Source organism: Marmota monax, unplaced genomic scaffold (assembly GCF_021218885.2).
Source record: "Marmota monax isolate L192 unplaced genomic scaffold, Marmota_monax_Labrador192_F-V1.1 WCK01_AAM20220418_F8-fsc00117, whole genome shotgun sequence".
Lineage (NCBI taxonomy): Eukaryota > Metazoa > Chordata > Mammalia > Rodentia > Sciuridae > Marmota > Marmota monax.
Window position 1 is genome coordinate 772,943 of NW_026693023.1, and position 255,994 is coordinate 1,028,936.

A 255,994-nucleotide genomic window follows, 5' to 3' on the forward strand; every position below is an offset into this window, starting at 1 on the left:
CCAAACTTTTTGACATTTGATCTTTCAATGTAAATATATTTTTATTAAAAAAATTTTGTAGTTGTAGATGAACAGCATTTTCTTTATTATTATCTTTTTAAATTTTTGTGTAGTGCTAAGGATTGAACCCAGTGCCTCATACGTGCTAGGCAAGCACTCTGCCACTGAGCCCCAGCCCTCAATGTAAAATATTCTTAGAAAATAAACCAGTGTCGATTAAGTTCATAATAAATTTTATAAGAAGAAAATGCTGTTATTTTCGAATGTTTGGAACAGTTGTCAGAAAATAATAAAATGACAGGAACATTTACAAATGTTGAAATTATTTACTGAGCTATGAATTCTTGGCAGAGGAAAGGATTTTTGAAGTATCTGAATCCACCTATTACAGAAAACAAGAATGACTTCTAGAATGCCTCTCACATATTTAACCAGCCTCTTCAAATCCTTCCCAAATTTGATACACTTCATCTCAAAAAAAGAACAAAACCCATTTTTAATCACTTAAAAGAATAAAAAAATAGGGGATTAGAGAACAGTCACACCCTTGAAGCAGCTTTGCATATGCAGAACACAGTACTGGCTTCAAAAAAATATAGATTCTGTGCACTTGCATTACTTAAATGTGAAGAGCTGCCATCCTCTTCCTTTATAAAATTAGGAAGCTATATTCATTCAAGCACATTAACTTCATTGTACTTCATATAGTTTTATACTTGGAATGAGGCTGGAAAAAAACATTAGCACAGAGCTGTTAATAAAACAACTTTAAAACATTAATTATTGTGAAATAGGATCAAATGAAAATCAACCTTGGATTAACACATTTCTGATTACATAAATAAGTTACTTTCTTTACTAAAAATTTCCGCTATCAGAAGATCCTGATTAAAATAAAGAAATATATAAAACTGGAACAGGAAGTAAAAGTGATTGATTGGTTCATCTCAGAAGGTCCACTGGCCCAATTGCCAGCCACAGAAGTCTCTAAGTTCTCAACGGAGTGTGACCAGTTCTTCTGAAGAGGTAGGATGAATGGCAACCGTGTTGTCAAAGTCAGCCTTAGTTGCTCCCATTTTCACTGCAACAGCAAAACCCTGCAGCATTTCATCACAACCAATTCCCTGCATATGGATCCCAACCACCTAGGGAAAAAAGAAATTATGAAAGAGAAATTATTTATTTGGTGTACAGTGATGAGAGGAAATATGACATTAAAAAACCCTATAGGCTGGATGTGCAGTGCAGTGTGCTTGCTTAGCATGCATGAGACCCTGATTCTATCCCCAGCATGGCAAAAACTAAAATGAAACAAAAAACCCAAAAAACTTAGATTTTTTTTTTTTTTTTTGTGGTGCTAGGGATTGAACCCAGGGCCTTGTGCATGTGAGGCAAGCACTTTACCAACTGAGCTACATCCCCAATCCCTTAGAATATTTTTAATCCTAATTTGGCATAGCACTGTGACCCTGGACAGGCCTGCTTCAATGTCCTCCTCGAGCCCATATCAAACAGCTATTCCTCAGGTTCTCTTCACTCTGTCCCATGTACCAACCATGTTCTCTTTTGCACAATGTGTCCCTCTGTTTGTTCTCCCTCTCTTAAGAGCTAATGATTAAAAGAGCCATAGAGTAGTGTCTTTCAGACTAAATTAAATTCCATCGCATGAACTCTCAGTGCCAATAGTTCTCTGTCATGGTCCTATCATAGTCAGAATTTAATCACTACTTGAAGGGGATCCCTTCTGCTTCTGCTCCCCACTCTATCCCCATGGCTGAACATAATAATGGCACTTGGGAAGTACTCAATCCAAATATGCTGTTTGGCTATGTGAAGGATGTAAAGAGCATTTATTTCTAATCAAATTTCACCATGAAGTTTCTCAATATGTTGTCTATCTTCAGCAAACAGTTCTATAATATATTTATCATTCCATTAAAAAGCAAAAATTAGCTGGGTGTGTGTGGTGCTGCACACCTGTAATCCCAACAACTCAGGAGGCTGAGGCAGGAGGGTCATAAGTTTGAGGACAGTCTCAGCAACTTAGCAAGACTCTGTCTCAAAAATGCTGGAAATGTAGCTCAGTGATAAAGCATCCCTGAGTTAACTCCCCAGTACCAATTTGGGGGGGTGGGGGGAGAGAATACACTTAACACTACTGAACTGTCCACTTAAAAATGGTTAAGATAGGGGCTGTGGCTGTGGCTTAGCGGTAGCGCACTTGCCTGGCAAGTGTGAGGCACTGGGTTCAATTCTCAGCACTGAGTATAAATAAATAAAGTTCTATAAACAACTAAATGGTTAAGATGTAGACCAGCTCCACTGGCAAAAAATGAAGTTTCCTACTTTCATCCTTATACAAGGGTAACTGAAATAACCTAATGTTAACTAGTTATTTTCCTATTATCTGTCTCCCCATCTCTGTTTCACAAGAAAAGTAACTTTGAAATGAACAATATGGTTTTTGTTCTTTGTTTCTATTTTCTTTAGCCTTTTTCTACAAAACTCCAACTTATAGGAGCTCTCATTCTATTTTATGGAATGAGGTATTACCTGATTCTTGATTAAAAAACAAAGCCAATTAAGATAGTTTTTTTTTTAAAAAAAATGTATTTCTAGTTATAGATGAACACACTACCTTTATTTATTTTTTTTTATGTGGTGCTGAGGATCTACCCCAGTGCATCACATGTGCTAGGCAGGTACTCTACCATAGAGCTACAACCTCAGCCCCAAATAAGTTTTTTTAAAAAAATTTAAAAATCCCAAATCAAATATCATGTGTGCATTAAACAGCAAGGTCTACTAACATCCAACTGATCTTACAAAGAGTCTCTGGTGATGGCAGGAACCTCATATATTCTGCCTCTCCATATTGCAGGTCTTACTTAGTCTTTAGAAGACTGCCAAGTAATACTCATCAAATGAATGAATGATGATGGCTGACATGAGGAAATAACTTATATAACAATATAAGCAGGGATCCTGCTGACCAATATCAAGAAATCTTAGGCTATGAATGAGCCATCAGGACTGAGATAACAAGCTCTGTTTTGCCGCCACCCTCCTCCTCTGCTCTGGTTCTCAGCTTCTGTCAGTCCTTGGGGGTGCTGAATTCTGTAAATTAGGGACTATATCTGGGTTTTGGCTCACACTAAATTAGACACACTATACTCTTTTTTGACAACAGAAGTTGGAAACAATATCCAAATCTTCATTTAAACCATTGTCCCAAGCAATACTGATTACCCCCCCCCCAAAAAAAAAAACCACCCAAACAAACAAAAGTACATTCTCATTCCTAACAGTTGGGTGGGGATACAGGTTACCAGTAGAGTGCTTATCTGGCATGCCTGAGCCCTTGGGTTCAATCCCCAGCACAGGGGGTGGGGAAGATCCTCATTTTAAGCAATATTGCTAAGTTCCATTTTACTATTTAACTAGAAACAGCCTAATAGTCTGGCTGAGGACCAAAATTAAAACTGCTATTATTTTTTAAAATATTTTTTAGTTGTTGATGTACCTTTATTTTGTATTCATTTATGTGTGGTGCTGAGGATCAAACCCAGTGCCTCACACATGCTAGGCAAGTGCTCTGTTACTGAGCCACAACCCAGCCCCCCTATTATTATTATTATTTTTTTAGTTATTGATGGACCTTTATTTATTCATATGTGGTGCTGAGAACTGAACCCAGTACCTCACACATGCTAGGCAAGTGCTCTGTTACTGAGCCACAACCCAGCCCTATTATTATTATTTAGTTATTGATGGACCTTTATTTTATTTATTCATATGCAGTGCTGAGAAATGAACCCAGGGCTTCACACATGCTAGGCAAGTGCTCACTACTGAGCTATATTCCCAGCCCTAAACCTTTTTTTTTTTTTTGGGGGTGCTAGGGATTGAACCCATGGCCCTATGCTTGTGAGACAAGCATTCTACCAACTGAGCTATACCCCCAGCCCCAACCTATTTTTTTAATGTCAAAATAAAACTGATTCAAATGCAAATCAAAACTACAATGAAATATCAATTCACACCCACCTGGAATGGCTGTTAATGAAAAAGATAAGACAACAGCAATTGTTGGCAAAGGAGTGAACAAAATAAAAACCTTATACATTACAGGGGTGCAGGGGATATAAAATGGTGCAGACACCAAGAATAATTCAGCAGGCTCTCAAAAACTTAAAGGCATAAATTAGAAAAAATAGCCGAATAAACTACTTCACCATTTTATGTTAAACTCAAAATTATATTATATTCTAACCTTTACCAGTATTTTGTTTCCTATCTATTCTGGTCTACTGGTCAATGTTGACCAGGTCTTGGTGTTTTTTTTTTTTTTTTTTTTTTTAATAGCTGTTTTTGTTTTTTAGTTGTAGTTGAACACAATACCTTTATTTCTTTATTTCATGTGGTGCTGAGGATCAAACTCAGTGCCTTATGCATGCAAGGCAAGAGCTCTGAGCCACAACCCCAGTCCAGTTTTTCCTTTAACAAAAAAAATTTTTTTTTTGTAGTTGTAAATGAACAGAATGACTTTATTTTATTTGTTTACTTTTATGTGGTGCTGAGGATCGAACCCTGTTGAGAGCCACAGCCGAAGGGGCCCCAGCAAACTTCTAGCTGCCAACTGATTGGCTCCTTTGCGGTGATGCTCTTTGGGCTGTTTCCCCGCCCTTTCAGACCAGGGAGCTGCTCATTGGGGGACTTTTTTTTGGCTCTGCCCACGCAACCCAGCCAATCAGCCTCAAGAGCAGGAGGAGTGGGGGAGGTGGAGAGGCTTGTGGCAAGCCGGTGGTGGCAGTTGGGCTCCTCAGGTTTTCCTGAGGAGCTGTTTTGTTTGGTGTGTGTGGTTCTAAAAAATAAAGTTCGTTTCTTTTGACAAGTGGCTCCTGAATTGTGCCCAGCCAGACTGCGGCAGAACCCAGTGCCTCATCCATGCTAAGCAAGTACTCTGCTGCTGAGCTACAGCCCAGCTCATCTTGGTGTTTTTTTGTTTTTTTTTTAATAAGGATTTTTTTTTTAAGACGGATATCTTTATTTATTTATTTTTTTATGTGGTGCTGAGGATAGAACCCAGTACCTCACAAGTACAAGGCAAGTGCTCCACCGCTGAGCTATAACCCTAGCCCCCATCTTGGTGGGTTTTGATCCTCATTTTTTTTTTTTTTTTGTGCTGGGGATTGAACCTAGGGCCTTGCAGATGCGAGGCAACTGCTCACTTGCCTAACATGTGACATCCCCAGTCCTTATCCTCATTTTTTAAGGGAAATGCAAAGTTCTTTCTAAATAAAACACTATGAAGGACAAATTATATATATGATATATATACATATATACATAATATATAATATGACATATATATTATGTATATATGTGTGTGTATATTATATATATATAATATGTATATATAGTTGATAAAGTAGAACTGCCTAGTTGAACCCGTAAGCTTACCTACTTGGTCTCCCCCATCTCCTGTCCCAGACAACTACCAGCATTCCTGTCAACTTTACAAAGCATTGTTTAGCTTACTGAATTCTTTTCATACCTTTTCCTCTTTGTTGGCACAAACCATTTTCATCACACATTTAGTTTTCCTTGTGGTCACTGCGTGATACATTGGGGTAAACGTGGTTGAGTAGATCTTCACATTATCTTTTCCATATTTATTAACAGCCTCATCTATAATGCACATTTAAAAAAAGCATTTATCAAAAAAGAAAAAAAACCTAAATAATTACACTGAGCTATCAAAAAGAAAGTTGGGCAGAAATACTTAGCCTAAGTTAAATCACAAGATGTATCAAACAATACCAAAATAAAGGACATTCTACAAAATAAATGTCGATGGCACTAAAAAAAAAAAAAAAAAAAAAAAAAGACAGGCTCAAGAATTTTGTCTCTTGATTAAAGGATACTCTAGAGGTATAAAAGCTACTGGTAATACATCATCTGGACTAAATTCTGGACTTGAGGGAAAAAATGTAAAAAATGACATTAGATAATTGGCAAAATTTGCATAAGATTTAAAGTTTAGGTAATACTGTATCAATTGAAGTTTTCTCATTTTGAAAACTGTATTATGGGGCTGGGGATGTCGCTCAAGCGGTAGCGCGCTCGCCTGGCATGCGTACGGCCCGGGTTCGATCCTCAGCACCACATACAAACAAAGATGTTGTGTCCGCCGAAAACTGAAAAATAAACATTAAAAAATTCTCTTGATGGGCTGGGGATATGGCTCAAGCGGTAGCGCGCTCGCCTGGCATGCGTGCGGCCCGGGTTCGATACTCAGCACCACATACCAACAAAGATGTTGTGTCCGCCGAGAACTAAAAATCAATAAATTTAAAAAAAAGAAAACTGTATTGTGTTTATATAAGGGAACAACCTTGTTTTTAACAAATAGATACTTAAATGTGTATGTATATAGCGTGAAAAAACTGATAAAGCAAAATTATTAAAGATATATAGGAATCCTTTATACTCTTTTTGCAATTTTTGTTTAAATTTAAAATTAGTTCAAATAAGTAAGCTAAGAACCATCAGAAAGACAAACAGGGTAGTGTGGAGAAAAGAAACCATACTTTCAAAATATTAGTAGCTAAGGAATAAATTGGAGCTGGCAGTACCCAGAGACTAACCAAAAAAGGAGTGTAATTTGGGGGCTGAGAAAGATTTAGTGGGCCAACAAGAGAACAGAAGTAATAAAATGACCTTGTTTTAAATACCTACCTTCTGTGAGTCCAACCGTCCCAATAGGGGGATGACTGAAGACCACAGTGGGGATGTTGTCATAGTCTAATTTGGAATCTTCTTTGCATTCAAAAAGTCTATGGGCAAGTTTCCGGCCAGCAGCTATTGCAACTACAAAGACATTTTAAAATCAGTGTTTATCTTACTGTTCATTTTTTTTTTTAAACATTTATTTTTTAGTTGTGAGTAGACATAATACCTTTGTTTTATTTTATTTTACAAGGGATCGAACCCAATATCTCACACCTGCTAGGCAAGCGCTCTTCCTCTGAGCCCCAGCCCCTTACTGTTCATTTTAACAGCAGAATTGTTCTACTATCTATTTATCTATCTGGCATGATATAATAAAGTTTTCTCGTTTTGAAAACTGTATTGTGTTTACATAAGGGAACAACCTTGTTTTTAACAAATAGATACTTAAGTGTGTATGTATATAGATTGAAAAAATGATAAAGCAAAGAAAACGTATCAAGCTTTAGTTAACAATTCAAAACACTGACATATAAGAATTCTTTACCATTTACTATCAAAACAAAAACAGAAAAACAAGCTACATTGGTAAGTTTCCAAACATCTGGCAGTAAATCTATTTAGTGATGATATTAGCTTTCTGATAGATACTTTAAAAAAATATCATATTTTATTATTTTTAAATACCTTTATTTATTTATTTTTATGTGGTGCTGAGGATCGAACCCAGCACCTTGCAATTCCTAGGCGAGCACTCTACCAATGAGCCACAATCCCAGCCCCCTGATACATATTAATGGAACAAATTAGTTTTGCACATCTCTGATTCTATTCATAACCATATTCATTTCACAGTAAGATATTTTAACATAAGAGGTTACTCTTGCCAGGTGAGTAAGCCCAGCTACTCAGGAGGTTGAGGTAAGGAGGATCATAAATTTGAGGCCAGCCTAATTAACTTAGCAAGACCCTGCCTCAAAATAAAATTTTAAAAAGGGCTGGGGAGGTAACTCAGTGATTGAGTGCTTGCCTAGTATGCCCAACACCCTGGGTTTAATCCCTAGCACTGAAAAAAAACAAAACAAAAACCTAGAAGTTTATTCTCCTTAGCCCTTTTTATTCCTAACAGTCTTACATTTGGGGGTTTGGGGAGTATAACAGTATCACAGAGCTTGCCTAAAATATGCAAGGACCTAAATTTGATCCCCAACACTAGAAACTTTTTTTTTTAGTCAGCACAACTAAGTCTTTTTTTTTTTTTTTAAAGAGAGAGAGAATTATTTTAATATTTATTTTTTAGTTTTTGGTGGATATAACATCTTTATTTTATTTTTTATGTGGTGCTAAGGATTGAACCCAGCGCCCCACGCATGCCAGGCGAGCACTTGAGCCACATCCCCAGCCCACAACTAAGTCTTAAGAGATCTATTGTAAAATGTTGACTATTGTTAATAACAATATATTATATACTTGAAAATTGCTAATGGAGTAGATTAAAGTGTTCTCACCAAAACAAAACAGAAAGATACACATGTGAGGTAATATATACCTTACCTAGCTTGTCTTAGACATCCACAATGTATAAATACTTCAAATCATGTTATATATACACACACTCTCTCTCTCTCTCTTTTTAAATTCAATTAAAAAATAAATTAGAGCCAGGCATGGTGACGCTTGCTTATAATCCTAGGAATTTGGGAGGCTGAGGCAGGAGGATTGCAAATTCGAGGCCAGGCTTAGCAATTTAGTCATGCCCTAAGCAAACTAGCAAGGCTCAAAATAAAAAGGGCTGGGGATGTGGCTCAGTGTTAAAGCACCCCTGGGTTCAATCTCTATTACCAAAAATAAAAAGTTATAAATAAATAATAAATTAGGAGCCAGGCACTGTGACATATGCCTGTAATCCCAGCAATGCCAGCTACTTGGGAGGCTTACCCTAGGAGGATCACATATACTTGGGCAACTTAGTGAGACCCTGCCTTAAAAAAAAAAAAGCTGGGTGCAGTGACACACACCTGTAATCCCAGTGGCTTGAAAGGCTAAGACAGGAGGATCGTGAATTCAAAGCCAGCCTCAGCAATGGCAAGGCACTAGGCAATTCAGTGAGACCCTGTCTCTAAATAAAATACAAAATAGGGCTGGGGATATGGCTCAGTAGTTGAGTGCCCCTGTGTTCAATCCCTAGTACCAAAAAACAAACAAACAAAAAATAAAGAAATTATCACCAACAATACAAAACAAAATAAAAAATAAATACAGGTGGTGGTGGGGGAAGAGAGCTTCTAAAGCAAATAAAAGAATTGGGGTGTGGAACAGGATAGGTTTCCATCCTGAAGCAACATCCCCAGGGCACTTTAGAAAATCTGATGAAGTCCTTCAGAAAGATGGACCAAAATCTGAAGGAATGACATCATTAACTAGATAAAGGTAAGACAAAGAACTTGGAATGTGATCCTTAACTCAGGACATGGGTTGAGGTCCTGGATGGGGGAATCAAGGAGAATCAGTTACAAGGCTAATCTAAATGACTTCTTCCAAAAGCCATTTCCACTGTCAACACAAAACTGTGACTCAAAGACTTCAGAGGGTGACCATATCGTATACACAAAACCTTTGGTCATTGCTAAGCATTTTCTTTTTAATATATATATATTTTTAATTGTTGATAGATCTTTATTTTATTTATTTATATGTGGTGCTGAGAATCAAACCCAGTGCCTCACTCTTGCCACGCAAGTGTGCTACCACTGAGCCACAGCCCCAGTCCCTATTGCTAAGCATTTTCTTAAGTCTTTTAAAGAAAATTGAATATGGTTCAGAAAATGTCAGGCCTCCAAATCAACATCCATGTCAATACATTTTTACCATTTTGATGATATGAAGATACTTTGCTGAAGTGGATTTGACTATGAAAAGCTGAACAGTTTTATATAGCACACAGGGGAAGCAGCATTACCTGGAGTAAGAAGAGCTTTCCCACACACGTCCCCGACAGCGTAGACACCTTTGACATTGGTATTCTGGAATTCGTCTACTATAATATGACCTTTCTCATCAGTTTGAATTCCCTAAAATTATGAAGGGATATCACATGAATACTAATTTATCTACTAAAAATCAAAGAGCCAAGCTCTACATCTGCCTCAATATGCACGACACCCCTTTACCTGAGCATCCAGGAACCAACCACAAGACTTAACACAACTTGAAAGTGTGTGAAGTTGGCAAGTTTGTATCTTTGTTTAATGTAACAGGTGAAATATTTTGTCCAAGTTTAAGATGTTTGACACAGCAATGTGCAATTCAACTGGTACGGGAAACAAAGAAAGGAATCACTCAGCTCTCAGATGAACTACCTGCTAAACCTGAGTGCTTTTCAACTTTGTTCACCAACGGGCTCCTCCTAAGGCAGGCTAACACATCCCATACAGGGACACAGCCTGAAGCAGTCACCAAAAGCATTTGCAGTTTACTATTTTTTATTTTTAAAAATTTAAGCAAACTTCACATTCTACTCTAAAATATACTGATATTTCCCATAACCAATTTTCCTTCTCTGCTGAGACATATATTTGTTTATCTTATGGCTCTGCAGATAAGATACACTCCAGTGTGAGTAATAAATGTACAGCAAAAGAAGAAGCATAATGGATTATACAGGGCAGCATGATGGTTAAGAGTAGACTCTTCAGAGCCAGGTGTGGTGGCACATGCTTAAGATCCCAGAGATTGGGAGACTGAGGCAGGAAGATCACAAGCTCAAGACCAATTTAGGAAACTTGGTGAGATCCTGTCTCAAAAAATAAGAAGGGTGAGGTATAGCTTAGGGGTAAAGCATTTGCTTAGCATGCACAAAGCCCTGAATTAATCACCAGCGCCACCAAAGAGAAAAAAAAGAAGGGTAAAACCTTTGGACTTTATGGGGTTTATGGGTCTACCTGGGGTTCAAATCCCATAAGATACATTATACAGCTATATCTTAACATCTCGATAAAACGGAACATTTCTCTTGCCTCATTCTTAAAAAATTCAGCAAACAGAATTTAATACTGGACCCACCAACACCCACACTGTACAAAGGCAAAGTTGCTCTTGAAGGGTGAAAGAGCTGGATGATTAGTTTCATTAATATAAAAACAGACAACTACTTTGACTAAATTTCATAGAACAATAAGATTAAAAACAAGCCAAGGGGCTGGGTTTGTGGCTCAGTGATAGAGCGCTTCCTGAGCATATGTGAGGTACTGGGTTCAATTCTCAGCACCACATAAAAATGAATAAATAAAATTATGATATTGTGTCCATCAACAACTAAAAGAAAAAAACAAAACAAATATCTCCCTGGGCATTTTATTCTTTGTAAATAGGTAGCTGGGCACGGTGGCACACACCTGTAATCCCAGCAATTTGGGAGGCTGAGGCAAGAGGATTATGAGTTCAAAGTCAGCCTCAGCAATTTAGTGAGACCCTAAGCAACTCAGTGAGACCCTATCTCTAATAAAATATAAAAAAAAAAAGGGGGCTGGGATTGTGGCTCAGCGGTAGAGCGCTCACCTAGCACGGGCGGGACCTGGGTTAGATCCTTAGCACCAAATAAAAATAAAGGTATTGTGTTGTATCTATCTATACCTAAAAAAATAAATAAATAAATATATATATATAAATAAAAGACTGGGGATGTGGCTCAGTGGTTAAGGACCCCTGTGTTCAATCCCTGGTACAAAAAAAAAAAAAAAAAAAAGAAAAAGAAAATAAACCTGGCTTGGTAGTGCATGCCTATAATCCCAGCAGCTCAGAAGGCTGAGGCAGGAGGGTCAGAAGTTCAAATCCAGCCTCAGTGATTTATCGAGGCCCTAAGAAACTCAGCAAGACTCTATCTCTAAATACAATATTTAAAAAGGGCTGGGGCTGGTAATCCCAGCGGCTCGGGAGACTGAGACAGAGGATTGCAAGTTCAAAGCCAGCCTCAGCAAAAGTGAGGTGCTAAGCAACTCAATGAGACCCTGGCTCTAAATAAAGTTTAAAAAAAAACCTGAAAAATAAGATTGGGTGTGTAGTTCTGTGGTAAGGTATGTGCTGAGCATAGACAAACCCCTGGGTTCAATCCCTAGCATCAAAAAAATGAAGATGATGATGATGATGATGATGATGAAGAAATAACCTTTTATAGAGATGAAAAAGAAATCCACATTATAAAAGAATTTAATATTAGCACATAAATGAAAATGTTACATACTGCTCCAGAGGCTCCATCAACACTATAAACCTCCAACATAAAATATTCTATTATTGCAATTGAATAAGATAGCCCATTACAAAAAACATCATAAGTATCAGAAACAACAGGTTAACATATACTGCATTGGTAACTATAAGTCAGGGGCTACTATAAGTCAGGAGCTAAGCTAATTATTTTGCAGGTACTTTCTCATTTACTGTTCTCTATAACACAATGAGACAAAGTAATATTTTTATTTCCATCCTGTATGTGAAACAATTGAAACAGAAAACTTAAATTGCTTGTTCAGGGCCATGGAACTGGTAAATGATAGAAGTGAGGTTCCAATTTGGTTTGAACTCTGGGAACTACACCCCAAATCACTGTTAGACTTTACTTCAAAATTTAAGAGAAGAATATTTTCTCTGTGTGAAGTACTGGCAGATCCCAGAGAGAGATAGCTTAACATCTGTTTCCTCTGCTGAATAACACAATGTTCAGGATGAGGTATACACTCAGCTATCTGAATTAGATGCTGGGGACAATCTGGGATCAGTATAGGACTTTCAATATTCACACAGCAAAAGGGAAGTCTGCAAGAAGGAAGCCAGCAGGAAACCACTGGACCATCTAGATATAATATAATTAGGGACTGATCCAGAGTGAAGGCACTAGAAAGGGAAAATATTTCAAAGGAAAAGTGATTGGATTTGATGACAAACTGAATATATGAAATAAAAAGAATCCAATGAATCCCACTCAAGTTTTGGATGGGTGAGATAGGGACAGATTCAAGATTGCTCAGGACAGACTAAGTCAGCTTACCAGATTGTTTAAATTCAAGCCCCTGGAATTTGGGTCCCTCCCAATGGCCCAGAGCAGGCAGTCAACATCTGGAATAGTGGTCAAGGTCGGCTTGCTTCCAGGAACTTCAGTAATCACGGAAACTTCCAGGCCTGATGAAGTCCTTTTAACTTCCTTGACCTATTGGCAAATAAAATGTTAAATGTGAGTGGCAAGGCAAGGGGAGAAGTTGGAAGGAAAGCAAATGAAGATGAAACTTAAAAAAATTATACCTTTATCTTATTTATTTATTTACATGAGGTGCTGAGGATTGAACCCAGGGAGTCCCTAAAATTTTTAACATTAAAAAAAATCCCACCTGAAACCTATAGTTGACAAAGACAATTTACTTTCAGCCACAGGCCATCAGCATCAGAAGTCCCTGGAGCCAGGCTTGTTTCCTGTGTTGCCCCAAAGCTGCCAGTCAATGACTGGAAATGTCAACTAATGTTATCATTGTAATGCTTTGGCTTAAAAACAAATTATTAAATGCACTTCTTCAAATCTGTGATAATATTTTAAGTCATAAATCTAAGCACAGTGGCTTGAAAGAAAGGATGTAGCAGCATCACCAAGAAACTTTTCTAAAGCATGGTCAATGCTTCCTCCTGGACATTCGGAATCAGAATGGGGGAAAGGAATAACCTATTCAGGACAGCTGAGTTTATACACAGCTACCCCTCCATTCCTGTAGGGAAGTGGTTCCAGGAACCTCAACAGACATAAAACCTGTGAATGTTCAAGTCTTTTATATAAAATGGCATAGTATTTGCATATAACCTAGATACCTCCTCCTGTGTACTTTAAATCAACTTCGTTTTACTTAAAATTCAAAACACAAGGTAAATAGGTGTTAGATTGTATTATTCAGAGAAAAAGTTTGTACATGTTCAGTATACATGCCACTGTTTTCCCCAAAATATTTTTGATCCACAAGTAGTTGACTCTGCAGATGCAGAACCCATTGATAAAAGAGGGCTGACTATGCAGCTTAGTGAAGGTCCTAAGGTGATTTGGATGATAAGCCTTTCTACTAGTTCAGCATATTTATACTTACAAAGCATGTTCTCATTTATTATTTTACTTAATAGAGTTGATGTTAAAAGGATGAAGTTGTGGGGGTGGAAAAAACATTTTTACAAGATTATTCTCCAAGAAAATTGGCTGAAATTCAAGAATTCCCTGAGGAGTAATGGCTTTTGTAAAAGTTAGGCTTAAAAATAGGTTCCACACTATCCTGTCACATATATCTTGAAAAAAAAAGAGAGAAAGAAAAAGACTTCAAGCAGCAATTAAAAATCAAAAAATTATAAAAATTGATCAAAATAAACCATAAAGTACTTGTATTAAAAATATGTTCCATTTTAGTTTGCACTACGATGCAAAAGAAAACAATTTCGGTGCTTTCTCTCTTTGTAGTGCACCAAACTGAACGGGGAATATACTTGTAGGATGAAGAAGACAAAAAAAAAAAAAAAAGATTCCAAGGGCTGGGAATGGGGCTTAGTGGTACTTGCCTGGCATGTGAAAGGCCCTAGTTTTGACTCCTAGCACTGAAAAAAAAATCCCATACTATTTTCTGGAAAACAAATGTAAATATAAAAAGTAAGGATATGCAAAAAGGTATATGGGCACAAACATCAAAGCTTCTAACTGCCAGGTTTCTAATCTTTTACATATTTGGCTTTGTTAACACCTTAATGTGAAAAGTAGCTTTCTTAAAAAAAGGAAAGAAAAGAAATAATTGGCAGTACTCTAGGAATAGAATAAATTTTGACTGAGGAGTTTGTGTTTATAAAATTGAGGGCTGGGGTGTAGCTCAGTGGTAGAGTATTTGACTTGTGTAAGGCCCTGGGTTTGATGCAAACAAAGCATGACAACCAGGAACAAAATTCGAAACCTAAATGGGTGAGGTCAAAAGCAAAAAGTGTTATTCCCCAGAGACAGATGACAAGAGGCTATGAGCGGGCCTTGAGGACACACCTGTGAGTACTTCAAGACCTCCACGCCAGCGTTCTCCAGCTCTTCAGTGCAGTTGGAACTGATTAGTGAATCAAAATTTCTAAGTACCTGTGTACAGATATAGGCAACAGAGGGATGGGGGTTGTGGAAAAAAAACAAAACAAAACGTGATTAAAGACATGCTACAAACTTGGGAGGGAAATTTCAGTGCTGTATTATCCTTTTCCCTATCTCCTTCATTCATGGTCATATTGAGAGTGTAGGGTTTTTTTGGTTTTTGTTTTGGTACTGGTGACCGAACCACGGAGCACTTTAGCACCAGGCTATATCCTCAATCCCTTTTATTTTTTGAGACAGGGTCTCACACTAAGTTGTGCTAGGTAGCTTCAAATTTGAAAACCTCCTGTCTCAGACTCCCAGGTCACTGGGATCACAGGTACAAGCCATCCTGGGAGACGGAAGCGAAGTTTTAATAAATCCTCTCTTCTCCTACCAGTGTCTATATTATATTTGACTTAATTCCTGTTTTAGAGTAAAAATAAAATGGATAGTCAGCTCGGCACAATAATATATGCTTATAATCCCAATTACTAAGGAGGCTAATGTCAAAGGACCATAGGTTCTAGGCCAGGCTCTACAACTTAGCAAGCCCGAGTTTGAAAAAAAATAAAAAGGGCTGGAGATGTCATCAGTGCTTACCAACTTTCCAAATGGACCAATGTACTGATAAGACTATAAAAATTTACTTATTTATTAAATACTCTGCCTTTCCTCTTCCTTCCAATTTACTGGATATTTCAATCATGCAAAATCATGTTTATGAAAAGTACTTTTCAGGACATAAATCTCCTTGGGGTTGAATTACATGACATATTTCAAAGCCAAAGAGAAAGTTTTAGGAGTATGCACTGCCCAGGATTGTAAGCAAACCTCTGGTCCCTCCATTTGTTCAAGTTAAGAAGTATAACCAGCCTGGTACAGTGGCGCATGCCTGGAATCCTAGCGGCTCAGAGGCTGAGACAGGAGGATTATGAGTTCAAAGTCAGCCTTAGCAAAGGTGAGGGGCTAAGCAACTCAGTGAGACCCTGTCTCTAAATAAAATACAAAATAGGGCTGGGATATGGCTCAGTGATTTAGTGCCCCCCTGAGTTCAATCCCCGGTACCTTCCCTCCACCCAAAAAAGAAAAGGAAAATACAGGGAATGGGAAGGAAAAGGCTAAGATTTACCTTATCATGCCGTATCATTAATGATGTCTTAGAGCCCAGGGCTGAGAGGATCCCAGCTATTTCCACAGCAATATAACCTGCGCCCACAATGACACTGCGGCTTAAATGAGAGCAGAATGTTAATGTTTTATAATTTTAGATTTATAGACAAGTTATACAGATACTATGACATTTCTTTAATGACACAAAAACCTTCCAAACTAGAGATGGTTTCTTTCTTTCTTTTTTTTTAAGAAAAAGGAAAAAGAAGTTTTACTGCTTTGCAAGCAAAGGAGAAACACAGGGGACTTCTGTCCCAGAGGCTGTGGTTCTGCCCATCAACAGGAACAGGGGGCTTTTCAAGAGGTTATTCAAAGGCTACATTCCACATGTTCTGTGTTGGAGTTATACTTCACTTGTTAATTTGGACCATTTCTGAGATCTTCTGCTTCCATCCCCAAAGTCTGGATTACTTCATTTTTATAGTGGGTATACACTTTAGAGATGGCCTCTTATGTGTCTAAAACTAACAGCAGGGCCACAATTCTTAGCACCATTACTCTTCTGTGTTGGGTGTTTCTCCTTGATCATGACTTAGTTCTATCAATTCTTGCAATATGGTCAAGGGCCAATTTAAGCAAGCTACTTTAACTTCTAGGATAATTCTGCAAACTAAACTTCCTGAATACATTTTGATTTAAAAAAGAATCTTCAGTCCTGGTTAAAAGTTTGAATGAAGGTCTAAACCAATAGTGAAGAAGCTCTGATCCTGGACCCAGCTCCAGGTTTACTTTCATGCTACAGTCTGCAGAATAAGACCTCTTTTTTGGTTATCCCCTTTGGGGCTGGTGCCCTCTAAAGCTTCATACAACCTCTCCCAAGGTTGCAATGCATCATGGGTAATAAGCACTCAAGGGGAGAACAAAGGAAAACTTGCTCCAATATCTCCCTCAGGCAAAGTACCTACACTGTAAGTCCCAGACTTCACAGGGCTTACAATCTGGATGGAAAAAAGTAAAAACCCAAATGGTTCAACACTGCACAGAGCAGGAGAGGAGGAGTAGGAGGAGGAGCAGGAGGAGATGATTACACCTGCTCAGAGAGGAGAGCCATACCACTGTGGCCCCCATTTACCAACACGTGGCTCTCCTGGCCTGCTTTCAACTAGAGACAATAGCCAGGACCTGGAAGATCATCACCAAAGTCCCTGCAGGTCTGGTTACACCAGAGGTATCCCTGCTAGCCTACTTTTCTTGATTCCTTTTTCACTCTTCCTATGATCTAATACCTCTATATTCTCTCCTCCTACCTCATAAACCTCACATCCCACACCTCCCCCACACTCTTTGTTCACCATTAGAAACCACAGGCACTTATGCAAACCTACTATTTATATTGTAGATATTAATCTCACACATCATTTCTCATTATTGTGACAAAACTGTAATTGTCTAAATAGGAGCTATTTGGTTTCTGGTTGCATATTGTTTGCATTGGGTACTGTAAATATTGATCTCCCCTTTAAAGGTGAGGTATTAGTAACCTCCAGGAACACTACAAGAAAGAAAAACAAATGGCTATAAGAGGTAATGACCCTCTTATCCTACAATCCAGAGTATGAAAAGAAAAATCTCGGTATGGTTCAAACCTATGAAATAGCTCTTCTTCCATCTCCACCATTGTTTCTGACCTCTTTTCCTTTCTACAGTTCTTCCTTCCTATTGCTTTCCTTTCTCCTATCCACCTTCTTTTTATCCCCAGACATGTATTATTGAAGTTCTATGCTGTGTTAGGTATCACACTAGACAGGATGGATAACGATTCCTGCTCTTAAGGAATTTTGGAAGAGAGAAACATGCTCTAGAGTTGGTCAAGGATCACATCCAGTCAGTTCTTGCAGAGTAGAGAGTTTAGAAAATGCTGCAGATTCCTGAAACACAACTAGCTCTTGCAGGGCCCCCAGAAGCAGTCCATGCAAGAAACAGGCATGTACTGGGTACAGTGTCACATGCCTATAATTCCAGTACTCAGGAGATTGAGGCAGAAGGACTGCAAGTTCAAGAACAGTGATTTAGTGAGACCTTGTCTCATAATAATAAATAAAAAGGGTTAAGATGTAGTTCGGTGGTAGAGTACCACTAGGTTTAAACCCCAGTTTAAAAAACAAAACAAAACAAAACAAAACAAAAAAAAAAACGATGGGGGAGAGGTGCTGGGGATATAGCTTAGCTGGTAAAGTGCTTGCCTTGCATGCACAAAGCCCTGGGTTCAATCCCCGGTAACACACACACACACACACACACACCAAAAAAAAAAAAAAGGAAAGAAAAATAGGCATGAAAAAAAAAAACGGTTTATTCAGAGACCTGCAAGGAACTCAGTGCGTCCCCTCAGCTCCCATTAGTACCCATTATTACCCTAATGCTAACACTTGCCACTGTCATCTTCACTGGAAGAAATCTTTCAAGTTGCCAAATCCCCAAAGCACTTCTTTTTCCTCCTTCTGGCCCTCAGGACCACTTATGCTACAACCTTCCATGGGATTCATGCTCCCAACTCCATCCAACCAGAGGATAAAATGGAACTACACAGTGCACATGGTATTTTGTCTACAGAATTCATTCTTTCCCTGATTCTTTACTTATTTACCATGATTATAACAAGGATTTCCCTGGGTTACCTAGACTGTTCTCAAACTTCTAGGTTTAAGCAATCCTTCTGCCTCAGTCTCCCAAGCAGCTAGGACCATAGATGCATGCTGCCATGCTCTGCTCAACAGTTAATTCATTTTCCTGTGTTCTTAAAAGTCTATTGTTTATAACATGTATAAATGCATTCATTAAATTTTTATTCATGTCAATAAAAGCTTAATAAAGGACTTTAAAATACCTAATGAACAGATATTTATAATAAAACTTGTTTCAGGTTGAGTCTAGATCAAATTTTATTATCTAAACATGATGACTCATGACCACATTTCTGGAAGCATGCTCACATGTGTCATGTCATTCAACACTAACACTAAGTAGTACAGGGAGGATTGTGAGGGATGAAAGGCTGTTATCCAATACATTTCCATGCACTAACAGTAAACCTAAAAAGACTATAGGCTGTTCTGAAACCTCATCTAAGTCAGAAGATGGCTTGGTCTACATATCCATTTTCACTGGTGCCATGGAACTGTAGAGTACAGTCCTCATCCTTTATGAACTGTGGCTATTGGTGACTTAAGGTAAAGATGGATTATTAGTCACTGATGATCTCTGAAAGCATTTGTAAAAGTAAGGCTTAGGACCTCAAACTGGACTTGCAACAGCCACTGAGGGAGCAGCAGATTAAGCACCATCAACTAGAGAGTGACTCAGATGGAGACAGAGGCCAGGCTCTGGGCCACAGGTTCTTTCTTCTATTCATCTCTTACCACGAGTAAAAGGAGAACCACTCCAAAAAGCCTGCAACATGCAGGGCCTTCAAATGAGAGAAATGTTTTCCCTTGTTACCTTCTTTTCCTCTATGAATCAAATTCATGTCAGAAATTCACTAAAGTTACTCAGACAAACCTACATCAAGAACAATGCCAGGGAATGAAGATGTAACTCAGTGGTACAGTGTTTGTCTAGCATGTGCAAACCCTGGGTTCAATCCCTAGTACAAGAAAAAATAACAACAGTAACCAAAAAACGCCAATGTCAGCTGGTCACTTTGGCACATGCCTATAGTCACCAGCTACTTGAGAGGCTGAAGCAGGATGGCAATTTAAGCCCAGGATTTCAAGTTCAGCCTAGGCAACATCGTGAGACCACCATTCAAAAAAAAAAAAAAAAAAAAAAAGAACAAGAACAATGTCAGAAAATATATTTTTGTGAGACCAACAGAGCCATCTTTTATGGAGACCCCTCTGTACTAACTTTGAAAAATCCAGAGTCAATTACTTTAGAGATGTTATGACTTGATGCCATATCAAGCTGAAGAGAGTTTAAGGTCTTTCTTTTTTTTAAATATTTTTTTAGTTGTTAATTTTTTTTAGTTGTTAAATTTATTTGTATGCGGTGCTGAGAATCGAACCCAGTGCCTCACACATGTTAGGTAAGTGCTCTACCACAGAGCTACAACCTCTGACCAGAGTTTTAGGACTTATATTATTGAGTCTTCAATACTATCCTGTATCTGATTTGAGTTCTTAACATTCTACAATGGCCTCTGCCCAAAAGCATATAAGATTTCAAGGATCTACTGAGGAGTACTAGTGGATGAGGTACCCAAGGACAGAAAAGGAGAAAAGGTAGAAAAATTGAATTTAGAAAACACTATAAATGGTTGGGAAGGGGAGGAAGAGGAAAAGTTCTCAGGCAAGACTGTGGAAGAAGGGACCATTAAGGTGAAGTCCACTTACCGAGGCAATTCTTCCAACTGAAAAAATCCATCACTGGTTATTCCTAGGCTGGCACCTATGTAGAAAATACAATATTGATCACACAAGACTGCACTTTCTCTTGTACACAGCATTTTATGCAAGAACCAAACAGTTTTTCAGTTAACACACAGTTTTGTCAAGTTTGTTAAAGTTTCCACTTAGAAAATGGTCCACTAAGTCTTCTGTGAATCAACACTTTTAATTTCTTTCTAGAACTAGAAGCAACGGCAGCTAACTAACTTTAAATTTACTTTAGCCAGGGCTGGGGTTGTGGCTCAGGGGTAGAATGCTCACCTAGCACATGTGAGGCATTAGGTTTGATCCTCATTACAACATAAAAATGAAATAAAGATATTGTATCCACCTACAACTAAAAAATAAATATTAAAAAAATACTTTAGCCAGGTGCTAAAGTCTCTGGGACCCTGTCTCAAAATAAAATCAAAAGGGCTGGGTATGTAGGTCAGTGATAAAGTGTCCTTGGATTCAATGACTTAATCCCCAATATTGCAAAAAGTAATTATAGGGCTGGGGATATAGCTCAGTTGGTAGAGTGCTTGCCTTGTATGCACAAGGCCTTGAGTTCAATCCCAAGCATCATAAACAATCAAAAAATAATTATAATATATAAAAGCAAATACACACACACAGATACATACACACAGAACCCAAGCATCATGATTATAAGATACATCTTTTCAGAGGTGATAAATATTTTTAAAAACGTGTCTTGAAATCAATAGATACAGTGCCTGATTCTGTTTCTGCTGTGTCTTTTATGCCTATTCTCTTCTCCTATCCCTGGCATTGCAGCAGGGAAAAAGTAACTGTCTTAAAAGATAGTTACTTGAAGTAAGATTGAAATATTTCCATCACATTTCTGGTAAAAACCATACCCAATCTTCTGTACTGGGAATTACAAGTTTTCTAGCTGATCTACATCCTTCTCTGTCCCTTTCAAGTCACTGTCCCATTTGTTTCTAAAATTATCACTGAGCTGGGTGTGGTGGTACACACTTGTAATCAGTGACTTGGGAGAGGATCTCAAGTTTGAAGCCAGTCCCAGCAACTTAGTGAGACCCTTGACAACTTAGTGAGACCTATCTAAAAATAAAAAAATAAAAAGGACTGAGGATGTAGCTCAGTAGTAAAGTACCCCTGGGTTCAATATCTGGTACCCCAAAATAAATAATCACTGAGATCTTGTTACTATAATATTTATAAATTAACATTTGTCAGTTATCATAAATTTAGAGATTCCACTATTTGGCTTAATAAGTTCCCATAAATTGGCCCCAACCCAATTCCAGTCTCAGGTCACAGTATTTGCCTCAAGAATGTCAGTGCTAGAAAAACTGGCTGAATTGTTTCAATGTCCACCGAAGACATCTTTATTACCCACTGATTCTTTTCTTCCTCAGCACATTACATTCAGTTTGTGTGCACAATTCCCTAGAAGTCTTCCTGGTTCATCCCAGCCCATACTAATCTGGCCTGCCTGGCCTGCCTCTGAGTACTTAAAACCTCACTATCTGGCAATCATGTATTAGAACATTTCATTTAGTGTTTGTATTTGCTTTGTTTTATTTATTTATTTTTTTATTTATTACTTTTTATTTTTATTTTTTGGGGTACCAGTGATTGAACTCATGGGCACAGCCCTATTTTGTATTTTATTTAGAGACAGGTTCTCACCGAGTTGCTTAGTGCCTTGCTGTTGCTGAGGCTGGCTTTGAACTTGCGATCCTCCTGTCTCAGACTGAGCTGCTGGGATTACAGGTGTACACTTGGCTTACTTTTTATATTTTAAATAAATTGATAAATGTTTAAAAAATTTTTTTGAATAAGAGATTATTTTATTATATTATATTATATTATTTTACTTTGAGGTTCTAAGGAAAGAGTAAGCCATACAGTATTGGGAGTGAGAAATGCCTGGATTTCCTATGTTCTAAATTATTTGTTTTCTTTTAGGGTTAAATAAATTATTTATTTATTTATTTTTAATTGAATTATTTATTTATTCTAATTTGTTATACATGATAGCAGAATGCAATTCATTTCATATTATACATATATAGCCCAATTTCTCGTCACTGATTGTATACAATGTATTTTCACACCATTCTTATCTTCATACACTTTGTTTGCATTTGCTTTATTTTACTTTTAGGCTAGGCATGGTGTGTATGCCTGTAACCCCAGTAACTCAGGAGGCTGAGGCAGGAAGATTGCAAGTTCAAGATCAACTTTAGCACCTTAGCAAGGCTCTAAACAACTTGTCTCAAAATGAAAAATAAAAGGCCAGGGACATAGCTCAGTGGTAAAGTGCCCTGGGTTCAATCCTCAGTACCACACACACATATAGACAAAAAAAAAAAAAAAAATCACACACACACACACATATATGTATATAGATATACATATATGTATATATTTCTATATCTTAGAAACTATACCTATCAAGGATACTTATGTCTAATATTCTAATTCTATTTAACATATGTCTAACTATTTCATGTCTAATATATTCATTTGTGATTATTTGAATGTTCTATGTCTAATATATTTTATGTTTAATATTCCCAACTAAATTTTAATCTACTTGAGAATGGTATCTTCATATCTTTTACAGTAATTGTCTTTACCTTTAGGGGTCAAACACTTTGTTTTGTTTTGGGTACTGGGGATAGTACCCAGGAGTGTTTTGAGTTATATCCTCAGCCCTATTTTTGAGACAGCATCTAAGTTGTCTTGAACCTGTGACCCTCTTGTAGGTGAGATTACAAGTGTGTGCCACTTGGCCTGGCATGAATACTTTAAAGCTGGTGACAATTTATGGATCCTCTCTTCAGAATGATCCATATAAAATTCAGGATGGTAATGAGTCTTATGGCACCAATCCATGGAACATAAAAAAGTGGCATAAACTATGCTCACCATCCAAAAGACCTGCAAAGGTAGATAGGGCCATCTCTGAGATTCCTAATTTAATCTTCTTTTATAATCTCCATATTACAGACAAAAAGATGTATATAAGGCTTACTTATGGGCTGGGGATGTGGCTCAATCGGTAGCGCGCTCGCCTGGCATGCGTGCGACCCGGGTTCGATCCTCAGCACCACATACAAACAAAGATGTTGTGTCCGCCAAAACTAAAAAAATAAATATTAAAAAAATTCTCTCTCTCTCTTAAAAAAAAAGTTGCTTTAAATTTGAAAAGAGGGACTGCAATATTAAAAAAAAAAACAAAAAAACAGGCTTACTTAACTAGTTAAACTACATCCTTACAAGATCTCTCTCCCTTCAGTCAATATATTTGTACCTTATAAATAGCAACACTTCTAACAGAGACTAGAAACAATCTATACATGCTAAGATTGAGGCTACAATAGTTTGAAATGGATGAAATCTCTTTCCTCTCCTCTTCACTAACTACCACTTAGCCAATTAATTTTAGGTTCTACAGAGACTTTTTTCATAGTCTTTCTTTTTTTTTTGGCGGGGGTTGAGGGTACAGGGATTGAATTCAGGGGCACGCGATCACTGAGCCACATCCCAGCCCTATTTTATATTTTATTTAGAGACAGGGTCTCACTGAGTTGTTTAGTGCCACATTTTTGCCAAAGCTGGCTTTGAGCTTGTGATCCTCCTGCCTCAGCCTCCCTAGCCGTTGGGATTACAGGTCTGCACCACCATGCCTGGCTTCACAGCCTTTCTTAAGAGAAAACTGGGGTCTGGGGATGTGGCTCAAGCGGTAACGCGCTTTCCTGGCATGCGCGGGGCGCTGGGTTCGGTCCTCAGCATCACATAAAAATAAAATAAAGATGTTGTGTCCACCGAAAACTGAAAAATAAATATTAAAAAATTCTCTCTCTTAAAAAAAAAAAAAAAAAAAAAGAGAAAACTGGTATAGGCATATCCATGGCCTAGTTTGTAATTCTGAATGCAATGGAAAACCCCTCCAAATAGTTAATAACTATTTGCCTTTGAACTCACCAGGGATCTGGCTCTCATGAGGATATGAGGGGACACCACCTGTGGCAATCAGAATGTGAGGAGCTGTGTATTTTTTCCCATTAACCTCCACTGTGGGCTGGGGATCACATGTGAATGCTGCATGGCCATGGATGATTTCTATATGGGACTGAAGAAGAAATAACAACATTAGACTGTTCTTAAAGCAAAAACACCTGATGCAACATATCAGCTCTTCCGTATCTCCAGTAAAACTTGTGATTTTTGGTTTGAAATACCAAGACAATTCTGTTTCTTGCGTTTATGTAGAGTTCTTGACTGCTAACTGATACTCAAGTAAAGGGATTGCCATTAGATACTGAAAGCATAAAATAAGAAATGCAAGAAGAAATGGAAGAGGAGGAGAAAGGAAGCACTGCGAGAGAAAGTCTTCCTTACAGTGAGAGAGATTGAAGAATGATGTGTCTGGAGGAAGGGAAGAAGAAAGAGGAAAACAAAAAAATAAAGGTTAAGGGGCTGGGGTTGTGGACTCAGCAGTAGAGCGCTCGCCTAACACATGCAAGGCGCTGAGTTTAATTCTCACCACCACATAGAAATAAATAAAATGAAGGAATTGTGTTCAACTACAACTAAAAAAATATTTAAAATAATAATAAGTTGAAAACTAAAAGCTGATTTGCTCTTACTAACATCATCTATGCCAAGGCATCAATTTGAGAAGGCTGGCAAGCTTCTGCCAGTCATGATACATGTATTGGCCTGCGAATACAGGTGACTAAATAAGGATAATGGAGGCATGCAAGTATGATCACACAATGGAATGTATCAACATTCTGGAACATGTCTAGTTCTGAACTGAGCTATTTCCTCTTTTCCAACTACCCCTCCAGGTCTATTCCTGCAGGTGCCTTGCTTAATCAAGCTGAATTAAAATCAATGCCAAAACCCACAAGCCTCCAGAACACCCTTTCTTCAGGAATAAAAAGTTCCTATGAGGTGCTTGAGAAAAAGGAGTGTGAGCTGAGTAGTAATAATTCAGACAACACAGTTTGGAGGAATTTTCATTTCCTAAGATATTGGACAGCAAGTTTCCTTTTCTATGAGGGAAAGCTATAAACAATTCCTTGATCATAAAGTCACAGTAAGTTCTATTTCATATCAAGATTTATAAGTATTTAAAAATGCTGGATTTCTTGGTAATTTTCCTATCTCTTGCAAAAGTATTTCAGCTAGCTCCACTTAAAAATTTTGATGTGTGGGGATGGGAAGGATGGTGGAATGAGATGGACATTATTACCCTATGTACATGTATGATTGCACGAATGAGTCATAACCCCGCAGCGTGTCCAGCAAGAGAAATAAGAAGTTGTGTTCCATCTGTATACAATAAGTTGAATGTATTCTACTGTCATGTATACTATTTAGAACAAATTTTAAAAATTAAAATTTTGATGTAGGTGCTTTAGTAATAGAATGCTGTATCTCTAATAAATATAAGTCTGAGAGCCTTAAAATCCTTTGGAGTTAGTAGATACAGAACTGTACTCAAGTATCTTTCCTTCTAAATTGGGGGTTAAGGTCAGAAAATATATTCTGGGAATGGGGATGCAGCTCAGTGGTAAACCAATTGCCTAGTTTGCTTAATGCCCTAGGTTCAATCCTCAGGACCACTTGGGGGGGAAAAATGACTACAAGAAAATATCTAAATATCCTCCTCCAAAAAATAAATACAGGGCTGGGGTTGTGGCTCAGTGGTACAGCACTTGCCTAGTAAGTGTGAGGCACTGGGTTTCATCCTCAGCACCACATAAAAAATAAATAAATAAATAAAGGCATTGTGTACATCTCAACTAAAAAATATTTTTAAAATAAATAAATAAATAATCAAATACAACAAATAATAAGAACCAATATAAAAGTATTTGAGATTAGCCATCTGTAGAAGTAATTCACCTTAAAAACTGGTTTAGAGCCAGGTGTAGTCATGCACACCTATAATCCCAGCAACTCAACAGGTTGAGGCAGGAGGATTCCAAGTTTAAGGCTAATCTCAACAATTAAGCAGGGTCCTAAGCAATTCAATGAGAACCCTGTCTCAAAAAATAAAAAGAACTGGGGATGTAGCTCAGTGGTAGAGTGCCCTGGCTTCAATGCCTAGGAGCAAAAGACAAAAAACATTGGTTTATAAACATGTCACTATTGAGATTAGGGCAGCTCAAACAGCAACAAGAATCTACTGTTTGATGCTATATGATTTTCTTGGAATAAACCCAACTACTAGGTATAATACTAAAAAAAAAAAAAAAAAAAAAAAAACCCAGAATCTACTGTCATCTGAATAAAAATTAAGCTATATAAATATGTAAATCTCCTAGAAACTGCAAAGTGAAACCACAAAGACAAAGGAAGGATGATGGGACATATGCTGTACAGTAAAAGGATGTGGGAGGAGAGAAGGGAAGCAGGTAGAATTGAGGATTGAAATGGAGAAAACTATGTTACATGCATTTATGAATATGCCAAAATGAACTCTACAATTAGGCATAACTATAATACATTTTAAAAAGAAAAAGGAGAGCTGGTGTTTGCTTTAGTAGCATATGTACTAAAATAGGAACAGAAAAGATTAATGTAACCCCTGTACAAAGATGACATATGAATCTGTGAAGCATTCCATACTAAAAAGAAAATGGAAGGCTGGATGACCTGTAATTTACCAATGTCACTAGTATGGCCTGGCATGGAGGAGGTATAACATCTAAGCACTAAGGCAGAAAAAGCCTCAGAAAGGTAAAGGACAACATATACTTGCCAGAGGCAAACACACTATATGAAGATACATTTTTGCCTGGCCACACCTACTTGCCTACTCCAGCAAAAAACAGCTCCTTCCTTTTCTAAGTTCAAAACCCAGCATACAGGGCTGGAGATATAGCTCAGCTGGTAGAGTGCTTGCCTCGCATACACAAGACCCTGGGTTTGATTCTCAACAACAAAAAAAAGCATACACACCTTGGTTAGATTGTTTCGATAGATGGTGTTCAGGCGGCTCACATAGGCATCCCGCTTTTCTTTTATAACACTGCAACAAAACCTGAGTCAGTACTGAGAAACAGGATTTTCCTTTCAGTAGCCAGAGAACTGTCCCAACACCCGTAAGCAGAAAATCATAGACTCTCAATAAAAATGAAGTGAATAAATATCTCTGAAGACAGCTGTCCTTTCCCTGTGACCACCTGCCTTCCTCTGTGTTGAGAATCCTTACTCCACTCCATGGAGAACGCTCAGTTGGCATCCACTTATGTGGGCTTCTTTCTGCATATAATCAAGGATAGTTGCTTTGGCATAGCACATAGAACATGGTGGCCACTCAAAAATGTTTATTGAAACATAAATAGCGAATAGATTTGCTAAAACTTTGTGAAAATTCAATGATTTCAAAAGTTTATGGCAATCCAGATGCAAAAGCACACGCCTATAATCCCAGTGGCTCAGGAAGCTGAGGCAGGAGGATTGCAAGCTCAAGGTCAGCCTCAGCAATTAAGAGAGGCCCTAAGCAACTTAGGACCTATCTCAAAATAAAAAAATAAAAAGGGCTGGGGATGTGGTTAAGCTCAGTGGTTAAGTTCCCCTGGGATAAATCCACAGTATCTTCCTCCACCAAAAAGAAATTTTTGGTGATTCCTTAAAAGTTAAATATAGAATTGCCATATCATCCAGCAATTCCACTTCTAGGTATAGACCCAGAAGAATTGAAAACTGGGACTCAAACAGATACTTGTACACCAACGTTTGCAGCAGCATTATTCTTAACAGCCATAAAGTAGAAATAACCCAATAGTCCATGGACAGGTAACTGAATAAAATATAGAAGGGATACTACTGCACAGTAAAGAGCATGAATTATTTATACAGGTTACAACATGAATAAACCTTGAAAATGTTATGCTAAGCAAAATAAACCAGACATAAAAGCAAAGACATTATATGACTCTATGAAGAACCTAGCATAGGTTCAGCCATAAAGACAGAAAGTAGACTAGAGGTAGCAGTGGCTAGGGCATGGGGAATGAGGAGTTACATTTAATGGGTAAAGAATTCTGTTTCGGATGGTGGAAACGTACTGGAAATGCAGAATGATCACGGCTGCACAACACTGGAATGTACTTAATGGTAAATTTTACATTGTACATATTTTACCACAATAATATCTCCCCAAGTTTAGGCTTAAGTTACTAGAAATCTACATTTGCAAATTGAACCCTTTGAGCATTAATACTTACCCCCAATTGAATTTACTCTCACAGTTTTGAAAGCCATAATCAACATGATCATGCATGAATTCAGAGTGGACAGCTGTGTTCCACATTACCTATAAAGAAAAGTACCCAAAATAGTAGTACATGAGTCCTGAAGAAAGAAAGATGTCATGAATGAATGGTAACTATGTGACAGCAGGTAAGAACTAACCTTGAAATTAAAAACAAAACTAAACACATTAAGAATGAAAGTTCAGAAGCATGACCAAATGGACTGGACAGTGAGGCTTCTGAAATATTGGGCAAATTATAACCAATATAACCAATATTGTTAGGTAATAGAGTTTATAATAAATAATATGAAAGCAGAATATTACAAGCCTAATAGTTTTTTCTTTAAAGTTTTTAAACTTATCATTCGCTATATTCCTATTTTTTTATATTTATTTTTTTCATTGTAGTTGGACACAATACCTTTATTTATTTATTTATTTTTATGTGGTGTTAAGGATCAAACCCAGGGTCTCACATGTGCTAGGCGAGCACTCTACTGCTGAGCCACAACCCCAGCCCCCTATATTCCTATTTTAAGTTTTTTTTAGATTTCTGTACGCCTTGTCCTTTTGATTCAATTCCAGGAAATGGAATGCATCTGTAACTTTACAGGATAGTAATTCAGAAGAAAAGCTATGAAATAAAGTTTTTGTTGTTGTTCCTTTTTTTTTTTTTTTTGCTTTGGGCAGGGGGCACTGATGATTGAACCCAAGGGCACTTAACCACTAAGCCACATTCCCAGCTTTTTTTGAGAAAGGTCTTGCTGAGTTGCTTTGAGCCTCATTAAAATGTTGAGGCTGGCTCTGAGTTACAATACTTCTGCCTCATCCTCCCAAGTCGCTAATATTACAGGCATGTGCCACCGCATCCAGCAAGGACTAAAAATTCTAAGAGAACAAATTTCTATTATGTAGTCAGTAACTACAAACATGCCCTTAGAAGGATGTACATAATCACACATCTGTAATACAAAGGTTGACTGCACCTACTGTGGAATGCAGTCAGTCATTTGTAAAGGTCTTTTATGACAAATGAATATCAATTTAATGAGATTCAAATTGGCATTAAGAACCCTAGATAACAAACCACCATTTTTCTCTGCAAGACAAGCTTTAGACTACATCTTTGGCCAGCCTAAAATGCCTTCTTTGTACCTTTGTCCCTCTGCACTTAATATGATTAAAATGAGAACTGGGCACTGGGCATGGTACGCATGACTATAATCTCAGGGATTCAGGAGGCTGAGACAGAAGGATATGAAGTTTAAGACCAGCCTCAACAATTTAGTGAAACCCTGTCTCACAATAAAAATAAAAAGTAAGGGGGACTGGGGTGGTGGCTCGGCAGTAGAACACTTGCCTAGCTTGTGTGAAGCCCTGGGTTCGATTCTCAGCACCCCATGTAAATTAATAAAATAAAGGTTCATTGACAACTAAAAAATATTTTTAAAAAGGGGGTGGTGCATTAGGGACAAAGTTCAATGCTAAAGCACCCCCAGGTTTAATCCCCAGTACCACACAAAATACAGTCAATCAGTAAAGAAATTTTTAAAAGATTGTCAATGTTCATAAAAATAAGGACTGTTTGATTTTTTTTTTTAAAACTCAGGTGAAATTCATGTAACATAGAATTAACCATTTTATCTGCTTTATTCTTGATCTTAATGCACATGAAAGAGTCACTAACACCACAAATATTTTGCTTCCAGTTTGTATTATGTACTATGTGACAGCATCATGCACCCTCTGGAGAGGGTGCCTCTGTATGAACCACTTTAGGCCTTTTGGTTCAGATCTAATCATAGCAGTAGGGGCCACCAACCTCCGGTTGCTCCTCTACTGCTGATTCACTCTGCCCTTCTGATACAGGGGAGTTACTCTAGACTTCAGGCTGTTTTACAAAATAAGAGGCAACTACCAACTGATGCTCAAGAATGCAAAGCACTGAAATCAGTAGAGCCCAACAGAAATAAAAAACAAAAATCTACCAGATGTGATCAGAAGGGATAAGTGAAATAAAATATGGGAACAAGACATTACAAATTCAAATTCCTATGCAGTATTTGCCCAGTGGTATTTTTAAAAATAATGAGGTAGCACTAGTCAACACCGAACTTATTGCCATAATTAGGTTTAAATTACATAAAATCACTGTATAACTTAATTTATGTAATTCATATATCCATGACCCCAAGTAGAACAGACTCTAAAGTCTGGAATTAAGGGCTGGAGGTGAAACTCAGTGGTAGAGTGCTTGCCTAGAATACACAGGCCATTGGTTTGATGTCTATTATCATAATTTTTTTTTTTAAATTTTAAATCTACAATTAAAAGGAAAGAAAATAATGGAAACAGTGTCCCAAAGAGCAAATTTCCTAAAAACCTACCTTACCAAAGGAATGGATTTCAGAAAATCTTTCTGAAATGAAATTTCAGTGGAGTGCATGTCACTGATGAGAATACCACATTTGCTTACAGGACATCAGAAAGCTGCCAATTTAAAGTTGAAGCCCAGGCCAGGCATGATGGCTCATACCTACAATCCCAGTGGCTCAGGAAGCTAAGGCAGGAGGATTGCAAGTTCAAAGCCAGTCTCAGCAACTCAGCAAGGCCCTAAGCAACTTAGTGAGACCCTGTCTCAAAATAAAAAAGTTAAAAAAAAAAAAAAAAGGGTTGGGAATATGGGTCAGTAGCTAATTGCCCTCGATTCAATCCCTGATACCCAATAAACAAATAGCTGGCCCTCTGTATCCAGAAGTTACACATCTGTGGACTCAAACAACCTTAGATGGAAAATATTAAAAGAAAATTGTGTCTGTACTGAAATTTACAGAATTTTCTTGTCATTTTTTAGGGAATAATGACAAGAAAATTTTAACAACTATTAACAAAGCATTTACACTTTATTAGGTATTATAAGTAATCTAGAGACGATTAAAAGTATACAGAGGGAGTCAGGCATGCTGGCACACACCTGCAATTCCAGTGACTTGGGAGGCTCAGGCAGAAGGATTGTAAGTTCAAAGCAAGTTCTCAGCAACTTAGTGAGACCTCATCTCAAAGTAAAATTTAAAAAATGGGCTGGGGATGTGGCTCAGTGGTTAAGGGCCCCTGGGTTCAATCTCTGGTACCAAAAAAAAAAAAAAAAAAGGTATACAGAAGAGTGGTTTATAGAGGATACGCAAATATTACACCATTTTAATATAAGGGACTAGTGCATCCATGGATTTTGGTACACTCAGGGGTCCTAGAACCAATCCTGCATTAATATTGAGGGACAACTGTGCATTCAAATGTATCATAAAATTATTTGCAACCATAAGCAAGAGGCAACTTTGGGAATAAAAGATGCAATTTTTCCTCTATGTGAAACAGAGAAATGAGTTCAATGAAAACTACACCACAGATATCAGGACCAAAAAATCACGAACGTGGTATTTTTTTTTTAAGCCACTTTTAGTTGGTTTCTCTCATTTAAAATTATTTCACAGAAATAATTTTAAATGATATATTTGAAAATGTCCTTGTTCTGATCATGATTTACCAAGCATGAAAAAGGAGTATAGAAGGAAGAAAAAAATTTTTACCTTTTTGGGTACACATCCAACATTCACCTAAGGGGGAAAAAAGAAACATACTTTAAGAAAATGAAACTCAAACCATTAAATGCACCTGCAAGAAAGGAACTGTAAACATCAAATAAGACTTTCTTGAGTTCGTTTTCTTTATTTAAATTAGGTATATATGACAGTAGAGTGCATTTTGATTCATTGTACACAACTGCAGTACAACTTTCATTTCTCTGATTATACACAATGTAGTGTCCCATCATATGTACAGTCATACATGTACCTAGGGTAATAATGTCCATTGCATTACAACATCTTTCCTGCCCCATACCCTCTCTCCTTATCCCCCTCCCCTATGCCCAAAGTTCCTCCATTTTTTTCCCATGCCCTCCCCCATTAAGGATCAGCATTCACTTTCCAGAGAAAACATTTGGCCTTTGGATTTTGGGGACTGGCTTACTTCACTTAGCATGATATGCTCCAACTCCATCCATTTACCTGCAAATGCCATAATTTTATCCTTTCTTAATGCTGAGTAATATTCCATTGTGTATATATAACACAGTTTCTTTATCCATTCATCTATTGAAGGGCATCTAGGTTTCTTCCACAGTTTAGCTACTGTGAATTAAGCTGCTATAAACATTGATGTGGACTGTGTTACTATAGTATGCTGATTTTAAGTCCTTGGGTATAGACCAAGGAGTGGGATAGCTGGGTCAAATGGGGTTCCATTCCAAGTTTTCTAAGGAATCTCCATACTGCTTTCCAGATTGATTGCACCAATTTGCAGTGTCACCAGCAATGTGTGAGAGTGTGCCTTTCCCCCCACATCCTCACCAACACTTATTGTTGTTTGTATTCTTGATAACTGCCATTCTGACTGGCGTGAGATGAAAACTGCCATTCTGACTGGTGTGAGATGAAAACTTAGAGTAGTTTTGATTTTTGCATTTCTCTAATTGTTAGAGATGTTGAACATTTTTTTATATATTTGTTGATCGATTGTATATCTTCTTCTAAGTGTGCTTAGCTCCTTAGCCTATTTATTGATTGGGTAGTTTGGGGTTTTTCGGTGTTAAGTTTTTTGAGTTCTTTATATTTCCTGGAGATTAGTGTTCTATCTGATGTGGATGTGGTAAAAATTTGCTCCCAAAATGTAGGCTCTCTTTTCATCTCATTGATTGTTTCCTTTGCTGAGAAGAAACTTTTTAGTTTGAATCCATCTCATTTATTAATTCCTGATTTTATTTCTTCACTTTAGGAGTTTTGTTAAGGAAGTCGGGGCCTAATCTGACGTGATGAAGATTTCAGCCTACTTTTTCCTCTGTTAGGTGCAGGGTCCCTGGTCTAATTCCTAGGTCCTTGATCCACTTCGAGTTTAAGTTTCATTTTGTTGCATATGGATTTCCAGTTCTCCCAGCACCATTTGTTGAAGAGGCTATCTTTTCTCCAATGTATGTTTTCGGCTCATTTGTCTAGTATGAGATATCTGTATTTATGTGGATTTGCCTCTGTGTCTTCTATTTTGTACCACTGGTCTACATGTCTATTTTGGTGAGAATACCATGCCATTTTTGTTACAATAAGCTTTGTTGTATAGTTTAAGGTCTGGTATTGTGATGCTTCCTGCTTCACTCTTCTTGCTAAGGACTGCTTTGGCTATTCTGGGTCTCTTGTTTTTCCAAATAATTTTTTCCTTGAGTTCTAAGTCACTAGATTGTACAGCTACTTTCTTTTTTCTATCATAGAGTAGGAAAAGATAATAATATTATTTTCCTCATATGATGAAGCAGAAAATCTTTACTTAGCATTTTCTCAAGAGAAGGGGTCAGCAAGAAAGGAAAAAACATCAATCAGATAATTTGAGCAGCTGTCTTAGAGGATTTCTGGAAATCTTACTCTGGAATATATGGATAAAATACCTAGAATGGCCTCTGCTAAAACCACAAGTAGAAAATGACATTTTATTCCTTAGGGCCAAAATAACGAGATTCATCCCTACTATGAAGCCTTGATTCTTAGTATTCTAATAGTCAACACACAAAGGAAAACAAACAGTTCTAAGAGTTCATCCACCAGATATTTAGGAAGGTAACTATTTAGATAAGGAGGCTACAGAAAAATATCTTCCAGCTGGGTTTAGTGGCACATACCTGTAACTCCCGTGACTGAGGAGGCTGAGGCAGAAGAATCTCAAGTTCAAGGCCAGCCTCAGCAACTTAGAAGACCCCATCTCAAAATAAAAAGTATGGGGATATAGCTTAGTGGTAAAGTACCCCTGGGTTCAATACCTAGTACTGAAAAAAGAAAAAAAAAATGCCTCAGAAGGATCTTTATATTTTTAGGTACTGGAGACTGAATGAATCCAAGGGTGCTTTACCACTGAGCTACACCCCCAGTTCTTTTTTTTTTTTTTAATATTTTTTTAGTTGTAGATGGATACAATACCTTTATTTATTTTTATGTGGTGCTGAGGATCGAACCCAGTGCCTCACACGCGCAAGTCTTGCGCTTTACCACTGAGCCACAACCCCAGCCCTTCCCCAGTCCTTTTTGAGACAGGGTCTTGCTAAGTCGCTGAGGCTGGCCTCAAACTTTCAATCATCCTGCCCCAGTCTTCAAAATAGCTGGGATTTCAGGCCTGAACACCACACTCAGCACAAGGATCTTTATAAACAAGATGCAGTGTTCATCCTTATACACACATTTTTGTGCATATCAGTTAATTTTCTTTTGATTACTTCCTAAATTTTTTTAAACTGAGCTAATTAGGACTTTGATTACAAGGCCTTAAGTTAGAAATATGGGCTTAACTAAATGATTAACTACTCTGTGTACCCTAGGGGAGGAGCTGCTTGTAGAAGGAAAACTATGCTGATCTCACTTTTTTGAAGGACAAATTATAAACTCTGTATAGACTGGCTATCTGATGTGTATTTCAGATAACCTTTAACCTTATGAGTACTGACTGGAAAGCCCTGGGTTCAATCCCCAGTGTTGGGAAATAGGGTGGAAATAACCCAAATGATATTTCTCATCAGATTGGTAAAAATGTAAGATTGCTGGGCACTGAGGCACATGCCTGTAATCCCAGTGGCTCTAGAGGCTGAGTAAGGAGGATCATGAGTTAAAGCCAGCCTCAGCAATGGCAAGGAGCTAAGCAATTCAGTGTGATCCTGTCTCTAAATAAAATACAAAATAGGGCTGGGGATATGGTTCAGTGGTCAAATGCCCCTGAGTTCAATCCCTGGTACCACATCCCCCCAAAAATATAAAAGATTGACTATAACTAATGTTAACAAGCACATCACATTTGGTCCAGATATTCTATTTTGGGGAATGTAACCTAGAGAAATGGTAACATATTTTGTTCATGTGCCCCAAAAGATAAATGTATAAGGATGTTCCCTGAAGCATAGTCATAATGTATAACTGGGAAGAGTTAACTATCCATCAGAAGAGAAGTAGTAAATAAATTACCGCACACCGAGCCTACAGAATACTCTGCAATCATTCAAAATGATAAAGTATGGGCTGGGGATGTGGCTCAAGCGGTAGCACGCTCGCCTGGCATGCGTGCAGCCCGGGTTCGATCCTCAGCACCACATACAAACAAAGATGTTGTGTCCGCCGAGAACTAAAATAAATAAATATTTAAAAAAAAAAAATGATAAAGTAGATTTCTACATACTGTTATGGAATACTGAATTCTAAGACACAGTAGCTCCCCCTATCAGCAGTGAGTACATTCCAAGACCTACAGAATACCTCAAACTGTGGCTGGTACCAAACAAACCCCATATATGCTGTTTTTCCTTATACATAAGATAAAGTTTTAATTTATAAATTGGCCACAATAAGAAAACAACTGATAATAGAACAATTTTGATAGTGTGATAAAAGTTATGTGAATGTGGTCTTCCTCTTACTCTCAAAATATCTACTGTATTGTACTTATCCTTTCTTGTTGACTATGAGTAACTCAACTGTGGATGATGGGGGACTACTCTATAATATAATCTGGTAAAAAGAAAGAAAACAATAGCTGTTCCATGGCATAATTTGTATTTATAATTGTATGTACATATAGCCACACATCATGTAATGGTGTTTTGCCTTTTTTTTTTTGGGGGGGGGGGGTTAACCAGGAATTGAACCCAGGAGCACTTGACCACTGAGCCACATCCTTAGCCCTAATTTTGTATTTTAGAGATAGGGTTTGAGTTGTTTAGCGCCTCGCTTTTGCTGAGGCTGGCTTTGAATTTGCAATCCTCCTCAGCCTCCCAAGTCGCTGGGATTACAGGCCTGCACCACCAGCCCAGCAACTGTGTATACACTAGTGTCGCTTATATCCTAATGATATTATTGCCAAGTGTACTTATACAAACTAAGATGGCAATAATATCACTAAGTACACTCTATGATATCTACAGTGATGAAACTAAATAACACATTCCTCAAAACATATTGGTATTGACCATAAATGACTGTATATATGTCCAAACACAGTTTGGCTATATTCCAAGCAGTCAATGGGGCTATCTCTAGGAAGGAAGAAAAATTCCATATTTCACTCTGCATGCTTTTTATAATAGTAAATAGTCATTCATTACTTGTATAATTATTTTAGATAAATAAGCCAAAATAATTTTATTTGGGAAGTAGCATTTAGGTTAAGTGATTCTTTGTTCCCTCTTGTTCATTATATAATTTTTAATATGAAAGTGAATACTTTCTAGATAAATTATATCAGGTGCTTATAACTGATGATGATGGTCATAAGGAACTACATTGGCTTTCTGTATGCTCCAAGGATACAGGCCCAGCTCTTGTAACTAAAGCTTTCCAGGTATGCTTCTGTTGTGAAGGCTGAACCACACTGTATGCACCAGGGCAATTGTTATGACATGTTAGATTCAAAGACAGCACCCAAATCTCATTAAGATCTCTTACTTTTGAAAGAGGTAGTCTTTTTGAAAAGTAATCCATTCTTCTATTCTAAATTCTATTTGTTATCAGCATATTTAGTATAAATCTATTATAATTCCATTATTCATTATTATATGATGTAAAATTATAAATGAGTGAGTTATGATTCTATATGGTCTCCTACCATTATTTGGCCTCCCCACCCAAAGGGATATGAGAGGTCATATTAAAAAAGCAACAAAGGCAGGAAACCATATGACTAGAGAAGGGTGCAGATTTCAAACCTACTAAAGAATCAAGACCCATACCAACGTGCAGACATGCTATTCAGAAAATATTTTATATTAGCAGTTAGCACAATTTATGACTGTACACCCATCTGACTAAGCTGAGGATATGCTATTTCTCATCCTCCAAGTAACTGACAATTTATGGGGACAAACAGAATGAGCCATTCTTAAGGAGGATGACAGGACTTTCTTAAATGCTAACAGCAGAGAAAGGCAGCTGAAATCCTTTGGGAAAAATAATCCCAGTTCCTTAACAGGGGTGATTTCATCATCGGATTTAACTTTCCTAGTTCATTTGGTGGACAAAGTACTCCCTGGACCTTTGATCCATACCTTTATGCCCTGCAGTTTTTGGTTTACTTTTATTTGCATTTATTTTATGCTGAATTTACTCCTGTGCCATAAGTTTTTGTTTCTTCTGGGATATCTTTTTATTCTGTGCAAACTACTCTTCTGGTTTAGGAACAATTTGTTCCTTTTCAGTGAGTATCATCTCAATGTAGCAGGGGGAACTCATGTATGGGTTAATCCAACCATGAGCTCTGTAAGTGGTGCATCTGGGGTGCTATGTTCACCTGGATATGTTCAATGACCAGAGAATCTACATCTAAACCCTTTAGTTCAGCACTACTCTCTGCATTTTTAAGCAAGTGCAGCAAAAATTCAGCACTCTTTTTGGGCCACCGTTCCTGTGTCTAGCCCCACTGTTTGGCTGGGACACATCTCTCAACTCCTCCATTATAATGCCAGAATGGGACACATTGTTTCTTTAAAGTGACATCTTTCAAATACTTGGTGGTTTTTTTGGATATGCACACCCTTGATGGCCTGCACAGTTTCACCGGTGTTCTTAAAGTGAATTCCAAGATTTGAACCTCTTGATTTGCATGATTTTGTGGCGTTTTCCAGGTCAAGAGAGTATCAAACCATTTTCACAGATCGCCTCAGGCCACTTACAGAAAGAGGAAGAGCGGTAGCTATTACCTGCAGTTTATAGCTTACATACACCAAAGTCTTGAACAGACTCCAAAACCAGTTTCCCCCAAAGCAGAGATGATTTTGGTATACTAAAGAAATGCACACTACTTGCCCTCTTCCAGCTTCCCAGGAATCTTCATAAAAGCAATCAAGGCACGGTGTGGTAGTGCTTACCTATAATCACAGCAATCTGGGAAGCTGAGGCAAAAGGATCAAAAGTTCAAGATCAGTCTAGGCAACTTAGCAAGACCCTGTCTCAAAAAGTAATCAGGAAGCTAAGGCAGGAGGATTGTAAGTTCAAGGCCAGCTTCAGCCACTTAGCAAGGCCATAAGCAACTTAGTGAAAGCCTGTTTTAAAATAAAAAGATGCTGGGCTGGGGATATAGCTCAGTTGGTAGAGAGCTTGCCTCACATGCACAAGTCCCTGGGTTCAATCCCCAGCACCACAAACAAGAAAAGAAAAGAAAAAGGGGCTGGGGATGTGGTTCAGTGATCAAACCCCTCTGGGTTCAAACCCCAGTAACAGATAAAATAAAACAGGCTGGGAATGTCACTCAGTGGTAGAACACTCCTGGAGGGTTCTGTTCCCCAGTATTAAAAGGAAAAAATAAAAATAAAAAAGCAATTCAAGGAGTCACAGAGTACTAAACTACTAAGATATTCTTAAATACTCTGACCTATCATCAGTTTCTGCCTTGCTTAAAGCAATTTTTTTTAAAGTTTGTAATATGCTTCTTCTAAGGGTCAAGATGGCCTGACTTAGATGGCTGACTAGATGACAGATTTATTGTTTTAGAAGTTTTTGCCTTTTTGGTTTCTAATTTTTTAAAATTATTATTATTATTTTTTTTTAGTTGTTGATAGACCTTTATTTATTTATATGCAGTGATGAGAACCAAACACAGTGCTTCACACATGCCAGGCAAGTGCGCTACCGCTGAGCCCCAGCCCCAGCCCTCTAAATGCTTTTTAACTTACAGCCACTCATTCATTTCAAAGTTTGGATAAAGCACCCACTTCTGCCAGGCATTATGCATGGAAAAGCACTGCTCCCCTGTAGTCTACAGTTCTAACCAGAAAGACCCTGAGCTTACCCAAGATACTAACTACAGGGTCAGCAGAAGAATCACTCCATTCCGTGAAACCACAGAGCACTGGGTCAGAAATCTGAAAAGGGTGGTGGAAAACCATGACCTTGCTGGATCACACAATCTGTGCTCCAGCTTGGCACACTTCAAGTCCTGGGGATATGGCTGAAAGGAAGGCCAAGACCATGAAATGCCACTGGTCCTACTTTGGCAACTCCTGGAAATGGGGTTTCTGCTGGCTTTAGAGACCAAGTTAAACTTCCATGGCAACAGGACATAAGCTGCCTCTTTAACTTTAAGAAATGAAAAGCATGTTTTTTGTAGGGGTAGGTACTGGGGATTGAACCCAGGGGCAATCAACCACTGAGCCACATCCCAAACCCTATTTTGTACTTTTTTTAAAATTTAAAGACAGGGTCTCACTAAGTTGCTTAGTGCCTTGCAGTTGTGAGACAGGCTTAAACTCCAGATCCTCCTGCCTCAACCTCCCAAGCCGCTGGGATTACAGGCATGTACCACTGTGCCTGGCTCAAATATATTTTTCTTTTGTGGTGCTGGGGATTGAACCCGGGGTTGTGTGATGATGCAAGGCAACCAACTAAGCTATATCCCCAACCCTGAAAAGCACATTTAATTACCTTCACAGCAGGGAAGCCAGGATAAAGAGCTATGTCCAGTCATGTTCATTCCTTCCCAATGCGCCTCCCTATTCCTTTCCCCCTTCTCTAGTTGATGTGTGCATGAGGCTGTCAGAAAGCAAGGCCTTGAATTCATCAGGTAGTCTGACTCTGAGCTCTCCCACTCAATGACTGTAGGTAGATAAGTTTCTAAATCTGAGTGGCTTCCTATTCCATAAAATGGGAATGGCAACACTTATATTACAAAAGTTTTGAGTTTAGAGATTATGTAAAACATTGATCTCTAATTTATGATATATCTGATGATGACAATGAAACTGAATTATACTTGTTGCAGCCTGCTGACTTCCCACATTGCACACAAGACATATGGAAGAGAGGCAATAAAGAGTTCTCCCTATCTGATACAGACCAAGTTTTGCCAGGAGTTTACCTCCCAGACTGGGGAACTGGGTTTTTAGGGCCTTGGCTTCCCAGCGGTGCACAAAGCTGATAAACCCCCTCCCCAGGCATATAGCACCTCATGAAACCTCCATTCACCAGGCATTAACCAACGAAAAGCTATAGGAAGATCCCAGAATCCTTCTGTGCAATGAACACACCAGCACTGAATCCCAGCGAGGACACAGACCTTCCAAGTACGAATAGAACATGCGCAAGTAGCAAAATTCAGGGAATTCACTCTCTTTCCTAGGCTGGCATGCTGACTTTCAATTTTGCCTAGATAGGGAAATTTTCACATCGCTCACTCTGGTGCAAAGAATAATAAATTAATTTATAATCACACCTGCCACACATGTTTCCTGTGCTCAGAAGTGAATTTCCTTCCTGCTTTCTATTTTCCAAACCTCACCAGAGTTGCCTCTAGTTTTCTCCTGTCTTCCTTCTTTACAACCTAAAATCTAGTTGCAGGCTACTATTAGAAAATTGCTCATTGCAGTGATGCACACCTGTAATCTCAGCAACCAGGAAGGCTGAAACAGGAGGCTCATGGATTTGAGACCAGCCTCAGCAACTTATAAAGATCTTGTCTCAAACTAAAAAAAAAAAAGAAGGGTTGGGATATAGCTCAATGATAAAGTGCTCCTGGGTTCAATCCCCAGTACCTAAAAAGAAGGACCAGTTATCAATTATGAAGCAAAGTACTAGTGACCCATCAACTCATTTTTTTCTACAACTATATATATTGAGTACCTATTATGTGCAAGAACTGTTCTAAGGGCTTGGAATATACTGGTGATCAAAAGGGATGATCCCTAGCTTGGCTGGGGATATGGCTCAGTGGTAGAGCATTTCCCTAGCATGAGGCCCTGGGTTCAATCCCCAGCAATGATTTAAAAAAAAAAAAAAAGGAAAATGAACTGATTCATTAACAAAGGTAGGAGCTAAAATTGGTTTTGCTCAATACTTCATTCACTAGCAAAACATGATATTAAACTGAACCTCCCAGGAACCATCAACTCTGGGGCATCCAGGAGGACCCAGAAAGAAATTGGTGAAATCAAACTCTTCTGGAATGTCTGACACCCACTATAATGATATCTGTCCTGTTATCTCCTGCCCCCCATTGCTGGGAGCCATTAGCCAAGTAGGTATGACAATTTCCTTGCCAGCATACCCCATGTTGCAGTGACATTGAATGTAGGTGACCTTGTTCAAGGACCAAGGCGGATTAGGGCGTTCCCGGTTTAGGTTCCAGGTTTAAGGTTTAAGATTATTCCTGCTGGGAATAGGGCGTATCCTGCTGCCTGAGTTCCGCTTGAGTTCTCACGGGATTCAGACAGTAGCCAGAAGCCCAGAGGAGGTGGATTTGGGCAGAGAACGTGGATTTCCCCTTCTTTCGCTCTTCCTCAGGGGCGAGCAATTTCACTTACCTCCAGGCTTCAGAAGTTCCCCCAACCGGACGCCAAATGCCGCAGTCTGGCTGGGCACAAAATCACGAGCCACCACACAGCTTGTAGATTCAAACAGCAACTCTTTATTCCTGAACTCACACCGGCACTCTACAATCACGTTCTGGGGAAATCCATGTTCTCTGCCCAAATCCACGTTCTCTGCCCAAATCCACCTCCACTGGGCTTCTGTCTCCCAAAAATATACTGTCTGAATCCCGTGAGAACTCAAGGGGAACTCAGGCAGCAGGATACGCCCTATTCCCAGCAGGAATAATCTTAAACCTTAAACCTGGAACCTAAACCGGGAACGCCCTAATCCGCCTTGGTCCTTGAACAAGGTCACCTACATTCAATGTCACTGCAACATGGGGTATGCTGGCAAGGAAATTGTCATACCTACTTGGCTAATGGCTCCCAGCACCCCATCTCCCAAAAAAGAAAGAATCTGGGATCCCACATCCTAATTAATGTCTTATGTTGCAATAAATGGTGAATAAATGGTTATTAATAGTGACTGACTGGAGCTGGGCACAGTGGTGCACACCTATAATGCCTGCAATTTAGGAGGCTGAGGCAGGAGGATCACAAGTATAGTCAGCCTCAGCCAACTTAGCAAAATCCTAAGCACTTTACCTGTCTCAAAGTAAAAAAAAGGGCTGGGGATGTGACTCAGTGGTTAAGAGCCCCTGTAGTCCATCTCTGGTACCCAAAAGAACAAAACATAAATAAATAAATAAGGGCTAAGGTAGAGCACTAATGGGTGCAGTTCCCACTACCACCAAAAAAAAAAAAAAGAAAGAAAAATAATGACTGGATCCACTTCTGAATGAAAACAGTTACTAGTATTTCCATATCATTTCTTCAATTTCACTCTTTTCCAAACATGTTTGATGAAAGATATAGACATTGAGAGATTCAGAGATAATCTTTCTTTTTCTGGACCTGCAGAGTTTTAAAAAGGTTCTGAGGCAGACTGCAAAGAAATATTTCACTAAATCTGTGCAAAAAAGTAAACAGTAAGGCAAATCAGCCAAAGTTTAACAATAGGTGTTGCCTACTCCAACTTCTCCACCCTTATGATCACTCCTTTACTTAACACTTATGAATAGAGCTGGATTCCACTTATGGAATTCTAAACCCACAAAACAAATTAGGGTAACTTTCAGATTTTAAGGGACACCTGTCAATCCTGAAGGAACTGATGGACAGCATTACTTTAAACTGAGGTCTAGCAGGGCACAGTGAAGAAGGATGACTGCAAGTTTGAGGCCAGCTTCAGCAATTGAGCAAGGCCTGAGCAACTTAGATAGACTCTATCTCAAAAAGGGGTGGGTGTGGTGGCACATGCCTGTAATCCCAGTGGCTAGGGAGGCTGAGGCAGGAGGACTGTGAGTTCAAAGCCAGCCTCAGCAATTTGGTGAGGCCCTAAGCAACTCAGTGAGACCCTGTCTCTAAATAAAATACAAAAAAGGGCTGGAGATGTGGCTCAGTGGCAAAGTTTCTCTGGATTCAATCCCTAGTACCAAAGAAATAAAAATAAAAATAAATAAACTGAGGTCCTTTTAGGATGTTACATTTAGAAATGTATATTCAGCCTTATGGAGGGGAGCTGTCACAATAACAAAGTAGACACTACGACCTTCAAGTTCAATTATACCTTGCATATTGCTAAGGAATTGCTTGCAGCCTAAATGAACCATAATCCAATGAGCAGCTCATTTCTCAGCCCTCTTTGATGCCCCTACCCCCATTCTGTAGTCTTCTCTAGTAGGAGCTGCACAGCGCAGTTCATAACAACTTAGTAATCAGAAGGCTCTGTGCCTCCATCATCCCTTTCTCTCACAGGTGAGAACTACTGGCCGTCCTACAGGAATCCAGCTATTCTTTATCTCAAAATCAGTATACTTAGCAAGAATACAGAAGCATGTGCTCCTATGGCCCTGCAGCAAAGGAGCAATAAATCAGAGAGGGCTTTTCCCCAAGCTGACTCTCCCAAAGTCTGCATGGGCAGAGAACAGCCTCAAAGATAAGCTTCCAGAGGTTCTACTTCACCTTTGGGCAAGCTCTGCATTGCTCTTTGGTCTTCATGTGATCACAAGAAAAGCATTAGGTTTCACTTTTTGGAAACTTGAAAACTGAATTCAGGGGCTGGGGATGTGGCTCAAGCGGTGGCACGCTTGCCTGGCATGCATGAGGCCCGGGTTCAATCCTCAGCACTGCATACAACAAGGATGTTGTGTCCACCGAGAACTAAAAAATAAATAAAAATTCTCTCTCCTTCAAAAAAAAAAAAAAAAAGAAAACTGAATTCATAGATCATCTCACATATTTTTTTCCTGTCCTCAAAAATAAGTTAATTGGTAGTGGAATTCTAGAAAAAAAAAACAGATGATATCTTTCAGTTTCCCATATTTAACATGTATCCTAATACATATAACCATACTCTTTTTTGGGAGGGTGGGGGGATTGTTTTTTGAGTCAGGGTCTAAGTTGCTGAGGTCTTGCTAAATTGCTGAGGCTTGCCTCAAATTTGTGATCCTCCTGACTCAGTCTCCTGAGTTGCTTGGATTACAGGTGTGTGCCACTGTGCCCCGCCAGCCACATTTTGTGTGTGTATGTGTGTGTGTGTTGGAGGGTACTGGGAATTGAATCCAGGGGTGTTCTACCACTGAGCTACACATCCTCAGCCCTTTTAATTTTTTAACATGGGATCTTGCTAAATTACCCAGGCTGAACTTGAACTTGCATTCCCCCTGTCTCAGTCTCCCAAAACTGCTAAGATTACATGTGTGTGCCACTATACCCATAACAACCACACTTTTTGCTTGATCCAGAAAAATAAGGACAGCCAGGTGTAGTGGCATACACCTGTAACCCCAGCCACTCCAGAGGCTGAGGCAGGAGGATCCTAAGTTTGAAGCCAGCCTCAGCAACTTATCGAGGTCCTAAACAACTTAGCGAGACCCTGTCTCAAAAAAAAAAATATGTAGCCAGGCATAGTGGCACATACCAGCAATCCCAACAGCACAGAAGGCTGAGACAGGAGGCTAGTAAGTTCAAAAAAGCCAGACTTGGCAACTTAGTAAGTCCCTAGGCAACTCAGTGAGACCCTGTTTCTAAATAAAATATAAAATTTTTTAAAAAATGAAAATGGTCCTGTGCACTGTACTAACACATGTATTTTTAGATAATTTAATGGAGACAACATCAAAGATCCTGAGCACTGACTGATCACCATGAACTGTCCTATAATGACCAGCCTGATGGCATTTCCACATATCTTCCCATATCTACCCCTCACAAAGTTTCCTTTCAAAGCTTCTGAAGGGGCTGAGGATATGGCTCAGTTTGCCTCACATGCACAAGGCCCGGGTTCAATCCCCAGCACCAAAAAAAAAGCATCTGAGACCCCAAAAAGTGCATTCTACTCTTGAGAGAGGCTGCATTCTCCCTTGAATGTAAATTTGCTTCCAAAATAAATAAATAAATCTGTACTTGGGCTAAATAGAAATAATCACTGCTAGAGAAAGTCTTAAATAAATCTCTACTTGTGCCTCTGACACATCTTGAAATTCTTTTCTGCAACATCTGTCAAGTACCCTCTCTGGTGACAAAACTAATTTTTATTTTCAACCACATTTTAGTTTATATGTGTTCCTTAGCAAAGTGAAGATGTTGGACAAAACAATACCTCTCACATTTCAATTAGGGTATATGTAAATCCAATCTTTAATGAACCAAAAATAGGGGGTATGGTGTTTCATAAAGCTAGATGTATTCAAAGACCTATCTTTACTTGCATTATATGCTTCCTATGTTTTATTAAAATATTGTTCTTGGGTGTGATGGTGCACACGTATAACCCCAGTGACTTAGGAGGCTGAGGCAGGAGGATTTCAACTTTGACCAGCCTCAGCAACCCTGCAAGGCCCTCAGCAACTTAAGCGAGAGACCCTGTCTCAAAATAAAAAATAAGAAGGACTGAGGATGTAGTTCAATGGGAAATTATCCGTGGTTCAATCCCCAGTACCATTAAAAAACAAAAAGTGTTGGCTAAATGAATGATCAAGAATAAAACAGTTAGAAACAAACAATTCTGATAAATAGAAATAACCACTGCTTGGGGGTGGGGGGTGTTGCTTAGTGGTAGAGCCAAGGACCTGTGTTTAATCCCTAGCACTGTAAAAACAATTTAAAAATAAAAATTTACCAAGCTTTAAAATTATAGTAATGAATTTTATTTAGGAAGGAACTAGCTGGAGAATCAATCTTAAAAAAACTTCTATCTGGGATATTTCTTAATAATATCATTTACCACGAGACCATTTGTGCCACTCTCTTGTTCAAACCCTTTCACTGTTGACTACTTCCAGAAAATCCACCTTTTTAAAAAAAAATTTTTTTTTTTAAATTACTACCTATCCATCAGCTCCCATCTCTTGGATCTATTAGAGTAAAAGACAACATTTGCTCCAAATTCAATTACACAACATACCCTGCTATGTCTTTGCCCCAGACCCTTCCAAGTCCAAGAATAATACTCATTCTTGAATCTTCAGAAAGATACTGTCTCCTTCCAGAAATCTTCCCAGGCAGAAGTGAGAATTCCATCTCCTTTCTTAACTACTTTAATTGGTTATAACCTGCAGCAGTTAAGACAAGGCCACCCCACTTTGCAGTTGACTGTCTACATTTGGTGTTCCCCACCATACGGTAAATTCCCTGAAGGGATCTTTGTCTTATAAATCTATCTTTTTTCTTTGTCTTCATCAATCTAAGAAATGAATACATGAACAAATACATGAACAGAAAACCTCAATTCTCCCTACACCTGATTGGAAATCACTGCCCATATTAGTTTATTACTGTAACTGTGTATAGCCCACATAACTGTAATGCTTGAAGGAATCTAAACCCATATCTACCTATTGGTTCTATCTTCTCAAATATTCACTACCACCTACACCCTTCCTTGTAATTCAAAACCAAAAGTTAGTCTGAGAAAAGGTCTAGTCAGGCATGGTGGCACACACCTGTAATGCCTGTAGCTCAGGAGGCTGAAGCAGGAGGATCACGAGTTCAAAGTCAGCCTCAGCAAAAGTGAGGATCTGAACAACTCAGTGAGACACTGTCTCTAAATAAAATACAAAATAGAGCTGGGGATGTGACTCAGCGGTTAAATGCCCCTGAGTTCAATCCCCATTACCAAAAAAAAAGAAGAAAAAAAAAAAGCCCTAATGTAACATCATTAAAAATTACTAACTAGATGACTTCCCAAAGATGTCAACGGTCAGATGGAAATATAAGCTGCTATAGGAGGATGAGTTGAGCAAGGTCAGGCACTCAACAAGGCAGAAAATAAAAGGCTGATGGTCCTTTGCTTTCCTCCAAAGTGGTTATCTCTCAGTGTATTCACATTCCTAACGAATCTAAAAATGGGTCAGCCCCTTCTTGATTAATACCAGAAGAACCAGCAATGACAGCACATGCCACAATGATACGGATATAAACAAGGAAGAAGGAAAACAGAAAAATGTAAGGCAGTGCATAAGGTGAGAGAGATCAGGTGAGAGGGATCAAGTACTATTACTAGTTGAAATGAAAACTGGGGAACTTCAAGTGACATCTCTCAATCGGCCTTCTCCACAGAGTTCTGGTCTTTCTGCACTAAAGTGTTAAAGTGCATGGCAATAATTAACAGAGATTTTTCCTTTCTCCTAATCCCCTTTTCCCCTTTGAACTTGAGCACTTAACAATACAGTCAGCCTTTCATAGCTACTCACCACTAGTTCCATTCATTTCACAAATGATTATTGAGCAAGGTACTTTGTTAAGATAATGAAAGGCATACAAACACAGGAACCCATCCCTGTCTCTAAGGAATTTCCAATTTAGTATAATTTAAACATCAGTCTTAAAAGGAATTTAGAGAACTATTCCCAAATCCCAGCTTAGTCTTGGATTCATCATTTTAAAAGTCAAAAGCAAGTACCTCACCCAAATATTTTGATTAAAAAAAGGTCATACTAATAGCAAGGGTACAAAACTCACGTTCAAAATTTACAAGTAGTTTTTCAATCTCAGAATTTACAACCACGGAGGTGGGGATTATGGCTCAGCGGTAGAGCACTCGCCTAGCACGTGCAAGGCCCTGGGTTCGATCCTCAGTCCCACATTAAAAAATTAAATAAAATAAAGGTATTGTGTAAAAAAAAAAAAAAAAAGGAATGCAAGGGTAAAAGAAATTGAAGTTAAAGCGTAAAAGTTAAAGGGTAAAAGACCAGGTGTTGTAAAAGTTTCTAAGCTGCAAGGTCTGAGTTAAAATGTAAAGGAGGTATTGTTAGGTTTCTATGCTACCTGCAAAACCCGAAATTTCTGTAGCTGTTAAGACAATGCTTAGAACCGCCCAGTAAATATTTCCCCTGACTATTTGGATTATTTAATAAGGGCTCTGTGTGGTCGCACATAGGCATTGCAGGGCCTGGACCAATCAGTTTAAATGTAACCCCCTCCTTAGGAATGACCTATCACTCCAGCCTGATCTGTTCCCGCCAATGAATGAACTAATCATGTTTAGGAGTTGTTGTTCAATTTTCCAGCGCCTCATGATGATTTGTTCTGATGTATACAAAGCCCTCCGCCCTCCCCAAAAAGTGTATTTAAGCAGTGCTCAGCCCCTGCTCGGGGCTCTGGGCTGCTTTCCCTTCTTGAGTGGGCACGGAGCCCCAGCATGCTGGTTCAATAAATCCCCCTTCTGCCAATTGCATGAGTGGTCACTTGGTGGTCTCTTTCTCCGAGGTTTCGCGGGACCCTTACAGGAATATACAACCACTGGGGTGGGGGGTTTAAATCTACCCCCAAATAAACAAGAACAAAAATCTGAGAGATCACCTATCAATGACTTCAAAGCCTTTTATCAAGGTAGTCTGTAGTTCTTGGCATTGGCTAAAACTCAAATGACCCGCAGAGCTTCGGAAACTCCCCAAACCCAGGCTACACTTCAGAACAATTAAGCTACAAGTCCTGGGATGGGAATCCACGCAGAACTCTGAACTCCTTAGGTGATTTGAATGTGCAACCAAGATTAAACAGCTGCTATAAATTATGCCCTTGAAATAGATGGGAAAGGATCAGGATCAACATTCCTCGAGGTTACCCGCCTCCACAGGCCACTTTCAATTTTTCCAGATGCAGTCTTGGGTTTCATGAATCCTTTCAGGTGCATAAGCATGGAACGCAATACTCTCCCACCTGAAGGAGGGAGGATGCAAATAAGTTATATTAGATTTAATAAGCTACGAGTTTCGTTAATATTGCACCTGTGCGGAAGCACGCGCTGACCCAGCATTAGGGACCGCAGAGAAGCTCCTTTACACTTATCTCCACCTGCTAGGGTCTGGCCTTAGAAACAGCGTGCGAAAGCGCGGCGCTGGGGGCCGCCCTCCCGGCTGGGACAAAGGGGTTCCCAGTAAGCAAGGTCACAGTTTACTCCTGTAGGTGCTAGGACTAACAGGAGTAGCGAATACAACGCTGCAAGCCCAAGGCGCTAGTAGCAGCGCCCAAAAGGCCGCGATACTCACGCAAGTGCCGCCCAGTTTGTGGCTCTCCACCACCGCGGCCCTGGCGCCGAGTTCGGCTGCCCGGCGCGCGCTGGCCAGCCCGCCGGAGCCGCCCCCGATCACCAGGTAGTCGTAGCAGGCCACCGCAGCGGGCGGCGGACACTGCAGCTGAGGCTCCTGCTTACACGCCATGGCTTGGGAGAGGGTGCGCAGGGCGCCGGCGGGCCCGGGCGGAGGCAGCGGGAAGCCGTGGAAGGCGCACGCCGCCCGCAGCCAGTTCGGCCCCGCGCTCGCGCTCAGCGTGCGGGGCAGTAGGGCCATCCACACGGAAGTGGCACGGGGAGGGAGAGCAACCCAGAGGCGGGCCCCGGGGGGAGGGGGCTTGGGCCGCCGGCAAGCGCAGCCTCATCGTGACTAAGCAGCCGGCCGCTGCGCGGGAGCGGGCGGAGGAGGGGCAGGCGCTGGGAGTTGGGGCTCGCCGCCGCGTCCGGGGCAGCCTCTCGGTCCCCCTGCAGTGACGGCGAGCGGCGCCTGCCCCTGCGAGGAGCCACGGGCTTTCTTTGTCCTGGCCCTTCACCCGAACGCCTGAGCTCCTGGCTCCCAGGCGGCACTGGCCGGAGGCAGGCATTTGAAGGCGCCTGGGGTGAGGCGGAGAAGCATCACGACGTCTCCTGTTTCACCCATCTTCTGGAGCTAGAGAAATTTGCCCTCTTATTGCAGAGGTTAAGTTTCTCAAAGTTTGTTCCGGAGACCACCTGGGTTAACGATTTCTGGGCCCTGACCAAGGGTTGGGAATTTACATTTTAAACCATGGTCTCCTCCTTCCGGTGTGATTCTATTCTTTTTTGGTACTGGGGATTGAATCCAGGGAGTTTTGACTACATCTCCAACCCCTAAAAAAAAAAAAAAAAAAAAAAAAAAAAAATCTTTTTTGATACAGGGTCTCGCTGAATTACTGAAGGTATCCTCTGATTTGCCATCCACCTATCTCAGCCTCCTGAGTCGCTGGGATTGCAGGCTTGTATCACCGTACCCAGCTCAGTGATAATTCAAAGCCAGCTTAATCTTCAAGTGATTCTTAAGCACATTTAATTTAAGAAACTTGAAATAATGGATTGAATCACAGTAACAATGTTCTTCCACGGAAGAATAAAGATGGAATCAAGATGGAAGACACAATATCTCCCAAGCTATAGAGACTGGGGTATTCTTTTGGAATATCTGGAAGTACTAACTGCCCCAAAGAGTTGTAACCAGGGTTGAATTTGTGTCATAATAAGCCAAGATCCAGACCAGTTGCCCATAAGGACACCATACAGGTCAAGGCTGACAGCTCTGGCGGCAAAAAAAATGAAGGCCAAGATAATAGGGGAATTGGGAATAAATTGCACCCCATTACAATGATTCCAAATTTTTAAAGCATTTTTCCCCCTAATTAAAAAGTAATATAGAGCGCACTCCTGTAATCCCAGTAAATTCAAGGTCAGCCTTGGCAACTTTGCACAACACTGTCTCAATAGAAAGGGCTGGGGAGATAGTTCAGTGGTAAAGCACCCCTATTTTCAATCTCCAGTAGCAAATAAATAATGACATAACTCAATGGCAAATTTCCTGGATTCAAGCCCCAGTACCAAAACCAACAACAACAACAACAACAAAACCTGGAGAAAAGGGAAAACTTTATCACATTAAAAAAAAAAAATGTAGAATGGCCTTGAGGGTGGCACACACCTGTAATCCCAGAGGCTCCTGTAATCCCAGAGGCTCAGGAGGCTAAAACAGGAGGATTGTGAGTTCAAAGCCAGCATTAGCAAAAAGTAAGGCACTAAGCAACTCAGCAAGGCCCTGTCTCTAAATAAAAAATACAAAAAGGTCTAGGGATGTGGCTCAGTGAATAAATGTCCCTGAATTCAATCCCTGGTAAAAAAACAAAAACAAATGAAGAAGGAAGTTGGGGCATGCCTGTTAGGAAAGTTGAGGCAGGAGGATAGAAAGTTAAGTCACCCTTGGCAGCTTGGAGGGACCCTGTCTCAAAAAGGACTTGAGGATGTGGCTCTGTGGTACCATGAGGTGAAAGTTTGGTAGGGAAAATATTATATAATTTCAGAATATACCCCTACAAATTGATTGTTGGTCACAAAGAGAAAAAAGGCAACTTTACAGTAAGGATGGGGCTGGGGATACAGCTCAGTGGTAGAGTGCTTGCCTAGTATGTGTGAGGCCCTTGTTTCAATTCACAGTAACACCAAAAACAAAACAGGCAGGCACCACACCACAATTGTCCATATGGTTAAAATTCAATTTTGCTAAAAATGAGTTATCATTGTATGCCTCATAATGTGCTTCAATAAAAGTATACATTTGGGACTGGGGATATAGCTCAGTTGTAGAGTGCTTGCCTCCCATGCACAAGGCCCTGGGTTCACACCCCAGCACCACAAAAAAAAAAAAAAAAATTAGTAATTTTGAAGTGGCACAGGCCAGTGACTTTGGGAAGTTGGGACAGGAGGATCACAAGTTCAAAGCCAGTCTGGGCAATTCAGTGACAAAAAATAAAAAATTTAAGAAGGGCTCAGTGGTATAGCAGTTTTCTAGCATGTTTGAAGCCCTGGGTTCAATCCATAGTACCACACAAAAAAATAAATTTTAAAATAAAATAAAAAGGGGTGGGGATGGAGCTCGATGATTGAAAGCAGTTGCCTATTTTATGAGATCCTGAGTGCAGCCTCCATTACTGGGGAGTAAAATTTAAAAGTCCACAACTTGAATCTAATCATGAGGCAACATTTGAAAAACCCAATTTGAGAGGAATTTTACAATTAGCCATTATTCTTCAGCACTCTTTAAAAATGATTAATGTTCTGAAAACAAAGCAAGATTAAGGAATAATTCCAGATTTTAAAAATTGAAGAAATAGAAATAAAGGCAAGGATTGATCTTGGATGGGATTCTCCATTGGGAGAGATTTGCTATAAAGGGCAATTGGTGAAATATGAATATGGTATATAATAACATAAAAGGGTGCTGTATCAATGTTGAAACCTCCTGAGTTCACAGGGGTGCAGTGACACACGCCTGTAATCCCCAGGATTAGGGAGGCTAAGGCAGGAGGATCATGAGTTCAAAGCCAGCCTCAGCAACTTAGTAAGACCTTGTCTCTTTTTCTTTTTTTTTTAAATATTTATTCTTAAGTTTTAGGTGGATACAACATCTCCATTTTACATTTATGAGGTGCTGAGGATCGAACCCAGTGCCTTGTGCATGCTAGGCGAGTGCTCCACCACTGAGCCACAATCCCAGTCCAAGACCTTGTCTCTTAAAAAAAAATATTAAAAAGGGCTGGGGATGTGACTCAGGTTTAAATGTCCCTGGGTTCACTAGCTGGTACTAAAAGAAAAAACAAACAAACAAAACTGAGTTTGATAACTGTACTGTAGTTACATGAGAGAATATTATTGTTCATAAGAGATATACTGAAGTAATTAGGAATAGATTCTGAGTCAGAGAAATTTAGATTCACATCCCATCACAGGTACTCTTAGCCCCTTAACCTAAGAGTCAGTTTCTTCATGAAATCGGGAGGCTGTTTTGTTGAACTGGGGATTGAACCCAGGGGCATTGTGACACTGAGGTTCATCTCCAAACCTTTTATTTATTTTAATTTTTGGTACTGGGCATTGAACCTAGGGTCACTTTACCTCTGAGCTGGATCCCCAGCCCTTGTAAATTTTTAATTTTGAGATGGGGTCTGACCAAGTTGCTTAAAGTCTCACTAATTTGCTGAGGCTGGCCTAGAACTTGTGATCCTCCAGCCTCAGCCTCCTAAATTGCTGTGATTACAGACATGTACCACCAAGCCCAGATGTGAGCCTATTTTTATTGTACCCAGAAATCACTTCAGAAAATTTTAAGAATCAGCTTGAGTTAATTGGCCTGGTAATCTTCACATCACTAGTATTCGCATATAAAAAACTGAGGCTGACAAAAAGGGATAAGCAAGTCAAAAAGAATGATAATTTAAAGGATGAGGAAATGAACCAGCAGGAATTGGAAATAGTAAGCAGTGTAGTGTAGATTGAGTGGATAGTAGGTAGCTGAAAGGGGGTAATAAGAGAGAGAGTACTGGAAAGCCTTGGTTGTAACCAGAATGTGGTGTTTATATTTTAATCCACAGATAATAAGAATAGATCCTAGAGTTAAGGAGTGAAATTGGGTCAGACATAGTGATGCACACTTGTAATCTCAGCTATTTAGCTACTTAGGATATATATATCCATTCATTCAAAAATATCTACTGTAAAACTTTTTTTTATACTGGGGATTGAACTCAGGGGTGCTTAGCCACTGAGCCCCAACCCCAACCCATTTTAAAATTTTTTATTTTGAGACAGGGCTTTCATAATTGCTGAAGCTGGCTTTCAACTTACAATCCTCCTGCCTCAGCCTCCGGAGTCACTGAGGTTACAGGTGTGCACCACTGTGCCAGTCTACTTAACTATTTTTGCAAATGACTCTATAAGGTACTAAAAATACAGTAGTAACTGAACAAACATATCCCTGCCTTCATGAGCCTAACAGTGTAGTAGAGAAGAACAATATTTAAGTAAAAACTGCATAATTGTTATGTAAGATTGCTGAGCTGTGGTTATAGCTCAGAGGTAGAGTGTTTGCCTAGCATGTCAAGGCAATAGTTTCGATCCTCAGTACCACATAAAAATAAATAAAATAAAGATATTGTGTCCATCTTTAAATTAAAGACTGTGGTAAGTCCTCTAAAGGAGAAGTATAGGGGACTATGAAAGAGCAAACCCAAATATAGTCAGGCTTTTAAATGTCTCCTGTATAGTCTCCTTTATAGAGACTTCTGTTTTCCCTTTTCCAATAAATCTCAGATCTTTTCTGAGGATCAGGAGAAGCAGTCTTACAGAAATAGTTAAGGGGTTTCTGGGATACTACATTTTAAATGGACTTTCTCTAACTATTTGTCTTTGGTTTAGCTCCCTCTTTACCTGTACTCATTTTCAGAGATGCTTCCAATTCCTTGGTATTCTGAAGATTTTGCATGTAATCATTTTAGTGTATAGCATTTATCTATGGCTAATTTGGGTTCTATTTTCATGAGTCTGATAAGTCTTTGCCACTTTTCCATGTTATCCTCCAAGTTTTTTTTTTTTTTTGCCTTTGTAGTTTTAGTTTCTGTTTTTTTAAAATATTTTTTTTTTAGTTGTAGATGGACACAATACCTTTATTTTATTTTGTTTTATTTTTATGTGTTGCTGGGGATCAAACCCAGTGCCCCATGCATGCTAGGCAAGTGCTGTATCACTGAGCCACAACCCCAGCCCTCAGTTTCTGTTCTCTTCTTCCTTGTATTCTTGTGGGCTTGGACCTTTTAACATCTTTTTTTGGTACTGGGGATTGAACCCAGGGGTGCTTTATCACCGAGCTACATATCCCAGCCTCTTTAAAATTTTATTTTATCTTGTTAAGTTGATTAGGGCCTTGCTTAAATAGCTGAGGCTGGCCTCAAACTTTTGGTCCTTCTTCTGCAGTATGATCAGAAGGCACATTCGATTAAATTGTTTAAGGAATTGTCTTTGGGTGATTAAAAAAATCCATGCACATTCTAAAAAAAATGATGAGAACTTACTTCAACCACAGAGTTGCTGGAATTACAGGTGTGTGCCACCATACCTGGCTTAACATCTTTTTGTTGTCATGTTAGTGAGTTTTTCAAAGGAAGCAAAAGTTGCCTCAGGTCTTTGTCCCTTCAAGTGAAAATAAGCTGGGCACAGTCCAAAGCAGGAGAATCACTAAGTTGGGGCTAACATGGGCAACATAGCCAGACCTTGCCTCAAAAAAGAAAACACATGGGGCTGGGGATATAGCTCAGTTGGTAGAGTGCTTAACTTGAATGGGTCCCATCCCCAGCACCGCCAAACAAAACAAAACAAAACAATAATAATAATAATAAAAAAAACCGCATTCTTTGTAGGAAACTTAATATATGGTCAAAAAGGGAATACATAAATTATAAAAACAGTGTCAGTTCCCAGCACCACAAAAACAAATACTGTGATAAAATTCCCAGCATAAGCCAGAGTTCTAAGTCATTGAGTATACTATCCACACTAATAAACTTCATACTTCTCTTGTTAGTTTGTCTTGTATTATAGGTATATCAACTAAGAACTAAGATGGGCAGAGGTGACCTTTAGGCTCCCATACATATGCATGTGACATATGCATACTGAAGTATTTGGGGGAAATTGTACTAATGTTTTCAACTTTGAAATGCTTCAAAAATAAGATTGAGGAAAAGATGGAGGGTTTGAGAGATGCTAAGGTTTTGATATGGCTTGAGTGTGTTCCTCCAAAGGTTCATGTATTGGAAACTTGATCCCTAGCATGGTGGTCCTGAGAGGTGGTCTAATGGGAGGTGGTGTTAGTCAAATTTTCTATGAGAAAATATCTGAGGGGCTAGAGATGTAGCTCAGTGGTAGAGCACTTGCCTAGCATGCTTGAGGTCCTGTGTTCAATTCCAATACCACAAAAAAACCTGATAGGCAGGTGTGGTGGCTCACAACTGTAATCCCAGGGACTGAGGAGACTGAGGCAGGATGATTGCAAATTAAAGCCAGTCTCAGCAATTTAGCCAGACCCTGTCTTAGAATAAAAAGGGATGGGGTTGGAGCTTCAGCAATTTATCGAGACTGTCTCAAATAAAATTAAAATAAAAATTTAAAAAAAGGGTTGGGGTGTAGTTTGGTGGTAGAGCACCCCTTGGTTAAATCCTTACAAAAACAAACAAAACAAAACACATCTTTTACCTATCCTCTGAGATACTACTCAAAATTACATCAAAGTAGCATTCTCCCTTAATTGCACTTAAGAAACTCAGTTTAAGTATTGATCAGGTTCTCTGGTAGTCTTTTTGTTGTGGTGGTTACATGGTAAGAGTCAAAGCAAATCTGGAGTAGTTGTAAACTTCCACCTTTTGGTCCAGATAAAAATTCTGTGTCATCATCAATAGAAGATGGAAGTTAGCAAGGAAGAAAAAAATATCTGAAGGAGGAAATCATACCAAATGAAGCTGGTAAGAATTGTAGAACTCACCCCTTTCCCTGGCCTCAGGCATAATGGACATTGGATAGAAACAGACAGCAATGGGAACATCTGAGTGAGTCAGTATGGTTTCTTGGTAAGCCATGTTGTAATTCCTTATTAGTTTCAGATTGTGCTTACATACTTACTATATATACATTTTTTTTTCATTGTAGGGGACTAAAGCCAGTGCCTTGTGCATGCTAGGCAAGGGTTCTACCACTGAGCCACATCCCTAGCCCTGCTTTGCACCTTTTTGCAGACTAAGTTCTTGGCCTATACACAAAGTAGTTTTGGGGCTGGGATTGTGGCTTAGTGGTAGAGCGTGCGCCTTGCGTGTGTGAGGCACTGGGTTTGATCCTCAGCAACACATAAAAGTAAATAAAGGTATTGTGCCCATCTACAACTAAAAAAATATTTTAAAAAAAATCTGGCCCTCTCACACAAAGCAGCTTTTGTGATCCTTGCTCCAACCTACCTCTAAGCACTTCTATTCAATCTTTAAACTGCAGCAACAGGGGGTTGGCGGTATTGCTCAGTGGTACAGTACTTGCTTAAACTGCACAATATTTTAATTACTGGTGGTTCATCTGCACTGTTTCCTAAATTTGAAATCCCACGCTTTCTCTTAAGATCCTGCTGCCCAAATTCCTAACTTCTAATTTCTAACCTTTAAAGCACACTTTAGGTATATCTGCTTATGAACTGCTTCCCCAGTCTACAGCATATGGTTCTGTAGTACATAACCTGTCAGAGCACACAGGTACTGTATTGTATTTTTGTGTTTACAGGGATATATTTCCCACCAAATCAAGTTTCTGTGTTTGTTTTTCTTTTTTGCAGTACTGGGGATGGGCACCACCACACCTAGCTAAGCTGTTTCTTGAGGACATAGTCAATAACTCACATATTTGAACTTCCTTGAGTTATATAGTACTAGGCAAGGCATGGCATTCAATGTTACTTGAACAAAATCAAAGGGTGAGGCCAGGTATGGTGGCTAGCCCTGTAATCCCAGCCACTACAAAGGCTGAGGCAGTAAAGTTACAAATTTGAGGACATCCTTGGATATTTAGCAAGACCCTATCTCAAGATGAGCTTTTGAAAAGTTTGGGGATATAGCTCAGAGGTAGAGCATCCCTGGGTTCAATCTGGGTACTACAAAACAAATAGAAAGGTGAGTGGGAGGTTGATGAATTGGTCATAAAAGGGAAATTATGTTGTTGTTGTGGGATTAAACCTGGGGCACCCTACAAGTGAGCTAATTAAAAGCTCTTTAAAAATTTTATTTGAGACAGGGTTTCGCTATTGTCCAGGCTGGCCTAGAACTTGCTATCCTTTTGCCTCACATTGGGATTACAGCCATTCACCCCATGCCCGGCTGGAAAAGGGAATTTTGAATATGAAATCTTGTTGTTTGGGAGGACCTCCATAGCCTAACTGAGCTGTAGGTTCAGAGTAGCACCAGAGGTGAGTCACGGGATGGCAATGAGGTCATAAAATGAGGCTAAGGTTCAGTCATTAACAGTAACACGAGAAGGCAAAACTGAAAAGGAGAGGAAAGGGTGGCAGGTGTACAGTATCAGGCATTAGGGTGTGTGGGAATGGGCAGGTATTTGGTGCCAGGCCCCACTTCAAAAGAAGCCGCAGGAACTGTTGGGGAGATAAGTTGCTTAGTAAGCGAGGATCTGAAAGCCCTCAATCACCTCCTACTACCAAAAGGTAAGGGGCTAGGCCACTTCCTCACAAGGTCAACTGCTCCTGCACTTTCCCTTCATCTTATTTCACTCTCGAGAGCTCTTTTTAGACTACACAGTCAAGACAGACCGAGAGCTTGCTCAGCCTCCAGAAGGCCACCACCCTAAGAACCCTGGACATCATGTGATGGGGCGCTGACCTGTATTTCTTCTGAGACAAGAACTATGAGTTCAAAACCAGAGGGGCTTAGCTCAGCCTGACCAACGAGCCAGCCTCGGGGTCGGTCCCCAGCAAATTCCTTGGGTAGGAAGGACTCCACTCCGCGCTCCTGAGAAGGTGCGTCCGGAAGGGGCGGGCTCTGCTCCTGGTCGCCGGGCGGCCGCCGCTATGGCTTCTCGAGGGGTCGTTGGCATTTTCTTGCTCGCTGCGCTCCCCCTTTTGTGTCTGGAGCTCCGGCGTGGGATCCCGGACTTAGGTAAGGTCGGCTTCCCCCGCTTGGCGCTCACAGCTGGGAAATTTTCACGTGAATGTTGTGTAGAATTACCTGGTTCCTGGCAGTGGCGCCTCCGGGCGGCGGTGACTACGATTCCCAGACTGCCCCGCGCCTGGCTCCCCCGCGCCAGAACGCGTTTCCTGCAGATTGGGCCAAGTTTTGTGGGGGAGGGAGGGGACTAGAGGCGAGGCCTAAAGGGACAGAGCTCTGTACACTCAAAACTGTGACGAGTGCTGGGAAGGACACCAGCTGGTTGATAGGATGAAAGCTTTCTTAGGAATTTAAGTAGAGCTTTATTTATGTGGTGGAGAACCACGCCCATGAAAAGCCAGTGGGGGGCGAGGGGGGAGGATATTCCAGGCAAAAGGATGGTACATTGGAGGAAAAAAGATGAAGGTCATTGTGGCAAGATCAAGGACTGGGGTTGGCGGTGGGAGTCTCAAGATAAAAATATTTGTTCAACCCCAATGATAAGCCAATCACTAAGTGCAGTCTGTTATCTAGTTGATTGCCCTACAACCCTGATCCTCTAAGCCCCCAGGGAACTGAGACCCGGGGAAGATAAGTGACTTCTTAGAGATTTTGAAAAGGTCATTGTGGACTCTCTGTGGAGAATGTTTTGAAAGGAACCTATAGTTGAAAGCAGTGAGGCAAATTATCCTTGTATATCTCGTGATGATGTAAGTCGTGATGATGGTCTGGACCAGGGTAACAGATTTGGAAAGATTTGGGATATTGACAAAGTAGAATCAACAACTCTGTTGATGAATTGATGTTTGGAGTGAGGGAAAGGAAGAATTCAAGCATGACTCCTGCATGGGGATTTGTAACAGGGCAGCCCCTTCTGAAAGTTGTCCTAGCAGGATTACTTTCACCTTCCCTTCCTAATCCTTTGGCATTACTTCCTTTTTTACCTGGAGTTCTAAATTCCAAGGAGAGGCCTTATTGTAATAATCCAAATTCTGAGGAGAGGCCTCACCTGAATACTTTATTTAGATTCAGAGAACTTTGATGGTCTTTGTAACACTCTGCCTTGGTAACTAACTGCAAGAGGTCAAAATCCATTGTGATAAGGCTTTGACCCTTATTGAGGAAGGACCCACACAGCCTGTAGCCTCCCTGTTTCCTTATCTCACCATAACAACCCTTCACCCTCCTGAGCCCAGCATGTTAGAGATTGAAGGAGTTACCCCCTGTATCTTCTTCAGGGCTGGCCTTGAATAAACCTGATTTCTTTCCTGCCAATGCTGGGCTACAGAACATGGGTCCAGACATTTGAATTTTGTTAGTAGTGCTGTTGGTGAAGAGAAAACTGGAAGGAAAATTGTAAGGGTGTGGAGAGTCAGGAATTGTTTTTCCGGGTATAATTAGTTCACATGTCAGCCTCTTTTCTTACACTCAGTTCATTATCCTTGTATATCTCCATTCTTTTTCAACACTTCCTCCTCACCTCTGGAAGTCAGGGCCCAAAATGTTGCTTGAAATAAGAAGTGAAATAAAATACTTTAAAAAAATTTACAAGACTCTCCTTACTCAAGCTGTATTGAAAGATATCAAGACCTTTACACAGATGATATGCAGAGAAGTGAAATTTACACTCATCTTTTATTGCAAAATTCACCTGCTTCCTTGCCTTTACAGCAGTCATTCCTCTATTCCTTCAGCATTTAGTTTTACTACTGAGCCATGTCCTGAGTTCTTTTAGTGTTTTATTTTAAGGCATCTTATTAAATTGCCGAGGTTGGCCTTAAACTTGAGATCCTTCTGCCTTGGCCTCCTGAGTCACTGGGATTACAGGCATATGCTACCATGCCCGGCTCCTTTAGAATCTTTCTATTTTACCCTGATATTTAAGTCACTAGTCAATGAGAAGGACACCCCTTAGCTTATCAAAGGAGACCTGTTCCCCCATCAGCTCTGATCTCTGGGAAATATACTTCTTGAGGGTAGCAACCACACCTAATTTGTTTTTATATTCTCAGAATTTATTGTCTAAATTAATAAAGCTAGGTTAAGAGTTCCAGAAATTGCAAGTGGGCTCCTGGCGGAGCTCATAGTTCCTGAAATTTTTATTTGACTAACTTAATTAACACTTTTTCCTAGAATCCTTTGTTGTGAACTGGTAGTTTCCTTTGGATTCTTTTTTAAAACTTTCTTTTACATTACTAGGGATTGAACCCTAGGATGCTCTACCACTGAGCTATATCCCCAACTTCCTACCAATACATTTTACTTGTACTTAAGCTAAATATTTTGAGACTGCTTTCTTATCTTTCAAAGTGCCCTGCTTTTGGTTTCTAGAGTTTAGGTACCAAATAAACCTTTATTTAAACATTTTTAACTTGAAAGTAGTACACACAAATCTATTTTTTTTCATGTTCCTATGTGATATATCCATTTTGCTTCCATATTATGAAACATCCCACAACTCAATGATTTTTCTATGTAATAGTACTCTAGGTATTATATTGCTTTTGTAATGGCCAGAGATAACCCAGATTTATTTATGTGTTCCATCAAATATCTGAATCAATAGTTACTACCCTCGAAAGTTGGAGGAGCTGTGATGTGAAAAGAAAAAAGATCTCTAAACAATTTTAAATTGTAGTTTATAAAAGAAGGAATAACATCTGTTTTCTGTTAAAAATAAAACATTTAAGTCTATATCTATACATTTTTGTAATTCCTTCTTTAATCTTTTTTTAAAAATATTTATTTATTTTAGTTTTAGGTGGACACAGTATCTTCATTTTATTTGTATGTGGTGCTGAGGATCGAACCCAGTGCCTCACGCATGCTAGGCAAGCGCCCTACCCCTGAGCCACAACCACAGCCCCCTTCTTTAATCTTTAGTTAAGACAAACTATGAGCCCTGATCATGTTGGTATCATGGTTCATTCAAATCTCTGCCAAGTAACTTTTTTATTTTTTTGGTGTCAAGGATCGAGCCCAGGGGTGCTTAACCACTGAGCCATATCCCCAGCCTTTATTTATTTATTTATTAATATTTATTTAGTTGTAGATGAATATAAAGTATATTTATTTTCATGTGGTGCTGAGGATCCAACCTAGTGCCTCACACATGCGAGGCAAGCGCTTTACCACTGAGCTAAAGCCCCAGCCCCCCTTTTTATTTTTTTATTTTGAAATGGTCTTGATAAGTTAAATAGGGCCTTTCTAAATTGCTGAGGATGGCCTTGAATTTGCAATCTTCCTGCCTTAGCCTCCTGAGCTGCTGGGATTACATGTGTGTGACCCGTGTCCTGGGTAGAAAGGAAAGTATGACTTATACATTATTGATTATTATGATATTTATAATATAGCTGATCACCATAATTATACCAGAAGACATTTATCTAGAATTAGTTTCTGAAAATTTATTCTGGTAATGACAACCATGATGAATTTTAGTGCCCAAAGGAGAATATTTGGAAGAAATCCTAAGACAGTTGCATAACTTAATTTTATTTTTATACAAATAATCTTCTGTTATTCTTACCAAGAAAAGTGTGTCTAATTTTAATTTTTGTTTCTTTAAAAGGAATTAAAGATCTCATCATGCTATGTGGCCGAGTTTTCTTGCTGCTTGCTCTCCTTACTTTAATTATTTCCATGGCTACCTCATTAATTAACTCATTTAAATCTTCCCAAGCTTATCTGAAAGGTAAGTTTATTTATGCTACCCTTTAAACTTTTCTATTCAACTTTCTTTACTTATTCTACAATATTACACAATAAGAGCCAGTTTGCCATTAATTTGACTAATGTATAACTATATTGACGATTATTTTGTTTTGTTATTATTTTTTTGTTTTTTATTTGAGAGAGCGTCTCACTAAGTTGCTGAGGATTTTGCTCAGTTACTGAAGCTTGGCCTCCTGAGTTGGTGAGATTACAGGTGTATGTCATGGCATATGACCTTGATGATTATTTTGAATGGATTATAAATTCCAACATTTTAATGAGAAACTACATTTTTCCTTATATATATTTTTGAAGCTCTGTCATTTTTAAGTTTGTTACATTCTAAATTCTCTAATTTTAAATTGTGCATTTGTGTTACTTAACTATTTGATACATCAATTTGTAAAATATTATACAATGAGTAGGTATATCTGTCATTAATCTCTAACACCCTTTCATCCTAATTTTTTATTGCAATTACAGCAGTTTTTCTTCAGGCACATAGGTCCTGTATATAGTTGGGTGCCTAGGAAATCATGCTCATTCTATTTTTGTTTCTGTTTGGACAAGTGAGAGTTTATGATTTTTTAAAAAATATTTATTTATTTATTATTTTAGTTGTAGTTGGACACAACACCTTTATTTCACTTATTTATTTTTGTATGTGGTGCTGAGGATCGAACCCAGGGTCTTGCATGTGTGAGGCGAGCGCTCTACCACTGAGCCACAACCCCAGCCCGAGAGTTTATGATTTTTTAAAAAAATTTGTTCTAATTAATTATATATGACAGCAGAACACATGTCAACTCATCGTACACAAATGGAGCACAACTTCTCATTTCGCTGTCACGGAGTCACACCGTTTGTACAGTCATACATGTACTTAGGGTAATAATGTCCCTCTCATTCCACCATGCTTCCCACCCCCACACCTCCTTCCCTCCCCTCATTCCCATCTGCCCAATCCAAAGTTCCTCCATTCTTCCCTAGCCACCTTCTACCCCACCCCCTCCTCCATTATGGATCAGAATGTGCATGTCAGAGAAAACATTTGGCCTTTGGTTTTTTGGGATTGGCTTATTTCATTTAGCACAGTAGTCTCCAGCTCCATCCATTTACCTGCAAATGCCATAATTTCATTCTTCTTTAAGGCTCAGTATTCCATTGTGTATATTTACCACATTTTAAGAATTCATGATTTTCTATAGAAGCCTTTTAAAACTATATTGTGCCGGGCGTGGTGGTGCATGCCCATAATCTCAGTGGCTCAGGAGGCTGAGGCAGAAGGATCTAGAATTCAAAGCCAGCCTCAGCAATAGGTACTAAGCAACTCAATGAGACCTTGTCTCTAAATAAAATTCAAAAAATGGCTGGGGATGTGGCTCAGTGGTTGAGTGCCCCTGAGTTCAATCCCCAGTACCCCGCTGTCTCGAGGAGGCAAAATTTCGATGTATGTAGTCGAGGGGAGAAATAAAGAATGTCCATGTGCTTCTGCTCCTTTCAATGCTTTATTCACTCAAATTACTCAATACAATTTCACTCTATAGGTTCTTAATCAAGAAAATGACAGTCCTTAATGCTAGGCACTGTAATCAATTGACAGCAGGGATTAATTAATTCACAGCAAACAATTCTAGATTAATTCTAAGCACTGCAAAACACACTTAATCATTACAGGCTAATGACAGACATTCCCTTTGCAGGCTAAGTTCAAATGTCAGATCAGAAGTCTTACACCTTAAGCTTTATGTCCAGTAGATGCACACTCAGACTGCATCTACTGGACATACTTAGCTATATTTTATATGCAATTAGGAAAAAAGTCACCAGTAATGAATTTGGTACATTATTAAAAGTTGTTTATTTAAATGTAAATAAATAAGAAAATGAGCAGTGCTTAATTCAAAGCCTTTTGCATTATTCATGAAAAAATCCAGGAGTGGTGCATACCTTTAATCCCAGGGGCTTGGGAGGCTGAGGCAGAAGATCAAAAGTTTAAAACCAGTGTCAGCAATTTAGTGAAGCCTGGAGCAACTTCGTAAGAGCCTGTCTCTAAATAAAATGTAAAAAGTGCTGGAGATGTGGCTCAGTGCTTAAGGATTTCTGGGTTCAATTCCCGCTACCAAACAAACATCCATTTGGTAATCCTTTTCAACCCAAACATAAGTGACAACATAGATGTTTCAGGGTTTCCCAATCATAATTTCCCCCTCTTTTGGAAGTTGTTTGGTTTCTTAAACTTAAAATGACTCAGTTGGATTTTAAAATTTTATTTATTTATAGATTTTAAGAGTCTCACTAATTTGCCCAGGCTGGACTCGAACTTAAGATGCTCCCATCTTAGATTCCTGATTGGTAGAGTGCTTGCCTTGCATGTGTTGAGGCCCTGGGTTTAATTCCCAGTACTGCAAAAAAATAAAAAAAAGAAAAGACAAACAAAATAATCAAGCTACATACTTAAAAGGGAGTTGGAAGTAGTGGCACATGCCTGTAATTCCAGCAACTCAGGAGGGTGAGGCAGGAAAATTGCAAGTTCAAGGCTACCCAGGCATTTTAACAAGACTTTATCTCAAAATAAAAATTAAAAGCACTGGGGATGTAGCTCAGAGATAGAGTGCCCCTGGATTCAATCCCTAGTACCAGAAGAAAAAAAAAAAAAAAGAAGCAAAAATACTTTTTCTTCACATTCAATGGATAGTAACCTAATAGTGGTTCAGTCATTTTAAGAGCTGACAAGCACACATACCTTTAGGGACTTTTACTGTCATGTTTAAGGGCAACAGATGACACTTCATGCCTGAAGTGCAGCATTCCACACTTCACATTGCAGTAATGGGCTTCCATGCTGTGCCTCAGAGCTGCTGAAATCCTATTGGGACCTTCAGAAGAAAACTCATGAAAATATTCTGGAAGCCTCTTTAGCAGAAACTATTACATACAATAATACTTAGTGGAGAATTGTTTCAGAACAGAGCCTTTAAGATTTTATGTGCAGATTTCTGTATTTCCAACTGTTTGCATGTACTTCATTTTCATTACTTGAAAAAATATAATCTGTTTTTCAAAGGCTACTTGTCTCTTCAAAAATGTTAAAATCTACAGACTGTACCATGTGACTTATTGATACTTGGGAATTAAAAAGCACGTTTATGATTTTGATGTTTTAGAAGAAGAAGAGAAGAATGAGAAAAGACAAAAACTTGTGAGGAAAAAACAACAAGAGGCACAGGGTGAAAAGGTAAAACATAATTTCTAGAGAGTAAAACAACACTTATATTTTGATGATGATAGTAGAAATTTAAGAAAACACAAAAATTTGTGAGAAAACAAGAGGCACATTGAAAAGGTAAAGTGTTATTTTTAGAGAGTATATATAGTGAGAAAACAAAAACATCTGGGGCATTTATAACTGAAGTCTGTTGCTTTCTGTGTGTTCTACTTAGATTTTTAAAAATAATATTCAGGTCAAATTCATGATTTTAAAGTTAATTAAAAAAATTTTTTTTAGTTGTAGATGGACATTTATATATATATATATATATATATAAATAAATATATACTATATATACTATATATTTTTATATATATATATAAATATATATATATATATATGTATATACCTTTATTTGTTTGTTTATTTTTATGTGGTGCTGGGGATCGAACCTAGTGCCTCACACATACTAGACAAGCGCTCAAACACTGAGCCACAACCCCTGACCTTTTTTTAAAAATATGTATTTTTTAGTTTTAGGTGGACACTATATTTTATTTTTATGTGATTCTGAGGATCAAACCCAGTGCCTCATACATGATAAGTGAGTGCTCTAGCACTGAGCCCCAACCCCAGCCCAAAGTTGATGATTTTAAAGTGTATACATTCGTGATTTTAAGATTGATTATTTTAAAATGTACAATTTAGTAACCTTTTTTGGGGTACTGGAGATTGAACTCAGGGGCACTTGACTACTAAACTAAGCCACATCCCCAGCCATATTTTGTATTTTATTTAGAGATAGGGTCTTACTGAGTTGCTGAGTGCCTTCTGTTGCTGAGGTTGGCTTTGAACTTTCGTTCCTCCTGTATCTTTAACCATTGGGGTTAAATACGGGCACTACCATGCCCGGCTCAGTAATGTTTAGTATATTCACAGGGTTGTGCAGCTACTTAGTACCTCTATCTAGTTCTAAAACAGTTTTATCACCTCAAAAGAAAACCCCTCAGCCCATTAAACACTTATACCCCATTACCCTCTCCTCCTATTCTCGAGCAACCACTAATCTGCTTTATGTTTGTATGGATTACCTGTTCTGGATGTTTCCTATAATTGCAATTGTATATAACATGTTAACTTTTTCTGTGTGACTTCTTTGATTTAGCATAATATTTTACAAGTTCATTCATCCTGTAGCATCCTTTTTATGGTTGAATGATATTCTGTTGTATTGATGTACCAAAATTTGTTTGTTCACTCATTTGTTGATGAACATTTGCATTGTCTCTACTTTTTGTATAGGGAAAATGTTTTTATTCTTTTTTTTAAAGAAACATTTTGTTTTTTATTTATTTATTTTCTTAGTTTTCAGTGGACACATCTTTATTTTTTTTATTTTTATGTGGTGCTGAGAATCGAACCCAGCACCCCGCACATGCCAGGCAAGTGTGCTACTGCTTGAGCCACATCTCCAGCCCTGTTTTATTCTTTTACCATTGAATATGATGTTAGCTATGCGTGTTTTTAATTTTATTTATTTATTGCTATGCAAGAGAACTTTATCATAGGAGAAAGTAAAGTAAGACTCAAGCAGAGAGAACAAACTTTGTGTTTTTTTTAATGTTATTGTATTTTTTATACTTTTATTTATGTATGTATGTATGTATGTATGTATGTGGTGCTGAGAATTGAACCCAGTGCCTCACACATGCTAGGCAAGTGCTCGACCACTACACTACAGCCCCAGCCCTTGCTATGGGTTTTTGTAAATGCTCTGTATTACAATGAGCAGGTTTCCTTCTGTTCTTGATTTTTGAACATTGTGTGTTGGATTTTGTCAATTTTTTTTTTTTTTATTAGAGGTGGAACCTGGGGCACTTAACGATTTAGACACATCTGTAGGCCTTAATTTTTTCTTTTTTTTTTATTGGTTGTTCAAAACATTACAAGGCTCTTGACATATCATATTTCACACATTTGATTCAAGTGGGTTATGAACTCCCATTTTTACCCCGTATACAGATTGCAGAATCACATCGGTTACACATCCACGTTTTTACATATTGCCATACTAGTGACTGTTGTATTCTGCTATCTTTCCTATCCTCTACTATCCCCCCTCCCCTCCCCTCCCATCTTCTCTCTCTACCCCATCTACTGTAATTAATTTTATCCCTTGATTTTTTTTTCCCTTTCTCCTCACATCCTCTTATATGTAATTTTGTATAACAATGAGGGTCTCCTTCCATTTCCATGCAATTTCCCTTCTCTCTCCCTTTCCCTCCCACCTCTCGTCCCTGTTTAATGTTAATCTTTTTCTCATGCTCTTCCTCCCTGCTCTGTTTTTAGTTGCTCTCCTTATATCAAAGAAGACATTTGGCATTTGTTTTTTAGGGATTGGCTAGCTTCACTTAGCATAATCTGCTCTAATGCCATCCATTTCCCTGCAAATTCCATGATTTTGTCATTTTTTAGTGCTGAGTAATACTCCATTGTGTATAAATGCCACATTTTTTTAATCCATTCATCTATTGAAGGGCATCTAGGTTGGTTCCACAGTCTAGCTATTGTGAATTGTGCTGCTATGAACATTGATGTAGCAGTATCCCTATAGTACGCTCTTTTAAGGTCTTCAGGGAATAGTCCGAGAAGGGCAATAGCTGGGTCAAATGGTGGTTCCATTCCCAGCTTTCCCAGGAATATCCATACTGCTTTCCAAATTGGCCGCCTTAATTTTTTATTTTGAGACAGGGTTTCACTAAGTTGCTTAGGGCCTTGCTTAGTTACTGAGGCTGGCTTTGAACTTGCAATCCTCCTGCCTCAGCCTCTTAAACTGCTGGAATTACAGGTGTAATCGTGCCTGGCTTAAACCTTTTTTCTCTTTAATTGAAATGAGCACTTGCTTTTCCTCTTTGATTCTATTAATGTGTATTATTATTATTGTTTTTGGTACTGGGATTAAACCCAGTGGTGCTGTACCACTGAGCTATATCCCTGGCATTTTGTTTTGTTTTGTTTTAAATTTATTTTTGAAACAGTCTTTCTAAATTTCCCAGGCTTGCCTCAATTTTTGTAATACTCCCAGCTCAACCTCCCAAGTCACTGGTATCACAGGTGCGTGACACCACTAGTTTGTTCTTTTATGGAGTAGCATTAACTGATTGATTTGAGATCGTGTGTGTGTGTGTGTGTGTGTGTGTGTGTAGCTGAGGATTTAGCCCAGGGTTTTCTGCATGCTAGGCAAGTGTTCTAGCACTGAGCTACATTGCCCAGCCTCTTTCTTTTCTTTTCTTTTTTTTTTTTTAAATTAGGTGTTTACAGCTAGCTTTTTTTCTGGGCACTGCTTTTGTCTTTACATTCTATTAGAGACTAGTTTCCATAGCTTGAAATTGCATTTAGCATGTGATAAGTATCTTAAGTTATTTTTTTGACCTTGCTATGTAAGGTAATCGCCAGTTTGATGACTGATTTTTGTGAAAGAAGATATGCCTGTGGACATTCACCTAAATATTAACCCTTTATAAGACCTTTGTATAAGGGTATTGTTATTTTAATATCTACAGAACAGATATCTTTTTCTGTTTTTAGACTTTTTCTGTGTGGTGCTGGGGATGGAACCCTCATCCTAGGCAGGTGCTCTACCACTGAACTATACCCCCAACCCCAGATACTCCTTTTTTTTTTCCAAACTTTAATTTTTTTTTTTTTTTTTTTTAGCTGTAGATGGACACAATACCTTTATTCTATTTGTTTTTATTTTTATGTGGTGCCAGGGATTGAACCCCATGCCTCACACATGCTAGGCAAGTGCTCCCACTGAGCTACAACCTTGGCCCCCAGATACTCCTCTTTAAGTAAACAAAGGCTACAAATGGTTCCTCTTTACTTATTGAAGTGAGACCCTAGGAATTACTACATTTCTTACCATCCTGACCTGCATTATTAACAGTGAAAGAGTCTTCCCTAGATCTTTTCTAAGAAGTTCTGTTATAAATACACAGTCTGTGATTTTTGATATTTTGACTTTATGATGATGTGAAAGCATTACACATTCAGTAGAACATAACTTTGAGTACCATGTAATCATTCTATATTTCACTTTCAACATGGTAGTCAATAAATCACATGACATATTCAACCCTTTATTAAAAAATAGGCTCTGTGTTAAAGGATTTTGCCTAAATGCAGGCTAATGTAGGGTTCTGATTACATTTTTCCCCACCTAGTACTGAGGATTTAACTTGGGGCCTAGCCTTGGGAGTGTTCTACTACTGAGCTATATACTTAGCCATTTTTTTTATTTTTTAAATTTAATTTATTTTTTCAGTTATAGCTGCACAATATCTTTATTTTGTGTATTTATTTTTATGTGGTGCTGAGGATCGAACCCGGTCTCTCACATTCAAAGCGAGCGCTCTACTGCTGAGTCACAACCCCAGCCCTCCTTAGCTCTTTTTATTTTATTTTTGAGATAGGGTCTTCTTAAGTTGCTAAGGTTGGCTTTGAATTTGTGATCCTCCTGCCTTGGCCTTGGAAGTAGCTAAGATTACATGTGTTACTGCTACACCTGGCCTGGTCATGTTTAATGTAGGCTAGGTCAAGCTATGATGTTCTGTGGGTTAGTTGTATTAAATACATTTCAACTTAAAATATTTTTAGGCTGGGCATGATGGTGCATGCCTGTAACCCCAGCAACTCAGGAGGCTGGGGCAGAAGAATCACAAGTTCAAGGCCAGCAATTATAAAGAATAAAAGTAACAATAAATGTTGTTGAGAATGTGGGGGGAAAGGTACACTCATGCACTGCTTGTGGGACTGCTGATTGGTGCAACCACTTTGTAAAGCAGTATGGAGATTCTTTAGAAAACTTGGAATGGAACCATCATTTGATTCAGTTATCCCGTTCCTTGGTTCATACCCAAAGGACTTAAAATCAGCATATTACAGTGACGCAGCCACATCAATGTTCATAGCAGCTCAATTCACAATAGCCAAGTCACGGAACCAACCGTAGTGTCCTTCAACAGATGATTGGATTAAAAATGTGGTATATATTGGGCTGGGGATGTGGCTCAAGCGGTAGCACGCTCGCCTGGCATGCGTGCGGCCCGGGTTCGATCCTCAGCACCACATACAAAGATGTTGTGTCTGCCGAGAACTAAAATAAATAAATAAATAAATATTTTAAAAAAAAAATGTGGTATATATACACAGTGGAATATTACTCAGCCAAAAAGAAGAATGAAATGGCATTTACCAGTAAATGGATGGAACTGGAGAACATCATGCTGAGTGAAATAAGCCAATCCCAAAAAAACAAAGGCTAATGTTCTCTCTGATATGTGGATGCTTATCCACAACAAGGGAGGGTGGGGAGGGAAAGAATAGAAGTTCATTGAACTAGATAAAGGAGAATGAAAGGAAGGGAGGAGGATGGGAATAGGAAAGATAGTAGAACTAATTGGACGTAGCTTTCCTATTCTTATATATTAATACAGGACTAGGATAATCCCAAATCATGTACAACCACAAGAATAGGATCCTAATTAGAATAAGTTATACTCCATGTATGTATAATATGCCAAAATACAGCTACTGTCATGTATATCTCAAAAGAACAACGAAAAAGTAGTTCGAGGACAGCTTCAGCAGCTCAGTGAGGCCCTAAGCAACTTAGTGAGATCCTGACTCAAAATAAAAAGGACTTAGGATATGGCTCAGTGGTTAGGCAACATTGAATTCAGTCCTCGATACTAAACAAACAAACAAACAAACAACTAAATAAATAAATAAATGGATTGTGGATTTAGCTCTGTGGTTAAAGTGCCTCCAGGTTCAATTCCCAATACCAAAACAAAAGTTTTTCAACCTAACCTAGGTTTTTTTTTTAATCAGGATATACTTCAGTTGTAAGTCCAGGAGCATATATATTTGAATTTCTGAAGTTTAATGTTATCTCTTTTTGAAATAATATTAATTTCAAAGCCTTGCATGCTAATTAGTGACCATAATTCCTTCTGTATGCTAGCTGCATGCTAATTCCTAAATGTATCTATAATTCCCAAGACTATGTAAATTTGGATTCTGTTGTTTGACAAATGAGTCTAGAAATTTTTTTCCTATGCTTTGTCTTTGGGCAGAGGAAGATTAATAAATCAGTGTCTCACAATATTGTCTATGAACATGGTAAATTGCCCAGCCTGTGCAGACATGTCCCTAATAATATAATGAATTATTTTTAATATTTAATTTTTGTTGTAGTTGGACACAGTACCTTTGTTTTATTTATTTATTTTTATATGGTGCTGAGGATGAACCCAGGGCCTTGCACGTGCTAGTCGAGCATTCTATCCCGCTGAGCCACAACCCCAGCCCCTACAATGAATTTTTTTAGATTTTTAAATTCTTAAATGTATGATTTTTTCTTTTCTGATACTTGAACTTGGTATATCGATAGCTTGACTTGATATATAGGATTACAGATTAAAAGTCATTGGTGTTTTGAAGTATTACATCATAATCCTCCAAATTCCAGAGTGGCTTTTGTAAAATCTGATTCCATCTTCATTTTTGAGCCAGTGTTTATGATCAGTTTTGTGTCCCTTTTTAGAAATTTTTAGAATCTTTACTTTTACTTTATCCTTGGGATTTTGAAATTTTACTGTGATACCATTTGTTTGTTTTATTTTGCATTTCAAATCCAGAAGGTCCTTACGTAGATACACGTGTCCTTTAGTTCTGTGAAATTTTCTTACGTTAGTTCCTGCATAATCTCCTTTATACTCTTTTTTTTTTCCTTTTTTCCTGAAGTTCCCATTAGGTAAAAGTGAGAGTGAACCCAAGGTTGTTTTATCTTCTCTTCTTGATCTTTCTGGGAAATTCAGTTGATTATTTCAGCTGTCATAATGTTAATTTTCGGACTAATTATGCCCTGACCTTTCTTATTCTCTAATATCCTGTTTTTGTTACTTATATGTATTATATTGTTGTTTGATATGTTTATTTTAAAATGTTTTTCTTTTTCTTGCATACACTCTATTTCTCCAAGTTCTTTTTTTTTTTTCAGTTTGTCTGTTTTTCAAGTTGGAGACTTTACTTTAGTCATCTAGTAATCCTGGACTCAGCTCCTTCATGTTTAATAATGATACACTAAAAAGCTAACTGATGGCCTGGGGTTGTGGCTCAAGGGTAGAGCGCTCACCTACCATGTGTGAGGCACTGGGTTTGATCCTCAGCACTACATAAAAATAAAGATACTGTGTCCATCTATAACTAAAAAATAAATATTTTTAAAAAAGCTAACTGATGATTACTTGGGTTTATGCATTTTAAAAATTTATCAAGCTTTTCCTATAAGGTTTATGCTTTTTATGGTTTATAAGTTACACCTCAAAGGAAAAAAGAAGAAATAAGTTATACCTCAATAAAAAAAGAAAATAGGGGGCTGGGGTTATGGCTCAGCTGCAGAGTGCTTGCCTAGCACTTGCGAGGTCCTAGGTTTCAGCCTCACACATAAAAATAAGTAAAATAAAGGTATTGTGTCTAACTACAACTAAAAAGTAAATATTAAAAAGAAAATAGGGGGGCTGGGGATGTGGCTCAAGCGGTAGTGCGCTTGCCTGGCATGCGTGCGGCCCAGGTTCGATCCTCAGCACCACATACAAAGATGTTGTGTCCGCCAAAAACTAAAAAATAAATATTAAAAAAAAAAAATAGGGCTGGGGATATGGCTCAGTTGGTAGAGTGCTTGTCTTGCATGCACAAGGCCCTGAGTTCAATCCCCAGCACCAAAAAAAAAAAAAGCTTATTGGAATTTTTGTGTATATAGGCAGAGCTTGACAGAATATCCCTTGTCAGGCTTCACTGTAGGATGCTTGAAGAGGAATTTAGCTTCCTCAGCATCTCTTGTTACCTCCTTTGCAATTTACCTTCTCCAGAGAAGCCTTTTTCACTCTCCTGCCTAAGGGGTTAATGCCTGAGGGTCAATAGTTTTGAGTCCTGTGAGGAAGTGAATCTCACCTTTCAGCATTTACGTTTTAGTTTATTCTTAGTTGTACTTTTCAGTTATGCTGTCCACTAAGGGCTGGGATCAGTGATTACTCTCTCTGGTTTATTTTCACAAAGAGTAAACCTTCCATCCCTGGCTGGCTGTAGTATGGAAGTGGGTCTGGGGATATAGTAGGACTTTATCTCCCCCCCTCTTTTTCCCCTATTGCCTCAGGTGCAGCAAGTTATAATAGTCATAATCTTCGGTTCATTACAAATTCATCATCATTTCATGCATGGCTTCCCTATCCCTCCCTATTTTTAACTGTGCACCTCACCCTGGATCTCTGCCAAGGGATCTGGCATCTCTTATTCCTGAGCTATTCTAGGGTCTGTGGAGAACACTGGCTTGCTTTCTTATTGTTGTCCTCCTGCGTAAGCTTTTCAGGTGTAGCTTTCTGACTCTTAAGTCAGTTACCTCTCCTCCACCTATCTTCATAATAAAAGTGGTTTGGGGGTTATGGTGTTTATTTGTTTTATCAGTGATGGAATTTGAATATCTCTTTATTATTTCCATGGTGGTATTGGGGTGATTTCCAAAAGTTTTCAGTTTTGTTTTCTTTAGCCTTTTTTTTTTTTTTTTTTTTGTGGTGTGGTATTGGGCATCAAAACCAGGGCCTTCAGTATGCTAGGCAAGTGCCCTACCACTGAGCTACATCCCCAGTCCTCTTTAGGATTTTGGTTTTGCTGTGATGCCCAGGCTGGTCTCAAACTGGTAGGGTCATTGGATCCAAATAGCTGGGACTAAAGGCACCACCATGCTTAGCTTCCAGTTCTTTCCATCCTTAAAATATTTTGTTTTAACACTCTTCTGAATGAGTTCATGCCTTGTAGATCTGACAACATGAGAAGGCTTTGTGTCTTGAACAAACTGCTCAGACTTAGATCCTAGAAATTAGGGAATAATGCTCTGTGTTCTTTAGTACCCCTAGCTCCATGTATTTTTAAAAAATAAAATTGGCATTGAAAACATAAAGACTATATAAGTTCAATGTCACTTAAGTATAAAACATTTGTTTTTGCTTGCATTACATACAAATTGGAATTTTTAGAAAATGATGCTAAAATGGAGGTAAAATTGAATTAGTGTGAAAATTCAGTTTTCCCCTGGCTTTTATTTACAACTTTGTAGACAATATAAGCTTTTAGGAACTTTTATGAATAGTAACAACACCTACTTTGTTTTCTCAAACAGGCCAGCAGATACATAGAGAATGTTTTAAAACCTCATCAGGAAATGAGATTGAAAAAACTGGAAGAGCACTTTTATCAAATGACGGGTGAAACCTGGAAGTTAAGCGGCGGTCACAAACTTGGGGTTAGAAAATATTCTCATTTTATATTAGAAGTCAATTATTAATTATGTTTTATTTTATGTATTTTTTATAAATTGAAAATGTTAGGCTATTAGTACTATTTGTTTTTTCAAAGTTTTCATTAATAATGATTATATATAGGTTTGTGGGTTGGTTTTTTTTTTGTGGGGGGGGGGCATTGCTGAGGATGGAAGCCAGAGTTTCATGCATACCAGGCAGGTACTACATCCCCAGCCCTGTGTATCGCTTGTGTTTTTGTTTTATTGTGTAAAGAAGAGTTTATTTAGTTCATAATTCTGGAGGTTTAAGAACCACATCTGGCGAGGCTTTCTTGCTGGAAGAACCCCAAGGTGATGCAGAGTATCACATGGCAAGAGATAGAACCTATTATTTTTGGTTCTAGGGATTGAACCCAGGGATGCTTTACCACTGAACACATTCCCATTCTTTTTATTTATTCAATTTTGAAATAGAGTCTTGTTAAGTTGCTGAGGCTGGCCTCAAACTTGCAATCCATCTGTTTCAGTTTACCAAGTTCCTGGGATTACAGGCGTGTGCATCACTAGGACTTGCTTTTTTATTTTGTTTTGGTACTAGGGATTGAATGGGGGGGGCACTTTACCACTAAGCTATATCCCTAGCCCTTTTTTATTTTTTGAGACGGGGTCTCACTAAGTTGTTTAGAATTTTGCTAAGTTGTTGAGGCTGGTCTTGAATTTGAAATCCTCCTGTCTCAACCTCCTGAGTTGCTAGGATTATAGGTGTCGTCACTAAGGTGGCTCTATATATGAGTGTTTATTCATCATAATTGTGTATCAAGTGGTTAAGTGGTTTTGGTACCTAAAGAACGTAATCTTGGCAAAACTATTACAAGCTAGTCTTTGAGAAAAATATTGAATAAATTACTATTTTGAGGAAAGTCTCATCTTTTCTCAAGTAAGATCTCTAAAGTGTTAAGTTTACATTATATTCATTATGTTTGGCTCAGTTTTAAAAGTCTAATTATCCTTTGGTTATTTTTTCCTTTGTCATTAAGGAGAGATTTTGCTATTTGCTAATCCAAGTTTATAATTTTAAGTTTTCTTACAGAGAAAAAAGAATATTCATAAAGAAATTGTAGAGTATCTGACCACAGATCATATATGTAAGGCCCATAATGTTTACCTCAGAGTCAACTGGGATGTTTTTATTCATTTCATAATGACAAATATGTCATAAGCAAGGGTAGATTAATGTGAAAAATGGGCAACATAAAATGCAACTGTTTTATGTAGCGATTTCACTTGAGTTTCTCTTTTCTTCAGTTTTGTGGTTGATAGACATTGATAGGTTGATTTTGTATATACACATACAGACACACAAACACACTCACACATACGTATATTTATTTTTGAGATGGGGCCTGGCTATATTGCCTAGGCTGGTCTGGAACTCCTGTGCTCAAGCACTCCTCCTGCCTCGGCTTCCCAGGTAGCTGGGACTACTGGAGTATACTATCAGCTATCTGATAGGTTGATTTTAGGCTGATCTGTCTCTCAGAAATGGTCACAAGATGAATTAGACATTCTGCCCCTTGTTTTTAGATTCTGTCTTCATTGGTACCACTGGTGTATATTTTAAACTGATTAGTGGAGACATCAGAAAGCCCTGGGCAGGTTAAACTGTTGGTGTGGTTATGAGTAAGGCCCTGAGGACTATCAAAAGAACATGACAATCACAATGTGAGAGGGTCAAAATCTGTCAACTTTTTTTTTTAATTAGTTATATATGACAGTACAATGATCTTGATGTATCATACATTGAAATCTGTCAGCTTTTAACTTTGTAGCTTGCAGTGAGGCAGCCTGGGCTTGGCCATTTACTTGGCATTAAGATCCCTTGATTCTCATTCCCCATGCTCCTTCCACCAAGTTTTCTCTTTTTGTTTGCTTTGTTTTGGTCCTGGAGATTGATCTCAGGAGTGCTTTACCCAGCCCTTTTTATTTTTTATTTTGAGACAGGGTCTCATTAAGTTGCCCAGACTGGCCTTGAACTTGCCAGTTGCTGGGATTATAGGGGTGCATCACCACACCCAGCTAACTTTCTTAGGAAGAAGGAAAGGGGATGAAACCCTACCAAATGATGAACATTTTAGACTGATAAAGAGAACTTTTTATCTTAGGTTAGTAGCTGTAGAAGGAAGGAATTATTGAACTAATAAGCATGTATTTGAGAACTCTACATTTATTTTGTTAAAGGAACATTTTAATAGATAATATTGAAGAATAGTTTTCTGGAATAAAATTCTTTGCCTCTTAGAGTGATTAATTAAAATGGAAAGTCAAAGTTTGAGTTTCAAAACTAGAATATGTTTATATATAACCAGATACCAAGGCCACATTTTGGGTATAGAAGTCTTGCATGGTCACTTACAAAGACATGTTTTATAGGGGCTGGGGTTGTGGCTCAGGGGTAGAGGGTTCACCTCGAATGTGAGAGACCCTGGGTTTGATCCTCAGTGCCACATAAAAATAAATAAATAAATAAATAAACAAATAAATAAAGGTATTGTGCCCATCTATGACTAAAAACTATTTTTTTTAAAGGCATGTTTTTTATACATGTTCTATTTGCACAGTCTTTGAAGGCAACTCCCTTGTACTGCCGCTTTCTTTTGCTGAAAAGGTGGAAAGGATATCATTCAGAATTTTTTCTTTTTTCCTATCCTACTGAGAAACTTAGGGATTAGTCAGAGAGGGAAAGGGTCCCCATCAGCTTTTTGTCTATCAGAGGGAATCTCAGAACTTTGATGGATAAGGGTTGTTTCTGGAAGATGTTAAGCCCCGTATTTTCTTGTTCAAGGACATATTGCTTTCATTTTCTGAGTGTAATAGTATCTTAATATTTTTCTACTGAAATGCCATCAGAGTAAAAAAAAATCATTGTGATTAGAATAGAATAAAATCAATACAAAGTCTCTTTAGAAATTGTATGTTGTTTTTTGAGCAGGGTGATGAAGAATTAGTGCTTGAAAACACAAGTCAGACATCTTTTGAAACAACCAACAGACAAGCTGCAAAGAGGCGGAACTTGCCTAAGCTTCTAACCGAAGCCGAAGATTCGACATCTGCTGAACAGCCCTCCCAGAAACAGGTTTTTCGATTAACACCACTTACTGAATTGTATCAGTGCATAGGAGGAATAGGGTTCTCTGGTGAGGTGGTATATTGGGGAAAGGTGAAGACTGTCTTAACCCAAATGGTGTCTTACCACCTCCTTATAAAGTCAGTCAGCTTCATTATAAATCACTTATCCGGGGGCTGGGGTTGTGGCTCAGTGGTAAAGTGCTTGCCTAGCACATGCGAGGCCCTGGGTTCGATCCTCAGTACCACAAAAAAATAAATAAATAAAGGTATTGTGTCCAACTAACAAAATAAATATTTAAAAAAATCACTTATCCTATTTAATATTAAGGTTCTGAACCAAACTTAGAAGAAAGCTGTAGGATAAATGATAACAGGTTTAGAAAATACTTTTGTTCTCTTTGAGGAAGAAATTTGATTATGTAGAAAAGTAAAGTATAGCATTTACACTGGGCACAGTGTTGGATGCCTGTCAGCTCCTTGGGAGGCTGAGATAGGAGGATCACAAGTTCCGGGCTACTCTGGGGAACTTGAACCCTGCCTCAAAGTTAAACAAAACAAAACAAAAAAATGGCTGGGGATACAGCTCAGTATGGGAGGGTCTGAGTTCAATACCTAGTACCGTTAAAAAAAAAAAAAAGGAAATAAGAAAGGGCTGATGATGTAGTTCAGTGGTAGAGCACTTGCTAGCATGTTTGAGAGCATGGGTTAGATCCCTAGTACTGCAAAAAAAAAGAAAAAAAGAAAAAGAAAACTAAATATATACAGCGTTTAAGTGAATCATTCCTGTTAGGTAGCTTAAGACATATTATGCCATGTTTTGTGAGTGGCCAACACCTATTACAGGCTGAGTATGCTCTTTTCTGAAATGCTTAGGGGATGGTGTTTTCAGATTTTTTTATCCTGGAGTATTTGCATATACATAATGAGATCCTATCTGGGGATAAGTTGATACAGAGTGTATATGAAACACAAAATTCAATTTTGTGTTTCATATACACTCTATATCAACCTGTATTAACATGATAATATATAATTTTCCTGTCTGGCCCTTCTTGGGAATGGGTTAGCAATCAGTCACTGGGTCTAGTTTTATTAAGCTTAGATGTGTCATGTTGACAGGAACTTTTTTTTTTTAGTACTGGGGATTGAACTCAGGGGCACTAAACCACTGAATCACATCCTCAGCCCTTTTCTGTATTTTATTTAGAGACAGGGTATCACTGAGTTGCTTAGGACCTCGCTGAGTTTCTGAGGTTGCCTTTGAACTCTGGATCCTCCTGCCTCAGCCTCCCAAGCTGCTGCGATTACAGGCATGTGTCACTGTGCCTGGCAAAAGGAAACTTTCTCATTGCAATTATTTTTTGCTTCTTGAAAATGTTTCCATTTCTCTCCCTAATTCTTTAGGTTCCTGATTTACCTGAAGAACCTTCTGAAACAACTGAAGAAGTAAGCTTCTTGGAAAATTAAGTATATTTTCTGGTTCCTGTTTAATACTAAGTAAACATGTATGACTTATCTAAACCTGGGTTTGGGGAGAAGACAGCAGAAGTGTTCATGGGATTGCACTGTAAAGAGGTCTTGTTCTGAGTTTGGGGTAATTTCAAATTCGGCAGCTGAATCGTGGTCTTGAAGCCTGCTTTTTTTCCGAGTTGTTTTATGGAGACTAACCACTGCCTCAGCAAATAACCTGCTTACTAAAACAATCATGTTAGACAAATGGCTTCAAAGGTAGTTCTCCGTTAAGGAAGAGCGGATGAAGACTACAGCATGTTTTGTGTTTTAAGAATGGTTCACTGTTACAGGATCTGGGGTGCAATTGACCCCCGCTTCACTGAGCGGCTTCTTCCCACCTGCTTTGTTACAGTGTGCACTGCCTTGCTGCCATTGGCCAGCATAGTTATAAGCACTTGTTCTAATACAGGGAGTGCATGTATCTTTGTTTTATTTTGGTACTGGGGATTGAAACTAGGGGTGCTTTACTACTGAGCCACCTCCCCAGCCACCCTTTAAATTTTTTTTTTTTCTATTTTTATTTTGAGTCAGGATCCTGCTAAGTTGCTTAGGGTTTTGAATTGCTGAAGCTGACCTCAAACTTGCAATCCTCCTGCCTCAGCCTCCCGAGTTTCTGGAATTACAGGTGTTTATCACTGCTCTTGGCCGAGCATGTGTTATTTGGACAATATGTTCAGAGAGAGAACTCTTCATAGCTTTCTATTTTTTTTAGTCTGGCAACAATTATATTCCTTGAAAATTATTAAGGACTTTTAATTCTGCCATTATGCCTGACAAATTCATGCTATAAGTATGTTTGCCCTGATCTCTACTTCTCAAGCTTTGGGCTGGTATCCATGACAACCGTTTAAAAACATAATAGTAATTAAATATAGTTTTGGGTTTTATAGGAAAGGCCTTTTTTGAATTTATCATGTCTTTCAAGCATGTGACATTATTCTTGTTGGATTATAGATATTGGTTTTCAGTGAAATCTCTAATAATTGTCCTTTTTATAGATACAAGGACAATGCTTTTCTTCAGATTCTCATGTTTGTTAGCCTTAAAAGGATTAAGAAGTATTAGAATATTTTTATTTTGTTAGAATCTTTTTTAGGGGAAGGGGGTACCAGGGATTGAACTCAGGAACACTCAACCACTGAGCCACATCCCTAGCCCTATTTTGTATTTTATTAGAGACAGGGTCTCACTGAATTGCTTAGAGCCTTGTTGTTGTGAGACTGGCTTTGAACTTGTGACCCTCCTGCCTCAGCCTCCTGAGCTGCTGGGATTATAGGCGTGTACCACCATGTCTGGCTTTTCTTTTTCTTTCTTTCTCTCTCTCTCTCTCTCTTTTTTTTTTTTTTTCTATTCTGGGGATTGAATTCTGAGGCGCTCTACCAATGAGCCACATCCCAAATGCTTTTTACTTTTTGAAACAGAGTGTTGGGAAGTTGTCCAGACTGGCCTCAAACTTGGATCTTCCTGCCTCAGCCTTCCTGAGTGGCCACGATTACAGGCATGTACCACCATGACCACCTTAGAATCATTGAACAGAGCATATATAGTCTGTGCAGTTGCTACCTAGCATTTTTAAGAATTCAGTGCAAAAATCTTTATTTCCTCACTAACCATTTGCAATCTTGATATCTTTAAATGTCCCTTCTCATCTTTTAGTAATTGTATTCTCATGAACCTATCTTTTTTGTTACTTTTTTTTTTTGTGTGTGTGTGTGTGTTAGACCTAGATCTGACCCTATTTGAGATCAACTTGGTTGTTTCTGGTTTTACTGGTCCCTTCAAATTTTCTCTGCCTCTGTTTCTCTCTATGGTAGCATTCCCCCTGCTCCCTGCCACTAGAACAATGAAAATAGACTGTAAGCATTGTCATAAAAGTTAAAAACAAGAGAAATAAAGCAATCTATTTTGGGGCTGTGCCTTTCTAACCTACCTTCCACCCTATCACCCTAAAAAAACATTTTTAAAGTAAAAAGGCACATGTAGAGTGAGGAATGGGTTATACTACACTTACTAAAGATTTGAGGATGTTTGTTTTTGTAAATCATGCAGTCATATTGTTTCTGACTTTCTTAAAATGCTGTTTCCTATTTTGTCAACAGTTTTGATCTGGTATCATAATCATTACATGTCATTGCATACCATCATACACATTAAGCTTGCTCCTGTAATACATTGCTCCTGACCTACATACTTTTATGAGTATATATGTAAAAAATATTTTCACTTTTTAAAAAAATTTTTTTTAGTTTTCAATGGATCTTTTGTTCTTTTATTTGTATGTGGTGCTGAGGATTGAACCCAGATCCTCACACATTCCAGGCAAATGCTCTACCACTGAGCCACAACTCTAGTCCCCTCAAAAATATTTTCACTTTTAAGAATACTGGAAATTATAAGTTTTAGGAAATTCTCTATTTCCTAATTAAAATTAGACTTACTAAATGACATTACTTATAGAATAATCTTTATAATTTTGTATTGTTAGGAAATGAGACTAACATTCATTTTAAAGAATATCAGAACTAGCTGGGTACAGTGGTGCACACCTGTAATCCAGCAGCTCTGGAGGTTGAGGCAGGAGGATTTTGAGTTTAAAGCCAGCCTCAGCAATTTAGCGAGGCCCTAAGCAACTCAGTAAGACCCTGTCTCTAAATACAAAAGAAGGGCTGCGGATGTGGCTCAGTGGTTGAGTACTCCTGGGTTCATTCCCCAGTACCAAAAAACAAAAAATCAGAATTAGAGGAGGCTTTCTTTCTCTCTGTGTGTGTGTGTGTGTATTTGTTTTTTTCTGTATATGTTGTAGCTGACTTTATAATAATGAGCCACATGAGAAAATTCCTGTTATACTGGAAACCTGCTTGGATTTAGGAGCAGACTAATAGAAGAGTGAACTAATGATTAACATAGATTTCTGATAGGAGAGGGAGGGATCTGAAAAACAGTGTAATTTTTATTTAATTAGTACACCCTGATTTGTTCAGTGCCTGTTACATATTTAGTATTATAGATATATCATTATAAAATACTAAGCTGGGTAGATTTTCAAAAAGGAGAAAATAATGGTGGTAGTTCACGATTCCCAATTGAAATATTTACCGCTACTGTTCCACTTTTAAATTAAAAATAACCATAAAATTTAAAATAATTTGAAAATAATTTTGTAAATCATCATGTTATATTACCACATTTTTATAGCAACTGTTTTATTGTATGCTATCTTATTTCATTTTAAGGAGTAGCAGGGAAACAATTTTAATTACTGCTGCTTTTCTTTTCAAGTACGAGGGATTAAACCCAGAGTCTCTCACGTGCTAGGCAGGCGCTCTGACTGCTGAGCAACGTCCCCAGCTCAGTGGATGCATTTTCTAGCATGGGTCTCCTGAGATGGGAAGGTGTGCTGCTCTAAAACCACATTTATACATAACATGATGCCCAGTAGCTCTCAGGACAGTTAATGATGCTGGTTACAAGAAAGGGTTTCCTGGCACTTTTGAGCAACTGGCAGGTACATAATGAACTTCAGTATAAGTTACTAATCATTGTCTTCTCTTTTTATGATGGACTTTAATATACTAGCAGTTTCCAAGCTCTTTTTAACTGCCTAAGTGCTTTATTAAAGGGATGATCATAGAGGGAATTCAGTAGATGAAGAAAAGCTGGAGCTGCTCAAACACTCTCACTTACTTGGGAGGATGGACAGATAGTGTGTGGCCTATAGTATCGGAGTATGCAGGCAACTTTTTGTTTCCTTCCAGGTAGTGTTTTCTTGTCTGTACATTGAGAAAGTGGCACTAGGTCTTCTTGTTTGTTCGCTTACTTTTCAAACAAGCTACAATCTTAATAGTATTTGCCCAGAAAAAAGTACTTGGTCTCTGGTGTCCTCTTTGGAAAGCTTTCACTTCCTCATTAGTAGAAAGATGTTTATTTTTCAGTTTTAGAAGAATTATTTTCATGTTTAGGGGGAAATTTATCTGGACCTTGATGTTGCAAATTCCTGCAAATCTCCACGTGAATTTTTATAATAACATGTGTTTCTTAGTAGTAATTTTGGAATCTTAAAGAGCTATGGATTTGATTTTTTAAAAATTGGAATTCTTATCTGAACATTTTTATTTCTCAGGTAGTTACTGTTGCTCTCCGATGTCTAGGTGGGAAAGTCCTAAGGAGAAGGTTTTTTAAGTCTTGGAGTTCACAGGTGAGGATATTTGCATTATGAGGAATATTTTTCTTGAATTTGGCAAATATCCGGGGAGTTATCACACTGTCATCTGCTATTCCCATCAGATAAGGATAAAGAACATTTGTAGGTACTCGACATTGGCAGATTTTGGGATATGTAGACATGGTAGGCTTCTTTGAATTGTGATCTCTGCATTCAATTTTTTTTTTATATTTTTTTTTTAGTTGTAGTTGGACACAATACCTTAATTTTATTTATTTATTTATTTTTATGTGGTGCTGAGGATCAAACCCAGGGCCTCATACATGCTACGTAAGCGCTCTACCCCTGAAACATACCCCAGCCCCTCAATTTTTTTTTTTGTTAAACATTTTTTTAGTTGTCGATGGCCCTTTATTTTTATTTACTTACTTATATGTGGTGCTGAGAATCAAACCCAGTGCCTCACACATGCTAGGTAAGTGCTCTACCACTAAGCTACAACCCCAGCCCTCTGTATTAAAATTTTTATTCCCTTTACTATAACTTTATTTTTATTTTGTTTTTTTGGAGGCCTTTTTGGCTGGGGATGAAACCCTGGGCTTCATGCTAGGCGTATGCTATACTAATAAGCTACATCCCTTTGGTTTTGTTTTAGTACTAAGAATTGAAACCAGGGGCACTCTACCACTGAGCCACATCCCAGCCCTATTTTGTATTTTATTTAGAAACAGGGTCTCACTGAGTTGCTTAGTGCCTCACCTTTGCTGAGGCTGGCTCCCTGTTTCAGCCTTCTGGCCTGTGGAATTACAGGCGTGCATCACCGCGCCCAGCTAGTCCTTTTTATTTTTGAGACAAGGACTCGCTAAGTTGCTGAGGCTGGCTTTGAACTTGTGATCCTTCTGCCTCAGCTTCCAGAGTTGGTAGGATCACAGGCATGTGCCACTGTGCCTAGCTAATATTTTATTCTTAACCTCTTTATTGAATCCTCTTTCCATTCTATATGTATGAATGAGGCTTTCCTAACTTAAGTGTCTCAGTTGTTAAATGCCATTAGTCCCTATAACTCTTCTGGAACAAAAGGTATTAGAAGTTATTCACATCTCAAAATTCATGAAATAAATTTCCTTTAAACTCTAGAAAGGAAATATCTTTGAAAGTTCTTTTTTTTTTAAGATTTATTTGTTTTTAATACTTTTGTTTATTTATCTTTATGTGGTGCTGAGGATTGAACCCAGTGTCTCACACATGCGAGGGAAGCACTTCACCACTGAGCTACAAACCCCAACCCTGAAAGTTCTATATCATTACTCCTAAGGACATAATTTCACAGCAACAGAACTATAAAATGTCATAGTGTTCTGGAGGACCATAAGTGTGTACAATATTCGATAATGTCTAAGCTTTTTATCTTCTAGGTCTTACTTGACTGGATGATGAAAATTGGGTACCATACATCCCTATATGGCCTTTCCACATCCTTTCCTAGAAGGCCACTAGAAGTGGAGCGAGATAGGTCACTGGCGGATATAGGAATAACCGTGGATACTGTACTTAATGTGGAAGAGAAAGAGCAGAGCAACTAGTAAAGAAATGAAAACTACCTGTTCTACTTAAAATCAGTTATGCCATGACCTTGACAGGACAATAAAGGATCCACATTAAAATCATGCCATACCTTGATTGAGCTCAAGGCAGTGAACACTAATGTTGTTATCCATGGAAAAATAATTGACATAAAATTTAAAAAAGAATTGTTCTCTTTATATCATGATTTGTAGAATGTGCCATCTATAATGTACTGAATAAGGTAAAAAATGTATATTATAAGGGACACAATAATTTATATTTTCCTACTTCATATCATTTCTCAGTATGTTAAAAACAGAGTTACGAAACATTGTGCTGTGAATGGATAATTATGAATGTAATGCATTCCACTATTGTCATGTATGTAAAGAAATTTTTTAAAAAATCAGTTAAAAACTTAAAAAAAAAAAAAAACAGTCAGGAAGGGCAGGATGGGCAGGAAGATTGCAAATTCAAGACCAGCCTAGCAATTTAGTGAGGTGGTAAGCAACTTAGCGAGACCCTGTCTCTAAGTAAAAAATAAAAAGGCTAGTAATGTGGCTTAGAGGTTAAGCACTCCTGGGGATTCAATCCCTGGTAACAAAAAAAAAAAAAAAAAAAAAATACCCCAAAGTCATAGGCCTTTAGTTTCTTTCTCTTCAATCCATTTTACCACACAATTAATATTTCTTTCTTTCTTTTTTTGTGCTGGGGATTGAACCCAGAGCCTTGTGCATGTGAGGCAAGCAATCCACCAACTGAGTTATACTCCCAGCCACAATGAATATATTTCACAATCCAATCAAACCTTTCAAAACCTTATAAGTTGGAGTGTTTACTCTGTTGTATTTCTCAAAATTAAAAATGTCAAAACTTCAAAGTCCAATTTTTCCTTGTATTAAACTGTAACAACAGTGGCACACTCTAATGCCAGTGCCTTAGGAACTGAGGAGAATCACAACTGAGCTATACCCTGCCCCCAGGGCCTAGAATAATCCTCCCCTCCCCCCACACTGGAGATTGAACCCAGGGATGCTTTATTACTGTTACTTCTTCAGTCCCTTTTATTTCTTATTTTTGGTACTGGGGATTAAACCCAGGGGCACTTAACCACTGAGCTATGTCCCCAGCCCTTTTTATTTTTTGTTTTGAGAAGGGTCTAAGTTGCTGAGGCTGGCCTCCAACTTGTAATTCTTCTGCCTCTACCATCACACCCAACTCTCAGTCCCTTTTGAGAACAGGGTCTTGCTAGGTTGCTGAGGCTGCCATTGAATTTGCTATCTATCCTGCTTTAGCCTTATCTTCCATGTCACTATTGTTACTGGCATGAACCACTGTGCCTGGCTTCATTGACCCAATTTTTTTTTTTTGGTACTGGGGATTGAACTTGGGCACTCCACCACTGAGTTACATGCCCAGCCCTATTATGTATTTTATTTAGAGTCAAGGTCCCACCAAGTTGTCCTTGCTAAGTTGTTTGAACTCCAAATCCTCCTGCCTTAGCTTTTGGAACAGCTGGGATTATAGGCGTGCACCACCATGCCAGGCCATCACCCCAATCTCTAACACAAAAATCTTCAGGGCCATTTCTTGGCATGGTAATGCAGACATTCTTTTTCGGGGGAGGAGTAGTGATAAAGTGGGGTTGAACCCTGGCATATTCTATCACTGAGCTACACCCCAGACCATTTTATTTTTTAAAACAGGGTCTCATTGGGCTGCAGTTGTGGCTCAGGGGTAGAGTGCTTATCTAGCACGTGCGGGGCCCTGGGTTCAATCCTCAACACCACATAAAAATAAATAAAGGTTATTGTATCTACAACTAAAAAATAAATATTAAAAAACAAAACAAAAAAAAATAGGGTCTCACTAAGTTTTTCAACACTTAGGATCCTCCTGTATTCTGCAGTGTTGCTGGGATTATATGCCCAACTCAGACATTTTAACACAACATTTACAGTTGCGTGCAACACTAAAAGGCTAAAAATAGAGATACTTAATTGTTTCCTTGGTTACAAAAGGCAGTATTCCTTTTTTAAAAATTTTTAGTTGTAGATGGACACAATACTTCTATTCATTTTTATGTGGTACTGAGGATTGAACCCAGTGCCTCACACAGGCTAGGCAGGTGTTCTACCAATGAGTTACAGCACCAGCCCCAGCAGTATTTTTTTTTTTAATTGGTTGTTCAAAACATTACAAAGCTCATGATATATCATCTTTCATACATTTGACTCAATTGGGTTATGAACTCCCATTTTTACCCCAAATACAAACTGCAGAATCACATCGGTTACACACTCACATTTTTACATAATGGCATATTAGTGACTGTTGTATTCTGCTACCTTTCCTATCCCCTACTATCCCCCCTCCCCTCCCCTCCCCTCCCCTCTTCCCTCTCTACCCAGCAGTATTCTTAATACAGGGAGATGGAACTACTGATGACCCATAACCATCTAGCAATGAGGTGGAAAAAAATCATTAATTTTTTGTAGGTGTGACAAGAGTATGGGGAAGGAGGAGGAGGAAAGGTAAGTGGGAAGAGAATCCTTATCTCTAAAGGTATATACTAGCTAGTGGTACATGCCTGTAATCCCAACAACACAAGAGGCTAAGGCAGGAGGATCAAAAGTTTGAGGCCAGGGCTGAGGTTGTGGCTCAGTGATAAGAACACTTGCCTAGCATGTGTGAGGTACTGAGTTCGATTCTCAGCACCACATATAGATAAATAAAATAAAGGTCTATCAACAAAAATATTATTAAAAAAAAAAAAAAGTTCAAGGCCAGCCTCAGCAACTTGGCGAGGCCCTAAGGAACAGACCCTGCCTCAAAATGGACAAAAATGGGGGTGGGAGGGAGGATATGTGGCTCAGTGGCTAAGCACCTCTGGGGTCAATCCCTGGTACTAAAAAAATAAATATATATTTTAGAATATGATAGAAACTATAGGTAAAAAATGGCTTCAAAATAATCTGGAGTGAGGTGAATAGGTAGGAGTATAGATAATATTAAAACTAAAGTATATGGGATCCTTTTATACTTTCTATAAAAATTTCCATGATTTGAATGTTAAAAGGTTTTAATAGGCTTTAAGATAAAAAAGGATCCCATAAATTTGTAAACTTGTTACGCGACCTATGAGAAACTGTGACTTACTAAAGCTTTCGTTTTTTTGAATGTCGAAAGGAAAATAACTCAAATCCTATTTTAACTTAGCCTGTTTTACTAAAGTTTTTAATAATATGCTTCAGTGAAGTAAAACAAAATGTAAAAGCTACATCTTAAGTACATTAAATATGCTTCTGAGTACTTCCAAAACAGTATACAAAGTGGTCAGGTGAGAGTGTATTGAGGTTAATAGTGAAAGCCCCTGGTAGTTGCTGAGACATTAACTATATGAACTCAAACTCAGCTTCTCTAGAGTTGAGGCCAGAGATTCTTAGAAAATTTTGTCCTTTCATCATACATCATGCTTTATTTTGTAAACTTGCTCCTTCATTGTAATGATGTGGGTAGTCCTCGTCTAAGCTTAATTCAATAGTCATGTTATTAACAAAGTCATTTTAGGTTCTGACAGTGACACTACGATATAGTTTGTTGTGGGGGAAAGGGAAAATAAAAACCATAATAATACCTTTTCTTGAAGGAAATTTTTTTTAAATGTGAAATTCTTTAAAAGGTAGGAACTAAATTTTATCAGTTAATTGCTAGTTGAAACAGATCCTAAACACAATTTCTAATCATACAGCATTTTGGATTTGTGCTTAGGACATGGGAAGCTATGAAGAATATTGCTCCTACTCTAAAATCAGTGAACAGCTGGATGATATACAAAGTCATAACATTTTTGAGCTCTGAGCTGAGGCTGCAAAGCAATTGTGTAAACTGAATTCCAAAGAATTCATGGAAAGACAGGACACAGGAACTGTGTTCCTTTTGGAAAAGAACAGGAGTAGCTACTATACAAGCTAAGATTTTAACTTTTAAAAAATGCTTGTTTATATGTTGCGATTAAGTTCTATGTTGCAGGTTGGTCTTGAATTTGTCCACTCAAGTGTTTCTCCCACCTCAGCCTCCTGAGTAGTTGGGATTACAGGCGCATACTATCACATCAAGATTTTAGAATTTTTAAAGGCAAGCTTGGACTACTAGATAAGGTTGAAAAGAACTAGCTATTTAATTTGCAGGCCTTGGTACAAAATGAAAATGTGGAAACCCTTGCTCAAATATGAAGAGTTTCAAGATGGCAACAGCAGAAATTAAACTGAATTTGAAGCTAGTCCTGACTGTGGGCCTAAGACACAAAGGGAAATCCCACTCAGAAGGCTTTGCTCCATCAGATCAGGTTTCACCAAAGCTCCAGATTCCCTAGACCCTTCTCAACCTGCTGGGGAAGGTACTACAAGCATTATGACCATCAGTGCACTGGCCGACTTGCTGTTTCTGGAGAAATAGAATCTAAGTCCATCTGCCTCTTTCAGTACTCAGGCAACGATTTATTACTGCTGAGAGAAGGGGAGATGCAAGGATTCTCTATCCTGGAAAGAGGGTTAATCACAAACATCAAACATATGTCTACCATTGCTGGAGATGGGATAGAAAACTCAAGTCTCATACCAACTACAGAGCCAAAGCAAAGCTTGGCTGCCACAGGTAAGAGAAGCAAGAATGCTGACAAAAACTTCCCTTCAGAAGTCAAAAGCACAAAGGTCCACCTAAGACTGACTGAATTTGGACAGCAGGGAATCTTATCTGCTCTTACATGCAGCCATGCAGTGTATGCTGCTGGGGCAACTGGGGAAGAAATGAGAGTGTGGAGACAGACACCTCTCCATGATGCAGGTGTGCAGGGGAAGCTAGAAGCTGAAGGGGGAGCAGTAGCACCAGAGAACAAACTAGGACTCCAATACCTGCCCTCAGCACAAGGGAACCATTTGAGGCTATGGGCTCTGATTCTACAATGACAACTTTATACCTGGTGAAAATGTTTCACAAATGAACATGAAATAAATATTTTAAAGACATAAAACTGAAGGAATCAATTGCCAGCAGATTATACTATTAAGAAACATTTAAGTCCTATAGCAAAAGACAACAACCAGGTGAAAGTAGATATCTACATTAAGGAATGAAAAGCATTGGAAAAAGTACATATTTTACATGAGCAAATGTATGAATTTTTTTTTTAATTTTTAATCTCCTCAAAAGATAATTTTTAGGGTTGGAGGGTTTATTTCAGGGTTAGAGGGTTTATTTAGTGGCATGCATGAGGCCCAGTATTCAAATTCAATCCCTACACCACAAAAAAAGGAAGAAAAAATACTGTTTTTAATATATATATATATATATATATTTTTTTTTTTTTTTTTTGGTGGTGCTGGGGATTGAGCCCAGGGCCTTGTGCATGTGAGGCAAGCACTGTACCAACTGTGCTATATCCCCAACCCCAAATATGGGGTTTAATATATGTAAATTCAAAATGTATGACAACAGTGGCACTAAGGTATACTATTAGAAGGTATTGCGGACTGGTGTGATACCACTTAAAGGTAGACTATATTGTTAAAAAAATATGCTACAGAGCTGGGGCTGTAGCTCAGTGGTGCAGTGCTTGCCTGACATGTGAGGCACTGGTTCGATCAGCACCACATAGAAATAAAGATACTGTATTCATCTACAACTAAATAAATATTTTTTAAAACAAAATATATATGTGTGTGTGTGTGTGTGTATGCAAGCCACATATTCAGACCCAGGAATGGAGTAATAAAATGTGACAGCAGTTTCTTCTTAAAATATGACCCAGACAAACACACAACCCCCTCTCACACCTCTCAGGCTAGTACTTACATATACAGCTACCATACCCACTCTCAAAAAGAAGAAAAACCAAGGCAGGAGGAATGTGAGTTCAAAGCCAGTCTAAGCAAAAGTGAGGTGCAACTCAGTGAGACTCTTTGTTCTAAATAAAATACAAAATAGGACTGGGGATGTGGCTCAGTGGTCAAGTGCTCCTGAGTTCAATCCCTGGTATCCACCCCCTCACTCCCGCCACCAAAAAACAAAACAAAACAAACAACAAAAAAACCTGTTTGCCATGAAGCTGAGCTTGGTGGCACATTATCTGTAACTCTATCAATTTGGGAGGCTGAGCCAGAGAAGTTTGAGGCTAGCTTCAGCAACTTATTAAGACACTGTCCAAACAAGCATGCCACAAATCGTAAGGCAACAACTTCTTTTTTTTTTTTTTTTAAAGAGAGAGAGACAGAATTTTAATATTTATATTTTAGTTTTTGGCGGACACAACATCTTTGTTTGTATGTGGTGCTGAGGATTGAACCTGGGCCGCACGCAGGCCAGGCAAGCGCGCTGCCGCTTGAGCCACATCCCCAGCCCCGTAAGGCAACTTCTTAAAAAAAACAAAAACAAAAACAAAAAAAAACAAAAAACCCCACAGTGTTGGGGGTGGGGGCAGTGGTGTACAACTGTAATCCCAAGAAACTCAGGAGGCTGAGGCAGGAGAATTGCAAATTTGAGGCCAGCCTCAGCAATTTAGCAAGTGAGGCCCTAACCAACTTAAGACTCCGTCTCAAATTTTAAAAAAAGGGCTGGAAATGGAGCTCAGGAGTAAAGTGCCTCTGGGTTCAATACCCAGTATCACAACAAAAACAAACAATAAAAACCAAAGAGGTATACTTAGCCCAAAGAAGTATATTTAGGAGATAAACAGAATAAAAAAATATTAAATTAATCCAAAAAGTTCAGAAGAATGGGATAAAGAGAAAACATCAAAATGACAGGTTAAAACCTTACCATACCAATAATCATATTAAATGCAAATATAATCTACATATCCCCAGTTAAAAGCAAAGAGTACTGGATCAAAAATAATAAAAAAACAAAAACAAAACAACAACAACAAAACAAAACAAACACCCAAACATGCTGCCTGCAAGAAACAATAATAAAGGACATCTCAAAATCACACTCCAAGAAGGCAACCACACAGCTCCTTTAATCATTTTGTTTAGAAATTCCTTCCAGATATCCTAGTTCATTGCTCTTGAATTCTGTCTTCTATGAAGACCCTGAGCAGAGAGACAATTTGGCCATGTTATTAGCAAATTTATAATAAAAATAGACTTTATTCAAATTTCCAATACCTTGCTCTTCATTTTATCAGAAACCTCACCAGAATGGCTTTACTATCCATAATTTTACTAATATTCTATGATCACTTAAGTAATTGAAGTTTCAGACTCTCCCCACATTTTTTCTTCTGAGCTCTTATCAGAGTCACTTTTTAATATTTTTTTTTTAGTTGTAGATGAACACAATACCTTTTTTTTTTTTTTTAAATGTGGTGCTGTGGATTGAACTCAGCCTATATCAGAGCTTTAAGAGTGATTCTGGGTGTTGGGGTTGTGGCTCAGTGGTAGAGTGTTTGCCTATCATGTGTGAGGCACTGGGTTCCATTCTCAGCACCGCATATAAATAAATAAAAATTAAAGGTCCATCAACAACTAAAAACATTTTTTTAAAAAAGCTTTGATTATAACAATCTAGTCTTTTTCTAGGATGCCCCTCAAAATCTTTCAGACTTTTTTTTTTTTTTTTTTTAAATACTGGGAATTGAACCCAGGGGCACTTAACCATATCCTCAGCCCTTTTAAAATATTTTATTTAGAGACAGGCTCTTGCTGAGTTGCTTAGGGCATCACTAAGTTGCTGAGGCTGGCTTTGAACTCACAGTCTTCCTCCCTAAGCCTCCTTAGCCGCTGGGATTACAGCCCTGCACCACCATGCCTAGCTCAGACTCTATCTAGTTCAAAAGATACCACCTTCTACATTTTCAGGTATGTTTTAGCAACAATCCCAGTTCTCAGTACCAATTTTATCTTAGTCTGTTCTGTGAGCTACAGGGTAACTGAGACTAAATAATTTATAAAAAACAGATTTCTTTCTTACAGTTCTGGAGGCTGGGAAGTCCAAGATTAAGGGGCTGGCATCTGATGAGGGCTGCCTTTTGTCTTTCCATGGAGGAAGGCTGAAGGGCATAAGATCTCAGAGCAAGGGAGGACTGAACTTGTTCCCCCCCTCCCCTTAACATTATTGCATTGGGGATTAAGTTTCCAACACGTGAATTTTGGGGTACACAATGAAACCACACAAAACATATTGAGGTTTAGAAATCAGGTAATTTCATATGTACTGATATACTCTAAAATATTGTCTCCAAGTCTATTTATTTAATTGAGTCCATTTACATTGATTGTGATTTTGAGATGTTTATACTTATTTCTATCAGCTAATTTTCTTCTAAAAAAATAGTGGAGTTTCTCCCCCCTTGTGCCATCTCCCACATTCACTCTCAACCACTGATTCTATGTGCCATCTTCCATGTTCTCTCTCAACCACTGATTCCATACTCTCCCCTTTAAAAAGGATTTGGAATTTATATATCTGAATAGTACCATCTCTTACTACTACTACTAAATTCTTTCAGATGCCAATTTATTTGTTTCTAGTTCATAACATTTCAGTATTAAAAATTTTCCCTAGTCATAGCATATTCTTTAGTTACAACATAAAATTTATATTTTGTACTTGAAGTGGTTGAATATATTAGTATAAATTAATAATGTTTAAAAATAAAAATGGCTTTTTAATGGTCTAAGATATGAGCTAATGTTTGGATTCTTTTCTGAAAATAAACTATACAAGAACATTAAATTACCTAGACAGAACTGTTTACTACAAGAGATTTCATATCAAATTCCAAAACAGTGAAACTTCCATTTAATGCTCATCACAGTTAAACCAATGTTTTTGTTTAAAATGGAAAGTTTATTTGTTCAGTACACCAAATAGGATGCAAGCACTGTCATGACAAATATACAGAAATATGCAGATCAACATAAAACAGTAATTTAGTTTAAATGAAGGGAAATCTGTATAATGTTATGACAACATACTCCCAAGAAGACTTCTTTGTTAATTATACATTTCAATAAAATAAAGGGTAATGGATTAAGTGGAAGTCAGCTTGTGAAATTTTTCACAAAAAATAAAACTCCAACTCTTTTTAATCCATGCCAGTTAAACACTAAAACTAAAATTTCCAGGTAAGCGCAGGGAAGATGTGGTTAGTTACCTTTTTTGCTTGAATAGTCCAGAGGAAAATGGTTACTACAAATACAGCAGGCATACTGTTAGACTGAACAATATAGAACATAGTGTACTAAATTTCAGCCTCAAATTGTGCTAAATGCTCATCATTAGTATGGCACATTTTGGTCCATGATGTGGTTTAATGCCAAAGACAGGTCACAATTTGTTACAGAAACACACAGATTACTGTTGCTCTTTCTGTTTGTTTTTAAATATATATGTGTATATATATACATGTATATATATAATTTTTTTTTTTTTTTTAAAGCCAGGTATACTTCCACATACAAAGGCAGGTTTTCCCAGGAGGAATTTACAGGAAGTAGTCTGGGGTGCGCCGGGTAACATGAGGCTCTCCACGACGAGGTGCTGGGTCAAACTGAAGACTATAAATGGCAGAAGAAAGTAAATCATTGAAGTATTTGACTTTACAAACAAACCAACCAATAAAGAACAAGACACCTGATGGAAATAATAGTCCTGGCTCTCTACTACTATATGTAGCTGGAATGGCCCTGGGCACTTCACTGTAGATGGTAGTAACTATGTTACCAGTTCACAGAGCCACAGTAAAAATTTAAACAAATAAAATGTCTGTTTTAGTGCCTGGCAAAAAAAGATCTGTATCAGTTAAATGGATGTATAGTAAGATTGGACATGCTTCTCTCACTACTGAAGAACTGTTTTTTCTATATTAAATATGATACTAAATTAGGGGTTTTCATAGATACCTTTATTAGGTTGAGAAATTACTAGTTTATTATTATTATTATTTTTTTTGCAGTACTGGGGATCAAACCCAGGGCCTTGTGCAAGGCCTTAGGTAAGGGCCCTACCATTGAGCTACACCCCTAATTTATTTTGAGACAGTCTAAGTTGCCCAGGCTGGCCTCCAACTTGTGATCCTCCTGTTTCAGTTTCTTGAGGAGCTGGGATTACAGGTGTGTACCACTATGCCTGGCCTGTATATTGAGTATTTTTATTTTGAAAGGATTCTGGGTTTTATCAAGTGATTTTTCTGCCTCTACTAAAATGTTCATTTGGTTTTTGTCTTTAATATTAATACAGAATGGGGCTGGGGTTATAGCTCAGTTGGTAGAGTGCTTGCCTAGCATGTGAGAGGCACTGGGTTCAATCCTCAGCAAACACATAAAAATAAAATAAAGTTATTGTTTCCATCTACTACAAAAATATTTTAAAAATGAATATGGACTACTATTTTTAAAATATTTACTTTTTAGTTGTAAGTAGGCACAATCTTTTTTTTTTTTTTAATTTTTTAATACTTATTTATTAGTTTTCGGCGGACACAACATCTTTGTATGTGGTGCTGAGGATCGAACCCGGGCCGCATGCATGCCAGACGAGTGCGCTACAGCTTGAGCCACATCCCAGCCCCATAGGCACAATATCTTTATTTCATTTTTATGTGTTGCTGAGGATCAAACCCAGTACCTCATGCAACCTAGGTGAGCACTCTACCACTGAGTCACAACCCCAGCCCTGGACTAATATTTTTTTTTTCATGTTTTGAACCAAGTTTACATTCTTTTTTTGCGGGGGTGGGGGGGAGTACTGGAGATTGAACTCATGGGTGCTTAACCACTAACCTACATTCCCAACCCTTTTTTAAAATTTTGAGACAGGGTCTTGCTAAGTTGCTTAGGCTGGCTTTGAACTTGAAATCCACCTGCCTCAGCATCCAGAGTTACTGGGATTATGGGCATGTGCTATTTTGCCTGGCCCAAATTTGGATTTTTTGGGGGGAGGGGTAAGGGAATTGAACTCAGGGCACTCAACCACTAAGCTACACCCTTAGCCCTATTTTATATTTTATTTAGAGACAGGGTCTCACTGAGTTGCTCAGTGCCTTGTTTTTGCTGAGGCTGGCTTTGAACTCGCAATCTTCCTGCCTTAGCCTACCCAGCCACTGGGATTACAGGCATGTGCCACCATGTCCAGCCCAAATTTGCATTCCTGAGATTCAGTCTCACTTGGATTTTCCTTTTCCAATCAGTCCTGAGAGGATGTGACCTTAAGCATGTACTCTCTTCAAGACTGCAAAGGATAAGTACGATTTTATTTTAAAGCCTGGCTTCCTAAAATGTATTCCAAGGCCAGAGAAACTTGTTTAGCCAGTGTTTATTTTAAAGGTTATGTTTAAGCCCCTAGTAGACACATGCCCTTTGTTGACCTTTCTAATATTTTCTCAGAACAAATAACCACAACAGGAATTTATTCTCCCAGAGTTCTGGATGGTAGAGTCTGAAATAAAGGTATTGGCTGACCATCCGCTGAAGACCCTATGGAAACATTCTTCCTGTTTCTCCCTGGCTTTTCTTCTGGTAGATAAAATTCTTGGCTTATAGATAGGTTGCTTCTCGTCTGATGTCATGTGGCTTCTCACCTATGTGTCTGTGTTTCTTTTCCTCTGAGAAGAATCTAGTATGTCTGTATTTTAAAATTATATCTGCAAAGACCCTATTTCCAAATATTATCATAATTGGAGACATGAATTTTAGAGGGGACACTAATTAACTCACTATGTGTGGCTTGGAATACCCCATGCCATACTCTGCTCCTAAGAGGTTGCAGTTAGTATATGTGCAGAACCTTCTGGCCTCATAGTGCTAACTGACTGTGATCCCAGCCAAGCTGGGACCAGGGATGGAACCCAGGGGTGATTAGCCACATCCCCAAACTCAGCCGAGCTTTTCTTGGCTATCTCCTTTCCTACTTTTATCTATTAAACTTCTTGCTCTGCTCTTTAGCTTGTTGTAAGTATGATAGGAACTATGAGAGTTCTTTTCCTTGGTCTCCAGCATGATATTCATTGTTTTTGACAAAGGATTCAGAGACTTAGAATAGAGGATGGAGAATTCCAAGCAGGGCCAGTTCTCTCAGACAGAGCTGAGCAACTTTTTTGGTCTGCCTCTCCACCCTGAGCAGAACTTCTGTTACTGTAGGGAGGGGGAAAACAGATGGACAGTAAGCCAATAGGCATGGCCTGCTTGTGAGACACCTCCTGATTTGTAAGCAGGTACCATGGCAAGAACAACTGGAAACCCAGTGTTCTCAGCCTTCCATCCATGTCTGGAATAGAGCTTTCACCCTAGAAACGGTTGTGGAAGGGGTCTCAGTCACTAAACTTCATCCATCATGAGTAGAACATCTGTAACCCAGGACAAGGGCAGGTGGGATATGTTGGTGCTGAAATGAGATCATAAGCCTAGAATGGAATCTGCAGAAGGGGATGCCCTCACCTTCTTGACTATACTAACCCAGAGTAAAGCAACTAGAGTAGTTTCTGTAAGAGGGATGTGGGAGCAGGGGAAGGAGCATGTAATGGCTCAAAGTCACAACCTCCTACTGTCATTACCAAGATTTAGTAGATTTTCTTAACTGTTTCTCTATTTACTGTAATCTCTTAGGACAATTTCCAAAAACTAAATAATTTTTAGAAATATATTTATATTTTATTTATTATATATTGCTTCTATATTTAATGTTACATTTATACTTTAATACTTTAAAAAATATTTTTTAGTTGTAAATAGACACAATATCTTTATTTTATTTATGTATTTATTTTTATGTGGTGCTAAGTCAAACCCAATGTCTCACACGTGCAAGGCAAGAGCTCTACCACTGAGCTACAACCCCAGCCCCAATATTTAAAAAAATAATTTCCTGAGCTGGAGGTATAGTGCTTGCCTAGCATGTGCAAGACCCTGGGTTTGATCTCCTATACCAAAAAGAAAATAAGTTTTTTTCTCCAGTTTCTCATTGTTTTTATTGGGGAGGTTTACCACACTTCTCATTGTACCATTTCAGAAGCAGAACTCATCTACCTCTATTTTTAATAGCTACATTAAAGAATTTTCTTTTAAAAAAGTGCTTTATACATTTTTTTTTTTTTGGTGTGTTGGGGATTGAACCTAGGGCCTTGTGCATGCAAGGCAAGCACTCTACCAACTGAGCTATATCCGCATCTCTATACAATTAAAATTTAAAGTTACTTACAAAGAATATTTTAAAGTGTCATCTAGTTCCATGATAGCAGCCTGGTTCCCACAACGGTAACAGTAATTGGGTGCACTGAAAATGGTAACCACATTCCGATCATGGCACCAATTATATCCCTGCAGGACAAAAAATAATATTTCATTATAAAATTATCTTGAAATAGAGAAATTAAAAAATTACAAATTCTCTCTGTGGATATGTAGTCATCTCTACCACCTTATATTATTTTCATCTTTAATTTTTTTTTTTTTTTTTTGGCACCAAGGATTGAACTCAGGCACTTAAATCACTGAGCCACATCCCCAGCAGTTTTTTGTTACTTACAGACAGAGTCTCACTGAGTTGCGTAGTACCTCACTAAGTTGCTGAGGCTGGCTCTGAACTCACGATCTTATCTCAGCCTCATGGGATTTCAGGTATGTGCCAGCGTACCTGGCTTCATCTTTAAATTTTTGTACCTACACAGAATACTGTACAACTACTGGGCCCAGAACTGTGTAGATTTCCTTATCTATGCTACATATCTTCAGGTGTATACTGAAACTTCTTCCACAAATATGAGATTCCCAATATGTAGCAACAAATACCACTATTAGGTAAAACTATAATACATCAATTTAAAAAATGTGGTAAAAAAGATGACAGATTCCCTCATAAATTTCATCAATTTTTGGTTTATATATTTTGAAGCTATTATTAGGCAAATGTAAACTTTTTCTTCTGGGCCAATTTTCATCAATAATGACCTTGTTTTATTCCTAATAATACTTTTTACCTTAGAGTCTATTCTGATTCATATTATTGGCTATATTTTGGATATTATCTACTTGATATACACCATTTTCCATTCCTTACCTCTAGCTTGTAATGTTTTTAGGCAGGTCCCAGATAACAGCTAAATTTTGATTTATTTATCCAATCTGGGAATATCATTTTTTAGTTGTAGATAGACAGTCTTTTAGGCAAGAAAGTTTTAGTCTATTTACATTTCTTATGATTATTGACACAATTAGATTTATTTTTGCCCCATGAATTTATGTTCTTTTTAAAACTTTTTTGAATTTATGTTCTTTATCATATTCCTGCCCCTCTATGTGTCTCTACAAGGTTAGTAATGTTTTGTTCTAACATCCTGAAACCATTCCCTACTGATTTGGAGTGGTTATATTTCTAGTCCTTTAGTAGTTAACAAAGTAGTAATGTAACAGTGGAGAAATCAGGCAGGGGTCACCTGAACTAAGTAATCAGTTAACACCACCAGCAGTGGGACAAATAGATTTCATGACCCCTCGGTAAGAGGCACCGAGGACACAATGTCTTTCTGCAGTATAGTTGCCAAAAATGCTCATCCTGAATCTATAATCACAAGTAAACATCAGTCAAATCTCAACTGAGAGAGATTTCTGTAAAATAAATTGCTTGTACTACTTCAAAATGTCAAGATCACACAAAACAAAGAAAATCTAGGGAATTATTTCCCAACCAAAGGAGACTGAATGCAAACATAATCTTAGATATGCACATATGCAAAAATTAATTGTTGCTAAAGGACACTAGGTGACAGACATAATTAGCAAAATTTGACTACAATGTTTAGACAATAGCACTATACCAGTATTGATTTCCTGACTATAATAACTATACTTTTGGTTATATAAGAGAATGTCCTTAATTTAAAACAACAACAACAGCAAACCACAAGAAAATTTGGGGGTAATTTGTCTATATATACCTAACATTTAAATGGTTCAGAAAAAAATAGTGTAAGAGGAGGGAAAAGGAAAGAGAAAATAAAGCAAATATGGTAAAACATTTATATTCAGCACTCTGAAGGGTGCAACACAACTTTAGGGTACTACTGTTACAATTTTTCTCTAAGTCTCAGTTTCAAAACTGAATTATCATTTGTTCTGGCCAACTTTCCTCTTTGCTAAAATAAATAAGGAATGTTTCCTAAATGCTAATATTGAAACCTTATTACAGATATTAATATTATCTGAAATAAAGATCATCCTGTAGGAAAAGTACATACTTCCATTACAAGCTGGTGAGCACGTGAAACCAGTGTGAGACCATTGGCATGGTTAAATGTTTCAGAAATGTCTTGTCCAAATGTGTAGCCAGCACCGCGTGGTGAAATACCCCAGCCACCACGATCATCTGGATCTGACCATAACAGATCACACATTGGGCCCTGGTCAAGAAAATTAAATACATATTATAAATCATCATTATTATTATTTTTTTATTAGTTGCTCAAGACAATACAATGATCTTGACATAGCATATATTTGATTCAAATGGGGTATGAATTCTCATTTTTCCACATGTACAATTGCAGGATCACATTAGTTATACATCCATGTGTATACATACAGCAATCCTAGTGTCAGTTGTATTCTGCTGCCCTCCCTATCCCCCTTCCCCTCCCCTCCCCTCCCCTCACTATTCTCTACCCATTCTACTGTGACACTTATCTCTCTCTTTTTTTCTTTCCTTCCCCCTCACACCATCGTATATGTATTTTGTGAACCCATGAGGGTCTCCTTCTGTCTTCCGTGCAATTCCCTTTCTCCCTCCCATCTCTTTTCCTTGTTTTGTGGTAAGCTTCTTCTCATGCTCTTTCTTCCTACTCTGTTTTGAGACACCTCCCTTATATCAGAGAAGACATTCGGCATTTGATTTTTAGGGATTGGCAGTCTAATATTTAGCTTTCCACAATGTGGTGGTCATCTTTTTTTTTTTTTTTTTTTTTTAAACTAAGTTTACCTCATGTGGAACTTCTTGTAAACGATCCAGGGCTCTTATATGATCCAGTGTATCTATGGATGGAGAGAGGCCACCATGGAGGCAGAATATCTGTTTTTGAATTAAAGCAAGGAAAATTTTATTTGTTTTTCTAATTGCTATGTCAATGAAGAGCAAATAATGATTACCAATGTCAGTCCTAATATCTCTTCAAAGTAAAGTCTGTTAATATTTGCTGTGGAAAATGTAAAAACTACAACGGAAAACCAAAATCACATAATTAGAACTGTTAACATTTCAGTCAGTCTCTCCCATCTTTTATTTAGGGGTGTGTGTGTCTTGTGTTTTGCAGTGCTGGGCATCAAACCTAAAGGTCTTCTGCCTGTTAGGCAAGCACTATAGCAGCCCCGATCCTAGGTATTTTATATAGTGTTTTCTCTCTGGTGAATATGATCCCCATTTTCATGCTGGCCATTACATTTTCTGTTGGTTATTGTTGATCTATAACACTGGCTCTTTCAGCAATCTTTCTACTAATTCTTAGTTTTGGTTACAAAAGTTTTTCAGTTTTATCAAATGTTCTGAATACAGAATCACATTATTTGTAAAAATATATATATTTTTTAATTCTTAATGGTCTGCCTTTTAATTCTTTCTACTGCTTAGTGCACTGGCTAGATTTCTAAAACAAAACTGAGCAATACAATGTTTTTGGTTTTTGTGAACAATTATTTTCAGGACCAATCTGCTAGGGATTCTGAATCAGGGAGAATAATGCATTTTTTTGTTTGTTTTTGTAATACTGGGGTTGAACACCTAGGGGTGTTCTACCACTGAGTTATACTCCCAGTTCTTTTTGAGACAGGGTCTCACTATACTGCCAGACTGGCTTCAACTTGTTATCCTCCTGCCTCAGTTTCCTGAGTTGCTAGGATTACATGTGTGTACAACCATGCCCAATAGGTTTTAGTAAGTATTTTTCTGATTTTGATGGGAAAGTCTCTAATATTTCACTAAGTATAATAAGTACATCCCAGAATTAATGCTATAATTTTTCTTTAAAACTGAGTTTTAAATTGCAGACATTTCATTCCCCCCTCCCCAAATATTTTGATCTGATTTTTATTTTTCTGTGTTTGCCATATCTGGTTGTTTACTGGGGTTATACTATGCATATAGCACAAGTTTTAAGGCTCTTCATCCCCTCCCCACCAACCAAGCTCTGAAACATAGAAATCATATGTTCCCTAAAAGTTTGGTGGAACTGATCTATAAAAGTACTTAGACCTGGTTATCTTGGTACAATATACCAAACACTATACTATCTCTTGCTAGGTAAGCTTGTCATGTTGTTAAAAAACTCAATACACCTACTTGTTTTATTTCTGAGGTATATACATTCTTCCAGTAACATTTTTAAAACAATAATGTCATCAATGGTATGTGTATACTGTTCTGTTTCTTTAAAGTACTGTAACAGTGAAAATCATCGGCCCATTACAAGTAAGAGTCTGGATGATGCTGGTAGGTGATGGGCATTTAATATAAAAGCTCCACCAATGTACTTATCTGAAAAATGAGATACGCTACCAATACGGATAGGCTCTCTTCCTGAAATAATTTTGTCCATTAAGACTATTGATTTAAAAAATTAAAAACCTTATTCAATATTTTATAAATTCATGCTTTCATTTTAGCAAGTCTAGGTAAAGTGTTATCATTTTAAATACTGCAGTGCCCCAAATTATGGCTGAGAAAATACGGGTTGTTAGGATTATACATAGAAGGTGATAACTGAATTATATTCTCGTCAGCAGGCCAAAAGAGTATCTGTTACACCCTTGACAACTCTGGGCTTTTATAATTTAAGAACTGCCAGAATTTTATTGTATTTTTAAATTTAGATCAGTTCATACTTGCAGCGAAATTTCTAGAAAACTGGAATAGAAAACTTGCATAGTTTTTCTTATACTTTTGAATATTTTGTGGTATAGCTACAATACTTATGATTAGTAGAAAGAAGGCACTAGTTTCTTAGTGAAGAAGGTAATATAAATACAATATATTAAAATTTGCAATTACTGTGAAAACAGTAATGAAAGATTTTTAATGGTAACCAGCAGACACTGTGTATATGTGTGGAGATAGTTGGTATCCTGTTTTAGTAGTCTAAAGCATTTATTTATAGTATTTATCTACAATTAAAAAGCACATTAGCATTTACACAGACAAACTTCTACTGTTCAGTGCACTGGCTAGAATTTCCAAAACAAAATTGAGCAATACAATGTTTTTGGTTTTTGGAAACCAAAAACTTATGTACATAAAACTTACCAATTCCCTGTTCTGACATTTTAAGCATAAGACAAAAAAAGGCTGAAAAGGCCAAGGACAAGCAGAAATAGTATGTAAATCTATACCTTAAATTATTAAATATATTCTTATGTTTAGCTTCCCCCCAAGATATAAAACTTACACACCTGTCCATCTACTAAAGCTGTAAGTGGAAGATAATCAAATAGATCTGTAAAATATTTCCAAACATTGGCATTTCCATACTTTCGTAGACATTCATCATAAAAGCCATACACTTGGGTAATTTGTCGGCTTTCATGATTTCCTCTCAATATTGTAATGCGTTCTGGATAACGCACCTAGGAAAAAAAAAAAGGAAAAAAAACCCCACATTATAATCACATTTTCACTAGTATAATGTGAAGATCGTTAACCTCTGACCCATTTCTTCAAATTGCTTTTTGTTCACTTGTAAACATTAACTTTTTTTTTAGAATAAGAAACTTTCTCATTCCTAACAAGGTCATTTTTTTTGGAAAATTTTTTTAGATGTCGATGGGCCTTTATTTTATTCATTTATTTATATGTGGTGCTGAGAATCAAACCCAGTGCCTCACACATGCTAGGCAGGCACTCTACCACTGAGCCACAGCCACAGCTCCCCAACAAGGTCATTTTGATTAACCTTTGAAATATTTTTTGTAGTTGTCCTTGTTCATTAATAACCTTAAAATGAGGGGGTTGGGGTTGTGGCTCAGTGGTGGAGCATTCACCTAGCATGTGCGAGGCCCTGGATTTGATTCTCCGCACCGCATAAAGATAAATAAAATAAAGGCACTGCATCCAACTACAACTAAAAAATAAATATTTTTTAAAAAATAACCTTAAAATGATACCCATACTACTATAATAAGCATGTATCTGATTTTTTCCATTACTGAAGATTATTAAACTATCAACAAGTATTTTACATCTTTGTAGAACACTATGACTTCTTACTGTTGAATGAATACTGAAGATCTGAGATTTGAACCTAAGACAGACTTTACGGACTTCTTTTCTTTTCAATGCCACAGGAATATTGGATTTGCCAATAAAAACAATAGGCCCTTCCCAAATGTGGGCAAGATTTCAAATGTATTAACAGTTTCCTTTCTATGAAAAAACAGAAAAACATACCCTACAGCACACCACAGGCTGAACACCATTAATCCAAAAATCTGAAATGCTCCAAAATCTGAAACTTTTTGAGTGCTGATATGATGCCACAAGTGGGAAAATCCCATGCTATGAAATTTCATGCAAAAAATTACTAAAAATATTATATAAAATTACCTTCAGGCTATGTGTGTAAGGAATATATGAAACAAATTAATTTTGTGATTAGACTTGAGTCCCATCCCCAAGAAATCTCATATGCGTATGTAAATATTCTGGGGGATAAAGTCCCAAATCTTAAATACCTCTGGTCCCAAGCATTTTAGCTAAGTGATATACAACCTGTATTTAGTTAGAAATACATCTGATGAGAAGTATGAAAAAGCATCAGATTCTGTAAATTAACAAAAAAGCTGCAAATGCATACTTCAATTCATACATATGCACTAAGAATCCATTATGTGTCCAACATTATTTGGTGCTATAAAGTTAGGTGCCAGGTTCACACAAGTATAACACATGGCCTCTGCTGGACTAATCTAATTAAGGAAATAGATGGCATAAATAATACAAGGTAATAAGCCATTATATGACATGATAGGGGGTGTGAGAGTAAGTTTCATCATAATAATTTAGAGTAGAAGGAATAAGGCAAAAATGGTTAAAGCCTTCATGAAAGAAACAATATGAGCTGAGTTTGGGCAGAAGGGATGAGAAATCAGGGTCAGAACAATCTTCTGGGGACACTGAATAAGGAAATAAATGGAGGAAATCTGGAGCACTGAATACAAAATTATTTTATTTGAGGCAAAGAGTTTATGTTATCAACTAAAGGCAGGCAAATTTAGACCAGACTATAAAAGGACAGCCAAGGAGATTAATTGTATAAGCAACATGGAATCAATGGGAATAGGAAATAAGATATAAACGTTAATAAGAGAGATTTAAATTGGTGGCATATGCAAGGTGATTTGGAGGAAAAAAAGAAAAGTGAATTTCATCAATCATACCTTTAATGCTACAAGAAGAGTCACAGTCTCCACAGAATAATAACCTCTGTCTACATAGTCACCCATGAATAGATAGTTTGTATCTGGTGATTTTCCACCAATTCTAAAGAGTTCCATAAGGTCATGGAATTGGCCATGTACATCTCCACAGACAGTAACAGGACACCGAACTTCTTGCACATTTGACTCTTTCGTTAAAATTTCCTTAGCCTGTTAGAAAAATAAAATCAACAGTTAAAAAAAAAAAAAAAACTCATCACAATTTAAAGGTATAATTTCTTATCTAGTAAGAGAAAATTTTGGGGAAAAAACATTTTAAATGTGCCTTATAAGGCATAAAATGAAAACTACAAAATTAAATATCACTTTACTAGTGTTTCTATAACAAATGAATAACAATGTTTCCAAAGATAATTGAGAAACTGGAACCTTCGTATGCCATTTGTACAAATGTAAAATGGTGTAGCTGCTGTGAAAAACAGTTTGGCATTTTCTCAGAAAGCTAAAACAAAATAATCATCTATTCCAACAATTCCACCTAGGTATTTACTTAAAAGGAATGAAAACTTGTTTACATACATTCATGGCAGCATTATTCCTAATAGTCCCAAAGTGGAAACCATCCACAAACTGATGGTCTGAGGCTGGGGATGTAACTCAATGATAAAATGCTCCTGGGTTCAAACCCCTAGTACCTTGGGGAAAAAGTTCAGGGGGAGAAGAGAGAAGAGAGAAAGAAACTACTAATATATGCTGTAATTTTGAAAACATTGTGTTAAGTAATACAAGTCAGTCACAAAGGGTCATGACATAAGGTACATTTACATGCAATAACCAAAATAGGTAAATCTGTAGAGATAGAAAGTAAATGGGAGGTAGAGAACTAGAGGAACTAGGGAGTAACAGCTAAGGAATATAAAGTTTCTTTTGGGGGTAATGAAAACATTCTACTATTGTGACAGACACTCACATAATATACGAGTATATCAAAAGCTACTGAATTGTATATTCTAAATGAATTAATTATATAGTATAGAAATTTTCTTTCAATAAAGCTGTGTTTTAAAAAGAATAATCTTATTTACAAGTTTAAAAGGTCCATGAAAAAATTAATAATCACTCAAGTTCTTGTATAATTTTTTTTGGGGGGGGGCTGTTACAGGGGATTGAATTCACACATGTTAGTCAAGAGCTTACCAGTAAGCTATATACTTATCCCTAATCTTTTTTTTTCTTTCTTTCTTTTTTTTTTTTTTGGTTTTGAGACAGGGTCTCACAAAATTGCCCAGGCTGGCTTTGAACTTGCAATTCTGCCTCAACCTTTCAAGGGATTACAGACATGCACTACCATGTCTGGTATTCCACAAATTCTCACATTGATTCATAAAACAACCTTCACTTCAGCTTCTTTTGATGGTGGGGATTGAACCCATGGTCTGACCATGGACTAGGAAAGCACTCTACCACTTCAGCTACACCTTCATCCCCTAACCTTGGACTTCTTTAATCTACAATTTTATATTCAGAGTTAAATTAGAGTATACCATTAGGAGGCGCTGAAGTACAGAATTTATGTATTAAATACTATATTTTTCATTGATGAATACTTTCATCCTTTGTTATAGATTTCCTTTATTGTTTATTATCATTTTTAATAGTTGTAATAATGTGTACTTGTTGTTACTGATGGAAAATAACCATGCACTGCCTGAAGACCTTTTGGTTAGTGACAGACTGTGTATTTAAGTGGTTCTGAGAGATTATAATAGAGGTGAAAAACTCCTATGATAGGTCAACTGAGGGACAAGGTAGCTGTCAAAACATCACAGCACAATGGATCACTCATGTATTTGTGGTGATGGTGGTATAAATAAACCTACCATGCTGCCAGTCACATTATGTAATATAATAAATGACTGTTACTGGTTTATATATTCAATGTTTTTGTTATTTTAAGAGTATACTTCTCTAAAATTTTACTGTGAAACAGTACTCTATCAGCAACAATCTCATACATCTTCTGTTTACCGCATTCTTGATTGTACCAATTTTCTCAAGTTAATCTTGATTTTAAGTATACTCTAGATATTTCCATGGTGAAATCACCTAATGATTTGATTCTCAAAACATAGCCCCTTTCTTTGTTGTGATGTAATTCTTCTGGTATTTTAAAAAGTACTTCTTGGTCTAATACTTCCTTGCCTTAGGCATGTAATAAATTTTGTGTTCTTTTTCCTGTCTTAAAACACACACACATCTTCTCTCCTGTATGTGTGTGGTGGTGAGGGTATCAAACCCAAGGCTTGTGTATGCTAGACAAACACTAAGAAGGAGCCACATTCCCAGCCTATATTTCTTAAAATCAGATTTTTTTCACAATGCTCTTGTAAACTAAAATCTATTTAACTGGTTGGCACTGCCCATATTAAGTTAAGGAAGCTCTTCCTAGAATTACCACAATTTTAGTTACAAAGTAATATTCACCTGATGGCATCTATTTTGGTACTGTCAAATCAGTCTTCGATTTTCTAATGTTATTCCTGCATTCCTAGGATACTCTTTGATCATAAATTATTTTTAAAAATACACAGCCGATTCTATTCCATCTATGTTCTTAAGAGCAAAAATCTATACTCGAGCTGGGGGTATAGTTCACTGGTAGAATATATGCTTAGTATAAGCAAGGCCCTGAGTTAATCCCCAGGACAAAAAGTTCTACACTTTGCCAAACTTGTCTAGTGTTTTGATTTATCAAGGTATCATTAACTTCATAAAGTAAAGTACAAAACTTTCCTTCTTTCTTCCTCTGGAAAAAATAGGTTTCCAATTTAACTTCTTCAATGATTAGTTACATGTAAATAGATATTCTGTGTCTTCTTTAGTCAATTTTAGTATTTTTTTAAATATATCTTTATTTATTTACTTTTATGTGATGCTGAGGGTCGAACCCAGTGCCTCACATGTGCGAGGCAGGTGCTCTACCTCTGAGCTACAGCCCCAGCCCCCAATTTTAGTATTTCTTAAGCAAACTGTCCATTTAAAATTTTATCAGATAGCTACACTTAACATTGCGATTAAAAAAAATCTCTTTAACAGTCTTCATTTGTGCCACCACTATTTTACTTGATCAAACTTCCCAGATATTTATTCCATCTTTATAAATAAGCAGCATTCAATTAATTATATTATTTCTCACTACTCTGGTTTTTGCTCTTTATTAAATATTTCTTTCCTTTGATTTCTTTTTTTAAATATTTATTTCTTAGCTTTAGATGGACATAATATCCTTATTTTTATGTGGTGCTAAGGATTGAACCCAGTGCCTCACGCATGCCAAGAGAGAGCGCTACTACTTGAGCCACATCCCTAGCCCCTTTCCCTTGATTTCTATTTGAAGCCACTGTTGTTCTTAGCTGCTTCAGTTAAAAACAGCTCAGTAAATTTTAATCTTTGGTTTCTAATATACCACTATATTTTCCTCTCCATCCTTTTTGAAAACTATTTATACAATTTATTAGTGCTGAGGGTTGAACCTACTAGAGCTTCTTTCTGCTACTGAGTTACATCCCCAACTGTCCATCTTCTTTTTTTTTGTATCCCCTACTTTTAACTACCCTCTCCCCCCTCTTTTTTTTTTTTTGCCATCATACCTACTTTTGTTTCTTTTATTTTTTGGATGGTGCAAAAGGAATAACTGAATAACTGGTGTGATACAACCTGGAATTTCTGAATTCCAAATAAATAAACAGTTTCACTTTTTGAACATTTGATCAGTTACTTTTAGCACCAAAAAAACTGCTAACAGTCTATTCAACTCTAGCCCACTGGCACATCCATCTTCTTGTAACAAGTCCTTTGCTGTTCTATCATTCTCTCAGGGGATAGTCTATTGCCCTCCTTTCTGTATAATCTGGGCAAATCAACTGGTGATGGCAAGAATAGTGTCAATGAAGCAGTGCACACAGCTAGAATCTCTAGTAGATCCTGACTTCGCCGCAAATTTATCCTTGCATAGAGCTCCACGAGGTGATGAACCTGTGCAGTTATTTGCGCCTTCTGAGGTTCAACAGCGACCAGGCACTGTTAACTCAGTTTCATCCACCTCTCCCAGTTCTGCCATTGTCAGAATAAGGTTCAGAAACCTCTAGTCAGTTTCTTTTGTAGTATTAGTACTGCTACTACCCTCAATTCCTTTCATTTTCTTATGTTACCGTCTTTTAACTTCTTGTACTTTATTGACATTCTAATGAATTATTGCATATATGATTTCAGATGCAGGGGAATTCCTCCTTTAGGAAAGGCTTGATTTTTTTTTTTTTTTTAGTTCTTGTATATGGCTTCCCAAGCTATAGTCCTTTCTTACTACAAATTATTTGCCATTAATTTGTTGCTGTCTAAATCTTCTATTGACTCCAATATAGTGAGTCTTATTACTGATTCTTGCAATACTACATCTGAGACTGGTTTCTTCTCCCCCGAATCGTGGAAGGGAGGAGTATGGGATCTGAATGCCTACAAACCGTGCTCACTTATGAGGTTTTCTAAGAGCTCACTCAATTGCAAAGGTGAATACTCTCGAAAATTTGCAGTTTCACTGCATTCAATTCTGTCACTGAAGGGCCCATACTCACTCCTTATTTCTCCCCATGAGCTACTTCCACTATTTCTCAGACACAAGGAACGAGTTAAAGATCCCAGTTAACTGTCTCTCCCCATAGATTTGAAGAAGTTAATAAAAACCCTTCGGCTTTTGCTGTCTCATCAAAATCTCTTGGAGGGCAATATATAGAGGAACAGTGCCCTAAGTTGTGCCTTCTTTTTGTTTGGCTACTTATTTTTTCATGTTTTTTTTTTTTTTTGGGGGGGGGGCTATTTATTCCTTCCTGTCCCTTTGCCTCCTAGTGGATGTGTACATTTGATGTTCATATCATTATCAATGTCAGGAAGGGAAACAGGCAACTATCCATTATACTTGATATTGGTTAGATCACATCAAAGTAATGTGATCCATATGTGGCAAAAAATGGGAACTGTGACTAAGAATTGTGCTTCTCTTCCACCTGAAACATTAACAAAAATGAAAATTACCCATCATTAGCAAATCTACTTTCACACCCTATTAGTGGGAATGTATATTCATACATTTTCTTTGGAAAGCAATTTGCAGTAGCTAACAAAATGTTAACATGTTCTAAAGCAAAAACTGTTAGCTTATCTACCTCAATATCCATTCTACTCTTCTTTCTCAATAATTAAATTAATTATATTCAAGACAGCCATATTCCCAGCTAAAAGATGACCTTTCCCAGCTTTTTAGCCAATTTAAGATACAATAATAAACACTATACTGGGTGGCTTAAGTAACAGAAATGTATTCCTCATGGTTTTGAAAGCTGATAAGTGAAAGATAAAGGTGCCACCCAACTTGGTTCCTGTTGAGGGTCTATTCCTGGTTTGCAGTGGAGTATGTATTATTATGTGGCAAAGAGAAATCAATCATGTTTCTTGCATCTATTCTTATAAAAACACTAATTCCATATACAAGGGCAGCACCCTCATGACTTAGTCACCCTCCAAAGGCTCCAACTAATATCATACCCTTTACCACTCTCTAGCCTATTTCCTGAAATGGGCAGCTCCCTAGCAATGGCAGAGTATGGGAAGATGCAGAAGACCAAAACTGTTCTCCCCAAAGATATATTTTCCCAATCCCTGGAATTTATGAAGACTACTTCCTATGACAAAAGATGAAATTAAGGATTTTGACAGAGTTTATCCTGGATTATCCTGGTGGATCCTAAATGAAATCATATATATATATATCTATCCTTTTGTTTCTTTTTTGAAACAGGGTCTCCATATATTACTCAGGCTGGCCTGTACTAAAGTGATCCTCCTGCTTCAGCCTCCCAAATAGCTAGGACTATAGGTGCATGCCATCAGGTCCAGCTTATTTGTATCCTTATAAAAGAGAGGCTAAGGGGGTTTGGGGACTGGCCTTTCCAGAGATGGCAATGTGAAAACAGATGTAGTCTGAAGTGATATAATCAGCCACCAGAAGCTATAAGAGGCAAAGAACAGAGTCTTTTCTAGACTTCGCAAAGGGAATATAACCCTAACAACACCTCGATTTTGGTCTTCCAGACTTCAGAACTGCAAAAGAATAAATTCTGCTTTGTTAAGTCATCTAGTTTATGGTAACTTATTATAGCAGATACACACAAAAACCCAAAACAAAATACAGAAAGAATCTTGGTTTCCCGAACTTTGTAAGGCTGCCATATGGTACCAGAGCTCTGCAGTTTCTGTTACAAAGTCCAAATCTCTTTTTTTTTTGCTGGGGAGGGGTATATGGGGGAGGGGGTGCTGGGGCATTCTACCACCGAGCTATATCCCTAATCTTCTAAAATTTGAGACAGGGTCTCACAAAATTGCCAAGACTGTCCTCAAACTTGTGATCCACCTGCCTTAGCAGGGTTTTACATGGCACTGGGCTCCAAACTAACTCTTAAGTGATACATGGTTACACTACTGGAGCAAGCAACTCCATTTCTAGACATTTATGCTATCTATGAATAAATCTGTATGGATAAGTATGTATAAATATGTATAAATATAAATATGTATAAATATGTATGGGTGGGCTGGGGATGTGGCTCAAGCGGTAGCGCGCTCGCCTGGCATGCGTGCGGCCCGGGTTCGATCCTCAGCACCACATACAAAACAAAGATGTTGTGTCTGCCGATAACTAAAAAATAAATATTAAAATTCTCTCTAAAAAAAAAAAAAAATATATATATATATATATATATATATATATATATATGTATGGGTATCAGAACAAGGATGTTAGCATTTAAGAGAAAATAATTGGGAACTACAATGTCCACTGAATAATTAAGAAGATAAACATGGTATGCTAAGTAACCAATACAAATATTATTAAAGTATATTTGATATAAAGATTATTTAATATATAACCAAGAAAGGCAAGTCACAAAACTATCTGATCACCTCTTCTGGGAAAACCATTAGCAAGGCCCTAAGTAACTTAGTGAGATCCTGTCCCAAAATTAAAAAATAAAGTAAAAAGGGCTGGGGAATGGGACTCATGGGTGAAGTGCCTCTGGGTTTAATTTACAGAACCATAAAGGACAAAAAAAAAAAAAGAGGAAAACCATCTTGGAGTTCCACACTAAGAAGCTCTTATGTTAGTTTCTCCAGATTGCTGGCTTTGATCATAGAGCACAGTACAGCCCCAGGTTTAGCCAGAGTATCAACGCACCAGGAGGTAAAGAAAATATTCTTAACATAAGAACCAAGATACAGAAGCCAAATCCCATAGTCAAATAGATCTCAGTATGGTATAATACCTGGAAGACAGAAAAACAATAAGCAGAGATCTTTCAAGAGCAATATAACCTCCTGCAATGGAACCAGAAAAAATATCATAATGACAGTGAAACTGGAAATTAGTAAAATAATTATTATTTGGTTATCAAGTATCAGATAATTCATTTTTCAAGTCAAATAGGAAGAAATAACTAACATTTCGCAGGAGAAGTTAAAACAGAATCTTCTGGTTATATGATATTCAGAACTTAACAAACTAATTCTACTTTAAAATCTACTAAAGGAAATATTACCAAGAACAGTGGTAATAGTACCTGGACAGGACAATAGTTATTATCATCATAATGGTAAAGCATTTGCTTTGATGAACACCATACACAACAATAATTTGACACATCAAAACACTCCTTAAAGAATAGGGTATATGTATTCATGTAATAAACATTTGTCAGGTGTTGGCTATAGGCCAGGCATCAGAGATAAAAAAGGTAACTAAGCTCTCTAGTCTCAAACAACCTGACTTTGACAGTCCCAACTTAAAATCATTGATTCAGTCAAAATTAAAAGGCCATATTTTTGGAATATTCCAATGAACTAATTATATAAGAGCTTTTGAGAATATAAGGCTTTGAATTAGCTTTGTCTAAATTGTTAAATAGAAGAAAGCATGTAACTATTTATACCAACTAACTTGTAATTTAAACTTGTATTTTCCTATATTTTAACATCGAAAGTTGATTTTTCAAGTCCACTTATAAAGATATTTTCTACAATATTGGTGGCTTTGCCTTTTTCTAAATTTTTTTTTTTAGTTGTTAATGGACTTTCTTTTTATTCATTTATTTAAATGTGATGCTGAGAATCTAACCCTGTGCCTCACACATGAGAGGCAAACGCTCTACCACTGAGCCACAACCCCAACCCATGGCTTTGCTTTTAGTAGTTCCAAAACTTAATAATTTGACTATGAAGCTTTATTGACAAAATTGCATTTATTCACAGTATACAGGCATACATTATTGTAAAATCTTCAAATATAATGCATTTAAAAAATACTACTATTTTATAAGTATATGTTTTTCCTCTTCCCTCTGTAGTACTAGGGATTGAACTCAGGGGCACTTTACCTTACCAAAGAACTCCAACCCCCAACCTTTTTTACTTTCTATTTTGAGACAGGATCTCACTAAGTTGCTGAGGCTAGTCTTGAACTTGGGATCCTCCACTGCCTTCTGAGTAGCTGGAATTACAGGCATGTGCCACTATACCTGGTTTAAAGATTTTTTTTTTTAAATTTCAGTTTTAGTTGTCCAATGTAGTAAATATCAATAATACAGATTCACACATGCAAAACTCTTTGTAGTCATAAATACATTTAAAGAGGATAAATCACTAAATTAATTCCTCTGATTTCTTGATCTGCACGTCAACATGAAAGAAAACAGACCATACGTTTTACATTTCTATAAAGATGTGTATTCCTATTCACTTCAACTTGTTTGCTAGTAGCTATTAGTAATAGCCTATTGCACTAATCCAAGTACAAATTTAGAATATTGTGATTTAAGAAACAAAATCACAGTAAGACTTGTATGCATACTGGGTCTATAATCCCAACTACTCAGGAGGCTGAAGTAGGAGGATCACAAATTCAAGCCAGCTTGGCATATATAGAAAGGTTTTTATTTCAAAAACCAAAACCAACCAAATGTTTTCTCTGATATGCAGATGCTAATTCACAATAAGGTGAGGGATAGATATACTTTGGATTAGAAGGGAGTCAAGAGAGGGTATGGGGATTGGAATGATAGTAGAATAAATAGGACATTATCACCCTATGTGCATATATGATTACACGACCCACGTAACTCTACATCATGTACAACAATCAGAAGAATAAGAAGTTATGTTCCATTTATGTATGATGTATCAAAATGCATTCTACTGTCATGTGTAACTAATTAGAAAAATAATAATAAAAAAATAAGCCTTAGTATATACACTGTAAGAATCACAAAGTTACTCTAGCCTCAGATTTATTTAAACCAATTGGATGCACTTCGCCCATGCTTTTAATTTGAAGTGACTCCAAGAAGTAGTGAATGCCAAGTTCTATTCCAGAGGAATATTTTTAAACTATTGTCCAACACTGTATTCTAAAATGTCTCTAAAGTATGATTTTGATTTTAATCTCCCTTATTTCTGCAAAATTCCCAAAATTGGGTCTCCAGTTTTTATTTTTTTGTTGTAGACAGATATAATTCCTTTATATATTTTTATGTGGTGCTGAGGATTGAACCCAGTGCCTCACACTTGCTAGGCAAGCACTGTACCACTGAGCCATGACCCCAGCACCTGCAGCTTTTCTGTTGATTCCAGGTTATCAAATATTCTTCCAATAATCACCCTTTCTGCTTAAATTAGCCTAGTAGACTTCATACCAAGGGTACGAATAATGAAGTCCATACTTTTCTTTTACTAGCCTATAATTAGAACGAAATTATATGTACAAATCTTCCAGAAAACATGGGTTCTCCTCAGTCCCAATCTAATTGTGTACAATTAACGTCTTTAAATCCTTCTATTTCTTTATTTAGACTAGGTATCCATAAACCTACATCTCTAAAATATGAAGTACTCTCTTCTCTAAGTATAATCTAAAAACAGCCACTTTTACAAAATGAAATTCTCTGAGAGCTGATTCTTAGCTGTGCAGAAAGTCACATTATTTCATTATCATATTGCTCAGAGAGGTCCTTAAACTGAGAAATTATTTTTCTCAATTAACAAAAAGCCCGGAACTGTTCAGCTTCTCAAGGGCCATAGGAACAGCAGATTCTTCCCACCTATCTTTTTTTCCTATTTGTAAAAAGCAGAATTGCCATTTTATATAAATAAAAGATACACCTCTAGGCACTGTATCTGGTATCAGAGATACAGGGGGTAGAAGGGACAAAGCTGAAGAGTTCATACTAGCTTTTCCTACAGTTTTTTTTATTTTTTATTTTTATTTTTTATTTATTTTAAAAATAGGTTTTTAATGATAGAGATGAGGTTTATTTATTTTTTGGTTATAAGTGGTCACAATACCTTTATTTTATTTTTATGTGGTACTAAGGATTGAACCCAGTGCCTCATGCATGCCAGGCAAGCGTTCTACCTCTGAGCCACAACCCCAGCCCCATTTCCTACAGAGTTTTGACAAGATGATTCAAAAATGTTCATTATCACAACCGAAACAATATTTTTACTAGAAATCAAGCTATTCCATAAGACAGCTTCCAGTATTATTAAAAAAAAAAAAAAAAAAATCAAAATGGCTATCCCAGAAGCTAGGGAGGCTGAGGCAGGTAAACTCAAGAGACCTTGCCTCCAAATAAAAAATAAAAAGGGGTGGAAATGTAGCTCAGTGTGGGAAGCCCTGGATTCAATTCCCAGTACTGCAAAAAAGAAAAGCAAACAAAACAGTCAAATTGAACAGCATAGATTAGAAAGTTCAATTCGAGTTGATGTCTTCTATTACTATCAAAACAAACCAAAGCAATGCTCAACAGAGAATTTCAACTCTAGAATGGAAATCTCCTTCATATACAACCATTTACTGCCTTACTTTCAAATACAGAAATTAAAAGCAAGAAAGTATTATTACTCAATTGTTCTTTTCAGGGTATATAGTTATCTTAACCGTACACAGGTGCTAAGAGATGGGTCAAGATATATGATATAGAAAAAAACACACGTGAATGAGCTTTATAATAATACTTGTTTAGCTTTTTATCTATATAGTGTGAATAAAGTACTCTGCTGAGCCAATGTGAGCCAGTCCTCCCCAGAATATTTTATATTCACTGTACAGATACCCTCATGTTTTTTAAACACTTGATCATAATAAACACCCTTTATTCAGATTTGTTATAGCAAGATGAATTTAGTTTGCCTTCAGGGAAAGAATGTGTTGGATTGGCAGAAGTTAACCATAGTTCATGTTCTATTTTTAGTTCTCAATGTAAAAGTCTTGTATGTTTGGGATTTCCAAGACCTTACCCAGGTTCAACAGTGGTTCACTTGAAGATTCATAAAACAAAATATATTCTTGTATTCATAGGTATAATTTATTACAGTAAAAGGACATAAAACAAAATAGGCAAAGGGAAAAGGCACATGAGCAAAGCCCTAAGGGTACCAGTGCAAGCTTTAAGAGTCCCAATGCAGTCAGGAAGAATGCACGTAATTCCCTTGCTGTGACCTGAGTGAAACAGGGAAGCACCATAAAGATCCAGTGTCTGTGATTTGTAATTGAGGGCTATCTCATCAGTGTCCTCTGCCTCATTAATATCAAGATTCCAGACTCTCCATACAAACATTTTAAGCACAGTGAGCTATTCCTAACAGGGAATGATAGGAATTATCCTAAAATCCAACTTTCCAGGAACCAGCTAAGGGGAACCTTGCAACAAGAACTTTCTATAGATAGCAATCTCAAAATTGCTATGTTAACTCTTTTCTGCACAATTTATAATTCTGTTAATTTTTAATGAATGCTTTTTAATGTGACTTAGCCTAATCTCTGAGACACAGATAAGACCAAATTAAAATCTGCAAAGTAGACTGTAGTGATGCTATATGACATTTAGCAGAGATATATCTAGACAGAAAGAAAGAAATTATTGCTGCATATCCTATATTCCTATTTGCCTATCCATTCAAATTTATTTCCCTTTTCACAAATTTAAGAAATAATCTTGGGGCTGAGGGTGTAGTTCAGAGTGCATGTTTAGCATATGTGAGGCCCTGGGTTTGTTCCCCAGCATATACCACACTCACCCACCCACAGTCATTTTCTTTCTTTTTACCATACTTGGAAATGATCCCAGGGGTGCTCTAACACTGAGTTACAACCTCAGCCTTTTTCGGAGACAGGGTCTAAGTTTCTCAGGCTGGCCTTGAACTTACCACTCTCCTATCTGCCTCCCAAGTAGTTGGAATTATAGGCATGTGCCACCATGCAGTCAACAAAATATTCTTTTTTTGCTTCTACAAAATTCAGTATGTCTTACAAACTGAAATGAGAAATGAAGCTTTGGGAATGATATTTGCATATAAAAAGAAAAATGAAATACTTTTTATTCCCTTCTATTCATATTTTAGGAATGCAAAATATTTAAATACACTTGTCTGCTGATCTTCCAACAAGTAACATTGTATTTTTTTTTGGGGGGGGGGGGTACTGAGGATAGATCTCTGGGGCTGACCACTGAGCCACATCCCCAGCCCTATTTTGTATTTTATTTAGAGGCAGGTCTCATTGAGTTGTTTAGTGCCTCGCTTTTGCTGAGGCTGGCTTTGGACTCGCAATCCTCCTGTCTCAGTGTCCCCAGCCACTGAGACCATATTTGTTTTTGACAGTTCAGAAATTCTTTTTTCCCTTCTATTTATACACAAATGGACTGCTATAATACATTTTAGGTTATTTTTTACTCTCCAAGCAATTTCCTTGAAATCAAGCCACAGAACAGACTGATCTCTGGAACAGATGATAGTAGATAATATTAAAAGCACTCCAGGACTAAGTTAATATGAGCAAAGTTCTTGCCTTCCTAATTACAAGCTCTTCCACATATAGGAATTGACCTTTTTAAAATTTTTAATACAAGGAAATGAAGCTTTCTTTGCAGTTAAACAACATTAAGTATTTGTATGCTACATGATATCAAGGTTTGGAAATACATAAAAGTCATATCATTTCAAAATTTGAAAAAACTGAGATACACGTATGTATATAAACCAAGATAAAGGTAAAAAAGTTTTAGGAGGTGATACCTATGACCCCAGGTTCTTAAACTATACACCACAACCATCCCTCTATCCCACAGTAAGCTTGGTAGATACAAAAATGTTGAAGTAGGAGGGCAGTAGAGAGGGAAGTTGGGCACCAACAGTGCAAAGTATTTGCTTTCCCACATTTCTTTTTTCTATTTTGTTGCTGTTGTAGTACTGTGAATTGAATCCAGGCACTCTCTATTACTGAGCTACATCCCTAATCCTTTTTATTTTGAGACAAGGCCTCTTTAAATTGCCTAAGCTGGCCTCAAACTTGCAATTCTCCTGTCTCACTCAGTCTCCTGAGTCTGCTGAGTTTACAGGTGTGTGCCACCATGCCTGGTTCTTCCCCAAATTTCTGACATGCTTGACAATTTAAAAAAATAAATCATGGCTAAGTGTGGTGGGGCATAATTATAATCCCAGTAACGCTGAAGACCGAGGCAGGAGGACTGAGGACAATTTGGGCAACTTAGCAAAACTGTCTCAATATAATAAAGGGCTCAGTGGTAGAGCGTCTAGCACATGTGAAGTCTAGGTTCAACCCCCAGTACTGTAAATAAAGCAATAAATAAATAGCTTTTCAATCTGAAAATATAACTTTTAAAACTTCAAAACAAATTCCAGATGGTAATAACTATAAAAGCTACCACCATGCTATCTTATACAATGGATTTTATTCAGTCATAAAAAGAAACGAAGTATAAATACATGCTGTGAATATGGAAGACACTTTTTTTTTCTGAAGAATTTTGAAACTACTGAAAAAGAAACGAAGTATAAATACATGCTGTGAATATGGAAGACACTTTTTTTTTCTGAAGAATTTTGAAACTACTGAACTGTGTATTTTAAAAAGGGTGATTTTTATAGCATTTAAATTGTATCTCAATTTTTAAAACCTGAGGAGGGGAATCAAATGTAAAATACTGTGGAATCCCAATGGAGTCCTCAACAACAAGCATTCTTTAGCTTTCATAAAAGGAAAAATTTTGCCACTAGTCTACAAAGCATCAAATAAAGTATGGGTGTATATCATGATCAATGACTTCACTTCTTTCAAAGCCTGTGAGGTCATTGTGGATCTGTTATTAAGTTCACACAGAGACAACAAAAAGTGTAACTGTGTTGCCTCCTTATCTTGTCGTAATAAATTCATGTGACATTTTACAAAAATGGATATTCAAAAGAGGGATTTGGCCAATGATTACAATGCAACAAGAAATGAAAAGTAGTAGCATAAGGAAATGAAATTCAAATCTAAAGTATATAAAATAGCTAACTGTAGGAATGTTGACAGTGCTGCCATTAGAAACTCTAGGTATACAGCTGGAAACTTAGCATTAAAAATAAACCATTGAGATAAATAAATAAAAATGCAAATATATTGACACAAATGAGGAAGGTGGTTGTGATAAAAGGGTGAAGATATTCCAGAGGAAATGACAAGGGGGCAAAAATCTCATTAAAGCAATTTTCAGAGATATTTCACAACAATGAAAACACAAAGGAGAAAATGTTGAAAGCTGATCCAAACTTAGGGAGTATGGCAGTTTATCACCACATAGAAAAGACACATATTCTATCTCATAAATTATATGATGGAAAGGCAAGCATTGTTCAAGCTGTCTTTTTTTTTTTTTTTTAAATTGTGGATGAACACAATAACTTTATTTTTTATGTGGTGTTAAGGATGGAACCCAGTGCCTCACACATGCAAGGCAAGCATTCTACCACTGAGCCACAACCTCAGCCCCTCAAGCTGTCTTTTTTGAGACAAAGTCTTGCTAAATTGCCCAGGTTAAGTCTCCAAGATCCTCCTGACAAAGCCTCTCAAGGCATGTGCTAACATGCTCAGCATTCAAGCTGTCCTTGATCAGTTTTTTATTTACAAAGAAGTATCAAAAAAAAAAAAAAAAAATTTAATTTTGGAGAAGTGTGAGAGGCAAGTACTCTACCACTGAGATGTATTCCCAGGCCTCATTTTATTTTCAAAAATTACCCTAAAAATAACAAAATAAAAGTAAGAGGCGCTGGGGATGTGGCTCAAGCGGTAGCGCGTTCGCCTGGCATGCGTGCGACCCGGGTTCGATCCTCAGCACCACATACAAACAAAGATGTTGTGCCCGCCAAAAAACTAAAAAATAAATGTTAAAAAATTCTCAAAAAAAAAAAAAAAAAGTAAGAAATAAATAAAAAAAGAAAGAAAAATATGAGTATATTTATCAGAATTTTACCATATATCAAGTAGCAATCTCAAACTGCAATCTGGAATCTGTACATCATAATAACTGTGACGTTCTTTAAAAATCTCCCCAAGACATAGTCAATCAGTTTCTGGGATGGAGTCAAGGAACCTCTAATTTATATTTGTTTTCCAGGTGATTTTTTGTGCACGTTTAAAATTTAAGGGAAAGATGGGACAATTTGACTACATAAAAATGATAAAACTTGGATATTAAAAATGACCAAAAAAACTCCCCAAACTGATAAAGAATATTTATTTTAAATATTTTTTTAGTTGTCAATGGACTTTTATTTTATTTATTTATATGTGTTGCTGAAAATTGAACCCAGTGCCTCACACATTCTAGGCAAGGGCTCAACCACTGAGCTACAACCCCAGCCCCAATATTTAAAATTTAAAAATGACTTTTCTAATCATCAAAGAATTTGTAGAATCAAGAAAAGATAAAATGTAAAATGAAACAAAACAATATGCCGACTACTAAACATTCATGTTGCACCCACTCTATGATTCTGATAAATCTGTGTTTTCTCCATGTATTTTGGTATCATATTTCATTTAATGTACTGAAGGTCTTGTCATCTACTATTTGTTATAAAATAAAAATCTATGTAGTGAAGAATTAGCTTCGCCCAAAGAGAGATTTGGCCTTTGACCCTAGAATGATCAGTTTGATAAAGAATGTCTCTGCCTGGGGACTTTGATTTAAAGATTTTGGGTAACTTGGTATAATATCTGCTTCTAGAGGAAATGGAAAAAGCAAACAGACCCTCTTGGACTTCTATGCCTCTGTTGTATTCTTTCCCAATTATGATAATAAACCTCAATTTTGAGTAGAAAGTATTTAGTGAGTTGAATCTTTCCTATGAATGACTCAACCTAAGAGTGATTTGGGGAATCCACTTGAAATTGGTGCAGAAGTGAGGGCAGTCTCAGGAATGTTCCTTTTAACCTTACAGTTGTCTAATCTCTCAAAGTTCGTAGAAAAGATAAGGACAGTTTTTGGGTTTTGGGGACTATGCTCTCTAACTCCTGCAAAATCTCTTTTTCCTTCGGTGCAGAGGATTGAAGCCAGGGGCTCCAGCACTGAGCTATGCCAACCCCTACAAAATCCTTTTTGATTATAAAAGCAAATCACATAATGAAGAATTTGGAGGGTTTTCTCTGACCACCCCACCAAAGTGTCTCTTAGTTGGACATAGTAGTACATGCCTATAGTCTCAGTTATTAGAGAAGCTGAGGCAGGAGCACTGCTTGAAAGCAGAAACAGGGTTAAGATCCCTATCTACACACACACACACACACACACACACAAAAAAAAAAAAAAGGGTCCTAAAATCAGTAATCTTAATCACAGGTTGCTACTCAGGATTGTTTAATTCTTTTGATCTCAAAAGCATCTCAGCCAAAGGATAGTTTTATAACAGATGATAAACTGACCCAGGTTACAAAAGACACAACAGCAAACTAAGTCTAGGCTTAGTTCTCCCATTCCCTAGAAAGCAATCAATCTGTAATGTATAGGACGTCTTCCCAGGGTCAATATTATGAAAGAAATTTAGACTCGAAAGTAACATATGGAAAAGGAAGTACTGGACAACATCTGGTTAGAAATAAAGGGACAGTAACAGAAAAAAGATGTTTATATGCAAATTATTCTTAACAACCTAAATGAGGTTTGCATTTCATCACAGTTACTTAAAGGAGAACAAGGAAATCAAAACAATTAAAAATTCCTATTTAGTCTTACAGACTCGAGTTCTATATCTATATATACATACATATATGTATATGTATGTATATATATATATGATTATATCTATGATTTTAGCACCATTCTATTAGAAAAAAACTAAATTCAGAAAATAGTTCGAATTTACAAAAATTAACTGGGCATTGATTGTCTTCTCAATTTCTTGTACATTGTTTTGCTTTCACCAAAGGAGGACTATATTTAAAGTCCTTCAGAGTGTTTATCCTGAAGAAAAGACTGAGAAGGAAATTTTTCTGGACATGATTAAAATCAGAAGGCATATGCTGCAAATAAAATTACTCAATGAAAAAAAACCTTTTTTTAAATATATTTTTTTAGTTGTTGATGGACCTTTATTTTATTCATTTATTTATATGTGGTGCTGAGAACTGAACCCAGTGCCTCACACATGAGGCAAATGCTCTACCACTGAGCTACAACCCCAGCCCCCCCCCAAAATTTTATAATGTAAACAACTTCATTTTGTCTACCTAGGTATATGATTTTTCATATCATGTCAATAAATTACCCGATTTAACAGCTAGTCGTTAGCAATAGTTCATGCTATTTCTCATTTGGCTTAATTTCTTTACCTATCAGCTCAGACAGGCATGAAAAACCATGATTTGTTCAGTCATTAGAATTGGGTCTTAACCTCATATTCCACTGTAACCATGTCATTCTTTGTTATCATCACAAAGAAAAGAGCTATTTTCTACATCACTGCATCAGACTTTATCAATGGACCACCAAGGCTGGCACTAATCCTTGTTCAAGGGAAATTTTAAAATGAAAGCATCAGTAACCATCACTTTTCTTTTTCAGCTGGCAACATATCCCAGAGAATAATGTACAAGATTTTCTTCAACTCACAAAAATTGTTCAATATTACCAGGATCTAATCTTCATAAGATGATTCTGGACATTCAGGATTTAAGCATGCTATTTCACATTAATAATGAAGTAAGGTTGGAGGTGTAGCTCAGCTGTGGAGCATTTGCCTAGCATACATGAGGCCCTGGGTTCAAATCCCCAGCACCACCACCACCCAAAAAAAAAAAAAAAAAAAAAAATACATACATAAACAGGATAAAGTATGTACCAGGCATGGTGGTACATACCTGTAATCCCAGCTTCTCAGGAAAGAATAACAAATTCAAGGTCAGCCTGGGCAACTTAGTGAGACTGTCTCAAAAAAAAAAGAGGGGGGGGGGCAGGGATGTGGCTGGTTCACAACTTAGTGGCAAAGCGTCTGCCTAGCAATGAGAAAGGCTCTGGGTTCAATTTCCAGTACCCTAAACAAAAACAAAAACTGCCAAAGTTAAATAATATCCTATAGATATTTCTGCTTATTTAAAAGAAGAAACCATGACCCAAAAATGTACCCATTAGTTCAATACAAAATTTACATAGCTATACTTCTACTCCAAGCCTCAAAATTTTCCTCAGTAAGAAAATTCATCAGAATAAAGATCTGCCAGCACATAGGCTGACTAAATTTCCCTTTCTACCTAGAGTATCATCACCAAGGTTGAAGTTATAGAATAAAATTTATCAGGTCAAAGAGCCTAAAATTTTTTACCCTTCTCAAGGCAAGAGTTAAATATATATAGTTCTATTTACAGTATGTCCCAAACAGTGCCAGACTGGGTATTAGACACAGCATTCTTAAAAAGTACTGTGCATACCACTGTTGCAGAAATGAATCACAGAAGCAGTTTCTCAGAGAGGACTCAAGATCACAATTAGCTTCAAAAGCTGGGTTGCTAATTTAGGTTACTGTAAAAGAGTCTTCTCAGAAGATATGCTTTACTATTTTATATCAACAATTTTTCACTAGGCTGAAATTAACCTCAAAGCCAGACATACCATTCACATTCTTACTTTGGTAGTCATTCGCCCACTAGCTGGAGCGTGAGTTTTATTTTTGCCACTATCTCAAAATAGGGACTTTACTAGTACTACTTTGGTCTTAATTTCATCTGACAAGCTTCAGTTTTAGGCTGAAATTAGAAGAAGAATTTAATTTAAAAGGAAAAACCACTGCCTTCTCATGTGACTTTCTATAGAGTAGCACAGCAAACAGAATCCAAAAATCATGCAACTAAAAATGTAATGAAAAGGAATTTAAAAAGAGATGACATATAATTAGGTTTAACTGTTTTATATGCCTGCCTTTTTTTGCTCTGGAACTGAAGGATAAGTATTAGGACTTATCCAGGTACAATGAGGCATGCCTTAATCCCAGAGATTTGGGAGGCTGAGGCAGGAGGATCACAAGTTTAAGAACAGCCTCAGTAATTAATAAGGCCTTCACTAACTTAGTGAGACACTGTCTCAAAATAAAAAAGGAAAATGCCTAGAGATGTAGCTCAGTGGTAAGAGTGCCCTTGGGTTCAATTCCTGGTACAAAAAAAAAAAAAAAAAAAGGAAGAAGAAGAAGAAGAAAGAAAAAAACCAACTAAGTTAAGAGTAGTTACTTTTTACAAAATTCTACAGTATTTTGTGATGAAGAGGAAATACAATATAGTCATTATACATAAAAATCCTTTTAGGACTAGGGGTTCAATTCCCAGTAGTGGGGTGGAATACAGTAGAGGGCAGTGAGGATCTCCTCCTTTGAGGTACCTTCACCAGAAGTCATATCAACATATCTATTTTACATTTCTTTCCAAAAGAAAATGCATTAAAAAATTTATCCTTTTTTTATTTAACATTCACCACATGCCTATTTTTTATCAGGACTTTACATGGGTACTATTAAGATAAAGTCAACTCAGGATATCAGTAATTATTATCCCTGTCTCACATAAAGGGAACCAGAAGTGCAAACACACTGGCAGCTAGAAGGATGTGGAACAGGATTTGAATTCAGACAGGTGGAATGCATAGTTGTTACAAAATCCAACTAGGACTAACGTTAGAATACAAGAAAAATACATCTAAATATACACATAACCACAAGGTATGCCACAGATGCTAGCAGAAGACTGTAAAATAAAGCACAATTCTGTATGTGACACTTATAGCAAGATTTATTGACTTCAAAACTGGATATTTCAGTGACATCTGAGCTTTAGAGAGACATTTAAAAACTAAAATTTAAGACTTGTGAGATTACTACACAAGAAAAATTGAAGTAATTGAAACTGCAAGTAAAGTTTGTTTCAGAGAGAGATCATTTCCTCCACAGTTGTATTTACAATTTTTCCTGTTCTGCGTGGTTATTTAATATACAAAGATCATGCTCAACTTAAATTGTGTTATTAATTACTCTTCCATCTCTAAGTTTTGCTTAACTTTTTAAAAAAATATTTATTTTTTAGTTGGACACAATTTTGTTTACTTATTTTTATGCAGTGCTGAGAATCAAACCCAGGGCCTTGCACATGCTAGGCTACTGCACTCCCGCTGAGCCACAACCCCAGCCCCAGTTTTGCTTAACTTTAATAGTGCCCTGTTAATAAATAACACCAAGAAAATCTTTCCTTCTTTAGTGCATTTCTGGGGCATCCTGAGTCTCAAACGTATGACTAAGATAATTTTATAGATTCTGGATTGAAATAAATAACCTCCTTCCTTATTCCTTCATGGACCCTAAATCGAACTTTTCAACACAAAAATTTGGGAAAATTGTTTAATTCACATTACAAAAGATGTATAAGAAAAACTCCAGACTTTAAGATGGAGAGATGGAAATAATTTTAGCAGCTAAGAAAACACTGGGTACAGGCTGGGAGTAGTAGTACACATGACACTGAGGCTGGAGGATCTCAAGTTCAAACCCACCCTCAACAACTTATATAGGCCCCAGGCAACTTAGAGAAGACCCCGTGTCAAAACAAATTTTAAAGGTTCAATGGATAAGCGCCCCTGGGTTCAACCCTAGGCACAACAACAACAACAACACTGGATACAGAATTCAGAAAACGAAGATCACATATTCAAGAACGACCTAAATAACTAGTCTCTTGCATGTTTTTTTTTTTTTTTAATCTCTGGAAAAGAAAAAATCTTTATATACAGTAAAAATGGAAATTTCTGAAAAAATGCTACCCTACTCGAAAACATATCATTCAAAGCAAACACTATTCTGAAATTTAATACTTGCTGTCTTGTTTCTGAAAATCAACATTACTCCCAAGAACCACTCAACGCCAAGACTTCTACCAAAATCAATCTCGATTTTTAAAAAATCCGCCTGCCATCACGCCCACTTCTATACAAATGATTGACACACTCCGACTCACTGATTTCTGCAGGAACCCATTTATCTAAGAACAATTTTACGTTACAAAATTCTTTAATACTAATGACTTTCAGATTAATTTTCGGTGCATATTCAAAGAGACTGCGTTTGAATAATTTTCGGGCATCCTAAATCGCCGATACTGGTCGTCCACGTGTGAAAGAAGCTGAAGTGACAATGAACTCCCCAGAACAGTGAAGGGGACCATAACCGAACTTCGGGCGCGGGTTCCGAGAAATACATTTCTTCAGTTCATCTACAGCGGACTCCTTAGGCCTAGCACCTGCGCGTCCGGCCGGGACCAAGGGGAACGGCGAGGACAGCTCGGTGCTCACGTCCTGGACTGGCTTGGCCAGGCCACCGGGTAGGGATTGGGGGGGGGGGGGGCAAGAGAAACGCAGCCCGAGGTCGCGCACGGGCAAAGGGCCCAGGAGGAGAGGCCGCCGCGCCCGCCCCTCGCTCGGCCCAGCGCTCCCGAGCTTTTCTTTTCACTCTTACCTTTTCACACAGCGTCCGCACTTGGTTCTCGTTAAGCTGTTTACACTCATTCAGCTGCTCGACCCATTGGTCCAGCTCCTTGGTGAACGCCTTGTCGTCCATGGCGGCCAACTCCCCTTCCCAGCCGCCTCCCTCCCCCCTCCCCGCCCCCACCCGCCCCGGCCCCCGCCCCCGCCTCCGCCCGCGACGCTAGCCTCCCCTGACGCACAAGCCAGCTCTCAGCTGGAGACGAGGGAGAGGTGGAGGGCGGCCGCGAGCCCAGGGCCCCGCCCAAGCCCAGCGGGAGGCTCCAGGCACGCAGCCTCCAGGAGACTCCCGCCCGCCCTGCCCCGCCCGGCCGCGCGCCGCCGGAGTCGGTGAAAGGTGCGGGAAGTTGCTGGGAGCGCGGTGCAGGCCCTCGGCTCGGTCGGACGATAACTACCCGCCGCCTCCTCCCTCAATCTCTCCTCTCCTCGATCTCTCGGCCCTTCTCTCTCGCTCTTTCTCTCCCCTCCCTCTGGGTTTCCGTCATCGCCCCGGCATTTCCGCCGCGAAAAGGCGAGCAGGCGGCACCGCCAGGGCACGGCCCGCAAGGAACAGAGCAGCGCCCTCGCGCGGATCGGCGGAGAAACGGTCCGAGGGGGCCCAGGGTCGCACTTACTTGTTTCTCTTGCTAGAGCCTCTTTTCCCATCAGGCTCCAGACCTAGCTCGGCTGGTTCTTCTCCCCATCCAGTTCTCTGGGAACTATGTCTTCATTTTGGCCTCCTGGAGTGCTTTTTCAGCGTTCTGGATCGGGAATTGGAAAGTTTGGGAATTCTCCCGTCAAGATTTCACTTTCCTGTAACAGGCATTCGATATTTATTGAATAAACAAATTATTTCTAGTCTTAATTCTAGCTGTGGAACCCTTAATCTTGAATATTCCCTTTCAGCATCAGAAAGAGGAAAGAAAAATTATTTTGCGGTGCCAGGAATTGAAACCAGGGCCTCAAGCATGTTAGGTAAGCACTATACCACTGAGCTAAACTTTTAGCCCCTTTTAAACTTTATATATATATATATATATATATATATATATATATATATATATATATATATTCTAATTAGTTATACATGACAGTAGATACATTTTGACACATCATACATAAATGAAGTAAAACTTCTCATTCGTCTGGTTGTACACAATGGAGAATTACACAGGCTATGTAATCATATATGCACATAGGGCAGTAATGTCTGATTCATTGCTACCCCCATACCCCCTCCTGTCCCTTCACTCCCATCAGCTCAATCCAAAGTACCTCTATTCTTCCTTAGCCTCCCCTTTTTGTGAATTAGCATCCATCAGAGAAAACATTTGGCCTTTGGTTTTTTGGGATTGGTTTATTTCACTTAGCATAGCATTCTCCAGTTCCATCCATTTACCTGCAAATGCCATAATTTCATTCTTTAAGGCTGAGTATATTCCATTGTGTATATGTACCACATTTTCTTTATCCATTCAACTGTTGAAGGGCACTTAGTTTGGTTTTGTAACTTAACTATCATGCATTGAGCTGCTATAAACATTGATATGGTTGCAACACTGTAGTATGCTGATTTTAAGTCCTTTGGGTATAAATTGAGGAGTGGAATGACTGGGTCAAATAGTGGTTCCATTCCAAGTTTTCTAAGTAATCCCCATACTGCTTTCCAGAGTAGTTGCACCAGTTTGCAGTTTGCGCACCAGAAATGTATGAGTGTACCTTTTTCTTCACATCCTCGCCAACATTTATTGTTGTTTGTATTCTTGATGATTGCCATTCTGATAGAGTGAGATGGAACCTCATTGTAGTTTTGATTTGCATTTCTCTAATTGCTAGAGATGTTGAACATTTTTTCAGTGTTGATGGATTGTATTCCTTCTGTTCAGTTCCTTAGCCCATTTATTGATCGGGTTATTTGTTTTTATAGTGTTAAATTTTTTGTGTTCTTTATATATCCTGGAGATTAATGCTCTATCTGAGGTGCATGTGGTAAAAGTTTTCTCCCATTCTGTAAGCTCTCTCTTCATGTTATTGTTTCCTTTGCTGTGAAGAAGGTTTTTAGTCTGATTCCATCCCATTTGCTGATTCTTGATTTTACTTATTGCATTTTAGGAATCTTGTTAAGGAAGTCAGTACCTAAGCTGACATGGTGGATATCTGGGCCTACTTTTTCTTCTATTAGGCACAAGGTCTAGATGAAAGTCTACTTGTATAATTGCAATAGCTATTGCACTTCCTGAGGAGGTTAGACCAAAAAGTTTAAAAAAAGGTAGATGTTTGCCTAAACCTGAAAGGCCCAAAACGAAATGAGAATGAGAGTATTTTCCTAGTAGATTGGGAACAGGAGAAATGGGAATGATGAATGGTGATGGGGGAAGAAGATGCTTGAATCAGAAACCAATGTTTGGAATTGATGAGATTAATGTAGTTAGGGTTGTGCATGAGTAGATGAGTCGGGGAAAGTAGTACTTCTGAAAAGTTAAGTCATATGGTGCTATAAAACAAAACACTTTTTCTTTGCTTTGCTTTTCATCCTTCCATCCACCCTTCCCTCTTTCTCTTTTTTCCTTTCCCTCTTTCTCTCTCTTTCACGTTCTGGCTATCTTGCCCAGACTGGCCTTGAACTTCTGGGCCTAAGGGATCCTCCTGCCTTGAATACAGGTGACCACCACCAAGCCCAACAAATAAGAATACTTTTTTGAGTGCTTCCTATATACTATGTGTTTTACATGTTCCTTCTTATTTATAACACTATTGTATAAAAATGTTATACAGTAATCCTATGGAGCAAATATTATTACCCTGTATTTTGTAATGAGGAAACAGACATGTATGGATTTCAAAACAGGATCATGGGCTTGGGTTGTAGTTCCATGATGGAGCACTTGCCCAGCATGTAGAAGCCCTGGGCTTAATCTTCAGCACCAAGAACAGAAAAAAAAAACAGTTTTTTTAAATGTTCATGTATCTGACAAAGGAATAATGTCCAGAATATATAAAGAACTAAAAAAAACCCCTATAACATGTAATTTAATTTTAAAATGAAAAAATGATATAAATAGATACTTCCCCCAAAATTACAAATGTTTAACAAATAGTTTTTAAATTGCTCAATATCATTAACCATAAGAGAAATGAAATCAAAACTACAAAGATATTATCTCACCCTAGTTAGAATGGTCACTATCAAAACAACAAAAAAATGCCAGGCATGATGGTACACACCTGTAATATTTGCTACTGGGAATACTGAGACAGGAAGATCACAAGTTTGAAGCCAGCCTGGCCAACTTAGCAAGACCCTGTTTCAAAGTGAAAAATGGAAAGGTCTGGGGATGAAGTTCAGTGGTAGAGCACTTGCCTAGGATGTGGAAGGCCCTGCATTCGACCCCTAGTACTGCACAACAAAACAAAACAAACTGTGACAAGGATGTGGAAAATAAAAAACTCATATACTCTTTGTGGGAATGTAAATTAGTAACAATCAATACAAAGAACAGTTTGGAAGTGCTTCAGAAAAACTCAAAATAAGTCTACCATATGATCCAGCTGGTCCACTTCTGGGTATACATACAAAGGCAATGAAATTGGCATACTTGTACACCCATATTTATTGTAGCACTATTCTCAAAAGACAAAATATTGAATCAACCTGGATGCCCATCAGCTAATGAATGGATAAAGAATATGTGGTGTACATACCCAATAGAGTATTATTCAGCCATAAAGAATGAAATCCTTTCATCCAAAATGGATGGATCTAGAGGACATTACGTTAATTTAAATAAGCCAGACATAGGAATACAAATCTCACACGTTCTCTCATGTGTGGAAGTTTTTTAAAAGTCAGCCTGAAAGTAGAAGAGTGAATTACTAAAGACTGAGGAGGGAGGTGGAGTGGGAAGATGGGTAACGGGAATCTGGAATTTATTAGTGCACATTGTACTTATTGCAAAGAGATATCACACTGAACTCTTTAATGTTTGTAATATTAATAATTGTAAAATTAATATATGTTAATATTTTTAAAAAGAAAAGCATCCAAGTTGTTCATGCCACTCAGTGCCAGGGAGGAAAGACCACCACTACTTTTGTCTGCCTTCCACTCCCCTGCTTTATATTGTATGACCTCTGTAATCTATTGGAAACAGGGTAAATGGAGAGATGGTGGATTAGGAACTTGGCAGTTACAATATCAGGTTTTGCTATTTGGGTTGTGAAGTCATCTTAATAAACACTACAGCTCGGTATGGTGGCATGTTCCTATAGTTCCAGCTACTCCAAGTAATGCCCCAGGGCTGAAGCAGGAGAATCCCTTGAGCACAAGAGTTTGAGACCAGCTCAGGTAACACAGCAAGACTGTCTTAAAAACAAAACAAACAACAAAAAAATGGCAAAATAAAAAAAAAAACTATAATTCTTAAACCTTTCTTTGCTCTTTGCTTCTGTCTTACATGTGTGCACGAGTGTGTTCTCTTGTAGAACATAACCATCAGTCTCTAATCCTTGCTAATTACTTGTCATGTAAAACTGCAGTTCTAAATTTTGTTGTTTACCAAAAAATGTTCTAATTTAATTGTTTACCTTTCTCCTTTTGGTCAAAGAATTTTAAAATTGTTTACATGATCAGATCCTTCAAATTAAATGTATATGTTAAACTTTGTTCCTACAGGGGCTAGGGCTATAGCTCAGTGGCAAAGCACTTGCCTAGCATGTGTTAGGCACTAGGTTCCATCTTCAGCATCACATAAAAATAAACAAATAAAATAAAGGTATGCTGCCCATCTACAACTACAAAAAAAAGTTTGTTCCTACATAATTGACTAGTTTCTTTTAAAATATGTAAACATTGATTTTTTTCTTGATATATTTTACCATTTAAAATAGGAATTATTCATACTTTATAAGAATTATATACTACATCAAAATTATACATGATATTGGTCTGTAAAAGATTCCTATAAAATTATAATTCTCAAAAGATTAAAGAATATTTTAACTCCTAGTTCAAATGCCTTCTGGTAATTGGAATGTAAATATGTTGTTTATTGAAATCAACACAGGAAATTCTGTGGTGACACAAAGCTTGTGATATCTTGGGTGATAGAAGTATCTTTGTTATACCCATTTAGTAACCTCTGGTGGGCCCCTAGATACCCTCAGGAAGGGGCTGGTACCAGAAAGACCAACCTTGTGACAATTAAGTCAACTGTGGACTGGCCTGACTTCTAGGAAAGGGAGTGGTAAGTGGAGACTGAATTCAACCAAGTGACCAATAATTTAATAATGACTATATAATAGAACCCCTAAATCCGTAGTCAGCAGTGTTTAGGAACTGCTGAAACTTGAAGTTAGAGTCTGAAGTCAGCATGGTATTATATCTTATGAAAGAATTTGCCCTGAGCTGGGGATGTGGCTCAAGCGGTTAGCGCGCTCGCCTGGCATGGGTTCGATTCTCTCTCTCTTAAAAAAAAAAAGAATTTTTTTCACTTGTGAGGTCTCTGTTAACTCTAGGTGTGTCAGAATTGAGCTGCAAGACATCCAGTTGGTATCAGAGAATTAGAGACAGAATATTGTAAGAAATTATATTTTTACCTCAACATCCCAAAAAGGGAAAAATTTTTAATACTTTTTTTTGTCCATTCAATTTAAGGCATTTATAATCTTGGCTAGCACTGTACTTGGTTGTCATCTCATAAAACATTTTTAAAACAGTTCTGGGGGCTGGGGTGTGACTCAGTGGTAGAGTGCTCATCTCAGATGAGGGTTTGATCCTCAGTACTACATAAAAATAAAATAAAGGATTTGTGTCCATCAACAAAAAGTTGCATTTTAAGTTGTCAAGTTACATGCTAATTTTTATAGGTATGATTTACCCTTTTATGTTTTAATATGGAAATTAACTCCTTTCTTATGGATCTCAAACAGGTACAATTAATTCTCTTCTTCATTTGATAGCATGTTGTCATCTAAGAACTAAGAACAAAATTCCTTGTTTTCCCAACCCTTCTTCCCATGTACAGTCTCTTTGGTACTGGGGATTGAACTCAGGGGCACTCGAATACTGAGCCTCATTCCCAGCCTATTTTGGATTTTATTTAGAGACAGGGTCTCACTGAATTGCTTAGCACTTTGCTGTTGCTGCGGCTGGCTTTGAATTTTTTTTTTTTTTTTTTTTTTTTTGTGGTGCTGGGGTTCGAATCCAGGGCTTTGTGCATGCAAGGCAAGCACTCTACCAATTGAGCTATATCCTTAGCCCTCTAGCCTTTTTATTTTATTATTCTTTATTTTATTATTTTTTAAAATTTTTATGTGGTGCTGAGGATGGAACCCAGTGCCTCATGCATGCTAGGCGAGTGCTCTACCACTGAGCCCCAGCCCCAGCTAACCATTTTGATATATATCCAATTATCTATGTAAAAATTGATGTAAAATATATAGTTTTTATATGCAAATATACACGTTATTGTTTCTGATTTCATCAAATGGTGACTATTATGCTATTTGTTAGCTTCTAACTTCTAATATGTTCCATTGTCAGAATCCACTCCTCTATTTTTATCTTTTTTCCTATTATCCACCCTTCTTAAGTTTTGCTGTTCTAAAGTGGCATCTCATTTTAATTTATATTTCTCTTCTACTAGTTTGAACATCTCATTGTTCATTGCTCATTTGGGCTTCCTTTCCTGTGATTTGTCTATTCAATTCACAGGATGCTCAATATTCTTTGGTTGACTTCCAGAAGTATGTTCTGTATGTTAATCTGTAATAAGTTTTATTTGTGGCAAAAAACTTCTTGTCTGTCTTCTTTCTGTGGAGTTCTTTGAATAGAAACTTACGGTCATTTTTCTTTTTGAGTTTTTGTTTTTGAGAGATGGTCTCATAATGTTGCCTAGGCTTGCCTTGAATTTCTGGGCTCCACATATCCCCCCACCTCAGTCTTCAAGTAGCTGGGACTGTAGGTGCACTATAGGTTGTTATGGGTTTTTCATCATTTCCTACATCTGGGCCTACATGTTTTCTAAATCTTGGTGTAAATGTAATTGCTCATTGTGAAAAGAAAGGGATCAAAGAGGCATACCATAAATGTAATATGAAAACATCATATAAATCCAAACTGAGGGGCAGTGCATAAAATAATACTTTTCAAAAGTGTCAGGCTGGGGATATAGCTCAATTGGTAGAGAGCTTGTCTCACACAAAGTCCTGAGTTAAATCCCCAGCACCACAGACCAAAAAAGTGTCAAGCTTCTAAAAATCAAGGAATGAGCATATTTCCAGACTAAGAGAGACCTGACAATGAAACAATACCTGTAATCCTAACACACATCCTTTGCTATAAATTCTGTTATTGGGATGAATGGTGAAAATTGCATGAGGTCTGAGTAGTAGATGGCAGTTTTAATGTAGTGGTGTCAATTTTCTTAATCTCAATGGTCATATTATTAAGTAGGAGACTTACCTTCTTTGTAGAAAACACACACTAAAGTATTCAGGGATGGTGTGTCATCCAGTCAACAACCTAAATATTTCAAAAGAAATATTTTCCAAATTGTTCTGCAAATGTGTAACTATTTAAAAATAACTATTTACTTTTTTGTTCTTCAGATCCAAATAGAAGTATCACCCTTTTAAAGGCAGTAATTCTTTTTTTTTAAAGAGAGAGAGAATTTTTTTTTTTAGTATTTATTTTTCAGTTTTCGGTGGATACACATCTTTATGTGGTGCTGAGGATCAAACCCAGCGCCCTGCGCATGCCAGGCGAGTGTGTTATCGCTTGAGCTATACCCAGTCCCAAGGCAGTAATTCTTTCCTGAAAACCAGTCATGCATGAACAGGATCTACTTCTTAATTTTTATTTTATTTTATTTTTTTTCAGAGTGGAAAGTAGAAGTTTATTAAAGGACAGCAGAAAAGATTTCTCCCGGAGGAAGAAGGGGACCTAAGAGATGGAATCCGTGGAAGTGCCACTTCTTAATTTTTAAATGGGAAACATTGTAATGCTTGTTAACTTCAAACTTAGTCAACTTTCTGAGGTGTTACCAAAAAAGAAATTAACCATGTACATATAACATATTTGAATGTAAGTGCTTAAAATAGCTCTCTGATTATCAAACAATATAGTTTTAATGATCAGTAGCTTTTTATGCAGCATTTTCTTTTGGCAGTGCTGGGATTGAACTGAGGGTCTGTGCATGCAAAGCAAGCATTCCATTACTGAGCTACACCCCCAGTCCTAGAAGAATATTATCTTCCATATTGAGTTTATTTTTTGTTTCCTTCTCCACAATTTTCTTAAATATATTATCAACTGGTATGGGACTTGAAACATACTAAGCAAATATAAACTACACATGAAAGATTAAATGTGGAGAAAATTCTTTACATTCAACATTAACTGCAATACCAAGATGCCAATCTGGCTTTTGATACTTAAGACACTTTTAAAATAAATGTCCATATGGATTCTAGTATTCTACTATTTTTATTTGGAACATATGATCTTCCTTAAGTAACATTGGTAAAATGTTGTTTTGAGTTTGGGGGACATATTTTTTACCAATATTAAACAATTTAGAAAGTGTATGGAGGGACAGATCTGAACCTTAGGAATTGAAACTCAAGAATCATCAGGGAAATGCAAATCAAAAACCTTACATCCATTACAGTGGCTGTTATCAAGGAAAAATATTTTGGAATGGAGAAATTGGAACTTTCACACACTGTTGACAGGAATGCAAAATAATGCAGCCTCTATGGAGATCAGAAGTTGTTTAATGGGTACAGAGGTTCAGTTTTTCAGGATGCAAAAGTTTTGGAAATTGGTTGTATAACAATGTGAATGTACTCATACACTACTGACCCATAAACTTAAAATGGGTAAGATAGTAAATTTTTAAATGTGTATCGTAAAATACACTCCCCTCTCCTGCTACACACACACACACACAAATCAAGTGTTGTGGGGGGGGGGTGGCCCAGTGGTAGAACATGTGCTTATGTGTTCACTGGGTTCAATCTCCAGCACTGAAGTCAGGAAGTAGTCTGCCAGGAAGACTTTAACCAGGGATGTGTCCTGTGGGATGTGCCTGTACTTCCTTTGCACTCCTGTAGTAAAATGCAGTTCAGCCAAGGATGGTACAATGATATGCTAGGTTGCAATCTTGTCAGGAATATGCAGTTTACATTGTTTAATTATTACATTTCATAGGAGATGGGAAATGATATGTCCCTCTCACTTCCCCATGTTAAATGTACCAACTACATAAATCAATGGAATAATTTTTACGTATTCCTGTGTCTTCTCCTTCTACAGATCTTACCTTACTTTTACCATCTCAGCATGTTAACTTGAATATATTGTTCAATATTCAGTTTAGATTTGTCTCATTCTTAGTATTCCTGCATCCACCAGAATGAATTATAGGTCATCCTCTTTAAGACCTATAACACCAAGCATTAGCATGTACAGGACTACTTACTTGAATGGTTGGTTTCTACATGCCTTTCCCACTCTTCAGATTATAAGCTCTCTTAAAGTCAGAAATGTCTGAACTGATTTTTCTGCCCAAATGCCCATCATATTGTGGAGTTCAGCAGCAGACGTTCACTAAACATTTGCTATCCCTAACTTGACAGTGTATTTATACTGTTAGAGATTTTCATTTTATCTTTAAGCAAACTATAATCATTCCTGTGTTCAAATCTTTGAGAATTATTTTTTACTGATACATCGAAACAAAACATTTGATATAGTGAAATATTATTCACTAACACATTTTCTACTTGTCCATTTGAAAGGTGACAGCAGATTATAGGAAATACTTTTTCAATACTTCAGTTTCTTGGATCAAGAACCCAGCAGGCAGGGAAAGAAACAAGTTTTTAGTTTGTCCTAATATTTTGACCTGAAAAATTGGTAAGAGACCACAAAAAGGACACAGCTGACTCAGCAAGCTGTGTGTGCAATTTCAATAGATGACATATTTGGAACATAGTTTTAGTGGATGTAGTTTGCTGTAAAAAAGGCGAAGAAAGTGGGAATGAGTTCTAGGAAACTGCCACAGGCGCGGGGGTCTGAAAATCATGAGGGAAGGAAGGTAGAAAGAGAACTGCCTAGGGACGTGGGGCAGAGTAAGCGTCAGAATATCATGATAAGAGGTAAAGTGGGGACAGAGTCAATCTTGAGCAAAATGATGTTTCCATTAATATTCAGACTTGGTTTCAAAACACTTCAGTTGGAAAGCAGTAGACTGGGAGTCAATCACTTGATTTTGCATAACTCCCAACATACAGAATTCATTTGCCTCTTAATATAATTAAAATAATCTTAACCAAAAGACTACAATTATTTCTATGCACACAGCAGAAAATTGTATCTTCGGCAAACATGAAGAAATATCAAATTAATGGATTGTTTTTCTGAACACTATTCAAATTTTATTCCTTCTAATTTTTTTGCTTTGTTGGGGAATCAAACCCAGGGCCTTGCACATGCTATAATTAAGCCCCCAATCCTGTATTTGATTTTTATTTATTTACTTTTTGTTGTACTAGGATTGAATCCAGGTTGTTATAACGCTGGCCTACACTCCTAAACCTTTAAAAAATATATATTTTTTTAATGTTGAAACAGGGTTTTGCTAAGTTGGTTACAGCCTTGATAATTTGCTGAGGCTGGCCTCAAACTTGTGATCCTCCTGCCTCAGCCTCCCAAATCAGTGGGATTACAGGTGTGATCCACCACTGGGTGCCATACTCAAATTTCCAATGAAGAAATGTGTGTATCAGATGCATAAGCCATTGTTTAGAATTTAATAAAAAAGTAACAAGATTTAAATCTGATTTGACATTATTTTCAAACCAATGATACTTGATGTTTTGATAACTGATGTTCACAAAATGACCTTAAGTGCAAAAATATCTTGAGGGGCTTTCTAAATGAATTTATAAAATAAGCAAATATTTCCTTTTATAGGGTTGATATAAAGATTAGTTGTAATACATACCCACAAGCAGAATAGCATACGTTTAGCCCAAGTCAGATAAGGAATAACTGCTAACTGAATGTAAGTGTACCTTTAATTCACCAAATATTCAACTGATTTAGACCTTCTTCCAAAGCAGACTATCATTCAAATTTTAGAAACAGAAACAGAAGCTATGTGTGGCAACATCTGTCTGTAATCCCAGCTACTCAAGAGGCTGAAGGAGGATTCACAAGGGCAGTCTAGGCAACTCAGTGAGACCCTTTTTAAAAAGGGCTGGGGATGTAGCTCAGTGGTAGAGTGCTCACTTAGTATGCATGAGGCTCAGGGTTTAACATGCAGCACTAAAAAACTAAGAAAAATTGGTCTGTCATATTTCTAAATTATTCTTAGAGAAAATAAGACATTAAAAATAAGAGTAACAAACCTAAAGATAAATGTTGTTTCCCAACAAATTAGAATGCAATATTTTGAGATTAATAATTCCACAGGATGTTTCAATGGAAACTTCTTACAAAATAAAAGATATTGTTATGCTTGAAAATACTATGTAACAATAAAGCAGTCAGGACTTACCCAGCAAGGAATGAATAGGATTTATATCCTTAGAAAAATTTCCTGTCCATGTTGTATTAGTAATCAACAACCAACCTCAGCTTCCCTTTATCATTAGCAATTGCTAACCAGGAATCTGCAGTTACTGCTCTTTGAGTTGTACTTGTCAGAAATAATTTTTAAAATGTTCGTCTTAGAGGAATCAATTTTGGGGGATGGTGGTACTGGGGATTGAACTCAGGAGAACTTGGCCACTGAGCCAAATCCCAGCCCTATTTTTGTATTTTATTTAGAGACAGGGTCCCACTGAGTTGCTTAGCACCTTCACTTTTGCTGAGGCTGGCTTTGAACTCTTGACCCTCCTGCTTCAGCCTCTGGGATTACAGGTGTGGGCCACTACATATGGCAGTAACTTAATTTTCTTCCTCCATAATTCTAACTGCATGAATAACTGGGAATTTACTGTTATTCAAGCAATATTAACACCATATGAACTGAAAACCATGCCTATAAAAAAATCTAATGGTTTAAAAATACCACATGTGCAAGAATGTAAGTAAAATAATTTTATCCTAAAATATTTGAAGAATATGGAGGCTTTAACTTTTCTTTTGAAGCCTCCAAATCATCACTCTTAAGTAATGTCTATGAAAAAGACATAGCCTCAACTGTACTCAATCAATATTAGTTGTGGATATATACACAGATTTAAAATGCATGTATATTAAACAACTTAGAAATGAGGTAGTCTGGAAGTTTATTTAAATATCTAGTGGAGGCAGCTCTTTGTGGGTTGTTTTTCATGTAGTAAGTGTGTGTAAACCAAGGACCATTCATATTTTTATTAGCTTTTCAAGAGACACAAAGAAAAAGAACTCTGAAATTAGAAGAAATCCAGTTTATTCAAATAATTCTTCAAGTTTAGAAACAATAATTGCAAATAAGCAAGGTTTTTTTGCTTATATGTTTGATCAATTATAATTTGTTTCATTTTTAAAGTCAAAACAATGTACTTAAGGGTAAAAAAAAGAAAATACTCCAGTTTTTCAAATTTTGTCAAAGTACAAATTTTTTAATGTAAATGATTAGATGAGGTGTTAAGAAATTATAAAAACCTATGAAATACCAATATTATAAAGACAATTACCAACAGAATCTGAAGGTTGTTTAAAGAGTATTTAACTAGAATATCTAACTTTTGGTTTACCTTGTATTGTAGAAATATTTTTAATAATAAACTTTTTGATGTCTTCCCATAGCCAAACATAAATAAAATGGCTGAGATAGAGTTATATCTGGTTCAGGAGTTCTGATTTTGACAAATTTAAAAAAAGTTATTTTAATTACATAATTTAAAAAAATTCCTTATTTCCTTTGGCTACAGTTCTGCTTGACTTTCTCCTCTTAAAGATCCCTGTTTGAGAATCCTAAGTATTCAAAATTCCATCCTATTGTTGATGTGACTACACGGGCTTATCTTGGGGGTTCTTAGTGGCTTTCTGAATTGAAAATGAGTTACTCTGCACTGAACAAGGCAAAATTATACTCTTTAAAGGCCTATGCCAGATAACATAGAAAGTTTAACAGAAGTTTGAAAAAATATTGAAGTTTTATTGGCTGTTAGATATCTCAGTTAAAGCAAATCTCTTGTCACATGTTAGGGCTAACTAAAAGTTGAGAAAGGTCTGTTCACTTCTGAGGGCTTTTTTTGATTAGGATCTTAAAAGAAATCAGGACTGGCTGCTGAGCATGGAAGGTAATAATGTATGAGCAGACATATTGCTCAAGATGGTAGTTACTACATTCAACTGTCCTATGATAATTATTACTAAGAAATTGTTTACTTTTGCAGAATGTTGGAAAAAAAACTATGCCAAGAGCATTAAAAACTCTGTATTTATGCAGTATTTAAATTATTGCAATATGGCTCAACTAACTGTATAAGCATAAACATGCCCTATTATTTGCTACAAAATCATTTAAAGAGCCATTTAAATTTGTGAAGTACAAATACAAAATAAATAATCTTGTGGAAAAAGTTATCAGAATTGCATTAATTCCAATGTAACGAACTACCATTCCAACATAAAATTTGTAAAAATCTCTACTCAAAGAAACACCGAAATATGCAAACCAGTATTTCTATTTAGGAATATTTTACAAGTATAAAATATTAAAATCAAAGGAATTCACAAACATAGAATTGTAAATTATATGAACAAAGTGTCAAGAATTATCAAATTGTTGGTTTGATGACCAATTCAAGAAAAAAAATTTCTTACAGCTCAATAAAATGCCACAACACGATAAATTATTAAAAAAATAACAGAAACAAAAACTTGGTTTTAAAGATTTTATCACTACTGATTAACCTCAAACATGGAATTAACTCCCTTTACAACTCTGTGGAAATAATTTTGGGATTTCAGATGTTAGAAATTAATTTCCATGCCTTACATGATACATTACTGTATTTACATTTTATAAAGGACTATGCACTTTATAATAGACCATATTTACATATTTTAAAGTGTTAAACATTAAAAAATACGAAGTAAAAATATTTTGGAAAACTTGTTAAATCTCCTTTATTTCAGTAGTCAGATTGATTTCAATGTCCTGGCTGAAACTGTTCCTGTTGCCATGGAGCTGGAAGAAATAGATCTTATAAGTTAATGATGTAGATATAAGTTAATGATGTAGACTAATGATATATAATAGGATAACAGAAAGAACCTGAGATTAAGTTAGAGCCCAAAGACATCAGAGTTTGAACTGCCCTTCTATCTCTTACTAGCTGGTTAACGTTCTCTGAGGAGTAGTTTCCTCATCAGTAAAAGAACAATATCTTTGCATCTCTCTCAGGTATCCTGTGAAAATTAAATGCAATGCTTGGCACACAGGGCTCAATTAAACATCATCTTTGAGTTCCATTTTCTGGTGTTAAATATATAGGTATTGTGAGCAAATCAGTGACAAATGGACCAAAGGGATTTTCACATCTTTTTAAGAATGAATGCACTAAGTATGAGAGGTAATATCGATGGATCATTTGCACTCGCAAAAACTAAAATATGTGCTAATAATTGCTTCCCTTCCATCCCCCAGGGACCAGGCACTGGACTCCAGGACCTCATGCATACTAGGTAAGCATGTTACAACTGAGCTACATTCCCAGACCTTTTTAGTTTTTGTTTTGAGACAGGGTCTTGTTGAGTTGCTAAGGCTGGCCTTGAACTTTGCAATCTTTCTGCCTCAGCCACCCAGGTCACTGGGATTACAGGGCTGAGCCACTGCACCTGGCTCCCTTTTCTTTTTTGACAGTGTCTTGTTAAATTGACCAGAATGACCTTGAATTTGTGAGCCTTCTGCCTCAGACTCCTGAATAGCTGGGATTAGATATATATACATATATTTTTTGTAGTACCAGGGGATGATTAAGCCCAGGGATACCTAACCACTGAACCACATTCCCAGCCCTTTTTATTTTCTGAGACAGGGTCTTGCTAAATTGCTTAGGGCCTCATTGAATTGAGGAGACTGGCTTTGAACTTGTAATCCACCTGCCTCAGCCTCCAGAGCTGCTGGAATTATAGGGTGTGTGCCACCATGCCCAACCAATACTTAAAATTTTTGAGAGTCACATCTGGACTTGATTGCAGATTGATCTTTTGTAATATTACATGTGGCTTAGCAATTAAGAACCCAAGAAATCCTGAACAATGAGAACATTTTCTATTTCAGAAATGTTTTCTAATTTAATTTGGATGTTTGCCACATCTACTATGCTTGGTGTTCATCTTTACAGCATCAGCAATAGTATCCCAAATTAATCATGAAGGAAAAAAGCAGAGTCATATACTTTCTCCCTCTTTTCTTCCTCCCTTACTTTACAGGATTCCTCAGGTGAAAAATTTCTGTCCTGTTTAAACTTATTTGGGACAAGGAGAGAAGGAAAAGAAACAGATTATTATAAAACTAGCCCAGTGCCCACAGGTCCTATCAGTCTGAAAGAGCATGCAAAAAGTTATCACAGAATGGGAGAATAGTTAAGAAATTCAATGAAGTTTGACTGTGCAAGTGGAAGTGGTATGAAATGAGGCTGGATATGAAGGACTGTGAACATCTCTGCATTCCAAGCTTAAGTGTTTGAATTTTATCCTATAGGTTATAGGAAATCAGTAGTCACTTCAATGCAGAAGTCCTAATGTGATCAGATTTCTTAGTTTCAAACATAATTATGTTGGGCTGGGGATGTAGATCAGTGGTAGATTGCTTGCCTAGTATGGGTGAGGTCCTGGGTTTGATCCTTAGCAACACACACACACACACACACACAATGTGAACATGAGGTTTGTTCAATTCAGACAAATGGACTCCCAATAATTTTTTTCTACTTATTAATCTGTAAGAGTAGTCAGGGTTTTGGGGAAAAACTGTTTAAAATCAAAACAATTCTCTTGAATTTCCCTAAGATATTACAGATAATTATCATTATTTAAATTACATTTTACCTCCAATGGGAGAATACTTGGGTTAGTACCTAATTACTGTATTTGCAGAATAATTATTTTTAAATTTTGTTTCAACTATAGTAAATGCACATTTAAATTTAATTAAAAACATATTCTAGTCATATTTTACATAGTGAAGTATTTAAAGAGGAAAATTTTCAAGTTCCAGAGGTTAAACTACAATGTTATTTTACCAATTATGTTTCAATTAATTCCATTCACTTAACATCATTGTATTATACTAAAATACCTATAGGAGAAGGATGGTTTATCTGATTTAAGTTTCTTTTTCAACATTTTTTTTCTTTTTAAATATTTTTATTAGTTATTGATGGGCCTTTATTTATTTACTTATTTTTATGTGGTGATAAGACTCGAACCTAGTGCCTCACACATGCCAGGCAAGTGCTCTACCACTGAGCCACAAACCCAGCCCAATAATTAATTATTATTATTATTATTTTTTTTGGTGGTGCTGGGGATTGAACCCAGGGCCTTGTGCACGCAAGGCAAGCACTCTAACTAACTGAGCCATATCCCCAGCCTCAACCATGGTTTTTAACTCTATATTACCTCCAATTATTATACACAGTTTTAAAAATATATCATGGCATTAAAAACTTTTATAAATCTTTTAATGGTTGCATCACTGTATGGATTTCACTATGTCTTACTTAACCATTCACCAAGGTTGGATTTTACTGAAGGACACATTAGAGAAAAAGAACAACTGGGTAATGTCACTAATCTTTGACAACTAGATTTCCACCCAATAACACAATTCAACTGACAAATGAATAAGTCTACAAATCTGCACAGAAAATGACTGCTATATATATAAGTGTATTGTGAATTCCATTTACATAAATGTACAAAAGTTAAGAATAAAACATTCAGTGAGGCAAGTATTAAAACTTGTAAAACTCACCATAAATCCAAGGGACTTCTTGAAGCACACCTGAATTAGGAGGATAAGGGTATGCAGCTTGTGGTAATGGCTGATGAGAAGCATACTGTGAAAAAATAGGTTGCTGAAAATTATAAGAAATAGGCCTTTGGAATTGAAAATATCCATCCGCTGGCATAAAGGCATTTGCTTGTGGCTGCTCAGCAAAGCAACTAAAATACTGAGAGTACAGAATATTAGAATGTGTGGTTTGGACAGTACTTGCAACTGTAGTCAATATCCCAGAAGGAGGTGGGTATACTTCGTATGATTCTATTCCTTGGTATGTGTGGGTAATGGCATTGCCATTGCTACTGCTATAATGATAGACACACCAAGAATAGTATGGATATGAGGTGGCTCCAAATGAATGCTCAGAAGAATTGTATATTGGGTTACATGCAGACTGTGGAAGTTCATTCCAATATGTGGCACCTTTCTTATTCAGGACTTTAGGATTCTCCTCATCTTGTTGTTCAGAAAGAGAGTATTCTGCTCTTTGATTCACATCAAGGGTTAAAATTCCAGTTTGTCCAAAGGGTATCATACTGGGCTTCAATGTATTCTTCATATATTTTTCCTCTGACTCAGTTTTTGCAGGATGTTTTTTATTTTCTTGCAGAATAGAAACTTTGCCCTGGATACATGTGGGTTCTGGAGAACTGATGCATGTAGAATTTTTAATAGATGAATTTAACATTTCATTATCTTGACATTCAAGGACTGTGTCATTCATTTCTAGATTGGTATGGATCTCTCTCAAAAAATGGAAAACGGGCTTTGAGAACATTGTTGCATTAGGCACAAGACAGTCATCAGTTCCTGGATTTATGTTTGAAAGACAGGATTTCTGTGTAGGATCTGTTGTGTCGTGATCTTCTGCAAAGGTATCATCTATATTTCTTTGATCACAAGGTGCAAAAGAAGCATGTTTGTTCTCATCACTTTTTGTTTCAGCAACACTAAAACTCATATTTCTTTTCTTTATGGTATTTAAGTTTTTATGTTGTCTGGTGATGTGTTCTGAAGTACCAGATGAACTATTAGTTAAATCAATCTTGCTTTCTGACCTTGATGTACAAGCGTTTTGTAGGGTCTTGAAAGGTAAAAGTGAGCTTTGCATTTCAACCATTTTTGGAGATACATAGTTTATTTTTAGATTATCTGATGAATTTGATCCTATTTCATTTTCAATTTTGCAATGAGATCTTGTAGTCCTATTAAGTGTAACATATAAATAACAACTTTAAATATACAATCACAAAATTTTAACAATATAAATATGGCATATTTATTCAGAAGAGTTCTTAAGACTGACATTTCTCATTCTATTGGGAAAATATAAGTAACATTATTTTCCCAGTTTTATTCACTAGGTTTGAATTTATATACTTTTCCTACTAAAGATAATACTCCGCCATTTCAAATATATTCCTAACTGTACTTAACAATTTTGTGCTTCAAACCTTTCCTGATACAGGACTTCAAAATTAGGAAACTATCATTATTCAATTGTTCAGTGTAGTTTCTAATTCATATACTTCCAACACACTGACAATCTTCATTACTTGTAAATATCTACACATACAGCTCGTGTAACTCTCAGCTTTAGACCCTTCCTTCTCCAACAAAAGATCACTTTCCTTTCTTGTTATAACAAAGGTTTCCTCCCATTCCATCCATCTTTGAGAAAAGGAAAAACAGATCTTTAAAATTTCTTGTCAATTTAATATTCTTGGCATTTCTACCTAAATTTAGATAGCTTTAAGCAGGCTTGGAGAAGCATCCAAGTGTGTCTAGAATCAGAGAGTTAATATAGGACCCAAAGATAATTATGTTTTTTTGTCTTTTATCAAATCCTTTGAATTACATGCAGGAAAAAAATTAGCTGGGAAGAGCATTATTCCTACGACAGGGTCAAGAGAAATTCATCCCTGACCTAGAATCTGTATACCTACCCAGGAAACTATAACCCAACCTCCTTAAAAGGCCTTTTAATGATAACAGACATCATCTAACTGCATAAAAAACAGAGTTTCCATAAAGTATAATTTTGAATTTATTACATTTTCAATGGTATCTTGGCCTTATAGATTAGCAGGTGTCTGGTCTGTTTCTTTATGTACTCTCTTAGAGGAAACTAATTTCTATAAAGATAGCATTCTGTATATCAATCTTATGTAAGAATTAATTTTTCAGTTATGTGAATTATAGCTTGATTTTGTTTTGCAGTGCTGGGGATCAAACCCAGGATCTCTCATATGCTAGGCAAACACCCTACCACTGAGCTACATCCCCAACCTATAGCTTGATTCTTTAAGAAGTAAATACCACCCATACTTAAACAAAACTAAGATGATTTCAATACTGGTTTGCTATCCCTCTAATTGCCTTTGAATTTTCAGTCACTACATACCTTTTTAGAAAATCATATGCTAAGTAAAGGACTCCAGAAATGTAGTAATAGAATGTTATACTTAAAGAGGCAAAATCAAGTAAAACAGAAATGAGTTTGCTTATTTTTACTTTTTATTTTGTATTACTCATTATTCCTTATAACATGGGGGGTGGAATGAAACTACATGCAACTTCAAAATCTCAGAGGTAAATGAAACACGAGATGGTTTTTAAGTGCAGTGGTGCTACTTCACATCAAAATGAAAAAAATATAAATAATGTAGTTCATTTTTTAAAAAATTTATTTTTTAATTGTAGGTGGACACAATATCTTTAATTTTATGTGGTGCTGAGGATCAAACCCAGTGCCTCACACATGCTAGGCGAGTGCTCTACCACTTGAGTCACAACTCCAGCCCCTGTAGTTCATTTTTCATAAAGATAACTTATTTAGTTTTTTTATTAGTTATTGATGGACCTTTATTTAATTGCTTATATGTGGTGCTGAGAATCAAACCCAGTGCCTCATGCATGCTAGGCAAGCGCTCTACCACTGAGCCACAACTTCAGCCTAATTTATTCGGTTTAAAGAACTATCAGCACCAGGCAGGGTGGCTCATGCCTGTAATTCTACTGGTTTGGCAGGCTGATGCAGGAGGACTGAGAGTTCAAAGCCAGCCTTAGTAACTTAGTGAGACCCTAAGCAACTCAGTGAGACCCTATCTTTTTTTTTTTTTAATATTTATTTTTTAGTTTTCGGCGGACACAACATCTTTGTATGTGGTGCTGAGGATCGAACCCTGGCCGCATGCATGCCAGGCGAGCGCGCTACCACTTGAGCCACATCCTCAGCCCCGCTATCTCTAAATAAAATATTAAAAAAGTGGTTAAGGGCCCTTGGGTTAAATCCCTGGTACCAAAAACACCACCACCACCACCACCACCACCAGACCTATCAGCATTCCTAATCCTTCCTATTTTACAATGTTAAAAACATCCTTCTATGAAACAGTGTAATATATTGAGTGTGTGTCTGTGACAGACACCATCTATATTAATGTTCCCATTTAGTGATATAAATTGGCAATTATATGTCTATTCCAGTGTGAAAACTGGCTGGTCTGTAAGATCTGCAAGTTTTAAAAAATACTTGTCCTATTCCTTTATGCCATTTCAGGAAACTATTAATTGGTTAAGTAATACATATTAAATGTGAATTTTTATTTCTTCTTCTGTAAAATAATCACTCTAAGTTTTGGATATCTTACTTTTTTAAAAAAACATTTATTTTTTTAATTGTAAATTGACACAATATCTTTATTTTAATTTAATTTTATTTTTTGTGGTACTGAGGAACCCAGTGCCTCATGCATGCTAGGCAAGCGCTCTACCTCTGAGCCACAACCCCAGCCCTAACTTACCTTTTTGAACTGTGTTCAAACAGTCTTACTATTTATATCACTAAAAAAATACATCTCACAAGACATTGGCCTTAAATACTTACAGAATGGAGTTCAAACTCATGACTAACATAAAATGATGTATAATCTGAAACAAACTTCTTCTTTAGCTTCTTACTCTTGTCTCCTAAATTATGCATATGACACAATGGAGTTATATAAATAATTGTTTTACTTTTTTATTTATTTGGTACCAGGGTTTGAACTCAGGGGTACTCAACCACTGAGGCACATCCCTGGATTTATTTTGTATTTTACTTAGAGACAGGCTTGGTCTCACTGAGTTGCTTAGTGCCTTGTTTTTGCTAAAGCTGGCTTTGAACTCTAGACCTCCTACAGAAGCCTCCTGAGCTGCTGGGATTATAGGCAGGTACCACCACGCCCAGCTGTTTTATTCTTATATTTTAGTATTTGCCTAATTTTGTTTTGTCTTTAGTTATGGTTGATGGCAATGCCTACCTTGGCTTCTTGAATGCTGATTCCGCTTTGTAGATTTTTGTGACATCTTTCATGCTAACCTATGTTTACAAGATACAAAGAATCTACATTGGTGATGATGAACTATAATACAAATATTAATTCTCCCCACCCCCACAAAAAATAGTGACTCTTTCAGGACTTTGCAAACATCACTTACATTTGGATTACTCCAAAACTTAGAGTGATTATTTTACCATTCTTTTTTAATGGTACTGTGGATTGAATCCTGGGGCCTTCTACCAATGAGTTACACTCTCAGCCCTTTTCATTTTGAGACAGTTTGTCACTAAATTGCTTGGCCTTGAATTTGTAATCCTCCTGCCTCAGCCTCCCAAGTTGGTAGGATTACAGGTGTGTGCTCCCGTACACAGCTAAAAAAAACTGTTTTGAAAAAAGAATTTGCAACATTCTTCTTACCTCTACATATCTTAAAACTAATCTTGGAGTCCATTTATGACTGCTCTCTCTTTAGTTAATCAGTCACTGAGCCCCATCAATTTTTAAAATAATGTCTATCAAATACAGGATCAGTATCCCTAATTCAAACATCCAAAATCTGAAATGCTCCAAGATATAAAACTTTTTGAGTGCTAACATGATGCCCTAAGTGGAAAATTCCACACTATGAAACTTTGTCCCACATACAAAATCCATTTAAAATAATGTAAAAAATTACCCATAAGGTATATATGAAAATAAATTAATTTTGTGTTTAGACTATGGTCCCATCCTCCAGATCTGATGCAAATACGAAAAAGCCTGAAAATAACCCAAATCTGAAACACTTCTGATCCTAAGTATTTTGGATAAGGGATATTCAAACTTGTATAAGTTTTCTTTTCTATTTCTATGAAACAACACTCTTTTCTAAACCGTGGCTGACGAATGACTACTTCTAACTATACTCAGAATCTACTTATCTTTTAAATCACTGAAGAAAACTTCCCATGATATTACACTTCAACATGTACAGAATGTAATTCAAACTGCTTTTTTTTTTTGGTGCTATAGGGCCTGTGCATGCTTAGCACTGAGCTACACGTACAGCTCCCGAAACAATCTTTTTTAAAAACTGGTTTAATTTTTAAAAACTGGTTCTAATTTGTTATATATGACAGCAGAATGCATTACAATTCATGCTACACATACAGAGCACATTCTTTTCATATCTCTGTATATAAAGTATATTCACTCCATTTGTGTCTTCATACATGTACTTAGGGTAATGATATCCACCTCATTCTACCATCTTTTTTTGCCCCCATGAGGTAAAAAAAAAGTTCATCTAATTAGTTCATCTAATCCTCTCACGTTCCCGCCTCCTAACCCCACTATGAATCAGCATCCTTATATCAGAGATAACATTCGGCATTTGTTTTTTGGGGATTGGCTAACTTCACTTAGTATTATTTTCCCTAACTCCATCAACTTACCTGCTAATGCCATGATTTTATTCTCTTTTGTTGCTGAGTAATATTCCATTGTGTATATATACCATGTTTTCTTTATTCATTCATTTACTGAAGGGCATTCTAGGTTGGTTTAGCTATTGTGAATTGTGCTGCTATAAGCATTGATGTGGCTGTGTCCCTGTAGTATGCTGTTTTTAAGTTCTTTGGGTATAGACCGAGGAGTGGGATAACTGGATCAAAAATTACCATACTAACAAAAGAATTATGCAGATTAAATGCATTTCCAATCAAAATTCTGATAACATTACTCACAGAAATAGAAAAAGCAGTCATGAAATTCAATTGGAAAAATAAGAGACCCAGAATAGCGAAAGAAATCCTTAGCAAGAAGAGGGAAGCAGGTGGCATCACTATACCAGACCTTATACTACCGAGCAATAGTAACAAAGACAGCATGGTATTGGCACCAAAATAGACCTATAGACCAATGATACAGAATAGAGGACAGAGAGACTAATCCACGTAACTACAGTTATCTTATATTAGACAAATGTGCCAAAAACATGCATTGGAGAAAAGATAGCCCTCTTCAATAAATGGTGCTGGGAAAACTGGAAATCCATAGGCAACAAAATGAAATTAAATCCCTCTCTCACCATGCACAAAACTCAATTCAAAGTGGATCAAGGACCTAGAAATTAAACCAGACACACTGTGCCTATTAGAAGAAAAAGTAGTCCCAAATCTCCATCATGTCGGAATAGGCCCAAACTTCCTTAATAAGACTCCTATAGCACAAGAATTAAAATCAATAATCAATAAATGGGATGGACTCAAACTAAAAAGCTGCTTCTTGGCAAAAGACATAATCAGTGAGGTAAATAGAGAGCCTGTATCTTGGAAGCAAATTTTTACCACTCGCACATCAGATAGAGCACTAATCTCTAGGGTAGAACTCAAAAAGATAAACACTAAAACAAAACAAAACAAAAACCAGCCCAATCAATAAATAGGCCAAGGAACTGAACAGACACCTCTCAGAAGATGATATACAATCAACAAATATATGAAAAAATGTTTAACGTCTCTAGCAATTAAGAGAAATGCAAATCAAAACTACTCTAGGATTTCATCTCACGCTAGTCAGAATAGCAGCTATTAAGAATACAAACAACAATAAATGATGGTGAGGATGTGGGGGAAAAGACACACTCTCATACACTGCTAATGGGACTGCAACTTGGTGCAGCCAATATGGAAAGCAGTATGGAGATTTCTTGGAAAGGTGAAACAATCTTCTTTTCATCCTTAGTTTTACTCTTGTTCACCAATAAGTTAAATTGTTCCAAACTTGATTTTAAACTCATTTCTCAAATAATGTCAATAAGCATTGTTTTTGCTCACATTACTTTGTGCATTTTAAAAACCCTCTTCATTTTACCTTCACCTGATAACATTTGTTTTCCTTTAAGGCAAAATTTGGCCTGTGTTCTCCTATAAAATAAATTCTAACAAGCTAAGCTTTATTTATTCTTTCTTTCCTTCTCCATATCAACAATACCTTTTTATTATAATCCTTACTTTATTCTTTTTTTTTTTTTTTTTTGTGGTGCTGGGGATTGAACCCAGGGCCTTGTGCACGGGAAGTCAGCACTCTACCAACTGAGCTATATCCCCACCCCCTCACTTTACTCTTGATGTTGAGCATATAATTTGTGCTCTGGTTGTTTATTAGGCATTTTTCTATAAAGATGGTACCATAGATGATGATTAAATTATTAACCCCTACAACTAGGATGTACTAATAATTACAATTGAAGCACGCACAGAAAGAATCCTACTTTTCCTTTACTTCTGAATTAGGAAATTCTTGAAAAGCTGTCCCCAAAGCCTCTGAGGGTAGAGCAGGGGCAACTGGTAGAATGAGCTCTGGAGCTAGACTGACTGGCTTTAGAAATGGTCTATTCTGTTTACTAACTCAGTGACCATGGGAAAGTTATTTAATCTTTCTGTGTTCAGTTTCCTCATCTTTAAATAAGGTAACAAAATACCTTTAAATAAGGTAAAAAAACCCCAAGGGCTTTTTATGAATAATAAATTAACATTTGTATAATCCTCAGAATAATACCATGCACATAAAAACTATGTAAATTAAAAAATGTATTAATATAGGACTTTTTATAACTTATTAATAATCATCTATTTATCTGTCCTACTTCACCATCTGGATGATAACTGTCAAGAAGACAAGCTTCATTAGTCATTTTTTTAATATTCACTACATTGGTCATAGGCTGTTATATAGAAGGTAATGAATAAATACTTGATCATGCACTAACACATTCATAATAATGAATTTTCCCTGACATTAAAATTCATTCTTCCATAAAATGTTATTTAAAACATTTATGTTTAAAAAGGAAACATTTGCAAGGCAATCTCTCATGTACAGAATTATTTCATAGGTAATAAATCCAATATTTTATTTGGCAAAACTTGTTTTGCAAGGCAGTAATTTAAAACATTAACATTTACCATTTTGCAAAGTACTTGTTTACTTGAAGAGATTTGTTCTCAAAAAGAATAAAGAAGTTTCATTTTAAATCATCATCCATACCTTTTGTTTTTTACAACAGGAAGTAATATTTTTCTTTTCTTCCTGGGAGTCTTCACGCTTGTCTGTATGGATAGGTTGTTTTTTAGAGGAATTTGGAAAGTTTTTAATTATGCACTCTGAAATTGAGGGTACCTTCATAGAAAGACTGGGTTTATTTGTATTTTCTTCAGGTTTTACAACATGAATATTCATTTTTTCTTCTTTCTTCAGTTGAAAAGCATTCCTTCTGTTATATGCCATTTGGCATAGCAAAAAGGAAGTAGATAATTTAGCATTTTTAGCACATATAATCTTCATATGCTCAATTGTTTTCATGACTTTCATAATATGGGCCATTTTCCCTAAATCTTTCTGAGGGATAGACATTATATTTTGGAGTAGTGTAGAAAACTGATCATAGTTGTGTTCTAACTCTGTCACAGTGTTTCCGTAATGTATGGATGCTATATATGGCACAAAGTCAATATACATGGAAAGGGAATACTCAGACTTCTTTAGAAGCTTTTTAATTTCTGAAAGCTCTTCAAGTTCCCTTGAGAATAAATGCAGAGCATATGAGCAATTAACAGCTTCACTATATTTACTGATAATATCCAGATCTTCCTTAAGTTCAGAAATAGCAGTCTCTATTACATTGTAAAGGCATTCATCTGAGTTATCTTGAAGAAATGAAAAGGATGCCATTTTTTCTTGGCAGCATATCAGCTCAGGAAGAAGTGAGAAATCAAACCAAAGCATACCTCGAAATCTCTGGTTGTCTAGTTTCTTTGCCATTGAATTTTTAAGAAAGTGAACTGTTTCTGTCAGCATAACAATTTCAATGTATATTTCAATTGCTTCAGGTTTTAAAATTATAGCCCCATGGTTGGGGTTTTGCAGCACATCCAAAGCATTTTCTTCTGTGATAAAAATATCATCTATGTTCACTTCTTGCAACATCTGAAAATATTTCTTCAAAATTTCTAAGTGATCGGTACATCTCAAAGTAAGTTCCTGTAATTTTTTTAAGTCTGCAATTTCAGCTTGATCCAGTATTTCACCAATATAACAAATACCAGGGTGTGAAAGCAAAGTACTGTTAAACCTACAGTTTTCTTGGCTAACTAGATCATGTGACTTTCCGAAAGCAATCATAGTATCTGTTTCAAGTCCAATACTGGAAGTTAATTCACTGTTTAAATCTTTAGACAAGGTTTCATGTATCTCCTGCAACTTAGAAAAAGCACATTCATTCATTTTGAGTAGCACATCTTCATTCTTTTGTAAGTATTTTTTGCTGAAATATTTTCTTCTCTCTTTCCAAACTAGATTTTTTGCAGCATCAAAAAAGATATGTTCCAAACCATAAAGAGAAATTTTAATAGTTACTGCTTCAGTGCTCTTAATAAATTTAACTTTTGAGGAGATCAAATCTATGATAATCCACAGATGGTCTTCTTTTCCAGGAAAGGTATAAACTTTAGGGGAGTCTTCATATTTACTGATCAACTTTAAAGTACTTTTTCTTAAGGTTTCTAGGTCTCCTAAACTATCTCCACAGTTAACTCCACAGGTAAATGGAATAGAAAGAGAAAAGTCAAAGCAATCAGAACAGTGCTTAAGTATGGCTTCGCATTCATTAATCTGTCGTTTGTATTTTAAGAAAACATAGTATGAATTGTTTTTCTTTGTTTTTGCAAACAGCTGATTACGGTAATTCTGCAACTCACAGAATGCATTATATTTTAATCTTCCTTGAAAAGCAGGATAGAAATTGGACTGCAGTTGATAACCACGGGGCCTACAAAGTAGTTCACTGTACAATGTCTCATCATACCAAAGCAAGCTCCGGAACGTCGGTTCACCTTTTAAGAGCCTTTTCTTGTTTTCAATGAATTGAATGGTTTCCATCACCATTTGAAGTTCTACCAGAGTGTCAACAGCACATGGCTTTAATTTGTATTTGCAATTATTCCACAGGTTTTGTTCTACGAGCAGTTCTCTTGAAATCAAGATTTGTTCAAGTGAACATTCTTGTTTTCTTTCAAAAGCCTCAACAAATAAAGGGAGAATATTTCGACAAATCTTGATTTCTTCCTCCAGTATCTGCAATGATGATGCTTCATCTGCTCTCTGCAAAATTTGCGACAGCTCTGCTATAAAAGCTGTATAATTAGTTGAGCAATATTTTTCATTTAATTCATTCACGTATGATATAGGCTTCTGAAAAGCAGTGACTTTACAGGCTTCAGACTGGGCATGTAGAAAAGGAATACAATTAATTGCTTGAATGCCTAGTTTGGAAATACAGTGAGACTGAGAGTCATCAGTAACTTTGATACCCCACTCCTGTCTTTTGTTAGGCTGACCAGAAACTGAGTTACTCAAAGAGACTGCCTCTGGAGCAGTATTTTTAATACTTACATTAGAGTCAACTGAATTACTTTTAATTTTTTTCATATTTAAGAGGGAGGGTTCCTCTTTTAGGCTATTTTGATTTTTATACTTCACAGTTAATCCTTCAGTAGTGCCTCTTTTGTAAATGGAATCTTCTTTTTCTGCTTGTTCAACTGGAGAATTCTTTCTAGCCTGAATGTCTTTCTTTGCAATACATTTTTTTGAAGAACACCTTATATTATCTTTCAAGAGCAGAGAACTTCCATTGGAAGGTAGTTTATTCATTATATTTTCCCCATAACTTTTACTTTCTTCAGTGACTGATGTTAGGTCCAACTCAGAATACCCAATACCATTTGTTTCATCCTCATCTGTAAGAAAACAATTACTTGAAGAGCATGGTTCTGTGTTTAGAAGCTCCATTCCACCATATATCTGCTGACAGTGTGACACAGTACCAGATATTGAAGAATCCAAAGCAAAAATTCTCTGTTTATTCAGATAATTCTCTGAAGATTTTCCTTCTGCTATCATAGGAGTGGCTGATAACAACTGAGGGGTACTGTATTTTGTGTTTATTATTGAAGTTAGGTTTAATGGGCCCATAAGGAAGTTTCCTACAATAATGTTTGGTTTGCAGCTCTCAATAGGAGTTGTATACTTGTCTATAGAAACTTTTACTTCCAGATTTCTTTTACAACTAGATGAAAGGTTTTCTTGTTCGTAGATGTGCTTCATGTTTGAGTCTGAGACTGAAATGTCAGTTTTCACCTTTGTGTGAGCTATACAAGTCCCCTCATAATTTCTGTCTGCGTTATAACTTGGGTTGTTCTCTTTTATGCAATTTAAAGACACTGAATTGCTTTCATTTATTACTTTATTAGCATCAGAATTATTGTGTTTTATCACATCCTTAGTATTATTATGTGCTGAATGGTTCTCAAGCTTTTTATATTCACTGTTAGATACCTTTATATCAATTTGATTTTCCTTTTTAGTTAGTTTCTCATCTGGGTAAAGCAGACCTTCAGTTCTTCCAGAAAAGGGCTGAAGTTCTGATGATCTTGAATGTCTCAAACTGTTATCATACACTGATTGACTTGTACTTTGGGATGTGGAGAACAGAGGCAAGTGAGATTCAGGATTTTGCTCTAGATCATAAAATTCACTCACATGAATTGTGGTGTGACTTCTTGAGACACTGGTGGCTACTCTTTTTTTGGAATGGCACTTTGCAATTTTTTCTCCATTTGTTTTATAAGACTTGTGCTTTGACACATAAGCTAATGATTTATTGACATCAAATCCCAAAGTTCTTTTTTCTTCTTGTTTGTCATACTTTCTTTTTGACAAAAAATGCTTAGTTGAATAATACCTTCTTTCAGACACAGGACTATAACCTTGAAGGTCACAACTTTCCCAGAAACTATTGCATATTATTGCATATGCTTTTGGTAATGGGCCCTTTTTTTTTTCTCCCACTTTAGCTATAAGCTGCAAAGATGTATGGACTCTTCTATGAGCTTTTTTTAAGTGAAGTACAGCTTTGTCTAGTGTTCTGGAAAGTCGTTTGCTTTTACATAAAGATGCTTCACTATTTAGAATATCCAGGACACTCCTAATATGTCGTTCTGACTGTGAAAATATCTTAATTCGTCCTTGGGATAATGAAGAGAAACACTCAAATGAATCTTGATTGGTTAGTTTCCTCTTTTTTTCACAAATTTCATGTGATATGTTCTCATCCCTAAAAGATGCATGTAGCTTTCTTTTTCTAATTCTTGATTTGGTGTCATTTTTACTTTTAGTATCATTAAAGTCTTTTTTTGATTTTGAAAAGAAATATCTGCACTTATCATTTATTATTGTGATATTAGGTTTAGTAAACAAAGATCCACTGCTTTGTTTTTCTGACTTATGATTTTCTTGTGTGTTATGACTCAAGTCAGAAGAATGGGAGAGTTCATTTTCATTTGTAATTCCTGAATCTGGCAGGGAATTACCAAATATGTCTTCACAGGGATAACCTGAATTTTCACCAGGAGGTTGGGAATAAATTTTAAATCCTGGAGCTTCCCTCTCCTCATTTATTTCTGGGTTTGTGGCTTTAGTTATATATTTGTAAGAATTATCCTTTATTACAAGGGAATCATCATTAGGATTGAATCCTGGCTTACATATATTAGTAATTCTAACTTGCAGATCTGGAAGTAAAATTGGGTGGAGCTCCTCCTTTTGTGTAGAGGAATAAAAACATATAATTTTCTTAGAGCAATGCTGATCAATATTTTCCTTTTTTGTGGTACTTTCCAAAATTTCCTTTTCTCCATTATCACTTCCTAATAGACTTTTCCAATCAATACAAGACATTAGAGCCTCATATGAGGCCTCAACTTCTTCATAAAGTACATTTCCATGGCTATGTGTATCAAACTGTTCTGATTCTATTTCAATCTCATTTTGCAATTCTGAACTTTGAAGAACTGAGTTCTCATTTATTGACTGATTTAATGAGTCTTTTAATTTATTTTTATCCATATCAATTTCACAATCAGAAATGCCATGTTTTACTAATGAACCAAAATGTGGACTCTCAAAGCATGTGTCCTTAAACTCAAATCTTTGGTGAGCTTCATAATTTGTGCTTAACGTAGGCATAGTAGTACTAGCTACCTCTACTGTAGCATTTGAAGCTTCACCTACTGAAGAATCTGCAATTTCAACAAATGCTGTGGAATCCAAATGCTCTACATTTCTTCCAGTACTCTGCATGTCTCTTTGTTTTATGGCTGTAATGGTATCTTCACTCTCTAATAATGCAGTTTGTGTAGACTTATCTTTATCTTCCCGAACCAAGTTAAATGTAGTAGAAAATTCTTTAGAACTCAGAATTTCTACTTTGTTGTAATTTTTATTCTCTCTCCTTTCACTTATATTTGTCATAGTGTTATTTGTAAGAAAACCCTGCTTCTTGCCTCCATATACATTCTCTATGTTTTCTGGAGATGCAGCACTATCTTCCTCTTCAGCCTCATTTTCATTTTCTTTATCATTATATCCTTGCCATTTGAAATTAGTATTCAGGCATAAATCATTATTCAACTGTACATTATAGAACAGAATGTGATCTTCACCTTCATCTTCAATATGAGGCATTTCTTTGCAGTCTTTCTGAATGTTCTCTAATGACACTGGTTCACTTTCACTTTTCCTCTGGGCACAAATATATTCTCTAGTTATGTTGCAATTTGAATTGTCAAGAGATGTTTCAATGGCATGAGATGTAATAACTGTATCAATGAGTAGTTCTTTGGCCTGGGAAATATCTTTTGCTTCCTGGAAAGCATCAGGCATAATGCTAACACAATTTTTATTCGTTTTTTCCAGTTTTAGTTCCATTAGCTTTTGAGCAATAGACTGTGGTTCCTGAGAGATGTAACTATTAGACTCTTCTGTACAAGTACTCACTGATTTGTAAGAGTTACATGGCTCACTGCTTTGTTTAATTAAAAGTGAGATGTTGCTTCTCTCTTGGGCTCTCTGAGCTTTTTCCTCACTGTGTTTTTGGTTTTCAGCTTCTGAAACTATATTTGAAAAATAAATTGGGAAGGAAAGATCACCTTGGTCCTTACATTGTTCTGCCATGGTAATTTTATTGGGTGCTGTTCGATGATAGTCCTCGGTATTTTGAGTCTGAGGCTGTGAATCATCAAAAGAAAATTTGAAGCAGGAGACATCCAAACAATTAGTAAGAATAGCATGGTCACTAGTGACTTCGGGTGAGGAAACAGAATCAGCTGGCACAGAGGACAGATTTATTTCTGAATTATCATAATCTATACTCTTCTTGAATGGCAAAATCTCATTTAAAACTGTAATGTTCTGTTTTTCCAAGCTTTCTTCTCTCTTCATCAGTCTTGGGTCTTTGATGAGTTTTGAAGTAGTAACTGTGCTTGAGCCAGTATTATTGTGAGAGGGGAAAGCAGCAGAAATCCCACTTAAAATATTTTTAAGATATGTCAAATTTAACAAAAAGTCACCATTATCACTTTCTCTATTATCACTGGGCAAAGACACACCTGAATCATGCTCATGTATTTGAGAAGAGTCTCTAATTTCTGCTAAATTATTTTCTGTCTTTCCATTGTATGCTTCAAGTATAGAAATGTTTCCATTTTGCATATTTCCATAGGAATTAGAAATACTTGAGTTGGAAGGATTTATCTCTGAATTTAGTACATTGCATGAACAGTTTTCTTCAACAAATGGATCTACAGGTTTCCTGAAATGTTCAAAGATGACAGTAGCATCTTTTCCTTTTCCGATTCTTTTGGCCACTGTACAGTTATTCAAAGAACATGTTCTTTCTGTGAAAATAAGAAGAAAGTAAGAAAAAGACAAAAAAATATTTCTACAGACAACTTATTTATTTTTTATATGGTGCTGAGGATCAAACCTAGTGCCTCACACATGCTAGGTGAGTTCTCTACCACAACCCCAGCCCTTCAGACAACTTGCTTTCAATACAAGAAAACTATGTCATGAATGATTTTAATTAGAAGATCATCTAGTAACCTAACAGTGTTTACAATGAGTTCTGAGTAGAAATACCAAAGGGATAAGAGAATGAGTACCAAACCAATAAAGTATAAATGATGAAGCATGAAACTCCTACCCTAGTCCAGCAACCTTATTTAAAGAAGTATTTGGCTACAAAAATTGAATTCTGACAAATAATAGAAATTTGCTTGTGAGATTTATGAATTTATAATCACATCACCATGAAGTACAAAAAGATTCTTTTCCACAATACAAGATAGCTATGTTGAAGATTTCTAAATTCTGTAAACATTTGTGATTTTTATTAATTACAGTAAGCTACAGTAAAAATATGATCACAAATAAAGAGATAATAGTTCTTAAAACTGGGAGAATAGTGAGACAAAAAAAGAACAGATCCCTGTATCTCCTTATACCAAAATAAAATTCATTATAAAAACCATAAAAGTATTAGCAGAATATATGTATGAACATTTTTATAATGTTGGGGGAAAAGTACTCTTTTTAAAATATTCTTTTTAATATTTATTTTTTAGTTGTAGTTGGACACAATACCTTTATTTCACTTATTTATTATTTTTATGTGGTGCTGAGGATTGAACCCAGGGTCTCCCATGTGGGAGGCGAGTGCTCTCCTGCTGAGCCACACCCCAGCTTAGAGGAAAGTACTCTTTAAGCATGACTGAAAATCAGTATAGATGTCAGGTACTATTTTAAGTGTTTTACATACATTAATCCATTTATCCTTCACAACATTCTCATTCCATTGATGAAAAAGTGAAACTAAGAGTAATTTGCTCAGGATTATACAGGTTATAAACAGTAGAACTTCAATCACTATTCTCTCTCTTTGAATTTAATAATGGCATTTTTACTTTACACTCATTTTTTCATTTTCACCAAATGACAAATGAAAAACAAATGTAATAACTTCAATAAAAATAAGGGAACTGTAACAAAATCAAATTATATTACAAAAGAGCTATTAGCATCATTTATTGTGATAGTAGAAATGTTATCTGCACTGTTTACCCAATATGATAGCCACTAGTTAACATGTGTCTATTGAACACATGAAATGTGCTTGTTGCAACTGAGGAATGAATTCCTAATTTTATTCTATTTAATTACTTTAAATAGCCAAATGCAATTAGTGGCTAGTATAGGTCTGATGCCAGAGTCAAATGTGTATTTTAACAGTCAACTCATGTGGCCTTGACTTTCTGGATAATATAGGTACTACATCCCAAAGTTTATCATTCTGAAAGGCAACATCCTTTGAACATGTTCCATACATTTTATGAACTTATAGTGTGAAGCTATAAACACAATAGAAATGGAGAAGGATCCATATTTACTGTCTACAATGTACATCTTCTAGCTGAGGGAAAAATGTGGACATAATAACTAAGCAGATCATGAAAAAAATAGAAGACTTGAACAAAGAACTAACCAACAGTGATCGACAGAACACTGTACCCAAAAGCAGCAGAGTATATGTTCTTCTCAAGTACACACAGAACATTCTCTAGGAAAAATCATATGCTAGGGCTATAAAACAAAACTCAATAAAGGAAAAAAAAATAAAAGGAAAAAAATTCTCAACCACCACAGTATAAAATTAGAAGTGAATAAAGACATTTAGGAAATAAAAAAATATACAGAAAACAGCACAGTACCAAAAATAAAGTGTCAAAGAAGAAATCAAAAGGAAAATTATAAAACATTGTGAGATGAATGAAAATAAAGACATGACATACCAAACCATATGGGACACAGCCCAAACAGTGCTTAGTGGGAAGTTTATAGCTATAAATTATATATTAAGAAAAAAAAATCTTTCACGTATGGCAACCCATGCCTGGAATCCCAGAAACTTGGGAGACTGAGACAGGAGGATCACAAATTCGATGTAAGCCTTGGCAATTTAGAGAGACTGTGTCTAAAAATAAAAAGGACTGGAAGTGTAGTTCAGTGGTATAGTGCTCTTGGGTTAAATCCATAATACTGGCAGGAAAAAGATCTAAAATTAGTATTTCAACTTTCTACCTAAAACAGCAGAAAAAGAGCAAACTAAACTAGAGCAAACTGAGAGAAGAAACTAAAAATTAGAAAATCAAAGAAACGGAATAGAACAATAGGGGAAAACAACCTTTACCTAAACAGCCAAGAAAAAGAGAGATGACTCAAACTACTAGACTCAGAAATGAAAAAGAGGCTATTACCATTGATCTTGGGGGGGATAGGGCCGGGAAAGAGAAGGGAGAAGACTATAAAGGAATACTATGAACAACTATATGCCAATTATTAGGCAAGTGGAATGAAATAAACAAAGTCCTATGATGACAAAAACTACCACAATCGATGCAAGAAGAAACAGAAAATCTGTATGGATCTACAATAAGTGAAGAAACTCAATTAGTAATCAATATACTACCTCAAAAGAAAAATCCAGGCTCAGGTGGTTCACTAGTGAAATCTACCAAACCTTTAAAAAAGAATTAACATCAATTCTTTACAAACTATTTTTCTTAATGTCCAGTTTTGTTTTACTTTCTTAGGTTAAAAAATAAACTTATATTAGAATTAATAAATCAATAAACAAAAACTATTTGTAAATCCTTTGATATATATATACTACAAAATTATATTCCAGAACTTTTACACCAAGCAGTCTGTATACATCTAAATGTGACACATGCCTTTCCAATGCACACACTGGGAATTATTTAACTGTGCCAACCATAGAAGAGAAACTATTCATCAAAGCTTACTTTGATTTTATTGGCACAAACTCTTTTTAAAAAAAACAAGAAATAAGGAATACTTCCCAACTCATTTTATGAGATCATTATTACTCTGACAAAGACATTCAATTATAGATCAGTATCTCTTAAGAATATGGATACAGGGCTGGGGCTGTAGCACAGTGGCAAAGCGCTTGCCTAGCATGTGTGAGGCACTGGGTTTGATTCTCAGCACCGCATAAAAATTAACAAATAAAATAAAGGCATTCTGTCCATCTACAACTACAAAAAAATTTTAAAAAAAGAATATGGATACAAAAACCCTCTACAAAATCTCAGCAAGCCAATTCAAGCAAATATCAAATGAATTATATATACTATGACCAAAGATAATTTATTCTAAGAATACAAGGTATACTTAGCATATTTATATATTATAAAAATATATATTATATATAATACATTATATTACATCAATTTAATAAAAATCATATTTATCCCAAAAGACACACAAAAAGTAGTTGACAAAATTCAACATCCTTTCATGATAAAAAAGGAAAATTTCTCACCACAATAAAAAGGATCTACAAAAACATCACAAGTGACACTACTATACTTATTGGTGAAAAGACTGGATCTTTCCCATTGAGTTCAAAAACAAGACCAGGATTTCTGCTTTCTTAACTTCTCTTAAAAATTCACTGGAGGTACTAATCAGGAAAATAAGGCAAAGAAGAAATAAAAGGCATGCAAATTGGAAAGAAAAAAAGTAAAACTATATTCACAGATGGCATGATCTCATATACGAAAACAAAAACAATCCAAGGAAAACACTAAAAAGAAAATAAAGAACTAGTAACGAGTTTAGCAAGATTGCAGAATACAAGAAAAATATACGAAAATCAGTTCTGGAGATACTATTCAGAGGTAGAGCACTTACCACTGAGGTTAAATTCCCAGCAGTACAAAATAACAAAAACCAACTCATACCTGGCATAGTGGTACATGCCTATAGTTCCAGGTACTTGGGAGGCTGAGATGGAAAGATAACTTGAGCCCAGAAGTCTGAGAAAGGCCTGGGCAACACAGCAAGATTGGCAGGGGACAGACAGATAGAGTTGTGGGAACATAATTCTATAAAATGGGCCTATTGTGACCCTCACATACTTTCTTTTCTAAGAATCAATTTACTTGCAGCCCTGCCTGGATCATTCTTTAGCAAACTACCTGTTATCAGCAGGAGAAATGCAGGCCCCAAATAATTCCGATAAGAGGAACACAAATTATCCGGAAGAGAGTACTCTATATGATTCTTAAAAAGACCAGATCCCAGAACTCAAGACATAAATATCACTCCCTTGAACTATAAAATCTCTAAGAAGAGGTTCCACTTAGAATTAGTTGCCATGGACCAAAATGACCTAGAGTGATGAAATCTCCTGTCAGTCAAAAGTCAGTGGGGAGCCAGGCTTGGTATTGTATGATTTACAGGCACGCCTATAATCCCAGTGGCTCAGGAGGCAAAGCAAGAGGATGAGTTCAAGGCCAGCCTCAGCAACTAAGTGAGGCACTAAGTAACTCAGTAAGACCTGTCTCTAAACAAAATACAAAATAGGGCTGGGGATGTGGCTAAATGGCTGTGAACCGAGTTCAATCTCTGATACAAAAAAAAAAAAAAAAAAAGGTGGGGGGTGCTGGGGAACCAGGGCAGGACTCTCTGGATACTTCTCTGGGACCCCTATAAAACTGGAGGGTAAGACTGGGGTTGTAGCTTAGCGGTAGAGCTTGCTTAGCATGTGTGTGCCCTGGGTTCAATCCTCAGTACTATATAAAAATAAATAAATACGTAAAATAAAAGTATTGTGTCCATCTACAACTAAAAATATTCAAAAAAAATTGGAGGGTAGGAGATGCATGCTGTCTCTTCTCCTCTCTGAGAGGACCCAAACTCTCCCTTAAGAATGCCCTCTTGCCAGGTATGGTGTTGCATACCTGTAAGCCCAGCGGCTTGGGAGGTTGAGACAGGAGAATCACAAGTTCAAAGCAAGTCTCAGCAAAAGCGAGGTGCTAAGCAACTCAGTGAGACCCTGTCTCTATAATAAATAAAATATAAAAAAAGGCTGGGGATGTGGCTCAGTGATTGAGTGCCCCAAGTTCAATCCCTGGTACTCTCCCCGCCATAAAAGAATGCCCTCTTTTCCCCTTTCCTATATCTTCTTTTTTAAAAATATTTTTTTAGTTGTATATGGACACAATATATTTATTATTTATTTATTTATTTTTATGTGGTGTCGAGGATCAAACCCAGTGCCTTGCACATGCTAGGTGAGTGCTCTACCACTGAGTCACAACCCCAGCCCGCTCTCCTATATCTTCTAATAAACTCATGCCTATTACTCTGAGTGTCATGTCTGAAATCTTTCTGAATTGATAGCAAGATTTGTAGTTTGAAGTGGGGGGGCCTTGCCATAAAGGTAAATAACACAAGCCACTAAGGAAAACAGCCTGGCAGTTCCTCATTCAATTAACACACAGTTACTGTATGATGCAGCAATTCCCACTCTTATGTATACTTTACCCAAAAGAAATGAGAAAACATGTTTGTGTACAAATGTCCATAGTAGAATGAAAAAAAGTCAAATGTTCATCAATAGATGTGTGGCTAAATACAACATGGGTGTACGTGTACAATAGAATACTAGTCCATAAAAGGAATAGAGTAGGGCTGGGGTTGTGGCTCAGAGGTAGAGTGCTGGCCTATCATGTCCGAGACCCTGGGTTCGATCTTCAGCATCACATAAAAATAAATAAAATAAAGGTGTTGTGTCAATCTATAGCCAAAAAATAAATATTAAAAAAAAGGAGGGCTGGGGCTGTAGCTCAGTGGTAGATAGCCCGCCTTACACATGTGAGGCACTGGGTTCTATCCTCAGCACCACATAAAAATAAATAAAGATACTATGTCCAAATACTAAAAAAAAAAAAAAAAAAAAAAAAAAGGAATAGAGTAGATACATGCTATAGTATGGATGAATCTTGAAAACACTATTAAGTGAAAAACACTAGGTACAAAAAGCCACAAATCATATGATTCCATTTTATATGAAATGCCCAGAAGAGGTGAATAAATAGATTAGTGGTTGCTAAAGGCTGGGAGCCATGAGAGGAAAGTGATGTGATAGGTTTTTAAAGGGTATAGTTTCTTTAAAACTCCTCCAAGTTTAACTGCAGTGATGGGTGTATGTACTGTGAACACACAATTGAATATACAATTAACTTGATTTTGCACTCCTTTCCTCCAATACTGGGGACTGAACTCAGGTGCACTGTACCACTGAGCTACATCCCCAGCTTATTTTTTTTTTAATATTTATTTTTTAGTTGTAGTTCACTTATTTATTTTTATGTGGTGCTGAGGATCGAACCCAGGGTCTCGCATGTGCAAGGCGAGCACTCCACCACTGAGCCACAACTCCAGTCCCCCCAGCCCATTTTTTATTTTGAGACAAGACTGCCCTCAAACTTGCAATTCTCCTGCCTTAGCTTCCTGACAATTTTACAGTTTCTTTTTTTTCCAGTACTGGCGATTGAAACCAAGGCCTTATGCATTGCTAGGGAAGCACTCTACCACTGAAACTACATTCCCAGCCTAATTTTATATTTTTAAATCAACTGGACTGACACATACCACAAAACAACAACAGCAACAACAAAACAGAGAATAAAACAAAAAGATACTTAAAATAGCATAAAATAAAAAATACTTAAAAATAAATGACATATAAGACCTTACAGAAGGCTGGGTTGTAGTTCAATGGTACAATGATTACCTAGTATGTGTGAGGCACTGGGTTAGATTCTCAGCACCGCATATAAAGGTCCACCAATAACTAAAAAAAAATATTCAAAAAAATATACTAGAACTTAAGTGGACCATGTATACAAGTTAATCGCAAACTAAATATAATGAAAACATTATTTTTCACCATTTAATCTACAGATGAAATCTCAAAATTCTAACACATTTAATTAGCAGAACTTGATAAACTGATTCTAAAACTCATGTGTACTAAAAACAATAAAACATTAAAAAAAGATGGAGTACCATTCAGTTTTAATGAAATTGTAGTAATTAAGGCAAGGTGCTAATGGCAAAAGGATAAGCAGAGAGAAACAGAACTGAATGGAATCCAGTAAGAGATTTTTGCAGAACCTAGAGTCAAATGATATATTATAGAAAGGATACTGCAGACTGGTGGGGGAAATGTTTTCTCTGATAAACTGTACTGAGACAACTTGGCATGCATATGGAAAATAAAATGAAATCTGTTATCATTATCATATACCAAAGTCATTTCCAGGTAGGTAAGACCAAAATGGTAAAAGAAACCTATAAATTTTTTAAAAGACAGCATAAGGAAATATCTTCATTTTCTTGGGAAAGCATTATTAACTAAGACAAATATAATAGTGTTTTAGTCAGCTTTATTGGCACTGTGACCAAAGAACTGACAAGAAAAATTTTAGAGAAGGAAAAGTTTATTTGGGTCTTATGGTTTCAGAGGTCTCAGTCCATAGATGGCTGCCTCCATTACTCTGTGCCCAAGGTGTGGCAGAATATTATAGTAGAAAAGTGTGGTAGAGGAAAGTGGTTTAGGACATGGCCATCAGGAAGGAGAGACAGAGAAAGAGAAAGAGAAAAAGAGAAAGAGAAAAAGAGAAAGAGAGAGAAGGAAAGCACGTACATGTGCTCCTCTCATCATGGACAAAACAGAAACCCTAAAAGGCACCCCCCACCCTCAGTGACCCTACCTCCTCTAATCATACCCTATCTACCTATAGTTACCACCAGGGGATTACTGCACTGATTATATTAAGGCTCTCATAACCCAATCATTTCACCTCTAAATTTTCTTGCATTGTCTCACACATGAGCTTTTAGGGGATACTTCATTTCTAAACCATAACAAACAGCAATTTTTCTTAAAAGAGTTATCATCTTATAATAAGAATCTCTTTATCAAAACACATTTAACTCTATCAAAACACACTAACTTATACAAAGACAAGATCACAAAGTCAGAGAAAATGCCTCTAATACATAACTGACCCAAAACCCAAAATTAAATACACAAAAAGAACTTCTACGATCAATGATAAAATAGCTCAATTAGAAAAGGCAGGTACAAGCTTTGACTAGGAATTTCAGAAAAGTTGAAATACAATGGTCAATACACCTGTAAAGAGATCCTAATCTCTTTAGTATTTAAGCAAAGCCAAATACAAAAGCCATGAAATGCTGCACCTACAGTAGCACAAAACATAAAAGTGTAACAGAAATAAATGCAGGTAAAGATTCTCAACCTCATTAAAAATTAAGAAAATTCAAATTAAAAAAATGATCTAATAACATATCATACTCATTAGACTGGTAGAAATAAATTTTTTTAAAAGCTATGATATGTGTTGTCAAGGATGTAGAATGATTTTGTAAATTGATACAACCACTTTGGCAAACCATTTGATATCATTTTTGGCTTAAGTTGTACATTCCTGGTATAAACCCATATTCTACAGAAAAATTCTTGCATATATGCACTGAAATCCTTATGTTTAAAATAGCAATGTTTGGAATGAGAAGGGATGCAAAAGTGTCCAAATATCCCCAGTAGAATAGTGTACAGTTGTACAATGGAGTACTCTTCATCCATCACCCATTAAAATGAATAAATGTTATTCATATCAAGAAGCCACAAAATACTATGCATACTATCCTAGATGAGCAAAATGGAAAACAGGCAAAATGCAATGATTTTGCTTAGAGATTCATAATGTATTAGAAAAATAAAATTCAGAAAATTTGAGATCAACACAAATGCTATTAAATTAAATAATATATGCATCTTACCAGCCCTCTTTGGAAATCCTGCTGAGAGAAATCTCAAAGATGTCATGAAGTGTCCACTATCTACTTTGTGACCAATAAATTTTACTGTCACTATTGCATATGGAAGGCACTGCCTAGGTTTATCTACTGGCTTTGAAAAGATATTGTATTCATAGAAGTACACCTGAAATACAGAGAAAAATGAATTTATGCTGATTAACTCTGGCAGCTAGATTTGACTAAGCTCATTTTTTAAAAAAGCCTATATAATAACATGATGTTACAGATTTATCTATTTCCATGTGCCTCCACCTTTCCCTGCCTTTTCAATCCTAGTTTTTTGGAAGATAACTAAACTATTCATTTATCCTACTACATGTTTTTTTTTCTTGGTAGGCTATTTATGGTAACAGAAACAGACATATAAATAAGAAGTACTTTTTAAAATAATAAGTAGTTTTCCACTAAAATTTAAATGTTTTATGTGTGTTCTAAACCATTATATTTTATTGGGTAGGAATAATTAATTAGGAAAATAACAAAAGTTAATATTTTTACATGTGAGAATATACACATACTTCTATACAGAAGATTTATTTATATCTTATTACACATAACATGTACATAATCTTCTATAGAAAATTAAAGGTCCACTAGTAAGCAAAAGAGGATATAAAATTGCTGTTTTACCTAATGGTTAGGTTCCTTCTTTTCCAGAATACAAAAATGAGCAAGATTGTTTCAAAATAGTCTTATTTTAAAAATCAATATTAAGTGACAAATCATAACTGTATACTTTTATAGAGTACAATGTCATGTTTCAATAATTATAAATAATTAAGAATGAATCAAGCCAATTAACATATCTGCCACCTTACTCATCATTTTTTTATGGTGACACATTTGAAAATTGCTTCTCAGTGATTTTGAAATATACATTATTAACAACTATGGTCACCTTGTTGTGAAGTCTTGTTTCAAAGTGAAGTTGATGTTTCCCAAGTTAGGAGTTAAACTACAGAACATCTAAATAAGTGTAGCCACTGAATTAAGCATGTGACTTTCAAGTCATCAAATAAACCATAATATTAACATACTGCTGAACTGTAGGCTTGTAGTTCAATGGTGTCTTTCAGAGAAGGTAAATTTCTTGACATGTGGCAATCAAAATTGGGAGAAGGATCCAAAGAAACTTTGTTTTTATCCATAGAAGGCTGAATTTTCTTCACTCTCCCAAAAAGAACCTTAAAAAATATAAATATAGGTATAAATACACACACCAAAAAAAAACAAAAAAAAAAAAACAAAACCCTTTTAAACTCACTTCAAACAGCAAGGCAGGCTAATACTTTTTTAAAAAAAATGAAATAGAAGTATGAATGAAAGCATAATCCATGCTCCAGATGAATGGGATGATTTAATATAGTAATTCTACTTTCCCTCCAAATTAAACTGAGATTAAATTTATTCCAATAAAATTCTCAGATAATCCACTTTCAGAAATGAGTTTTAGTCAGGGGCTGGGTTGTGCCTCAGTGGTAGAGTGCTTGCCTAGCACATGTGAGGCACTGGGTTCGAACCTCAGCACCACATAAAAATAAATAAATAAAGGTATTGTGTCCATTTACAACTAAAAAAAAAAAGTTAAAAAAAAGAAATGAGTTTTAGACTAAAAACTTATCTAGAAGACAACACAGAAAACAACAACAACAAAAAAAGCCCAGAAAATTATTTTAAAATTTAGGTTAGAAACAGAATAGGTAAGTTGTAAGTTCAGATAGAAGAACCTTCTTTTTTGTTTAAATTTTTTTTAGTTGTAGATGGACACAATACTTTTATTTTGTTTATTTCTATATGGTGCTGAAGATCGAACTCAGTGCCTCACACATGCCAGGCAACTGCTAGAGCACTGAGCCACAACCTCAGCCCCAGAACATTCTTTTAATACAAGAAAGGAGGAAGATTATTTCTAGATAGGGAAGAGGGGTGGGAGGGAAAGGGAGGGGGAAGGGGAATAGCAAGGATGGTGGAATGTGATGGTCATCATTATACAAAATACATGTATGAAGATTTGAACTTGGTGTCAACATATCCTATATACAAACAGAGATATGATAAATTGTGGTATATATGTGTATTAAGAATTGTAATGCAAAAAAAGTACATGTAAAATGGCATAATTTGGCATTAACACACTTTATATACAAAGTTATGAAACACTGTGCTGAAAATGGGTAATAATGAGTGTAATGCATTCCACTATTGTCATGAATATACAAAAGAAAGAAAGAAAGAAAGAAAGGCAGAGGAAAAAGAAGTACTTTCTAAAATAAACAATGAAACAAAGCTAGCCCAGCAGTTGGTTCACATATACATCAAAATACATTATTAAAGATGCTGTTTGAAATAGATTATTCAATAAATAGTAGGGGATAACCTAAAAAGAAGGGATTTAATTTTTTCAGTTATGTTTCTTATTTTTCTTCTTGTTTTTAAGTTCCTTTCTTAATTTGTAAACAAAATAATTACCAAACATGTTAAATATTTAAATATTAAAAACAATGAAAGCATTGAAAATACAAGCAATTATCTAAAATCAAAGATGTCTTTTCTAAGAATATATGCAAGAAACCATGAACCCAAAATGTAGACTTTACTAATACCGTAAAACTTCTGTACTTCAAAAACAAATGAATATGAAAAAACTTTTAAAACTCAAATCATAAATGTAATTGACAAATGAAAGAAAGCACAAAGAATATTACAAAAGATATACATTTTGTATAAATTCATCAATTCTCCTACTGGTGTGAAAACAGTTGTTCCAAAATAAAAACAATACTGAATGTAATGTGGTATCCCAGACTAAACCCTGGATCTTGAAAAAGAAAGAAACATGCATAGAAAAACTGGCAAAAGCCAATAAAGACCATAGCTTGGAGTTGGGGGTGAAGCTCAGCAATAGAGCACTTGTCTCATAGGTATGTGTGCATCCCTGGGCTTGATTCCCAGTACAGGGGGGAATAAAGGGTCTGTAGTTTAGTTACAGGGTTAACTAATGTTTAGATCTCAGTTTTGACCAATGTAGTATAGTTATGTAAATAAAATGTTAACACTAGGAGAAGCTGGGTGAATTGTACATACAAACTCTTATTTTTTCTAACCTTTCTGAAAATCTAAAATTATTATTATTTTTTTCACAATATCTTTATTTTGTTTATTTTTATATGGTGCTGTGGATCAAACCCAGTGTCTCACATATACAAGGCAAGTGCTCTGCCACTGAGCCACAACCCCAGCCTTGAAAATCTAAAATTATTAAAAAATAAAAAGTATATTAAAAATTAAAAACATACAGACAAAAGTCTAGCTATCAAGATATCCTTTAGTCAATTGATATGTTCACAAATCAAACAAATAAAAAGAAAAAAATCCAAGTGGCAGAAGATATGTACAAGCAACTCTCCAAATATAATGTACAAGCAACTCTCCAAATATAAACAGTCAACAAATATATATAACAAAAATTTAAATTCAGTAATAATCACAATAAAAACAAAAATTGAACCAATATTGATGAACTGCTTGTTATATATTAGGCTAGCAAGAATTTTTTTAAAAAGTATAACATACAAGTTTAGTTATAGTGTGAGATAGGAGGCATTCTCACAAACTGTGAATGAAATATCATAATACAATCTTTCCCTGGACAACCGCATTATTAAAAGCTATAAAAATGTACATACCTTTGACATCTTGAAATAAATTCTTAGCATATAGGTGCCAGGGTGCATGCTTAGCATATATAAGACATTGAGTTCAATCCCCAGAACCAAACAACTTTGCACAAAATCATACATATGTGTGAAAATATATTTACAGGGATAATCAAAGTGCAAAACCAAAATAAACCAGAAACCAACTTATATCCCAACATTAAGAAATTTTGGATGGGCATCACCATGTCCAGCACCACTGTAATCCCAGTAGCTCAGGAGGCTGAGGCAGGAGGATCAAAAGTTCAAAGCCAGCCTCAGCTATAGTGAGGTGCTACGCAACTCAGTGAGACCTGGTCTCTAAATAAAACTCAAAATAGGGCTGGGGATGTGGCTCAGTGGCCAAGTGCCCCTGAGTTCAATCCCTGGTACCCTGCCCCATTTGTTAGACAAATTCATTGTACAGGTGTATAGTGAATAACTAAGCAATCATCCAAAAGGATATTACAATTTGGGCTTGTAGTCCTAGCTATTCTGGAGGCTAAGGCAGGAGGACTGCTTGAGCCCAGGACTCTGGGCAACATATAGAGACCCCATCCCTTAAAAAAACAAACAAAAAAACCAAAAACTAAAGGATATTACAGGAGAATATTTATTTAATGGCATGGAAAATGTTCATTGTCTAACCAGTGGAGAAAGCAAGTTATACATTATAAAAAGCAAGAAAATAATTACAATTTTACCTGCATATCTGTTTATATGAATAGAAGACTAAGGGGCTGGGGTTGTGGCTCAGTGGAAGGGTGCTTGCCTAGCATGCGTGAGACACTGGGTTTGATCCCCGGCACCACATAAAAATAAAAACAAAAACAAGTAAAATAAAGGTGTCCACCTACAATTAAAAAGAAAAAACTTCGGGGCTGGGGTTGTGGCTTCAGCAGTAAAGCGCTCATCTCGCAGGTGCGAGGTGCTGGGTTCAATCCTCAGCACCACATAAAAATAAATAAATAAAGATTAAAAAAAAGAAAAACTTTAAAAAATGAATAGAAAACTAAGTATAGATATTTAAAAACCTGGCTTGATTATTATTGAGATTTTGGAAATTTTTAGTATGACCCAAATTTTCTAAAATTGGTATCTATTTTTTTTTGGTACTGGAGATTGAAATGGGGGGGGGGGGAACTTGACCTATGACCCATATCCCCAGCCCTATTTTGTATTTCATTTAGAGACGGGGTTCTCACTGAGTTGCTTAGCTCCTTGTCTGGCCATTGCTGAGGCTGGCTTTGAACTTGAAATTCTGCTGTCTCAGCCTCTCAAGCTGCTAGGATTACAGGCATGTGCCACCATGCCAGGCTTATTGTTTTTTAATATAAAAATAAATTATGGGGCTGAGGTTGAAGCTCAGTGGTAGCGTGCTTGCCTAGCATGCATGAGGCACTGGGTTCAATTCTCAGCACCACATACAAACAAACAAAATAAAGGTCCATCAACAACTAAAAATAAATAAATAAATCGTGCTTAATGGAAGACAATATTTGAGGTAAAAAAACGTGTCATATGAACCATTGATTTGCTGTAGATATACATATCCTAAGTTACCCTTACAGAAATGAAAATACCGTTTGCATATTGTGATTTTAGTAGTTCTGGCAAAGCAGAAATAAATCAAAAAGTAAATCTTAACTAATTCACCTGTTGATATTTAATATTCTTCTATGAGACTTACTTTTTTTTTTTTTAAATAGGAGCTCTAGAACTAGAAAAATTGAAAAATAGCTCAAAGGCTGATTCTGGGAATATGGTGGAATAGTAAGCATCAGAAATTTCTCTCTTCATGTAGGCAATAAATGCACTGAAAGAATCTGTCTGGTTCTAGAATTCTGGAACTCTGGAATCTATTCAAGGCTTGCAACTTCTAGGGGAAGGTGAGGATAGTATATTACAGTTAATTTCAGTTCTTCACAGAGTAGCAGCTATGCTTTCCCCACCTCTGTGGCTCCATGGTTGGCAGTAGTGCATGTGTTCCTGTGGCAGCTCGTACACTACTTACAGGAGCCAGAGTGTACAATAATAAAAATCAGGGATATGTGCTCTACTTCTAATAAGAGAGGTGCAGACTAAGGCAGCAGTCATTTTTTTTTTGGGGGGGGGGGAAAGTTTATTGAAAGTCTATTATGTGCTAGGATCTGGGTCATCACTAGGAATATACCAATATACATAATACATTATACATATATATTATACATTCACAGAGATAGTGACAGGATATTTTTTTTCTTTTTTTTATTGGTTGTTCAAAACATTACAAAGCTCTTGACATATCACATTTCATACATTTGATTCAAGTGGGTTTTGAACTCCCAATTTTACCCCAAATACAGATTGCAGAATCACGTCGGTTACACATCCACATTTTTACATAATGCCCTATTAGTAACTGTTGTATTCTGCTACCTTTCCTATCCTCTACTATCTCCCCTCCCCTCCCCTCCCATCTTATCTCTCTACCCCATCTACTGTAATTCATTTCTCTCCTTGTTTATTTTCCCATTCCCCTCACAACCTCTTATATGTAATTTTGTATAACAATGAGGGTCTCCCTCCATTACCATGCAATTTCCCCTTTCTCTCCCTTTCCCTCCCACCTCATGTCTCTGTTTAATGTTAATCTTTTCTTCCTGCTCTTCCTCCCTGCTTTGTTCTTAGTTGCTCTCATTATATCAAAGAAGACATTTGGTATTTGTTTTTTAGGGATTGGCTAGCTTCACTAAGCATAATCTGCTCTAGTGCCATCCATTTCCCTGCAAATTCCATGATTTTGTCATTTTTTAGTGCTGTATAATACTCCATTGTGTATAAATGCCACATTTTTTTTATCCATTCATCTATTGAAGGGCATCTGGGTTGGTTCCACAGTCTAGCAATTGTGAATTGTGCTGCTATGAGCATCGATGTAGCAGTATCCCTGTAGTACGCTCTTTTAAGGTCTTCAGGGAATAGTCCGAGAAGGGCAATAGCTGGGTCAAATGGTGGTTCCATTCCCAGCTTTCCAAGGAATCTCCATACTGCTTTCCAAATTGGCCGCACCAGTTTGCAGTCCCACCAGCAATGTACAAGAGTACCCTTTTCCCCACATCCTCTCCAGCACTTGTTGTTGTTTGACTTCATAATGGCTGCCAATCTTACTGGAGTGAGATGGTATCTTAGGGTGGTTTTGATTTGCATTTCTCTGACTGCTAGTGATGGTGAGCATTTTTTCAAGTACTTGTTGATTGATTGTATGTCCTCCTCTGAGAAGTGTCTGTTCAGGTCTTTGGCCCATTTGTTGACTGGGTTATTTGTTTTCTTATTGTTTAATTTTTTGAGTTCTCTGTATACTCTGGATATTAGGGCTCTATCTGAAGTGTGAGGAGTAAAAATTTGTTCCCATGATGTAGGCTCCCTATTTACCTCTCTTATTGTTTCTCTTGCTGAGAAAAAACTTTACAGTTTAAGTAAGTCCCATTTGTTTATTCTTGTTATTAACTTTTGTGCTATGGGTGTCGGTATCTCTTCCCCACTGTTTGTTGCAAGTCCCTGCCCTTCTGAATTCAAGAGACTTCCAGGGAATTTAAAGCTCCAGGCCCCATGACTCTGCCCCTTCTGGATGGAAGACCCTGAAGACTATAACATTTAAAAGCAACCACAGGGGAATTTTAGTAGTCTTGGCAAAGTTACAATTAACCAAAGAGTAAATCTTTACCAAGTTATCTATTGATTAGTTTGAGATTCTTCTATGGAACTGTTTTCCCCAATTTTGAATAGCTCTAGATTTTAAGAAAAGTTGCAATAGTTCTTCAAAGGTTTTGATTGTCAGCACTATAAAAAACAAAAGCAGAAACAAAAAACCCCACAAATATACAGGAAATTAGAGAGTCACCACGCAGAGAGAAAGATGCAGAGTTAAAGACTTGAGAAGAACTTAATACTTAATACTCAAGTTTATACTTGAGGTTCATCTTTGGTACAACAGAACAAATTCAGTATACACTGGAAAGGGGGAGGTCTGATTGCTAGAGTTACCATATTATTAGACTAAAATGTCCAGTGCTCAACGACAAAAATCATAAGGCATATAAAGAGTAAATCATGGCCCATTGAAAGGAAAAAAAAATATATATATATATATACCAAAAACTGTCCTTGAAAAAGACCTGAAGGTAAATTTACCAGACAATGGCACAACTATGTTAGAGATGCTTAAAGAACTAAAGATATTAAGGAAGTCAGGCCTCATCTGACCTGATGAAGATTTGGGCCTACTTTTTCCTCTATTAGGCACCCTGCAGGGTCTCTGGTCTAATTCCTAGGTCCTTGATCCACTTTTGAGTTGAATTTTGTGCATGGTGAGAGACAGGGGTTTAGTTTCATTTTGCTGCATATGGATTTCCAGTTTTCCCAGCACCATATGTTGATGAGGCTATCTGTTCTCCAATGTATGTTTTTGGAGCCTTTGTCTAGTATGAGATAACTGTATTTATATGGGTTTGTCTCCATGTCTTTTATTCTGTACCACTGGTTGACATGTCTATTTTGGTGCCAGTACATGCCATTTTTGTTACTATGGCTTTGTAGTATAGTTTAAGGTCCAGTATTGTGATCCCTCTTGCTTCACTCTTCTTGCTAGGGATTTCTTTAACTATTCTGGGTCTTTTATTTTTTCCAAATAAATTTCATGACTGCTTTTTCTATTTCTATAAGGAATGATGTTGGGATTTTAATTAGAATCACAATGAATCTGTATAGCACTTTGTGTAGTATCGCCATTTTGACAATATTAATTTTGCCTATCCAAGAGCACAAGACTCCCGAAACATAAGAAATAAAATCAAGAATTAATAAATGGGATGGATTCAAACTAAAAAGCTTCTTCTCAGCAAAAGAAACAATAAATGAAGGTGAAGAGAAAGCCTATATTTTGGGAGCAAATTTTTGCCACATGCACATCAGATAGAGCACTAATCCCTAGGGTACATAAAATACTCAAAAAACTTAACACCAAAAAAAAAAAAAAAAAAAAACCCAAACAACCCAATCAGTAAATGAGCTAAAGAGCTGAACACACTTCTAGCAATTAGAGAAATGCAAATCAAAACTACTGTAACATTTCATCTCACACCAGTCAGACTGGCAGTTATCAAGAATACAAACAACGGGGCTGGGGATGTGGCTCAAGTGATAGCGCGCTCGCATGGTATGCGTGCAGCCCAGGTTCGATCCTCAGCACCACATACAAACAAAACAAAACAAAGATGTTGTGTCCGCCGATAACTAAAAAAAAAAAAAAAAAAAGAATACAAACAACAATAAGTATTCGTGAGGGTGGGGGGGGGGGAAAGCACACTCTCATACATTCCTGGTGACACTGCAAATTGGTGCAATCAATCTGGAAAGCAGTATGGAGATTCCTTAGAAAACTTGGAATGGAACCCCATTTGACCCAGCTATCTCATTCCTTGGTCTATACCCAAAGGACTTAAAATCAGCATACTACAGTAACACAGTCACATCAATGTTTATAGCAGCTTAACTCACAATAGCTAAACTGTGGAAGAAACCTAGATACCCTTTAATAGATGAATAGATAAAGAAACTGTGTTATATATACAAAATTACTCAGCATTAAGAAAGAATAAAATTATGGCATTTGCAGGTAAATGGATGGAGTTGGAGAATATCATGATAAGTGAAGTAAGCCAATCCCAAAAAAAGAAAGGCCAAAATTTCTCTCTGGAAAGCGGATGCTGATCCATAATGGGGAGGGGAATGGGAAAAATGGAGGCACTTTGGGCAAAGGGGAGGGAGGGGAGGTGAAGCAAAATGGGGGCAGGAAAGATGTTGTAATGCGATGGACATCATTACCCTAGGTACATGTATGACTGCACATTTGGTAAGATGCTACATTGTGTACAGAGAAATGAAAAGTTATGTGGCAAGTGTGTACAATGAATCAAAATTCATTCTGTTGTTATATATACCTAATTAGAATTTTTTTAAAAATGTGGAGAATGTCAAGAACATGATGTATGAAAAAAATGGAAATATCAATAAAGTGATAGAAAACCCAAAAGAAACTAGAATAGATGAAAACTGAAATAAACAACTGAAATAAAAAAAAATTTACTAAACAGATTTAAAAGCAGTTTTAAACAGGCAGAATTCGGTAAATCACCATCAAGGGGTCTGACATACACATTGGAATACTCCAAAAAAGGAGAGTGAGAGAAATAAGGGAAGAGAGTATTTAAAGAAATAAGGGCTGGAAACTTTCCAAACTTGATGAAAATACATGAACATAGACATTCAAGAAGTTCAATGGGTTTTCCATGCAGAATGACAAACTGTTGAAAGCCCAAAGAGAAAACTGTGAAAGTATAAAAAAGTATTTCATTATATACAAGGGATCCTTAATAAAAATAATTAGGTCTCTCACCAGAAATTTGGGAAGCTAGAAGGCAGTAGACTGATAGATATCAATCAAGAATCCTGTAACTGGGGCTGGGGCTATAGCTCAGTGATAGAGCACTTGCCTAGTACGAGTGAGACACTGTGCTTAATTAATCCTGAGCACCACATAAAAATAGATAAATAAATAAAGGTATTGTGACCATCTAAAATTAATATATATATATACACACACACACACACACACACACACACGCTGTATCTGACAAAATTATGCTTCCAAAGTGAGGATTAAGACATTCCCAGATATACAAAACCTGGGGGAGTTTGTTACCACTATTCTGCTCTGTGAAAGTAAGTCTAGTTGGTCAAAATGGAAGGATGTTAGACAGTAATTTGTAGACATATGAAGAAATGAAGATCTCAGAAAAGGCATACACAGGAGCAATTTATGGAAACTAGTATCACTGTTGACAATGGTACATAACTCCACTTTTTGTTTTCTACATGATTTAAGATATTAATACACTTAAACAGCTATTGGTATAAAAGCTAGTACTATTGTACTTCTGGCCTGAAATTTCACAGTTTTGCTTTTTACATAATTTAAGGGACTGATGTATTTAAATTATGAGTTTATGTTTCTGAACATATAATGTACAAAGATATAACTTTGTGACATCTACAACTGAAAGTGAGAAAAGAGTTTTAAAGGGGCAGAGTTTTTGCATGTTAAGTTAAACTAGTATAAATTCAAATTAGAATTTCTAATTTTAGAATTTTAAATGTAATTCCTAAGGTAACCACAAAGAAAATAACTAAAAAATTGGAAATACGTTTGACTGCATGCATTTCAGACAAAGGATATTCAACCTATATTAGAAATGAGGGCCAGGCATGGTGGTGCATGCCTGTAATCCCAGCAGCTCCAGAGGCTGAGGCAGGAGGATCATGAGTTCAAAGCCAGTCTCAGCAAAAACAAGGTGCTAAGCAACTCAGTGAGACCCTGTCTCTAAATAAAATACAAAATAGTGGTCAAGTGCCCCTGAGTTGAATCCTTAGTGGAGGAGGAGGGGGAGGAGGAAGAAAGAAGAAAAAGGAAGAAGGAGAAGAAGGAATAAGGAAGAAAGAAGAAAAGAAGAAGAAATAATATAGAAAATAGCAAACAGCAAAATGACAGAAATTCTTTCTATTTTCAGTAGAAATATATTAAACTCTCCAACTGACAGAAAGAGAAGGAAGGCTGGGGATGTGGCTCACTTGTAGAGTACTTTCCCAGGTTGTATGAGGCCCTGGGTTAAATGGATCCCTATTACTGGGGGTGTGGGGTGGGGGAAGAGACTGGCAGAATTAATAAAAAACAAGATTCACTATATGCTGCCTATAAGAGATTTACTTTAAATTGAAAGACACAAATAAGTTGAAGATGAAAGGATGGAAAGGGATATTCCATATAAATAGTAACAAAAAAAGAGAAGGATGGCTATACTATCAGACAAAATAGACTTAAAATAAAAAAGAGGTCTAGGCACAGGGATGCATGCCCATAGTTTCAAAGACTCAGAAGGCCCAGGCAAGAGGCTCCCAAACTTAAGGCCAACTTCTGCAACTCAGTGAAACCCTGTTGCAAAATTAAAAATTAAAAAAAGTGGGGGCTGGGGATATAGCACAGAGTTAGAGAACCCCTGGAATCTGTCCCCAGTACCGAAAAAAATAATTGTAAAAATTTAAAAAGAGGGACTGAGGATGAGTTCAGTAATAGAATATTTGCCTAGCATGCAAAAGACCATAGATCTAATCTCCAGTAATGGGTGAAAAAAGGAGAGAAAGAAAGAAAAGAAACGAGAGCAAAGGAAGACATTTTTTTTTTTTTTCATTTTTGCAGTACTAAGGATCAATCCCAAGGCCTTGCAGCACGTGTTAGGCAAGCTCTCTACCACTAAGCTACATCCCCACCCATGAACATTAAATAGTTCAAAACTGCAAGAAAATATTCTAATTATAAGCATTTACATATCTAGTAATAAATCATCAAAATATCTGAAGCAAAAATTGACAGAACTGATAGAAGAAATAATTCTATAATAACAACTGGAGATGTCAATGTCCCAGTCTCAATAATGGCTAGAACCACCTAATAGAAGATTAGAAAGGAAAAAGAACTTGAACAAAAAATAAACCAACCAAATCTAACAGGCATATACAGAATACTATTCTCTAGTAACAACGACATATACACATCTGTTTTTCCAGATCTACCAACTGAGTGTTAATAAATTATAAAGACAGATTATATGTAAATATATTCTCTGACCAAAATGATTTGACATTAAGAGATTTAACAACAATAACAACAACAACAACAGCGGTACAGCGCTCACCTAGCGCGTTCGAGACCCTGGGTTCAATCCTCAGCACCACATAAAAATAAATAAATTTACGGGGTAAAAATGGGAGTTCATAACCCACTTGAAAAGTGTGAAATATGATATATCAAGAACTATGTAATGTTTTGAACAACCAACAATAAAAAATTTAAAAAAAAAAAAAATAAAAATGAATGAAAAGAAGACCAGTAGAATAGATGAAGGAGAATAAGGGGAGAGAGGAGGGAAGGGAATAGGTGGGCACCAGGGACTGAAATGGAATAAATTTGCATGTATGATTATGTAAAAAAAAAATAAATAAAAAATGAAGTGAAAATGTACTTGAAAAAAAATAAATAAAAACAAAGGTATTGTGTCCAACTACAAACAAAACAAAACAAAACAAAAAAACCCACTATTTTCACACACACAGACAGAGATAATTTGGATAGTCCTTTATAACCCATGCCCGGTTTTCCCTAAAATTAATATTTTAGATAACTATTGAAGAAATTTATAATGGTATAATATTACTATCTAAAATGACTGTAAAAGTTAAATAACTTTAGTTTACACTAAAATTATTATACTACAGTGTTTCAAAAGAAGACACTTAAACCACTGTGGTATTACTTATGGTATGAATAAAAAGAGACAAATAGAAGGGATAATCAATCTAGAAAAAGAAATACACTGGGACGACAAAGATGATGGTTTCCTTTGCCTCCTTGGAGTTTTACTTTGTGCTCCACAATCGAGTAAAGAATCAGAAATAGAAGTAAATACCAAATGATCATGATGACAAAAAGAATTATTATGATATATAATTCAATGAAAAATACTAAGAATTTATACTAAAAAGAAAGTGTGTTTAGGGCAATTTAAAGCAAACTATCCATTGTTTAATATTTTTATGTTACTTACCTTAAAAATTATAATGTTCTCTACCATAATGTTTCGACTATGAGCATAATTCAAGGCAACATCAACATGTCTAAATATATAAATTCCAAGGTGAGGATTTCCTAATATCTTCAATGTAGATGCTTTGGTACTTATCCCATTCTGATATATCTCTAAAACATCACTCTGAGGAAGTGCTAAAAAGCAGAAATGTTCTTCAAGCTCTCTGCCATGTTTTCTTCTCTCACGCATCTCTGATCTAAATCAAAACAAATAATGGTTATTGTTAAATGGGAAAATAAATATTTCATCTTGCCACAGTTAGAAAGCAAGAAAAGTGTTGATAATATTCAGAGGTGTCACTACTGTATAATAAGAAGTTACAATGAAAATCATCTAAAGATAGAATTCAAGCCAGGCACAATAGTGCATGCCTGTAATCACAGTGGCTCTGCAGGCTGAGGCGGGAGGATCACAAATTCAAAGCAGGCCTCAGCAAAAGGGAGGCACTAAGCAACGGGGCAAGACCCTGTCTTTAAAAAAAAAAAAAAAAAAAAAATCCAAAATAGGGCTGAGGATCTGGGGATGTGGCTCAGAAGTCGAGTGAGCGCCCTTGAGTTCAATCCCTGGTACCACCCCCCACCAAAAGATCAAATTCAAATTACATGTTTAGAAAAACAAAACAAAACAAAAAAACCCAAATTACATGTTTAGGATTTATGGGGACCACATTTTATATAGGCTGTTAATAAGAATGAACATTTTTTGAATACTGCTGATATACCCATTAAAAGTTTTAAGCTTTATGTGCATTTATCAATCTGTTTTCAACTACCCAAGAAGTTATTACTACTGTTATTTTTATACACTGGTTTTTTTAAATGAGAAAAATAAGGTTCAAAAACTTAGAAGTTGCCAAAGTAGCAAGGTGACGGGTGACAGGGTTGGAATTACACAGGCATGTTTCATTTTATTATGCCTTGGTAGACACACGGGTGTGTGTACTTTCTCTTTTTAACAAATTAAAGGTCTGTGGCAATCCTGTGTCAAGCAAGTATATCAATGTCATTTTTCAAAAAGGCATGTGCTTACATTGCATCTATGTCACATTTTGGTAGCTCTCTCAATATTGAAAACATTTTATTATATCTGTTACAGTGATATGTGATTAGTGATCTAGAATGTTAATATTATAAAAATGTTTTGGGTGTCATGAACTACACCCATATGAGATGGTGAACTTAACTGATAAATGTGTTCTGCCAACTGACTGTTCCTTAGTCTCTCTCTCCTAGAGCCTATTTCCTGTGACACAACAATATTGAATTAAATCATCAAATACCCTACAGTAGACTCTAAGTGTTCAAGTGAAAAAAAAAAAAAAGAGTTGGAACACCTTTTATTTTAAATAAAAAACTTGAAATGATTAGGTATATTGAAAGCTGAGATGGGCTAAAAGCTGTGCCTCTTGTGCCAAATAGGCAAGTTCTAATCATAAGGGAAAAGGTCTTAAAGAAGAAAGTCAAGAATTCTAATCCTGTGAACACATGAATAAGCAAATAATATTACTGCTAATATGAAGTTTCAGTAGTTTGGATAGATCAACAGCTACCACATTCTTGTAAGCTAACACCTAAGTCAGAGATGAAACAGCCTTACATTGGAAGATGCTGTCTAGGTCTCTGACACATAACAGAGATAAAACAACAGGGTGATTCTTGTTACAAGTGAATGAAGCTGTTCAAGCTGAAGCCAATGCTCATTTAGCATTGTGAAAATCCTAGAACCTTTAAGAATTATAGTAAACTTCTGCCTGTGCTATGTAAATGGATCAACAAAGTCTGAGCACAGCCCATCTGCTTACAACATCATTTACTGGATATTTTAAGGCCATGATGAGATTTAATGTTCATGAAAAAAGTTTTTTCAAATATTACTGCTGACAATGCATCGGTCACCAAAGAGCTGATGGAGATGTACAATGAAATTCATGTTGTTTTCATATGTGTTCTGCAGCTTGTGGAGTAATTTTGACTTTCAAGTCTTATTATTTAATAAATAATTTTGTAATGCTATAGATGCCACAGATAGTGATTTTGCCTGATGGATTTGGACAAACTAAATTGAAAATCCAGAAAGGATTTACCCTTCTAGAAACCATTAAGAACATTTGTGATTCATGGGAAGAGGTCATACCATTATCAACAGGAGTTTAGAAGAAACTGCTTTCAACCCTCATAGATGACTTTGAGGGGTTCAAGAATTTAATGGAGGAGGTAACTGCAGATGTGGTGGGAGCAGCAAGAGAACTGAAGCACAGCAGCAGTAGAGCCACGGAACTGCTGCAATCTCATGATAAAACTCTAATGAATGAGGAATTGCATCTTGTAAGAAAAGAAAGTGGTTTCAAATAGAATCTACTCCTAGTGAAGACTCATGGAAGGCTTAGATAATTGTTTAAAAAAATTTCCTCCAGTGCTGAGGATTGAACCAGGGCTTTAAGCATACTAGGTCTAATGCTCTTATGCTGAACTATACCCCTGGCCCTGATTGCTAACATTTTTCAGCCATAAAATACTTTTACATTACATGATAGTATCATACACTTAAAAGACTACAGAACCATGTAGACATAACATTTTTATGTACTGAGAAACCAAATATTTGTTCTAGTCTGTAAATGAACCTGCAACATCCCTGAGATATGCATGCACATGATAATTCTTTCAGGTTCCAGAACTCAAGTTCTTGCTAATTGTGTTATGGAGGAAAGAATGTGCATTTAATAAATGAAATATATTTCTGTTATTTTACCATATGTATCTTTATACCTACACAAACAGACACACATAGTTGACCATCAGGGGCATTCTCCATTCTTCAGGGATCTAGATTACAACTGGGAGAAACAAGCTAATGTTTGATTTTTGACTGCTAGCTTATTAGTAATTAAATTATGAATCATTTTCAGAAAAGATTATAATCTAAAGTCCAGATACTTTTGATTTACTACTATAACAAGACCCACTTTAAGCATGTAAAATATAAAACCCTCCCCTCAAACTGGCAGATTGGAGTGTTCTATAAGACCTGCTCAGGAACAGTAGCAAGAGCATCTGCCATTCCAGGTGGTACAACATGACAGAAATGTGACTCCAAGTGATTATCTGCAACAGAGACACTACAGAACACAGCAAAGGCATGCAACAAAGAAAAGTTGTTCTTGAAAACTACATGCCTTTAAAATGTATGTAGATTCTCACAGAATTTGTATGAAGTGTAATATGTACAAAAGCATATTAAAATTTTCAAGAACCACCAACTGTTAATGGTAGACATGACAAAATGTGGTCATATGACATGGTAACATGGCTGACTAGATCATAACCACTTTAAATTTTTTAAAATTTATTCTTTTTAGTTATATATGACATTAGAATGTATTTTGACATACATATATGAAGTGTAATTTCTCATTTTTATGATTGTATTTGATGTAAAATACTGGTTGTGTATTCATATATGAACATAGTAAAGTTATATCTATTAATTCTACTGTCTTTCCCATTCCCATACCCCCCCATTCCCCACTTCTCCTGGCGTCCCCCCAATCTGGTAAACCTTCACTACTGCCTCTCGCCCCCATCATGAGTCAGTATCAGAATATTTGGCCTTTGGTTTTTTAGGATTGGCTTATTTAAAAGTTAGCATGATAGTCTCCAGTTCCATCCATTCACTGGCAAATGTCATAATTTCATTCTATATACCACATTTTTTCTTTATCCATTCATCTGTTGAAGGGCATCTAGGTTGCAGAACCACATACCTAATTCTTAGTTCCCAGAGATGTTACCCTTCACTTACAACTCCACATGTCAGCATTTCCTGCTATCACTAGATTATGTTAACCACTAAGATCTCTATGCTGACCCTTAAGGGTAAATTCTCACAGAGGAATTATAAAACCTTTTTTTTTTTTATTACTGGGGATTAAACTCAAGGGCACTCGACCACTGAGCCACATCCCCAGCCCTATTTTGTATTTTATTTAGAGACAGGGTCTCACTGAGTGCTTAGCTCCTCACTGTTGCTGAGGCTGGGTTTGAACTGGCAATCCTCCTGCCTCAGCTTCCCAAGCCACTGGGATTACAGGCATGCATCACCATGCCCAGCCCTTCTACTTTAAAAAATTTTTTAATTTTTCAATTGTTTTTTCTTGGTATTTGGAAAAATATGAACTTTCTGAGCACTGCCTAGAGGGAATTCTTATGTGCAAAAGCTAATAATGCCACAAATGATGGGGGAAAGGGAGGGAAGAGAGAGTGTATTGTTGTAAGGTTCTTAAACAATACATGAATATAACATTATTTGAAAATACACTGTGATAAAGACAAGGTAAACCCTAGAGCAAGGTTTTTCAACAGTGGCACCAATGATTATTTCAAAAAGTGAACAGAAGGAAAGAAGAAGAATGGTAGCAAGATACAGGTATACCGGAGAAAAAAACAGAGAACAAGATAATTTGTTAGAGAAATAACAGAGAGAAAGTAATAAAAGAAACAACAACAAAATAATCTTTCTTGGGTCTAAGAAAGATCATTTTTTGTGCAATTTCTCCAAAGACTACAGCCTCATGAAACACAGTCTATGGCCCACGAAAGAAATGTCAACCTCCCAACTGGAATAGCAGGGTCCTTACTGCTCTTTTTCCCCTGAATTAAATCCATACTTTATAATCTATTATGAGCAAGTAGCCTTCTGCAGGTATTAAAGTCAGTTCTGGTTGGGATGCCATTGACTTCAAGTACAGAAATCCATTCAAACTGCATTAGAAATAAGTTAACTTTCTCATAACATGAAGTTCAGAAATCAGGCTGCCCTTATAGGATTAAATGATTTTGTGACTCCAGAAGTATATATGTTATCAGAGATCCAGGTCTTTCCCATCTCTGCTCTGCTGTCCTTAGCTTTGGGATCATCCTAACACTAGCCTCTATTATTCCAAGAATGCTGCTATCAGTGGAACAAATGGAAAAATTTGTTCATATCAAATTGGTTTCTATTTTCCCAGAGACTCCAAGACAGTCTTTTCTCAGTATGGTATTGGTTCAAGCTGGTTTAGTTCGTATACCCTTGGAACCAATAATTGATAAAGTTGATGATATTAACTATGAATGGCTCAAACTATGCATATAGGATAAAATGTAAACTCAGACATTTAAATAAAAATTCAATGAGGCAGAGTATTAATGTTTAAAATTATATTTTTCACATCAATAAAATATTTAAAAGTTATCTTAAAACAAAAAACAACCTGATTCAAACAGGTTAATGGACTTAAGGAGAGCTAAATTCATTTCTCTCTCATCTAGTAAGGCTAACTCAAGTTTCTTAACTATTCAAAACAAAACTTCTCTCAATGACATATATATTTGTGTGTGTGTGTGTGTGTGTGTATATATATATATATATATTTATTTATTTATATATATATTTACTTTTACATTTTATTTAGATAAAGGGTCTCACTGAGTTGCCTTAGGGCCAAGCTAAATTGCTAAAGCTTGCTTGTACTCACAATTCTGCCTCAGCCTCCCGAGTTACTGGGATTACAGGTATGTGCCACCATGTCTGGCTCTTCCAAGGATCTTAGGGGAACAATTAATTCCTCACATATAAATATTATATTAAATATAACATTATATTTTTTTTTTTAAGTTTTATTTTTTGGTACCTGGGATTGAACCCAGAAGGGCTTAATCACTGAGTCAAATCCCCAGCCCTTTTTATTTATTTGTTTTTAATAAGATATAGTCTATTTTAAAAATCTTTTTACCTTTTTTTTTTTAAACTACCTTTTCATTTTTTATTTTGAGACAGGGTCTGGCTAAGTTGCTTGGGGCCTTGCTAAATTGCTGAAGCTAGCTTTGAACTTGTGATCCTCCTGCCTCAGCCTTTGGAGCTGCTGGAATTATAGGCATGTGCGACATCATATTATCTTAAATTTATCTGTATATCTTCACTAGTAGAATGGGAACATTTTAGACTTGAAGAGAAAACTGAAGTTATCAAATATAATGTCTGATTCAGTAAATACTCAAATACACAAGTTTAAATGAATGTTTTGCTGATTTTAAAATTTAAGAATTAGCAGAAAAAATGTTGATAAGAAGTGGAGACTACTATGTTCTTGAAGTTACTTGCTTTTCTTGAGATTTCAGACTTACATACTGATTTCCTCCTCTAAGATGAGAAATGAAAAGAAAAGCCAGAGGTAGTCAATATAATTAATAGTTTTTCTTTTCATCTCTCCATTCTGTTTGTTAGTCTCTGCTGCTAATTATTTTGGATATTTTACCTTTTATTTTTTATATGCCTTAAGGTTATTCATAAAAATGTAACTTAACATTTAAGCACACATTGTTTTGTACTATGACAATACTCCCACAACATAGTAGGACACAAACCAATATATTGTGGTAAATTCTATAAAGTACTATGTATGGGAAACAAAGGAGTTTCCCATATCATCAGGTAGTTGTTCTAAATTTTCTGTAACACTAATTACGAAAAAGTCACTGATTGAAAGGACAACATTGTAAATACCTAATCAATTCAAAGACTGTCCTGAAATTCAGAATACTAACATTGTAAATACCTAATCAAAGAAGAGTGCCAAAAACTCTTTGATCAAACTGCTACTTCAATATGAAAGTGGTAGGATATATATCGTCCTTTCCACCAAAACGCAAAGCTGTAGTTTTCAGAGGGGAGAATAGATATCACAACTAACTCTTGTCATACCCACAAATTCCAAATCTCCAAATTCATACGAAGTGGAGCAGAACTAATTATAAAACAAAAAGAGAAAACAGAACATAAAAAAAACAACTCAGGGTCTATTAAGCTATAGTTTAAAAGTACTAAATAGTAAAATAGACAAATTCAGAAACACAACATTCATACCATACCTATAATATAAAATATTTAATGTGAGAATTTTGCATATGCTCATATTATTTTGTATTAAAAAAATAATGTAATGTGCTTTCCCAAAAAGCTGAAGAGGCATTTTAAAAATTGTCAGAAACAGCAGCAACAATCCAGAAAGAACAGTTTTAGTGGGAGGATGGTAATAGTCAAATAATCCTTTTTTCTTAATTAAAGCATCAACTCAGTCTCTTTAAGAGTTGAGTCAAAGAAAAAAGTTACTTTATGATTAGTCATTCTTTTACATTAGCCAGGATATATGGGGATCTACAAAACAGCTGCTTAATAAATATGCTGATGCATGCTTCTAAAAAATTCATAAAGATTAAAAAACTAGAAGAAGGTGTCTGAAAATCTGATTCCATTAGTGCATAAAACTTGCTAGCCAAATCTCACATTTAACTTTTTAATACTACAAAATCTAAGCAAAGGTATCAAAATAATATTCTGTACTTAATTCCTTAGTAATGCTTATCAATAATTCCTGTACTTATTTTCTAGTAATTTTTATTATATCTCAAGTGGTAGAAATAAATTATCATAAAACTTCAGAGTAAAAACAAAATTTCAAACTTGTTTAGGTCATAGTAACTTACCTCTTTGCAGTAAAATTTTTTTCCAGATCTTCATTGTGAATCAGTTTTGTATCACCAAACTGCCATGAGGACTGCAGATCACAGCTTACATCAAGCCTGCACTGGTTAAGAGTGTCATGTATGAAACTATACTCCCTAGTATTGGTACAACAAGGTGACAAGTAAACTACAGATAAAGAAAAAGAAAGGGGAAGAGTTGTTATTTGTGTTTAAAATGACGATGAAAACTGTATATCTGTTGTAAGACAAATATTCAAGTACTTGGAAATTCATTAACAACAGTTTAAGTTCCACCACAGTAAACTGGACCTCCTACATGAGGTAAATCAATACACAAACCTTGCTTTTTCTTCACATGCCTACGGTATTTCTTCAAAGTTGACTACACATTCGAAGACTGTCCTGAAATTCAGAATACTAATTTTCTTTTTTTCTAATATTTTTTTAGTTGTCAATGGACTTTTATTTATTTATATATGGTGCTGAGGATCAAATCCAGTGCCTCACACATGTTAGGCAAGCACTCAGCTACTGAGCCACAACCCCAGCCCAGATTACTAATTTTCAGTTTAAACCTGGCAGCTAGTGTTAACACATGCATGTTTCTTGTTATTCCCAAGCAAAGTTAAGGCAACCTACATACTAGAAAACTATCTGCTTATTTTGATTTGCACAAGTATCCGAACATTGCTGCAAGTTGCTGGCTGATACTGTGGCATGAATAAGAAGAAACAAACTTTTTCAGGAGACAATGAGCAAGGCACATGAATAAAAGGATAAAAACCTTTAAAAAGTGTACTCAAAAGGAAAGCAGGGAGAAAATATGGTTGTTTCTTGTTATTTGTGATAGTTAAGTTTCACAATGTCACCATAAATGCTCAATTACTGAATACTGCACTATTACTCTTGGGGAAAAGGCTTAGGTTTCTGTGAGTATAGTAAAAATTTTTCAATTTTTTTCAGTGCTGGGAATCAAACCCAGTGCCTCCTGCATGCTAAGCAATTGTTCTTTCATGAGCTTCGTCCCAGTCCTTAAATATTTGACAATTCAAATGCCATTAGCATTACATAGCTATGTTGTCAACATCCCTGTAAAACAAATAAGTCTATCAGCATTGAAAATTTGCTCTTCCATATAATTACCCCTTTTTTCCTATATAACATTCAGCAGGTGTTTTAAAAATTCCTCTTCAAACCTCCTGATCTGAAGAACAGACATGGCTACAAGTTTAACATCTTTCATGTCACATCACTTTTGGGAATACATCAGATAGCCAGCACTAGCCCAGAGGGTAATAATATACCTTCCTGATACTGGATAATGTGACTTTAAGTTCCATCAGCTTTTAGGCTCACAACAATGCTACCCACTGTGCTTATAAGCTGTCATGAGTCTATGAAAGTTAGCTACTTTTCCATAGCTTCACCAGGCAATACAGATGTTATTGCTTTAGCACTTTTTGGTGAGGACTGATGTATGGACATAAAAATTTCTCCCTTTTTCTATATGTGCTACATTATTGATTCGTTGACAATGAACTTGAGCTTGAATGAATATTATCTTAAAAATGTATTTTCTATGCAAGGCACATCATAACCTTCCTGAGCTTAAAAACACTAAGCCTCATTTCAGCATTACATCTGGGGACCAGTTTAAACAACAAAATCACCAATAACAACAACAAAAAAGTAAAACTAAAACTGCAAAAGGGACCCTTAATGCTGTCTGAGAAAGAAACAAGATGGCAGAGCATTACCCTTATCTGACCTTACCTGAGAACATGTGCACTGGGCAACTCAAATTTTGGGCTGCTATCCACACATCCGTGGAAGCATTGTTTATCAATTTTGGCTTACAAATAAAAAAGCACAGGCACTGTGCTGGAGTTGTGGCTGAGTGGTAGAACACTTGCCTAGCACATGTGAGGCACTGGGTTCAATCCTTAGAACCACATAAAAATAAATAAAATAAAGCCAACAAGAGTCTACCTTAAAAAAAAGAAGAAAAAGAAAAAAAGAAAGCACTACTGAGTACTGATTATGAATTTTACCAAGTAGAAAAATTAAAAATACAGAATACTCAAATAGTAAGGACTGACTATACAGAAGAAAAGAAATTTATATGTATAAAAACTTAATGATACCATACCTAACATTAATCTAATCAATGGAATAAGTTAAAACAATGGAAAAACTAGTATCAATATTATAAGTAGCTGATTTTCAAAATCAATTTATCTCATTATTGACTCAAATAGAACTAATTTTCATTTTAATATTTGTAACAATTATTACAAATTTTGATAATTTTATAACATATGCTTTTGTGGATGGGTAAGTTTTTAACTATTTTAAAATGATAATTGATTCACAGGAAGTTGCAAAAACAGTAGAAATACGCCCTGTATCCCCTAACCCACTTTCCTCACATTTTATTTGACTATAAATACATTTTAATTGACTTTGGTACAATCCACGTACCTTCTTAAGATTTTACCAGTTTCATATGCACATATGCATATGTGTATAGTTATATGCAACCACTACAAGATGCAGAATTGTTCCATTACCACAAAGATTTCCGTTGTGTAATTCCTTTGTATATGTAACAATATATAAAGTATAATATAAATTATGCAATAGATGAATCATATTCACCATATATGCATTACATGTAAAGTAGATATAACATCTATAATGTGTATATATAATCAAACTAGAAATACCCTTCCCCCATTTCTCTTGCCTGTCCCTATGTCCTTGGAAATTAATAATCTATCCATTTCCATACTTTTATCATTTCAAGACTGGTTTCTAAATGAAATTTTGTAGTATGCAGTGTAGAAAATTTGTTTTTTCCCACTCAATGCCCTGAGGATCCAGCCAAGTTGTTGTATCAGATCATTTTTTTAAATTGTTGAATAGTATTTTACAGTACGAATGTGCCATATTTTAACCATTCACTCATTGGAAATTTGGATGGTTGTCAATTTTTGGTGTTTACAAATAAAGTTGCTACCACCATTCCTGCCCAGGTATTTGTGTGTACCTAAGGTTTCATTTCCCAAGGATAAATGTTCATATTGCTGGTTCATATCATAGATGCTTCTAGAGAAACACCAAAATTTACAGAGTGCCTGTGCTATCTTAATATCCCCACTGGCAATATACCAGTGATTTGGTTCCTCCACATCTTCACCAGCACTCAACATCATTATCCTTGTTTTAGTTGTATAGTTATATTGGTGGTTTTCATATGCATTTTCTTAATGGCTAGGAGGTTGAACACCTTTGTATTTGCCTATTTGCCATCAGTTTATTCCCTCTGTTCAAAGTCTGTCCATGTCTTTTTCTTGTTTTCTAAATGGTTTCCTTTTTTGTTGACTTTTTCTTTCTTTTTGGGGGATGGTGAAGGGTAGAGGCACTACTAAATCACAGAAGCAACAAAGGACTCTGGTCAAAATCTTGCAGGACTTAAATCCTAGCCCTACTAGTAGCTGCATTTTTTTGGTTTATGGTTAATGACCTCTTTTTCCTGAGCTCAAGTTCTTCAGCTGTTATAGATAGGTTATTACAGGTTTTATTGACTTTCAAAGTGCTTTATATGCTCTAGCTATAAGTCATTTATCAGAATCATGATTTAGAAATGTCTCCCACCATTCTTAGTTTGCTAAGAAGGTCTTTCATAGAGCAAAAATTTCCAATTTTGATAAAGTCAACTTATTGACTTTTTAAAATGGATTATGCTTTTGGTATCTAAGAACTCTTCTATCTAGGCCAAGATTCTGAAAATGTTCTCCCATGTTTTAAGTTTTACATTTTAAACTCAGGAATCATTTCAAATTATTTATGTAAGGTTAGGGTAAATTTAATTTTTTTTTTTAGCCTATGGATGTGCACTTGCTCTAGCAACATCTGATTTACCTTTCCTCAACTGAAAATTAGTTTTATTTGAGTCAATGATGAGATAAGTTGATTATGAAAATCAGCTACTTATAATATTGATAACTAGTTTTTCCATTGTTTTAACTTATTCCATTGATTAGTGTATGGTATCATTAAGTTTATATACATAGAAATTGTTTTTCTTCGGTATAGTCAGTCCTTACTATTTGAATATTCTGTATTTTTAATTTTTCTACTTGGTAAAATTCATAATCAGTACTCAGTAGTGCTTTCTTTTTTTCTTTTTCTTCTTTTTTTTTAAGGTAGACTCTTGTTGGCTTTATTTTATTTATTTTTATGTGGTTCTAAGGATTGAACCCAGTGCCTCACATGTGCTAGGCAAGTGTTCTACCACTCAGCCACAACTCCAGCACAGTGCCTGTGCTTTTTTATTTGTAAGCCAAAATTGATAAACAATGCTTCCACGGATGTGTGGATAGCAGCCCAAAATTTGAGTTGCCCAGTGCACATGTTCTCAGGTAAGGTCAGATAAGGGTAATGCTCTGCCATCTTGTTTCTTTCTCAGACAGCATTAAGGGTCCCTTTTGCAGTTTTAGTTTTACTTTTTTGTTGTTGTTATTGGTGATTTTGTTGTTTAAACTGGTCCCCAGATGTAATGCTGAAATGAGGCTTAGTGTTCTTAAGCTCAGGAAGGTTATGATGTGCCTTGCATAGAAAATACATTTTTTAAGATAATGGTTACATTTGAAAAGGAGGAGGATTTCAGTTCAGTGATCTAAGTGTCCTTGAAAAAACAATATATGAGTAAGATAAGCCTCAGACTAGCCAATGAAAGGAAAATCAATGAAACAACAATAAAAATCAATAAATATTGAAAATAAGCAGAAAGAAAATCAGTTTGGTATGTTTGTGTGGGTCTATGTCCGGAATCTATTCCACTGCTCTATATGTCAGTCTCTGCCAATATCACATTCTAATTACTGTAGTTATATAGTAAGACTTCATTTAATAGAATAATCCCACATTTCTATTACAAAACTGTTTCAGCTATTCTAGTTTGCCTTCCTTTGTAAATGTCAGAGTCAGCTTGTATACTTATAAAACATCTTGTAAGGCTTTTACTAGGAAAAGTAATAAAGCTACTTTTAAATTTGTGGTGAACTGACATCTTCATTATGCTGTCTTTTAATTCCTGAGATACTACCTCTCTCAATTTATTCAAATTTTGTTTGTTAAATCAGAGTTTTATAGTTTTAAGCATAAAATTCTTATGTCTTGTTAAATTTATATGGTTTCACTTTTTGAGCTATTGTAGATGGCACTATTTTTAATTTTGATTTGTGTGTTCTTTGCTAGTACACAGAAATACAATGAAATATTTCTATTTTGGTCTTGTATCCAGTGACCTTGCTGAATTAATTGTTCTAGGTCTCTCTCATCACCTCCTCTCTCTGCCCCACCCCACTTTTCCTTGTTTTGCAGATCACTTGGGATTGTCTAGGCAGACCATAAACTTAAATAGTGTCAGCTGTTTGTTTTTTGAGAGAGAGAGAGAGAGAGAGAGAGAATTTTTTAATATTTATTTTTTAGTTTTCGGTGGACACAACATCTTTTTATGTGGTGCTGAGGATCGAACCCGGGCCGCACGCATGCCAGGCAAGCGCGCTACCGCTTAAGCCACATCCCCAGCCCCTTAAATAGTGTCAGTTTTCTTTCTTTTTTTTTTTAATGTGTGTGCCTGTTAATTTCTTTCCTTGACTTTCTGTACTGCGTGAAACTTCCAGTATTATGTTGAACAAAAGTGTTCATGAAACAAAGTCTAGGCACAGTGGTATGTGCATGTAGTCCCAGCTACATGGGAGGCTAAGGCAGGAGGACTGTTTAAGTCCAAGGAATTCAAGACAGCAAAACCCTGTCTCAAAAAGAAGAAGAAAAAAGTTGGAGAATAAAACACTTATTGTTTTAGCTTTGGTGTGTAATTCATCTTATAATATTGCTGAATTTGGTTTACCTATATGTTGTTAGGGTATCTGCATCAAAATTATGCTATATATTGGTCTGTAATTTTTCTTTTTTAATATTTATCTGATTTTTGGAACTAGTATAATACTGACACTCATAAAATTATTATCTCTACTTATATTTTCTGGAAGAATTTGTATTTTTTTCATTATTAAACTACTCCACTGAAGCCATCTGGACTTGGAGATCTATCTTCCAATAGTGTGTTAAATTTTTTTAATGGTTTCCATAAATGGTTACGAGGCTACTTAAATTATCTTTTTAGTACTGAGTTTCAGTAGTAAAAATTTCAACAAACTAGTCCATTTCATCTAAGTTGTTAAATTTACATGTGGAGATTTATTCATAGTATTCACTAAAAATCCTTTCAATGCCTGTGGGTTGGTAATGATAACACATTTTTTTTTTTTTGTACCAACGATTGAATCTAGGGATGCTTAAACACTGAGCCACAACCCCAACCCTTTTTCATTTTTTATTTTGAGACAGGGTCTCACTAAGTGCTTCAGGCCTTGCTAAATTACTGAGGCTATCCTGGAACTCCTGCCTTAATCTCCCAAACTTCTGGGAGTGCTGGGATTATAGGTGTGTGCCACCATGGCACACATTTTGTTCTTGATAGTGGCAATTTGTAGTTTATCTTTTTCCTTTGTGGGGCTTGTTAGAGGCTTGTCAATACTTACTGATTTTTGTTGTTGTTTCATTGATTTTCCTTTCATTGGCTAGTCTGAGGCTTACCTTACTCATATTTTGTTTTTTCAAGGACACTTATATCACTGAACTGAAGTCCTCCTTTTCTTTTCAAATGTAACCATTTATCATTATACATGTCTTTGTTAATGGCTATGTTCCTCAAATTTTGATATGGTGCATTTTCATTCAATGCATTTATTTGCCTTGAAACCCAATGAATATTTAGAAATATGTTTACTTTCCAAGTGGCAGGGAAATTACCCCCCCCCCTTTTTTTTTCATGGTGCTAGGAATTGAACCAGGGCCTCACAGATCTGCCACTAAGCTCCACCCTAGCCCTCTTTTTCTGTTATTAATTTCTACTTTGCATGTACCCAGAAAATACACTCTTTATTTTAATTATTTTAAACATGTTGAGATATATCTCATGGCTCAATATATATTGTGTACCTTGATGAGATGGGTGTGTGGAAGGTAACTCTATTTTACTTTTTGTCTTATACACTGATCTACTGATGTCAGTTATATACTGATCTATTGGTTGACAATATTAAATTTTTCTATATCCTTGCTGATTTTGTCTAGTAGGTCTATCAATTGCTGAGAAAAAAGACATAGTCTCCAACATCAGTTCTGGTCTGTATCCTGGCAATTCTATCAGTTTGCTTCACGTACAATGAAGCTTTGTTTTCTCATAAACACACTTGTAAAATTCTTCCAGAATACACACCATTCTCCCAGTTTCCTCCAATGGCAATCTCACTTTATAACAGTCTTAAAATACTTCCTTTCTCTCTCTCTCTCTCTCTCTCTCTATATATATATATATATATATATATATATATATATATATATATACTAAGACTCACAGCAGATGTTGTAATTTGTGCTACAATGATCAAACATGAGAAAAATTCAAGAGATGGCTTGTATTTATGTATATTTTACTATTTCCACTGTTTTCCCTTCATTCTTTTTTTTTTTTTAATATTTTTTAGTATTGATAGATCTTTATTTTATTCATTTATTTATATGCGGTGCTGAGAATTGAACCCAGTGACTCACACATGTGAGGCAAGCACTCTACCACTGAGCCACAACCCCAGCCCCTTCCCTTCATTCTTGATGTTCCCAGTTTCCTTCTTTTATCAACTTCTGTTTGAAGAACTTTACCCATTTTTTTTAATGTTAGGTCTGGTGTTGAAAAAATTCTTCAATTTTAGTTCATCCAAGAAGGTCCATTTCATCTCTAATCATAAAGGATCATTGCACTGTGCATAGATCTCTAAATCCTTAGTTCTCTTTCTGCATTTGAAAATTTTCTCTCTTCCTTGGGCTTTCATGATTTCTAACAGAAAATTTGTAATTCAAAAAAATTTTTCCCTTTACATAATGTATGGTTTTCTCTAGCTGCTTTCAAGATTTCTTTGGGCTTGTCATGTCTGTGCAGCTTCTTCATTATACAGGTTAGTAACTTTTGCCAAATGTGGAAAATTTCCAGCCAGTACTTCTTCAAATGTTTTTCTCAACCTGTCTTTCTCCTTTCCTTTTAGTACCATAATGACAAAGATGTTAGATATTTTTGTTATTGTTCCACAAACCCCTAGGGTTCAAAATTCACTTTTCCCCACGTTGTTCGTATGCTGAATAATCTCTATTTTTCTATATCCAGGTTCATTGATTTTTTTTTTTCTTTTTGTGGTAGACTGAACCAAGAGGCATCTCCAACACTTTATTTTTTATCTGATACAGAGTGTCACTAAGTTGTCCAGGCTGGCCTAGAACTTAGTTGATTCTCAGCCTCCAGAGTAGCTGGATTACAGGGGTATGCCAACACTCCTAGCCAGGTTCACTCTTTACACTGTCGTGTCTATTCCTCTCTTTGACGTATCCAGTCAGTGTTTTTCCTTCTTCATGGACTTTAATTTTTAGAGAAGTTTCATGTCCATAGCAAATTTGAAAGAAAGGTATAGATTTCCCATCACCTCCACATTCTCACATATAAATAGCCTCCTCTATTTCCAACCTCCTCTAAGAGAATGGTACAACTCATGAACTTACACTAATACATAATTATCACTGGATCTGTAGTTTACATTAGGGTTCACTGTTGGTGTACTTTCTCTGGGTTTTTGAAAAATGTATGATACCAAGTATCACTAAATACAGAGTGTGACAGTGTCATGCAGAGTAGTTACATTGCCCTAAAAGTCTTCTGCGTTCCATTTATTCATTCCTCTCCTTGTCCTAAACCCTGCAACCACTGGTAATTTTTACTACCTCCATCATTTTGCTTTTTCAAGAATGTTACAACAATTGAAATCACATAGTATGGACCCTCTTCAGATTCGCTGCTTTAACTCGGCAATGTTCATTTAGGGTTCCTCCATTTTTTTTCCTATAAAATTGGTAACTCATTTCTTTCTAAGCACTAAATAACATTCTGTTGACTGGATACACTACTTTATTTATCTACTCATTTACTGAAGGACATCTTCTAAGTTTTAGGAGTGACAACTAAAGCTGTTGTAAACAGCCATGTGGGTAAATACCAAGAAGCACAATGGCTACAGCACATGCCAAGAGTATGTTTAGTTATGTATTAAACTGCCAAACCATCTTCTAAAATAGCAGTACCATTTTGTATCCCCACCAGCAATCAGAGTTCTGGTTGCTCACACCCCAACCAACATTTGGTGTCATGAATGTTCTAGATTTTGGCTATTCTAGTAGGTATGTGGTACCTCATTGTTTTAATTTGCATTTCCCTGATGATATATGATGTAGAGCATCTTTTCAAATGCTTATTTGCCATATGTGTATCTTCTTTGTTGAAATATCTGTTACTGTATTTGACCCATTTTTAAAAAAATATTTATTTTTTAGTTAGAGGTGGACACAATATCTTTATTTTTATGTGATGCTGAGGATCAAACCCAGTGCCTCACGCATGCTAGGTGATCACTGAGCAACAACCCCAGTCCCTTGACCCATTTTTCAATTGGGCTGTTTTGTTTCCTTATTGTTGTAGTGTAAGAGTTTTTGTAATATTTTAATTAACAGTCCTTTATCTGTCTTTTGCAAATACACGTGTAAGTATGTGGCTTGTCTTTACTATATATTTATATGATACTGGGGATTGAACCAAAGAGTGCTCTACCTCTGAGCTACATCCCCAGCCATTTTATTTTTATTTTTATATTGAGACAGGGTCTTGCTAAATTGCCCAGGCTGACCTTGAAATTATGGTGCTCCTGCCTCAGCCTCCCAAGTAGCTGGGATTATAGCCATGTGCCAAAGAGCCCAGCTGTGTTTTCGTTCTTGAGATTATACTTCTATTTTCATCACTGTGACCAAAATAAAGGATAAGAACAACTTAAAGGAGAAAAAGTTTATATGGGGCTCCGGGTTTCAGAGGTATTAGGCCCAACATAAGAGAGCATATCATGGGGGAAGGGTCCAGTGGAAGAAAACTGCTCAGCTTACGGTGGTTAGGAAGCAGAGAAAGACAAGGAAATGGACCACAGGAAGACATATCCTTCCAGGGCATGTCCCCAGTGACCCACCTTTTCCAGCCATACCCACATCTGTTTAAAGTTACCACCCAGTTCATTCAAACCAGGATGGATTGATTAGGTTAAGGCTCTCACAGTTCAATCATTTCACCTCTGAATATTCCTATAGAAACACAGGAACTTTGGAGTGATACCTCACATCCAAATGGGTTTTGTCTTTCTAGGCTGCCTGTTTCAGTTCTTGGGCAAAAGAGAACAATATTTTGTTTTTTTGTTTTGTTTTGTTTTGTTTTGGTGAGGAGTCTAGGCCAGTTGGCATTTCTAGGAGGCAGGCACCCAGTCTGAGATACTGAAGAAACAATCAATCCAGGGAAATTATATCATACCCAGAGTCTCAGTCCCTTGTATGGTCCATAGACTTCTCTTTACCTTTGCAAATCTTCTTACATTTGTTTTACACACAATACCCAGGGTTTTAGTGTATTTACTGGGACTAAGAGTACATGTGTTTTTCTGCTTTGGGCAGAAACAGAGGTATATGTGCATTTAATAAATTAAAGATCTGACTTAGCCTAATTTCATAGAGTGAAAATAGGAAATGAACATAAGAATCAGGAATACAGTAATAGTTATTTTTAAAAATACACATTCCATAGAAATTTTACCTTTCCCTGCTCTTCTCTTAATCTTTGGAATAGTGAATTTCTTCAAAGGACTGACTTCTATACCAGTAATGAATAAAGGTTCACTGGTTGAACTCATTTTCCATAATGTCTTGTGTTCAGCAATCTCTTTCATTTCCATTTTGTTGGTGGCCTAAAAACAACCCAAAGTTATTAAACAAAAGGTCAATAAATACATAAAAGATGACAGCAAAAAAAATAATTTAAGAGTTCTTAAATGGAATCAAGTAATGATACATTCTTAGTCACACTGCAAACACATTTCAACCTCAATTTGCCAGGTTACACAAAATAGAAAATTAAATAATTCTGGTTTCATATAATTTCAAGATATTTATTCTTTCTGTTTCTAACATACCTTTTCCTTGTAATTCATAAAACTAATTTCTTCCTGAAAAGCTTGAACTTGCAGGTATAAGAAAACTTGCAGTTTTCTTCCACTGGACCCTTATACCTGCAAGTTCAAGCTTTTCAGGAAGAAATTAACATATGGTAAAATTCTTGCTAAATACTCTATTTTTTAAATTATCTTTCCTATAAACTTCTGTTACTAAAATGATATCCTCTTTAAATTAGAATCTCTGGCTTTGAAGAAACTTATGGAAGTTGTAAACCAATTACTGCATGACTATCCTTACAATTAGTCGATGCTAACAATAGTCAATTGCTTATTGACTACTAATCCATAATATCATTCTGCAAATGTTTAAGACAGCATCATATATTGGCATATTAGTGGTAAAATATTTCTCCCATTTTTCTCCCTCTTCCTTTTTTTCTTCATCCCTCACCCCCTCTTTCACACATACACGTATGTATACAAATGCTGATTCCTAACCTCTCAAGCAAAATTCAAATTGGATATAAAAGGGAAGCTATCAAGCTCATACACAAAGAAATATATATATAAGCAGTCATTTTTCATACTATTTCATAATATGGTTCATGGGCTTTCTGATACCTGTCAGATGCTTAGTTCAAACATTAGCTCACAATGCAAATTAAGATGTCAAAATTCTACAGAAGGATCACAAAGGATAGCATTCTATATGAGGTTCACAAAGGATCCCCCTAGTCCCCACCCTTCATGTGCCCTTTATAAAAGGTAATCTTGTACTTTTATAGCTATAGATCAGAATACGGAACAGACAGAGATTACTAGAAGGTAGAGAAGAAAATTATCCCTTTCATCTTGCCATGCTGACAAACTCTAGTGGGGGTGTTGCCTGCACTTAAGATATACCAGCTTCAGAGAGAGTTTTCAAGACTGCCATGTTCACCTGGCAGTTTATTAAAGGGAAGAAGGAAAAACAACTTTTCGATTTATGACAAAATACTCTTTGATTAGTTGTAAACTATATTAACAGCACATAGAGGTATAGGAAAATCAGTGAAATGTTGAGAGCCACAGCCAAAGGGGCCACAGCCAAAGGGGCCCCAGCAAACTTCCAGCTGCCAGCAAACTTCCAGCTGCTGGCTGATGATTGGCTCACAGCGGCCCCAGCAACATCTAGCTGATTGGCTCCTCTGCGGTGATGCTCATTGGACTGTTTCCCTGCCCTTTCAGACCACGGAGCTGCTCATTGGGGGACTTTTTTGGCTCCGCCCACGTGACCCAGCCAATCGGCCTCAAGAGCAGGAGGATTGTGGGAGGTGGAGAGAAGCTTGTGTGGGAGAGAGAGGCTTGGGGAAAGCCGGTGGTGGCAGTTGAGGCTCTGAGGGTTTTTCCTGAGAGACTATTTTGTTTGTCGTGTGTGGTTCTAAAAATAAAGTTAGTTTCTTTTGACAAGTGGCTCCTGATTGTGCCCAGCCAGACTGCGGCATGAAATGTACTTTATTAATGTTGGACAATCCTTGATATTCTCTTTAGAGTGAAATTATATACTCAGAGAAGCTGTATGATTGATTTCAGTCACACATTTTCTTACAAACCATTCCTCAAGTAGAATTTCTCCTATAAAAGAGCCTTCTGAGAGTAACTGTTTTTGTTCTTCGGTGCTAAGGGACAAAAAAGCTGCATTTCATACTGATGAAAGATGAGTATTCAGAGCACAAAAGTATTCAATATTCTCAAGTAAGTCACATCATGAAATTTTCAATTATTACCCTTTTGATTGGGAATAATACCCTTTTTATTTCAGCATTTAAACAAACAGCCATAATTAAGTGGTAATAAATGCACACAGTTCTTTACACTCAGGTATCACATGCCTATAACCACTTCTTTTATAATGTAAATGAAGTGGTTAAAACATTAAATATAATAAAATATATAATAGTCCTAGAAACACTACATATATTTTTAATATTTACTTTTATATATGCAAAAATAAAATTAGGAAGTTTGAATCCTAAGGGTTTGTGCTGAGCAGGCTGTCCTCTGGGATATTCTGGGTGAGCATGAGACAGCAGGAGAAAAAGCAATTCTAAAAACTTCAGCAACAGTTAATTCATAGGGTCCATAATAGATATTCAAATAAATGAATGAACTAAAGAATAGAGGAGCCAAAAATAGGTTCCCCAACAAATAAAACATCTACTCATAGATTGTAAGAATGTTTTTATTGCTAGGCAAGGTGCAGCACGCCAGGCATGGTGGAGCACACCTGTAATTCTAGCAACACGGCTGAGGGAGGAGGAAGGAGGAGGAGCACGAGTTCAAAGCCAGCCTCAGCGAGGCTCTAAGCAACTCAGTGAGATCCTGTCTCTAAATAAAATACAAAATAGGGCTAGGGATGTGGTTGAGTACCCACGCTCAATCCTCGGTAACTCCCTTCCCAAAAGTGTGTGTTTATTATAAACAAATTTAAGTCAATACACTTAAAGATCAGATAAACAAATTCTTGGAAAAATGTAATATTAAAACTGACTTAGGAAATAAAAAGAATGGACAACCCTATTATTAATAAAATGTAGTAGCTACAATTGATTCTAAAAGTAAATAAAGAAAATATTAATACATCATAAAAATTGAGTTTATCTCAGGAGTGATTTAACAATAGGAAATACATACATTTTATTTACTTATGTAAGCCAATTACAGAAAATGAAGTGATTCTCTCAACAGATGCAGGAGAAAACACCTAGTCAAACTCAAAACTCATTTATGATTCTTAAAAAACAGTCTTAGCAAATGGAAATAGAAACAGTTATACCTAGATTTTAGATGATTATTGAATATTGGTAGCAAATGGGTAAGTATCAGAAGTGCCCTAACACTTAGAATACAATAAGGATGCTTACTATCACTGTTTCCTTTTAATAGTACTGGAGGAGCTCACAAGTCAAAGAAATAAAAGTTATTTAAAAAATAAAAAAAAATAAAGGAGAAAAGTGAAACTTGGTTCTGTAGGCAAGGGAATTTCTGTAAATGTAAGAGTCTCAGAAGCTAAGAGGAACTCCAGACCCAAATAATAAACAGAGTAAGACAAAATACTACTCATAAAGGTGAAATGTTATAATGGTTCAAATTTTAGTTCTACCATGAATTAAGAATGTTGGGCAAACTGCCTAATTTTCTCTAAGGCCAATAATAGTATCTATTATGTCATATGGTTGCAGAACCTGGTACACAATAATCACACAATAACTTAAATGTAATCTTGATCCTGTGCTATAGATCCAAATTATGGAGTTGTTAAGAAGTACAGTACAAGGGGAAATACTGGGGAATGATGCTGGCCAAATTATTGTTATATTGTACACATGTATAAATATGTAAAAATAAATCCCACCCTTCTGTACAACTATAATGCATCAATAACAAATATGCAGACCTGGGCCCAGTGGCACATGTCTGTAATCCCAGTGGCTCTAAGGCTGAGGAAGGAGGATCACAAATTCAATGCCAGCCTCAGCAATTTAGGGAGGCCCTAAGCAACTTAGGGAGAGCCCTAAGCAACTCAGTGAGACCCTGTCTCTAAATAAAATATTAAAAAGGGCTAGGAATGTGGCTCTGTGGTTAAGTGCCTCCGATTTCAACCCCTGGTATTTAAAAAAGCAGAAAAAAATTTATCCCCCCATACTCTCCACACAAAGAAATATAATGCTGCTATACTTCTGGCATGGTGTTGCACTACTATAATCCCAGCAATCTAGAGGCTGAGGTAGGAGGATCACAAATTCAAGGGCAGCCTCAGCAACTTAGAAAGACCTGTCTCAAAAAATAAAAAACAGGCTGGGGATGTAGCTCAGTTGTAAAGCAACCCCCTCCCCGACCCTGAATAAATTTTTTAAAAAGTATAGTATTGTAAAGATATACAAGTTAGAAGTCAAGGGATGTTGTTTCTATTTCTACCATTGCGATTAACTAATGATGGGACTTTGGGAAAGTCCTAACTTTTTTCTATGTGCACTATGCATGGTAACACATTTTTCACAGACAAATTAGTGGCAAAGAAAAATAAATCCTTTTAATGTCAAATAACTAATCTAAACAATTTTCTCATGGTCTATTTTAAGAAGACATTTGTACAGTTTCCTAAGACAATCCTTAAAATTTATGAAACTTAAGTTTTTCAGATTAGCAATTACAGATCAGAGATTTGAGACAAAAACTTGCAAAAATCTTTTACATAATCAGTATCAGAAAGTCTTCACAGAACAATTGTTTCAACTGGACAACTGAGCAAGCCAGAGTTCTCTTAAGAACCAACAGCTGGGCTGGGTTGTGGCTCAGTGGTAAAGTGCTTACCCAGCATGTATGAGACACTGGGTTCGATTCCTAGCACCACGTAAAAATAAATACATAAAGGTATTGTGTCCATCTGTAACTAAAATAAAGAAAGAAAGAATCCACAGCTATCAGTTGTGGAAAAGTTTTCAAATGGAACAACTCATGAAAAATTTGGATATATACAAAGCATTAATGAGGAAATTTTCAGTTCATTGAAACTTGTCCATAAATCAACTTCCTGTTAATTTAACATCTCTAAAAGTTTACTAATGTCCATTTTTCATAAAACAAATGCATCAGCATCAAGCTCTTTGGGCAAACAATGTTCTGTTTTTACCATTTTCTTTTATTTGTGCCAAATAATACTGATTTCTTATTTACTGTCTGCCCCAATACACTTTTAATAAAAAAGTCTACTTTAAAATAGTCAAGAAATTATTGTAATAATGGCAAAATTATCCCTCTTTAAGTAATCTTGGGAGAGAGTTCATGTTGAATAAATATTAGTTTTGGAACTTTAGACACACAAGTTCTGAATTCTTTTTCTGAGTTCTAAATGGTACGGATACGTAATTACTTCTAGTAAAACCAAGGTTAAATCAGGTCATATTGGTGACAAATTACATAAATACTAAGATTTAAGTCAGGAATTCCTCAAATAAGACTACACAACGTAGATATTAAATACACTTTAGTCCAATGTTTCCCTTTATAGATCAGGAGTTGGCAAACCCGTGGGCTAAGTCCAGACCACTACCTGCTTTTGTAGGAACTTCAAGCTAATGCTTTTTATATTTTTAAGTGACTGAAAAAAATTAAGAATGTTTCATATCACAAGAATAATTGTATGAAGTTCAAATTCAAGTTTTACTGAAACATAGCCATGCCTCTTCATTTACTTATTGTCTGGGGCTGATTTCCTGTTATAGATGAGTATAGTTAAGTGTAGCATAGACACAGAGTAAAATAGTGAAATATTCACCACCTAACCCTTTATGGAAAAAGTTTGCCAACCCTGTTGTGGATGAACCAACTTAAATATCAGGGAATTGGCACTAAAGAAAAACTAAGCCTCATGATTTCCATTTTAGAGCTCTTTCTCTTATACTGTATTGTCTCTAATCATCTCTCTACTGTATTCTCATTATCTTCCCTATGGACTTTGATTCTCTGTATTCTTCTCAACAGCATTTAAACAGGATCAACCATGATCATTTAAAAAACAAAACAAAATTTACCAGGGTCATGTTTACCCTTGTCTGTCTTACTTCCCACCTTCTCTTGAACATAATTTGATTTCCACCTCTATTACTCTACCTAAATTGCCAATGACTTCCATATCAGTCTCTTACTCCCAAAGTATGCTTCAGGCTCATAATTTACCTGGCCTGTGTTTGACACTCTTTGGCCAACCTGTTCTTGAAATAATACAGTCATCACCAGACTTCTATGACTTCATAATCCTGATTTCATAGCTATCCTTCAGGAGCTACAATCTTACTCTCTGAATAACTCATCTGTCTATCTGGCCTTTATAATTGCTTCAATTACTTTTTATTATGAGAAAAAAGAAAATTTTCTATTTAAATATTTTTTTAAAAAATTCATGAATCAAATTTGAAACTTTACAAACTTGATAAAATAAAAATAGAACCTTGCACGGGGCTGGAGCAGAGCTCAGTGCAGAGTATGTGTCTAGCATGTGTGAGGCCCTGGGCTCCATTCCCAAGACCATGTAAAATTAAAACAAAATAGAACAAAAACAATGCTTTTACTTTCACTTACTTTTGTTATCAATGAAGTTAAAACTATTACTGTTTTTTTGCTTTCTATTCCTACCTTTTCCTCTATTTTTTAAAAACAGAAGCACACTTCTTTAGTTAATAATCTGTAAGGATTATAGAGATTAGTTTGCCATATATATTACAGTATTTTTTCTTTTAATTTTGTTTGTAGTGTCTTCTTCCCATAGAAAAAAATTCAATTTTCATGAGTCTAATTTCTTTTTTTTTTAATATTTTTTTTTAGATGTTGACGGACCTTTATTTTATTCATTTATGTAGTGCTGAGAATCAAACGCAGGGCCTCACACATGCTAGGCAAGTGCTCTTACCACTGAGCCACAACTCCAGCCCGTGAGTCTAATTTCTTAATCTTTTACTATGAGTGTGTAAGAGTTCCAGTTGCTCCCTATTCCTACTAACAATTATGGCAGTACACTTTACTTTTTGCCAACCTGATAGATACTAGTTTCTCATTGTTGTTAGTTTGCATTCACCAAATCTTTGGTGTGGCTGATTATTTACTGAGGATACTATTGGTCATTTGTATTTTCAAATCTGTGAATTGCATATTAAAGTGTTTTGTTGCTGTTTTGGTACTGGTAATTGAATCCAGGGGTGCTTAACCACTGAGCCATATCATCAGCCCTTTTAATTTTTTGGGATAGTCTCTCACTAAGTTGCTTAGGGCCTTGCTACACAGTTAAGTTTTAAAATCATTTTTCTATCATGTTGTTCATATGCAAGAAGGCTTTATAAGAGATACTATCCCTTTGCCAGTTATACTTGTGACAAATAATTTTCCCCCTTGTGTCTTCATTCTTTGGGAACAGAAATTTTAATTTTAATGTAGTCAAAATTATGAATATTTTTCTTTATTTTTTGTTTTCTTTCCTTTTTTTTGTTTGCTTCTGGTCAACTTTAAGAAATAATTCTGCTCAAGGTTATAAAGATAAACCCAATCTTCTCTTTAAAAACTTGCATAATTTTTAGCCTACTACTTTTACGTTTTTTACTTTCTAAAATTTATTTTTGTCTAAGGTAAGAAATTCAGGTTCACCCTTTCCATATGAATATTAACTGTGCTAGCATTCATTTCAACAACCTCTTCTGTTCCTTTTTATAATGCCATCTCTGACATAAATTAACTTTTGATACATGCATGAATTTTTGGCTTTCCTCTCTGTTTCACTGGTATCTTTCTGCATCCCTTCTTCAACACCAAGTTCTAATAAATTTTGATCTATGTTGGGGCAAAGTCAAAGAAACAGCATCTTTGCACTTATATACACATTTAAAATTAGCCATGTCTAGTAAGAAATCATGCTTAAGTTTTAATTTCACCAAACTTAGTGATCAATTTGAGAGATAAGACACTGTTATATTAGTTTTTCCATCTGTGAACGCAGTATATTTCTCCACTTATTCCTGTCAGTATGTTTTCCACCAATAAGTTTTATCATTTTTTCCATAAGCATATAATGTATCTTTTAAAGTATTTATTTTAAGGTACTTTATAACTTTCATATTAACCTGTGTTTCTTTAAACCTGTGTGCCTCTTTAAAAGCTACATATTATTCACATTTATTAAATTATGTTGACAATACAAAAAAGGCTAACACGTATACAACCCCAGATATTGGACACTTTTCTAAGTGCTTTAAACATATATTGATCCATTTAATCCTCACAATGTCTGTATGAGAAAACCTTAAACTTTAAATTAGAAAACAGATGTGCAGGGAAAAAATGTGCCTTGGATACACAGCTAGGAATGCTGAATATGGAATTCAAAGTCAGCCTGTACAATGCCAGAACGAATGCCCTCGACAGGTGCGCAAAAATAGTTTCTATATATTGACTATCCAGCAACCCTATTAGTTTCTATTATAAACTCATTTGTTTTCATAAACAAACATATCCTCTATGAATAATGAGGGACAGAATATTTGTTCACCCTTTATGTTGGTGGGTTCCAGATTTGTGGATTCAACCAACTACAGGTAAAAATGTAGTTAGGCCCATCATGATTGCATGTGTAGTGTAATGAACACTTTGTCATTATTCCCTAAACAATACAGTAAAAGAACTACTTGCATAGAAGTTATATTAGGCATTATAAGTAATATGGAGATGATTTAAAGTTTACAGACAGCTGTGTGCAAATTATATGCAAGTATTATGCCATTTTACTTAAGGAACTTGAGCATCCATATCTTTTTGATATCTCTGGAGTTTCTGAAATCAATATTTCATGAATAGTGAGTAACAAATGCATAATACTGATCTAAGAATTTTCTTTTTCTTTTTTTGAACTGGGAATGTCACAAAGTTGCCTAGGATGGTCTTGAATTCCTGGGATCCAGTGATTCTCCTGCCTCAGACCTCCAAGCAGCTCTGACTACATTTGTGTGCTACCATGCCTGGCCCTTTCTGACTCTTGAGCAATTTCTTTCTCCTGCTTAGGATTGTGCTGACTACAACGGACAATGGCAAGCATCTTAATTTTGCTGTGGATTTTTAAAAATAATATCTTGAATCTTTTATAAATACTTTTTATTTTAATAGACATGATTTATCAGGTTAAATTTCCTGGGTATAAAATTCTAGATTGACTGCTATTTTCTCTTAGCACTCTGAAGATATTATTTCATTCACTGCCATTCACTACGCCTTTTAAAAAATCACCTCCAATTTAATTAAAAAACATGGATAATGTTTTTTCTCTGGTGGCTCTTAAAATCTCATTATTTCAGGTGTTCTGTATTTTCATCATGATGTTTTTGGTTAAGTAGGTGATGGACTTCTTATACCTAAAAGTTTGGTATTTTCCCAAAATTATGTGAAATTCTTAGCAATTTTATCTTTATATTTGGCCACTGCAAAATTTCAGAAATTTTTTATAAAGAATACCCTGTAGAGGCTACCAAACACTTCTGGAGAAGATTACCCATCTACTGAATTCTAATTCCCTGGAGGGCATTACTATGATTCAGATAAAAGGCTTAAAACAACTACACAGTAATTTCAGTAGTTAACCTGAACTCACCACCATGAAATAAGGAATATTTTAAAAAGAGTCAACATAACTCCTGAGAGAACAGCCCTGCACTTATATTATTTTTTTTACATTTAAATAAGATTTAGAGAAGCAGAACCTGTATGTTTCTAAAAATCAGAATTCGTGTCAACTACTTCCTAAAAAATAGGTTGTATCAAAAGAAAGCTACACACACATTGGAATGCACTATATGATTATACTATAGTAAAACTGTATTAATTTAACTACTTGGGAAGGAAGAAATCTTAGTATATTGGTGTGAATTTAACAAATGGAGAGCTACCAAATTTGTTTCAAAGACTCTACTAAAGATAGATTGATGGGCTGGGATTGTGGCTCAGCAGTAGAGAGCTCGCCTAGCACAGGCGGGACCCGGGTTCGATCTTCAGCACCACATAAAAATAAAATGCATTGTGTTGTATCCATCTACACCAAAAAATAAATAAAAAAAATAGACTGTAAAAGCAATTGTCCCCCAGTGCAAGAAAATCAAGAATTGGCTATAGGTACCATTTAAAATATAGGGGGAAAACCTAAATCCCCAGCCCCACCCAGTGAGAAGTAACTAAGGGTAATCTAGCTAGAGAGTTCATTCTTGTTAATTAATCCAACCTTTCACTTTCCTTCCAAATTGTCTTTATAAAATTCAACTGAAAAAGTTTTGAAAGGATTTATGATAACAAGAAGTTAGCAGAAACAGGTTTACTAGCCACTCACTAAATGTTTATCTACTCCACAGCTTCACTCTCTTCACATGTGTTTCAGAATGGCTTAATGTTAGTGTAAACTGTTTATTTCTTCTATACCTGTCTCTTTCTAGTACTTAGACTCTCTTAATTTTTTTTTAAGAGAGAGAGAGAGGTAGAGAGAGAGAGAGAGAATTTTAACATTTATTTATTTTTATTTTTTTTTTAGTTATCGGCGGGCACAACATCTTTGTTTGTATGTGGTGCTGAGGATCGAACCCGGGCCGCACGAAAACCAGGCGAGCGCGCTACAGCTTGAGCCACATCCCCAGCCCCTAGACTCTCTTAATTCACAGTTTTCTCTGTGGTTCTACAGAGAGACATATGGAAGAAATTGCACATTGTAAGTTGTTGCCTTAATAGTTTGATAGCTTCCTAAGTGGCCCAGATTCTCTCCTAACTTTCAAATTTCTGAGAAAACTTGTCTAAAGTTTTCCTCCATGACTATGGAGCTTTTGTTTTTTATGTTAATAATGAGTCTAATTTTTATCCTCTGATAGCAAAAAAAAAATTGGGCTACAAAAGCAACTAATTTTCTTGTTTTATGTTTATGTATTGTGTAAAAGAGCAATTTCAAACCTTGAATGCCATAAATGTTCTAAGCAATATTTGCACACTGGCCTGACTTTCTAAATAGTTACTGAAAGGTTCAATACTTATGCTAAATTAAGGTCAATTATCTATAGGACAATCTTCTCCACTGACCTTTCTTTACCCAGTTTCAATCTCCATCCCAAAGCCCAGTTCCTTACAAACTTAACTAGCTTCAAATGGTCTGAATGCTTATATCCCCCAAATACATATGTTAAATCACAACCATTAATATGATAGTATTGAAAGGTAGGGACTTCAGTGATTAGGTCTTGAGGGAAGAGACCTCATATGTGGGATTAGTGCACTTATTAAAGAGGACCAAGGAAGCTATCCAGCCTCTCCAACCATGTGAGGACACAATGAGAAAAGGCCATCTATGAGAAGGCAGAACCTTATCAGACACCAAATCTGCTGGGGCCTAAATCTTACTTTCCAGCCTCCAGAATTGTGAAAAACAAAAATTTGTTGTACATAAGTTACCTAGGTGATGATATTTATTATTACAGTGGCCCAAATGGACAAAGATAGTATTCAATAAATACTTACTATGAAGGACAAGTTTTACTTATTTTAAAAGCATTTCAATGTTTGAAAAAAACATTCTTCATCAATCTTGCCATTACTTGAAATACTTACCACTCTTCAATGATATCTAGCATCATACAGTTATCATCAGGACTCTGTCCATATATGAAAAATGATAAAGGAATATCTATAAAAAAGGAAACATAGAAAATTATGGTAAGAGATTCCCTCAGAATTATCTCTTTACTGTCTTCTCCACTGATTATTTCCCCCGATTTCTGCCTCCCCTTTATTCTTTCTTTCCTTTTTGTGCTGCTGGAGATCAAATCTAGGGTTTTGTGCATAGTAGGCAAGCACTCTACCAACAAGCCACATCTCGATCCCTACTCTTTTGTTTCTTTTGGTGGAAAGGAAGAATTCTGCACATCTCAGTTCCTTTCCTCTCATACCCTTCCCATTTTTCTTTCTTTAACTTCTCTTTCTCACTCTCTTCCTTTTAGAACATTCCCATTTGCTATTCAAAGTCCCACTGTCAGCTTACCATTCTTAAGCAGACTCTAGTAGGAAAAACACAGGAGATGAAACTGCTTGAATGTTTTTATGTACAGCCAAAAAAAAAAAAATACTAAACACTAACAATGATACTTTTATACCAAAATTTTAATTAACAATCACTGTAAATAATTATGATAAATGCTACATGCTATGTATGTACTTTATATATACTATCTCATTTTATCTTCACAGACTGGGAATATTAGTCTTATTTTCAGGTGAGAAAACACAGACTCAGAAGGTCTGAGAAACTTGCCTATGGTTACCCAACTATTAAGATGGTTTTCAAGTCTGGGCTTGAAGCCTAAGTCTGGATTCTAAACCATGACACCATTCCAACCCATGTCTTAAGTTTTTTTCTAGAAGAACTTTAAATCTGATTATGTGCATCATGAAAACATTGATTAGTCCAAATCTTAATAACCTTCATTAGCTGCATGCTCTTGTGAAACTAGAAAATTTAAACAATTCATTATTAAAATGCTATGCATTCTTCAAAAGAAGATTTTTTTTTCCTGGTACCAGGGACTGAACCCAGGGGTGCTTAGCCACTAAGCAACATTCTCAGCCTGTTTTATTTTATTATTATTATTTGAGACAGGGTCTTGCTAATATACTCAAGGGCTCATTAAGTTGCTAAGGCTAGCTCTGAATTTGAGATTCTCCTGCCTCAGCCTCCTGAGCTGCTAGGATTGCAGGCATGTGCCACCATGCCTGGCAAGAGAAGAACTTTTTTTTGTGGTGCTGGGGTTTGAACCAAGGGCCTTGTGCATGCAAGGCAAACACTCTACCAACTGAGCTATCCCAAGCCTGAAATTTTTAATAGAGTAACATCCAGCAAAATTTGAGACTTACTCCAAATTCTAGGTAGTTTTCTCCAAGTTAAGCATTGAAAAAAATCAAAAGGTATTTAAAAGTAGGCACTGCAGATCTATTTTTGAAAGGAAAATATTACTACTATATAAGTAAAAGAACATTTTATCCTCTAATTTATTATTTTTCCTGTTTCACTCAAATGCTTTAATGATGTGTCATTGCCCAAGAGACCCAAAGAAGCAATGATAGAGAATATAAAGAAACAATCAGGGGCAAGTATAGCCTTGTAATATCAGAATAAGGATGACAGACTAGCATATAAAAAATGCCAAATAATTTGAGATCTAGAAATTCAGAGCAATTTGACAGTGACGGTTCATGTCCTACTCATATTTGCATAAGGATATCAGTAATGGTATGAAGTATTTAGTAATAATTATACAGGTGATACGCACACTTTGCCCTCTTACTATCCCTTGAACTCTTCCTTTCCAACCAGGGCCTGGAAGAATGGTTCTTGCAAAGAAGGATGACCATTCTGCCATCAGTGAGGTGGTAAACTGAGAATATATTATCAAAACATTCACCAGTGTATTCATGGAGTGGTTTCACAACGTGTGCCCCTCAGGCACTCAAAGAAATATGAGATCTGGAAATCTGCCACAAAAGAAATGGTACTCCAGATATGCACAACGACATTACACATAACAAGACTGTCTGAGCCAAAAGAATAAGGAATGGGGCTGGGGCTGGGGCTTAGTAGTAGAGGACTTGCCTGGTATATGTGAGGCACTGGTTCAATCCTCACCATATAAAAATAAACAAAATAAAAGTATTGTGTCCATCTACAATTAAAAAAAAAGTTAAAAACAGAAGAAGAAGGAATGTCCCATATTGTACCTGTGTGTAGAAAATGAGGATTCACCAAATAAGCCCCAAACTTAGGTAACTTACTTATGTACCTGATGCTACTTGCAAAAATCTATAGTCAATATCGATGAGAACTAACCACTAATTGCCAAATAAAGTTATAAAACTTCAAAAAAATAAATGACTATAGTATGTCTCCTGTGATTAGAGTAAGTTAAAGGATAATTTTTAAATTAGTACATTAGTAAGAATCCTTGTAAGCAAAGCTGAAAGTTGCTCAAGGAAGGATGTCAACACAAAGAAACCTACCCGGAGCTGGTCCACACTTTTTGGAATGTTAAAGAAAATGACAAAACTCCTGGAATAGCAAAAAAGAAAAGTCATCTGTGGGGATACTAAAATTACAAGAGCAACACCAACTATAGGTTTCATCAAAGAAGGTGGTGGTTTGGTAAGCCCATCAACAAATTCATGGAACAGTTCATTAAAAAACAACAACAACAACAACAAAAAACTGTCATTTTTTTCCCTCCTAGAAGTGAGCTAGTAGAGTAATTATGAACTTAACATGCAGGGGATTTAACCCGCAGAGGTAAGGATATGGTTGTAAGGGTATGGTTGAAAATATTTAGTTTCTATTAAATGTAAGAATTCTGTATTGATTGAAATATTTCAATTTTTCATCATTAAAAATACTCACTTAAGGGCTGGGACTGTGGCTCTGTGGTAGCGCACTTGCCTGGCATGTGTGAGGCACTGAATTTGATTCTCAGCACCATGTATAAATAAATAAAATAAAGATCTATCAACAACTAAGAAAAAAAAATTTTTTAAATACTCACTTAGTAAGAAAACATAATGGTGTTTAAAAGCATTTGGAAAAGTTTTTGCCTCCCTCCTAGACCAGTTTCAGGAGATGATAAGGACTGTTATGTAATAATAATTCAAATGACAAAAAGACGGATCTACAAAACTTTTAATTATGGCACAAAAAGTCAATTTCCCAAGGCTATCTACGCTAAGCCTCAGGTCAACATCATTCTAAATGGAGAAAAATTGAAGGCATTCCCTCTAAAAACTGGAACACTACAGGGATGCCCTCTTTCACCACTTCTATTCAACATAATTTCTTGAAACACTGGCCAGAGCAATCAGATGAAAGAAACTGAAGTGATATGTATAGGAAAAGAAGAACTTAAATTAGCACTATTTGTTAACGATATGATTCTATACCAAGAAGACCCAAAAAACTCCACCAGAAAACTTCTAAAACTAGTAAATGAATTCAGCAAAGTAGCAGATATAAAATCAACACCCATAAATCAAAGGCATTTCTGTATATCAGTGACAAATCCTCTGAGAAGGAAATGAGGAAAACTACCCTATTCACAATAACCTCAAAAAAAAATAATAAGATATTTGGGAATCAACTTAATGAAAGAGGTGAAAGCTCTACACAACGAAAACTATAGAACCCTAAAGAGTGAAATCAAAGAAGACCTTAGAAGATGGAAAGATCTACCTTTCTCTTGGATGGGCAGAATTAATATTATCAAAATGACCATACTACCAAAAGCACTATACAGATTTTAATGCAATTCCTATCAAAATCCCAATGGCATTCCTCATAGAAATAGAAAAAGTAATCATGAAATTCATCTGGAAAAATAAGAAACCCAGAATAGCTAAAGCAATACTTAGCAGGAAGAATGAAGCAGGTGGCATCACTATACCAGACCTTAAACTATACTACAGAGCAACAGTAACAAAAAGAGCATGGTATTGGCACCAAAACAGACTGGTAGACCAATGGTACAGAATAAAGGACTAACTCACAAAATTACAATTATATTAGACAAAGGTGCCAAAAACATGCACTGGAGAAAAGATAACATCTTCAACAAATGGTGCTGGGAAACCTGGAAATCCATATGCAACAAAATGAAATTAAATCCCTCTCTCTCACCATGCACAAAACTTAACTCAAAATGGATCAAGGACCTAGGAATTAAACCAGAGACTCTGCATCTAATAGAAGAAGAAGTAGGCCCTAATCTTCATCATGTGGTATTAGGCCCCAATTTCTTTTTAATAAGACTCCTATGGCACAAGAATTAAAGCTAAGAATCAATAAATGGGATGGAATCAAACTAAAAAATTCTTCTCAGCAAAAGAAACAATCTGTGAGGTGAATAGAGAGCCTACATCCTGGGAGCAATTTTTTACCCCTCACACATCAGATAGAGCATTAATCTCTAGGGTATATAAAGAACTCAAAAAACTAAACACCCCCCAAAAAAATAAAATAACCCAATCAACAAATGGGCCAAAGACCTGAACAGACACTTCTCAGAAGAGGATATACACTCAATATATATATATATATATATATATATATACACACACACACACACACACACACACATAAAATGCTCATCATCTCTAGCAATTAGAGAAATGCAAATCAAAACCACTCTAAGATATCATCTCACTCCAGTCAGAATGGCAGCTATTACAAAGACAAACAACAATAAGTGTTGGCAAGGATGTAGGGAAGAGGGTACACTCATACATTGCTGGTGGGACTGCAAATTGGTGCAGCCAATATGGAAAACAGTATGGAGATTCCTTGGAAATCTGGGATTGGAACCACCATTTGACTTGTACTATACCTAAAGGACTTAAAAACAGCATACTACAGGGATACAGCCACATCAATGTTTATAGCAGCACAATTCACAATAGCTAAACTGTGGAGCCAACCTAGATGCCCTTCAGTGGATGAATGGATAAAAAAAAATGTGGCATACACACACAATGGAATTTTACTCAGCAATAAAAGAGAATAAAATCATGGCATTTGCAGGTAAATAGATGGCTCTAGAGAAGATAATGCTAAGTGAAGTTAGCCAATCCCCCCCCCCCAAAAAAAAAAAATGCTGAATGTTTTCTCTGATATAAGGAGGCTGACACACAGTGGGGTAAGTAGGGGGAGCATGGGAGGAATGGATGAATTCTAGATAGGGAAGAGGGGTGGGAGGGAAAGGGAGGGGGCAAGGGATTAGCAAGGATGGTGGATTGTGATAGACATCATTATCCAAAGTACATGTATGAAGACTTGAATTGGGTGTCAACATACTTTATATATAGAGATATGAAAAATTGTGGTATATATGTGTAATAACAATTGTAATGCATTCTGCTGTCATTTTTTAAAAATCAATAAAAACCCCTAAATTTCCCATTTTGGGGGGTGGGCAGAGAAAAGAATACAGAGAAACAATATCAACTTCTGATAAACAGCATATGTTTGGGATTAAAATTATATTGGAAAAATTAAGTAAGCCTGAGATGAAGAGACACACAGAAATGAAATGATCAGTGTGGTAAGAGCAGGGGAAGAAATCCATTTCAAATTCACCTATTTAAGTTGGTGAATTTTGAATCAGTTTTTTAAAAAGTCTAAGAAAAAGTTGTGCTGAAAGAGAAGATCTTAACAGACACCTCTGAAAGATGGAAAGGCACAAAGTTGGAAAAATTATTGTTCTTTGTTAAGTTTGTTGTCTAGGTATGCACTAGATTTCCTAACAATGTCACTGGCTATGCAAACAGTGGTGGGAACCCCAAGCTCATTAGTGAAGTCGCCTGTATCTCTGGTCTAGGGAACTGCAGGCAACAGTTGTCCCTAGACTAGGAGCAGCAGCATCACCTGAGAACTTGCTGGCAAAGCATATCTTCTAGTCCCACACAAAATCTGGGTGTCCAGCAATCTGTGGTCTTTTAAGTTCTCCTAGTGATTCTACTCTAAGTTTGGAATCTACTGGTCTAAAATAATTTTGAGAAAAGCATCCAACCAGCTACATAAAAACCGTTCTTTCCTCCCCACTTTTTCCCTTTATCAGCAGTCTTTTAGCCAGTGTCACTTTTAGGAAAAAGAAACGTTCTTAACAGGGATTCTTACTTGAGGCTTAATGCTCCAACTAAGGAAAAAATCCAAAAGAAAAAATAAAACATGGTTTTGCTTTTGGGGGGTGGGTCGGAGGGTGAGTGTTAAGAGGGTTTGGAGGAGGAAGGAAAGAGGCCTTCAGTTCATTTAACAAACATTTACCAAGCTGCTACTTTGTTCCAGGCATTCTGCAAGAAGGAAAGATAAGAAAGCAGAAAAAATTTATGAAGGCCAATCATTTTACCTTAAGTACCATATTAAACTAGTACTAATAACACAGGTTGCCTTTTCCTGGAATACACATATACAGTTAAAACTATGTGTGTAATAAAACATTTATACCAAATCAACAGACTAGCAAAACAAAAATACATTGTTCATCTTGTATCATTTCCATGATTTTATGTTGACTCAAAAGTTCTAATTTTGTTTTAATGACCTATACTGTATGAATGGATTCCTCTCCTCCAGGGCCAGAAGAATCTTATATATAATTCTACATAATGAAATGAGAATTAGTTGTTTCTCAAACTTCAGGTTGTAATCAGAATCACCTGAAGGGCTTACTAAAACACATTACTGGATCCTATCTCTAGAGTTTCCAACTCATCATTTCTGAGATGAGATCTAAGAATTTTTATTTCTAATAAATTTCTGTACGATACTGATAAGAAAGGGATTACATTTGAGAATCATCAATGTAGATGACTGACTTCTACATTAGACTTAGTAAAATTCTGATAAACGAGCAAGGAAAGGTTTTAGGATTACTAGTATTTTTTTTCAAGGCAGATAGATAGATACATACACATATACATACAGATACAGAGGGGAGTGTGTTGCTCTGAGGGCAAAAACATTATGAAAGAGAAATGGAGTATGCTTTTTTTAAAATTGTCTTTTGGAACTGGGGATTGAACCCAGGGGCACTTTACCACTGAGCTATATCCCCAGCCCTTTTTTATTTTTGAGACAGGGCTCACTAAATTGCTTAGGGCATCTCTAAGTTGTTGAGGCTGACCCTGAACTTGAAACCTTCCTGCCTCAGCCTCCAGACTGACTGGGATTACAAACATGTGTGGCCTATTTATTTTATTTCAACAATCCATGCTAAATGGTCTATGTTCAACCAACCAACCAAACTTCAATATAAAGTGTTTCCCAAACTAAAAGCAAAAATGTGTACTTAAAGATTTCCATGATTCTGTTGTGACTCAAAAGTTCTTATTAAAAAAAAAAAGATCCAATTTTGTTTTAATGATTTATACTGTATGGATGGATTTCTCTAAAAATTCGAGGCAGGCTCTCCTCCAGGTCCAAGGAGAATCCTATATGTCAAATGAGAGTAAAGTTAAAAATAATTTACAGCTTAAAAGACTATCCCAAGAGCCTAGGCTCTGGGGTGGGAGTGGAGGGAAGAGTGTTTCCAATCCTGCTGCTTTTCATCAGGGGAATAATTAAAGTTAAGGGGTCCCTAAGGATTAGGACTCCCTTGGAGTCTAGACTCCCTTTGGAGTTCAGAAGCTGTAATAAAAATAGATCAAGTTCCACAGAGAGTGAGAGGTCATCCAGGTTACTGAGAAAGGTGAGGAAACATTAAGTCTTCAAACCATCCTCCACTCCTAGTCTTTTCTTCTACCTTCTCAAATGAATGAGTTGTCTGGCTTCACTAAACTACAACCACTCTACTATGGGGACAACTTGCAATCTATTGCACAACAAGGACAAGAACCTGGATTATCTACCCTTCTACTTATCAGCACTGTTTCCCTTTTGAGGCCAAGTATTAATTACAACAATGATTTCCTTAAGTTACTGTATTAAGAACACAGTAAAAAAAAAGTGTAAAGTCACTTGTCTATCTCATGCATATATAAACGCAGAGGTGGTTACCTGATCAAGGTAGAAATTAGATGTATGGCTAGAAAGGTATAAAATGTGAAAGTTTACTATGCTAGTGGGCTATGAAAAGTGAGGAATAGATCAATCAATGTAGCCCCAAACTGAGTGCATTCTCTGCTTGACAGATGGAATTATATGCAAAAAGGAGTTGGGAATTGTAAAAGCACAGGGATAAAATTAGTCACTAATCTATTATGATTATGAGACTTTTTAAAGGGCATTAGGAAAATACAAAGGAATAACCAGATGATTAGAGATAATGACATAATTTTCAAGGGAATTAAAAAACATAGCACTTGGAAGAGAATAATAAAAGGCCCTCATTTAATCCTTGTAGAAAACATACCAGTTACTTTCCTCAATAACAAATTAATCCTATGTAAAAACCCCACACAATTACCCACACAATTAATTTTGATTAATGTAGGAAATTGTACAGGTGATATAAATGTGTAAGTAGGACTGACCAACATTAAGTCAACTTCTCCTCCCCTGGTAGCTTGTTTTCTGATTAAAAAACAAATTCCTCTTTAATGCTAATGAACTTTGCAATGAATCATTCTTTTTTAGGAGATGGGGGTACCAGGGATCGAACCCAGGGGCACCTGACCACTGAGCCACATCTCTATCCCTATTTTGTATTTTATTCAAAGACAGGGTCTTACTGAGTTGCTTAGCCATCTCGCTTTTGCTGAAGCTGGCTTTGAACTCTCCATCCTCCTGCCTCAGTCTTCCCAGCGGCTGGCATTCTTGTCATTTAAGATGTTCCTCTCATTTTAAAATAGTAAGATCTCAAGATGAAAAATTTTAAAAAGTAACTATTTAATTTTGGAACAGTGTCAATAACCCATACATAATTTCTAAAATAAATTTATTGAATTATATACTGTTCTCATGAAAGAAGCAGACATGTTCATTTTTAAATTAATGTTTTTAATAAATTTAAAATACATAAATATAAAATAAATTTAACTAATCTTCTTTCATATCGGCAACAAGTCAATAATGTGTGTCAATGGAGAGGTGGGGGAGGTATTGGGAATTGAACCCAGGGTGTTTTACCACTCACTGAGCTTTATGCCCAGTTCTATTTTTTTATTTACTTTTTTTTAAATTGTTAAATTGCTCAGGCTGACCTCAAATTTGTGATACTCCTGCTTTTGTCTCTGGAGTAGCCAAGATTACAGGCATGTGCCACCCAGCCCAGCTAATAATGTGCATTGTTACTAATGTTACTATCAAGAAAAAATTTTAAAATGAGAAATTATATCCCATTTGATTCAAATGTATGATATGTCAAGATCATTGTACTGTTATGTGTAACTAATTAAAACAAATTAAAAAAGAAAAAAATTTAATGTGGATGTATATTTCTAAAATCACATATGTTTTAAAATTCTATCTGACTTTAATAACAAAGGGCTCAAAAATTCTTTGAAACAGGGGTTGGGGTTGTGGCTTAGTGGTAGAACACTTGCCTAGCACATGTGAGGCACTGGGTTTGATTCTTAGTACCACATAAAAATAAAGTTATGTCCATCTACATCTAAAAAAAATTCTTTGAAGCAGTTTCATCATGCAATGTCTAAAATACTGAAATAAGTACACCTGGTAGAAATTACAACAAGTAAACCGACTGGAGACTTACAAATTCAAAGAAACCCAGGGACAAATCTTGGAATTAGAGTCTCCAGAAGAAAAGTAACCAGAGCCAGGCATGGTGGCATATGTCTATAATCCCAGTGGTCAAGTTCAAAGCTAGCCTCAGCAACTTAGAAAGGCTCTTAAGCAATTTAGCAAAATTTAAAAAAAACAAACAAACAAGCAACAACAACAAAAACAATCCTGGGGATGTATGTAGTTCAGTGATTAAGCACCCAGTACCTAGAAAGAAAAGTAAAGTATCTGGATAACTAAAAAGTTTTCTTACTTTTAGTTTGTGATACTGGTGACCAAAATAGAATAGTTTTCAGACTCAGCAACTTACTAGCAAATAATTTTCCTTTTAAAAAAAACATAATATAGCCAGGTGTGGTGGTACATCCCTATGACCCCAGTGCCCTGGTAAGCTGACACAGGAAGATCACAAGTTCAAAGTCAGCCTCAGCAACTCAGCAAGGCCCTAAACAATTTAGTGAGACTCCATCTCAAAATAAAACATAAAAAGGGCTGGGGATGTGGCTCAGTGGTTAAGTGCCCCTGGGTTTAATCCCTGGTACAACAAACATACAAAATAAGTAGCATAAATAGTTCAAATGGACTGTTTTTAAAATAAAATTATTTGACTTATTCTTGCCATAGATAAAAAGTAGTATTTTTGGTAGCAGTGTGGTGAAACCTAACCATCTAGTTCCAAATCCTGTCTACAATTTTAAATGAGTTACCTAATCTCTCTGTCCCTTGGTTTCCTCATAAGTAAAATGGGGAAAAAATGACAGCATATACTGAATAAGTTAATTAACTGAGTTGACAGTCTCCCAATATATTAGTTAAACAAATTAACATATGCCACACATAGAAAACAATGATTTATAATAAAGTGCTGTGTAAGTGCTAGCTAGTCTTAGTGTATGTTTAATCAAATAAAGAAGTATTGTTTTTTAATCCTTAGAGTGTAATACACATCATTCAGCATTCTTTTTCAAATAGTTTTATTAATTGGCCTGTGAAGTTCCCTTCTCTAGTTTAGCCTCAAGTGAACCTACAAGGATATATAAAGGGCTTTCCATTTATATGAGTTAAAAACCTCAGAGAGCAGAGCAAAAATATATTTGGGAAAACTAAAATACAATGTTTAATTTACTGAAATCGGCTCAAAAGACATGAAAGACAGTTAACCAATATAAGGGGAGAGTGTCAATTAAATCTATTGGGATACTCTTAATTTTCTCAGTTTATATATGAAGAAATCAAGTCACACAAAGATCCTAGGTTTAATTGATTTCAATGGACATGAAAGAACCAAAATGGGGATGAGGGAGAGAGAGGAAGATAGTGGGGGAGTTAGAAAGATGGATATGTGAAATTTTCTCTAAAATTTGTTCTTTTCTTTTGCTTCCTATTCCTTAGCCAAATATGACTTCATATGTAACATGCTACTCAGAACATAAAGGGACATATCAAGCTTTGTAAAAAGCATCATTCTGAACTCCCAGACTACTACCACCATACATAATTAGGCTACAAAAATATTGTTGATTTTATAAAGGCTTTGTCCCTTTTTTATTTGCTATGAATAGCCAAAAATTATAGTAACATTTTCTACATTTATATACATATATATATATATATATATATATATATATATATAATTGTAGATGGACACAATACTCTTTTATTTTGAACCCAATGCCTCACATGTATCAGGCAAGTGCTCTACCACTGAGCCACAACTCTAGCCCCATAGTAATGTTTTCATTCATATATACTGACAAAGTATTAGTCTATACCTCTCCTTTATAGATAATTCATTTGATCTTTCTAAGATCTTAGATTAAAATGTTTATGTGGGCTTTATGTCTCTCTAAACTTTACTCGTCAACCACAGAGAAGAGAACGTGGCCCCATCAAAAAAAGGGTCACTACAAAGTGCAAAAAAAAAATGAGGATGAGTGGGAGAACAAAGGACTGACTGTCAAAAACCAAGGCCTGAGTCCTAGATCTGCTATTACCTACATACATCAGTTTATAAAACTGAAATGTGCTGGGCATGGTGGCCCATGCTTGTAATCCTAGTGGCTCAGGAGGCTGAGACAGGAGGACTGCAAGTCCAAAGCCAGCCTTAGCAAAAGCGAGGTGCTAAGCAACTCAGTGAAACCCTGTCTCTAAATACAAAATAGGGCTGGGGATGTAACTCAGTGATCTAGTGCTCCTGAGGTCAATCCCTAGTACTCCCTCCCAAAAAACACAGTAAAACCCCCAAAACTGAAATGTGTTCCTCTATAAACAACGTCTCTCAATTTTACTACTGCTAAATTTGATTTAGGTGATGAAGCGGGAAGGTCTCACACCCCTTAATGGATCTGAATGAAGCCATAAAAATTTTCTCCTACAAAAAGTAACACAATTTATGCATTTTCATAATTAGAGTCCTTTCATGTATTGAGACTCAGAAAATAATACCCCAAAGTATAGCACTTTGGCATGCTGAGTACTTCGAATTTAAGAAGACTGAAAGGCCTCAGAAGCAGTCTCTTTCTGATTCTCCCTCCCCACTCCCTGGTCTCCTACTCCTCTTTCTCTCCCACTTAAGTCACAGAAACCAGTTTCTCTTCCACAAGGTGGGTTATATAAGCTAGAACACCTTTCCCCCTAGAGCAAGCCATAAAACCTAGAATGATAAAAAGCACTAGTTTCACTCTCTTCTCCCTCGAAGACTTACTCAAGAGAAGCACTGCTTCATCCCTGGGAGGAAGGAATGCTAAACAGACAAGCCAAGAATCTCAACAGGCAGGCCCTGATGGGATTTCCTCCCTCAGTCTATTACTATCAACCATACCCTTTGTCCAATTACATTTCTACATAGCTGTCCATTCTTCATTGAACCGAAGCAAGAAAACAGTTTTCCCTGTCACCTAAAACTTTTGATTAAATAAAGTTGTTATGCTTTTCTCTTACTAACCTGTCTTTACAGTGTGGATCATGACCCTCATGATATGGGAGGAAAGACATCACCAGTCTCCACCCCTACACATGTACATCAAGTTAAGAACAATATAACATTTTTAATATTAAATCCTATTGATTTAATATAAAAAATGTTATTTACTCATATTCTCTCACACCTTAGTCTTGCTGTTCAATATGTAAATGTACCAGTGCTAACAAGCTTATGCTTTTCAAAGTATAAATGAAATTTTATCCTTGATGACTAAAAAGAAAGTACCCCCCTTCCCCATGTATGAGTGAATAAGTGTGTTTCTAGTTTTAGATTTGTACCCTAACAAGCTATGCAAATCAGTCATTTTCTCTGTAGGACCACTGTCCTCAAATATCTTCAAGTTGGGTGGGGATGCAGCTCAGAGGTAGAGTGCTTGCCTAGCTGGTGACAGACCCTGAGTTCAATCTGCAGCACCATCAAGGTGAATCACAGATTAAACCTAAAATATTTTTATGCCTACCTAGGATCTAAAAGGCACTAACAAAGCTATACAAAATGAAAATTAGGTTTGTATATTTACTTGTCTACATATATTCACATTAACACTGTTTAAAAGCACTAGTTTCACCTTTGCCAAAGTCTCAGCTGTAGTAATTAAAGGCAGATCAGTTAGCAGCAGCTGTTCTCCTTTTCAAAGACAGTAATTACAAAGGCTTTTGCATTTTACATTCCAAGGATATAGAATTGCCACCAGACTTCAAGGACTACTATCATAACATGATGTTGCTCATTAGAGCAATCATCAAATTTACTCATAAGCAGGAGTTTCAAATTTTCTGAACTTATTATACAACTTTACCTTACCTGGTAAAACAGAGCTATTTCTAAAAAGTTAATTTCTGAGAATCTAACCCTATTGTTGAACTAATTTTATAAAACTTAAAATTGTTTCACAAAGCAAAAACAAATCACCTTACCATGCCACTTTTAAACATATCAAATCAATGAATAAAATACTGGGTTTCAGGAAAACCTGTTGAATTAAACAACAAAATGTTCCTCTTTGATAAAGACAAGTCACAAAATACAAATGGAAAAAAAAAGGTAAGGCTATTTTTCACGTTGGTAACAATATTTTATAGACTTAGAGAAAAACTAATCTCAACTGCAGAATATGTTAACTAGATAGTTACTCTGATTTCATCACACCTAATGGGATAGCACACCAGCACTTCAAATACTCTATATCATCCTTCATGAAGGTAAAGATACCCTGAAATAGAGGAGAAAGGAAACAGGAACACAGCAAAAGCAGACCTCAGTAATATATTTACCAAAAATCACAAGTGCCAATTTTCTAAAGTTAATCTTTGAGTATTGTGAAAGGATTTTTTTTCTCTAATTTAAAATTTTTGCAATTCAGGTACAGTATGTCATTCGTTAGTTAAACATAACTCTATAGCTAAACTATCCCAGTAGACTAGTTGGTACATCTAGAGAAAAAAGTGTTCCTTGGGGCTGTAGAAATTGAGTAAAAGTATTATATTTTACTGGTTGTGCAAAACATTTCTTAAAATTTTTGTTTTTGTTGTAGATGGAAAGAATACTCTTATCTGTTTTTATGTGGTGCTGCTGAGGATTGAACCCAGTGCTTCATATGTGCTAGGCTTTACCACTGAGCTACAGCCGCAGCCCTGTGCAAAACATTTTTGATATATTAAGATATAAAAATAAAAATATGGTGAGATACACACTAAAACTGAAATTATTACTAGCTACTAGAATTAAAATTTCGCAAAAAGTTCATAGTTATCATGTAGTCTTATAGATCAACAGGACCTCTACAAATATTTCCTTATTTCTGTGTAGCTCAACAAATTCTTTAATCAAATTTTTAACAAAGAAAATGTGCATGGCTATTCAAAATGTTTTAGAAACTTTCCCTCCAAGTTTGAGATCCTTATAATTAGGTGAGATCAGATTTTTAAAATACCTGGTAGATAAGGTAAAGACAGGCTTTTGCTTTTGTTGATTTTAACTCAAAGGCTTTTAAGGTGAACAATGACAGAGCATTGAAAACAACTCTAAATACTGATTTCACACCTTCAGAGGTCCCTTAGCCTCAATTGTTGAATACACTCCTTTCCAAGTAACAATGACATATTCTGAGTGGATCCTAAAGCCTTTAAAAAATACCCAATAAATTATTTTCTAAACGTTAACTCAACTTAAAGTTTGTACCACTTTTATTCACTTTACACATACACACAGTTGTCAAAAAGGAAACCCCGAAATTCATGTACACAAATTACAATTTTGTGGTATTTCTACTTTACACTTGGAGGCAATCCTATAGTCATCTGTCACTTCCCAAAAGCAAACAATGCACTTGGTGCCCACATTTTTACAACTTGAGGCAAAGCGTGGCATCTTTGGAAGCTTTGGAGTTACTAATAACCACAACTTCTCCACTTTCTACTGTAGCATCATTAGTAACAGTTGTTTTCCATACACTGACACCAAGGGAAAGTTCCTCAAATAAGCATTCAGGAGGGGAAAAGTCAACCAAAAGCATGGAAAGGAAAGAAACTGCTTCAGAAGATCTGGGTAGGGATGAATTTAGGACTGGCTTTACGTTAAACTACCCGATGAACAGTAGTAGGTTTTTGCACCCACACCATTCCAGAATCCGGTAAATTCCAATATATTATTGAAAAGGGTGACTCAAGAACTACCAAGGCGAAGCAGACTCTCAAAACCTCCATTTAGTCCTTACAACCGTCATAGCGCCGGGGGCACCCGGAGACCGCATCCCTGGATGCCAAGTTTCCCGCCCACCGGGTGGCCTGTCCCGGCAGGCTTACCTCAGGCACCCGGATCGAGGCCCGACGACCCTCCGCGCCCCCCAATTCGCCCTTACCTACCGGAGCTCCCCCACGTCCACCGGCTCCTGCAGCGAGACGGCGGGCGGCCAGCACCGGAGGGCATCCTCCAAGGGCGAGCTTTGCTCAGCGAGGACGCGGGGCGCGGGCAGCCCGGGTGGCGCGGGCAGCCCGGGTGGCCCGGGCGGCTCAGCACCTCGCAGCGCGGGGAAGCCGCGGTCACCCCAGCAGCGTTCCAAGCCTCCTCGCTCAGAATCTCAGAGTCCCGAGTTGCCCCGTGGTGTGGGCCGCAACTAGGGGAAGCCACGCCCAGCGCCCGCCGGCAGCCTGGCGTGGGCGGCGCACAGCGAGAGCAGCTGGAACGCCCCGCGTGCCTGACACCGAGCAGCCAGCCCCGAAGGTTCCGAGGGCGCCCCGCTGTCCCCGCCCACCAAGCGCCGAAGCTCGAAGACACCGTGTCAAGGCCACTTCAAAGGACTGCACCCTCCAGCGGCAAATGGAAAAGTGACGCCCCCGCCGTGGCTCTTAGGGGTGCTCCGCAGGTGGCGGGGTGTGTGCGTGGGAACCGGGTGGTATTTCTCGCTCAGTGCTGGGGTGACGGGGCTGGCTCGTAGGCCCGCCTTAGGTACTAGTTTACGAAGCCCTGAAGCCCAACGCCTGAGGGAGCACACGGGAGGCTGAAGCGGGAGTATCCCAGGAGTTTGTCGCCAGCCTGTGCAACAGAACGAGATCCGCTCTCAAATTATAAGGGGGATGGGAGCTCAGAAGAAGAATCTCTGAACTTAATTATAATTCGCATTCTTCTATTATTCCCTCTAATTTATGAGAAACTTTGATAGCTTGTAAACTTTTTCCCCTAGTCACCACATTCCCCACAAACCTTGAGTAGTAGTCTTTACCCTTTCAGGGCCTCTGAAGCTAATTGTTCCCAGCGAGCAGAACGACTCCCTCTACTTCCCTGGAAACTTCAGGAACAAAGCTGCCTCCCCAGGCCTCGTGTGCATATGAAGTAGGCGGAGCCAAGAGGCGTTTCATTTGCGCATGCGCCACTCCACCTGCAGCAAAATGTCTACAAGGGGCGGCCTGGAAACCTGGAGTTGGGGGTTGGGTAGGAATAATCTGCATACTCCTTTTTAGTGTCCCTAGGTGAACTGGGTGTTCAGGGCATACTCCATGTGGATAAAGTAGACCTTCAGGGAACATTTTGTTGAATGTCTAAAATGAATGACGTACGCTTTCAACTCAAAGGGAGGCCTGGGTTGTCTACCCTAGTCAGAAGAGGGCATGCAAGCTTAAATAGGCCTCCAAGCCTTTTCAGTTTTTAGGAAGTAGCTGTTCTGCTACATTTTGAGACAATTTTATAATTTAATTCCAAAGGACTTGGAAGTTTGGGGAGGTCTTTTATATTCCACTCTTAGTGGCCAACTCCCTTAGTTTAGGTTTCAGGCTGGAGCTAGCAACCAATAGTTTCAGAGATCCAAAGCACCATTTTTTTTTTTTCTAATTAGTTATACATGACAGTAGAATGAATTTTGACACATCATACATAAATGGAGTATAACTTCTCATTCTTCTAGTTGTACACGATGTAGAATTACACCTAATAATATAATGTAAACAGGGTAATGTCTGATTCATTTTACTATCCTTCCTACCCCTATACCCCCTCTCAATCCTCTCTGCTAATTCAAAGTACCTCTATTTTTCTCTAGCCACCCCTTCCCCTTATTGTGAATTAGCATCATGTATCGGAGAACGTTAGGTTTTGGTTTTGGGGATTGGCTTATTTCACTTGGCATGATATTCTCCAGCTCCACCCATTTATCGGCAAATACCATAAGTTCATTCTTCTTTAAGGCTGAGTAATATTCTATTGTGTATATGTAACCCATTTTCTTTATACATTCATCTGTTGGAGAGCATCTGGGTTGGTTCCATACTTTGGCTATTGTGAATTGAGCTGCTTATAAACATTGATTTGGCTATGACATTGTAAAAGACTCTTCTGCATTCAGCAAATTAATTCTACTTAGTAGCACAGCCCATTACAGCCTACTTTGAGGACCAATGTAGATCACTGAATCCAGATGCAGTCATTTAGACTTAATTTCACAATTGCTGACCTGAGAGTCTTCTTTCTCTATTGTGTGTGGGGCTGGTGCGGGGGGAGTGGTTAGGGCAAGAAGCCCAGTAGATGCACAATTACATTTTTCAATAATTATTTTTAATAAGGCAAGTTTTAACACTATTTTACCACTTAAATGTAGCATGTCATGAGATACTGTTTAAAAAATTCACTCCATAGCAAAGTTTTATTCTGTATTTACCTGGATTGAAAGGGACAGTTTCAGGGATCTGTGAATATCATAAAAGGGTATGAAAATGGAAATGTTCTTTCACTCTCAAGTTCAGTTAGTGGGAAGAGAATACCTAACTTTCATCAGGTTTTAACATTCCCCCACCACCTACAAGAAAATTCACTAAGAACTAATTCATTTTTAATCCTATAAACTGTTGATAATTTTAAAAAACTTAATATCCAGTTTTACTCTATGTGGCTTTTATTATTCCTGTAAATAATCTATTTTGACAATAAATAAAACGTCAAGATTTCTCATTTTTTTCTTCACTGACCATTATTCCTCTTTTAAACCTAAGAATCAGGGTATCTAGTAATGGTACTCCAAAGATTTTACCCCAAAGTTACATTATAAGAATTTCATAGCAACACTATTCATAATAGCCAGATATTGGGAACAACTTAAACATCCTTCAAAAGCAATATCGAAGGTAAGGAGTCAGAAAGAAAGGAACACATGTTGGGAGTTTCCATTTACATAAAGTTTAAAAGATAGGAAAACCTATGACCGGGAATGTAGCTCAGTGATAGAACACACAGCATGTGTGAGGCTCTGGGTTTGTTCCCTGGAGCAGCAAGACAAACATACAACAACAACAAAAACCCTAGCAAACTTAAACTTATATTTAGGGAATGCACATTTATAAGGTTAAAGTGTAGAGAAAAGTGGAGTTATTTCTATGAAAGTTAGGATTGAAAAAATGAAAGTAGAGGAAATTGTCATCAGTGTTTTTATAAGATTTTAGATCATTTTTGTTTTCTTTTTTGTGTTTTTCTGTAACTTTTAAACTTTCCACAATGAATATGTGTCATTTGTTTCTAGCAGGGAAAAACCAGATGTTATTTTAAAAAAATATAGCCATCCCACCTTGTCCAAGGTTTCACTTTTATCAGTTTCAGTCACCCACAGTCAACATTGGTCTGAAAATATGATATGGAAAATTCCAGAAATGAACAATTTGTGAGTTTTAAATTACCCACCATTCTGAGTAGCATGATAAAATCTAGGACTGTCCTACCTCCTGCCTGAGTCATGATTATTTATTTGTCCAACATATACACACTATATGTTAACCACATGACATCATCACGGATTGATGATGGTGGATCATCCAAACATCAATAGAAGCCTAAGGCTATGTCAAAATGCCTGTTATTCACTTCAGTTCATCTCATCATATAAGAAAGAAGCACTTCATCTCACATCATAAGAAGAGGGTTAAGTACAGCACAATAAGATATTTTGGGAGAGAGATAACATTTACATAAAGCTTATTATAGTATGTTATAATTGTTCTATTTCATCATTATCATTGTTGATCTCTTATTGTGCTTAAATTATAAAATTAAACTTTATCATAGGTACATATGGGCATTAGCTTTTCATTGCTGTGACCAAAATACTTGAGAACTTAGAGGAGGGAAGGTTTATTTTGGCTCACAGTTCCTGAGGTTTAGTCTTGGGTCTACCAACTCCATTGCTCTAGGCTCAAGTAGAGGCAGAACACCATGGCAGAAGGGCATGGTAGAAGAACATGGCACCCAGGAAACAGAAAGAAGGGCTTTAGGGAAGATGACCTCTTCAAGGTACCCTCCCCCCCCCCAAATGAGCCACCTTCTCCAGCCACTCTCTACCTGCATACAGTTAACACCTAGTCACTCCATGCAAACTAGGAAGGACTGATTTAAGTTACAGCTCTCACAGTCCAATCATTTTACCTCTGAATATTCCTGCATTAACACAGGAGCTTTGGGGGACAACTCATGTCCAACCCATAACAGTATGTATAGGAAAAAACATAGCATATATGGATTTCAGTTCTATCTATGGTTTCAGGAATCCATTGGAGGGCTTGGATTGTATCCCCTGTAGAAGGTGGAGAGTATTGTAAATAAAAGGACCAAGATAAAGTGCCAAAAGGAAACTGAAAAAAAAAAAGTTATTTCATGAACAACACTATAAAACTGTACCAAACCACTGAGACACATCCCCAGCCCTTTTCATTTTTATTTTGTGTTGAGAGCCACAACCAAGTCAAGATGGCACCTGGCATTTTGCCAGAAGGAGTGGTTGAGAAGTAACGCCAGCGAGCCATTAAGATGATGATAATTAAGCTGTGTATAATTATTAAGATAATGACTGATTGCTATAACTGGATGATGCTGGATTGGTGCAAGCTGTGTATTCAGTTGTGTATATAAACCTCTGCTGTCCGGCAATAAGGCGGCTCCTGCTACCTTGGGTGTCCGCTACTTTTGAGTTCTCACGGAGTTCCTGTTGAGTTCCTGTTGGTTCTCTTGGAGTTTCCGTGGAGTTCTGGAGAGTTCCCGTTGGGTTCTGGCAATAAAGTAGTTCCTATTTGAACCTACAAGTGGCTTGTGACCCCGGTTATTTGTGCCCAGCCAGACTGCGGCAATTTTGAGACAGGGTCTCACTAAGTTGCTTAGAGCCTCACTAAGTTGCTGAGGCTGGCCTCAAACTTCTAATTCTCTGTCTCAGCCTCCAGAGTCCCTGAGAAAACACTGTGCCCACTATTTATTTTATTCCTATTTTTTAAAATTCTGAAAGAAACATAATGACCTGCCATTTTTATTTTTTAAAACATTAATTTTCTATTCTTATTTTCTTAAAACTTTATTCTTTAATTATATTCTTGAATTGATTGCTTAGTTTATTTTCATTTAATTTCTCAAAAAAAAAACTTTTTAAGACATGACTTTGCCTATGAGGTCATACAATGGCTTCAGCCTATGAGTTTTTATAAATAGTGTTTTCATTGTTATTTAAAATAGTTAGTATTTGCATTAATTTCTTTTTTTGTGTCAAGCGTCATTTTGGAAAAGACTTTTAAATTTTCAAGTGTTATAGAAAGGTATTTTTTCCTGTTCTCACCTTCCAGATTAATTATGAGGTGGTCAGAAATTGTGATCTTTCAATTTTTCTTTGAAGAATAGACTGGGGTTAATTTAATTGTGTTAATAGTCCCATTATTTTGTGTAGCATATGAAATCTAGCATACACACATTTTATCTGTTTTATTGTTACATTATTCAAATAATTATTGTTTGCCTACTTCATCTTTTGTCTTTTGATCTTTCCAAGTGTAGAGAAATGTTTCAATCTATTTCTTCTTGAATTTGTAACCACTTTTTTGATATACCTGAGGCTAAATCATTTTTTGTGTATGTTGGATCTTTTATTAAATCTGTTTATCACATTTTAATGTTTTTTACCCTCCGTCAAAGTGTATTTTAACCAGTATTATTAATGCTATCCCCTTTTCTAGAATTTGCATTGTTTCTTTGACCAAACTTTTGCTTTTTAACTTTTTTGTCATTTAGTTTATAAGTGTTTATGTTAAACAATGTATAATTAGATGTCATTTCATTATTTAAAAGAAATGCAAAACCTGCATAGGTATAATTGACATTACTCATTTTGTTTTATGCTGCTTTTCATGCATCTGCTGTTTCTTTTGTTTCATATCTTTTGATATCGGGGTATATTTTCTTTTGTTTTCTTTTAGTGCTTTGTCAAGTATGAATATTTTTATGAACTAAATAAAACATAGTAACCCAAATGAAATCAGCATCTATTGATTCCCTAATTCTTAATAAAATTAGCATAATTTTCATTCCAGTTATTGATACCATCTGAAATTTCAGACCAAAACTTTATATTAAATTATTTATTTTTTCCTTTGTCAATAGTTATTGTTTCCTTCTATTTTTAATTATAGTTAAGGATGTTGTTCAGAATTAATTCTATATTTTTACTTCTTTTAAAATTATCAAATACAGTATTGGCCTCTTTTTAAAATTAATTTTGCCTGATAACTGGTGGACCCTTTTGCCTGCAAACTAAGAACTTTCCTGCAATCATGAAGTTTTATTCTATGCCCGTTCATCACAACACGTATGTTGTTTGTTCTTCTTCAGTAAAACAGCTACATAAATATTTTGTTCTCTTTCATTTTTTATGTTTTCTATTTATCATTTTCTCTTTGTTCATTTTTTCTCTGCAATCTGAGATCTTTTCAAGTTTGTTCTGAATGCCTCCAATTCAGTTTTATTTCATTTTGAATCTTCCATTTTGAAAGACATTTTCAAAGCCTCCAAATTCTCAAGAATACCTTGAACTTCTATGTATTTTCATCTGGACTCACCAGTTGTTAACATTTTGACATGTTTGCTTTAACAGAGTATCCTACACATTCTTATCCTCTATTCGTCTCTTGATACACACACTACACATCGTTATTACTATTGTGGAAACATGAGATTAAATTACATAAAAAGAGTCAATATGACTCTTTTTCCCTTCAGCTTTTATCTCCTGAAAGCAATGTTTTTTTCCTTACATAACCATACTACAATGCCTTATAGTTAGTCATAATCACAGTTCACCAGTTGTTCCAGTAATTCTCAAGTAAAACAATCCATAAAACAATCCATAACACGTTACATTTTGTCATCATGTTTCTTTAGTTTCCTTAAACCTAGAACACTTTCTCAGCTTTGTATTATTTTTCATGAACTTAACATTTTTTAATTTTTTTAATATTTATTTTTTTAGTTGTAGTTGGACACTATTTATTTATTTATTTATTTATTTATTTAATGTGGCGCTGAGGATCGAACCCAGGGCCTCGCATGTGCTAGGTGAGTGCTCTACTACTGAGCCACCACCCCAGCCCACATTTTTTAATATTTACAAAAAACCTACAGCTAATATCATACTTAATGGTGAGAAACTTGAAGCTTTCTAAGATCAGGAAAAAGGCAAAGATGTGTCAATTCTCATTGTCACTGCTTTTCAACATCGCACTGGCTGTCCTAGTTAATGCAGGAAGAATTGATATGCTGATGAAACGACACCTGCTCTGGTTGGAGACTCATCAAAACTTGTCAACACATTTTTCTTCCCATGTTATTGAGATGACAATTTTTATTCATTCCATACCTTTAATCTTAATAGAAAAATCTTCTTCTATTGTAAAATTCTATTCTAACCTTAAATATGGTACCTTAAAAATAATTTCCTTGGGGCTGGGGATGTGGCTCAAGCGGCAGTGTGCTCGCCGGGCATGCGTGCGGCCCGGGTTCGATCCTCAGCACCACAAACAAAGTGTTGTGTCCGCCAAAAAATAAAAAATAAATATTAAAAATTCTCTCTCTCTCAAAAAAAGAATGTTTAAAAATAAAAAAAAAAATAATTTCCGAGGTTAACTCTGATTTCTTTCCCTCGGTGTGACTAGTCCCCAAGTGTCATCAGTATGAATAAATTTTTAATCAAAAGTTTGTAGAGTTAGCAGTACAGCAGAGTTTTAGCAAGGTATCAGTGAATTATATAGACCAGCCATTAAAAGATTTGTGTTTGGATTTGAAAGGACCTTAGAGATTCTGGAAATCAAGGTCCAGGGATGTTAAGTAACTTGCCCAAAGTCACATAGCTATTACTTAATTAAATTGTATTTATTTTTTCCTATTGAGACATTTTATTCTCCACACAATGTACTTCATTTGCAATAATTTGAGAAATAAAGGGCTATATATAGAAATATACCTATATGGATATATAGAAAGATATATAGATAGACATAATATATATAGATATACAGAAAGATAAGTGTATATTTCTCTATTTAGCTATAATATACACAGATAGATAGAAAAACAAATTGTGAAATATGTCTATAAGCAGACACCTATCTAAGTGGGTTTTAACCCAAAATGGCCTTGTATCAAGAAATATTGGTCTGGGGCTGGGGATGCAGCTTAGAGGTAAAAGCACTTACCTAGCATGTGCTAGATAACTGATATCTTTGAGTGGTTGTTACTTTACTGACAAGAAAGCTGACATTTAAAACTTTCTAGCAGCATCTTTGTATGGTGAGTGATAAAGAAGAATCACTTGAGTAGATTCTTCATAATTAAATAACAAATATATGCCCAGTTCCTTAAGGAAAGGGTGTCATTGTAATTTTTCTGTGACTTGAAAATGACTGCATCTCCCCAAACCCACTTGATGTGAAAATCTTGACATTGGGGAGAAAATATGCAAATTCACTCCAGAAACAGTGAACTTCTTTCAGAAGAAGAGACCTTGGCCAACTTTCAGGGCAACCTAATTAAAACTTCTCTGATGAACTAAGACAGTCTCCACTGGTATATGCTGGCAGAATATTTTCATGAATGATCCAAGAGTTAGCACACAATGAAGTAATCCTGTAATCCACAAGCTTGGAACACAAGGCAGGGAAAAGACTCTTCTTCCTTGAAGAACTGCTGTAGAGTCTGCAAGAAGCTGGATGATCAGTGGCTCTGCCACAAATATAAGCAGGGGTAAAGACAGAACGAAGGAATTGTTGTTCCAATGGTAAAATAGAGTGACAGACGTGGCAGTGGCAGATGCATTAACACCCGACTAGTGGATTAATCCTCTCCTGTTCTGTCTCCACAGAGCCTTTAGAAGATAAAATTTAAAAAATGGACCAATGATACTTACAAAGCCCGCCTGCAGTTCTTGAACAATTCAAAGTTGGGGAGGTGGACTTCAAGTAGGGATGGCAGATTTAGCAATAAATAAATAAATACAAAACAAATAATATTTTACTTTAAGTATGTTTTATGCAATACTTATCAGAAATTCAAATTAAACTGAATTCCTTGTATTTTGTCCAGCTGACCTCATCCCAAACATAAAATTACTGAATTCCTTGATCATTTTGTCAGATGAGGTCTTAAAAAAGGCTCATACCAGTTAATGAGTAGACACCATAGGTACATTTTCTCTGTATCTTATAGTATCTGTGCTTACCATTATCATAGCATTTAACATTCTGTATGGCAATTACTGATTTTCTTACTTCCCCGACTTTTCTGTGAGCTATTTGAGGGCAAACAATGTGTTTTCACCATCTCTGTATCCCTGAAGCTAAGCACAGTACCCAATATAGTAAAAATATTTATTGAAAGTTAAGAGAATGAGTAAATTAATTCCAGTGAACTCCAGCAAATTGTTATTCCATCCAGTAGAGGGCACCTGTGCACACAGTACTCTAGATAGCATTCGTAAAGAAGAGGTGAAGAAAGCAGGCTTTTTAACTTGGGGAAAAAAAATCCATACCTCCAGCTTTCTACTTGAGAGTAGAACTGTACCCTATCCTAACCTACCTGTGCCAATATATACAGAATTAAGATCCATCAGTGTAAAAGAAAAGCTCAATAATATCTCAACTCGTTCTCTTTTCTTTAGAATGAAGAATTTTCTTACCTAAAAACATTTGAAAGAAATAGATCCATCAATAATGATCTCTTTTTTTGGTCCAGTAGTAGATAATTTGATATTTTTACACAGAATTCTAAATATTTAAAGTACTGTCATAACACTTTAATACATTCTATTAATAAAAATTGCTGCTGCTACTTTTCCCCCTTTTTTTTTTGCTGTACTGGGGGTTGAACACAGGACCTCCTGCACATCATATCATATACTAAGCTTCTTATGAAAGAAAAAAATTGAAATAATCATGTTCATATACATTTTATGGGAGGGAAAAACATCAAGATTACTCCAATATGAGTGTTATAATTTTTTTCCATTAAAAAAGATACAGTCACTGAGATGTAATAACTTTTATGATAATAAAAAGGAGATGTTCTGATGTGATTGGACCTCTATGAATACATTGCAAAAGTTGATAGTTAACATGTTGCTTCATAAACCATTACAATTGGCCTATGAAATACATAGAGGCAGGTTTACTGTAAAGCTAATGAAGCTTGTTTTAGGGTCCTAATTTCAATAACCTCTCCCAAGATCCTGAAAGAGACCATAGCAATGTGCTCACATGGCCATATGTTTTGATTGAAATATGCAACAGTCAGGTGTTTTAAATGCAGTTGGCTAAGACTATTGAATCAACTTCAGTTCTCCCCCTTTCACATCCCAACATGTAGGATATTGTTGAAATGATTGTGGGCAATCATAAGATGTGGATATGGGTTCTTGAATTAAGGATAAATTTATTTTAGTTTAAGGGATACGCTTTTATGTTTTGCAGTCACTTATGTTTATGGTATACATGTTGAGAAGTTGTAGCATGATTTAGTTTTTGTAACCAGACAAATATTTATCAGAATTCCTGGGCTTGTAGGCATTCAGAGAAAATGCAACCTAAACACAGAGGAAAAAATATGTCAGAAGTGTATCAGGCAGTTGGGGAAATATCATGTTAATGATAAAATTTCCTGGTTATAATGTAAAATTAGGTAGGTGCTGTTGAAAGTACTCTGGCAGTTCCTCAAAAGAGTTAAAAAGTGCACTATTATTCAGAAGAGGAAACAATCCAAAGGTCTATCATCTGACAAATGAATGAACAAAATGTAGTATATGGAATACTATATGGTCATAAAAAGAAGTTAAGTTCTGATCCATTGCTACAATATGAACGGACCTGGAAAACATGCTAAGTGAAAAGCCAGACACCAAAGACCATATGTTATGTGATTCCATTTATATGAAATGTCCAGAATGGAAAAATGTACAGAGGCAAAGTAAGTTAGTGGTTGTCAGAGGCTGTATAAGAAGAAGGTGGTGAATGATTGCTAGTAGATATAGGTTTCTTTGTGGGTGGTGAAAAAATGTTCTGGGATTAGTATTGCTAGTTGCACCACATACTGAATATATCAGAAGCTACCAGGTGAATTTTATGGTATGTGAATTGTATCTCAAAAAAATAGGTTAAAAATATAAATTTATTAATTTTAGAAGCATGTTATCCTCTTACCTATAAAACTAAGATAAAATAATTCAAAAGATCTACTAAAGTTTCAGCACAAAATTTCTTTATATGTAAAATGTACAAATAGGTTGTTGTTTTTTTACCTATTTGGTAAGAGGCTTACTTGAACTATTGTGGTGAGCTGAATTTTTTTTTTGTCCCACGGGAGTACATATGGTACTCAATAGATATTTTGATTTATTGATTGATTCTTCATTCTCTAGTACAACTCACAAATTACTGAAAAAAAAATGTGAAGACCCAACACCTAAGAAGAAAAAGAGACCTGAACAATGAATGGAAATTTAAGGAGAAGGTAAGAGATAACTCAATAATGTATCTTCTGATTAGCTTTTCAACAAGCATTGTCTTGCTTTCACTGTAGTGGGTATTCTTCAAATTAAAGGTGAAACTTGTAGGAACGTATATCTCATATTGAAACCTTTCAGAACACAAGTCTCACACAAAATGCTGGAAGCATGTTTTCTTGGCAGTTATTTCTATTCCTTCCCTGAAAAGCAATTCTGTTTGCCCAAGCTGGTTTCTATCACCCAGAGTTTGAATTCTTACCTTTAAACTCAGAATAACATTCTGATTTTATTTACAACCAGTTCTTACAATGGGCACAATGAGTATGCTTCATTCTTTTATCCCCTCAGATTTTTTTTGGTGATATTGTTAATAATTGCTATGAAATCCAATTGTTCCTCATATCCATACAAGTTTGATTTCAGGATTCCTGCAAGTACCAAAATCTGTGAATATACTCAAGTCCCTTATATAAAATGGCACAGTATTTGCATATAATCTGTGCATATCCTTTCATTCACTTTATATCATTACTAGATTATTTATAATAACTAACACAATGCAAATGCTATGTAAATAGTTGTTTTAATGTATTGATTAGGGAATAATGACAAGAAAGAAGTTTGTACATGTTCAGTATAGATGTAATGTTTTTTCCAGAATACTTTCAACCTTTGGCTGGTGGAATCTATGCATATGTAACCCATGGATACAGAGGGTTGACTGTATCTAAATCTGTGTATGTGTATGTCTTCCTTCCTTACATTTTAAGAAATGTAGATTTTACATATAAGAAAAAGAAAATATAAATAATTTACTTGGGTAATAATTATCCAGCATTTTAAAAGGTGCATATAATTGTCATTCTTCCTAGAGTTTTTGAATCTTCCATGAGATTGTATGTAAGGTAGAGATTTGATAAAATTCAGATCCCCTATAATGATATGGTTCCCTGAGTTTCCTGTTTAGTAAACCTGTTTAAAATGACAGTGATATAAATCATATCTCATTTGTTAAAAATCCATCTAAATATTAGTGATTTTGTTTGTGTGCAGTTATGAATATAAGTATATATATTGTTTTTTCCAAATAATATATGGAGTCAAACTCTGTAACATCACACCACAGTGATATTGTGGTATATTATGGAAATGGGTTCATATTAATCTCTGCATCTATATTGGTGATTTCCAGCCCAGGGCAATTTTGCCTCTACTGGGCATGTGGTGATGTCTGGAGATAATTTTGATTGTTACAGCCTTGGATGGGAGGAGTGCTACTGGGAGTGCAGTACAAGTGGCATCTAATATGTTAGGGCCAGGATGATGATAAACATCCTGCAAGACATAAGACAATCCCCACAGCAAATAATTATCTGGCTAGAATGCAAATGGTGCTGAGGTTGAGAAACTCTGATCTGCAGGATCCTACTTTACATTCTGATTCATAACTCTACTTAACAATATATCTTAGGCATTTTCTCATGTCAGTGCTTAGAGTTTTGCCTTTTTTCTTTATATTCTTAGGTCAATAATTTTTAATGAGAAATCACTTCTGAATTTTATCTAAACATTTTATAGTAAAATAAGTGCATTTCATTTAATCTATTAATCATGTATACCACAAAGAGATTTGCTAATGTCAAATCATTCTTTTAATCCTCAGATAAGTCTTATGTAATAAACATTTTTTTTAAATTTCCAAGAACAGTTTCTTTTTTTAACTGACTTTTTTTGGTAGCAGCTTGTATTTTTTTTTCAGATTCTTTGCATTTTCCAATCTTTCTGAAGACATTAATTAGAAGTTTTTAGAGAGTCTCTTCCTGAAACATCTCTTTCTTCTAGAGGGAGTTGTTTCTCTTAAAGCTCATCTTCATGCTCTTGGTCTGAGCATCTTGGGACTCATGGTTGTTCATGCACACATCTCAATGACAGACTGGACTGCAGATTCTAGGTAGGCCTAGGGTCCCTCCACAGTTCTGAAGATCTCTTCCACAATACCTTTTCTGATGACCAGAAGGTGAGACAGGGATCTATAGGAGAGTGGGCAGGGATGTGCTAACAGGATTCTTTTCCAAGTATGTGCCAACTGCCCAGATGGAAAAAGGCCAGCCAAGTGCAGGCTCCTCATTTGCTGCAAAACAGACTTAATGTGGACACAGAGTGGGTAGTATATTTCACCCTGTATATTGATTCACTTTCTTTTTAACTTTGTGTTTGTTGTGGAGTTGCAAAGCTGCACTGGGCTTTGTTTCTCTTTCCTCTTGGACTCTATAGTGCCTTCCCTATTGGTCTTCCAGTTTATTTAGAAATCCATCATACCTAACTTGAGTGCAAATGTCTCAACCAGGTATTCTGTATATAAACAGTATAATTAATTACCTTATTTCATGATTTGCTCCAACTCTAGCTAACTGTGAACTTGGATTCCCCTAGAATCCACTGGGAGAGTGGTGCTCAGGGGTGCCACAGGCCTTAGTTTGTGCTGCAGTTTTCTTATTTACGGTTTCCCCATCAGGCAAAGAGCTTCCTTCTATGTATTTTGTATTACTTCAATGAAATTTTGGCAGGTATGAAGGATGTATGAATTTTCTTGGGTATCACTTTCAACAAATAAGTATGCAAGTTTTAGATTTTAAAACATATTGTCAAAAATCAATTCTCCAAAATAAAATTTGCACCAGTTTACACTTCTATCAACAGCAGATGAGAATGCAAATTTGCCTATTCCCATGCCAGCTCTGGGAGAAATCTGTCCTTTAAATCTTTCTTAGTCTCACAGGTTAAAAAATATGTTCTTTTAATTTTTATTGCATTTCTTTGATTGTTACTGAAGTTAAGAATCTTTTTTATCCTTATAAGCTTCTTGGTTTCTGGTCCTGTGAATTCTGTTTGCTCCCCATTGGTTTTTCTACTTAAGTGTTTGTTCATTTTTATTGTCTTGAAAGTTATTTGTGTGTGCTAAGTGTATAGTTATATTTCTGCCTTATGTTGCATGTTTTCCCCCAGCTTGTCTGTTGTATTTTATTTTTATTTATGTCTTATTTTACTTTAGAGTTTAAAAATAAGTTTTGTAGTTAAACCTGTCAGTACCTCCTTTATGACTTCTGATTTCTGATTATAGTATAATACTTTTCTTTATGCTACTTTCTTTTTAAAAAAATTTCTTGAGGGGCTGGGGTTGTGGCTCAGTGGTAGAGTGCTTGCCTAGAACATATGAGGCACTGGGTTCAAACCTCAGCACCACATAAAAATAAATAAATAAATGAATAAACAAACAAACAAACAAATAAATGTATTGTGTCCATAAGCAACTAAAACTATTTTAAAAAATTTCTTGAGAGAAATGCTTAGTTGATCAATTTTTGATTTTTCTTGTTTATTAATGTAAATATTTATATGTTTGAATTTTGCTCTGAATATGGCTTTATAGCTATATACCAAAAATGTTGATAAGTATAGTAACATTACTATTTAAAATAATGTGTAATTCCAGTTCTAATATCTCTATTATGTAGGAGTTATTTAGAGGAGTCACTTAATATTTCCACACAATTGCTTCTTTTAAAATTATCATGTTTTGATAGCTCCTTTAGAAAATTTATTTGGTCAAGGATTTTGACTTTGTAGAACTTATTATTTACTAACAATATGATCTTTTAATCTCTATGCAATTGCAATTATTCTGGAAAACTCATCTTTAACCATCCTTAGGAGATTACTCACACCTGTCACCTCTTTTTATAGATCAGATTTTTTTCCCAACTTCTTCTGAACTTTCTTCAAAACAGCTCTTTCTTTATACTTTCATTTCATTTCTAGAAACATGTTATGAAACTTTTTGACTTGTAAAGAGAATGGTCTTTTGAGCACTTGTTTGATTGTGGATCTAGATTTTAGCTAGATGAGAGGTTACACAAACCTAGAATCAGATTTGCAAGGTAGTATCAGGCCCAACAATAACACATGCAATGGCATCACCAGGAGGATGGGAAGAAATCCAGAGCAGTAGGCAGAACAACATTTTAAAGACATTTAAGAGATCTGGAAAATCCAACAGGATTAATCTCAGGAATAGTTGAAAATCAGGCAAACCAGTGCTTTAAGAAGTTTGTGGAATAATTAAAATTGAATTCTGGAATACATTGGATAGCAAATTCAAAAGGTAGGCAGCCATAGAGACCAATCACTAGAATCAACAATAGATTTGATAAAAAGATTCTCCACCTGGAAAAGTGACCAAGATTAGAATCAGAGAATGAACAAAATAGAGAAATCACTAAATTTAGGTAAAATCTCAGAGGCATGAATTAGTAGATGTGGTGGTATCAAGTCCAATATTCTTGGTCTATAAATCTCTTCAATGCCTTCTTCCTAGATTAGAATTGACCCTAGTGGTCCACTGTCTCTTGATTTAGGGTTTGGATTTAGTGGCAAAAAGGAGGCATGGTAGGCATAATCTTACATAACATATGGAAAACTCAGTTATCTCAGTAAATTGTACTGTAAAATAGGACATCATTTCTATTAAAAATAATTACATGTTTAGCAGGGCACTGTGGCATGCTCTAAAGTCAGAGATACTGGGGAGTCTGAGGCAGAAGAATCTCTTGAGCCAGGAGTTTGAGATCAGTCTGGGCAATATATTGACTCTTCATCTTGAAAAGAAAAAAAACTCCACCAAGAACAAAAACAAAGAACACCTGACGTGTTTAATTCATACAATGAAATTACTAGAACTGATTAATCTTACTATGACACCAGAAAATAAAGTAAATATTAATATAGTTCCCACTTTACAGAGTAAAATCTAGATAATTTCTATGTACACATAGGGAAAACAATGAATGAAATCCTAGTGCCTAACATAGTATAAACCCTCATCGAGCTATAGTAACCTCTCATCTATCTATGGTCAAAAAATATTTTTAAGTGAATTAATAGGTAAATGAAGAATGAATTGCAGCATAATTTGTAAATGAGAAAAAAAATAAAGTGGGGACAAAACATTCATTAATAGAGTAATAGGAAGTATAAGTATAGCATATTCTTACTCTGAAGTGCTATATGATCACGGAAAAAAATCTAAATCTTGTACTCTCTCACATCGAATGGTGTTTCTGATTTTTTAAAAATATTTTTTTGTAGTTGAGGATGGATACAATATCTTTATTTTATTTATTAAACTTTATGTGGTGCTGAGGATTGAACCCAGGGGCTTACACATGCTAGTCAAGCGCTCTACCACTGAGCTAAAACCCCAGTCCTATGTTTGTGATACTTTAAAATCAAGAAATGGGAGAATCCGGAAGACTCATCTTTAATCTTTTAATTAAAAAGATATTTTGATCTCCATATATCTATCCATTATCCAGCTTTAACAGTTATTAACATGTTGCAGTTATTATTTCATGTATCTGCCTCTTTTCTCATGATATGTTTGAGAAGTAAATTACATGCATAAACATAGTATAACCCAACTTTTTGTTTGCACCAGGAATTGAATCCAGGAATACTTTACCACTGAGCTATATCCCCAGTCTTTCTTTTCTTTTTTGAGATGGGGTCTCATTAGTAGTTGCTTAAGGTCTCACAAAGCTGCTAAGGCTGGCCAGTATCATTCAATTTTAAAAAATAACAAAGTCTGTGTGTACCTATGTGCTTATAATAGTGTGTACTTAGTGAAAGATCGGGAAGAAAACATATCAGACCATTAATAATAATTACGTATAGTGTGTGGGAGTGAGGCAGGTAAGGCTAGGGTAGGTAAGATTTTAACTTTTTAATTTTATATTGCTGAGTTATTTTTTAAACAATATTATATAACCTTTTGCCATTGCAGGAAAGGCAAAACTACATTCTTAGGGTCTTTGGGTCTGAGAATTAAGCTGACATGGCAGATTAACAGGAGAAAAGCATACAGGTTTTATTTTACGTGAAAAATTTCCTACAAAGAAAATGAAGACCCAAAGAAGTGGCATAACCCAAATGCTTATATAGTAGTTGAACAAAAAGTGGAACAGAGTAAAAGTTAACTAAAACATATGGAGAGGTGAAGAAAGGTTTATATTAACAAAGTCTGATTGTACAGAGTGTTCTTGGAGTGGACTTCTTGGCCTCTGGTGATAAGAATGTTTCTTTTTTCCAGGTACATGGAGAAAAGTAGAGGTCAGAATGTCATTTATGTATGTACAGTTTTTCAAATGCCTTTAGCTCAAAATAATTCTTATGCTAGAGTGGGATATTTTAGGGTGGGCTATTCTGCCACTTTTCAGAACTAAAAATTTTAATGAAAAAGAAAGAAAATATGTAAAGAGTTTAGTTAAATTAACATAGTTAATAGCTTTAATGTCCAAAGGAGATATTTAATCTAGCATTTACATATGACCTTCATAATATTTTCACTTTTCTTTTGTGTCAGATATCAACAATTCATTGATCTAGCTTTGATTATATGCTCTCAACATAACCATATGTAAGAAAGTTGCAATATTGCCAAAGAGGAGAATAAAACCCATCTATCCACTGACAGCAAGGCCTGAACAAAATTATGAGTAGGCTGGAAGTTGTTAATAATTGATTTGTTCAAAGCAGAGTCTGTTGTCATGAGAAGATGAAGAGTGGCTAAGTCCTTCCTCTGTATTGCATTTTATATAGAATAGGAGGTGAATTCAGGTATTACATGCTCCCTGAAGACCGATAAGCCTATTAGTCGCACAGTGCACATTGCATCACAGTAGCACCGTTGTTACCTTGACAAACACTAATTCTTTTTTTGTCTGTCTTCTGTGAGCACACAAGATAACTTTCAAGGAAAGAAGTGAAGCTGGTGTATTATATTGAAAAAAGAAAACTGACTGCCTACTGTGGACTGACCCTCCTCCCTCCCATTCATGTTGAAGCCCTAATCCTCAATTGTGACTATATTTGGAGATAGGCCTTTGAGGAGGTAATTAAGGTTAAATGAGATCTTGTCTGTAAGAAGAAAGTATCCCTTGCTATTGCTTGTACTTTTACCTCAGACAGGTGGTTCAGAGAAAAAGTTGAGAATCACTGGATCAGATGATCTGAATGATTCCTTCAAGTTCTAATATTCTCTCACTTGTATGTCATAATTCACAATCTGAGCTGCATGGCATACTGGGACATTCTAAGTAATAGGTTCCATGAGCCAGAGTCAGAGAGTGGCAGTGCCATGGAAAAACCTGTGGGTCCCTTAACTTCCCCTGAGGAAAAAAAAAAGCTGTGCAGACAAATCAGCAGTGTATATATACCAAATTCATGGGGATGTGGGAAACTCCAGGTTAATCTAGATCAGAATAGGTCAACAGTATGCTCTAAGAAAGAAACTTGATTCTAATAATAATGGACACAGCACTGGGTACAGAATTTCTGGACAACAGTGAGCCTCACAATCACACGGATTTCTGGGACCATAAATCGTGAAGTACTGACAGTGTAGAGTCATTGCAAGAATACCAAAAACCTGGAGGGAAGGGATTCTGGATTATAGTTTCCCAAACTGGGGTTCATGGCCATGTTTTGTTTCCAGAGGTGATGATGCATGGGGGCCAAGAATATTGGTGGATCAGATAGACTGGCTATCCCTGGAAGCCAGGATGGTATGCATCTGTTGGTTTGCTAAAGGTGAAGAACACAGACATTCTGTTGCTTAATGCTTCTTAGTGTTCCCACAGTCATCCAGGGCTCTTTTCACCTTTGGCATATCAGTTATTTCCATAGTCCACTCATGAATAGGGAGAGCTTCTCATTTCTTGTCAGACTGGATTTTTTATGGATTTCAGAAATGGGCAGGGCTGAACCACAAAAGGTAATAATAAGCAAGCACTGACCACAACTTGGCCAGCAGAAGAGGGAACAGACTTCTTCAGGTTCATTTCAGAGATTAGAACAAGGACTATTCAGGAGGCTATAGGTGGTCATAGGAGGAGGACTTGACTCACTAAAGAATAATTGAATAGAAATGTACAAAAATTAATTCTTCATCATTTAAGTGTTGAATTTAAGTTATCTGAAGATCTATGAGGGATGCCATTGAGGATATTACTCTATTGAGTTGGAAACTGAACTAAAAAATCACAAAGAGGCAGGTCAACTGTGTTCTTACTTTTAAATTCCATTCTGGTTCTTTTTAGTGAATCAAGCTAACTTATCTAGGATGTACCAGAAGTAGGTTAAAAAAAGCTTCTGGGGCTGGGGTTGTGGCTCAGTGTTAGAGTGCTTCCCTGATACATATGAGATATTGGGTTTGATTCTCAGCACCACATAAAAATAAATAAATAAAATATATTGTGTCCCTCTACAACTAAATTTTTTTTTTTTTAAAGAAAGCTTCTGGTATTGGCCTCTACTAACACATATTACTTTTTGTTTGGCCAATTTTGGCTTCTTATTCCTCTGGCTCACCTTCAGTGATTTCTTTCTCTCTTTTTTTAGTTCCTTGAATTCTGATTTTTGCATAAATCACTGATTTGTTATTATCCCATTTTAGATATAAAATATAATCGAAGCTGAAAATCTCTCTGAAAAATTTTGATATTAATCTCCTACATCTTATATTATTATCTAATGGGGCTCTGTTTATGCCCCATGGAGCATACTAGATGGGCCTGCTGCCAAGACAGGGAAATTGGACGTTCACCATTATCATGTCTTTATTTTGTGCAGACTAAATGAGGTAGAAAGTAACCTGAGCTAACCGTACTTCCCACTTTTCAAGAAGGGAACATTTGAGGATAAAAATTAAAGGAATGGAGAAAGAAAAATGAGATGAGGTTATTTTCGAGCAATGTTTGAAGATGTTCTTGAGAAGGGAGGTGACTGTCATAGGTTTGAGTTTCCAGAAGCAGACCCTGTGTCAAGGATTCATATGCAAGTGATTTATTAGAGAAATACATCCAGGACAGTCTGGCAAGGGATTAGGGGATGAAGGACAGGAAGAGGAAAGAAGCTGAGCCAAGGTGAAAATTCAGGTATTTTGTTAAATGGTTATTGCTGTGTACCACAAACATGGTGGCTTACACAACGATTTATTGCCTCACAGATTATTTAAGTCAGAAGTCAATGCACAGTGTAACTGGGTCCTCTGTTCAGGTTCTCACAAGGGATGCAATCAAGTTGTCCTTTGGAGTTGCATTCTCATCTCAGGCTCAGGGTTCTCTTCTAAGCTCACATAGCTGTTGGTAGAATTCATTTCCTTATAGTTGTAGGATTCAAGTTGTCTTTCTTCTGCAAGGGAGGCAGGAGAGTACCTTTTTGATTTCTGAAAGGGCCTAAACTCTCTTTTAGAGACTCATCAGATAAAGGAGCTAAAAGCATGCAATGGAGGGAGGATAGCATCTTCAACAAATGGTGTTGGGAAAACTGGAAATCCATATGCAACAAAATGAAACTGAATCCCCTCCTCTCGCCATGCACAAAAGTTAACTCAAAGTGGATCAAGGAGCTAGATATCAAATCAGAGACTCTGCGTCTGATAGAAGAAAAAGTTGGCTCCGATCTACATATTGTAGGGTCGGGCTCCAAATTCCTTAATAGGACACCCATAGCACAAAAGTTGATAACAAAATCAACAAATGGGACTTACTTAAACTGAAAAGTTTTCTCTCAGCAAGAGAAACAATAAAAGAGGTAAATAGGGAGCCTACATCATGGGAACAAATTTTTACTCCTCACACTTCAGATAGAGCCCTAATATCCAGAGTATACAAAGAACTCAAAAAATTAAACAATAAGAAAACAAATAACCCAATCAACAAATGGGCCAAAGACCTGAACAGACACTTCTCAGAGGAGGACATACAATCAATCAACAAGTACATGAAAAAATGCTCACCATCTCTAGCAGTCAGAGAAATGCAAATCAAAACCACCCTAAGATACCATCTCACTCCAGTAAGATTGGCAGCCATTATGAAGTCAAACAACAAGTGCTGGAGAGGATGTGGGGAAAAGGGTACTCTTGTACATTGCTGGTGGGACTGCAAACTGGTGCGGCCAATCTGGAAAGCAGTATGGAGATTCCTGGGAAAGCTGGGAATGGAACCACCATTTGACCCAGCTATTGCCCTTCTTGGACTTTTCCCTGAAGACCTTAAAAGAGCGTACTACAGGGATACTGCTACATCAATGTTCATAGCAGCACAATTCACAATTGCTAGACTGTGGAACCAACCCAGATGCCCTTCAATAGATGAATGGATAAAAAAAATGTGGCATTTATACACCATGGAGTATTACGCAGCACTAAAAAATGACAAAATCATGGAATTTGCAGGGAAATGGATGGCACTAGAGCAGATTATGCTTAGTGAAGCTAGCCAATCCCTAAAAAACAAATACCAAATGTCTTCTTTGATATAATGAGAGCAACTAAGAACAGAGCAGGGAGGAAGAGCAGGAAGAAAAGATTAACATTAAACAGATATGTGAGGTGGGATGGAAAGGGAGAGAAAAGGGAAATTGCATGGTAATCGAGGGAGACCCTCATTGTTATACAAAATTACATATAAGAGGTTGTGAGGGGAATGGGAAAATAAACAAGGAGAGATATGAATTACAGTGGATGGGGTAGAGAGAGAAGATGGGAGGGGAGGGAGGGGGGATGGTAGAGGATAGGAAAGGTAGCAGAATACAACAGTTACTAATAGGGCATTATGTAAAAATGTGGATGTGTAACCGATGTGATTCTGCAATCTGTATTTGGGGTAAAATTGGGAGTTCATAACCAACTTGAATCTAATGTATGAAATATGATATGTCAAGAGCTTTATAATGTTTTGAACAACCAATAAAAAAAAAAATAGAGACTCATCAGATTAGGTCAAGCCCATCCCAGTTAATCTCCTTTTTTGTGAATTGAAGTTATCTGATTAGGGGTCTTAATTATAATTGTAAAATCCTCTCAGATTTTTCCAAGTAATGTAACATAATCATAGGAGTAGTAGTCTATCACATTTACAGGTCCTGGATATACTCAAGGGGAATTGGTGATCCCAGAGTATGGGCCAGTGTCAGTCATCTTAGAATTCTGCTCACCACAGTTATATTACAAGACTCAGCATCATCTCATAGGGAGGTCTGGAATAGATTTACACTTTAGAATTTGTGGAAACTTGACTTCCATGTGCTCTCACCATCGCTTATTAAAAGCCTCTCCAGAGGACACAAACTTCCAGGCACATTGGCCTCTCCACAAATGTGCACAATTATACAAAGAAAGTTACAGGTATAAGCCATTAGAAACAAAAGAACATAGGAGATGAAAGGGGAGCACAGAAAGAATGAAGAAGTCATGAGGGATCCTGGCAAAGCACCAGTAAAGGTCATTATAATACTCAGACCTACTTGAGTACCACTGTGAGTTCACTCCATCCTGCCATAACTCCTTCAAGAAGATGGTTGACCAAGTGGATCATTTGAGTCCTAAATACATCACTCTTCTGTAGTAACAGCTCTATTCCTCATGATGAACAGGGTAAATTTGCCCCTTCCAGGATATAACTCCTCTCTTTGCCTTTTATTCTACTGGCAAGAGGAACCTATATGCCCAGGTGGAAGTTCTAGATTTATATTTATTAGGATTCTTGGGATATCTTATGGTGGAAACAGTGTCATTCTGGCAACCAAGATAGATAGATACATGGAACCTACACTTGCAGTGACAGAAAGGATAAATTCCTCTAAGTGGATCACTGGAAGTGTCAACAGTATCATTTCAATTTCTATTCCTTGGTTTCTGTGCCCCTGCACTCTACCCATGGTGGGCAGAGCACCATGTAGAGCGGAGCTCATTGGATTAAGGCATATACAACCTCCTGATGGACAGTATTCTAACTTTGCAGGGTGTCATCTCTAAGCTGGTGTAGTAGCTGCATCTTTAAGAGCATTCCAGTGCCCCCTCAAGCTGGCTGTACATTGGTGATATAGTCTATGGAATGACCAATGGATCTTGTAAGAGGCCCATTTTGTGACACCTTTTCTTAGGTCAGTCTCTTGGTCTATAATTTTGTTCAAGGGATTGTCCCGCAAGGAAGTCAGACCTATGAAATCTGTCAATTTCAACTAAAATCAGTCACAGTTCTTTCCAGGTTGGAAGGGATCTGTTGCAATCAACTACCATGGGGTTCACTGGTCTCCTTGAAGAAAAGTACCATATTGAGAGCACAGTGTCAGTCTCCACTATTGGGAGACAAGCCATTTAGCAGTAACAATAGCTAAATCAGCACTGATGAAAGGGAGTCTATGCTGTGAACCCTATATAGCCTCTGTATTACTCCATTTTCTGTCACTATGACAAAAAAACTGAGATCATTTACTCACAATTTTGGAATCTAAAAGTCTAAAAAGTAAGGCACTGGCTCTGGAAAGGGTCCCTTTAGCTACATCACATTATGGTATATGACATTAGAGCAGAAGTATATGTGAAAATAAGACTCACATGAAAAGACAAAAAGCCAGAGAGAGACTGAAGAGGGACTATTGTTTCTCTTTTATAACAAACCTCTCAAGAGTTAATCATGGTCCCTATGAGAAGTACATTAATCCCTTCTGAGGGCAGCATCTCCAGTGACTAATGATTCCCCACTGAAGCCCATCTTTTAAAGGTTCCATCACCTCTTAACGTTACCACACTGGGACCAAACTTCTAGCACACAACTCCTTGGGGGACATGCTCAAACCATATCCAAATCATAGCCTCATCCTTGGCCATCTTTGTTCAGCCACAGACGACCAGGCATAGAAGCTGGTGGGGCAAGCCCTTAGTTGTTTAATGCGTCTTCTATGCTGGATCCACTCCATTTTGCAATGGATACAAAAAACTTCTTACTTTGAACTTATTCCTATAGGCCTCCAAGCTGTCATGTTTTTGGTATTACTTCTTCCAGACCTCTGACCAACCAATGGAAGGAACTCTTCACCATAGCTTATGAACTGTGATGAAACAATGGAGCAGTGGTAGAACTGGTTCATTCCTGTGCAGGCAAGAAGAGTATGCATTATCTGTACAGAATTTAAAAACAACACAAAAATGCCTACAATTTTTTTTAATTATCACTGTGCAGTAGAAGTTCTAAAAAATTCTAGTGTTAAACTATTCTTCCATGTTGCTGGAGCGGACTGTTCCTACTGCTCTTCTTCCAACTTGGTGTTTCTTGGCCCAAGAGTTCATGACAACCTTATTCCAGGCCACTTCTCTTTTCACACAAAGAGATGTGAAAATTGGCCATATGGAGAGGTTTTACCTCACTACTAGTCTTTCAAGACCACTCCTGCATGGGACCATAGAGCAACCAAGCCCGTTTGTAGTTTCCTCCAATGATTTGGCCCATCCATGAGTCACTGCGGTAATTAAGTTCACTCTGTCTCTTGTGGTTAGAGCCACTGTCTGGCCTCCAGTGTTCCAGAATCCTCTCATCCTCATTGTCACTAAGGAGAACAGTTCTGTGATGGAACCTCAGACTGTTAAACCTGGACAATGAAAGGCCCCACAAGAGGACACTCTTGAGTGTCTCAAGAGTGCTATGCCCTCTCCTCAGCATATTCCATATCATGTAAGTGAAAAGAGTGTCTTCTGGGCCCATACAAAGAACACAGACAGCTGACAGTTCCACAAGTTAAATAATAGATTCATTCTGACACATTCTTATTTCTAAGTCTTTTAATACCATCCTTAATGCTCTGCCAAGGTATTTTTGTCATCTCTGCCTCTTTTAATGTGGGCCAATTTCCTTCACAAATTTTCACATTAGGATGGGTTCCACTACTGGAGCACAAATTCCAAGTCACAGGGTAGTGCCCTTATATTAAAACCCTCTCCTCTATCCAGTTAAGCAGACTGTCCCCTTTTCTTCTAGCAGCCACTCAATCTACTCCTGAACTGATTGGCCAGGACTTGTAGCTCCTTCAATACACACCATCCTTGGCAGGAACGACACCTTTTCAGATAGACCACAGTGAGACTTGTTCCTTGTTATTGGACTACTGGCCAGAAGGAAAGGAGTCTGTTGAACTTTAGGGGTACAAGAATTGTCTTGAGGAGCAAAATGGGGATGCCTCACTTGAAAACTCCACATGGTCTTCAGGTGAGGAGTGAGTGCTTCTTTAGAAAGGGCAAGTAGTCCCTTCTGCAGACCCAGAGTCTTTGAGGTTCTCAAATGCATTTACCAGATGTTGCTATCCCAAGTCTCAGGCCCATACCCTCCTGGACAAGGCCCTGACACTGGCCTAGGATACTTGATGAGGCTGCAAATTCATCCTTTTGTAAAGTTCTGCTTACAATTAGGCTCAGCCTGGTCTTTAACATTCTATGTCCTCTGTTTTTTGGAAATGAAAAGTGTCTTAATAATGCTCAGCCTTCTGACTTTTACACCTGAGCTTGTCATTTTTTCTTTAGTTTATCAGTAATGTTAAGAAACAACAACCAATTTCACAGTTCTTATAATTACCATTTCCTTCATACTTCCCAAACAACAAAAAAATTACAGGAGCCAGGAGAGGCTCCTTCTGTGTCCCATCCTAAATTGCCACAGTGACAGTCTTAGTGATTATAATTCTACCATGTGACAGGGACTATCACTCCTCCACATGCTCCACCAGTGAGGGAATCCTCGTGCCATCTGGCTGACAAATGAACCAACATATGAACTCCATGCTTAGGGTCAGCTTCCCAGGATTCCCTTCAGAACTCACTGCCCAAAAACTAAACTCTGAGAAAAGGATTTGTGATCCAATGATTTAATGATGAGGCACTTCCAGGAGAAATCCATAGGAAGTGGGGATGCACACAAGACAGGGAAGGGTAGGAAGTGAAGTGAGTGTGCAATTCTGGGACAAAGGCTCTGCTTTGGCATGGCTCTATTGGGAACTCTGGAGTATAAATCAGCCTGAAGGTAGACTCATAAAAGATAAGGGAGCTTTTACGTGTATGTGCATGCATGCTCACACACACATTAGTCATTGACTAAAGTGGAACTCTCCAGGGAGAGGTAGATGTCCAGGCACATCTGCCTCTCTGCCAGTGTGGGCATCAGCATGGGTAGTCTTTGGTCAGTGCTCTGAAGGGGGGTGGTATGAGCTGTTAAAACAAAAAAATGGGCAAGGGAGGAGGGTGCCAAAAGAAATAAAAGAAATGGTAAAGGCATCTGAAGTAATCTTCTCAAACACCGCTACCCTGATCAAAGAGGGTGATTATCACAGTGGCACATTTGTCATCTTGTCCAAAGGACTTTCTAGAATAACTGAGTAGTTGGAATTCTGGGTGGGGCAGAGGGGTGCAAATCAAAGGCTTATAGACAACAGTGAGGCCAGCCCAGTAGGTCTTTTGCATTGTGTCTACTGAATCAAGGTGATGAGGATTGTTTCTTGTGAATGCATTCGTGTGTGTGTGTGTGTGTGTGTGTGTGTGTGTGAAATTGGCAATTCCTCAGTGTGGGCAGGCCCATCCTTATATTCCCCATCATTTCATTTTTATTGGTATCAATGTGTCCACATTCTAACATTAGCTACATAAGGAAGGATGTGGCTAATCCTGTCCTTTGCTTCATGGTGGATGCTTTGCTGCATCATGCTTATTTACAGAAATACAAAGGAAAGAGATGCCAGTAATGGAAGTAGATCTGAATATTAATGAGCACTCAACTAGCCTAAAAGATGACTTACAGGCACTTCAGATGGTACACATAATTAAAAGCAAAAACAAACCAAAGACCAACTCTTAGATGTTATCCAGAATAAGACCCTGTCTCAAAATAAAAAGGGCTGGGGATGTGGCTCAGTGGTAAAGTGTCCCTGGATTCAATCCCTTGTGTGTGTGTGTGTGTGTGTGTGTGTGTGTGTGTGTGTAAATCCAGAATAAGAATTAACTTCTGGTGATGTATGGTGGTGCATGCCCATAATCCCCACAGCTCTAGAGGCTGAGGCGGTAGGATCGCAAGTTCAAAACCAACTTCAGCAACTTTGTGAGGTCCTAAGCAACTCAGCAAGATCCTGTCTCTACATAAAATACAAAAAGTTCTGGGGATGTGGCTCAGTTTTTGAGTATCCCTAAGTTCAATCCCCAGTACTGAAAAAAAGAAGAACAAAGAATTAACTTTTGGTAATGGGATAAAGTTAAATGAGATCCACTTATTCAGCAAGCATATGCTGCACACCTGTTACATGCCAGGCATTTTGTTAGGGGAGAAACATACAGTGATGAATAACACACAGTCCTTCTCCTTGAGGTTACAAATTAGTGGAGGAAGCACACATATATAGTCATAAAGTAAGAACATACACTTATATGATATATAGTTGTGCTATGAACAAAAATAGGAGTATATACAGGTTCAAAAGACATAGAAAATGAAACTGCTTAGAGATGTCTTAGGAGTACTTGGTAAAGCTGGTTACAAATTACTGACACAGAGGACTCAAAGGCTCTGATCTTTGTCCCACCATAGATGAGGTGGGAACATTATGCCATATCTGCTTCTGATAGAGCTTCTTTATGGCACAGGAGAAGACAGCTTAATTACAGCACCTTACTAATTTTTTGCTAAATATTTTCTTTTAATTAGTATTTTGTTAACTCTTGAAAGGGCTGTCACAATAACCACTAAGGAATGTTTATTTACTCTTGTCATGATAGATCCTGTGGGGAGATAGGAAGCCTACAGGCTGAATCCTTTACAAAGTCTTTCCTGTTTTCTCCAGCTAAGTTTTTTCCTGCACATTCTACCTTTTCTTTGGCATTTATCACATTGTGTATTATATTGCAACTTGTGCTCTCTCTAATTGAAATGACAGATCTTTTGATTTAGCGATAATGTCTCATTTAACCTGGGCTAATAGTAGTTGGTACTATAGTTTACCTATGGATAGTTTTTAATAAATATTTGGGTGCAACCACTCTGGAAAGAAGTATGGAGATTCTTTA

General features: G+C 36.6%; 4 protein-coding genes, 1 long non-coding RNA gene and 3 pseudogenes across 9 annotated transcripts; 3 read left to right on the plus strand and 5 right to left on the minus strand.

The window, feature by feature from the left end:
• Window positions 1-216: 216 nt before the first annotated feature.
• On the minus strand, window positions 217-58,735 carry Gsr (glutathione-disulfide reductase). 2 transcript variants are annotated; one of them, XM_046453289.2, is made up of 13 exons: window positions 58,620-58,735; window positions 32,257-32,283; window positions 28,641-28,729; window positions 27,370-27,439; window positions 24,379-24,526; window positions 20,359-20,413; window positions 15,987-16,086; window positions 14,780-14,866; window positions 12,779-12,937; window positions 9,692-9,803; window positions 6,742-6,873; window positions 5,558-5,691; window positions 217-1,145 (listed from the first exon to the last, which is right to left on the minus strand). In XM_046453289.2, exons 3-13 carry the CDS (start codon window positions 28,724-28,726, stop codon window positions 996-998), a joined length of 1,233 nt encoding a protein of 410 aa, XP_046309245.1. In that variant the 5' UTR covers window positions 28,727-28,729; window positions 32,257-32,283; window positions 58,620-58,735; the 3' UTR covers window positions 217-995. The 2 variants fall into 2 exon arrangements, with proteins under 2 accessions (XP_046309245.1, XP_046309244.1); XM_046453288.2 differs by lacking the exon at window positions 58,620-58,735 and adding an exon at window positions 49,640-49,954.
• On the plus strand, window positions 26,943-27,040 carry LOC124098485 (U6 spliceosomal RNA; annotated as a pseudogene).
• LOC124098454 (large ribosomal subunit protein uL22-like) lies at window positions 34,518-38,390 on the minus strand (annotated as a pseudogene).
• On the plus strand, window positions 58,036-91,246 carry Ubxn8 (UBX domain protein 8). 4 transcript variants are annotated; one of them, XM_058582300.1, is made up of 9 exons: window positions 58,036-58,895; window positions 62,455-62,577; window positions 65,765-65,835; window positions 75,050-75,172; window positions 78,159-78,302; window positions 79,700-79,741; window positions 81,229-81,309; window positions 83,932-84,002; window positions 85,385-85,520. In XM_058582300.1, exons 1-8 carry the CDS (start codon window positions 58,808-58,810, stop codon window positions 83,953-83,955), a joined length of 696 nt encoding a protein of 231 aa, XP_058438283.1. In that variant the 5' UTR covers window positions 58,036-58,807; the 3' UTR covers window positions 83,956-84,002; window positions 85,385-85,520. The 4 variants fall into 4 exon arrangements, with proteins under 4 accessions (XP_058438283.1, XP_058438284.1, XP_058438282.1 ...); XM_046453291.2 differs by lacking the exon at window positions 81,229-81,309 and having other exon boundaries at window positions 58,064-58,895; window positions 83,928-84,002; window positions 85,385-91,246; XM_058582301.1 differs by lacking the exons at window positions 83,932-84,002; window positions 85,385-85,520 and having other exon boundaries at window positions 58,037-58,895; window positions 81,229-83,920.
• Window positions 91,247-94,364: 3,118 nt separating this feature from the next.
• Window positions 94,365-128,008, minus strand: Ppp2cb (protein phosphatase 2 catalytic subunit beta). The gene is made up of 7 exons (XM_046453295.2): window positions 127,868-128,008; window positions 105,947-106,156; window positions 103,964-104,137; window positions 101,505-101,594; window positions 100,768-100,929; window positions 98,733-98,851; window positions 94,365-95,095 (listed from the first exon to the last, which is right to left on the minus strand). The coding sequence occupies exons 1-7, from the start codon at window positions 127,967-127,969 to the stop codon at window positions 95,023-95,025; spliced, it is 930 nt and encodes a 309-aa protein (XP_046309251.1). The 5' UTR covers window positions 127,970-128,008; the 3' UTR covers window positions 94,365-95,022.
• Window positions 106,167-127,861, minus strand: LOC131423132 (mitochondrial import inner membrane translocase subunit Tim8 B-like; annotated as a pseudogene).
• A 193-nt stretch (window positions 128,009-128,201) lies between the features above and the next one.
• On the plus strand, window positions 128,202-137,156 carry LOC131424495 (uncharacterized). The gene is made up of 3 exons (XR_009227610.1): window positions 128,202-128,687; window positions 128,779-128,847; window positions 135,752-137,156. It is a non-coding gene; the product is annotated as an uncharacterized LOC131424495 (long non-coding RNA).
• Window positions 137,157-144,837: 7,681 nt separating this feature from the next.
• Tex15 (testis expressed 15, meiosis and synapsis associated) lies at window positions 144,838-200,769 on the minus strand. Its single transcript, XM_046453315.2, has 8 exons — window positions 200,631-200,769; window positions 189,830-189,995; window positions 182,265-182,502; window positions 169,909-170,055; window positions 168,833-168,995; window positions 153,242-159,984; window positions 149,192-149,250; window positions 144,838-146,092 (listed from the first exon to the last, which is right to left on the minus strand). Exons 1-8 carry the CDS (start codon window positions 200,767-200,769, stop codon window positions 144,838-144,840), a joined length of 8,910 nt encoding a protein of 2,969 aa, XP_046309271.2.
• Between the last annotated feature and the right edge of the window lie 55,225 nt (window positions 200,770-255,994).

Excerpts from the sequence above, each read along its gene's own strand:
- Gsr (XM_046453288.2), bottom strand. The coding sequence starts at position 49,939 with ATGGCCCTACTGCCCCGCACGCTGAGCGCGAGCGCGGGGCCGAACTGG. Across the intron at positions 32,284-49,639 it reads ACAAACTGGGCGGCACTTGC|GTGAATGTTGGATGTGTACC; the intron begins GTGAGTATCGCG and ends TTTCCCCCTTAG. Across the intron at positions 27,440-28,640 it reads GAGAGTAAATTCAATTGGGG|TGTTATAAAAGAAAAGCGGG; the intron begins GTAAGTATTAAT and ends GTTTTGTTGCAG.
- Ubxn8 (XM_046453291.2), top strand. The coding sequence starts at position 58,808 with ATGGCTTCTCGAGGGGTCGTTGGCATTTTCTTGCTCGCTGCGCTCCCC. Across the intron at positions 58,896-62,454 it reads GCGTGGGATCCCGGACTTAG|GAATTAAAGATCTCATCATG; the intron begins GTAAGGTCGGCT and ends TTTCTTTAAAAG. Across the intron at positions 78,303-79,699 it reads AACAGCCCTCCCAGAAACAG|GTTCCTGATTTACCTGAAGA; the intron begins GTTTTTCGATTA and ends CTAATTCTTTAG.
- Ppp2cb (XM_046453295.2), bottom strand. The coding sequence starts at position 127,969 with ATGGACGACAAGGCGTTCACCAAGGAGCTGGACCAATGGGTCGAGCAG. Across the intron at positions 104,138-105,946 it reads CTCTTCTTGTAGCATTAAAG|GTGCGTTATCCAGAACGCAT; the intron begins GTATGATTGATG and ends TTTTTTTCCTAG. Across the intron at positions 100,930-101,504 it reads TACAAGAAGTTCCACATGAG|GGCCCAATGTGTGATCTGTT; the intron begins GTAAACTTAGTT and ends TTTCTTGACCAG.
- Tex15 (XM_046453315.2), bottom strand. The coding sequence starts at position 200,769 with ATGGAAATGAAAGAGATTGCTGAACACAAGACATTATGGAAAATGAGT. Across the intron at positions 189,996-200,630 it reads TAAGAGAAGAGCAGGGAAAG|TTTACTTGTCACCTTGTTGT; the intron begins GTAAAATTTCTA and ends CTTTATCTGTAG. Across the intron at positions 159,985-168,832 it reads AGGATTTCCAAAGAGGGCTG|AAAGAACATGTTCTTTGAAT; the intron begins GTAAGATGCATA and ends TTATTTTCACAG.